At 41.8% G+C, this 262,304-nt stretch overlaps 2 protein-coding genes and 1 long non-coding RNA gene across 3 annotated transcripts; 1 reads left to right on the forward strand and 2 right to left on the reverse strand.

Moving 5' to 3' along the window:
* Positions 1-76,169: 76,169 nt before the first annotated feature.
* Positions 76,170-77,357, reverse strand: LOC121134171. The gene is made up of 2 exons (XR_005871208.1): positions 76,987-77,357; positions 76,170-76,469 (listed from the first exon to the last, which is right to left on the reverse strand). It is a non-coding gene; the product is annotated as an uncharacterized LOC121134171 (long non-coding RNA).
* Positions 77,358-77,407: 50 nt separating this feature from the next.
* On the forward strand, positions 77,408-216,870 carry Tnks (tankyrase). The gene is made up of 27 exons (XM_040731958.1): positions 77,408-78,078; positions 97,269-97,493; positions 124,383-124,478; positions 157,706-157,742; positions 158,457-158,532; positions 172,679-172,773; positions 174,390-174,456; positions 174,729-174,915; positions 176,941-177,062; positions 178,474-178,565; positions 178,933-179,011; positions 183,236-183,407; positions 186,455-186,534; positions 187,955-188,100; positions 190,794-190,959; positions 192,287-192,506; positions 192,929-193,038; positions 194,731-194,919; positions 195,267-195,504; positions 196,673-196,755; positions 199,746-199,866; positions 201,013-201,110; positions 202,650-202,724; positions 203,771-203,876; positions 204,212-204,398; positions 209,266-209,422; positions 211,636-216,870. The coding sequence occupies exons 1-27, from the start codon at positions 77,436-77,438 to the stop codon at positions 211,720-211,722; spliced, it is 3,954 nt and encodes a 1,317-aa protein (XP_040587892.1). The 5' UTR covers positions 77,408-77,435; the 3' UTR covers positions 211,723-216,870.
* Positions 216,871-219,077: 2,207 nt separating this feature from the next.
* Positions 219,078-233,438, reverse strand: Dusp4 (dual specificity phosphatase 4). Its single transcript, XM_005066620.4, has 4 exons — positions 232,565-233,438; positions 224,685-224,830; positions 223,518-223,737; positions 219,078-222,703 (listed from the first exon to the last, which is right to left on the reverse strand). Exons 1-4 carry the CDS (start codon positions 232,968-232,970, stop codon positions 222,318-222,320), a joined length of 1,158 nt encoding a protein of 385 aa, XP_005066677.1. The 5' UTR covers positions 232,971-233,438; the 3' UTR covers positions 219,078-222,317.
* Between the last annotated feature and the right edge of the window lie 28,866 nt (positions 233,439-262,304).

The following is a 262,304-nucleotide window of genomic DNA, read 5'->3' on the forward strand; positions in this document are numbered from 1 at the left end:
CTGGGGGAAGGAGATCATGACATAGAACCTTCATGCAAGATGACTTATCTCCCAGGAGAAAGTCGTTATACCGCAGACCTCTCCTGTGCAGTGCTTAGCCTTGCAACTCCTTGGGCTGCTGAAGCCTACCCACTCTATCCCGTGCAATGAGACTAGCCTCGTGGGGTGCAAGAGCCGGGAGGCCAGCGACCTATTGCTTTAACATGGTTAACCAAATGTCAGGGGAGGCTCCGTGTTCTAAGGCAGCAAGTGCTTGTGCCACCATCACTTTGTCTCTTTTGTTTGGGCTCTGAGCTTACACACCATCCAAAGCATCAACACTATTCCACAGCAGAGAACTAGGCTAAATGATCCCACCCCCACCCATTCCTTAAAATAAGAAAATGCAGATGAAATCCAGGAGGAGAGGCCTTCCATCAGAGAAAGATCCAGACGTGTCGAATTCACTTGCAGGATCGCCACTCTCAACTCACGGAGTGTCTGCTCAAACTCAAAAGTCCAATTCTGTAATAAATGTTGAGACAGAGCTTTTGACAGGTTAGCTGCTCTTGTAAAATTCTCATATTGTACTGAAGTGAACACAAAGGCCAGGCAACTTTTGTTCACATCCCAATTGGGCCATCTGCCACAATATATCCAATTGTTCCTGAACCAAATTAATCTGTTGGTTTACCAACATCAGGCCTCCTTGTATCTGAGAATTGGCAGTGGCCTGTTTATCTAGGGCCATGGTCACAGTGGCCGATAGTTCATTAATGGTTTGAGTTGTCTGCACAGTGGCGGAAAGTGCAAGGGCCGAGGCGGTAACCGAAGCAGTAACCGCGGCGGCAGCTATCAGGCCCACAATAATAGCAGAGATCCCAAAAATCTCGCTTTTCCCTAAACAAACTCAAACTACTTGGCACCTCAACAGGAACTGGAACAAATCGAGGCATGCGCATTACCAAAGCAAAAGGGTGCTTAATAGCATCCCAGCATAATGCATAAAAACAATTCTAAGCAGAGCAATTTATTTCTTTCTGATTCTTACCTAAGGTATCATTACTCACAACCCAAATAAAGGGCAGCCAAACACAAATTGGAGCAGCTGAATAATTAGTTCTCTTAAAAGGGGTATACTTAACATTGGAGGAGGACCAATCAGATGATCCAGAGCTCTGTCCCTCACTCAGACTGTTGCCTAATGCCCCTTTCCAATCAAAAGTAATCTGTCCCTTCTCACTATATCCTCCAGCAATCATTGCCATAGGAGAAAGATCAGTACAGCTTCCATTAATTCAAAAGGATTAGCATTAGATCTTTCTGGATCCATATGAATAAAATTATCCTTTAATGAAGAAATCACAGTAAAGCACAAGCTTCCTACCAATGACAAGGTTCTCTCATCCTGAAAACTCTGTATCTGAGGATCTAAAGGCAAAAAGGCAAGCCCCAACTCTCTATTAGTTGTGAAAAATCTAGGGAACACCTGGGCATTCTGCATCACTGGCATCGGTAGGGGAAGGTAGACATGATGGCCCACCGTAACTCTCCCATCATACTAGGAACCATCATCCCGAGTAGGAGAGTCTTCATCACCCACTTGGCCTCCATCCTTCTTATTCTGGAGTTGTGAAGGAGCTCTTCGAGTGAGTCTTTCAGGGATCCACAGGGGGTTTTCTTCCTCCTGTGGAAAAACACACACAGCTCCCCTGGATCTTATTAGAATAGGATCCGGGCCTTTCCATTCATTAGTTAGCACATCTTTCCATTTTACAAATTCTTTTGGCCTATCAGGCTCTAAACTGTGGCGATCGGCCGCAGTGTGGCCTTGGGCATCAGAGTTCAAGAAATTAAGGGTAAAAAGTGCCATGGACACAGCAACTCTTGGTACCGAGGGTAGAACATCCTCAATACTCCCCTTTTGTTTAATCAGATATGATTTGAGTGTACGATGGGCACGTTCCACAATGCCCTGTCCTTGAGGGTTATAAGGTAGGCCAGTTAGATGGGTAACATCCATTTGCCGACAAAACTGTCGGAATTTTTGAGAGGTATATGCTGGTCCATTGTCTGTTTTTAAAATTCTGGGTTTTCCCCAAGCACTCCAGGCCTCAAGGCAATGTTGAATCACATATGAGGCCTTTTCCCCTGTTAGGGGTGTGGCAAACATTACGCCAGAACAGGTGTCAACAGAAACATGAACATATTGAAGCCTTCCAAAAGAGGGAATATGAGTAACATCCATCTGCCACATCTGCAATGGTCTAATGCCACGTGGGTTTATTCCCACGTGGGGAGCAGGTAAGAATTCGCAGCAATTCTGGCATTGAGTAACAATTTCCCTAGCCTCTTTCCTGGATAGAGCAAAACGACGGCGCAAGGTCTCAGCCGTCACATGAAAGCGCTGATGGAATTCTTTTGCTGCTTGTGCGTGGGTAGACAAGGCAGCGGCCACCAGCTTTGTAGCCTTGTCCGCTAAGTCATTCCCTAAGGACATGGGACCTGGGAGTCCAGAATGTGCTCGGACATGGGTAATGAAAACAGGAAATCTCCTATTTAACAAGGCAGCTTGTATCTTCTGAAAGATGTTAGCAACTCTGCTGGAGGATCTTATTATTCCAGCTATCTCAAGGAGATTAACTGCATTAACCACATAAGAGGAATCTGATACAATATTGAGGGGTCCTGGAAAAGCCTCAAGAACCTCCAGTACTATCAGACATTCTACAACTTGAGGTGAAGTTTCATTATATTGTTTAGATATAACCCTATCCTTGACCACATAAGCTCCCATACCAGTTTTCGATCCATCAGTGTACACCACAGTCCCATCTGGGAGTGGGTCTTTAGCTGTCACTTGTGGAAACACTATAGCCTGGTTTAGGGCAAACTGTAAAATTGGATGCTTTGGAAAATGATTATCAATTTGTCCTGAAAAGGAAGTAACTAAAACTGCCCAATCACTAGATGTGGCTGCCAAGGTCTGAACTTGTGCAGCAGTATAAGGCACAATCAAGGAATCAGGATCCCTGCCAAAATGCGTAACAGCTGCTTTTATTCCGCGAAGCGCGAGCTGTGCAACAGCATCAGGGTACCAGTCAATAATCTTAGCAGGGGAAGCATTTGGATGAATCCAAAGTAATGGTCCATGTTGCCACAGGACTGCAGTTGGCAATTGAGCTGTCTTAAAAACACACAGATTAAAAGGTAGTGACTCCTCAATACGTTGTAATTGTGCTTCCTGTAAGGCCTCTTCCACCATCTGTAAGGCTCGGTGGGCGGCAGGGGTAAATTTTCTGGGTGAGGAGATATGAGGCTCACCCTCCAGGAGATCGAAGAGGGGTTTTAGATCAGCAGATGGAATTTTTAAAAAGGGCCTCAACCAATTTATATCTCCCAGAAGTTTCTGAAAATCATTTAATGTTTGTAAGTGGTCTTTGCGAATTTCTATTTTCTGAGGAACTATATTTTTGGGAGTAATCATTGAGCCCAAAAAGAGCCCTGTATCTGCAATTTGAACCTTTTCTGAGGCAATCTCTAATCCCCACTGTTTTAATTCAGCCACCAGCATGGGAAAAGCCTTTTGTAAAACATCTAACTCTTTGTGACAAATAAGAATATCGTCCATATAATGGATCATGATTAAAGATGTAAATTGCTTCCTAATTGGCTCCAAAGCCTCCTGCACATACAGCTGACATATTGTTGGGCTATTGGCCATGCCTTGCGGCAGTACCTTCCACTGAAATCTCTTGTCTGGTCCCATATGATTAAGAGAAGGGATAGTGAAGGCAAACCTTGGTCTATCCCGTGGGTAAAGTGGAATAGAGAAGAAACAATCCTTAATATCTATAATAATAAGCTTCCAATCTTGAGGGAGTGCAGAAAGCAAAGGAAGTCCTCTTTGAACAGGGCCAAAAAGATGCATCTGATTGTTAATGGCCCGCAGGTCATGGAGTAATCTCCACTTCCCAGATTTCTTCTTAATAACAAAAATTGGTGTATTCCATGGGGAGGTAGAAGGCTCTAGATGCCCCAGCCGTTCCTGTTCTTGCACTAATCTTGTGACAGCCTCTAATTTTTCAGAGGATAGAGGCCATTGAGAGACCCATAACGGCTCCTCTGTTTTCCACGGTATGGGTCGTGAAGCCTCAACGGCCCCTAAATAAAACCCAGTCCTTTTCTACCCCGATTTCCATGTTGTGTAATGGGTTTTATTCTGCCTTGTTCTTGCCTACCCAAGCCTCTACCCTTTGTATACCCCATCTTTGCCATAATGGCTGATGCCTGGGGGAGTATTCATTAGTTAGGGTCATGCCCATGGCTTGTAACACATCCCGTCCCCATAAATTTACAGGGAGTGGCAACACATAGGGGGTAAAACATCCCTGTTTGCCCTCAGCGTTCCGCCAGGTTAAGGCTGAGGCACTGATGGCAGGAGAGGACTGGTATCCAAGACCTTGTAGAGAATGAGATGAAACAACAGTGGGCCAAGACTTCGGCCACCAATGGAGTGAAATAATGCTTTTGTCTGCTCCCGTATCCATTATCCCTTCAAATTCTTTTCCATTAATTAACAATTTTATTGTAGGTCTCTCATTTAGGGGTATAGCCAGATAGGCTGAATCACTTCCAGAAGATCCCATAGCCCTTTTTTGTAAAGTGTAGGTTTCTCCATCCCCGAGGGAGGGCAGCAACACCAGTTGTGCAATTCTATCTCCCTGCTTTATAGAAAATACACCCCGAGGGCTAGAACAGAGAACTTGAATCTCCTCTTTATGATACGGGTCAACAATTCCAGGATATATAATGAGTCCCTGTAAAGTTAAGGAGCCACGGCCCAGAATAAGCCCAATGGTGGCAGGGGGCAAAGGTCCAGGGGAATGGACTGGGACCGGTTGAACATTCATTTGGGGCATGAGTAAGAAGTCGGAAGCGGCACGCAAGTCCATTCCGGGGGTTCCTCGGAAGCCTCTACTTCCTCTTGATTGCTTTTCTGAAATCGGTTCCCATATTTCTGAGGGCCCTGGGACCATGGGCCCCGTGACCCGTTTTTTGATTGGGGTACCTTGGGTTCTTCAATAGGGGGCAGAAGCCTCCCTTTCATATCCCGGACTGACCTGCACTCACTAGCCCTATGATAACCTTTACCACAACGATGGCAAAGCTTCAGTTCTCTTGTTCTTTCAGGGGATTGACAATCTTTCTTAAGGTGTCCCATTTTCCCACAATTAAAACAAGCTTTTCGACTAGATAAATCTCCACGCCTGTGCGTTTGTAAAATGGCGGCAGCTAGTCCTGCATTGGTTAGGGGTCCCCCCAGCTCCCTGCACACTCTGAGCCAATCTTGTAAACCTTTGCTTTTGCGAGGGCGATAGCCGCTCGACATTCCTGGGTTGCTTGTTCATAGACAAGTTGCTCAATCAGGGGCATAGCTTGTTCTGAATCACCAAAGATGCGACCGGCGGCCTCAGTCATTCTGGCCACAAAGTCTGAAAATGGCTCTTGGGGTCCTTGGACAATCTTTGTAAGGTGTCCACTGGATTCTCCCCTTTTTGTGAGGGCCTTCCATACTTTAATAGCGGCGGCCGACACCTGACCATAGACGCCCCAGATGTAGTTGGTTTGATTAAGGGCATGTTGACCCTGACCTGTCAGCATTTCAAATGTCCACTGCCTCTGATTCTCATCTTCAGCTGTGGCATTAACTCTAGCTTGCGCCTGGGCTGCATCATACCAGAGAGCCTTCCATTCCATGTATTGTCCCATGTTGGGAAGCACTGCTTTCACTGTCGTCTGCCAGTCAGTGGGAGTCATGGCAAAATTAGCAAGCCTTTCTAACTGTATTGTGGTAAAGTTAGCATTGACCCCATAATTACGAACGGATTCGGCCAATTCTTTGATTTGATTGTAATCTACGGGAGTATGTACTCTTCCGCCTTCCGCATTCTCGAATACTGGAAAAGCCATTTGTATTTTTCTCCGTTCCTCTAAAGGTAAAAAGGAGTCAGTACCAGTATTCAGCCGAAGCTCATACTGCGGAGGTGCCGAGGGGGCGTGAGCCCGCCGGATTTATAGGCGGTGGCCTCACATTCATTTTTGTTTTCAGCGGCCGGTGTCTATCAGGGTGATATCTTTCTTCCTCATACCGTGCCACCTCCTCCTCTAGACCACCTTCTTCGCTAGAATCCAGAGTGTCAGAATCGGAATTATCTAGCTCCAAGGCTTCTAGCTCTACCGTAGGGTATAGCCTAGATTCTGGCTTTTTCTTTTTCTTAGATTTGTTAGGGGGTGAATGATCACTCCCTTCTTTCTCTCCCCCTTTCTTAACTTCTTGGGGAGGGCCTTTTTTCTTAGACATGTCTTTCCTTTTGCGAGCTCCCATTCTCTCACTCCGTTCAGTTTCTGACATGCTATCCTGAACTTCCTCTAAGGTTCCCTGACTTTCTATTATAGCAGGGTGACAGGCCTCATCCTCCAAGCAGTTTTTAACTAGCTTCCAAATGGCTTTGGTACCTAAGTGGAGATCTCCTTCTGCATGCTTCCTGTCTAGTTCTTTACCTAGCTTGTTCCATGAGGCCACAGTGAGGGACCCGGAACAAGCATACCATGGTGCCACTCTATCTACCTCCTTCACAAAATTTTGAAGTGTTCGTGGTGCAATTTTGAGATCTCTTTGTTTTAGCACAGTCTGTAGGGCAGTAACCACTGACTGTGACAACCCCATCGCGCTAGCGGCTTATCTAAAAAAACGGCGCTCGACTTACCAGACTGACAGCACTGTTCTGTCAGTACCAGCCACGATGAAGAAGAACAAACAGGACTAGCACCAAAGCCTCCACTGACCCGTCCCATGGTGATGACAAACTAAGGCCAAAGTCGAGAAAAGGGGTGTTCAGGATAAAGCATACCTCTCTGAACTTACGTCCCTGCAGTTCTGAATCCGCCCCGTCTTCCGAGGGGTCTCCCGCGGCGCCGGCGATGTTGAAGAGTTCCCGGGTTTCGGCACCAGATGTCCCGCGCTACCGTCTCGCCAGCAAGAACGACGCAGGACACTCGGATCCTTCTGCAGTAAAGCTTTAATACATCTTGAGAGATAGATGATCAGCTTCTGAGAGGGAGACCCCAAGCTAAGAAACCCAGCCCCTTATATAAGCCTAGGAGCTCCGAGTGAGACGTGTAGAGCCGGGATTGGTGGTTTGCTCATCACCCCAGATGACGGGTGAGGCACAGCTTAAACGGTAAACTCCAACTGACAGCAGATGTCAGCGCCATCTTCTAATGGCGATAGCGATAGTGAGGGCGGCTCCTCACACCACCCCACTTAATTGCCGAGGCTCTGTAGTCATGTTTTGTCTCTGGGAGGCAGTTTCTGCCTGTCCTCTTTGATCACTGTTATTTGCTACTGCAACTTTAACTTTTCAGGATTAGGTTCCCCACATGCCTGAAAAATGAAGGCACTGGATGATGAACAGGCTGTTAACAGCAAGTGGACCTCTTCTCAGGATAGTGTGTTGCTAAGACCCAGGCTGAAAGTCACAGCACTCACTCTCCAGCCTGAGCAAGAGCCTGCTTCTTCTCTAGGTCCCTAGCAACTGGTCCCTAGTAACTGGTCCATTTGAAGCCAAGAAATTTTTCAGCCCTTGCTCTCCAGCATGAAGCACATTCTCATCTTTCAACTTCTCAAAACTTTCTTAGGGATGGCTTCCCTTGACAAATGGCTCCCATTTGCAGCTCCAGCCTCCCCTGGCCTTTCCCTCCATGCTCTGTGTCCTTTTGGTTTCTGCTCATCACGACTTTCTTGTTTTTGAGCACAGCTCTACACCCTTACTAGGCTTTTATTGTCTTATCCATCATGCATCTCCACATTGAAGTGGAAGGGATGGTTTTCTATGAGCAGTCAAGCCATTATTAACAAATAGAGCAGCGAGGTTTGATTGGTTGTTTGTTTGTGTGCAGTTCTGGGAATCAAACCCAATGCCTTCTCCACGTTAGGCAAGCTCTTTATCATTGAGCTACAATTCAACCCTAGAAGAAGTATGTTTAGCAAAATGGAGTGATATTGATAGTGTGTGTGTGTGTGTGTGTGTAAAAGGAAATTGTCATACATGACAAATAGATGCTCCTATTCAGTATACCACCAAGCAAACAACAACAACAAAGTATGTGTACAGATAGATATATAAATAGAAAGCATATCTAGGTTTTCTGGGCTGGTTGGAACAGAGGTGGATTCAGAGGCTTCAGAATAACATACTAGAAAGAAAGACAAGAGGAAATGAAAAAGACATTCAGTCCTTGTAGAACCACAGCTACCTTGTCACTACGTAGAGCACAGTAGTGGTTCTGTGCACCATCTGGAAACCTGGAATGGATGATCAACTGACAATTTACCTTGTCCTCTCAGAGATCATTGACTCATCCCTCCTTACTTGTGGCGGTTTCTCTCCCTCTCTCTCTCTCTCTCTCTCTCTCTCTCTCTCTCTCTCTCTCTCTCTCCCTCTCTCCCTCTCTCTGTCTCTCTCTCTGTCTCCCTCTCTCTCTCCCTCCTTCCTATCCTCCCTCCCTCTTTTCCTCCCTCCCTTCTATCCTCCCTCCCTCCCCAGAGGCTTTTGTGTGTGTGTGTGCGTGTGCGTGTGTGAGTGTGTGAGTGTGTGTGTGTGTGTGTGTGTGTGTGTGTGTAAGAAAGAAAGGGAGTTTCTGGGAACCAAATCCAGGTCCTTGTGCATGCTGGATGAATGTTCTTCTACTGAGTCACACCACAGTCTTTGCTTCTCTCTTTGAATGTCCCTACCTCTGCATTTCTCTGCTCTTCCTATAGTCTGTTTTCCTACTGTCCTAACTCAATCAACCCCTTGGTTTCCACCATTCCATAAATAACACCATTTCTGGTCTGAGTTCTCACACCCAACCATCAGATCAGCCTCTGGCTTTCAGATGTCCAGTCTGAAAATGCAGCTTTGTCTTTGATGAGGACATTAACACCTGGTTCCCTGGGCAATATACAGGGTTGCAGAGATGTGACCCAAACACGGCAGTTCCTGCTGCTTGCAAGCATTGACTCTGGGGAGTGGGTGGATAGTGTAGGCACTTTGAGCATAAGAACAACTTTAGGAGCCAGGTGGTGGTGGTGCACGCCTTTAATCCTAGCACTCAGGAGGCAGAGGCAGGCAGATCTCTGCGAGTTTTAGATCAGCCTGGTCTACAAGAGCTAGTTCCAGGACAGCCTCCAAAGCCACAGAGAAACACTGTCTCAAAAAATAAACAAACAAATCTTTAGGGCATTCAGAGCCATGTTGGGCACAGGGGTGTGGATGTGGGTGGGGAGATTTGAACTTTCATTTCCTTTTTCTTCTTGTTCTATACAAAGAACAAAAAAATAACTTCTCATGTAAAATCTGAATGCATGGCATAAATAAATTCATGTTGGCATTTATAGCTCTTCAACCCTTCTCTTGAACTGTTTTTCATATTTAATGATCTCCAATGTAATGACTTGATTAATAAACCTAAAATTCAAGATGCTAAGAGATGCCTTTTCTCAGGTGTGAAATGCAGGACTACAGCCATACTTGTCTTCATGAACTAGGTGTATGCGAAACAAGGATGTTTAAATGTTAAAACATCACCATGCATTCCCTAAGAGATTATCTCTCTGAAAGGTGCTGCCTCCATGAAATAAACAAAGCATCTCTCTTCAAAGTCAAACTGATAAAATGACAAAAATGATCACATCTATTTTGTGAAGCTAGAAACAAAGCGATCATGGTAATTGATAACATCTTAACATTTGCATAGCAAGTATGCTATAAAGTGAATTATATTCAATTCATCTAACTTGCTTTATACAGCAATTGTGTAAAGTTAAACAAAACATGGTTATTATCCACATTTTTAGTTGATAAGCTGACACTCAGAGAGATTAAATAAAATTTTTAAAATAAACATAAACTGTGAAGTAGAAACAAGAAGCAGAATATTGACTCTTAGCCCATTGCTTCTCCCAGGAACACAAACGTAACTTCCTTCCACTGGACAACACCAATAGAAAGCTCCTCAGGTGTGTCATGTGACATCTATGCCACTTGCCTTGTGACTCTGTCAACACATGTTAATGAAAAACAAACATTTGTCTCCTTTCCTGATCATAGTTGTACCACAACTTTAAGTGACACCTTGGAGATGGCCAGGCCTGACATTCTCAACACATGGCACCTGGCTTTGCTTCCTGTGCACAGTAGTAGCTCTGTCATTACCCCAATATGCTAAATATCCCAAATCTCTAATAGCTTAAGAAAGAAGCAGTATGTCACCTCAGATGGGTGTTGTAGGTAGGGTTTCTATTGCTGTGAAGAGACACCATGATCACAGCAACCCATATAAAGGAAAACATTTAACTGAGATAGTAGCTTATAATTTCAGAGTTTTAATCCATTATCATCATGGCAGGAAGCATGGCAGCATGCAGGCATACATGGCACTGGGGAAGAGGTTGTTACATGTTGATATCCAGGTAGCAGGAAGTAAACTGAGTGTTCCACTGAGTGAAGCTTGAGTAGAAGAGACCTGAAAGCCTGCCCCCTCAGTGACATACTTCCTCCAACAAGGCCACACCTACTTCAGCAAGGCCATACCTGCTAATAGTGCCACTCCCTTTGGGGGCCATTTTCTTTCAAACCACCACAATGGGCTCAAGTATTCAGCTTCCAGCCATAGTTCTGCTATAAGCAGTATTCTTGTGTTCAAAATTTCCAAGACCATCATTCCCACATCTTTGAAGAACTAAAACCTGCTGAATCAACAAGGTTTGTACTTATAATTAACATAAATACTATCACAGTGACTTAGTCAAATAAAGGTTGGGTTTTGTTGTTGTTTCTTCTTTTTAACATTTCAAAAAGTCTTGATTTGGGCTGATGGTCTTAGACAGGTCCTCGGAGATCCCATCAAGGAAGGGGTAAGTTATAACCTTCCGTTCTATTGACTGGTCATGCAATGGCTGTGGCATTCTCAGGTGCAATGCCACATTCCAGTGGGAAGGAAAACCCTCACCTCATCCATTCTTTCACTTAGCCTCCCCCTTCCAAATAAAAGGAAATTTTCCAAAGGTTTCTGAAAAATAGTTTTCTTGAGATCTCTGGAACTGGTTGGCATGGCAACTTTCCTTCACATGGGGTACCGAGAGGTGGGGGAGCAGGTTCGGCATAACCAAATTGTAGTAAGTCATCATCTGTCACCGTCACCTGACACTAGACACGTGGCTATGACAAAGTCTAAGTTCACCTATGATGATGGAATCTACTCCTCACGGGCCAGACATTATGTGGTGATGTTAATGGATGCTCGAGGGCGAAGAAAATGAAGAACTGGGCCCAGGTACATTTAAGTTGGGAACAACATCCCCATAGCTTTCACCTTAGCCTAACTTCCTGTGGCCCTAAAGGGAGAGGCACTAATGAGAAGTATGGCCTTGTTGGAGGAAGTGTCACTGTGGTGGTAAGCTTTGAGGTCTCCTATGCTCAAGATACACCCGATGAGACAGACCACTCCCTGTTGCCTTCATATCAAGTTGTAGAACTATCAGCTACTTCTCCAGCACCATGTCTGCCTACATACCGCTATGTCACACCATGTTGATATGGACCAACCCTCTGAAAATGTAAGCTAACCCAATTAAATGTTTTTCCTTTATAAGAGTTGCCATGGTCATGTGTCTCGTCACAGCAATAGAAACTGTGATGATATCTTACTTGTACAAATAAAGACTGTCTGAAGGTCAGAGAATGGAGTTTGCCAGTAGCTAACCATGGAGATCTGGAGGACTGTACAGACAGACAGGAAGTGAGGTATCTGGGTGGAAGCAGATTATAAGCAGGGAGAAACAGGAACTAACTCTCTTGTCTATGGAGATGCTAAGGAGGTAAGGTGTGGCGGTGGTTTGCTCCTTCTCTCTGATACCTCAGCACTTTCTGTATCTGACTCTGGGTTTTTATTACTTAGACCAACTAAGAACCCATGTACAAAAAACCCTCACTAAGACACTCCTAAATTCATTATGAACACACTCCTTTATCTACACTCAGCGGAATGACCTAGGAGAAGAAGGACTTTGAAATTTTTGAAAGTGTCATTGATAACAGCATGTTTCAACATTTGAATGATAGCTTCTCTCATTTTAGAAAGGCATTGGGACCCTGTAACCTCACTGGTACAGAGAACACTGTGGATGGACCTGTGCATTCTCATAGGTGCATTCTGAATGGCTGGAGAGATATGCTGGTATGACACTTGTCAGCTGGCATCAAGACACCAAGAGGCTTAGTGACTAGAATTGCTAACATGCCTGGGGGTCATTTTCATTATCTTTATTGACAATTAGCTTTAATGGCAAAACAAACTAGTTAGGCAACAGTAAATCTGAAGCATGTAGCTTTCTGTAATAATAATAATAATAAACTCAATGGTATGAAAGCAAATTTGCCAACTCCAGGCCCTTTCCTATGCACCAAAGTGATATGGATTGGCTTACAGAGAGTGACCAGGAAAAATATACTCACTGGGTTCATTAGCAGAATTAATGTTCCATGAGGGCTTCAAGCTGTTGCTTTACAAATTACCTAAGATAATTAATAGAAAGTGTGTTGCAATAATGGATGGTATTTCAGCAACTTCCTCAATAGCATGCATTGAAAAAGCCACTCGTACTCAACACACCTTTCCATTTCCTGAGTGAGTCCCTTCCTTGGGGCGGTTTGCCAGTGCCTTGCCTGTATTTAACAGTATGGCGAATTGACTTTGTCAAAGTTAACAGAGTTGCAACTGGCCTCTGTCACTGTCCTGATTTCAGAAAACAAAGCTAGGGACAGTTTCAGTGTTTGTCAGTAGAGATGTGGTTACAACCTTATTCGAACAAATCCTTGTGGTGAGGGCCTGACCCCCACATTACAAGGCATCTGTCTATCCTCTCTAGTTCCCAGACAACTACTACACTCAATAATCTTAATGACCCCACGTATTCCCACAGATCCCCAAGCTTCCACTGAGCCAGTTTGACCAGCATCTCACGATTATCACTAAATTTTCAAATGCTCTGTAGCATGAATGTACGATCACTAGTAATGGAAGCAGAACTCAGGGAGGAAACAGAGTTCAGGGAGCTTCTCATCATGACGGGTTTTCTGTACCATCTGACAGAAGGTAGGTAAGGTCCTCCTTGAGCGTAACAGCAATCCTAATCGGTATTTTCAGGGAAAGTCAGGCACAGTGGCATACATTTATTCTCAGCTTTGGGGACCCTGAGGCAGGAGGATTGAAAGTTTAAGGTCCACCCAGGATACACAGCAAGTTCAAGCCAATCTGAGCCACACTGTAGAAATCCTGTCTCAAAGAACTTGTGTGTGTGTGTGTGTGTGTGTGTGTGTGTGTGTGCATGTATTCACAACTGTGTTTACAGGACAAATAAGACTCCAGTTCACTTAAAGTCTATATTGCATTTTAGTAGATGGTCATTTATGTCAAATATCAATCATAATAAGAAAGGAGGGGAAAGTATTTCGTCTGAGCCCCAGCCAAAATTAATAATTGGAGGCACCTTGCATTCCACTCAGGCAAGACAACAGTTGAGTGTTTGGATAAGGATGTACAGGGTCTGAGCAAAGTCAGAGTGACAATGTGGTGATTAAGGCAGCTGGGGACTCATTGTACTACACTGTGCTGGGTCCCAAGGAAGGACTCAGAAATGCTTTCAGGGTTAGTTCCCACTTCCTTTGGCCAAATTAGCTTTTCTTTGCTAGTGTCTCACTCCCACGGCAGAGCCTCCTTCTGACCTCAATGGCACGACTAAACAGGAAGTAAAGCGGAGGCCAAGAACTTTAACAACAAAGCCCATTTCCTTGACAGGAGACTCTAACTCGTCAAATCCTCTTCCTTTGGTCCTCCTTGCTAGTCACCAATGGCCTCGTCCTATTCATTGCACTTAGTCAATCTGCAGATTGGCTGAGCGTCCACAGGTGCTATGCTCAATATTCAAATGCCATTGATCAAAAATAAAATACCCAGTGAATTGGTTTCTTTTCTCATTTCGAGAATAAAATATCTAACAGAAGCAACTTAGAGGCAGGTTTGAGGCGTCACACCCATCGTGGTGGGGAAGGCATAGCAGCAGGGATGCAAGGTGACAGGTCCCATTGTTTCTGAAATCAGGAAGCGGCCTTAGGCCCATAGGAACATGGAGAACAACTACTCGACTTTGGGGAATCAGGTTAAAATCCAGCATAGCCACTTCATTCTCTAGTTTGAGAGTATTCTGTCTCTGAGACTCAGCTTTCTCATTTCCAAAAGTGGGAGAAGCACCTCTATGACTGCTACAGGAATTAGAGGTGTCATATGAAGGGCTGAGGACATGACTCTGTGGGCAAAGTGCTTGTGTGTCAGCATGAGGACCGGAGTTTGGATCCTGTGAAAACCCAGGTGTGGTGGCACACGCCTATAAACCCTGCACCGGGGTGGGTGCAGAGTCAGAAAGCCCCTGGATGGAGCCAACCCTGTGAGTTCCAGAACCCACATGAAAGATGAGTGTGGTAGTGGAGAGTCAGGGGACTCTGGCCTTGTGAGTGCAGCAGTAAATAAGAAACAGCCCGCCTTGCCAGGTGGTGGCTCACGCCTTTAGTCCCAGCACTCAGGAGGCAGAGGCAGGAGCATCTCTGTGAGATTGAGACCAGCCTGGTCTACAAGAGTGAGTTCCAGGACAGCCTCCAAAGCTACACAGAGAAACCCTGTCTCAAAAAAACTGGAAAAAAAGAAAAAGAAAGAAAGAAAAGAAAAGAAAAAAATGGTCTGCCTCAAACAAGGTGGGGGACAAGGATCTACATCCCAGGTTGTCCTCTCTCCTCCACACGCGCACCGTGGCATGCACATGTTACAAACATACATGAACACACACACACACAAAATAAACACCTCAGTGAATATACAAATAATAAAACCTGAAATAAGCATGTCCATGTCTCAATCCCATTTTGTGATCTTCTGATATCCCAGATGATAGTGATGGCGGTATGGTGCGGTCAATGCCTGTGACAATGCAGAATTATTGTGACCATATGAAGTCTCAAGACTGTCCTAGACCCAAATCTCGATCTGTCTGTCCTGGTTTTCTTTCTTATTGCTGTGATAAGCACCATGACTGAAAGCGAGCTGAGGAGGAGAGGGTTGGTTTCATCTTACTGTCCCTTGCCCGTCATGAAGGGAAGCCGGGGCAGAAACCCAAGGCGGGAACCTGGAGTCGGGAACTGAAGCTGATCTGTGAAGAGGTGCTGTCGACTGACGTGCTCCCCGTGACTCTCTCATTCTGTTTTCTCTTGATTCTGAAAGCCAGTGTCTGAACTCTGAGATTTTATAGCAAGGTGTGGTAATTGCCTTAGGACAAGCAAAAAAATACATGCTTTTTCGTTACCCATCCCTTTGTATAGCAGCCCACGAGGACCTACCTTCCTCTGAATAGATACAGCTGTCAAAAGCATTGACGCGATATATTTAGGATTCGTTTAAGACCCTCATGGGAGTGAACTCTGGGTCATCCGGTTGATTACTGATACCCTTCCCCTGCCGGGTTTCCTTTCTGGTCACAGAATCTACACAGTCTATTGTCCTTGTGGAATGAGGAATAAAGGAAAAGAAGCTGTCCCTAACTTTTCCCCTAGCACTTATGTGATTTTGCTTCCATTATTTCACTCAGCCGGGTGAGGTAACCAGTCTGAGACAGGATTGCTTCTCAAAATGTAAAATAGAAATAGGACTGGAACATACCTCTGTGGTAGAGAATTTGCCTCAGCACAAAGCTCTGGGTTCTCTCCCCAGTAACTCCAATAAAAGTCACGAAGCTGTGCAGACAGAGCATCTGCACTGACTCTCATTCATTCACTCTGGAGTCAGACAACAAGAGTGAGACCCAAGAATTGGGCACGCTGGGTAAACACACAGGCTGCAGGCAAGTCAGTTCCTCGATGTTTCCAAGGCTCAATTTCCTTATCTGAAAATGGAGACAGTGAAAATGTCTACCTCACGGGATCATCCAGAAGATAAGGTGAATAATGCCCTTAAGAGGCCCAGCATCAGGTAGCTCTGCTACTGTATGCAGAATGCCTCGGGAGGGTTCTACAGAGCAAATCACTCCAGCCCTATAGCAGAAGCCTGTCTTCTCTGAGCCTGGGAAACAACTCACCATTCAATGGTCATACAAATCAACTCCATGCTATGGGAATCCTAATGAGGAAGAGACAGATTTTGCCGGAGGGAGTGGAAAAGGCTCCCTGGAGGTGATAATATGAGAGCCCAGGCCTACAGAGCCTGCCTTACTAGCTCATGTGCAAGGAGTCCTGGAGAGGAAATGCCTGAGGTTGAAAGGCAGGAATGGGGGATGAGGGGTGCAGAATGAGAGTATGTAGCCAAACAGGAATAAATTCGGGGAGGAAGGTGGGAGAAAAAAAGGGGTGTACATGAACGAAGAGGGCAGGAGACTCACCTCTAGGAGTGGAATGGATCTAAAACACCCAACTCTAGGCTCATAGGTGTGGAGAACCATGAGAATTTCTTGAGCAAGGGAGCTACGTGCCTTTATTTGCGTGTTGGAAAGAGCATCCAAAATGTCACCTGGACCTGGATTGGAAGGCAGAGGGCTGGGGCCAGGGAGGCAATGGAATAGCAGCACACAAGAAATGAGCCAGGATGCAAAGAGGAGGATGAACATCCATTCTCCAGGGTAGATTGCTAGTGTCAATGACACGGGCCTGTCCATCATTTCTCCAGAGCGATGCTGGTTCCATCCCTCTCCGGGGCCAAAGGCCTTCCTTACACATTTAAGGCAATACTTAAGAATTAGGGAAGTAGGGGAACCCTAAACGTTAGGAGCAGATGGGACATAAAGGTAGTTTGCATGTTGACAGCACAACGCTGCCTGCATGAACAGTCCCTAGGTTACTCTGAAATGCCTCCTGTAAATAGCTGTGTGGAGCCGTTGTGTGATGCGTAGTCCTGTCTTTCATCAGCTCATTTTCCTGTGGCTCTGCATTTTAAATTTCTTCTGGACAAGTGAGGCTGCTCAAAACCAGATCCTTAGAAAAGAGAATACAAACTGGGGTTTTCTTTCAGGAATTACTTAGCTCACTGTGCCCATTTCCAAGATGCCCCAGCACCAGCTATGGTTAAAATGTCTGAGCTGCTTATACTCAAAGATGCATCTATATTTCAAAGATGGCATTGCTTTTCAAGTTTTTACTAGAAACTGAGAGGCAGCAGGCTAACAGCGCAGGAACTTTTTAAAGAGCTGCGAACTGAAAATTTTAGGAGCTCCCGTGGCTCGATTGGCCGGGATGCAGTGCTTATGTGAAATTTTTATTGAGAGACTCATGAAATGTGAGGAACACAAGATGTGAAGATGCAATAAATACACATTCAAAGGACATCTGGGGATATATCAAGATGCAGTCCTAGGGCATTAAGCTGGTCGTGCAGAAATAAATAAAAATCCAGATTCCTATATACTCACCAATCCAAAAGGGACTCTAGTCGAAAAACAAATTACTGAAAGATTTTCAACTTTATTTTTTAAGAAGGTATGATTTCAGAGAAGGTACAACATTCCTTGATATAGGATACACAAAGCCATTAGAAAAAAAAGATTGCTAATAGTAATCTTATGAAAGTAGAAACCCCTATAAATATAGGTTAATGTGGATAAAACAAATATGTAGCATTAGTTCTAATAGGTCATAATAATAAAGGCCAGAGTCAGATGCAGGGGTAAATGCTGAAAAGTCAGAGAAGTAAAAGAGCCAACCACAAGAGAGTTCTTACCTCTACTGAATCCTCAGACCAAAGGGGCAATCCTGTTCCTATGAATCCTCAGACTGAATACATTAAGCTCCAGTCTCTTCCCGGCTTATATTCCTCTCTCTGCCCAGTGGTATCACTGCTGTCTCCACCTCCCTAGTGCTGGGATTAAAGGCATGTGACTCCCAAGTACTGGGATTAAAGGTGGGAGCCACCACAGACCAGGCTGGCCTCCAACTCACAGAGATCATCCTGCCTCTGTCTCCCGAGTGCTCGGATTAAAGGTGTGTGCCACCACTGCCTCACTTCTAAGGCTAACTAGTGTGACTAGCTCTGCACTCTGATCTTCAGGCAAGTTTTGTTTGTTAGGTCACAAACAAAATATCTAAGACCTCCTGTCACCTGGCTTCCACACTTCCATCAGCAGAAATGGGAAGCCACCCCAACACTACTCGTGAAACTCCTTCTTTCAGAAACTGTGGATCCCCACTATTTGCCCACCACCCCGCTTGAGACCATCGCTGCTGACCTTCAAGCTGACTTTTATCCCTTGGGCTAGTCGGTGTTCTATCACTGGGATAGAACACCTATGGAAATCAGCTGAAAGGAGCAGAGGTTTATGGGACTCACAGCTACAGAGATTTCAACACGTGATTACTTGGCACTGTGACTTCTGGGCTGAGAGTAACACAGGCATAATACAGAAGGCCCAGTAGAAGAAAGCTGCTTAAATAATGGTGGTCAGGAAGCAGACGGAGAGCGAAAGGGACAAGGGTCCCCTAATAGTCCCTAAGTACGCACCCCCCTAGTGAATTACTTTCTTTAACTCAATGTTTCTCAATCTTCCTACTGCTGTGACTCTTTAATACTTTTAATACATTGATGCTTCATAACTAATTTTGCTACTGTTATGAATTATAATGTAAATACCTGATATGCAGGATATCTGATATACAACCCCCAAAGGGTCACAGCCTACAGGCTGAGAACCAGTGCTTTAAGTGGTCCACATCCCCTAGTTGTCCATTCCTCAACGGACTAAGTAGTCCATTGATAAACTTAGAGCTTTCATGATTCATTCATCTCTGAATGCTAAACCTTGGAACATTGCTGTATTGATGACTAAGCCTCCAACACACAAGTCTTCAGGGGACATTTCAAATCCAAATCAACATCTCTATCTACATCATATCACCCAAAGAAAGCCCAAGAGCCAGTATAGAACTCAATCCCAGTGTTTGAGAGGTAAGAGGATACAAGTTAGAAGTGAAAGTGGGCTATATAAGCTGCTTCAAAATAAATTACTTAAAGAAACCTAGGGTTTCCCCCATATGACTTGGACCTTGATGCATTTGATCCATACTTGTCAGTTTTTATTCTTCCATTCATGCATGCCTCATTCCTAAAACCACCACACTGTGCTGTCACAGGCAGATCTCCACACACTCATTCCTGTGAATATCCCTGCCAACTCTTTTGTGTGTGCATGTTTCCAGATTTATTTTATTAAACTTATTTAATACAGGAAGGTTACATGTTTTAACAGGGTAACGTGTTGTTTCAGTATCCACTGCGACATGCTTAAATCAGCTTAAACAGATTATTTCCTCACACAATTGTCCTTTCTTCATGGTTTGAAGAATTCTCAGAATCCTTTCCTCATGATACACTGTTGTCATCTGCAGCCACACTAGTGGACAGCAGCACTCTGAACTCCTGTGTAACTGTTACTCAGTGACAATCTGTCAACCTTTCCTCTTCCTTGCTCTCTACCCCCTCTCTCAATACCACCATTTTAGGCTCACCTTCTAGAAAATCCCCTTTCTTTACTGTCACAGAAGACAGATTATGTAGCACTTGTCTTTTGTGCCTGGCTTATTTGATTCACAATGCTGATCTTCAGTCTTGCATATTTCATCACGGATGACATGATTCCATTCCTTTTATAGCTAAGTAACATCCCATTGTGTACATATGTCACATGTTCCTTATCTGTTCATCAGTCAATGGACACTTAAGTTGTTTTCATTTGTTGGCTACAGTGGGTCCTGCTGCAACAAACATGGGCGTGGCCTGTCAACCAGTTTCAGCAGCACCCCAACTCTCCAAGGTGCTATTTCTCTACATCTCACCTCACAGGGACATCTGTCCGTCTCATTACCATGACTACACCATCACTATTCTTCAATGCTACTTTGTCATATTTCTCTATGGTATGTATGTATTCAAAGATGATGTTTATAGCACTCTAGCATCTATTTTCTTTGACACCCCACCACCGTCACCTCTCCTGGTAATCTCGTCCCTTACATTGTCTCAGCTAGTGACTCCCCTAAAGTCAGACATCTCATTATCAGTATCTATTCTCCACTCATGATTTTATTTCAGACATTCTGTCCTCTGCCACCTGTTCTTGTATTCTAGTTCTCTCTAGTGTATGACCTCTGACAGTTCTCTGACTCTTAGCACAGACAAGAAAGAGTATTAAATCTAATATCACTCACAACCCAGAATCTTTAATTCCCTTCTTGATGCCCTTAAATCCCACCCAGGTTACATGATTGTGACCACTCCTTTGTATCTATTTCCAACTTACCCACCCCTTTTATTTCTTCAAATTCTTGTGCCATTATAAATTACATTTTATTAAGTCTGTGTCCTGTTGCTATAATAAAACACTTGAACAGGTGTGTGTTATAAGAAAAGATGTTTACTTAGCTTCTGGATGTTCAACAAAATGGCCAACACAGTTATTTGCTTGGTTCTTATGATGGTCTCATGGAAAAATGACATCCAGAAGAGATCACATGATGTCTGGTGAAGCAGAATCAGAGACCAATGCAGGAGCTACACTAGTGCCTTTGGGGACCTAACCACACTCCAGCAGGCCTCACCTCTTTAAAGGTTATACCACCTCTCAATACTGCAACAGTATGGACCAGTTATTATAGCTCAGTATCCTTTTAGGGACACCTCAAACAATTTCCAAATCTAGAACCTTCAAAATGTATGTGTTGAACTTCCTTTGTGACTGTTCAGGGAGCTGCCTGGGTCTCTAATGGAACAAAAGTCACAAAATGAGCTCCTGATGATATAACTGGTGTTCTAAGAAGAAGATACACTGGGGATGTACATAGAGTCAGCCATCAGGGTATACAGGGAGAAGTCAGTCACCTGCAAGTTTAGGAGAGAGGTCTCAGGAGAAACTAACCCTGCTGGCACCTTTGTCTTAGAACTCTGATTTATACGACCTCAAGGAAAGAACATCACCAAGATTGTGGCAGCAAAGGTAACAAAATCCCAAGCTTCGTTAAATTCATTGTTCTGCCTATTTCTGGTATGTAACTGTGCATCTAATTGAATTTGGCAGAAAGAAAGAAGAAAAAGGAGAAAAAAAGGGAGATGATGAAAAAAAGAATGATAAGATCCCCTCAAGCCAGAAGTCTAGTCTCCTAATTGCTAACCTCAAGTGGCGTGATGTTTCAGGGCAATCATTCTACATTCCCTGTATTAGACTTGTGTCTTAGTCACTGTTCTATTGGGAAGAAACACCAGGACCACAGCAACTCAAAAACAAGAGCATTTAATTGGGGCTTGCTTACAGTTTCAGAGGTTAAGTCCATTATCATCATAGCAGGGATCATGGTGACATGCATAGTGCTGTAACAGCAGCTGAGAACTACTCTGATCTCAGGCAGGAAGAGAGAATTAAAGAGCCTGGGCCTGGCATGGGCTTTTGACACCTCAAAGCCCACCACCAGTGATACACTTCCTCCAACAAGGCCACACCTCCTAGTCCTTCTATTCCTTTCAAATAATGACACATCCTGGTGATTAAGTATTCAAATCCCCGAGCCTTTGGGGACCCTTCTTATTCAAACCACCACAGCTGTTTTCAATGTTAACATAAAACACCAGAGACTGGGTAGTGTTTGAAGAGGCTCCTTTAGTTCATAGTATTGGATGCTGAAAGTTCGTGAACATTCAAACATCATGGCAACATCTCTGGAGAGGGTCCTCATCATTGTATCGCATCACGGTGTGACATTCCAGTAGCAGGAAGGAGCATCAGAAGAGGTCATAGGTGGTACAAATGTCCCCATGGTCCATCAGTGCTGCCACTTCTACGCTGCTGGGAGAGAAGCAGTCAGGAATGACATTGCTCAGACTCTTACCACATTCCCCACATGTGTCACATACTCTCTGTTTTGCTCATCCATCGTATTTATTTTTTAGCTTCATAAATTTAATTCACTTGAGAGTAGAACTGTTGTCTAATTTGTACTAATTCCATGACTATAACCTAATAGCCACCCAGTAAATATTCTTTCCACCAATGAACAAGTCAACACCATAGATGACCGCTTTTATTATTACACGAAAAACTCTTACAAATCAATTAATGAAGGAACAATTCAATTAAAATGAACCAAAAATAGATTTGCATTCATCAACCAATGAAATGTAGATAATAAATATACACAATGTATTCAACATTGTTCATAATTAAAGAAAGGCAACTCTAAAATAAATTCTACCCATCAAATTGATGATAGGTTTTTTTATTTAAATTTATTTTTGTTGAAGACTCAAACAAATGTTGCTATGGTTTGAATGTTTGCCTCCCCTACAAAACACACATTGGAAGTCAATCCCTGGTGCAACTCATTAAGAGACGAGGCCTTTGGGAGGTGTTTAACTCATTTATACATGGTCTAGAGAGACGTATCCAATGTCTTTTACTCTTCCTGTGTCTTATCTCACATGAAGGTACAGTGTGAGTGCCCTTGCTCCAGAGGATAACTCAGGAAAATGCTATCTTGTATGCGAAAGCATCCTTCTCCAGACACCACATTGGCGAGCACCTTGATCCCCAAGAGCCCTCAGAACTGTGGGAAATAACCCTCTAATGGTAGATTGCATACTACTAATAAAGAAATAAATACAAATCATTTGTATTTGTTGCCACATAGAATTCATTAGGTTTCTTTTGCTGCAGTGAACATAAAAGTCAAAAGCTAATTGGGGAGGAAAGGGCTGATTTGGCTTACACTTCCCAGGTTATAAGTAGTCCTTGCTCACAGATGCCACGGCAGGAACTCAAGCAGGGCAGGAGCCTGGAGGCAGGAACCGAAGTAGAGACATGGAGGAGTGCTGCTCACTGGCTTGCTCCTCGTGGCTTGCTCGGCTACTTTTCTTGTATAGCCTAGGACCATGTGCTCAGGCCTGGCATGGCCCGTGGTGGCTGCACTTTTCCCCATCAACCAGCAATCAAGAAAATTCCCTATAGACTTTCCCACGGGCCAATCTATGGAACGATTCCTCAGGTGAGATTCACTCCTTCCTGGTATGCCCAGGTCTGTGTCAAATTAACAAAAACTATGACAAGCAGCATGAACGAAGACAGCCCTTTGCATACAGAATTGATGGGAAGTATAAATTGAATTGTCTTTTGATAATGTTTGCCAAAATGTAATATAATTATCATATACAAATGTGCAGTGGGATACTAATTCACAACTTTGATTATAATAGCAAATATTAGCTTTAGAGCAATATGAGACTTTAATTGAAATTGACACACCCATTCAAGGAAATGGTTTATACTCATTAAAATTAAAGAGGATACTAGGTGCTTAGATCTGTGGTAGAGCACTTGCCTGGCATATGGGAGGCCCTGGGTGCAATCTTCAGGACTATAAAAAATGAAGTGGATTCTAATTAATGCTTACTGATATAAAATGATGCTCATTATAGCCAACATTCAAGTGATGAACAAACTAATCTATTCTAAGAGTGTGTGTGTGTGGGTGTATATTAAAGTTTTCTGGGAGGCTGTGTAAGAAGCTGTTAAAATGACCATTTCTCCAATATAGTTTCAGAATTTGAGAAGAGTTTTGGTTGTTTTAAGGTATTTCTTTTTTTAAGATTTATTTATTTATTACATATACACTGTTTTGCCTACATGCCAGAAGAGGGCACCAGATTGAATTGTAGATGGTTGTGAGCTACCATGTGGTTGCTAGGAATTGAACTCATGACTTCTAGAAGAGCAGTCAGTGCTCTTAACCTCTGAGCCATCTCTCCAGCCCAGTTTAAAGATATTTCTTTACTCGTTTTGTTGTTGTTTTGTTTTGTTTTTTTGTTTGTTTGTTTTTTGGAGCTAAAGATTGAACTCGGGTCTTTTGCACATGCTAAGCAAATGTGCTCAATACTAACTTCCACAAGTTCCACCAGCAGCTCTGCCTTACATTTTTCTGTAGCATTTTCTCTACATAAAAGACTGCACTGTCTTTGAAGAGGAGGGAGATGAACTTAATGCCAACACTACCTGTAGGAACCCACGAGCACATGTGAGCATCCCACAGTCTGTAGGCTATAGGGTTAAGGCAATTTCATATTGTTTAATGGATCCAGGTTTATCGTTTAAAAGCTTTACTCTCAGAAGGCAAAAGCGACCTGTCAAGGTAGTTGATTAAGTGCTCTCCACCTCCTACATACAAATACATAAATTCAATAATGGAAAAAAGTCGCCCAGGCATTTGTTTGGCATTTTGAAGACAAAGCAACCAATCAATAAACCACTTCTTGGCTTTGTGCATCTCCTTTTTAGCCAAGTACTGTGTTTGGGGATTTAGATAAATAATCCTATTTATTCTGCTGTGTTCCTCCTTACCATCTAGTGCTCAGTGAGGTCTTGGAGGAAAACAAGCTGAGGCCTCTCTCCAGAAGTTCAGTCCCTGAAAAGATGGGAAGGGCCACATAAACACAAAGGCCACAGCCACTAAAGGCTTAATGGAAAAATGAGGAAACCAGGGCCACAAGCAGAATGCCGGCTGCAAAACCAATAACTAATGCTTTTCTTCCAAGAATTGGCCTCTGAAAGTAAGGTTCTAATAGTCCATGTATTCCAGTAAATTATGACAAATCAGAAATGCTGCTATTAAAATGGACCCCTGGGGCAAAACTCCTTACAGAACCTATTTGAATTCAAATCGACAGCAAAAATGCATAGAGAACAAAATAGCCAACACCATTTCCAACACAGCTTTCCGTAGGTAATTAACTCTTATGTGTTCTTATACAGGAAGATACAGCATAATGGAAAGCAGTGACTATTTTGGGATCTTGCTAAAGATGCTAGCATTTCAGGAGATTTCCTCCCCTCTACCGACCCTTTCCTGAGTTATTATGCCCATTAACCAACCCCGTGTCTAAATCAGAGAATTACTGAGATGCAAATTCAACGGAGCCATTATCTGTAACTGAAAATATCTCCGTGTTAATAGAGCTCCACTGATGAGATCTAAACAAGCCAGGGACTCGCAGCACCCAATTTACAATGGTGTTATTTAACCACACGCAGTGTGTAGCATCAAAGTCAAGAGTAAAACACCAGTGGGAACGGAAGGGTGGATGAGGGTTTGCACAGAGGCTCTTTGTTAAAAAGGGGGGCACAGGAGAAGAACACTAAAGCTGGCACACAGTGGGCATTCCTTCACATTAATGCTGGGTGCGCAGTGGGCATTTCCTCACACTAATGCTGGGTATACAGTGGTGAAGACAGAGTTTACTTCTGCCTGGTCCCATCACCCTTCAGCCCCAAATAAACACAGACACATATTAATTAAACTGTTTGGCCAATGGCTCAGGCTTCTTACTGGCTAGCTAGCTCTCTCTTAATTATTAACTCATTTCTATTGATCTAAGCACTTCCATGTCCTCTATATTACCAGAGAGTCTTGCTCCTTCAGCAGCTACATGGCTTCTCCCTGGCTGCTTCTCTCTGAATCCTCTCCCCAGAATTCTCTTCATCTTGTCTGGTAGCCCCACCTATACTTCCTGCCTTGCTACTAGCCAATCAGTGTCTTATTCATCAACCAATAAAAGAAATATATATACAGAAGAACATCCACCTTCACAGTGGGCATTTCAGATGAGAGTTATTAAGAAGGGAGATTAAGAGTCATGCTTCAGCCTCCTTCCCCAATCCAGATTTACCACTAAATGGTTCAACTTACTTTCTGATTTCAGGTCTCTTAAAAGATCCCCAATAGTCTCACAATTTACAGATTTGAGAAATCTTCTGGTGCTCAAGACCTTTCTCTCCATTAAAAATGAGTAAATCCCAGAGTGACTCTTCACCAGCTAATACACCAGAGGAAGTAGGCATCCTGAAACTGTGGAACTCTGTAAAAAGAGGAAACCTGAATGGCACAAAACACCTTCCTGTCCAAACTCATAGATGGGGGAATGAGATAAAAAAAATATTCCCAGCATCATACAGGATAGATTAGTAGGTAAAGGTCCTTGCCATGCAGCCTTGGTGATCTAAGTCCAAAACCTTACCTCATAACAGAAAGAAACAATCCCCCAAAAGCTGTCCTCTGATCATCACATGCACACCATGACCTAGCACACATACTCACATTAATAATAACACTCTATTTGTTTATTTGTTTGTTTGTTCATAACTCCACTCTCTGAGGGCTGGGGAGGTGGCTCGGAGGTTAAGAGTACTTGCTGCTCTTGCAGAGGACCAGGGTTTGGGTCTTAGCACCCACATGGTAACTCCAGTTCTAGGTGATCTCATGCCCTCTACTGGACTTGGCAGGCACCAAGCATGAACATGGTGCGTATACATTCATACAGGTAAACACTCATACACGTAAAATAAAAACAAATGTCTGGAAAAAGAAACTGCCCTCTAATGTTTGGGTATATCTTTTTAACGATCACGAAGCTGTTGCCTGAACAATGCTAAGGCTCAAAGCTTCAGTCTCCCTCACCAGGGCATACCTTGATTCAGATGGCAGCTAACCATGTTTGTTTGGTTGCTGTCTTCTAAGGGGAAATGAGGCATCTTGTTTTGCTTTGCTTTTCTACTGAATTCTGAGTGACAAGAAGAAATGAATGATAGTGATTCAAAGAGGTTTTTTAGACACACATGGAGTACATTTTTAAAAATCACATTATGTGTTATGGGTGACCCTAGGCAAAAGTCCTTATGGGGGTAAAATGTTGACGGTAACAATACTTACTGTCCTCTTGACTCAAATCTCTACCACCCACTGATCATCCCAACACTGGCAAAGTGTTCATCTGTGACCTTGGAATTATCCTTGGCTCTCACTGCATAACAAAAGATCCTTTCTTTTCTCAATTTAGGCTATCTGGTGGACCAAGAACTTCCCTTAAGAGGAGCTTAGAGGTGAAGGTTAAATGGTGAAATCTGGGGAACATAAAAGACAGATATGTATCTTCCTAGTGGATCTTCTTGAAGATCAAGTCTGGAGCAGATTTCAATAAACCTTCAGGGCTAAAACAGGAAGCTGTCACCATCATGGCAGGGCAGGACACAGACCCAGCACCTAGCTGTGTCATTCTAGAAGAGACAGAATGGTATCCTGCTGCCTTTCTTTGTCTTTCCTTAGCTATCAGTGATGAACTTTGAGGCACCTAGGGGGCACTCCATGTGCAGTTTGGGGAATTAAGACAGCAGAGGTGGCAAGGAGAATGGGAAGGGATTTGAGAGTAAGGGGCAGTGATCTAGACAGAATTTTGTCTGTTTCACCACAAAGAAATGGTAAATGTTGGAGATTGGAGATATGCTAACTACCATGACTCAGTCATTACCTATCATATGTTTATGCAAAACATCACACTGTATTCCAAAGGTTTGTTCAGTGGTTGTGTATCAGTTACAAGTAAAAGCAGTAATATATGTGTGTGTAAATATATATATATATATAATTAAAAATAAACTTTAAAAATCAAAGGAGTACGGTTTGAGAGATGGTTCAATGGTTGAGAGCATTTACTACTCTTGCATAGGACCTGAATTCTATCCCTTCAGTTGCTGCCATGTGGCTCATAGCTTGCTACCTCATTGTTACAGGTCTGCTTCCTTTGCATCTGGCTGTGACTCCTGAGACTCTGCCCTTCTTCTTCTTCTTCCTAGTATCCTCTCCCAACCAAATTCTCTTCCTGCCCAGCTATAGGCCAGTAAGTTCTCTATTAATCAATGAGAGGAATACATATTTACAGTGTACAAAGATTGTCCCTCACAGGCTTTCCTCTTTAAGAATGAGGGATGTCGTTAGATGGCTTCATACCTCCTACTTTACAGCTTGGTAACCCTTTCCTTTTAAATTCATGCCACTCAAGAACCTCCATAGTCTTTAGAGCTTACTATGGGATGCTGCCACCCAAAGTTCTTAACCAGAAACTCTGGCCAAGATGACACTGTACCTACATGCTTTTGTTTTTCCCCTGTCCCCTCATCAAAACCAGCAACAATGACAGACATAGACATAGGCAATGTGTAGAGAAAACCCGTTCTCCATGGACAAGAAGTAGAATAACCTCAGAATATGAGAGGGACAGAAGCCATGAGGCAGCTGGGATCGGTATTCAGAAGCCAGCAGTGGGACTGGTGAAAAGACATGAGGACAGTCACTTCCCACTGTCACCTGGAGCCATGTCTTTGTGGACTCACAAGGCCTTCGGGGAGGAGAGAATGGGTCAGTCCTCAACTGAGGGGGAACTGAGTTTTCCCCTGTTGCACAGTAAACAAATCTGCAGCATCCTCTAAGGCCACCAGGTGCCAGGAGTCCCCAAACTCCATTATAATGAGATCTAGTTTGCTAGACAGACAAGAATGAATGATTTCTGAGCCCATTCAGTCAAAACCACTAGGGACGAAACTATTGAAACTAACTGAAGCTTTTTAGCTTATTGCTGTGTGAGAGACAGCCCCCCTGGGGATCTGTGGGTATCTCTGAAAACATAAGGGGAAATGGAATCAGTATAGGATTGGAGGAATATTGCTGCCTAGTTAAAATGCAAATGAAGAGGTCTGGGGTTTTCTTTGGTTGTTGTACTGGCTGATTTTGTATGTTAACTTGACACAAGCTAGAGTCATCAGAGAGGAAGGAGCCTCAGCTGAGGAAATGCCTCCATGAGATTCAGCTGTAAGACATTTTCCCAATTAGTGATCAATGTGGGAGGGCCCAGGCCATGGTAGGTGGTGCCATCTCTGGTCTGGTGGTCCTGGTTTCTATGAGAAAGCCAGAGCAAGCAATCCAATAAACAGCTCTCCTCCATGGCTGCTGCATCAGCTCCTGCTTCCAGGATCCTGCCCTGTTTGAGTTCCTGTCTCAACTTCCTTTAGTGGTGAACAGCCAAATAAACCCTTTCCTCGCTAACTTGCTTTCTGGTCATGGTGTTAGTTACAGCAATAGAAACCTGACTAAGACAGTCATCATAGCTATGTTTAAGTGAACAGTCTAGTGGTGGTAAGCACACTCACTCTTACAGCTGTCACCACCATTCCAAGCTCATTTCCGGTATCCAGCTGAAACTGTGTGTACATTACAATGTACCTCGAGTTAACACACCTCCACCCAAGCACCTGCAGCCAGCCTACTTGGTCTTTCTGAGTCTGACTGCTCCAAATACCTCATAAAAGCAGAAGTGTAGACTCCATCCTGGGGCTGCCTGGTTCCCCTGAGCAGATATCCTCAAGACTCACTGACATTGTAGCGTGCTTTAGATTTTTGCCCCCTTTAAAGTAAAATTATATTCTGTGTGTATGCATTTTATTTACTCATCCATGGTAGACAGACACTGATTATTCCCACTTTGAGGTTGCTATGAATAAATACTATTGTGAATACTGGTGTATAGATATCTATTTGAGTTCCTGTTTCTAATTCTTTTGGTTCTGTACCCAAAGTGCAATTCGGGATCATATGGTAATTCTGTATTTAGTTTTTGGAGGAACTGCCAAAGTGCTTCCCGTGGTAGCTACAGCATCTCACGCTGCAATCAATAGTTTGTGAGGATTCCAACTTCTCCATGTCTTTGTCAACACTTGTGAGTTTTATATGTTTTTCGTTACAGCCGTCCAAGTGGGTGTGAAGCGGAATCTGGTTGAGGAACGAAGATGGTTTTGATAGGCACAACATGCAGCAGGGCAGCACAGAGGACTTGGGGGCTTATTTCCTGGAAACTGCAAACTTGAGTTAATGGGGAATATTGTGGTCAGGAACCTCTTTCCTTCAGCTCCCTGCCTGGCTTGGAAATGGAGGCCTCTTCTCTACAGCCCTTCAGTCTCTCGGGTGAAATGGAAAGCTGCATTCCGACCAATACAATTTCAGACTAGGATGGTCCTGCCTGTAATTTAAGAAAACAAGGTTTCTTGGTGAATAAGCAAAAGAAAAACCCCTTCAAAGGGAAGGGGGATTCTTTACGATGAAGAAACATCCTTGGGAGGAATACTGGTTGCCAATAACAATGCAGCCGACTGCATCTGCACCTTGTCCCAGTGTGACAAGCACTTTCTCCCTCTAAGCTAATTTTTCCTTGCTCAGCAACAAAGACACAGCAGAAACAAACCAGGAAAGTCACAAATAAAACCTCTCCTATTTAACCTGATCCTACCAACTAAATTCCAAATCCCATAAAATGTGAAAACAGCCACATAGGCACAAGACCAATGGCAAATGTAATATTACAGTCTATTTGCTTCATCAGCCATTGGGTAGCTTAGGATGTAATCAGCAGCCTTCTTCTCAACCGTCTTATTTTTGTTTTGAAGTTAACATGATTCCATAATCTTATGGGAAATTTGAGAAGCCATAAAACTGCAATTTACCTTCCTAATGTAAAGTAATCCTGGTCTCTATTATTGTCATGTATCCACCTCTGAACAAAACATTTAGAGTCCAGGGACATCCCTGCTCTTGCAGCAAGGACATCCATTCTTCAGTTAACACTGAGCAAGGCTCTCAGAGCATCTCCATCATCTAGATGACATCGGGGCGGGGTCGGCTGGGACCCCACCTTTAAGGTCCTCTCCTGCAGATATTTTGCCCCTTCAGGCTTTATTTTCCTGAATAAAGACTCCTACATTTCCTTAATATTTTAGCCTTTTCCCTCTAAACAAAATGAATGAGCGGGAAGCCTGAGAGCCTGAAATGCCAACTGAGCAATTTACATCCATCACTGCATAATTAGCAACTGGCTGAGCACAACAAAGGGGGAAGCCTGCTATGAATACCCCAACACACAATCCAGGTGTGGAGACTGTGTTTATTCCCTTCCTTTCCAAAGTGCAAACTGGGACCATCCAAGTGTTTAGCCAGAATACAGCATGACATTTCAACGAACTGCTTGGAAATAGAGATGGGGAGACTTCTGGCAGTGGGGTGAGGACTTTTTTGGAGACCTTGTTGCACTGAGATGCAGCTCTCTGGTCCAGGTGGGCTTCCCAAAGTTGCTTTTACAGCGTGTTTTTAATGAGATGAAGCATTATTCAGAGCAACGACTGCAGACCCTTGGCTACAGTTAGCAGCTGGTGGGGCTTTGTAGGCTGGAAGAAGGGTGCAAATTGCACCTTTGGCTTTATTTCGTCCATGCTGAAAGCTGAGCAGAGCTGGCCTTTGCTGGTGTGAAATGGGAGAAGGACCAGCACATCCTCTAAGTTTGTGATTAGCGTAATAATCACTCTGCCCCCTAATTTTCCTGTCATTGTAGGGACTATAAGTGGCATTCGGTGAGGCCACAAATTGCTAAGAAACAGTGTGCATGAGGGAAATTCTCCCATTGTGCAAACGGACCAGTTCCCACCCTAAAATTACTAGCCTCTCCCTGACAAAATGAAATGGGGACCTTGCTATGCCTGCTGGGCTGTATAAAATCAGACTCGTTTTCAAAGGGGCTTCTTAAAGGGGAAAGCTTTTTCTATTTTATGATCCCTCAAAACAGGAGTTGCCATGTTGAGGTCAAAGCAATTGACTGGAAGGCCGGTCATATTGTGTCTCCTTCTCTCCGTGTGTGTGTGTGTGTGTGTGTGTGTGTGTGTGTTTGCACACACGTGTGCATGCACACGGGCACACGCGCACACACACGGGTGCCTGTCTGTCTCCCCTAAGTGTCAGCTGAGCACAGTTTTCTACTCTTTTTTTTTTTTACCATAGTGATTTGAGATCTACACATTCTAAAATGCCCCCAGCTACTCCCATCACTCCCCACGGATTCACTGATCCTAGTTCCCCAATCCCCAACCTTCTCCAAACACCTTTCCTGTGCAAAATCAGGAAAGACGAACACATTCTTCCATGTCACCTAGTTCAAACTTCAAAGTAAGCTCAGTTTATTCACCTGTAGTCGTGTCTCCCCACTAAACTGTGTACCCCAGAGGTACTTACTCACCTGGAACCATGCTCCCCAATTAAACATGTCCCCCAACTAAATTGCTTGCCCCAGAGGCCAGAAGATGTTTCAAACACCTTTGTAGCTTCCAGATCACAAGACTTGGCAAAAAGATGGTTCTTAACAAATATTTATAAATGAGCTATCTATACACATAGCCCTTTGCTAGCCTGGAATTTACTATGTAGACTAGGCTGTCCTTGAACTCACAGAGATCTGCCTGCCTCTGCCTTCAAAGTGCTGGAATTACATGCATGTGCCACCATACCTAACCAAAAAAATGAATAGATTTCTAAGTCATAATTTACTATGATTTTATAAGAGACAATTTACACATAACTTTACTGGCTAGAAACTGGGCATGATGGCTCATGCCTATAATCTTAGCACTTGGGAGGCTGAGGTAGGAAGATTAAGAATTTAAGGCCAACTTTGGCTACATATCAGGTTCCAGGCTACCCTATAAACATATAAAGATCCTGTCAGAAACAAACAAATATACAACCAAGATTTGAGAAAAAAAAAGTCATTGTTTACAAAAACAGAAGTAAAAAGACAAAGAAGCAAAGAGATAAATTTGTTGCATCCTGGGTGTCTCTGAGGGGCTACCCATGGTTGGAATAACTCACAGCCTAGTAGAGACAACTCTGAAGACAGATGACAAGGATGAGTTGTAGAGATATAAGCCAAATGCATGAAGACAACCAGTTCTGTCTAGGGTAGCTGGAGAACTCCACGGTAGATACCTTAAAAACTGATGCTGAAATACAGGTCATAGTCTCCAAGTATAAAAGTGTGACTGACATTCTTTTTTCTTTTTTTAGATTTATTTATTAATACAAGTAATTTGCCTGGATGTATGTCTGTGTACCGCATGCATGCAATGCCCACAGAAGCCAGAAGAAGGCATCAGAGCCTCTGGAACTAGAGTTGAGATGGTTGTGAACTACCAAGTGGGTACTAGGAACCTAACCTAGGTCCTCTGCAAGAGCAACAAGTGCTCTTAACTGCTGAGTCATAGATATTTTTAAGAAAAGAAACAACTGCTGAAAATACAAATTGCAAGTCTCAGAGGGTAAGAAGGGAGGCATGTTTGGGATGGGCCCTATTTAGGATCTATTTCCTCCTAAACCCCAGCCTTGAGTGAGCTTTCAAGGGAATTCCACAACTATGTTAGTCATATATGTCTTTCCTGACCAGCATTTGGGAACTATGGGTCCCATTAAGTAGTCATAAGAACTATCTAGAGGGCAAGTGGCTTCAGATACCATCCTCAAGAATGAAGTCTTCTTTGGTTACCAGTCGAGTCCCTGGTGACTTCAGTTTTTTGATCCTTACTTGAGGAGTCCAAGAGGTTTTTTGGAGGGAGAGGGAGAAAAGGCAACAAAAGACTTTCCTAGTGCAGCCTTTTAAAGAGGCCCATGGCCTGTGTATAGTCAACCATCTGAACTTCAGAACTCCCCACCCCAGACAAGAGTTTCAGAGCACAGCTAGAAGACTGGCTAGAGAGCACCCCTCAGAGACACCATGGAAGCCAAGTCCCCACCAATGGAAAGCATTGCCTTATGTCTTTGCGGCCATTTCATTATCCACTCGGGACATGAAATTACCCCCTCCTAGGTCCTGAAGACTGAACCTGGTATAGATTGATAGTGTGGGAACAACACACAATTCAAAAATTCTGATTAGGTTGTTCTTTTAAATCAAGACCAACATTATGTCTGTTTTTCACTTCTTCCTTTTAAATGTGCTGGTCCAGGTTTAAGTGGTCTGGGGGGAATACATTAAGCTGACTTTCATCACTGACTCAGACCTATGATACAACAGTTAGCCATACATCAACTTTAAGAGACACTGCCCTGTGAAAGTCCTGATTCAACCCCTGTATTTGGTGTTTCTCTTGTGTTTTGGGGTCCCTCTTCTCAACTCTTGTAGTATTCTAGCATTTTTATTAGACCCCTTAAATGAGCAAGGCCTCCTCAAAGGTCCCTTCTCTAATCCAGACTTTCATTCCCATCTAGGCCAGCGGTTTTCAAAGCTTAATGCAAAATGAAATCATCAGGGAAGATTGCACTGGTTTTCCTCTGCTTGACTTTTGTTTCTATTGCAATGCCAAGGCTTCCTAGCCCCTTAGACAAATGAATACAAATTATAGAACTCTGATCAGGGTGTTGGCAGCATTTAGAAGCTTCTGGAAATGTCTACTGTTGGCCCATAGAAAAACTCACTGGCCTAGATGATATTAAGTACATTTAATAGCTCTAAAAACCCTTTGTTCAAGAGCTGAGGAGATGGTTAAACCGCTAAGAGTGCAAAGCGCTCTTGCAGATGACTCAAGTTTGGTTCCCTGAGCCTATATCATGCAGCAGCTCACAATGCCTGTAACTGTAGCTCTGAGGTAGCCTATGCCTCTAGCTTCCACAGACACCTGCATTCATGTAAACACACCAATTCACAGGCATACCCATACACAATTAAAAAATAATAAAAATAACTCTTCAAAGCTCTGCCTTCATGTGAACTCTGACAGAGAGCCCAGGGTGCAAAAGAAATGAGAGTTGAATTAATTCCGTTGGCTAATGACTTCTCTCTCTCTCTCTCTCTCTCTCTCTCTCTCTCTCTCTCTCTCTCTCTCTCTCTCTCTCTCATGTGTGAAACACATATCCTTGGGATCTACAACCGAAGATTTACTTACAAAGCCATTGCTTTGCTTTGCTTTCCACGTCAACAAAATGTAACTTACCCTATAACCAAGTCTTTAAACCAAAGTTTGGCTATTTTTCTGTAAGATCTATTAAATGTTTTAGACTTTGTGAGCCATGTAGTCACTATCACAAATACTATCATTCTTGTTGAGCATAAATTCAGCCATATACATAAATGAATGGACATAGTTGTATCTCAATAAAACTTAATTGACAAAACAACCTGTGGGCCAGGCTTATCTTGCCAAACACAGTTTTCCAGCCTCTGCTTTAAAGCTACAGGTTTCTAAGCAAATTACTGTTGCTCTAGCAAACCAAAGATATTCATGCTTTACCCCCACCCTGGTTGTGCATTGTAATAGGAGCCTCATGATTATAAATCACATACCAAGAACCGGATTTCCTTTATACTTCAGCAGGGGTATTGATAATTAATAATAATTTGATGATGCACAGAAAGTCTCAGCAATGGGCTAACCCTGGGTAGAAGCAACTCGGTCCACAGTCTTTGAGCTTAGCAAGTACGGAACTGCAGTCTCTCCAACCCCTTGGAAGTCTTCAGCAAGGTACTAATTTGTCTTTGGGTTTCTTACAGTGCTGATGGAGCCAGGGTGCATCTTCCTGGCAAATACTTTGCTTCTCAGATACTCCCTCAGGCCCCTACAGGGTGTTGGTGTGGAGGAGCAGTGGACATTTGGCTTGAACCTGTGTAGGATGTTAAAAAAATGCAGCATTAAATCTGCTTTTGATGGTCTTTAAGAGCTTGAGGAATCATGTTGGTTCCTTAAAGTCCAAAGAGAAAAGAAAGAAAAGAATGACACTGTCTCCAGAACAATTCATTTAGTATTTGGTGTTAGACAGTATTGCAGAACTATGATAACAGACTAAAATACTGGAGTCTGATCAGGCTACCAAGGTAATAATGATATTCTGAATTAGTATTCCAAGCAGGGTGGCTCTCACCTGCTGGTCTAAGTTTCAAGTCTTGAATCAGGCACTGACATAATTTGAATGAAAAAATGCCTTTTTAAATATCCCAATGTTTTTTCAACACTTTATACTGAAAGTGTCAAATATGCATCACGCCCCACCCATCTTTCTACCCATCAGTTCATGCTTGTTGAAAGCTCCCGCTGAAAGATTCCTACTGAGTCCGCGAGAACCGGCCTGAGAGTGATGCATTTGCGGAACAGCACCCCTCTCTGCACTTGGCTCAATTCTCCCTTTGTGCCGCCAGCCCAAGTGTCCCAGATGTCTCCATGACCAGCTCAGGATCCACTGTTTTTCTCTGTTAACATAAGAGTACTGCTTCCCTTTGTCGTGCTGCTTCTCAGACCCTGGAGCTCATTTATTCTCAACTCCAGGGATCACATCCCTTTCCTGGGGGTCACATAACATATATCCTGTACATCAGATATTTACATGGATTCCTAACAGTAGCAAAATTACAGTTTTGCTGTAGCTACAGTTTTCAAGTAGCCATGAAAATAATTTTATGTTTGGGAGTCAGCACAACATGAGGAACTGTATTAAAGGGTCACAGCATGAGGATGGGTGAGAACCACTGATTAAAACAATGTTCTCATCACATTCTTTTTATTCATTTTAAATTGACACTCATCTACAAGATAACCCCTAACGCAAGGCCCGGGGATTATTAAAGAAGAGGGAGCAGGAAGATTATAGCTAGAGGACCAGGGAGTCTGCTGTGAGATAGTGTCCTTTGTCTATGACAAGGAAGCTATGCCCGTATAGCTCAACAATACAGTTGCCAAAACAAGACCAGCAATATGACACCACCAGTTGACATGGCAACATGGATGATGGAAATCTCAAGAGGACCCAGTACTAGCTGAAGAGTTACAGGTAATTAACAACTACTGACAGAGGGATAATCATCCAGCGATGGGCTCCTGGGGGCTTCAGGGATCAGGAGTCAGGATTATCAGTCCGAAGTGGACAGCCCTAAACACACACACACACACACACACACACACACACACACACACACACCTATAGAAATACAACCTGTTGAGTCTATTCAGTGGTTTTGTGTGTGTGTGTGTGTGTGTGTGTGCGTGTGTGACAATTATAACTAATCAAAAAAAGAAGACCAATTTGAGAAGGAGTTGGAAGAAATGGCATGGGAGGACGGAAAGGGATAAAGGAGAGGGGAGAAATGAAGTAAAGATAACATTCACATACAAAATTCTCCAAAAGACAATTTTAAATTAAAAATTAGGTGGGGTCTACCAGAAGGGTAGGTTGTAGAAGTCTCATTCTAAGATAGGTTTAATGCAGGACGAGGTTCCTTATGACAACAGTGGCTGTAATAAAGCAAGGCCACTTTATATGCTTGGTCTGCCTTCACATGGATAGTTCCTTTTCTGCTGTCACGTCCCTGTACAGCCAGCAGGGCCTTTGCTAAGGACTTTTCAGTCATCTGAACTGGAACCTCTTTATAAAATACCCATTTTTAGTTATTTGGCTATAGCAATTCAAAACAGACTAAGGCAATGGTGTTGGGCTTTTCCACTTAATTGTATTACTGAGATGTATCTATACTGTTGTTAAAATGATATGGTTCACTTGGTAACTATTAACTATGTACAACTACGTGAACTGACATTTACTCATTCTTGAGGGATGAGCATCTGCTTCTACATTTTACTATTATGAATATTTGGTATTACGAATGTGCTAGAGTTTACTGTGCACACATACCAGGAAATGAAACTGAGAGGACGATATTAACGATGGGAGATAGTGCCAATCTGTTTTCCAAAATGGTTATGTTGTTTCTGCTCCCTACAGAAATGTTCTCGCTATCCTTAGGCAACATTCACTCCAGAAAAATATTAAGCAGGCAAATGAAATTACTTACTATGACATAGACATAAATAGGGTGAACGATGGGAGGGAAACTTTGAGAGATGCCTTTTAAGAATAAGAAAGTGCTATGATGAATTCTTCCTCCTTGTTTATTTTCACCAGTGTTGTTGCTAGATGGATCAGTGATTCTCAACCTGTGGGTTGCAACTCTTTGTTGTCTAATTACCTTTTCAGAGGTTACATATCAGATATTTAACATTACTATTTATAACAGCAGCAAAATTATAGTGACAAAGTGGCAATGAAATAATTTTATGCTTGGGGGCTCACCACAACATGAGGGACAGTGTTAAAGGGTTGCAGCATTAGGAAGGTTGAGAACCACTGGGCTAGATGTTTATATGTATTTGCTTCTAATCCTGTGTTCTTAGTTTTGACATTGTTTATGCTACGTGATTCTCTTGGGTTCCTCCTCATCGGAGAGGCTGAGAAATGTTTTAACATTTTATTCTCAAGCAAGACTAATATCTCCCTCCCAAGGCAGTTCTTTCCCTCTGGACAAAGTGCATATGCCTTTACACACTACTTCCAAAGGGTTGTTTGTCCTCCCCTGTCTGGGGTGCCAAATTAATTGACTTTGATATTTAACATTCAGCTATGTCAGCTGGGCCTCTGAATTCTGCAGAAAATGCTCTCTACAGGAAACAAATGGTTATGATTCAGTTGATAGCTAATGCAAATGCAGTCCAGCCATGAGCCTCCCATTCATTTACAGTCTGGCTTGATTATCTGTTAGACCATCCAGAAAGTGGATAGCCTCCTACAGCCTTATTGACAGCCATAGCCACTCCTCACTCTGCACTCCAAAAGAATTTTCACATGTACTCTGTGCACTGGTTCACCCAGACAGGGGAGAAGCCTACCGCCTATATGGCAGCTGCATGAGTCACCTTAAGTCTGCTGGTAACCCAGTATTCAGTATGCTATGTCTGTTTGCCACTGAGTTTCCTCACCAAGGCGGCCTTATCAGATAGTGAGTTTCATTATGTGCTGTCCACTGGGGACTTGACAAAAAGCAATAAATTCATTTCACTGTGCTAGTCTCTGGGCTATTAAAGCATTTTAGTCCTGTTTCTCCTTTAACCTCCCATGAGCCAAATATTCACTCTGACGAAATGCTATTCATTACGAAGTTAAGATGACTTTGACTCCATTTCTCTAGCCCATAATACAATGAAAACGCTTTGTCCCAGATTCATCTCCAACCTGACAGTATTATGGACAGTCTTTCTTCTCTAAAATGGATTGAAATTACCTCCAGCTATCTATGTCTCACTTAGACAAAGAATGACTGGGAAAATGCTATTCTGCTCATTTTTAATATCGTGACCAATACATATTGCTTAAGGGAGAATGGCCAGGGGCTGGAAGGGGAGGATGACAATAAAGTAGATAAAGGAAACATCCCTAGAGTACAAAGAGTTCAAATCTTTTTTACTCCTCTTTCATCCAACATACTTTCCTTATCTCTTCACCTTGCTGAGAGTTAGCAAATAGAGGGAGCTTGGTGGACTTAGGGACCATCTCACAGTAGGGCATGTGATACACACTTTAATGATTGGCTCAGGCAAAATGATAATGATTTACCACGGAAGTCAGCTCCAGGCCAAACTCCACCTCTGATACATATCACACTGGGTAAATTTGTTAACCCCTAGAACCTCGTTCCTTGCATCTGAAACAGTTGAAGCAGTACCTTCATAGGTTTATTGCTTGGACCCAATGAAATCACAAATGCAACTTCTAGACGAGCACTGAACATAGATGAGGACAAATTCATACTTATCCTCATCCTCCCTCCAGTTCAGAGACAAAAAGCAAGAAGCAAGGAAAGAGGGTCAGAATAGGATTGACTGCTTGACAGTCAGTGTAATGGCTCCTGCCCACTTTGTAAGATGATGGTTGTCTTTGGTGTCCCTATACTACTGAAGTTATCAGAGATAAGAACTATGAGAGGAATGTCCTTCTGGGTGGGCAATGGAAGCTGTCTGTGCTGTCTGTGCACAGCACAAGCCCAGCCTTGCTCTGGTGATAAATGGGACAAGCCCTACTGTCTCTTTCTCTACTCTGGGCCTTACAGCTGCACCTTCGTACCAACGTTATGCCTCTGTCATTTTACTCTTCCCTTTGTTCCCCTCCTCTTCACCCACTGCTCCTGACTTCCGATTTATCTTTCTATATCATCCTATGCTACTCAGCTTTGCAAGCCACCCTGTGCCCTGATCTAATTACTCTGTTGATTAATTATAACCCAGCTCTTCTCCCCTTTTGCCCCTATGATCATGTATTTCCTCTGCATGCCTAGTGGAAGACACTAGGGCTTGTCAGTTCTTGTAGTCCAAGCTCTGTCTCCAGGACAAAGGTGTACTTATTGCTTCCATGGAGAGCCAGCCCTATCCCACATGAAGAGACATGACCACAGATGTCCAAGAAAATGGAAGCCACTTGTCTTTCTGATCATTTATTTATTTTTGGATATTTTCTGGTATTTATTTGTCTTTTTGATAATTTATTACTTTTCTAGAAATATTCCCACCCATTCTCTTTTAAATAGAATAATTTTTAAATACCTGAAATTGACATCCCTGAAGGAGCTGTTGAAACGCTTGAGGAATCTCTCCGAGGACTTAAAACCATCTTTAAATGCCTTCTTAGGTTCTGGGACTCCTTCTGAAGGACTTTGCTAGAACATTCCACTACAATGAAGTTCCAGAATAATAGCAGATAAATAAGGACAAGGAATCTTCTACTTAAAGTTGTGTGTTTTTATTTCAGTGTGTTCAGATAGCTATTCAATTATTAAACAGCTGGGAAATTTCCCAGGTACTGCATCAAAATAAGCAACAGCAGAAGGCTTCCACCAAGCAGCTTTATTTATTGTATCACATGAGCTATGTCGTGGCAGCTTTGCAATTGGAATACAGGGGGAAGTTTCCATAACATATACACTGTCAGATATGGAACTCTCTTCTGGAGTTGTTTCGGTGTATATTCATCACTCAAAGTAATGTGTTACATTATGATGTTTTCATACACACAAACAATGTATTTTGATCATACTTATCCTCCATCATTCTCTCTTGTCTCCCTCCCCTCTCCCTTTCCATTTCCAAAACCATACCTTCTTTACACGCACGCACGCACACATGCGCGCGCGCGCACACACACACACACACACACATATTCTAGAGAAATCATGAAAATCAGAAGAATAGAGTTTTAATAATCAGCAAGAGATAGGTGCTCAGGGTGGCTTACGTAGCACATATCGTAAAATAATGAAGAAAACAAGGAAGTCAAGAAGAGTGACAGATGAAGGAGAGGAGAAACAAGGGGAAGGAGTAAGATGTCAGAGGAATGAAGTTGTACTGAAGATGCAGCTGTAAGGCCCAAATTAGAGAGAAGAAGCAGCAGGGCTTGTTTCATTTGACACCAGAAGAAGCCCAGGCTTGTGCCGTACACAGTCTCCAACATATCCTATAGTCTACGATGGAGAGAAACCATGTGATATTTGTCTTTCTAAGTCTGGCTTGTTCCACTTAATTATCTGTAGTTCCATACATTTCCCAGAAAATGACGTAATTTGCCTTTTGTGGATGAATAAAACTTTATTGTGTATAGGTAGCACATTTTTGGCCCATTCTCAGGACTATGTTGGTGATGAGTAATCTTGGTTGATTTTCTTAAATAGGAGCAGCTAGAAATCCAAAGGCACGTCATCTGACTTCAGGACCTTTGAGCAATTGCTGGAAGCTGTTCACTGACAAACCAACTTTCCCTGAGTCCTATCAGCCACTTCTTAGTAGCCTTAAGGTAGGACATGTAATGTTGTTATGCCAATCATATCAGAGCCTATTACACTGTGGGTGTGAATATAAAACTGAGGTTTCATAGAGAACAAAATGAGTGTTCACAATGCAAGTTGATGTTATTCATTCTTGGCAGCATTAAAAATGTCCAAGCTCTCAGAAGGTAGAGTCATGGAAGATCTCTATGAGTTTGAGGACAGTCTGGACTATATAGTGAGGGGAGGGGAAGTGAGCAGGGCCCTTTTAAAAGGGAACATAGTGAATTTGCACAGGTGGTGCTCGAAGTGGCTGCAGCTGAGGGTAAGCCCTGTCAGAACCCCAAAGACAGTCCAGTACAGATGCCTAAATACTAACAGTTATCCCCACTTTCCCTTGAGTTGAACAGACGACAAGAAAGAGATAGACAGATAATTAAATCTCTATGAAACAAGGCCATGACTAGGAGTTTACTAAAACCCATGTATTATGGATTATAGAGTCCTGGTTAGTCATTCAACATGGCTGTTCCTCTACCTAGAGAGGAGCAAGACAGACTTGTGAGGGAATTAAAAACAAAAAACAAAAAAAGCCACTTTTGCTGGAGAGACAGCTCAGCGGTTAAGAGCACTGGCCTTTCTTCCAGAGGACCTGGGTTCAATTCCCAGCACCTACCATGGCAGCTCACAACTGTCTGAAAATCCAGTTCCAGGGGATCTGACACCTTCACACCAATGCACATAAAATAAAGTTAAATATTAAATAATTAATAAAAAAGATTGATTCTCTTTTATAAAAAAAAAGTCACTTTTATTCTAACAGGTGAGGCATGTTTGGAAAGGTTCAGAGCTTTCTAAAGAAGGAAAATGCATCTTTAACTATTTGAAAAGAAGAGATTTTATAAGTACAAGAGTGCAATTGTTTTATGAGAACATTTTGTCACCGGCATCTCTTGGAAATGCAATACTTCTTAACCTCAAGGTATTTCCGGTGGTTGAGAATCTATAGTAGTTGAGGCATTTGCTTCTTAGAACAAATCCATCTTTCACTGCTGACATTTTCAAAGGAACTTCACGTTCCTTTGCAAGTCACCTGAAGATTTATATCCCAAATGCAATCAGAGTAATGGAACTGATTAATAACAATTCCAGCATAGGCTTGGGTATGCCTGCTCTATGCTATGCTTAACACCCCATGATGAAGCCTCAACGTAATTGTGGCTCATCCATGACTCTCTCCCACATTACTGCTCATTCTGTGAAACCATGCCATTTTTTTCTCTGAACAGCAGATCTAAGAAAAACTTACATTTTCTTTTTACGCTTCCCCCGAGGAGCAAATTTCACAAGAAACAGCGTTCCATCAACCCAAAGCAATCTGTGTACCCAACGCACTCAGAAACGCTCCAGCTGCATCACCGTTATTAGCATTCCATTGCACATTTTGTTCCTAACAAGCACTCCTTGGCCCTACACAAGGTAATAATTGCTGTTCTTCTTCGCCCAGTTTAAATTAATTTGTCCTTGGGGGCAGAGGGGCGGTCGAGGTTCTGCCAGATTAGCAGCCTTAGACTCTAACCTCTTAATTGGACCAAACTACACCCTAACAAGCCTCCCTTAGCAGTCATAGCTTACAAATCTCACCAAACAGGAAGCATTATTATGATTCTTTCCAAAACCTGAAGGTTGAAAATAAGCAGCGAAGGACAAACAACAGTCTGGTCCTTGAGTTGGATTCCTGGATAAGTCAGGAACGAGAGCCTTCTGCTCTTCACGGTGATTCAGAATTACAAAGTGTTATAAGGTGATGGAATCAGAGAAAACATGTGCAGTATGCACTCTCCTTCTGAGGTTTCTAATAATGATGATTATTATCTTCTTGTCTCTTTCCTCCTCTATCTAGTTTAGCAATGTGGCTAACGTTAATAGTAGTAATTGTCTAAAGTAGACAGAGTGAGAACCCCATGAAGATCTGAGGTACCTGTTCTATGCCATAGATTTGAAACAATGGGACTTAGCCTTCTGAAGGAAGCAGTGTTTCTGACACACATGTGAAAGGCATCGTGCTAGGTACTTTACAGTTGTCATCTTTTTAAAAGATGTACTTATTTACACGGAGATGTGTGTGTCTGTGTAACTTTATATGCATCACATGCATGCATGAGGTCAAGAAGGTCACGAGAGGGAGTCTGGTCCCTTGAAACTTAACTTGCAGGAGGTTCTGGAAACTGAACCTAAGTCGTCTAAAAGAGCAATGTGCTCTCTTAATCATTAGTATCTCCAGCCCCACATTTACCATTGCTTACCAAGTTCATTGTAACCTCTTGAAATACATTTCCTCACCCTGGATCAACTGAGTCGGATTGGATGTTGGTTCGGAACCTGACTGCATACCAGCACATCTCAGACCATGTCCCCGCTGGGGCACCATGTCTTTAAATGAGCAAGCACTGTGTCTCCCCACTCCATGCTGAAAACAGACTCTGATGGAAGAGGAATGAGCATCACTGAAAAAAAACAGGTGGAGGTCTAGACAGTAAGATTTGAATCTTCGACTGCTGAGATGTACATTCTTCAGCTTACGTATGTTCTTCAGACTCATTCTTCAACATGACATAAATTAGAGTCAGCTAGGAGACAAGCCTCCAGGTGTGTCTGTGAAGGGTTTTCTCCATTGGGTTGACCCTAATTATAAGTAGTACCATTTCATACAAGCCTAACCTATCGGCTGAGCATTTATAATTTATAATAAGTCTTCGTGTCAATTATTGGGGAACTGGTGGCCCTGACAAAAAACCTCCACCTGTAACATATACTGAATAAAAAGGAGAAAGCAAACTAAACAGCAGCCTCTCTCTCTCTCTCTCTCTCTCTCTCTCTCTCTCTCTCTCTCTCTCTCTGACTCCTCTAGATCCTTCCCCTATACTTTCCCACCGTGACTATACCCTTGAACTGTAAACCAAAATAAACCTTTCCTTCCTCCATTTGCTTTTGCCTAGTATTTTGTAACAACAATGAGAAAAATAGCTGATATAAACTCCTAAAACTTTGACCTAAGGACCATGTCTAATAAATTATAGAACAAGGTACTTCTTCATGAAGCCTCCAGAAAGCTAAACTCAGAAGAAATATGTGTGATTACAGCCAAAGGCTATTACGGAGTCCAGAAACAAATACAGGGTGTGCTGAGCAGAACCAATGGCTGTTTACTGACTCAGGCTTTGTTTGTGGGACAAAGACAAGGCTGAGCAAAGCTAGGAGGAGCTGAACTAAACTAAAGTCAGGACACAGAGACCCAAGCTGGGGCAAGTTAGCTCTTTTAACAGCCCTGGGGACACTCACTTTTTATGTTACCTTTATTCAGGCATAGTGATTCAAGCCTTTAATCCCTGAAGATCTAATTCAAGATCTATGCAGACCAGCCTACTACATAATAAGCTCCAGGACTATATAGAGAGCCCTTGTACCAAAAACCAAAATAAATAAATGAAATAAATGTTGCCTTTAAACTCAGGCCTTATCTGATTTTATTTTAAATACATTTCACCTTAGCTGGCCGGGAAACTACTTGGGTCTTTCCAGGGATCCAGTTTATATCTGGTGATTCTACAGAAAGCTGTATAGAGAAGGCAAACTGCTCCTTTAAATCTTGGTGTCCCCATGACCAAGTATGACGTGAGATCAGAGGAGAAACTCAATAGGCATTTGCAAAAGCAACAAAGAAAACAAGGGAAGATTCTGTGGCCATTAACAAGCAAGTTGAAGCAAGTCTAGGTTTCAGTGTGAAAGGGAAGGGACAAGAAAGCCAGCATGGAGCTCTCTGAGCTGTGGGGTAGGAAACATCAGAAAAAACCCTGTGACCAAAGCCCTACTGCCAGGAGATGAGAGCTGAGGGGTTTCCCCTTCTTAAAGAAGGGATGGAGTGCAACAAGAAGTCCAGTCATTGACAGGCACTGGAAAGCAAGGCTTGTGCCCTGCCTGGAGGAGCTAGAGAATAATTAGCCCTTAAATCATCAAGACACAGGAAGAGAGAGGGACCCGGTGCCAGAGTGCAATCTTCAAGGTCAGCAGGATTGGTAGCACAAAGCCTGGCTGCAACCGTCCTTTGCTGGGGCCATTGTTAGTCCTGCAACAGAGCTGGACCTGCAGGACGGTTTGTATACTGGTCCTAGAGAAGGTTTGAGGCCCCTGAGAAAGAGATACAGAACTGTTTATTGCACATCTTCCTAGTGGCTGGCCAATAATGTATTCACTCAGTGCCCTGGGTAATAGAGGAAGCAGGGCAAGATTTTGTTGGTCTACTAAGAGACTTTCTTAGTCCCAGTTTTAGAAAGAAAAGTAACAAGGCATCAGATGAGCCACTACCTGGGGAAATAAGGCAGTGACACAATTTATCCCCAGCACAGTTGTCTCTGGATAGAGAGATGGAAGCAAGAGTGCCCTACAGAGGTATGTTGCTCCTTCCATGCCCTACCCCAGCTACAGACCCTGGCAGGACAGTCCTGTACCCAGGGGGACTCGTAAAGTCTTTTTTCTTGTCTCATTATTCTTAGTGCCTTTATTCAGGCATAGTGCATAGTTTCAATAACTGCCTGGTTGTTGTAGTTTGCTGATTAGACTGCTGGTTTCTCTCTCTCTCTTTCTCTCTCTCTCTCTCCTTTTTTTAAATTAAATTATTTTATTTACTTTGCATACCAATCACAGTTTCCCCTCCCACCTTTCCTCTCACCCATATGACAGAGCTTGGGTGGAGGGGTTTTTTATTGGGGGAGGAGGGGAGAGGGGAGACTGACCTCTGGGGACAAGAGTGGGAGAAGAGGAGAGGAGAGAAGAGAAGAGAACAGAAGAGAGAGTCAGAGGAAGGAAGGAGAGATGGAGAAGCAAAGCAGAGGGAGAGAGAGAGAGAGAGGGAGAGAGAGAGAGAGAGAGAGAGAGAGAGAGAGAGAGAGAGAGAGAGAGAGAGAGAGAGAGAGAGAGAGAGAGATGGGAAGTAGGCAGGGCCCTTTTAAAAGGGAACATAGTGAATTTGCACAGGTGGTGCTCTTACTGGCTGCAGCTGAGGGTAAACCCTGTCAGAACCCCAAAGACAGTCCAGTACAGATGCCTAAATACTAACAGTTATCCCCACTTTCCCTTGACCTGAACAGAGGACCAGAGAGAGATAGACAGATAATTGAATCTCTATGAAACAAGACCATGGGATTTTGCTAAAACCCATGTATTATGAATTCCAGAGTCCTGGCTAGTCATTCAACAGGGCTGTTCCTCTACCTATAGAGGAGCAAGACATCCTCCTCCTCCTCTGTCTCCATTCAGAAAGGTAAGGCCTCCCATGGGAGTTAACAAAGCATGGCATATCAGGTAGAGGCAGAACCAAGCTCCTCCTGGCTGCATCAAGGTTGAGCAAGGTATCCTACCATAGGGAATAGGTTCCAAAGGTTCCAAAGCTACCTCATGTATCAGGGACAGGTCCTGGTCCCACAGCTAAGGACCGTACAAATAGATCAAGCTACACAACAGTCGCCCACATACAGAGCGTCTAGGTTGGTCCTGTATAGGCTCCCTAGCTGTTGGTATAGTGTCCCTGAGCTCCCAAGAGCTCGGATTAGCTGTCTCTGAGGGTTTCCCTTTCATGATCTTGACCCCACGCTCCCTTTGCTCATGTAATCCCTCCTCCCTCTCTTCACTGGACTCCCAGAGCTTGGCCCAGTGCTTGGCCACGGATCTCTGCATCTGCTTCCTTCAATTACTGAATGAAGGTTCTCTGATGACAATTAGGGTAGTCACCAGTCTGATTAAAGGAGAAGGACACTTCAGACACCCTTTCTATTATTGCTAGGAGTCTTAGCTGGGATCAGCCTTATGGATTTCTGGAAGTTTCCCTGGCACCAGGTTTCTCCCTAACTTCGTAATGACCACCTCTAACAAAATATCTCTTTCATTGCTCTCCCTCTCCATCCCTTCCCCAACTGGACCATCCTGATCTCTCATGTTCCCATCCCCCATCTCCTTCCCTCTACCCCCTCCCAGTTTACCCAAGACATTTCATCTATTTCCCTTTCCCAGATCGGTCCATGGGTCCCTCTTAGGATCCTCCTTGTTACCTGGCTCCTCTGGGACTGTGGACTGTAGCCTGGTTATCCTTTGCTTCACATCTAATATCCACTTATGACTGAGTGCATACCAATCAGCAGTGTTTTAGACTGCTGATAAGATAAGAGAGCCATGTCTGTATCTTGGTGTTTGCCTTGTATCCTGCCTGCCCCCAAACCCAAGCCTGTACTTGCAACACTCAGTAATTAATTGTTGAATGAAGGGGAAGAGGAACGAATAAGCAAGGGAGACAGGGAGGGGGAGGGAGGAAGGAAGGGAGAAAGGAGGGGAGGAACTTCACCTACAATTTTAACCATGGGCAAAAATAAACACGTTTTAAAAGCAAGAGACTCAAAGGTAAGTGTTAGGCTGGCATGGTATTTCATTAAGTAAGGATGCTTGCTGCCAAACCTAGCAAACAAGTTCAATTCCTGTTACCTACATGTTAGAAAGAGAAAAGTAATTCCCATAGTTACTCTTTCACCTCTATATTCTCACTCACTTGCTCACTCTCTCTCTCAATGAATAAATAAATAACAGGAAAAAATCCATTAAAAACTAAGTATTGTGTCTAAGATTCTAACACAGAAGACTCCCAAGCACTGCAGTACATCAAGATAAAATCCCCTCTCTGCACAGAACTTAGAGCTGGGAATCCAAACATTACAAGAAAAGAATGGATTACAAGATGCAAGCTGTAACTTAATGGTAATTTCTAGGTCAGTCTCCAATGATTACCATTAATAATTGCAGGCTTTATTGAGCCCTTTCTATTTTCAGAGTGCTTTACAGTCACTAATTTGTTATTCCTCACCACAACCAGTAGACCATTATTATTATCGCATTACATATGCACTACGGATGGCGCGTTGGATTTAATTGACCCAGGAATGTAGCTATTCTTAGTAGGTCATTTGGCCCTCTGCTTTCTGGTCTTAAAAATCTATGGATGCTGCCTGGAGGGTGATACAGCTAAAGTGCAATTTGGAAAGAAACATTGCAGACAACTGAGAGAATTGCAGGAGAGGAGTGGGTACTAAATTTCTGAAAGGTAAGAGGTGCCAGAGCGCAGCCTCAATGCATTTGCTTCCGACCATTTGCTAAAGGATGGCGTCTCCGCTGAGGTTATTGCTACTTTGGAAATATGGATTTTGTTTAACATGCACAGATCTGAAAACAGCGTATGCACTTTGGGCTCATGATGCTAAGGCAGATTTCCCATCAGTGGTATATCTGATTTCCAGGATCAATTACATTTGGTTAGTATAGGAGTTATATACATTGATATATGTTCACTCTGAAGACTAAAACCATTATAATCACATACTGAGAATAGTGTTGCCCAAAAAGGCTGGTAAATCTATGGGATCGCATTTAATTATTGCTGCTGAATAATCCTTTGCTATACTCTAAAGATTTGTCACTTGAATTGTTTTAATAAAAAGCTGACTGGCCAATAGCCAGGCAGGAAGTATAGGTGGGACAGCCAGACACAGAAGAGGCTGGGAAGAAGAAGGGTGGAGTCAGAGAGAGCATTTCCCTTCTTTATAAGTATAATGAATGTCATACATTACATTTTTATCATATCCACCCTATACCTCCCAGATCTATCTTCTCAACTTCATGTCCTCCTTTTTGTTGTTGTTAAATAACCCACAGAGTCCAATTTGTACTGAGTATAACTCAGGGTTTTGAGGCCATCTACCAGAGCATAGTCAACCTACTAGGGGCCACACTCTAAAAATAAATGTGACTCCCAACGGGCAGTGGTGGCTCACACCTTTAATCACAGCACTCAGAAGGCAGAGGCAAGCAGATTTCTGAGTTTGAGGGCAGACTGGTCTACAGAGCAAGTTCCAGAATGGTCAGGGGTAAACAGAGAAACCCTCTCTTAAAAACCAAAAACTATATAAATGAAATAAAATAAAAGTGAATCCCTCAGAATCCATCAATTGTCAGTAACTCCTTAGTTAGAAAAAGAACCTATCAACTCCTTACAGAAAGAGAATAAACTGTAACACAGAGACAGGTATGTCAAAAGGAAGGGATCAGGTAAAAATAGAAGATTAAAGCAACTAAAAGTCAAAGAACCCCAAAGGATGTTAACTACTAGAATCTAGAGAAGGAAAAATAGCTCTTCTGTTGGCTTCTGAAGGGATATAGTACTATAAGACAGTTTGAGGTATTCCCTATGGCACACTGGAAAACTAATGCAGTCCTCTTCATGGCTCAGTCTCAAAATTAGATGAGAAATGACAAGCATTGCACAAGGCCACTGCTACAGTATGCAGTTATCCCTAATTCTGAGGAACAGACATCTTTGTTGTGTGACTGGGCATCTTTTGGGTATATACCTAAGAGTGGAATTCCTGGGTCTTGTGGTAGACTGAGTTCCATTTTCCTGAGAAATCTCCATACTGATTTCCAAAGTGGCTGTACAAGTTTGCACTCTCACCAGCAATGGATGAGTGTTCCCCTTTCTTCACATCCTCTCCAACATAAACTATCATTGGTGTTCTTGCTTTTAGCCATTCTGACAGGAGTAAGATGATATCTCAGAGTGGTAAGGATGTTGAGTACTTTCTTAAGTGTCTCTCAGCCATTTTATATTCCTCTATTGAGAATTCTCTATTTAGTTCAGTCCCCCACTTTTAAATTGTATCCTTTGGTGTTTTTGCAGACTTATTTCTTGAGTTCTTTATAAATTTTGGAGATCAGCCCTGTCAGATGTGAAGTTAGTGAGTATATTTTCCCAATCTATGGGCTGCCGTTTTGTCTTGCTGACTGTGTCCTTCTCAGTTTCAGGAGATCCCATTTATTAATTGTTGACCTCACTGTCCGTGCTACTGGTGTTATGTTCAGGAAGTGGATTCCTGTATCAATTCATTCAAGGGTACCTCCCACTTTCTATTCTAACAGGTTCAGAATGGCTGGATTTATGTTGAGGTCTTTGATCCATTTGGACTTAAGTTTTGTGCATGGCGATAGACATGGATCTATCTGCAATCTTCTACATGCCAGCATCCAGTTATGCCAGCACCATTTGTTGAAGATGCTATCTTTTTTCCATTGTATAATTTTAGATTCTTTATCAAAAATCAAGTGTTCATAGGTGTGTGGGCTAATATCAAGGTCTTCAATTTGATTCCATTGGTCTACCTGCCTATTTTTGTGCCAATACCAAGCTGTTTACAGAACTATAGCTCTATAATAGAGCTTGAAGTCAGGGGTGGTGATTCCTCCAGACATTGCTTTGTTGAGCAGAGTTGTCTTGGCTATCCTGGGTTTTTTGTTTTTCCATATGAAGTTGAGAATTGTTCTTTCAAGGTCTGTGAAGAATTGTGCTGGGATTTTGATGGGGATTGCATTGAGTCTGTAGATTGCTTTTGGCAGGATTGCCATTTCTACTACATTGATCCTATCTATCCAAGAGCATGGGAGATCTTTCCATTTTCTGGTGTCTAATTTCTTTCTTTAAAGACTCAAAGTTCTTTCTTGCCATATAGCTCTTTCACTTGTTTGGTTAGCGTTACCCCAAGATATTTTATGTTGTTTGTGGCAATTGCAAAGGGTGATGTTTCTCTGATTTCTTTCTCGGCCCTTTTATCATCTGTATATAATAGGACTGCTGATTTTCTTGAGTTCATCTTGTAGCCTGCCACTTTACAGAAGGTGTTTAATGAGCTGTAAGAGTTCCCTGGTAGTTTTTTGGGTCACTTATGTAAACTATCATATCATCTGAAAATAGTGAAAGTTTGACCTCTTCCTTTCCAATTTGTATCCCCTTGATATTCTTTTGTTGTCTTATTGCTCTAGCTAGAACTTCCAGTACAGTATTGAAGAGGTATGGGGAGAAGGGACAGCCTTGCCTTGTTCCTGATTTTAGAGGAATTGTCTTGAGTTTCTCTCCATTCAGTTTGATGTTGGCTGTTGGCTTGCTGTAAATAGCTTTTATGATGTTTAGGTATGTTCCTGTTATCGCAGATCTCTCCAAGACCTTTATCATAAAGGGGTGTTGGATTTTGTCAAAGGCTTTTCAGCATCTACTGAGATGATCATGTGATTTTTGTTTCACAGCTTGTTTATATGGTGGATTACGTTGATGGATTTTCGTATGTTGAACCATCCCTGTATTCCTGGAATGAAACCTACTTGATCATGGTGGATGAGTTTTCTGATGTGTTCTTGGATCCGATTTGCCAGTATTTTATTGAGTATTTTTGCATCAATGTTCATGAGGGATATTGGTCTGAAGTTCTCTTTCTTAGTTGTGTCTTTGTATGGCTTGGGTAACAATGTTACTGAAGCCTTGTAAAAAGAGTTTGGCAAAGACTCTTCTGCTTCTATTGCATGGAACACTTTGAGGAGAATTGGTATAACCTGTTCTTTGAATTTCTGGTAAAATTCTGCACTGAAGCCACCTGGCCCTGGGCTTTTTTGGTTGGGAGACTTTTGATGACTGCATCTATTTCCTTAGGTGTTATAGCACTATTTAAATTGCTTATCTGTTCTTGATTTAACACTAATCTTAATATAAATTTTTATTACTTTTTGAGAATTCCATATAGTCACACAATGTATTTTGATCTCAACTACCTCTTTTCCCTCTCTCTAATGATACCCAAGTGTCATATGTCTAATAATTAAATGAAAGCTCTCCAAACCTCACTTCTGTTGGTGTGACAAAATCCTCTGACAAAAAGCAACTTAGGGGATACCAGGGCTTCCTCAGCTTACAATTCCAGGTTGTAGTTCACAGTTGTGGGAAGTCTAAGCAGGAACCTCATACACCCACAGTCAAGAACAGATAAAAATGAATGCATAAATGCTTGCTTACACACATCTTGGTTTTACATTTTTACAGCTCAGGTCTCCTACCTAGGGGAGAGCACGGCACAGAACAGACTAGTTCTTCCCATATGAATTAACTTAAGACAAGCCCCCACAGACCTGGTAGACAATCCCTCATTAAGACTCTCTTTTTCCAAAAGAGAAGGTTATTGGGGATTTGGGGGAAGGGGACTGGGAGGGGAGCATGAGGCGAGAGGTTCTAGCCAGGATGTAAAATAAATGAATGAATTTTAAAGGCTCTCCATCTCAGGTTATTTTAGGATATGTCAGTGTCTTCCTGAGGGTTTTTGTTGCTGTGAGGAGACAACTCTTATAAAGGAAGAGCATTTAATTGTGGTGGTTTACATTTTCAGAGGTTTAGTCCATTTTCATCGTGGTGTGACATGGTGACATGCTGGCAGACATGGTGCTGGAGCAGGAGCTGAGAGTCCTGCATCTTGACCCATAGGCAGGAGGAAGTGGTCTGAAATACTGAGTGTGGCTTGAGCATATATGAGACCTCAAAGCCCATCCCTACAGTGACATGCTTCCTCCAACAAGACTAAATTTTGCAACAAAGCCACACCTCCTAATAGTGCCACTGCCTATGTGCTTATGAGGGCAAATTACATTTAAACTACCACAGTCTGGTTGACAATTAAATCTAGACCTTACACTAGCCATATTTGTGATACCAAAGTCGAATGAAATCTGTTTGATATATGGACTTATCACTTCCTGAGTCATAGGCTTCTAGTAATTCATCTTGGGTGAGTGTTCTAGGATTTCAACATATGTTGACTCTCTTTGACAGATTTTTGCCTTTCTTGCTGTGAAGAACAACAGAGAAACAAAAGGTTCCCTGAAAACAAATCAAAGTCAAACAATCAAACAAAACCCAGGTTGATCTCCCCAACATCCATAGCCAGACATGCTAGCATACAATGGAGATGTCCATCCTGGACATAGAAGAATGTTAGCACTGAATCAAAGACTTGGCAAGCTCCTGATTCTGAATTGTCATGGAGCCTCAAACATCCTGACCAGCAGGAGTCATGTTATACATGTAATTTATTTAAAGAATAATTATCTTAAGGCAGCCTCATTGCTCACCCTGATTTAAAAGAACTACTATTGGCCATGTGAATATGTAATTATCATGATTTATTTGTCAAGTGCTGAACATAGGTAAATTTCCTACATTTTTATTGAGTTTGAGAAGTTAATTAGTATGCCTATTAAGCAAAATTCAAAGAACATTATACATGAAATATTTCATTATAATTCAAATAAACCAATTTTGAAATCTTTTGGGCTATAAATTCCATTTAATAGTTCCCAAACATTTTCCCCTTCATACAAAGGGTCTCTGTACTTATCCTTAACAGTAAAAAAAATTATGTGTCTATCGAAATGGTTCATGACCATTCTTGCTGGATGTACATAATTAAACTTGTTATCTGTGGAAATGTCTTTTGGAATTAATAGAAAAGTACAATTTGCCTGATAGTTATTACTTAGAATTTACGTAACACCTCATGTTTCCAGTGTTCCCTTTTCACTGGTTCCTTTTGGGCCTCTCGAGTACTGCCACCAACACCCAACCCTTTGGGGCTTTTCTTACACTCTTCAACAAATGGATGATTTTTGTTATGCCTTTTGACTTGTTTCAGTGGAATAAAGTCCCAAGATGGACTCTTGTCACAGCTGGTGTTCGGCTTCCTAAGACTACCCCCAGAGTCACTGGAAATCATTACCCAGTCACAGTCACAAGTCCAATTCCGTAGAGCAAAAAGATAAGGGGAGAAAACAGCAAAGGCAAAAGTCACATGGGACGACAGTGCAAGCTTTCCCAGGGTCTTTTCTCAGCAGAAACACACAGGATATGCTGAACTCCCCCAGAAAGAAGCTGGGATAACACTTCGGAGGGTTATCTACCAGTCAAAAGCTCGATTAGAGGTTCCATGCCAAGGGTTTTCACTGAAGGCTAGCTAAACACACAGCCTCTGTCTGCTGAATACCAAATTCCAGACTCCCAGGAAGAAAGCATGTATGGGTTCAGCACTGTGATAGTTGGTTTTACACTCTTGGCTGGGCTACAGTGCCCAAGTAGGTGGTCCAACATTACTATGGATACTCCGGTGAGGGTGTTTTTAGATGAGATCTCTATTTAATTAGGTGAACCTGGAGTGAAACAGATTGTCTTCCTAATGTAGGGAGTGGGCCTCATTCAATCACTGTTCTAAAACTTTAAAGACTGGACATGGCTTTTGGACTTGAACTCCAGCATTGGCTCTGCCTGTGTCTCCGATCTGCTGGACCATCCTCCTCAAGATTCTGAACTTGCAGACTGTAATCACATCTGCACTCTCCCCACACCCACATCCTACTGGTTGGTTCTTTAATGAACACTGACTAATATAAGCATGAACCATACTGTTTGTACAGAGAGTCTAGGCACATTGAGCTACTAATGATGGAGATACTTGTGGTATCTAAATTCCCAAATGTCAATCAATGGTCAACCTTGCAAGCAGGGTTTTCTGAGGTTTGCAGCAGTTCATGTTTGCTACATTCATTCTTTTCTCCATGTACTATTGGCTCATAAACCTTATAAACCATAGAAAGTAATCTACGGAAAAAGAACATAGCAAGAAGAGATTTTCTCATCTCTGCTAGCTCCTTGTCTACATACCCCTTGTTGGTAAACCTCAGTTATTTTTGATGCCCAGTGAGTTGGAGAGACGTTCTTGTTACTTTTGAAACCATAAACAAGAGAATATATACCTTATACCTTCTTTCTAATCTGTCCTAAAGCAGAATTGCTACCAGATAAAGAAGTTAACATCAAAAAGCACTGGCCTGTTCTTGTCTGTCTCCTCTCGTGCTGTTGGGCAGGTTCTGCCCTGTGACTTTTCATCAGACAACATATCTTTTTCTCTTAACTTCACAGGAGATGCCATGCATGAATGTGCCCCGAGAGCTGAAGCATGACAAGAGCTTGCACCCAAGTACTCTCCAGAATAAAAGCTGTTTGACAGCAGCTGCTGCTGGACCTGGATGCGTGCCTGGAAGCCATCAGCAATGAAGATGCCCCTGGGATGAGACTAGGGAACATCTTAGCTGTAACCAGCATTCTTGGAGCCTGTGCTTGTTTATCCCATGGAGCTAGATAAGGGATAGACATGGGTGGGTGTGGGAGACATGTTTTGGATTTGACATAGCATGCTTTCATTTTTTTCCCCTCCAAACTTGGACAGTATTTTAATTAGCCTTCTGAGTCTGCTCTTCCTCTGTTCCAACTCACTGCTATAAGGATTTTTCTATAAACATGGATGGGCTTGCATTGCTTTATTCAATCCATCAGCTCTCTCCATGACCGGATGAATAGATTCTTAAGTCCTTGGTGCTACATGGACAGAATTCACAGTGTAGTTTGAATTTGTCTTTCCAAAGATGTTTGGCTACCTCCCTATGGAGGTGAGACAGTCCTCATTCCCTTTGATGTAAAATTTGAGTGTGTCAGATGCCAAAGCCCTGCAGGCTTCTGAGACCCTCTCTCACTGAGCTTTTCAAGTACCTTTTTAATTGAAGTATGCAAGTCATAGCTACAGAATGTACCTGTGTGCCCATATGTCAATCAATAAATGAAGAATCACCAGCATTAGGTCTTTTCACTCCCTGGTCACTCTCTGTGATGAGTTCTTGTTTGTGAGCTTCATTCAAAAGGGATCAATTATAATATGATCTATTATGCCTGAATAACTTTTCTCACAATCATACTTACGAAGTGCATCTGCACTAGCATATGTGACGGCAGTGACTTGGTTATTCTGCATTCCAGTTTGCTGCACTTAATGGATGCTGGGCTGTTTCCATCTTTTTGCTTATTAGGAAATGTACTGTTATAACTAGTCTTCTCTATCTGCTTTAGTTCATGCATTACTGTTGATATACACTTAATAAAATTTCTGGCTGTAAGATCTGTATGCCAAATGCTTCAGTGGATGTTACTAAACAATTATTTCACTATCAGCAATCAATTCTTTCTTCATTCTTTTTAAGTCCTTACGACCAATGGGTGGGGTAGGTTTATTCCTATTTTTGTTTATTTGATTTTTGTTTTGTTTAGACAGGGTATGTGTGTATTATGTATGTGTGTACGTACGTGTACAGACACACACACACACACACACACACACACATAATCTCCAAGGTTGACCTAGAACTCTCCATAGAGACCAGGCTGGCCTCAAATTCACAGAAACATTTGCCTACCTCTGCCTCTCAAGTCCTGGAATTAAAAACATGTGCCACCACACTGGGCCTATTTCTTAGCAGCCATTTGGAAGAAAATACAACTATGCAACCTTTGTGGCTTTGATTTGTATTCCTAGTAATAAATTGTAAAAAGAAGCCTTTTTCTTTGAGAGAAACTTTCCCACCCGCCTGGTTCTAGATCCGCATCAGTCCCAAATAAACACACAGGAGGCTATATTAATTATGAAGCTGTTGGCCTTGCTTGTTTCTTACTGGCTAGCTCTGACTTAAGTAATTACCCCATAATTGTTAATCTAAGTATGTCTCTTACCGGAGAGGTTTCCAGGCTTCCTACCCCAATGGCGTTACATCTCGAACTCTCTGTGTTTCTTCTTCCCAGAGTTCTCCTGGACTCCTAGTCCCTCGTATCTTGGTTCCCTATAGGCTCAACAGTACTTTATTGACAAATGCACAGGACTTCCCCCAACATCTCCTCTTTTCTGTTTAAACAAAAAGAAAGGTCTTAACTTTAACACAGTCAAATTGTGTATAACAGAACAGCTATCAAATAAGAACATAGTTACAATATTTTAGCAAGATTTAAAGAAAATATCATCCATCCCATCCTTGTGAGTCCAAAGTTCTATATGTATCTTTTATCATAACTAAAGAAAACTATAATTATAACTATCTATCTTCAACTCCATCAAAGACCACAGAAGGATAATATATAAACACTAGGATTGACAGAGGTATCTTACTGCCTGGACAGTCACCCGAAGTTCCTCTGTAACGTTGGGGCATCCATCTTCAGCCCATAGGCCACAATGTGTCTGGAACACTTCTCAGCAAAGCAGGAAATTTTAAACTGTCCATCTGCGATGGCAGTCTGTCAGTCATTTTTCTTTGTCCTGTAGAAAGTCTCTTAGACTCTTTCATGAAGCAGGAACCCTATAAGACTGAGTTCAGCAGTCACTTTTCTGTGGGTCCTGCATGTCCAGATTATACAACAACAGTCAAGCAGTACAGGCAAGAGCAGTTTCTTGCCAAATGGCTAATCTTGCCATGTTGAAAGCAAACTCCCTAACGAGTTTCTTCGATGCCCATTTTCCTCTCAGACATAATTGGTGCTGCCAGGAGCAGACATTTCTCATTGTCAAGAAAAACCCTAAACCATTTTAAATGCCATTTTCTGAAGGTCTTTGAAAGGTTTGAAGACTATCTATCTCAAATACATCTCTATATATCTAGAAAACCTAACTTACCTAACTATAAATTCTATTATAAGTAACTATCTATAGTCTGTATTCAATTATGTATTATGTTTTAAAAGAACAGTATAAGCACAATACTTAATCAAGAGGAGAAATATAAGCATCACAAAATTGACCTTGAATTTGTATCAATAAATGAAAAACAATACCCATGCCATAATTCCCTTTTTTACCATTAAAAAAGATTGGCTGTGATCATTAGCCAATTATAAACAATCCCATTTAAATGAAAACAAAGATTTATAAACAAGATGGGAATTAGGACGTCGCCCATTCCAAACTGCTTCCTGCTGGAAGGGGGCGCTGTTCATACCATGGGGATCATGACAAAACTCAGAAACCAGTATAAGTCCGTACTTTTGGGGTCTATAAAGCTCCATCATCTTAGCTGTCTCAATTGTTGGAACATCTGGTCCACTGCTTCCGGGGGTCTTGGTTCGTCAAACCACAGAAGTCTGGAAGGAATCCTCAGTTTTTTTTGTTCTGTGGAAACATAAATTAAAACTCCTTTTCTGAGTAACATATCCTTATACTTAAATTTTGAGGTCAAGGCATTTTCAAAAGATATAAGTTGAATTAATTTAGCAGCATTTATAATCAAGTGTACTTTAGCAGCTGTTCCTTCCTGAGCAATTATAAAACTGAAAAACACAATAGCATACAGTATCCAGACTCTCTGTGTATTTTCCATCTTTGCGTGGCTTATTTATTTATCTATTATTATTATTACTCTATTTCTTTCACTTTTGTTTATTTTTCTCTGAGACAGGGTTTCTCTTTGGAAATCCACCTGTTTCTGCCTTTGCAGCAAATCTTACTCTGCCTCCCGTGTGCTGGAATTATAGGCGTGCGCCACCAACGCCCAGCTTTTCTATTTATTTACCACTATGCCTGGTTCTTTTTCTCTCTCAATCCTATATTTTTAAACACACTGTAAACCTTTAGAGGTTTTGTTCATCCAAGTCTGACTTTACTGTAAATCTTTACGTTTTTCTGGCCACGTGTCTTATCTGTTAAAACCGCTGCAGTTTAAACTGCGGTTTCCAAGATGGCGGGCGTAAGCGAGATTCCAGTTTACCGCCTCAGTCCATGCTGACATCCAGCAAAAGCTGCCACTTCCAGCTGTACGTACACACTTTTTAATCGTTAGCAGAGTCTCTTAAAACAACCTTGCTGGTTTGGTTTTTTTTTTTATGTCGAGTCAGGAAATCTCCGGTAAGCGAGCCACGTGAATCTTGGCTTGTCGCTAGCAAAACAGAGCACACCTGAGAAAATGCTGCTACCAAAAATCTGTGCTTCTCTCCGTTCTTCTGTTTCTAAAATTCCTTTAAAGCTTTTGTTATTTTGCATGGAAATTCATGATCCCACTCCTGATCACCATTTTGTTAAGAGAAGCTTTCCTTGAGAGGAGCCTTCCCGCCAGCCTGGTTCAAGAGCCGCTTTCTGGTCCCCAAATAAACACACAAGACGCTGTATTAATTATGAAGCTGTTGGCCTTGCTTGTTTCTTACTGGGTAGCTCTGACTTAAGTAATTACCCCATAATTGTTCATCTAAGTATGTCTCTTACCGGAGAGGTTTCCGGGCTTCCTACCCCAATGGCGTTACATCTCGAACTCTCTGTGTTTCTTCTTCCCAGAGTTCTCCTGGACTCCTAGTCCCTCCTATCTTGGTACTTTATTGACAAATGCACAGGACTTCCCCCAACAATAAATGATGTAGTTCACCTTTTCATTAATTGGCTGTTTGACTTCTTTCTTTTGTAAAGTGCTTATTATGGTCCCTTGCCCATTTTTTCTATTGATTTTAGTAATAATTGGTGTATTGTTATTTATATGGCCTAAATTAAGGAAAATTTACTCATACAGTTCTCATATTCCATATCTTATGTTTTTCTCCCTTAATGTTATTTTAAAATGTATTATATTTATTTTATTTACTATTGATAGTGTGCGTGGGATACATGTTCACCATTAGTATGTGAGAGGTATGAAGGCACCTCTCCAGAGTTAAATCATACCTTCCACTATGGGTTCTGGTGGTCAAACTCAGGCTCTCTATTTCCACTGTGAGATGCATGGAGCAGATCAAGCCACCAAGATTATAAGGCAAGTACCTTTGGCTTCTGGCTAAGGGATCTCACCCACCCTGAATACAATTATTAATTTTACTGATGTTCGGAATCCTGAGATGATATTCCCCACTGTAGAAATCAAAAGAAAATGGCCTCCATAGGGAGTGGCACTATTAGGTGGTACGGCCTTATTGGAGCAGGTGTAGTCTTGCTGGAGGAAGTGTGTCACTGTAGTGGTGGGCTTTGAGGTCTCATGCATGTTCATGATACTGCCCAGTGTCTCAGACCACTTCCTGTTGCCTTTAGATTACAGTGTAGCCAGCACTATGTCTGATTGCACACTGCCATGTCCCACCATGATGATAACGGACTAACCCTCCGCAACTGCAAGCCACCACATCAACTAGATGTTTTCCTTTATAAGAGTTGCTGTGATCATGCTGTCTCTTCGCAGCAATAGAAACCCTGACTAAGTTTCTCATCTATTCTTGTTCCAGTGCCACACTGTCTTCGTTATCACAGCTGTGTTGGAAGTCTTGACATTTGATGGTGCTAGTTGGCCAGCAGTTTCTTCAAGATTATCTCGACAGACATTTCTGCATTTCCCTATAACTGATAATAGTCTGTCTACTTGGATTTCAATCGATCCTATTTAATCTCTAGGTCTATTTGTGGAATTAATTACATTTTTATAAAGACATAGTCTGTCTTTGTCCTAGATCTATTGAATGAGAAACTGGAGATGGGCCCCCACCATTTGAGGATTAGAAGACCGCCAGGTCATTTGCACGAGTTCTAAAATCTGTGGATAACTTCAAAGGGATATAAAGATAGTGTCAACGGGGGAAAAAAAAAAGGAGGCAGAGATGATGTCTCAAAAAAGAAATATAAGCTGACTTTATACCTTTTCTGAGAACTGCTTATTGTGCTTGAGAATACAGTACTGCTACCAATATACGTGTGAGGAGGAGAAAGGGATATGAGGTTAAGTTTTATTCTGGTAAATTAGAAATATTAAAGAGAATAAATGTATAAAATGGCATTTTTAAATGATTTCTTTAAAGTCAAGGACCAACATCCACACCCATTATATGTCTGACAAATTCCCTCCAAAGACTACCCCCCTAAAGTATTAATCCCCCTTCCAGCAGTTTTGTTGCTGTTGTTTTCTTAAGAGGCTCAATTTAGCTTGTATCTTTTATCAGTTTGCCTCCATTCAGGAAAAGAAAAGCCACTCTAAATCTTCCAGCTAATACAGGGAATCAAGAATAAGGATTATAGAAAGGCAGAGAAAACAAGCAAGAGATAATGAGGCACCCCAGCGACTGGCAAATGAAGCAGTCATTTACCTCTCCTAACGCAGAAACCATCGTGCCAAAGCCCAGGATCCTGTACCACCTCCAGGAACACAGCAGTCCTCATCGGTCTGGCAGAAATGAGAGTCACAGAGGTCACTGGCTGTGATGCCAGGAGAAGCTGAGAGTGGTGGGAATTATCTTTATCCTTCCTTCTTCCTGCCCCCCAGTCATTTGTGTCTCCCACTCATTGGGACAACCAGAAAACAAAAAGAAATTAACTGTTCCATGGGTATGATGTTGGAAAAGGAAGGGTGGGGATGGATATGAGCTGTTATCTGAGATCAAAATGGCATTTCACCAGCACACATGGCCCCAAAAAGGAAGACACTCTTGACTCTGTTGGAAAGAGTACCACCTTTGGAACTAGAGCATTTGATTATGATCTATAGAAGCTTGACAAGTCAGATGTTTTTCCCAGTCTGACTTTTTCATGCAGATTAAAGATGTATCTAAGGTGAACCTCTTAGGGTGTTTGTAATTATCGAGTGGACAAAGGCACTATGGGCTGTAAACCACCAGGAGACTATGGTGGCCTCATTATGACAATAAGGGCTAAAAACAGGTGTCTTTTGGTGTTCGCCACAGCAACAGAGAACCTAACTAAGATACTTCTCTTTCCCTCTCTCCTCTTTGCCATCTAATATTACTCCATCCAAATTCGAGACCTGAATTTTGTTAAGTCAGTCTGGTTTCATACTAGGATAACTCAACGTGCAAACACCCCTTGAATTGCATATTCATAAAAGAATTGGCTGAAGCAAAGAGTAGAAGCTTTGCTGGTAGCAGGAACATCAAGCCACCACAAGGAAGCTATAGTCCAGCAAACAGTGGAGAAAGTGAGGGCTGCCGTGGGAAGTGCATGGGTTTCACTGTACATACATGACAGTGGCCTCGTTACAAAAATAAAGGCCAAAATCAGTTGAAAGAAATTCTCCCTCGTTCAGAGGTGACAAAATAGCTTTAGGGCATCAAAAATGGCAGTTCACAGAAAACCATTGCCGCAGCCATACATAAATATGTAGTTGATACGAGGGAAATCAGAGTCTACTCTTGGGGTGCTTAGTCTCATTAATAAAAGAATTTAAGAATTGACTCAGGCAGAGGCTCAAGGACAATTTTGTTAGAGTTTATAGGAAAATCCTCTAAGGCAGGCAAGCTGTAAATCTCAGCAACTAGAGGAGAGAACGGGGGAAGCCATGCCATTTAAACAGGCATGGAAATCAGACAGCTGGACAAACAGCCACAGGGCTGGGAGCAGAGCGTTAGAAAGAAGGCCAGGGTGTTAAAAATATACTCTGGATCTAGCTAGCATATAAAAGGAAGAGACATAAAAAAGAAAGGAAGGAAGAGAGAGGAAGGGAGAGAGGGAGGGAGGGAGGGAGGGAGGGAGGGAGGGAGAAAATGTGCTTTTGTGGCTCAGACCTCAGAAAGTGGGCAGCCCCAGCTGAACCTCATGGCAGCTGGCTGAGACTCCACTAGGGAGCAGGAATTTGGGGGAGAAAACGTACAGTATTTTATTAAAGAAAAAGAAAAACTACTTCATCTATCTTTTTAGCATGGCTTAAGAGGAGTCCACCTTCCTGGGTAATTTGCCCTGGCCCAACTGGAATGTTAAATAACTCTCCATCCAGGCCAGATTTCTTGATCAGAAAGGAGTTTTTTATGTTTTTTCAACATAGGGTTTCTCTCTGTAGACCAGGATGGCCTCGAACTCACATAGATCCACCTGCCTCTGCCTCTTGAGTACAAGACACGCGCCACCACACCGGGTCTCAGAAGGAGCTTTCTAAAAGGGTCTTTATTGTGACTCCAACACAATGAGATGGTAGACAACACCAGAGCAGATGTTGAGAGCCATGCTGTAAGATTATTTTGTAATATTTCTTTACTGTAAGGATTGTTTAAAAATGCCTTTGAGGCAGTTTCTCAATTTTCTAATTTTTTTTCCAGCAGTCTTCAACAGGCAGAGAAGAGTTCTTTGTTTCATAACATTAAATTTGTTCAAGTTGTTGTCATTTCTGGAGTCCCACGGTCACCCACGTGGCCATCAGCATTCAGGCAAAATACCCAGTCAACCCAGGTGTTAGCATTTTCCAGATTGGCCGGACATGCACCATCAACACTCAGGCAAAATGCCTAGTCATCCCAGGGTCTTATGCCCATGCGCAGCATGCATGGAGTGGCTGAGTAAGCCCCTTTAAGCCTGCTCTCAGTGACCTTTAAAAGCAGATACGCCTGACCCACTTACTTTCTCAACAAGTTTCTTCTAGACAGTCCTGTGTACACCCTCCTCTCCCTACTCTTTACTAACAAAACTCCTAAAGGGGTTTTATTATACATCTTGTGGTCTGTTCTCATGAACAGTAAATAACACAAGTGGCATGTAAGAGGTTTCTAAAGATTTTTCTCTCAAAGCTATGAGAAACTTTGAGTCAAGACACTGGTATAATAATACATAACATTTTTCCTTCAAAAAGTTTAAGAACTTATGTAGCATTAAGATGTTGATTACTAGGCATGGTGGCACATGCCTTTAATCCCAGTGCTTGGGATGCAGAGGTAGACAGATCTCTCTGAGTTCAAGGCCAGCCTGGTCTACAGAGAGTGTTCCAGGGCAGCTAGTACTGTTACACAGAGAAATCCACTCTTGAAAAACCAAAGGAAAAAAAGTTTATTATCTCTGACTTAAAACAGGGCAGGAGAGTTGGCTCAGTGGTTAAGAGCACTTGTTCTTGCAAGGACCCCAGTTTTGATTCCCAGCATCCACGTAGTGTCTCACCACGTCTTCAGGCACTAGGCACACATCTGGTACACAGACATACATGTAAGTAAATCACTCATATGGAAAAAACATTTAAAATAATTCTAAAGGATAAAAGAATTGGCTAGAGATGGTAGGTTATTTGTGGATTGAGGTTCTAGTATCATGGATCACTACTAAATGACAGGATGGATACCTCTATTTTGTCAACTATAAAATACTTTGGGCAACATGGTTCCTAAAATCACTTGTAATTTTCATTTAACTTAGAAAAGCTCTACGTGAGTGGAACAAAAGCATCAATTTCAGGAATAAATACTCCTACTGCATCTGTCTCTTTAAATATCCTAATAGCTACTTTGGAGAATGTTAAGTATAGGAACACATCAAGAGGAGGGATGGCTGACATAGTTTCTCTAACATCTTTATATATGCTTCCATTTTACTATCCAAATAGGATAATTACACTAAAATGGACCCATCAGTCAATGGTGATTCCCACACAGAGACTATGAGCAATGCCACACAGGGAGAGGGATCCAAGACAGACAGACAGGGCCTTTTAACATCAAAGGGCAGTGGAATCTGACCCTTCACATTTGCTGGCAGGCAGCAGCTGTGAAGAAAGATGAATTCCTTGACAGGGTGAGGACCCACAGGAGTCCGGGAGTGGATTTGGAAAGGAGGGACCTTCTTAAGTACTTAGCAACTGGAAGAAATGAGTCACAACTTGGGTACAAACATATGGCCATATCCCCTTGTCACAGGCCAACGCCTCTGTGTTTCAAAGGGAAATGATAGGCACATTGTCAAAAAACACTCCAACTGTTTCTTGTATACAGACTTGTTTCCTGTGACACCAGCTCATAGTAAGAAAGGCATCTCTGTAGATGATTTACTGACCCAGAGGACAGCTGGCAATCTAGAAGTCAAGCATCCAAAGACAAGGGAAGTAAGACAGACTTCCAAAGTCATAAAAACCAGAGGGAAACCATGTAGTAAGAACTCAGTAAATCCCAGTATCATTATTATTAAAGCAATATTCCCTTTGGAAATAGTTCTTTACATCCACTTTTTATTTGTTTGATGAATAAGTGCACTCAACAGTTAGAGACGCTGGGCTCCCCATCTTTACCCACATAACTGTCACTATAGTGCTCCCCAACCTTAGTAGCTGGTTTTCTGCCTAAGTCCTCTATCCCCCAAGCCTGAGTGATGATGATTTTTTTAAGTTATCCGATGTTAATTGAGATTTAAGATATTAAGCCAGCCAAATCAATAGAAGCTTGGTATAATTAAAGTTAAACACCTCTTTTTCTGCTCCAGAAAAGCCATAATGATTCTCTTGTTCTTTAGGAAGGGTTGGCTGAAGTCTATAGATTTTCAGTAAGTTAAAATTTCCTAAGGGATTTGTTTCTCAGAGGGCCAAAAAGAAAAAGGATGAAAAGAATTTTGAGAGTATTGTATCTGGAGAGGATTGTAAAGATAACTACCCCCATTAGTCACTTTTTATCCATTTTCTTTCTTCTTTTTTCCCTGAATAACTGGAAAAGGAATCCAATATAACATTCTGTGATAATGGAATAGACCCCTTCATGAAGTGTAAGTACACTTGAAGTATAAATCCAATCGACACGGCAATAACAGCTTGGCTGATATTCAAATGCACCATGCAAGTTAAGGAATGAGTTGGTAGATTATAAAGATGCCAATTACTTGTATTCATAACCTTGTGGCTGGGTGTTCTTGAGTTGACATGGATCTTTCTCAAGGGGTTGGTGGTAGGATTCTTGGCACTCTGCCTATGTAGAACATCCAATCCATGTTGATTGTCTGCTCTCAGAAGCAAACAGAAAGCATCTCTTTAAATGCTTAGAATGTCATTACCTCTTTATGGAGAATGAGTTGGGGAGTATCAGTGATGATACTTCATGATATATCTACCAGGATCATATTTATGGACTGTGTCTAATGTTTTTCATGTTACTCAAAAGAACACTAAAGTTACAGAAGTACTGCTATGATTGGATATGTGGCTTCATGGAGCCTTCAAAATAGCAGAGTTGTACATATAAGCCCTCTCCCAAATCTTTTTCACCATGCATAGAGGCCTCAAAAGTTAATTTTATGTCCACATGGACTTGGTGGGGAAATCACTCCCCACCACTCACTCTCTTCCTTATATTAAATGCTAGAAAAATAAGGCAAAGCTTAGCTTTTTGTTTGTTTGTTTTGTATGTTTGTTTTCAAAACAAGGTCTCACTGTGTAACTCTTGCTGCTCTGGAACTCACTAGGTAGATCAAACTGACTGTGAACTCACAGAGCTACCCTGCCTCTGCCTCCTAAGTGCTGGAATTAAGGACATGTGTCCCACCAAGGATATAATTTTCATATAAAATCCAGCATAGCGGTTTTCACAGGGGGAGAAGAGACTGAAGAGGACATCTGGGGATCCTGGAAATGTTTACTTCTTGACTCAGGTGACACTTTAATGTTTACTTATCATTTGTTAAAGTGTTCACTTATGTTTTATGACATTTCTGTCTGTGTCATAATTAAAGGTAATTAAAATTTTAAATGGCTGAGGAAAGGCAATGGACTTGGCTGGAGAAGGAAGGAACAAAGTGAAGTACGGAGATGGACGTTGAAGATGTTCCTTTAATCCTCACAGAGTGACACTGGTGACTTGCAGGCTAATTTATAGCGTATTTGCAGAATTGAGTTCTTAGGAATTGTGAATGGTGTAGCCATAGATGGCTTGGGACAGAAGCTAGTAGTGCACAACACAGAAAAATTCAAAATTATTCTTAGGCTTCCAGGTTGACCAAGTGAGTTAGTGAATGATAGCAACTGATAAGATAGAGACATTAGGTGTGTTGACACATGTCTGTAATCCCAGCACTGGAGAGGCTGAAGCAAGAGGAATGTGAATTCTAGGTCAGCCTTAACTGCATACTAGTGAGACTATGTAAAAAATAAATAAATAAAAGTCAAAACTTGGAGCTAGAGAGAGAGCTCAGTGGTTAAGAGTACTTGCTGCTCTTCCGGTTCCCAGTACTCTTATGCTAGGTGGTTAATAACTGCCTGTAAAACTGCTCCAAGGGGTCTGATGCTTTCTTCTGACCTACACACACACACACACACACACACACACACACACACACACAAATAGGTCTTATTTAAATTTTCCTCATTAAAAATAGTTTAAAACTGGGGGAAGGCTTTGGTCCTGCCCCCAAATGATGTGATAGACTTTGATGATTTCCCATTGGAGGCCTCACCCTCTCTGAAGATGGGGGATGGGATGGGGAGATGGTGGAAGGAGTGGGGGGACAGGAGGGAGAGGGAAATGGGATTGGTATGTAAAATAGGATTGTTTTAAAAATAAAAAAGGAAAAAGGTTAAAAACTAATAATTAAGATGGAAGACACTAAGATAAAAGTGAGTTTTAGGAAGAAGAAAGAATAAATCAGGTGTAGATTTATTAAATTTGAGTTGCCTATCAACAGCACAGGTAGAGGTGTTACTGAGGCCACTGGATACAAAGTTCAGAGATTAAAGAGATGAATCAAGCCTGAAATATTTTTCACAGCATAGACAATTTGATTTTTTAGACTATAATTCAATATTATTTAAAACATACTGATCCTGTAATAATGGATCTCTTTTTTCCCATAATAACAGTAATTTTTTTTATTAAGGTAGATTTACAAGGTTGTACTTAAATGTCGGTGTTAGTTCCTTTCCTTGTTCCTGAGAACAGATGCATAATCCAGCATTGTGAACAGTTTGGTCTATGGTGCCAAAGCAGCAGCAGTGACAGCTGAACGCTGGTGCTCATCTGGCTATGTCTTTTCACACCCTTCTCTTCAACCCAGACCCAGATGACAGGGCAGTGTTGCCAACAATCAGGACACTCATGTCCTCTTTAGTTTATGTTTTAGGAAACAACCTCATAGACATGCTCAGAGCTGTATTTCCTAGACGATTCTAAGACCACTCAAACGGACAAAGATTGACTACCCAGGTGCTATTTGGTGAATAATGGATTTCTTGTTGGGTCTCAGGGTATCAGCTTCTATCGCTTTATTCTAATCCCCATGTAGAGTATAACTGGGGACTCTGTGCTTTTACCTGTAGTCCTGCTTGCGTGGCTGGAACCACATGCCATTGACTGTGGGATTTACACCACATATTAATTTTCTCATTGCTCTAGAAGTCTAAAATCAAGGTTTAATTTTAATTTTTGGGTCCTTGGTGTTTTGTTTTAGCTTGCTAGTATTGAAATTTTAGGCATGTGTTACCGCATCTGGCTACATTAGAAGTCTAGGGTCAGTGTGACAGTATAGTCAGATACTGGTGAGGACCTTTGTCCTGGCTTACAGAAGACCATTTTCTCCTGTGTGGGTTCACATGATATGGCAAGAAGGCAGGGCCAGCAGGCAGGGGAACTCTCTCTGGGAGGTCTTTCCCTCGAGCACTAATCTCATACTGAAGGCCCCATCCTCATGACTTCATCTCTCTCCAGCGAGCTCACAAATAGTAGGACTTCAGATGTGATGTTCACAAGGCTCCAGTTAAGTCAATGGAGCAATGGAAGGGGCCTATGAAGGCACAGGCTGGCGTGTCCTGAGAAGCTCTGTCTAATGGACTTTGGGACCTCCAACTGCTACCATCTGCTGACAGAGCCTGCTTCCTCGTCACAGACTATGTCAACTGTCCTGTGGAATGCTGTTCTCACAAGGGACATAAGCCAGTTAGGGATGCCAGTGTTCCTACCACCTAGTCAATAAGGCCTCGCTCCCTGTAAGCAGTACGCCATAGAAGCACATGGAGAAGACAAGTGCTCTTGGTCCAGCTAGCTGCTCTGAATCTTCTGGGGGGCACTGTGGCAAAATTAGTGAGCATCTGAGGGGTCACTTGCCCAGCCTGTCATCACTGAACCTCAAGCGAATTTCCTATCCAGCTAATTACCTGGACAGGAATCATCATGCTAATCATTGTGCTGGACTCTGACAGCATGGCAGAAAGGATGATTTGGAAAGAGAAAATGCAACTAGTCCAGCCAGGGCTACAGATCACTGACCATTGTGGACCCCCATGGTGTCTGCCGTTAGTCCCTTATTAGCCTCCCTCCCCGTTGGCTATTTTATATTTGACTAACAGCTGCCTATCAGTATGGTGTCTATACATCTCCCCCAGGACACACCACACTATCCTATTGTAGTCAGACTAAGGCTGGTACTTGCAAAGGCCTTATCTGTAAACAAGGAGGGGCTCCGCATATGAATTTTAGGGCACACAATTGCATTTAGCCTGACAGGCAATTTTCTGCTCTGTGGTTTGATCCTAACTTTTTTAATTGAACTAAGTTTGGGGTTTTTAGGTTTAATTCAATGTTTGTGTACTGTTGAATTTCCTTTTCACAATTATTGTTTCATCTTTTTGAACTTTCAAATGGGGACCGAGAGCATGAGGGGCCAGTAGTTAGAGAAACTAATAATCAATTACAATAGTCTACATGGTTATAATACTGCATCTATTATTTTATATTCTATTTTATTAATGGGGCACAGAAAAGAGAAGTATAATCTGTAAGCTCCGCCTTTTTTCTGCATGTTAGCTTACAAGTCTTCAAAACTCAGCAAGTATTAGACATACTGATAGAGGGGGGAAGTGAGTCTCAGCTAATCTGCCAAAGTCTCAAGATAGGCAAGAGAATTAGCCAGAACTCAGGCAAAGATGAGATGGCATAGTCTGGTCTTCCCCTTATCCTTCCATGCCTCAAAATGAATAATATATCTTCCATTAGTCCCTTGAAATTCTTCTGTAAATGCTTTCCCACATCTTTACATACATGCTCTCCAATCTGTTATTTGAATAGGACTTTACGATATCTAACAAAGGGAAAGTCTTAAATAATGTGCATCTGATTACTTTTTTTTTATAATGCCTCTAGTTTCTCACCCCTATATACCTCTGCAATAGCATTTTGGATTTTTTCTCCTCACAGTTATTTCATTAGGTTAAGTTTTCAGGTTTCCTGATAGAGATGGCTGCATCTTCCTTTGTGAGAGCACGTGCCTTGGAAAATAAAAGGAAATAACTCTGATTTCTAAAGGGTTTCTAATTAATTTTCTCCTCACTCTTCTTGTTTCAAGCATTCAAAGGAAACAGTTGTCCAAACATTATATGCATTATATGCAGTATATGCATTCCTTGTTTACAAGAGTATCAGTTCTTCTTCTTCTAATAACACTGATGCAAATGAACAGTGCTTCACAAGAAACTCCAAAGGCATTTTAGGAAGTCTTCTTTTGACATCCTGTAGCTTCAATACTATTATACTAAGGCAACCGTTACTAATACATGATTTTTAGAGGGTATAGTGATAAGATAGGGAAGGAAACAAAGATGAATATAAGTAAATATTCATAACAGAATCCTAATGCCTGCCGCTGGTCAAGTAGTTGTACCTGTTATTTCTAAGGACATTCCAGTAATCATTTCATGTTTCCATTACCTGCATCTCAGCTACTCACATTTCCTTTTTGTGGTAGAGTTATCTAAACTTGCATTTTAGAAAGAAATGGCCATTAGTAGCACAGAGCTACCAAGAACACACTGTTAGCCTTATGACTTTGCCCCATTACTCTGACATTATGAACTTCCTCTACATTTCTAGACATTTCTCATTGCCATAAAGACACATTAAATTATTTTCCATCTTAAAAATCTCTCTAACAAATGTTCATAATTGACATGCATTTTCTTCTTAGTGTGCTGAAAAGATTTTGTTATTGATTGCAGCAACTGTTGCACAACCCTGAACCTGCTAAACTCTTCAAAGGTGTATATTTTATTTGTATGTGTGTATGGATTCCTGTGTTTGTGTATGTGTAGATGGATATGTGAGAGCCCAAAGTTGACTTTGAAAGTCTTCCTCCATTGCTCTCTGTCTTTTGATTGAAAAGGAGCTTCTCTGTTGAACCCAGAGCTGCCCAAAATGGCTAGTCTAGATACCCAGTGTTCTGTATCCCTCATCTCCACATTCCAAGCTCTGAACTTACAGGTGGACCAATAAACCCAGTCTATACAAGGGAAACCCTGTCTTGGTATCACTCCTTTTTTGTTGTTACTATAGCTCTTTCCTTCCCTTTGTGCCAACATACTTGGCTCAAACTGGCTACCCTTCTTCTAGCCAGCGAAACTGGAGTCTGTAAGGTTTTGGGTTTTTTGGGGGGGGGCTTTTTTGTTTTTTTCTAGAATTCTTGGCCCTAAACAGTTACACTGTTTTCTCAGTACTGGAACAGAGTCTTTTAAAAGAAACACACTTACTTCCAGGCTGAGGTGTCCTCCTTCCTTTGTAATGGCCACTTCCTCCTTACAGCCAGAAGGAATGATTTGTACTTCTCTGAAGATAAGAGCCTGTTTCATTTAAGAAGTCAGTATAAAGCTCAAAACTAGGACACCTGTTAATTCCCACCTTGTAAAGGGAAGCCTTTCCTTGAGAGAAGCCTTCCCACCAGCCTGGTTCCAAAGCTGCATCAGTCCCAAATAAACACACAGGAGGCTATATTAATTATAAAGCTGTTGGCCTTGCTTGTTTCTTACTGGCTAGCTCTGACTTAAGTATTTACCCCATAATTGTTAATCTAAGTATTTCTCTTACCGGAGAGGTTTCCGGGCTTCCTACTCCATGGCGTTACATCTTGACTCTCTGTGTTTCTCCTACCCAGAGTCCTCCTGGACTCCTAGTCCCACCTATCTAACTTTCCTATTGGCCAACAGTGCTTTATTGACATAATCACAGGACTTCCCCATCACCACCTCATAGATGGACTTACCAAAATAGATAGATAGATAGATAGATAGATAGATAGATAGATAGATAGATAGATAGAAGTTAAATGGCTTGTCCTGGATATTTTATGCTAAGTTACTGAACACCAAAATAAATACCCAAGGACAAGATATGGGACAAGTCGGTGCAAGAGACAGCACATACATGTCACTCACTTAAGCAGCTTCATTCATTGATTTCTATCAAGAAGCAGAAATGGTTGTTTTTCTGTCAACTTGATACATACTGTGTGTGTGTGTGCGTGTGTGTGTGTGCGTGTGTGTGTGTGCGTGTGTGTGTGCGTGTGTGTGTGTGTGTGTGTTGTGTGAGATAATCTTTAATGGAGAATATATGTGTATTCTAATTACTTCTAAGAAAAAGTGTTCATAAGGAAAGGAATATTTTTAGTGAGAAAACATCATTTTTAAGTGGAATAAACAGGTTTTTAACCATCTCTGTTAAATGTATGGTGGCAGAGGCTATGGATGCAGCTCATTTGGCATAAGGATTCCCTTGCAAGTCTGATCCTCAGAACCCATGTTTTAAAAACATGGGGCTGGGTGTGGTGGCATGCACTTGTAATCTCAGAGTTAGGGAGAAAGAGATGGACAGATCCCTGGGACTCGTTGGCTGGCCAGCTTAGTATATTTGGCAAGTTCCAGGTGGTAAGATCCTGTCTTTCAATTAAAGACTAGATGCATGGCACCTGGGGAATGACACCTGCAGCCATCCTCTGGTCTCCACACATATGTGCACATACATGCACATGTATCCACCCAAACTGTAGGGTAGCAAATGCATTAATCCTAAATAGGACAAAGTCAGGATTTATATTCAAGCATTTGACATGTAGTGTCCCCATTCTTAACTTTTTTTTTCCGAGACAGGTTTTCCCTGAATTGTTTTGGTGGCTGTCCAGGAACTCTCTTTGAAGACCAGGCTGGCCTCGAACTCACAGAGTTCGCCTACCTCTGCCTCCTGAGTGCTAAGATTAAAGGCGTGCGCCACCACCACCTGGCAATTCTTAACTTCTATGGCATCAAGTGTCCATAGTATATAAGAAGTTATCTTATAAAGCCTTATAAAGCAACTCCAAGTTTGTTATGTCAGCTTTGAATTACTGTCATTTTCTTGTCTCATAAGCAGTTGTTTCTGTTTTTTTTTTTTTAACAAACCATCATCTGATACAATTCATTCAATATGATGGCTCCCACGGTAACTGTTGGGCCCCTTTGTCATTGTGACTGATATAGATTTCTGGTTGGAACTTTAGCTAAGAGAATGTAATACTTTTATAGATAAATCTGAGCCAATAGTATCTTGGGCATTTCTGATGTAATAATGACATTTTTTTCTAAGACTAAGGTGAGAAAATGACATTGCCTTGATTAAGGTACAACATTGTCTTGTTCTGGTGGATTTTGCAAGAATGCATTTTACAGCACACCAAAGATTAACTGGAGTTAATAGATCTGAAATACTACTAATGAACTTGCATCGAGGGAAGATCAATTGGAAATGTTTAAATAGAATTATCAAACCAAGTCTGGCTGAGACTGAAATATGGAACCCATGCCAACTTATGATGATATAACCTTCAGAGAGAGTTCATGTAATTACTGTGGAGAAAATCCAAATATCATAACACATTCCAGGAACACATTTGTTTGTTTGTTTTCAATTAGATTTTTTTCTCTAAAAATCTGCTTCTGCCAAGAGTATGGCCTAGGAGAGTGCTGTGTGCTTATACTTTTAAGTCAATGGATATGATTTTTGTGTAAATATTTTTGAAAATGATAAGATGCTACTTTACTATGATTCTCAATTTTTGGTGATTGGAGGGACTTAAAAGAGTCCTGAATTAATCAAACAAGTAAATTAATCTTTCTTTAAGAATTCTGTTGCATGCTAAATGGTACATATTTATTGCCAGTTGTCGTCTTTGTCATTAAAGAAGTTGAGAGGAGAAAGTTATTAATAATGCCTGTATGCCATGTTAATTTTAAGTATGCCACATAAGACAACAGAACAAGGAGTACTTGCAAAATAGGAATTTTATCCTCATGACAAGGCCCCAGTAGAGTCTTAGGTTGTACTATATCTACCAAGGCTAGCTGACTAATAATTTTGCTCTCTCTAGCATGGTGTGTCCCTCTAGTATCATCCATTCAGTATGATGCATTTATCCCTCATGGGCCTGTGTATAACCACACATTAGATAGTGATAGCTGCCCTTTCATGTCTAGAGCTCAACATTAGTCCTTCAGAGCCCATACACTTTATAAATGCTTAATGTTAATCACCTTTACTACTCCCACTGAGGATGAAAAAAGCTATTTCCAATTGACTGAATGCATTTTCAGAATGTATTGCCATCAGTTTCAGGCAATTCAGTCTTTTTATTTGATCCAGCAGAGATTTTCTTATTTATTTTGTTCTGATAAACAGACAAAATAGATGCATGTTAAAATAGTTTAACCATTACTCCTTTTTGCAATATGAGTAAATGGCCATCTGGGGACCAGATGAGACATTCTTTACGCTTCCCTTCTAGAGAATACTCAAGGGGCAGAAGGAAAATTGTAGAGATCTGATTCACCTCCACTCTTGTATGCTAGCCTCTGTTTCACATTAAAAAGACTCAAGAGAGCAATGCTGACCTAGCATTCTGCTCTGCAGTCATAATCAGAATTTTCCATATCTTGATGATGAAAAAGGAACTTATTCGGTTGGTTGTTGGTGATCATTCTAACAAAAGGGAGTTCCATCTTTTGTTCTGTTTGCTTTATAAGAAACCATGTGGTCACTGATTAAAAAATAAATACAAAACCTTGTGTAGCTGGGTCTTGATATATCTCCAGGTTTATAGTAATCAATCCATACTGGATGCCTGTTAAGAATTGTAGAACATTAAAAGAGTGACCCAATGACCAGTTCTTGCTTCATTCATCCAAACAACATTCTGAAACCTGTGGACATACCTTCTCACAAGTAGGATTATGGATTTCACTGTTCAGAAATGTTTCGGATACATTTTTTTTTTTGCTGGGAAGTTGACTACGTTATTTTGGATTCTGGATAAAGAATTTAAGGCAGAGCAGTAATAACTACCTTCATAGTCAATAAAATACATTTTCTGAGTTTGTTGTAAATTTATTTTGTCCATTGACATTTTTTTGTTTAAGGTACCTGAATGTATTCCTTGAAACGATTAAAGATTTATAAATTAGAATGTCATGTATAATACCTTTTGTGCACAGAAAGAGTCAACACTAGGAGGACATATGTGGTGGCCTGATTTTTATTTTCACTGTGTTCTCTACTATAGCCTTACCCCTTGTCAAATGTCACTGTGGAAAAGGGCACAAATGTATAAGACATAAGGGTAATGTTAGACTTATAACCTGTAGTCCTAGATTCAGACAAAACCACATGCCACTCATGCTCCTGATCCTACTGTATTTAGTTGATATGCCAAAATCCACCATTCATTGCAATGGAATATTAACATCATGCAAATTATATTTAACAATGAACACTTGAAACAACCATTGGATTAATATTCTGCCTGATCCACCTTGTGCTTTCTTAGGAAAGACTCTACATGTATCCCCTCTGTTAGAATAAGGCTGTTCTCCGGCAGTGGTGGCGCACGCCTTTAATCCCAGCACTTGGGAGGCAGAGGCAGGCAGATCTCTGTGAGTTTGAGGCCAAGCTGGACCGACAGCCTCCAAAACAATACAGAGAAACCCTGTCGCATTAAAACCAAAAAAATTAAATAAAATAAAAGAAGAGTCACAAAAAAAAGAATAAGGCTGTTCATGTCTACTTCCTCAACACCTACTTCACTATTTGACAATCGATATGAAACAGAGACCTCTCTGAAGTTATCTCATTCATGGGTACATCTGTTGGTATCACTAAAATCTATAGTTAGAGGAAGGGTAGAGAAAATGGCACATTAATGATTTATTATAAACAGAAATCAAGTTTTTAGTCTTAGTTTGGGAGGGGAGAGGGAAGTGGAGTGGAGGGGAAAGAGCCAAACTTAAAGATAATATGAGAAAGAGCCATTTCACAATCAGTTGAAAATTAAGATGGGAACGAAAAGTACAAACACAAGCTTTTAATCCCAGCGCTTGGGAGGCAGAGGCAGGCGGATCTCTTTGAGTTCGAGGCCAGCCTGGTCTATACGAGCTAGTTCCAGGACAGCCTCCAAAGCCACAGAGAAACCCTGTCTCGAAAAACCAAAAGTACAAAGACAGAATAAAAAAAAACTTTAATTTTAATTAACATTCAATCAAATTTGTTGGTTTTGTCAAAGGGAAACTGGCAGAATGTTTGGTGAAGTAGCTCGCTTAAATGTACACAGCCAGGAAATGACAGAGCTTGGATTACAGTCGTGGCTTTCTGAATCACCGTTTAAAACTGGGGTCTAGCAAAGCCACAGAGTGAGAAAACTTACAGGGAAAACTCTGGCCAGACTATCAGAGTTTGTGCAGCCGGTTGCCTCCAATGCCAACAAGCAGATGACTCTTTGAACTGCTTTCTTCAGAGGGTCTGTAATCTGAGAAGACAGGATTAACATTTTAGAGAGATGCCTTACATGTCATCTCCCTGTTAGCAAAAGGGAACAAAGGATGCCAATCATTCCAGAGTTTGGTCCTGTCTTCTCTGGCCAGGTGGTCAGCCTGGTCTCTGAGAGTCACGGCTGGTGCCCCTTTTTCGCTGCTTGCACCTGTCCCTCCTTATTCACTGTCTAGTTAGGTCTGTTAAGTTTTCATACTCCCAAAGCCACTGAGCCTTGCATTCCTTTCAAGGCACCCTGAGTTAGAACAAGCAAATCGACCAAGTGTCAATGTGTACGTGTATGGATTCCTTCCTATAGTATTAAGTACAAATGTACCCTTATAGAATAAAAAAGTGTCCTTATCCATCCCGTCTGTCCTGAATCAATCAGAAAAAAACCCAAAGAGGTGACAGGGGTGTAGGGAGATCCAACACTGCATTTCAAAAACCTCCCAACGTGCTACTTAACAGTTAATGCATTTCTCAGAGCGTTTTGCATGCAATAGCTCACTTACTCCCTACACACAATTTTGTGAGGTGGGTACTATTCCATTTTTCGGGTGAGGACATCTGATAGATGTTTGCACCAAGTTACACTTCAACAGCTGCTTCTGAATTCGGACAGGGCAGACTGACACCTTTTCCTCAGGTGGGGCAAATCAAAGCAATGCCACAGAAAGTGAAGGAAGGAAGAAGTTTCTCAGGCAGGCAACTGGCTCTTCCTGGCTTTCAAATCTGCTTAGCCAGCCCGCCAGGGCGTCACAAAAGCCCGCCTCTCCACTACGAAGCCACGCCCCCAGGCTGGCTGGTCTCTGAACTCCCAATACTTCCCTTCTTTTCTCGGACTCCGCCCTCTTCGCCAAGAACCATTTCCGGTATGCTGGGTTCTGATTGGTCCAAAAGCCGGAAGTGAGGGCGGGCGGTGGCGCCGTTGCCGCAGTGACAGTATTGGGGGAGTGGGAAGATGGCGGCGTCGCGTCGCTCTCAGCATCATCACCACCATCATCAACAACAGCTCCAGCCCGCCCCAGGGGCTTCGGCTCCGCCACCGCCACCTCCCCCGCCGCTCAGCCCCGGCCTGGCCCCGGGACCCACCCCGGCCTCGCCCACGGCCGGAGGCCTGGCGCCCTTCGCCTCCCCGCGGCACGGCCTGGCGCTGCCAGAGGGGGATGGCAGCCGGGACCCGCCCGACAGGCCGCGATCTCCCGACCCGGTGGACGGGGCGGTCTGCACGGTGGCAACCACGGCCGCGGTCCCGGCAGCTTCCGCCGCCGTCGGAGTCGCTCCCAGCCCCGCCGGCGGTGGCGGTAACAACTCCGCGTCGTCCACTTCTTCCCCGACTTCTTCTTCGTCTTCCTCCCCGTCCTCCCCTGGCTCGAGCTTAGCGGAGAGCCCCGAGGCGTCCGGAGTCGGCTCCACGGCAACTTTGGGACCCGGGGCGGCGGGCCTTGGCCCGGGGGTCCCAGCGGTGAGTGGGGCCCTGCGGGAGCTGCTGGAAGCCTGTCGCAATGGGGACGTGTCCCGGGTGAAGAGGTTGGTGGACGCAACGAACGTGAATGCAAAGGACATGGCCGGCCGAAAGTCTTCTCCCCTGCACTTCGCAGCAGGTGGGGGAACTTTGGAATTGTGTTTTACCGGTTTGGGAATGGAGGGAGGGTGATCGGACCAGGAAAAAGAGTTACAGGTGGTAGCGGGACAAGTAGGGGCTTGGCTGGTGTTCTTTTACCCATCACCCCGAGACCTGAAGTTCGTGCCTGGGTTGGTGGGGGCGTGGAAGAGGGGATGCATGAACCCACTCCTTGGCGTTTGCAGCGGTGTGGTACTTCGACTTTTGCAAACTCCGTGTGGTGGTTGACCCTGGATATGGGCGAGCTTCAAACTTTTTCAGGTCAGAGTGTGTCTGAGACAAGTGAGATTGGAGTAGCTTTAGAGTCAATCGCCTTGTCGTCTGTGTGCTGGTTTGTTTCGTTTGACAGGGTTGTGTCTTCTTGTAGACAGTCCGAGCCAAAAGAAGTGTACGGTAACTCAACAAGTGTTTTAAGAATCTGCCATATTCTTAGTAGTAACACAAGGAAAGACAGGTGGAGTTTGTGAAATTCCACCTTTTCTAAGAAGTCTGTTGGGAAAGACTACCACCGGCCTGTCGGAGACAACAGTGATAAGGGTATTGTGTGCGTATGATAAGAGAGAGCAGCTTTCAAGTCATGCGAACTCCCGTTGTGTATTTACTGTGTCTCAGCTGACTCATTTTTTTAGAGACAAGATGATAGGCTGTTTGAGTGAGGATTTAGAAGTCTCTGGTATGAAAAATCTCCAAATAGGCACAGATTCCTAAACGCAGAACTTTACTTTTTTGTCCCTCCCACTTCTGAGCAAGTAATTATTTTCTTTTAGAAATACATAATATTTTTTATAAACCCCGCAATGTATAGCAAAACCAAAAGGGTCATAATCTTACTGCCATGGGACTTCCTGTTTTGTTTTTTAATAAAGGTAATTAGGTTTTTACTTTAAAACATTACATTTGATGTACTTTACATATGCATTATTTAAAATAGGACAGGATACAAAATGAAAAGGCACATCTTTTAAATAAAATACCAAAGACCCCTTCTTTAAATGTTTTCTTTCAAAAAACATGTATTGTTTTTATTTATGTGTACCTGTATGTCTGTGTGATTATTTGCCAAACATGTGTGCAAATTTGCCTGGGGAGGTCCCAAGAGGGCAGTTCCCCTGGAGCTGAAATTATAGGTGGTTGTGGGTTACCCAACATGGATGTTCAGTTCCACTGGGACAGTAAGCAATGCCTACCATGAGCGCTGTCTCTCCAGCTCCTTGTTTGTCTTGATGCTGTTGAACGCCAGGACTTTGCTTATGTGGGGCAAGTACTGTACCATTAGCTACATCTCCAGCTTTTGTGGACATTTCAGTGGGTGTTACTCCTTCAGTTTGTTGTGTAAACGTAGGCTTAGAACTTTATGATTTTTTTCTACAACTTGGTAGGCACTGCCATTCTTGTTTTACAGATGGAAAGTGAGGCACATGTGTTTAAGTGAACGTAGGTTCACAAAGCAGTGTACGGTGGATGTTGAGTCAGCAGTTTGATTTAGAGCTTAAGCTATAATAATGTGTACTTGGTTTTGTAATTGCAGTGAAGAGGGCCTAAGTTATGAAGCTCTGGGGAGAAAGTGGAAATCTGGGACTTGTGAAAGGGTAGCTAGCAGACTTTTTTTTTTAATCCCATACTTAGAAATAGATTTTGTATTGTCGAAATTTAATCAGAACTTTCGGGAGATGTAAATTGTGTTTGTGATCCACTAATGGGAAATGACCAGTGGTATATACTTTGGGCATCATCATCAGATTATTGGGTCTGTGCTGGATAGTTAGATACTAACTATTGAGGGTGATGAACTGGCTCGTAAGTAGGCTTTCATCCGACTAGATGGAAATTCAAGGTTCTTACTTGTTTTATGTGAATAGCGTTTCTTTTTCTTGTCTTGCTTTCCTCAGTCATTTTTTTTTTTTTCTTTGCCTCTCAAGACAGGTCTGTTGAGGCTCAAGAGTCTTCTGCCTCAGCCTGCCAAGGGAGGGCAGGGTTTCAGGCATCTTCCACTATGCATGGTTTCTTTTTCTTTAGGCTAAAGGAAGTGTAAGTCTGATTTAATAAATTATCTAAGGCTGTTTACTTTCAAGTACTTTTTCCCAAATTGGATTAGTACATTGTCTCACAAGTCTATAATCACCATCGTGCTACTTATGTCTACTTGTGCGTCAGTTTACTCATTTAGAATTAATCCACACAGAATAGTGCTCCTGTCCCAGTCATGTCTTCTGCTCTCCACAAATAGTTTGGAATTCTTCTCGAGGTTTCCTGTGAACTCACATACATTGGACTACAAATGGTGAAACAGCCTCATACAATTATTTTGTGGGTAGGAGGTGCTAACCTTGATGCAGCCTACTTTGTTTAGCTCATTCGTGGAAAACATAAAACATAATTATTGAATTTTCTAGGATGAAAAAGCATTCCGTAGTTAACTTATACTTTCATGTTTGTTTATATAACATTAAAGCTTCCTTAAGTTTAATTTCCATTAGATCTAGCCCAGGGTAAAAGTTTTTTTTAAATTTTTTTTTTCCCGAGACAGGGTTTCTCTGTATTGTTTTGGATGCTGTCCTGGAACTCTCTATGTAGACCAGGCTGGTCTTGAACTCACAGAGATCCGCCTGCCTTTGCCTCCTGAGTGCTGGGATTAAAGGCATGTGCCATCAACACCTGGCTCCAAGTTAAAAGTTAAAAGTACTTGTTAGTTGGTTATCAATTGGTTGTTACTATAGTCATTGTATTATTCTGGAATTGCTTTTTTAAGGGATAAGTAAATATCTTGGATGGAAAAATTAAAAAATTATAGTCAATAGTTCTTTATGTGATAAATACTGGCAAAACTTTGGAGTGGCAGGTGGTTCATAATTTTATAACACTACATAGTGAGGAAGTTTAAAGAATAACAGAATCTCACAAAGTATAACCTGTAGGAGTATATTATTTGCCTTTTGGAGTATGCAAAACAGGCTGCTAATTCTGGTTTGTTTGTTTTTAAGATTGTTTAGTTTTGTTTTTGAAAGGGGTTTTACTGTGTAATCCTGGCTGCCCTGGAATTGGCTGTTTAGACCAGGCCAGCCTCGAACTCTGCCTGTGTCTGCTTCTTGAGTGCTGAGATTCTAGGTGTGCACTACTGCACCAGGTCGGTATAGAGCTTTTTAAGTACCACTTTAAAGTGAAATTATGTTAATTCATTTCCCAGTAGTGATATATTTTTAGTAACAAACTGGTATAATTATGATGAAATTTCTTTTTACAAAAGAGTTCAGATGAGGTACTTTTTTGAAGGTTCAGTTTTGAGATCTCGGTATTTAGTATTTATTTTAATTTAAAGCTTAGTTTTGTTTTTTAAGATTTGTATGTGTGTGTGTGTGTGTGTGTGTATTTGGGGGCATTACACGTGTATGTGTGTGTGTAGGATCACACATGCATGTGTGGGGGGATTACATGTGTATGTGGGGGGGTCCCCTGAGGGTTTTGGATTCCCTGCAGCTGGAGTTGCATGTGGTTGTGAGCTGTATGAAGTGGTGACAGGGAACCTAACTTGAGTTCCCTGGAAAAACAGCTGGTGCTTTTAACCACTGAGTCATCTTTCTAGCCCCTCATAGTGTTTACTTTTCTCTTTCCTTCCTTCCTTCCTTCCTTCCTTCCTTCCTTCCTTCCTTCCTTCCTTCCTTCCTTCTTCCCTCCGTCCCTCCCTCCCTCCCTCCCTCCCTCCCTCCCTCCCTCCCTCCTTCCCTCCTTCCCTCCCTCCCTCATTTATTTATTTATCTATTTTGAGACAGGGTCTCTCTACGTATCTGTGGCTGTCCTAGAATACATCCACTGTGTAGATCAGGTTGTCCTTAAACTCACAGAGCCTCCACCATGCCAAGCATAGTATTTACTTTAATATGTTTGATGGAGACGTCTGTATAATTAATTAACATATTTCTTGTGTTAAGGCATTTTAGTATCAAAAGTAGAATGTATGTCAGTTTTGCTTTCTTGATTTGGATAGGACCCTGTGCAGTACACACTGAAGCCCACAAAAGTCCCAGCTCATGGTGTCTTCTAACCTGTGGCAAAAAGAAAGTCCAGTGCTTCAGTCATGGAGTGGGAATCTGTGCGGCCTGTGCCTTTCTGTTCTTTATTGCTGACAGCAGCCTTGGTTGTACTTTATTTGGTTCTTAATTTTCTTAGAGCCTGAGTCTTACTACTTTAGGTTAGGTTGACTCGCTGATGCTCCTGCCACAGCCTCCCAAGTGCTGGGATTATAGGCATGTGCCACTACATTCAGCTCCTCAGGATTGAAAGGTTTGACTGCGTTAAAAGAAAGGAACTTGCTTTGCAAATTCTTTCCTAGACTTAAAAATCGCTGGTCGAAGTGTTTGTACCTTGTGTTTTCTTAAAATTGTGCATGCAAATGACCTCTTTTTATATAGTTCACAAGGGGCTTTGAGTTAAGGAGATGCATGAAGTGTCTTTCTCTTTTGCCTCAATGGTGTCACTCTTTGGAAGCAGACGATTTAAAGAATAAACTAGCTGTTTGATGTCATCACAAACACATCTCCAACAATGAAAAAAAAGTAACAAGCAAACTGTTTTAAGACTGCTTATATTTCTGCCTTACACGGTCTACTTAGATAGTCCTCAGTGTCTTCAGATGCCTGTCTGTGTGAACTGCAGACAACTAAGTGCCCCAAATAAGCTGAGTTTGAATGCATACAGATACCGTGTGACTGAGATCCATATAGAAAGTCATCGCAAAGTCAGGAAGCTCTGTTTCCTGGATTAGCAGTTATGTTTTAAACTTCTATAAGAGGAATTATATACAGTTCACACTTTTCTGTAAGACCTGCCTCTCCCACTCCTTGTAATAAATCAATAGTTTCTGCCCATGCTTAGTAGATTTCATTCTACCAGCGTGCTATCATCAAGCTTGTTCCTTTCTTCTATTTTTGGACTCTTAGGCTGTTTCCAGTTTTGACAGTTATGAATAAAACTGTTATGACATAACATTCTTAAAGTCTTGCTTTGTGGGTGTAGGGTTTTTTCTTCTTGAACAAAAACATATTAGAATTACTGGATCTTCAGTTAGGTAAATGTTCAAGTTAGTAGCCTTGAAGGTTGATGGACTGAGTATCCAATTTCATAGAGCAGCTCATAATATAGCAGTTGATTACAGAGAAAGCCAGCGAGTGAGGCAGCAGGGTACTTGAGTAAAATCGAACTTAGACTCTTCAATGTTCTCACTCCGTCTTTGCTGACTCTCATAGAGTGGGTTCAGCCCATACCCAGGAGGAGATGATTGATTACACAAGGTATACGTACACTTAGAGTTGCGTGTTACTTAATGATAGGGGTAAGTTTGGAGAAATACTTCCCTAGGTGATCTTGTTTTGGGACCATTAGAGTTTGGTTACAGAAACTTGGAAGGCACAGCCTAATATACACCTGTATTCTATGGTATTGCTTCTAGGCTACACAGTATCATGTCAGAGTCTTCTCTCTGATAGTAACACAGTGATGGGTATTTGTATAAAAACATAAGAAATACACAGTAAAACAAAATATGAAAAGTGAAACAAAGACATAAGTGAAGCATGCAAAATTTGCAGAGTGAAGAGGAAGGCTTAGTCTATAGTAGTGTAGTTCTTTGTTTTGTTATTGTTTTTTAATATTGTATACTTATTGCCACCCTAATATAAGTGTTTTTCTTCAGTGACATATGAACCTTGACCCTTTTGCTTTTTGGAGGCAGGGTCTCTCAATCGTCTGCTTCACCCCCCTTGAATACGAGTAGGTCTGTGCTACCATGCCTAGTCAGGCATTTTCCACTTTGTAATCCTTACAAATTTTTAAACTTTTGATTCTCTTGTAATACTTAAGACACAAACATATCACATACAGTTGAACAAAAATATTTTCATCTTTTGTATCTTCATTCTATGACCTTTTTTTAAAATTGTGTTTTACTTCACGTATATTGTTGTTAAACATGTATTACTTAGCCCAGGCTAACACCAGGTCAGTATCATCAATATCACTGCCCTCCACTTCCTAATACTATGACACTGGAAGCTAGATATTTCAGTGTCTTGTCCTCCTGGGATATACTTAGGGACTATAACAGCATTGGGCCATCTTCTATGGTAGCAGTGCCTTGCGCAGTACCTGTAAAGGACCTGCTTAAGGCTGCTTCCTATGCATTTTTTAAGTGGCTAGTGCACTCTAAAATAATGATGAAAGCGTAATGTAGTAAATATACTAACCTAGTAATTTATTAGCATTATTAAATCTATGTACTATATATAATTGTATGAGCTGTGGTTTTGTATGACAGGGAGAGTACAAGTACACTGTAGTGGGTTTGTTTATACCAGAATCACCACAAAATATAGAAGTAATGCTTTGTGACATTATAGTGATAACTTTTAGTGCTGTTGTGATCTTTTCACTGTCATGTGACTCAGTCTCTCCTTGACCCAACACTATTATGTAGCTTGTGACTACGTACTAGATCACTGGCATCATCCTAGAAGCTGCATTTCCTAGGGACTCGTCCTGTTTCCTAGCCTTGGATAAAACAGTACATTCATTTTGGGGCTTGATTTTTCTAAGAAGTTGGAGTATAAATGTCTCTTTAACTCGTGCTTCAACTTGTGTCCAATGCTCTTACCGATGTAGCAGTTGCTGAGGTTATGATTTGCTAATACATTTCTAAGTACATTGTTGAGATCTGTTTTTCTCTTTCATAGATTACTTTTGCTTTTGTGTGCTGTGGTAGGGGTTGACTGTGGTGTTCATGGATGCTGTACATGTACTCCACCACTTAGTTATACCCCTAGCTCAACATTTAAAAGCAGGTAATAGGTACATAGACATTTATGATTATTTGTTATCTTAATCAGTTTGGGCTGTTATTATGCGTGTGTAATAGTTGGGTGACTTATAAATAGTGCTGCAAGTCTGAGATCAGGCCCCAGAGGTTGGTTTCTGGTAAGAGCTGTCTTGAGTTGCCAACTGCCAACTTTTAGTATATTTTCATGTAGTCATCAGAGAGACATACAAAGAAAGAGAACATGTGTAAATGAACACTCTCGTGGTGTTTCTTATAAAGACTCTAAACTTCACTTATGTTACCTGATTCATTGTCTCCTAATCCTGTCACACTGGAAGATTTCAGTGCATAGATTTTTCTGTAGGAGGACATGGCATGAGTCCACAGATGTGTCTTCCTGGAGGTTTGAATGTGACTGTGTGTGTGCATGTGTTCACACACAGCCCCTTATGCATGCTAGGTGGAGGAAAGCTGGGAAGGCCTGACAGGTGAGTAGTGTTGTCAGGAAGAGTGAGTACAGTGGCTGTCTTGGGAATGATCTCTTAAAAAAGGATGGGTTGGGCCAGTTCTTCACCTAGAGCAGTGTTCTCAGCCTTCCTAATGCTGCAACCAACCCTTTAATACAGTTGCTCATGTTGTGCTGACCCCAACCATAAAATTATTTCATTGCTACTTCATAACTGTAATGCTGCCACTGTTATGAATTACAATGTAAATATCTGATATGTAGGGCATCTGATTTGTGACCCAAAGGGGTCATGACCTGCAGGTTGAGAATCATTGACCTAGAGCATGTGCATGCTGCTATGCCATTCAACCATCTGACTTTCCACAGTGAAATGATGCTACCACTTGGGGCCCCTTGATATGAGGCATGCCAGTTAAGTTTATATTGTTTACCGCTTAAGTTTCTATTCTTTTTTTAATAATTGCAGTATTTTGTAATAGAAAATGAGCTGAGCTATGTGTGTCATTCATGTGGGTTCATAGAAGAATTGGGCAGGATCAATTATGAATAGGGTTGTAGTGTGAGAATGAAGTAAGAGAAAAATTCTTTGTTTACTGTCAAATGAGCCATATGCCAGTAACAAACATCTAGAAATGAACTTTTAGTTTATTGTTTAAAAAATATTTTGCTCTAATTTTTTTTTTTCAGATGTGGCTGATTGTGACAGGGTTGCTGTGTGTAACAGCCCTGGCTGTCCTGGAACTCACTTTGTAAACCAGGCTGGCCTCGAGCTCACTGAGATCTGTCTGCCTGGGATTAAAGGTGTGCACCAGCACTGCCAGGCCTTACATTTTGGCTAAGGGGAGTTACTTGGGATTTTATTAGAATCTGAGCACTTGGGATGATGGGTTTGGAGCCTAAATTTTTGAAAACTAGTTTGATTGGAGTAATTGAGGAACATCTTAGATGTTTTGGGGTCCTGTGCTTTAGAGGCTTCCTCAGGTTTGGGGGTCATTGTGGAAACTTGTTTTGCTCATTTGGTTGGGTTATCTCTTGAAGCAACATGGCCCTTACACTGTGTTCTTTCCAGTTCTTTTGGAAGGCAGCTGCTAGTTGAATTTAACAAATGTCTTTTACTCTAGGAGAAGGAGAAGTGAAGTATGAAGCTTCTTCTCCTTTTAGTTAAAGAGTCAAGTAAACCTTAGATAGTTAACAGATGACTTCTGTTAACTGCAAGGTCAAACTGACTTTAAAAAGAATCTACTGATTGACCCACAGTCTGTAAAAGCTAGTCTTCATATCACTAGTGATAGTTTTAAAAATTAATGAAACTTCCCAATATGTAGCTAATTACAGTGCTTTTGAAAAGGTTGGTGTGTCCAAGTAGATCTGACAGGATTGGATGCCCTTATTCTGATATATTTTGGGGAGCTGTTTTGATGGTCCCATTTATCCTGTTAATACATTGTGCCTTTCTCCTTTCCACATCCTTACCTTCTCATACTGACTATGAAAATTTGACTTTAAGAAAAAAAAAGATGACACAGAATTACAATGAATGATTGCAGGTTAGCTATTTTGTAAAGTTATATCTGGAATAGAGATGCCAAGTTGTGCTTTTGTGTAGAAAAAAAACTCATTTGGCAAAAAATTTCTTCTGAACTAATTTGTAGAGGAAGATATTAAAAACTTGGTATTCCCAGTACAAGTCAATACCCACAATGTAGCAAAAAAAAAAAAAGTATACTTGTTATCCTATTGCAATTTTATGAAAACAAGGAGAACTTTAATGTAGGCATTCAGTTCACGTTTGAAGAGTTGGCTTTTTAGGTTATTTAGGTTATTATTTCTGATCTCAAGTCTGACTTCCTTATATTTAGAAATGATTTTTAGTGTGCTAATATACTTTTTTATGTCAGACTCAGAAGCCACATAGTTATGAATGACAGATTAAACTTGTATATCTGACTGCCTTAAAATCATTAGGTCTGAAGCCGGGCGTTGGTGGCGCACGCCTTTAATCCCAGCACTCGGGAGGCAGAGGCAGGCGGATCTCTGTGAGTTCGAGGCCAGCCTGGTCTACAGAGTGAGTTCCAGGACAGCCTCCAAAGCCACAGAGAAACCTTGTCTTGAAAAACCAAAAAAAAAAAAAAAATCATTAGGTCTGGGGGGTTGGAGAGATGGCTCAGAGGTTAAGAGCACTGGCTGCTGCTCTTCCAGAGGTCCTGCGTTTAATTCCCAGCAACTACATGGTGGCTCACAATCATCTGTAATGAGATCTGGTGCCTTCTTCTGGCATGTAGACTACTGTATAATATATACATATAATAAATATATAATATATACATATAAATGAATGAATTTTTTAAAAAAATCATTAGGTCTGGGCTGCTCAAATGGAAACTTCATGGTAATGAAGAATAAAATTATGTTTTGAGTTGTCATGGCTTTCTCAGATTGGTTTCCTGATAGTAAAAGTAATCATTTAAAATTTGAAAGTGCAGGAAAAAAAATGATCCATCATCTTACCACTTCAAGGCAAGTGCTCTGTGATGGATATGTCCCTCTATAATCATTTTCTTGGGCTCTAAAGCTCTTCAGTAAGTAGGATATTAGAACATTTACAATTATTAGGATTTTTAAAAAAACTTCTATGTATGTGTGCATCTGCATGAGTTCATGTATACCATGTGCATTTGTAACCATAAAGGTCAGAAGCGGGGTGAGATCCCCTGGAACTGGAATTTGAACTGCCCACTGTGGGTGCTGGGAACCAAACCTGAGTCTTCTGCAAGAGCAGTAAGCATTCTTAACTGCTGAACCATCTCTCACAGTCCTAGAATGTTAGACTCTCTTAACCTTGGTTCATTTGTTTTGTCAATATAAAATGTTTGATTATAAGTAATCAATGAAAAGCTTCATTAAATCAAAGGGTATTTTAGCAATTCTTTCATGTCTTAATAGTGTTAAGAATATCCTGGTAAGTTTTGTTAAATATTTTGGTTCACAGAAGCAGCAAAACAAAAAATTATAACTACAAAGCGTGGGAGTCATAACTATTTGAAAGCTCATGATGATACTGAACTCTGCACTTAGAAATGGTTCAGATGGGGGCTATTGAAGATGGCTTGGCAGGTAAAAGTGCTCCCTGTGCAAGCTTTATGACCTGAGTTGGACCCCCAGAGCTGATGGTTGAAGAAAAGTACGAACTCCCAAACGTTGTCCTCTGACCTCTTCATGTGCACTATGTTATGTGCTTGTTTTCCCTCACATGTGTTGACATGCATACTAATAATAAAAATAAAAAGGTTCACTTGGTAAATTTTATGTAATGTGATTTTGTCATAATTCAAATGAAAAAACAAATATTATAGTAGATGTTTTGGTCTTTGTTATCTTACACAGAGAGAGAGTGTGTGTGTGTGTGTGTGTGTGTGTGTGTGTGTGTTTTGTATGTACATGATGGTATGGGTCTGCATATATGTATGCATATGTGTATGCATTCATGTGTGGAGGTCAGAGTTGTTGTTGGGTGCTTGTTGATTGCTGAGACAGGTCTCTCACTGAACCTGGAGCTCACCGATTTGCCTTCCCAGCCTGAGAACCAGGGTCCCAGATGTGTGCTTCTGCTGCTTTACATGGGTACTGGAGAAATGAACTCAAGTCCCCATGGATGCATGACAGTCAATTTACTGACTGAGCCATCTCCCTTCCCTGAGAACTCATATTTAATATTGCCAATGTGAAATATGGAAATATTGGTATTTTGTAGAATGAATTTCAGCAGTTATGTTGATGATATCCTTTTTGGGCTTTCTGTCGGTTATCAATGTGTCTGAATGGCTGTGGTTGTTCCAGTATGAAATTCACCATTAAAGACATGCTGTGGAAATCAAATGAGCTTAATGAAATTCCAGTGTGTTCCTCATGCTAATACCATCTTGATCTCTATTTTTAAGAGATCTAGATAGTTGGGCACTTTTAAGATTTTATGGTCCTTTGGCAGAAGCTTAGCAGATGCTTCTCAAATTTTGTGCATGATGATGAGTGGTATTATTTCCTGTCTTTATTGTTGTATGTTTCCTGGGTAGATGGGAACAATCATCTTTTCAACCCAGATCAGGCACCAGGGCAGACCATAGAAACAATTCTGCCAGTTTTGGTTTGGTGAACCAGTGAGCTTATCTTGCATGAGCATGTATAACTTGGGCAGCTGCTCCCTGGAAAGCCCAGTGCAGTATTAGTGACTACTCACAAGAGCTGTATAAACAGAGCAAGCACCCTGCACAGCTTGCTGGCAGCTCTACCAAAGACTCTACTGTCCCTGGCACTTGTTTACTGTTATAAAGTATTCTAGAGTATTTTGTCTCTTAAGAGTGTGAAGAAGAGGTTTAGAGCATTATGGGTATATTTTCCAAATGGCCAATGTACATGCTACAAATTCAAGCACTGTCACTATTGTCAGTGAGGAAAGCAAAATCATCTTAGTATTGTTTCACAGATAGTGTAGATCTCTCAGATGCCCAGAGACCTCCAGGGGTACACACCCTGAGTTTGAAATGTGCTAATCTAATAGAAGTAGCTCCTAATTTTTCTGACATGCGTTTCTCATATACACCACAATTTATGTGTAATTTTCAGGAGAACCCCACACTCCTGAAACTATGTAACCATAGTCTTCAAACTGGAAGGTTTGTTGAAACACACATTGCTGGCCCACACCCTGGAGTTTCTCTTCTGGTTAGTCTGTAGTAGAGTCTGATAGTTTGCATTTTTATCAAGTCTCAGGAGATACCGGTACTCTTTGAGAACAGATTTCTAGTCCTGGTCTGCTGAAGACACTGGTACACAGTAAAATCTGTTCTTTTAACCTCCCTCCCCTCTGTTTATGCATGGACACAACTGAGGGTCATTGTTGGAGACACATACAATTCAGTAAAGACTCCATGCTTAGTGAGGTTAACAACATTTAGTATTTATACAAGGGTCTGTGAGTTAGGACGTTTTATGATGGTTGATACTCATGTGCATGAGCCTTTCAGGTGGTGTTATGTTTGAGGAGAAATGTCCTCTGTTCCGTAGACTGTACTTAAGGAACCCTGAGTGCTGAGTCTGGAAGGAAGTAGGTGTAGATATTGAAAGTTCTCATAACAGTGCTGTATGTAGAACCCAATATTCTTGCTTGTAGATCTGTGCTGCTAGACTGACCTTAAGAGAGTCTCCTAGCTTATGTTCCTCACACAGCCCTCATACCTTCGGTATGCCTCTATAGTTTGTTTTTGAAAGGCAGCAGACACAGATAGGCACAAATCGTAAATATATTGGAAGATGAAATTTCAGTGTTTGCTCCTGGGTATAACTAGCACCCAGATTAAGAATCAGTGCATCTATAGCCTCAGGCCTGTCTTTGAATTGCTAATCCTTAACCACACATAGGTTCCTGTAGTTTGTTTTTGAACTTGGCAAGGGGGATTCTGTAGTTGTTACTGTTCTGTGTGGTTTGGCTGTCACAGGACACTGGTGGTCTGTTGGTTTTCATTTTGTATAGTTTTTTTTTTTTTGTAGTTTTACTATTTCATGCCATAATCTCAATAGTTTGCTTTCTATGCACTGAGAGCCAGGGACTTAAAGAGATTGCTTTTCTGAACTGAGAGTGGTTCATTTGCTTTGAATTATTTGTTGAATAATTTAATCATTAAGATAAAGTGAAGCTTGTATTTTTAAAAATTGTGTTAGTGATTTTTTGTGCTTTTCCTCTGACTTCTAGTTATGATTCATCCATTGTATTTCATTTAGTTTTCCTCTTCATGGAAAAAGACTACTCTTGTCTGTAGAATTCTATGCGAAATAAAGGAAGGTAGACTGAAAACTATTAACAGAATTCCAAGTCTTTAGCAATTTTTTCTACCTTCTGAGATTGACACACATGCTGCTGTTTCTATCCTACATTTACTATTTAGTTCTATAGCTGTGATGTGTTTTCTTTCTGAATGACTTAGAGAGTTTGTAGCCATTGAACTTGTTAGACTATGCTATGGTGTTGGTCTATTCTCACTGGCAGCCTGTGAGCTCGTAGCCTGGAAATTTAGATCTTCCTTTAGCTAGGAGAAGCCTGTCATTTTTGAGCACTTCTTCTCTTCCTACTCTCCATTACTCCCATCTCTTGAATTCTTTCCTTCTATCCCCATTTCCTCTTCCTTTGGAAGTGCGGGAATCAGGGGTGATGGAAGGATGCTTTCTTGGTTTTGGAGGGTACTGATAAACATGCTAGGGTAGAGAGCTACCCAAGGTTGGTTTCTGTTAACTTTGTTCTCAGCATTTCCCAACCTTCTTTTGTTCTTTTCAGAATGTGGTCACTTTCCCTGTAATTGCCTAACTGGGAGCAAGACTTGCACTTGGCTTCCAGGCTTGCTTACAATATTTTCCCTTGACTTTTCCCTCCACTTTAAGCTGGAGGTGGTCTGGAAATCCTGTCTGTGGATACATGGATCAAGATTCACGGAACTAGTCTCAAAATAGGTTAATGTAACTTTATTGGGGATAATGTACTTACATAAGAAACAGGTGACTGCCACAAGTTCCAACTCTGAGGATTTACCCAGGCTGCCCTCTTTGGCCCCACCTGAAGCAAGAGAGCCTCCTGTGGCGCCCCCAGACCTAAAACCCACTCTCCTTCATATCCGCACCTGTGACCACACCCAACAGGCGTGGTCAGCGCTACAGGTGTGGGCATGGTGGATATCTCACTACAATTCCCCTTTTAGTCTAAAGAAAAAGATTTAGGCTTGATACCAAACTATATACAATGATAGCAAATGTGAAGTATGCTCTAGGAGAAGGAAAACTAAGAACAAATACACTTAAGACCGACCTATCACCAGTGAAGCAACAGGAGCAAATGGCAACAACTACATATCCTGTCCTAGGGTAAAGGCATAACAGAGATTACTATAGAGTTGTCCTAAGCTGGAAAGTTTAAGTCTTATACCTAATATTTCTATCTAGGACGAGAGAACAATAACTGTGACAGTCTTAATCTTCAACCTCATCAAAAACCTGAGAAAGAGGATAGCAATACTAAGGTAGACAGGAAGTGCAAGCAAGCGACTTCCAAAAGGTGCAGGGAAGACAGAAACAGCAGGACTGTCAACCAAAGTCTCACAGCAGTGTAAGGGCAAGCAGTTTTGGCTAAGGCCTAGAGTATTTGACTGACCAACACAGAAGCAGGGAGGTAGAAAGGCTGTCTTACCCTAACTTGGCAAGGTTCAGCAGTCTTCTGTGTTTGTCTCCTGAAAGCACAGTAGGACAGCATGTCCAAAGTCAGTGGTTGAGATGGGGGCAGGACAGTTCTTTGCCCAAGAGACCATTAACCCAGGAATGAACTCCAGAAGGAGTGTCGTCAGTGCCCAACATTTTCATGGGAAAGCCTAGTACCTGGCTAGCTCAGTAGGTAGAGCATGAGACTCAATTGTGCCCCACATTGGACACCATTATATTACATGTACTCTTTCCCGCTAGCTGCTGGGTCCCGTCGCTGCTTCAGCCCCCAAATAATACATGAGACATTTTATTAATTTTAAAGTTGATTTCTTACTGGCTAGCTCTGTCTTAAGTATTAACCCGTAACTACTAAAACATGTATTTCTACATGGTTTTATCTTACTGAGAAAGCCAGACTCATGCATTCTGTCCTGCTGGGATCACATGGTGACTTGGGTCTTACTATACGTCCCAGAATCTTCCTTGTCTCCTAGCCTCACCTATCTTGCTTCCCTATTGGCCAACAGTACTTTATTCACCAACCAATAAGAGAAACATATGTACAGAAGACTTCCTCCATCACCTGCCTTCATATTTCTCAATAGAGAAGGGGACATGGTGACAGTGTTGAGGAGTATGTGCTTTCTTGGGGACATGGTGACAGTATTGAGAAGTGTAGGCTTTCTCTGGTCTCACATCTTCACAGGCAGAATTCCTATCTTCTGCTGTTGAGCTAATAGGTTTTGTGTTGGAATCTAACCATCTTTTTTTCTGTCCCAAGAAATATTTTCCTATAATTTGTTTTTATGTTCCTGGTCTTTTTTGTTCCCGGAGATTCCTGCACTGGGCTTAGGAAAGGCACTCTTATTTCTCTGTACTTTTAGCATAAATTTTCTTCTTTTTCTAAGCCAGGTTCTATAAATAAAAAAAACTTTTCAGTTAGGGTCTGCGTTTTACAAAAAAAATCAACAGGGGAATATATATCTCCACTTTGTGACTTTGGTCAAATGAGCAGAAGCTCATGTGTCTTCTCATGATTAAAAGCTAATGTAGTTAGAGTCAAAATTGGAAAGGGAAGCAGTAATGGCTGAGTGTTAAGTAGAACATGTTTATTTGTCATGGATGCATATTATAAAATAATCAGGAATTTATTACTGTAACTTAGTGCATATTAGACTAGGTAAACTTCACTTGGTACGTAGAAGACTTGACATTTCTAAAGTCAACTGCAAATTCTTTCCCCAATTCCCGATTACATATGGTCGTGACAGTGAGTAAATTTCCTTCAAAAAATACAGTAAACCCAAAAACTTAACAAAAGTATTAGAGATAGAAAATGGATAGGATTGGGAGTAAAGGTAGGATGGGACTATCGTACCATACACATCCTCTCATCTTGTAGCTGCCTTCCGCACATCAGCCAAGACACACATAGACTCAGCTTTAATTCAGCAGAGTTAGAAATTCTGTGTGTAATGGAACTCTGGAGGCTTTGCCAGTGTTAAGTTAGGGAACTGGATGAGTATGTTGGGTAGGAAGTCCTTAAAAGTCCCACAGGCAAGTCTGGGGGTTTTGTTTGTTTGTTTGTTTGTTTGTTTTGATTAATAATTAATGTGGGAGGGCCCAATAATGGGCAGAGCTGACCCAGGGCAGGTCGTCCTAAGTTGTATAAGAAAGTAGGTTGAGCAAGCTCTGGAAAGAGAGGACACCTGTAAGGAGGTTCCACAGGTCTCTGCTTCAATTCTTGCGTTTCCTGCTTCCAGTTCCCTTCGTGTTGGACTGTGACCTGGAAAGTGTAAGCTAAATAAACCCTTTGTTCCCCAAGCTGCTATTAGTTATAATGTTTTATCTATCACAGCAGTAGAAAACAAAGTAGCCTAGTCTCGTGGCTGGAACTATGTAAAACAATAGACCTTTGTAGTGTTTTCCCTTTTAAGGTATTGAGCGGGTCATCTATCACAAACTGTCTTTCTTTGCCACTTATGTCAGTGTTCTTGAAAATGTCAGACTTACCTTACTGTTATGTTGAGTGTCTTTTGGATATTACAATACTTAAGGAAAAAATTAAAAATAAATTGTAATATGAACTTTCTTGCTGTGATTCAGTGCTTGTAGCTTTGTTGGTAGTTAAGAGAAAAAAGTTAAGAGAAAAAAATGCTTTTTTAATCTGTTGTTGCTGCCATTTATACAAAACTTTAGTTTACAAGACTCTAAGCACCTGTGAGTTTCCTCTTTTGTTAATATTGTGTGTGTCACAGATAAGGTTTAAGGTCGCTTCTTGCAGGCTTTAATTGTAGGCAAGCTTAAAATGCTAAATGTTAAGTGGAATGACTTTTTCACTCTGTCTTTGCGTTCAAACTTGGGGAATAAATACCAGTGACCTTACATTTAGTATTGAAACAGCTTTGAATGGCATTAATTGTAATTAAAAATCAGAGTAAAGAATATTGCTAAGTGTATTCAGTTAGGTGTGTGTTTTGAATTTAGATTTTCCTTTCATTGCTAGCACAATGCTTTTTTTGGGTCTATTTAAATTTTCTTTGAACATGTGGAATAATGACATTATTTAGCAGCAAGAATGTGCTGAAATGTGCAAATAGTATCACTGTAGCAGTTAGTGAGGAGCAGATACTGGATGACCTTTTGTAGCTGTTGCCTTGCTTCTTTCCCACACAGAACCTCCACAGACTAAGATGCTCAGCTAGAATTCTAGGACCCAGTCATCCTTGCTTTCTACATCCAGGCTAGGTCTCCATTTTTAGACTACTGCAGGAGTTTTCTTCGCCTCCTCTCATTTTGTTCTTGTGCTTTAATTGTGTATGTGTGTGTGTGTGTGTGTGTGTGTGTGTGTGTGTGTGTGTGTCTGTCTGTCTGTCTGTCTGTCTGTCTGTCTGTCTGTATGCATGCTCGTACTCATGTGTGCATGTGGAGGGCAGAACTCCATGTTGGGTGTCCTCCTCAGTCATCTTCCATCTTATTTTTTGAGACTGGGTCTCTTGTTGAGCCAGGAGCTTCAGAGATCCTTCTGTCCAACGCACACCACAGTGCACAGCTTTTTATTTTTATGTGGGTGTAGGAGATTCAACTTCATATCTTTATGCTTGTGTGCCAAGCACTTTACTGACTGGATCATTTTCTCAGCTCTTTGTTGTTTTTGAGAGAGGATCTCATTATTTAGTCCAGGTTGGCCTATAAACTCTGGTTTGTTCACCCTCTACCTCCAAAATTTTGGGATTAGAGGTGTATGCCACCATATTTGTTTGACTCTAATTTGTTCATTTTTATGTTAGAGTTCTCTGGAGGATCAGATAGTAAACAACAACAATAATAATAAACAACAACAATAATAAAGATGATGATATTATTATTCATCTTACACTGAAATAGTAACAACTGTCTCATCCCTGAGAAGCTGAGTACTGTTAGTTAGTTGCTCAGGCCTTGAGCCTGGGTGCCTAAACAGTCCCATCTGGTGCCAAAAACCTGGAAAGATCTGGAGACTTGTTTCTCCTGCCAGTGAAGGAATGAGCCCCAGCTGTAGGCAGGAAATTATCTGTAAGAAGGGTTGCCATGGGTGAAGGACAGCCTGCCTTCTCTGACACCTTCCATCTGGGCTGCTGCTTGAAGGTGCTGTCACACTAGGTGGGTCATCCTGCCTCAGTTAAGGTAATCCAGTTGATCTCTCTGGTGACACTCCCTCCTCAGGTGATTCTCATTTGTGGCAAGTTAACATTTAACATGATATTCTGCTATTTGCAAAACCTTTTAAGACTCACATAGCATGAAGTGATTTTTCTTAGGAATAGTTTCTCAGGTACTTAAAAATGGAACAAATTTCTACCTATGATTTAAGAAGCTGTGGCAGATGCTGTTATTTATGAATTCATCTTCTAGTTCTTCATCAATGGATAACTTGATTTTCTTGAGACAGCCGTGTGCTCAATCTATAAAAGACTTGTTTTCCAGCCCATTTTTGTAGGTGGACAGATGACACATTTTTGGCTAGGAATGCATAGGTGTGTATCTCAAGAGGGTACTGCTTTACTGGTAAACACTCAGTGTCCAATCCTTTTTCTTCCTTTACTTTCTCTCTGGTATGGGAGTCGCATATGAAGCTCAGAGGTGCAGCACTCTGATGACCACCCACTGAATAAGCAAGCGAATGGCTTTTCCGGCTTTCTAATGTCATTGCTAAGTGGCAAATGTAAGCCAAGTGATTTCTGTCCTAGTTTGGTGGTGTCACTTCGAGCTGCTTGTGTGTCTTCTGACCCCATCTTCCCATGTCTACTGTTGACATTAGCTAGCAGACAGATTTGGCCACCTGATAGCTCCTTACCAAGACTCCAAGAATTTGAGTGGCTTGATTTTCCCTGACCTCACGTAGCCATTCTTGCCCTTTCCATCCCAATAAGAAAACACAACCCTTGAAATTCCCCAGGAGCCCGTGGAGGAATAGGGTTGTGGTAGGAAGGGGAAGGAGGAGTAGAAATGACTAAGTAGAACCTCTAACTCCCTCTGGAATGTGTTTGAACAAAGCTCGTGGTTTTGCTTGTTTTATTTTACTCTTTTTACTCTAGGGCACAGACCCAGTACACAGGTGTGGATGTTGTTAAAGATTTGACTGAATGTATAAAACATTTCTGCCTCTTTTCTCCAGGTTTTGGAAGGAAGGATGTTGTAGAACACCTCCTGCAGATGGGTGCCAATGTCCATGCTCGTGATGATGGGGGCCTCATCCCACTTCATAATGCCTGTTCTTTCGGCCATGCTGAGGTTGTGAATCTGTTGCTGTGTCAAGGAGCAGATCCCAATGCCAGAGATAACTGGAACTACACACCTCTACATGAAGCTGCCATTAAAGGGAAAATCGATGTCTGTATCGGTGAGTGTTGCTGCTGCTATCTTAGTTTGCAGTCAGTTACTCTTGGGTTTTTATTGGTGTAACTAGTGCTGCCTCAGCATAGGTAAAGATGTATCCATCAAACAGAAGTAGGGAGCTGGATCCAAAGATGATTAAGAGCCAGATCCACATGAGATTCCCTCAATGAGGCAACGGTGTCAGCTGGTTGTTCTCTTTAAGGGTAATTAATTTAAGTCTTATTAAACAGCTGCAGAGAGCCATGGAGTATATTTGGATAATGTAGGTTGATCAGAGAAAAATCATGTACTATGAAAAATGCCTTTGATTTGTCAAAATTGAACACTGGTCAGTTTATTACTACTGGAAAGCCTTGAGTATGGGTTTCAAATCCAGTAGTTCAAAACTAAACTGTACTATAATGTGTGTTCATTAGTGATTGTTTTATTTTTGCTCTGGCCAACTTGACACAAGCTAGGATCATCTGGAAAGAGGGAACCACAAGTCTGTGGGGGCATTTTCTTGATTAATGATGTGTGAGAGGGTCAGCCTGCTGTGGGCAGTGCCAGCCCTGGGCAGGTAGGTGGTCCTGGGTGGTATGAGGGGTTAGGCTTAGCAAGCCATGGAAAGCAAGCCAGTAAGAAGCACTCCTCCATGTCTCCACTTCAGTTACTACCTTGAGTTCCTGCCCTGATTTCCCTTCATAATGGGCTGTACAATAAAATAAACCCTGTCCTCCCCAGGTTGGTTTCGATGTTTATTACAACAATAAAAAGCAAACTAGGTCTGTGTGAAAACAAGTACAGACAGAATTTAGCTTTCCAACCATTTTAAGTAACTTCTAATTTATATGAATTTGTAGTCAATTACCGTTTCTCATATTTTTTTTTACATGTTTAGGTTTTGCTTCATTGCATTAACATTTTTACTTCAAAATCTAAAGCAAGCCTCTTAGATGACAAGTGTTCTGCTTCCTGTGGGCATCATCTAGTTCTTGATGCTTAAGATGATAAAGATGTGTTTAGCTTGTGGCAGACTTTTTATTCTTTCTGGATGACAGAATGGTGGTTTTTCTATCTCTATGTGGATGTCAGCATTTCAGTACAACATTTTCTTTATGCTAAAGTATAGAGGCCATTTTTAACATGTTCTGTTTAAAATTTTCCCTAAATGATTGTGACTGTTCCCTCATAGCCATTTGTTCCAGTCTCCAGTATATTTTCAATTTTCCTGAAATTGTAATTTTTTTCCTCAAGTTCTCTGCCACTAACTGTCCTTAGTTACTTTAGCATCTTTTGTTTGTTTGTTTTATTTTTTGTTTTGTTTTGACTATCCTTTTAGTGCCTTGCCATCTGTTACATTCGAGTGATTGTCTCCTCCTAGGCCTTGCACTAACACAGTCATGCCCTATCAACTCATTTTGAACGACTGCCTTAACAACCTTGAATGCCTGAATTTAGCACGGAACATCCTCTTTGACCCTGAAGCTCTGACTTGCTCTTTGTATGTGAGAACTGTTGTTGAACTGGATAATTGTTTTTGCCTATTGTAGACTTCTCTCTCAGTACTGCCCCCGACACCTTGTATCTACTGGGTTTTCCTTAGTCATTTGTCACAAAATTTCATGTTCTTTTCAGTTTCTAAAAATATCCTTTCTAGCCTCCCCTGCACTGTTTTTCTTTTTGTACCTCAGAATTTTTCTTAATTTCTCCCTCTTAATCTCTCCACCAAAAAATAGATAATGAAAATGTTTTCTTTAATGTTGAGTCTGTTGAAAAAAATCTGGATGGAGGGTTTATAAGACCTTAAAGAATGGGGCCCTGCAACTCTCAGTCCCTGCCGTCCTCAACAGGCTTTGCACACATTGCCTGCCCTTGGTTTAAGTTCTTGTGAAGTATAAAAGTTGAAAGGAGAAGGGCGCCTTTGAAAGTGTTATCAAAATATAACCAAGGGGTAGCTACTGTTAAAGTATGTACTGTAGCTATGGAAATCAAGATGGAGTGTAGCCTGGCATGGTGGCACACCTTTAATCCTAGTACTTGGGAGATGGGGGCCGGTGAATCTCTGAGTTTGAAGCCAGCCTGCTCTACGTAGTGAGACCTTGCCTCAACAAACAGACAGACAAACAAATAAAAGATTGGTATAGACTCTTCTGTATTTAACTCTTGGGAGCCTCTTAGTTTGCCCTTTGAAAAACCTCTGATAGCATATGCTATACTTCATGAATTCAAGCGTAGTCAAGAAATTCTGAAATATTCTGGTGAGGCACAGCTGGACAGAATCATTACAAACCTTGTCCTTTTCTGGTTTTGTTTGAATCTTGTAGTTTTGAGGCTAGTGTATAAAATTGACTTTAAAAATGTTTTACCTTGTTGATAGAATGCTACCTTGATGATTTAGAACTAATATGTCTTTGTATTCAAGTAGAATAGCAAACATTTGATAGTTATAAGGGTAGAGCAACTATACTGCTACTACCTAGGAAAGCATCGGGGAAGATGCTAAGAGCATGGACTCTGCTTTTATATCCTTGGCTCCCTAGTTTTCCACTGTGGGACCAGTGACTACTTAGTTAATCACTGTGTTTCATGTTGTGCAGAAAAGAATAGTCTACATAATTCACATTGTTTATCACCAAATTACCAATATTACCAGTGGTACTTGGAAGGGTAGCAGGTATAGTGCATTCAGTAATAATAATAATGCTTTTTATTCATTACTAGTATTACCATGGTTAATATCTAAACTTTAACTTCTTTCTATATGAGGTACTTTTCTCTGTCCTTTACTGATATTTAAAGAAGTCTTATGAACAGTTTTTAATCTATTTTTTTCATTGCTGTTGTTTAGCTATATAGAGAAGAAAATACAGATTATTTTTGTAAAATTCAACTTAAAGTGCTTGTAACATTAAATGAACTGCTTAAGGTAGTGGTAATGGGTTCTCTAGAATGTTTATGGCATTCTTCGACTGCATGTGACACCCACCCAGCATATCTTCTCTCTTTAGAGCTTGTTTATTTCTTCCTGTCCTCAGAATAGAGTCTCCAGAAAATTAATTAAGTGTTCATTGAGCATATGTCTCGTGAATACAGAAACTGGTGGGGTCAGATCACTTCTTTCCATTCCTGGCAGGGATGACTTCTGTCGGCCTGGGCCCCATTCTGTAATGGTGGAATACTGACCACAGAGTTGTGAAGATATTAAAGAATTGTTGGTAGCAATAGATTTTTGCTTCGGGTCTAGTAGTAGCATGGCCATGGTATGCCTACTAAAGAAAGAATAGGTAATTTCCTTCTACTGTTTGGAGTATTGTTTTCTGAGTTTGATCCTATACCTTCCTGTCATTTCAACTTGAGGCAAACTTTGATATTTATCACCTCCCTTATGTTTTATTTTTTTAATATATATGCCACCTAACCTTATACTCTGAGATTCTCAAGATCCCCCTTTAAAGACTTGAGTAATGTGGGGCAGGATAGCTTGCTGGTTCCATAGCAAATGGTGCATTTTAAAAGCTTAATTTATGCATGAGCATGCATGTGTGTGTGTCTGTGTCAATGTATGTCTTTGCACACACATGAATGTATATCATGTGTCATGTTGTATATGAAGACCTGACAACCACTTGGTAGAGTATGTTGTTTGCATTTACATATGTTCTGAGGATAAAGCCCAGGTCACAAGTGTTACATAGCAGGTACCTGTACCTACTGGGCCATCTTGCCAGCTTGACATCAAAGAATTCTAAGGATGTAGGGCTTTATGGTTTTCTAACATATACAGAATTCTTACATTTGGATATTTCAACATCTAGAACAAAAGTTTTGTAAGCTAAATAAAAAATAACAGCCTGTCTCGACCATTGTGGGAGATCTGGAGAATAATAATCCCCCACCTCGTGTCTGTGATAGCTTAAAAATATCAGATAACCAAAATTAAACACATGCATACCACATATACCCTCCTTCTAGGAAAATTAAATGTAGGAGGCTTTTGGAGCCAAAGACCCTAATTTGTTTCAAAGTAAAAAATTTAAGGGCTGGAGAGATGCCTGTTGTGAAAGCATTAGGACCTGAATTCAGATCTCCAGTACCTATATAAGCTAGGTATGGTAGCATGCCTCTCTAATCCCAGTGCTGGGGGCAGAAGGGAAACAGGAGGGTCACAGGATGCCCGCTGGCCAGACAGCCAAGGAGAAACAATACATTTCAGGTTCAGTGAGAGACCTTGTGCCAGAAAAGGTGGAGAAGCAATTGAGGAACATCCTGATGTCAACCCGTCCTCCTCATGTGCTTGCACACATATGTTATATGTTTGCATGCACATATACACACACAATCTCAACGGATGAATTAAATAACATGCCAGTAGTCTTGATGATCTGTGAGAAATAGCCCCAAATGTAGAGTAGAATGTGAACATGTTAACATGTGGAAATCCTGAAGAATAAGTTAAAGCTAGGAAAACTTACATGTGATAGGTGGTCCAGAAAATAATGATGTAAGAACTAATAAACAAAAAACTCAGTAACAAATAAATGATAATAAGAAAATGTACCTTAATGTCGATAAAGCTTAATGAGCCCCAGGCCAGGTTGTGACCCATTGAGGAAAATATATACTCCAGTTATCTAGAAAGAATAAGTTGCCTATGCAGAGAAAAGAATAGGCAAGTGTTTACAACATCGGAGCCCTGGAGACTATTAGCAGAAATGGATTGACCTGTAATTCTCTTTGATAAAAAGCAGGTCCTTAAAAAACAGTTCCTTAGCTGTTGGCGAGTAAGAAAGGCTAAGTAGTGTGTGCGGCAGGATGCTTGGATGTTTTGTTTTGTTTTGAGACACTATGCACTTTTGGCTTTCCTGGAACTCATGCAGACTAGGTTGGCCTCAAACTTTAGTCCCAAATACTGGGATGTCTGCAACAAAGCTCCTGTTGCTTACTTGCTTTCTTTGATCATTCAACAGGTCTTTGTTTTCTTTGTTCCATTTTAGAGACTCAAGCTATAACAATTAGGCTTGTTTTCGGTGCTCAATGGCAGTTTGTCATAGTGTCATAGAAGTTAAGAGACCTGGGTCTTTTTGTGAGTTAACCTGTTTCAGGGTTGAATTAGGGGTAAGCACATCATCACACAATTGTGAGGATGACATGAAATAACCCAAGTAAAGTCTTTAGTGTGTTGTGCGTGTATTTGTAGTATGATTTCTGAATAGGCTATGTTCCATAGTTTATAGCTCCCCTTACTTTTTTGAAAATTACAGTCTGATGTAAATTTCCTGTTGCATTATGTGATTTGATTTAGATGTGTTTATATTTACTCAAAATTCAAGAGGAAATAAGATCTGCAGATATTTTTCATAGTAGTCATTTTGAGATAGGGTCTCTTTATGTATTTATTCCTGACTGTCTTGAAACTCACTGTGTCGACCAGACGTGGCTTTGAGCTTTGAGAGAGCCTCCTGCCTCTGCCTCCCAAAGCTGGGATTAAAGGTGTGCACTACCACACACAGGCCTCATGAAAGTCCTTAAGCATGAAGTCTAGGAAGAGATTAGGCAAACTACTTAAAGGTAATATCACTTAACATAAATTTAAATTGGTTATTTAAATGAACTAGCAAAACAGTTAACTGTAATTCTCATTTTTCCACCCCAAATCAGACAGATCTTCAGTTGATTCTTTTAACATGTAATAGAATTTTTGGTATTTTTCCCCATTAAAGCTTCAGTATTTGTTTTCTCTCCTCCTTTCTTTGCTATATAGAAAATACATGGCATGTCTTCGCTTTGATCATTCTACCAGCTAAGCTCAGATATATTCAGCCATATACACTATCAACTGCATTAGGATCCTTTATTCAGAAAAAAAAACTTAAAACAGTGTTACAATTTATAGACTTGTTTATATGTAGTCTATATGTCCTTTTACATGTGTATATACATATATATTCATGAAATTAGGCAACATAAGCTCAACTACCAGGCTTCTTAAGTTGTCGATTGGTAAAATATGGACTCGTCAGTAATAGTGAAGGTCTCACTCACAGAGTAGTTGAGGACCGTTGTAATCTGCTGGACAGAGCCATGGAAATAGGAGTTAGTGGCCTGGAGAGTACTCTTGTGTCACCCATTAGGGAGCATTTTTGTTTGGGATGGATTACTTTCTGTGACATTTTTTTGGAGGCCATTTCCTTTACTAAAAACATAGATTTTTTTTTTAAAATCTTGTTATTATTTCCTAAACCATAACAAATTGCTTAGTATTTGCATTGTTTTAGAGACAAGTAATCTATAGATGATTAAATAATATATAGGATGTAGATTATATATAAAAACAATACCAATGAATTTTGATTTTTTTTTTTTAGGAAGTCTTGAAATAAATTCCCTGCAGATACTAGTGGAACTAAAGCCAAAAGGATGGCCCAGAAATGTCCATATTTTAGTTTCTGGACCCTGGCAAATGTATGCTACTGTATGTGACAGATAACAATTAAGGTTACAGATGGTTGCTACCCAGCCAAGTCTTTTTAGTTGCATTTAGTGTCCAATTAGGTATCATATCTAAAAATACATTGACAAGTCCTAGGTCATGATTTAACCCTGTTTTTGTCTTGTTTTGACCTTGGAATTTTGAAAGAGAGTCTTGCTATGTAATTCGGGCTGCCCTGGTACTCACCATGTAGCCCAGGCCTCAAACTGTGACATGCTCTTCACCTCAGATTCTCTAGTACTAGGAGTATAGGCAGGTGCCTATGCTTAATCTTCCACTTAGGTATTTGAATAACCAAGATTGTCATTTAAAGAGTACAGTATCCTAAGTCTATTGGTACTACACACTACAGGAATATCAGTGAAAAACATAATTTGAAATTCAACTCTCTTGGTGAGGTAATGCCCCTCGTGGACTTACATGAGGACACAGACCATTTAAGGACTTACTTTGCATTGAAAGCATGTTTTACCCTAAGAGAGCATTTAAAAGGGTTACATAAAGTATATATAGATGTATGGCCTTTGCTTAATATTGCACATCCTACATCCATCCATTTTGCTGTTAACTTTGTGGAAAAACAAGCAGACAGGTTTTCTTTGTATCACTGTTGATGAATAGCAAACTATCTAGATATTTGACTGGCAATAATTAATATTGGTGTGAGGAGAGGATTCCAACTTCATTCCTTCACATGTGGTCATTCATTTTCCCATTCATTCCTCGATCATCCCTTTGATTATGTAAGCATGGTAAATAAGCTTCCTTCATGTGTGTTTCTAGTTATTTGAGTCATCTTTCTTTCTCCTGGGCACATTTAGCTAAATGTTTATCTGTTTGTATTCTGTGTATGAATGGTAGCTCTTTCTTAAATGTATTCCATTTATGAGTGTAGCAGCTGGTAGCCACTGGATTATTTCCCTTTTGTGACTGTTATGTCCAGGGCTGCTGGGAACATTGATCTACATGTCATGGTGTGGATGTCTTTTATTTGTTTGGATGGATCTCTTAACAGATTACTAGCATTCTTGGACAAATTTCTGGGCAGAGGGAGTAAGTCTGTGTTGGGCTGCAAAAGCTGGCATGTTCCCACTGATTGAATGTGCTTTCATGTATTTATTAATCATTTGTCTACATTCTTTTGTGAAGTATCTTCAGATCTTTGAACTGTTTTGTTTCTATTTTTTGCTTTTAGATGTGTGAGAATTCTTGTGGTGCCTGTTTGCTTTGTGTATTGTGTATGCCTTCTCACAGTCTACTTTGCTATTCATTTTCTTACTGGTGTCTGTAGACAAACAAAAGGTTTTTAATTTTAGTGACGTCTATAAAACATATATGTGTTGTTTTGCTACTAGCGTGGAATAATATAGTCTACTATTGTGTGACTTACTTTCAAGATTGAACAGATAGGTGGCTTTGTTTAGTTAGAAAACTAAAATAGATTACATCACTAATTCTGAGAAGATTCTTTGCTCCTACTGTTTGGAAGTAAACTTAGAGTGTTGGAGAAAATGGGCTACTTTATATCTTGTTACTGAAATCTTTCCGTTAGTTGGGTTCACTTCTTAGTACTTCTGTGTTTTCCTTTACTAACTATCTCATTAGCATTGTCCACTGTTGTAAGACCAAGAGCTAGACAGATACCTTTTAAGCTGTTTCTTTTGTTACTGGCTCTAGTAGAATTCTTAGCTTTCCATACTTCCACAGTGAGAAGAGGCAGGAAGTGTGTGTAGACTATGATGCTGGACTCACTTCTATAGTTTTGGTGTGTTCGAAGCCTCCAGTTCTCACTGGCATCTCAGGAAGGTAGCAGTCTTCCTTCCACTGGGTGTGCTTGCTTCCCAATGCAGCCTCAGCACTAGGGCCTACTTGCTAATCTAGAACTGGTAAAGTTTTAATGTGAGAATGTGTTCCTGATGGCCGAATGTGTTGTAATGTGTTCCCATTGTATTCTGCTGGACCTTATTTAGTCCTTGCTTCAGCGATTGCTAGTTCTTCATGGTAGTAGGGAGCTAACAATATTCTGCGTCACTGTCATAATCTCATTGCCCATTACTTTAGTGTATTTGATTCTCTACTGGAAGTACATAAGGAATCACAAAGCATTTCATAAGAAGATAACTTGTTGGTTATCTTCACCCTCCCACCCCACCCCCCTCTATCTGTATTATGGATAAGGAAATGAACCAGAAGAATATTTCTATTTCAAGTATAAACCCATTCTGCAGTCAAATACAAATTATGTTTCTGTTTTTTTTTTTTCAAATAACAATCAAGATAAGTAGTTGAGTGTTTATTCTGATCATGTCTTGACTTTTGGTTGTGGTTGATTTTCTTAAAAGAATGGGTAGTCAGCCAAGTGTGGTAGTGCATGGGTGTAAATCCAACACTTGGGAGATGGAGACAGGATAGAGAGCTCAAGGCCAGCCTTGGATGCAAAATTGGTTTTAAGCTGGCCTGGGCTATCTAACAAACCAAGAAACAACAAAAGAGGGCAGTCGAGCCTTTTTTGTTGTTACTACTTCAGCAAATCCCTGAGTTTCCACTCTTAGAAGTTGAAGTCCAGCAGTAATGAAAAGGATCGTGGTGATTAATCAAGGAGCCATGGTTTCACTTGAGCTATTTCAAAGTTCTTGGCCAAGACTATTTATGTCTTCTGCACTAGACTCATGATTGACTACTTTTTTTTTTTTTTCCTGGAAGAAAGGAGCAAGTTGCTCCTTTGTAGAGCTGACACAGAGCACTTTTAATAGAGCTCGGTTTAGGGTTGAGAATTGAAGTTTCTTTGTTCTTATTAGGAACTTAAGACTATTTTATCACAAAAAATTCTTTTAAAACTCCATCTTTTCATCTTTTGGTTTAACTTTTGAACAGTCAACTATAATTTGTCTTCCAAATTGAAAACAGGTTTTAAACAAGATTTTTATATAGTTTTTTTAGTTAGTGTACAAAATAATGGGTTTCATTATAGCATTTTCATATGTGTGTATTATTGTACTTTCCTCGTATTTCCCACTGGTTACCCTCCATTGTTCTCCTCCTTCCTGCTATTCGCATTCCTCTACCAAATAGTACCATTTCTGCTTTCATGTCATATAGCTGTGTAGGAGTATAAATCTATTTAAATATCTATTCTGAATATGAAAGACATTTACCACCTTGATCATTGTTACTCTCTCTTGTATGATCCTTCTTCTTGCTTTAGAATCCTTCCTCATGATGTAACTACCTTCAACTTTTATGTTATATGTGTGTATATAAAATATATTTTAGCCGGGTGGTGGTGGTGCACACCTTTAATTGTAGCACTCAGGAGGCAGCGGCAGGTGGATCTTTGAGTTCGAGACCAGCCTGGTCTACCGAGTGAGTTCTTGAACAGCCAAGGATACACAGAGAAACCTTGTCTTTAAAAGCCCAAATAAAATAAAATACATTTTAATTTGGATTCTGCATCCAAATTAAAGATATTTTCTTTCTGAGTCTGGGGCTTATTTTGCCTAACATGATGATGTCCAGTTCCATCTATTTTCCTGCAAATGACATAATTTTATCCTTTATAACTGACCAAAACTCCATTGTGCATATGGGCCACAATTAACCATTCGGCTGTTGATTGACATCTAGACTAACTATTGTGAATCATGCTGCAGTAAATGTGACTAGCCAAGTTTCTGTGTAACTCTTCCCTGTTGTAGTTTTCTTCTCTGCTTTTCTTGTAACTGTTTGCACATCTGATTCCCTGTATAAACTATTGTAGTATAAATTGCCTGATGACTTCTGTTGTTACCTCCCCTTTGGTGAAGTTCAGACCCTGAAGCTTGGAGTGACGTGAGGATGGCAGAAGAGGTGGACTGAATGTTGGGCTCCTTTGGGTACAGTGTTATCTCCTGCTGTTTTAAATGGCGTATTTCAAAGACTAATAAAATTGTCTGGGTTTTATCCGTAGAAGTAGATTTAGAAGTAGCAGATGTTCATTAAAGAAGAATTAGAAAGTTCACTATTAACTGTCACTCCTTTTATGTCTGACTAGATGGATATATTCTTGCTAATATTCAGTTTATCAATGATAATGGTTGTCCTTCAGGCACTTTCTGGTGGTGTCTGAGTATTGGTTGCCATGTGGACAGTGTGGGTGTAGAACTAGGTTATTGTACAAGTTCTCTCAGGCTGTGCTGTTGGACATAGTTACCATGATCATAACCACTTAATATAGAGTGGTTGTTCCATGTAGTCTGCATTGTTTTACTTTCAATTTATACTTTATATGTTATAAATTATTAGGGCATGGTTTAATACAGCATTAAAGCTTTTGTAGACAGTTTAGTGTTTTAATCAATTATTTGTTTTAGGTCACTGTGGACTATTTCCCATTTGTCATTCTTTTATAACTAGTGCTCTAATGCTCGTCTTTATAAACCATGAGTTACAACCCCATATGGAGCCACATATTTTGAATGAGGAGGGCTGTGGAAAACTTGGCAGCAGTAAAAGTTTCTGGGTACACACTAACCAAAATTTAATTCAAAATGAAATGCATAGTGAACCCGATATGTTTCTGCCATGCCTTCTTGTGTGTATCATATGACTTCACTGTAGCCTTAGTTCTGATCACAACAGCATCCGTACTTCTCATGAACGCTGCCTGAAACATGTTGGCTCAGACTTGAGGCTATCACATGTTATAATAGCCTTCTTACTGTACGTACAACATTTGCAAAGTTTCTCTCCCCCCCTTTTTTTTGTTTATTGTTGTTTTTCAAGACAGGATTTAGAAACTCTCCTGGCACTTGTTCTGTAGAGCAGGCTGGCTTCAAACTCATGGAGAGCCACTTGCCTCTTCCTCCCAAGTACTGGGATTAAAGGCGTGGGCCACCACTGCCCAGCAAGTTTTTCCCTCTTACAGAGCACAGTAGTTTAATTACTTAAGAAAACAAAGGCCTTATAATATTTCCCTACTGTCTTCCCTCAGCATGTATCAAATTAGCATTGTTGAACTATATTATGTTAGAATATTTGATTTTTAAGAACTGCTGTTTGAGTTGCTGACTTGAGTTTCATAAAAATATTCAATGAATTTTTTTCCAAAATCTAACAATTTCCATCAATTTTTGAAATGCTTCTAAACACCTGCCATTTGGTACTGCATGTTTATGACAGGTAGCATCTTAGCATTGATAATTGTAAAACCAAAATATTGATAACTCCAAAGATGATGACAATGTTCTACCTCTTATATCAGATATTAAGTAAAGTAAGTTGTGTGTGTGTGTGTGTGTGTGTGTGTGTGTGTGTGTGTGTGTGTGTGTGTGTGTGTGTGTGTGTTGAGGTATGGTCTTCAGTAGCCCAGGCTGGCCTTGAATTTACTATCCAGTAGGAGATGACCTTGAGTTCTTGATTTTTTTTTTTTAACCTCTACCTCCCAAGTGCTGGGGTTACTGGTGTATACTACCATTGCCACCCAGGCAAAATGTCCCGTATGTAATAATAAACAAGCATTTCCATCTCATTAGTATGCACGTTTACTTTCTTCTTTAATAAATGTAAGACTATGCATAATAATTATTTTATAGTCAGTGTCTTTGTAATTGTCTGTAAATGCTTGGCTTGTGTACCTACTTTAGATATATGTGCACCTGTGATCTCATTAACAGTTCTCTTGTGGAATGAGGAAGCAAGTAGGACTTTGGAAGCCCTCCTTACAGAGCATCGCTTTCACTAAGAGTCTGTGCAGACCTTAATCACACTGGCTAATGACCTGGAAAGTGACAGCTTCTTAAAGAGAGCAAGCCAGAGCAGCTTTAGCTCTGGGCTACTCCACTAGGACTCCTGATTTAGTCTGTCACGTTATCTGTTAAAGTATCATCCATAAATGAGTTATGAAGAGCATTCATGACCTTTTGCTTCCCACACTCCTTGGAAAATTTAGCTTTGAGAAATGTTTAGAATTTATTTTATATTTTAATTATGTGGGTATGTGTACTTGAGCAAAATACCACAGAAGCCAGAAGAGAGCATTGGATTCCCTGGAGATAGTTACAGGTGATTGTGAGCTGCCTGACATGGGTTGGTCTAGACTTAGGCCCTTTGGTAGAGCACTGAGTTCCTTACTGAGCCATTTCCAGCCCAGCTTTGGGAATTTAATTCCATTTGTTTCATTATTCTCTGTTCTTTTGTCCCTCAGAACAACTCTTATCTTAATTTTTAGCATCAATTTTCCATATAAACAGTGAACTTGGGTATTTTAAATTTTAGTGTAACATTTTGGGACAACACTTGGCAAAATCCATACTGTACACTTAAGAAGGAGAACAGTAAGGAGTGGTACCATTATTTTCTCTTGTGACACAGTGACTCAAACTCTGAGCATCTTGCTTACTGGTGTTCAAATGCTTTCACGAAGATGAGTGTGATTTAATTACTGACCTGATAAATTTGGTACTATGTAGTAGGCCTTCCTGATAATAGTAATAATTATGCCATCTCTCTCTCTCACATAAGCTTATATTTGCTCATTGTGTATTATTAGAATTCATAGGGAAGCCCTAGTTTGAATTCACACTAATACTACAAGAAATATAATAAAAATGTTTCAATTAAGAGGAAAAAAGTAAATAACAGTAAAACATGATATGTTTTTTAAAGTGATGTTGGGCTTCATCTAATACTGAAATTTATCTGTTAAAAGAACCGCACATTTGTTACTTTAGAACAGGCTGACCATGATAGTTCAAAGTAGTGTGTCAGTGAGGGCTGACTTAACATTGGTGCTGTTTGAAAATGGCATGAGACAAGTGGCTCACTTGCTTAGGGGTTGTCAAATGCTTGCATGCTACCATGTTACCTCAGGTCCCTGTACCTTAGAGCTGTTTCCTCACTTTGTCTGGGATTTCAGAGGCAGCTCTAGTTGGAGACAAGAATTTTAGTTTTGCCAAACTAGAAAGCCAAGTATAATCTTTGTATTAAAAGCTTAAAAAATATGGGCTCTGTGAAGTGCTTGATTCTTTAAGTCTACCAGTTTTTTTCAAGTTGGACAACTGCTAGACTTTACCCTTAAAAAGGATCCAGACATAGGAAGTAAGCCTCAGTATTGCTCAATATTTTGTTCCCATCTATGTTAGTATAAGTAAGATTTTCTTTCCCATTATCTGTCAAAATCTATATTTTGGGTCAAGGCTGAAATTTTCTCCTAGTTAGGAGAGAGGACACACACTTTCTATGCATATTTGGAACCCAGGCTTGAGTGTAGTCCTTTGAAAGAATAGCCATGAGTATGGGGACTGGGAACATGAGAAGGAACCATGATATTTTCCAGAATTATGACTTCATATGTTTAGTTGTTGATGTGGTATTAGGAGAGGACTTTGGATGCAGTAGGAACAGAAGAGGTTTTTAGGACAGAGGTGGAAACTGGCCTCTAGAGCTCACATGGGAAGAAGGCTTTGGTTGTACTTTATTTCACTCTCATGCATCTTAGCTTATAGTCTCACAGAATGGTGGGTAGGTAAGAAGATTCCAAGTACTAACTTTAGTATTAAATACAAAATCTAGTTTATAACTTAACTTGAATTTTTACAACCTGGGAAACATAATGATACCTTGTCTATCCTAAAATTTCATACCATTGTCTGGCCTTAAACTTCAAAGGAGATGCATATAATTCATCAAATCACAAATGGGAGAATTCTATGTAAATTTCGCTATTTTCTCCCTCGTTGAATCCAATTTTTGAGTATTGAGGTACAAGGGGAAATATTACATATGGATATTTATGTAATAAAACACAGAAAGGTAAATAGTAAGGTGAAAATAGTAACTTATCACAAGTATGGTAGAGTTAGCAGGATCTTGGAAGTTTTGGGCATTTTTAAAGACTTTTAGAGGCATAGCTGAAACTCTGGAATTTTGCACAATAGTTGCTTCATGAGTATTTCACAATTTGAGGCTTATTTCTAGAGTCTGCATTATATATTCTTGAAGCTAAATTACACTTATTTTACATTGCCCCCATTTATTTAATACCTTACCTATGTTAGTCACTTGATAGGAAGAACTCTTTCACTTTTATGTATTGTTGAAGTGTTGTTTTGGCAAGTATACTGAAGCAGCATGAATGAAGACAATTTTTTTTTGAGTAGAAATATCACTGCTCTCTATGAAAAATATGTATTTGTAATAAACATTAATATTTGTCATAAACATAAAAATAATGTAGAGTTGTTTAAGGTAGAGGTCTTTGTTTCATGAACCTGCCAACTTGCCATGTATGTCACATAATTATGTATGTTAGCATTAGTTTTGAGCTTATAATGGATTCTCATTGTATTCTCATGCTAGTTTATGCATTGAGACACCAGCCTAGGTAATCCTCCTTCAGAACTAAGCCTTTCCAAATTGCCACTGCGTATTACCTTCTGCTTTCTTAGACAAACTTTAAAAGTCTACAGACAGAAACTGAGCCAAGATGATTTTTTTTAAAGTGGGAATTTGGTATTAAGAGTCTCATGGTGCCAATGAATGAATTTGTGGGAAATGAGGGGAGACAGCAAGATGTTACAGTTTTCAGCCCCATGAGGGCTAATTTTATGCTAGAGCCATTTGTGAGAAAGGAGCTCTAATTGAGAAAATGCTTCTACAACTGGGCTGTTGGCAAACCTATAAGGGATTTTAATTAGTGATTGATGTGGGAGGGCCCAGCCTGGCCCAGCCCATTGTGGGTGGGGCTACCCCTTGCCTGGTAGTCCTGATCCTTTCTATAATAGGGCAGGCAAGAAAGTCATGGGGAGCAAGGCAGTAAGCAGCATGCCTCCATGGACTCTGCATCAGCTCCTGTTCCCTTTGAGTTCCTGCCCTGATTTCACTCAGTGATGAACTGTCACCTGGAAACATAAGCCAAGTAGGCCCTTTCCTTCCCAGCTTGCTTTGGTCATGGCGTTCCGTCACAGCAGCAGTCACCCTAACTAGGACAGGCACACTTCCACTCTTCTTTTTCATGAGGTCTGTCTGTCTTTAAGAAGTCATACTATTATTGTATTCCTTGTAATGAAAATAGTTTTGGTAAAGTTGGCACTCAAATATAAAATAATAGTCTGTTGATAATTGTACTGTTTTGCTATTTACTTGTGTTTTATGTTTTAAACCTCAGATGAAATATTATAGTAGTGGGCATATAAAAAGCTGTTTGGAGATGTGCTCCACTTTGTATCTTTGTGTTAGAGGGGTGTGGGGTCCTGAAGAACCTGAAGAGAGAGCCCTTCAGCCAGGACTACTTCTTTCTCTTAGCAATGTAGAGGGATAGTTTCAGTTGTCACAACAGGACTTGCTGCTGATACCTAGTGGACCTGAGTCAGGATTATTGTTGGCCATCTTAGAAGGTGCGGGATAGTTGCCTACTGTTAAGTACCTACAGACAGTAAGAGGTAGCTACTTCAGCAAAGATCCAGGGAGCTGAAAGCAGCAAAGTGAAAGATAAATCCGAGTTGTCAGCCCCTCTGTCCCCTGTCTACACACACCAAGAAGGATGACAATGAAAGAAAGAGGACCAAATGGCTGTCAGGAGTCCAGGGAGAGCAAAGAACCAGATGAGAGGGAGAGGAAGAAGGCTCCCCGCTTGTGAAGTGTAAGTGCAGACAACTTCCAGTTCTCTCTGTCCTCGGGGGGTCAGATTAACTGCAATCCCCTTATTTATCTGGGAGCAAAGTAAGCAGCATAACGGAGCCATTGCCTTTCAGGCAGGGAGTATCTGTTCCAGGCTGTTAGTAGTTTCAGAGTAGAGAAACCTCTGTTCTAAGTAGCACTGGTCAATACAAGTATAGTGCCACACACATGAAAGTAAAACTTTTCCAGTAGCCACATTAAAAAATAGGTGATAACCAACTCACTGTTTTTTTTCCATTTAACACAATATCTACAAAACACTACTTTAGTATGTAATGTTTATAAAACATTACATTTTTTTTTTACATTTTTCAACTAGAGTTCTGGAATATGTTTATACTTAAAGCACATCTCAGCTAAACAATTTTCATGAGTTTGTGTGCATATGCATATGTATACATATCTTTTTTTTAAGATAAGGCCTTTACTATGTAATTTTTGCTGGCCTGATTATCATTATGTAGCCTAGGGTAGCCTCACTGATAACCCTCCTGCCTCAGCTTCCCAGGTACTGGGATAATTGGTGTGTACCACCACACCCATCTTTGTGAGTAATAGTTAATCTATATTTGGATTTCATAAAATTGCTGTTCATGAAGTTCCTAAGGTGTTTCAAGCACATGCAGTGTTTGCTAGTAACTTATCAGCTACCAGGGTTTTAAGTTTTAAATTGACTAAAATCAAATGCAAGGAACAGTTGAGATAATCAGGCTCCTAAGACACATTCCAGGAGTTGTGGTCACATGTGCTAGAAGTGACCACATGGGATATAGAATGTAGGGAAACTATGAGTAAAGAGACCAAACTAAAATGCAGCCATTATTTTAAAATGCTTCTCTGGAAACCAGCCTATTTCCCCACTCATTACATTGGCATATTCGTCCTTTTGTCTCCATTTTGGAAGAGCTTTATAAATGGGTCACATTAGGCTCTGCATTGTGCAGTGATGTTCTCAGGTTCCTCCAGAGGGCATTAATTAAGATGAAGGCAGCTTGCTTCACTCAGTGACTGTCGCTAATCACTCATGCAGAAGACACCACTGAGCATCAAAGAAATGTTTATCTCATGTTCTCCAGAGAAGCTTGCATATCAGTGAACATGAGTGTATTGAGAGAGCTTCGTATTTAATCTGGTATACATAGTGTTTATTTTCTGTGACTAAAGAAATTAACGGAGGGGGGGGCAGCAAAATGGCCCAGTGGCTAACAGTTCTTGCTGCCAAGCCTGACAACCCAAATTTGATCTCCAGAACCCCATGGTAGAAGAAAAGAATTGCCCTAGAACCCCCACAGGTATACAACATGGCATGGTCACATTTACAAACACACACGTGTACAGACAAATAAATGTTAAAAAATTAAAGTGAATGGTTTATATTAGAAATTGGAACAGTGATAAGGAAGAGTAGATCTATATTAAGGTAGGCTGGCAAAAATGACCATATGTAGTTTATATTATGTTACTTTGTTAGCTTCCCAGGGTTTCTGGTAAGTTGTCAGCTACTTATAGGGTTTGTTCCTAAGTTCTGTGTGACAAAGTTTTTGTTTTTCTGCATGATTGATGAGTTTATCATTTGGAGACTTCTTGAACCTGTCCATTGCTTCTTTTGTTACTGATCAGACATTAGCTCCTAATTATGGTCTTATGTTTTGGTTTGGTTTTACTTATATGGCAGTTGACAGCATGTATTAGAACTTGTGATTCTATTAATGTCCACTGTTTTATTTCTTTCCCCTGTTGTATTGGTGAAAATACTCACTGATCTATTTTTCATTTCAATAATTTTACCATCACCTGTTTCTAGTATAGTTAAACCCTCAAAAGGTTTTAGCTTATTGAGTATATATAAAAGCAACATTCAGTCTTAGTTAATGAAACAGAATGAATATTTTCAGCACTTTTTTTTTTTTGTATTGACAAACATGTTCACCTCTGGAACTACCACTATGTTCAAAATAACATTTTCACCACTCTACCGAGTTTTTGGTACCATTCCTTTCCTGCCTGCCACCTCTGTTCAATAATTGATCTATTTTTTCCCTTGAAATTATAAATTACTTCTGTGTTCCAGCATGGTTTGTTGAATAACATTTGTTGCTGTGAAGAGACACCATGACCAAGGCAGCTTATAGAAGAAAATATTTAATTGGGAGCATGCTAACAGCTTCAGAAGGTTAGTCCATTAGCACCGTGACAGGAGTGAAAGGGCAGGCAGGTAGGCAGGCATACACGAAAGGTGCTGGAGCATTAGCTGAGAGGTACCTCCTGATCCCTGGACACAGACAGACAGACAGACAGAGACAGAGAGGAGAACGGAAGCAGAGAGAGGAGAAAAGAGAAGGAGAGATGGAGGGAGGGACGAAAAGAGGGAGAGAAAGCATGCATACCTGGGAGTGGGCTTTTGACACTCCTACTCCAACAAGGCCTCGCCTCCTAACCTTCCCAAACAGTTCCACTCCCTGGCAACTAAGCATCCAAATATATGAGTTTATGGGAGCCATTCTCATTCAAACCACACAGTCATTATGTCTTTTTTTGTTGGGAAACGGATTGACTTTGTATGTACTGGTCTGTTTCTGAGGTTCTTCTCTACCATTTAATCTATATGTAGCATTAGTATTAAGTTTTGGTGTCAGTCCTTTGGCTTTCCAGTTCTCTAATTTCTTGCTTGATTTTCAGTTTCTGATTTTTCCCTTCTTAAAGCATTACTTCTCTTTAATTCTTTTAGCTTATGTTTATATAATTATTGCCCCCAAAGTTTTACTAAATTCGATCCATCATGCTTATGGGTTCTAGTGATTGCTCCTGTGTCTTTTGACCAGATCTCCTTGTCCTTTTTTCTTCATATGTATAGTCAGCCTGAAGTTGGGGAGGGTTTGTTCTGAGTGTTGGTTGTTGATGATACAGATGTGTGGAGAGCTCAAGGTGTTTCCTGTGTTTAACCTAATAGTGAGTCTCTGTCTCCGAAGTCCTCTGCCGACCTTGGGTGAGTTTGGTTTAGTGTGAATCTAGACTTGGGTTTATTCAAGAGCAGATGTTCTCAAACTTTTAGTCGTAACTGTATTTTAAAAAATGATTCAGTGTTTCAAAAACTTTTATGTTGGATCAAATATGCTGTTATTATTTATTTGTTTAGCAAATAACAGACTGTTACATGTTACCATGAACATTTCATGAAAAAGTTTCCCAAAATGAAAAATAATGTAGGTGGAATTGTTTTCTACTTTGCAAAGCTCTGTAAAATAAGCTCTGATGGTAGATACCTGGATTTGCACACCTGCTTTCTTGTGCTATCTGTTCTGAAGTATTCTTTGGGTTCAAATATATGATGAACATTCAGATTTATAGCTGAATAAAGTAAGAATAAAAACCTCTGCCAACAATTTAAACAGTAGTTTCTTCATTTCTTTTTGATTCTAGAGTTTGAACTAGGACCTCACACATGCTAGACAAGCAAGGACTCTACCACTGAGCTATCCCAACCTGACAGTTCTCTCTCTCTCTCTCTCTCTCTGTCTCTCTCTCCCCCTTTCTCTCTTTCTCTCCCCCCTCTCTCCCCTTTCCCCTCCCTGTTGCCTATGCCTGGTGCTCATGAGTGTCAGCTGAAGGTTCGATTTCCTGGGACTGGAGTTAACAGATGGCTGTGAGTGCTGGAACCTGTACCCAGGTCCTCAGCCTGAGCAACAAATGGTTGCCTAGTCTCTGAGCTATCTCAACGGCACTAGTGGTAGATGCTCATGGTTAACTGCAATGTAAAATCTAAAGGAGGGTTTTTTAATGCAACATTACATCTGTTGATTATCTCCTACTTTGGGAGAATATTATACCTTTGTATTAAATTTTTTTTTTAATTGCGGTTTTTATACTGTTACCAGCAGGATAACTGAACATGGAAGTTGACATTCAAAGGTGTAAATGTCACAAATTTTCTAGTTTTTTTCTTGATGGCTTGTATTTTGTCACTAGCAGTTAAAAAGTGTGCCTGCCTAATATACAAGTTTCAACACATAGTTTTCTGTGTGTTACCCTTTTAGTCAAAATGGTACTTTGGCAAAAGTGGTTGGTTCAGCTTCCGGTCACACCTTAATTTAACAAAACAAACAAAAACGAAGTGCTTCTTCCTTGAAACAACCATTATACATTGGTTTGTAGGAGTCCTTTATATCTAACTATCCAGTTCTTCAGAAAATACTGAAAAATTGTACCTATAGATCAAGATTCTACAAAATTACTAAAGTTTGCTTCTTCATTGAAACCTTAGAAAGTGCTTGTCCCTTTGATCCCAAGTGCGTCATGGGAGAGAATTCGTGATCACTGGGTGCTTTAGTGCCTGCCTTAGCACATGCTGGCTCAGCGGCTGCATCCTGCATTGTTAGCACTCAGTGCTGCAGAGGCTAACACATGGGGAAGTAATGTTTTCATTAAGAAAGTAATTTTGACCTTGAAGACTTGAAGACCCCCCTGACCTGGGGAATGCTGGTCACTCCTAGCTGAGGTAGCCTAAGGAGGCCTCTGTTTTGCTAGCTGCAGCATGTATGATAGTGACATCTTTAAACTTTGTGCTCTCTGGAGCCAGGACCATTTCTCTCAGCACTCCTCTCATCTGGCGTGTTCTGCCCTGTAGCAACTATGTGATCCTTTTAAGTCTTAGGTGTCCTTGGGTACCCAGGACGAGTTCACACCTACCTGTCTTTATCCTGAGATATAAGCTCCTCATGGTGTGGGGATAAAGTTATTTATAGTCACTAATTTGGGGCAGGTTTGGGGCTTTCCGTGCTGCTGTTTTACTCCATGAGACCTAGGAAAGACAGTTTTTAATCTACTGGAGTCTGTAACTGGCTTCAGAACAACAGTGTCTTCCATGTGTCCTACTCTGGATTCCCTTTGCCCTCAAGTTTCTGCCACTAATTCTTGAACTGTCTCAGTGGCTACTGGATCACTTGAAGTTGCATTTAGTTTTTGTTAAATCTCATTACTTTCTTTGCTTATCACCTAAATGAGTTGGCCATTTCTCAAAATTGAAAATGCTTATCCCTTAAGTCTAATTTAAATTCTACAAGTCACATTATTATATACATTAGCAGTGGTTACTTGAATTTTTGTGTTTACTATTAGTGGGAAATCAACTCTTGATGGTTAAAAGAACTAACATAACAGTGACACTACTAGCTTGACTACTTTTTGTGCCCTAGTAAGTCAGTTTCCAGCACCTCCATGGCAGCTCACAACAACTGTAACTTCAGTCTTTGGTGATATGACCCCTTCCTGGCCTCTTTGCGGCATTGAACACACATGGTGCCCAGACTTACCTGCAAGCAAAACATTCGTACACATAAAATAAAAATAACATAAAGCTTTTTTAAAGGGTCCTATGTGGTTCAGTTTTTGAAACTCAGTCTAAGAAGTGAATATTTGCATCCCTGAAAAGTAAGTTATTTACAAATACTTGAAAAACATTGAACATAGACAGAACTTGAGTTTGGGTGTCAATGAACAATTTTATATTCTGAATCCACATATTTTAAAAGTGTTTTAATACTGTGATTTCCACCAATTAAAGAAAAAACCTAAATGGCTATATTTTTAGTTTGAAAACTCACATGGTTTCAATTCTGACTTCTTAAATCATCTAATACTGCCTGTGGTTAATAGAGTATGTTCTAAAGAAAGGCTTTGTGTTCTAGAGTCTGCATAAGTTTGACTTTCTTTCGAATTTGTAAGAATGATGAAGATGCTGAAATTCAGTAGTGTTGAAGTCGTGTTTTCTGACTCTGAGCAGATTTTGGCTAATAAATAGAAACTGGGTAGGAAAATCACATGTCCTTGTTGTAGCTTGTTGGAATGTTTTTGAGAAATTGGTCCTGCCTGAATTATAACTATGGTGTCAGCTGCCACAGTTTTTCTAGCCTTCCAACTTGGAAAGAAGTTGATAAGGTTGATGTCCCTCAGACAAACCGGAAGAGTCAAGATGTAGTGGTTAAGGTTGGATTGTATCTCATTTGGTTAGAGATCGCAAAAGTTATCAAGAACTTGTGAGGCCGAGGCAGGAGGATCATGAGTTTGAGGCCTGGGTTATATAGCGAGACCGTTTCTCAATAAATAAATGAAATAAAGTAAAGGAAGTTAAGGATAACCACAATACTCAGTAATTTATAGTCTAGATTTGTTTATATTTTACTTTTGTATTATGTTTGCATACTCTGAGGGGCTCGTAGTGTTTGTACTGATCATGCAACATGTATCCCAATTACATTTTGTGCTGATAGTTTGATGATTCTGAACTTGGAAAGTACATTTTGAGGCATCAGAGTTGACTCTTACAACCTCTAAAGTACCATTTGGCATTCCTGCCATTGTCACCTTTGCTTCTGTTTATGCCATCTTCCCATATTGGAATGTAGTCCCTCACAAGTCCCTGCCAAGGGTACAGTGAAACACCAGGAGGATTTTCATGGTCGCAGCCTGCTCCATTGTGTATGGAAAGCACATTTCCTTCCTACATTTCCCTGTTGAAGGCCATTCAGGTTGTCCACAGTTGGACTGCTGTGGGAAGTGCTGCGGTGTATGCTAATGTGCAGGTGTCTGCATCTGTGGTCTGGGTGGGATCTTGGGGTAGACACCAAGTAGTGGAATAGCTCCATGTGTGCCAGGACTGATCTTTAGCTCCATGTGTGCTAGGACTGATCTGCATCTGTGGACTGGGTGGGATCTTGGGGTAGATACCAAGTAGTAGAATAGCTCCATGTGTGCCAGGACTGATCTTTAGCTTTTGGAGGAGCTTGCACACTGAAAGGTCTGCATTTTAAAATGTCCTTTAAATAAATATTCTAAGTGGCTATTGAGTAATGGGTATTGTCAGACTTCAAGCTTATCCTCTCTCTCTCTGCATACTGTTTTATCTTTTCATTTTACTCCTCTCAACAGTGTGGAAACCCCTGTTATTTTCATTGCAGGTACCTTACACCTAAACTTTGTAGAGTTAATCTTGTGACACAGGCACATCCATATTAGAAAATACTTAACCATCTTAAGTTTATTTTCTAATATGGATTTTGTTAGCAGTCGATTCAAGAAATTCAACTGGTCTTTTGTGTTACAGCAACATGGGTGTGCAGTGGATGTGCCTGTGTTTGGGTTTAAGAAAGAGCTAGGAGAGATCACAAAATGTTTTAAAAGCCATGCATTTCAAGCAGAACAGTTGTGACTTTTGAAACCACCTAACCCAGAAAAAAGCTGAGACTAACTTTTCTCTTACAAAATAGGAAAGTTGTAATAGGTAAAATACTCACTGTTAGAAGGATTGAGAATTTATTTCCTTTCTGGAGGAGCAGTCAGACTTCCAATACTTTGCCTCTACACCACTTATTAAAAATTGCTGAATCAAAGTTCCCATTATGTAATTGTCATATTCTGCTAAATAAAAATGCCTTCCCCTCCATTTAAAGCAGGCTCTGGCGTTATTCCCAAATCAGGATAAAAGCCACTGGGGTTTTGTTGTTGTTTTTGTTTTTGTTTTTTATGGTAGCTATTTCTTTTGTTTCTCTGCCCTTACTTTGCACATATCACTCAACAACTAAGGCAGAAGTATTTGCCACTTTTCTTTGATTCTTGAGTCTGCTTTCTTATTGAGATGCCTTATAGACCAATCTGGAACTTAAAAAAAAAGTTTCTGCAAAAGCTCTTTATGTTAATTATGTAGTCAGGCTTCTCTAGGGGAATTTACATATGCACAGAGGACTTACTACCTTGGCTTACCGACAGTGGACCAGCTTGTCCAACAGTGACTGTCTTTCAAAGGAAAGTCCCAAGAATTGTTGAGTCCACAAGGATGGATGTCTCAACTGGTCTTCACTACACATCAGAATCCCAAAGAAGCAGGCTCTAATACCCGTGAAGGATGTCTCAGCAGCAGAATATGTGACCTTGACAATGAGAATAAGGGCAAGCAGGCAAAGAGCAAAAGCTTTTTGTGTACCCTTTATGTAGGCTGCCTACAAGGTTGGCCCAGATTTAGGGTAGGTGTTCTGACCTCAGATGATCCAATTTTAAGGTGGGTCTTCCTACCTCAAATGAACCAGTTAACTAAAAATTCCTCACAGTTGTGCCCAGCTGCTTGGGTCTATAGTTAATTCCAGATATATTTATGTTGATCACCTGAATAGCCGTCAGGATGATAAGTAACACAGTGTGATACTGTGTTACTTTTTCATTCCTTAAGGCTTGAGTCTTAGAAACATCTGAAAAATGACCCTGTTTATTGCTGCATTCAAAAATTAAATGATTCACGGCAGTCCCCTCCCTAACAGTGTACACCGGGCACATGGTAAGAATCATAATAGATGCCTGAAACTTTGGGTGGTACTGCTGAGTCCTATATCTGTACTTTCCTATACATATAAACTATATGTAAGTAACCTATATTGAAGTTTAATCAATATATCACACGTCACAGATTAGCAGTGGTGTCTAATAATAAGACAGAATTATTATATTATAGTGAAAGTTATTATATGCATGCACAACCAGCATGGATTCCTTTCTCCTTCCTCACAGTCTCAGTGATAGATTTTCCTTACCATAGATCTTAGCACACATTTTTCTCTTCATTCAAGTTGAGAACTTTCGTCTCACCTAAAGAAAACATGTTCAGCTGCTTTTGACATATTTGCATTGCCAGCATTATTACCCTTATTCGTGGAGGCTATTATTAAGTAAAATAAGGGTTACTTGATGCTGTGATGCTGTGCTAGGGTAATGAGTTTAGATGACTACTGAGTGACTGGGGGGGGGTAGTACGTGCAGTGTGAATACATTGGACAAAGGACTAGTCCACGTCTTGGGTGGATGGAGCAGGGTACTCAGAATGGTGTGTGCTTTGAAACTTAAAATACTTCTTTCTGAAACTTCCTACTTAGTATTTTCAGACTATGATTGGCTATAGACAACTGAAGCCATGGAAAACCACAGGTGTTAGGAGGATGACTGTAGAAAGTCTGCAAGATCTCTCTGCATCTTCTCACGCCATGGCTAGTTTTAATATTGCAACTGTGTATTTACCCCAGATCTAAGGCAAGGGATAGGAATGTGTATGTATGTTGGCTGTCCATTGTAGCAAAGCCATTGATTTGATGGCTTATGCTTCACAGAAAAACCTGCTTTATAAACAGCAGGACTCAATACTTAGTAATATGAAGATCAGCTTCCAAATATTCCAAAAGAACGTGTAGGCTTAGTGTAGAACTCTGGATGAAAATCTGAGGATTATCAGTGGTGGCTCAAAGCTTAGAACAGTTTTAAGCTGGGGAGCTGTATGTATATGTAGTTGCTTTTTAGGAGTGTTTGCATGCGTGAGAGCACCTGTGTCTATGGAGGCCAGAGGGTCTATATTGTTTCTCTTCAGTGGCTCTCCACTGTATGTCTCTGAGCCTGGAATACACTTTTTTTTTTTTTTTTTTTTTTTGTCTAAGCTATGACCAGCTAGCTCCAGGGGCCTTTCTGTTCCTACTTCTCCATCTCTGTGCTACAGATGAATGCTGCTGTTCCCACCTTTTTATGTGGGTGCTAAGTGTCAGAACGCCAGTCCTCATGTTTGTGTAACAAGCACTTTACCAGCTGAGCCACCGTTTCAGCCCCTAAAGATCTTATATAAAAGTATTGCTTATCTGAAATGTCTGAGACCAAAGCGTTTCAAAGTTCAGGCCCACCCCAGCCCACCCCCCTGAGACTTTGTAATATTTGCATATATAAAAAATGAGATGTTTTCAGGCTGGAATGCAAGTCTAACCATGAGATTCATTTGTGTTTCACATATACCATGTATGCATAACCCAAGAGTGATTTAATCTATATTTAAGTGTCCCTCTATCATGAGGTCAGACAGAATTTTCTACTTGTATGGTATGTGCGTGCTCCGAAAGGTTTACTTCCTCACATCTCTAGATTTCAGGTATCTGACTAGAGATGCAGTTTACATGTCTAAATATCAGATAGGTGATACCACACCATCAGTCTCTGGCCTCTGCTACTCCTACACAGCAGAAGTGGCTTAGGAATGTTTTTGCTTACCAAAATGCCATGCCCATGTTTTATTTACCTGGCCATCCTTTTATAAGAGCTTCTGAATCTGAAGAATGCTCTGCAATTGTTTTTCATGACATAGCTTTGTTACATGCATTTCAAATCTGATGGAGGATCATTAATATAGGAGATAGTTGGGTTTTTTTGTCACATGACTGCAAGAGCTGGAGTTGCATGCATTACTGTACCAGTTAAACTTCTGGAAGCAAGCCAGTGTGTTTATGGTGAGTTTCCTATGTAAGCGGTAAGCCACTAAAAGCCTGCACAGTGTTATAACTCTTCCGAGGAGAGGAAGCGTTGGATAATTCAGCAGTGAAGCAGCAGACACGGTGGTAGTAAAGATAGGGCAGCTTCAGCCAGCACATCTCACAGCAGTCAGTGAGCAAGCACATAGCTCCCACACCGCTGCCTCGGGAGGCAGAGCAGGACTGTCCAGGGCAAGCTTCTAGTTTCATGTTTGTGATGTCGAGTCATGTGATAATACTGTACCATAAGTTGCCAACTTCGCTGTACTCTAGAGAGGATCCTTTGCTGCAGTGCTTTTCCCCCTTTTCTTTCCTTTTTCTTTTTCTTGAAAGAGAAAAAATTGTGCAATGTATGTTTATGCCTACACCATGCCGAGGCGACACTTACCAGTAAATAATCTCTGTATCCCCGAGGTAAGATACTGTTTCTGCTTTCCCTGCACAGTGCTGCTGCAGCACGGAGCCGATCCAAACATTCGGAACACTGATGGGAAATCAGCTCTGGACCTGGCAGATCCTTCAGCGAAAGCTGTCCTCACAGGTAAGGAAACAGCTAGCAGACTGTTTGATTTCATAAGGTTTTCATGCACAGAATGAAATGAAGCTAAGGAAATACTAACTACCTCATCAATTGGATACCTAGCTTATTAATTGTGCGGTTGTATATATGTGCAGCAATCTTACTGCTTCTAGGACTTAGAATTACAGCATTAAATCATAACGCTCCTCATATTTTGTCAGTTTTATGGCTTACATCACAGTTTTCCTCTACCTCATCTTCTCAGCTGGGTTTTCAAGCCCTTCACTGTTGAGCAGACAAGGGCATTTGTGTTACTGTAAAAGTAGTTCTCATCGGAAAGACAACCTGCTGCCTTATCATCGACAGTTAAATGCTCCGATGCTCTCCTCTTATATTTTATCACAGCTTTGCACTTTTTACCGTAACAGCCAAGTTTTTTGAACTGGAGCAATAGATGGTCTTTTTACTTCCAACAATGTAGATTTGAGCTTATGAATTTATTAAAGCAAGCGCCCCGGGCACCAGCACAGAGAGATGCTGGGGTAGAAAGCACCTCTCCTCACCGTCTGCAGGACTGTGTTTCACGGTAGACCCTGAGCTGCTGCTCTCATTGATCTCCATTCTCAGAGTGCTGCATTGGATCTATTTTTGTTTTGATTCTCAGCATTTGAGCCCTGCTGCCTCTGCCTTCTTTTACTTAACTGACTGACCTTTGTCATTTGGAGGCTCTTTGTCACTTCAGTGCTAACAGTGTCATTTTAGGTTGTGTGGAAGTGACTTAACTATCTTTTTGTTTGCTGTTTTTGAAGAGATCTGTGCTTTGCCTAACAGTACATATTGTGACTTTCAGTAGAGACTGAGATGAATGGAAGGTGTTTATGTACACAAAGCTTTAAAAATATATGGAATTTTGCTTAATTACTCTGCATGGGAAGACAACTTTCCACTGTGCTAAAATTAACATAATCACTGCTAAATCAGAGTAATCTGATCTTTCTCAATTAATTAAAGATTAGATGAGTTGCTGCTCTAGGATCACATACACTAGAGAAATAAGGCTATTTAAATCGGTGTAGACAAAGTTAAATACACATACACACTTTTAAATGATGGACTTGGGCCTGTCTGATTTGTCTCAGGCCTGGCTAGGTCCTGAAACCTGGCTAGGTCCTGAAACCTTCAGTCTCTTATTAACAAGCCATGGCCAACAATATAGCAGCTTTAGTGCTTTCTGAGCACAGCAGAAACACAGTTTGGAAGCAGCTCCGCTCAGTGTAGCTACGACAGTATGTGACAAGTACTGAGCAAGCTGTCTTTCTGTGTCCTTTTCCTGACCTTTCCTGTTCTGCTTTCTGCCTGCTGGCTGTTAGGTGCATCTGATGCACCATCGCCTTTAGGTCTACTTCTGCTTTTTGTAAGACCAAGCTTAGATATAAACTATTAACCATAAGAAGCCATCTAATTTGCAATGCAGGTCAGAGAAGATCATTTTAGGGTAGAGCTTCTGCATACTTGCTTACAGAGACTAGAGCGCCCCAGAGGACAGACAGCACATCTAAAGTTGATTTGGAAGCTGTCTAGCATTGCACTTAGATGGTGAGAGTCTACAGTTTCCTCAGCCACAAAACTACTACTACCATTGCTCAACTACTACTGATACTGTTCCTTTAAACTTTTCTTTCAGGTATGGCTTAAAGCAAAACGTCTTGACCAGTAGTTTTCTTGGGAACATAAACAATTCTACTTACACATTCATGTTTTATAGCATACATACATCAAGGAGATATTCCTGTGAGCTGTTTCAGAATGTTTTTCTACCCATGTAGGATTGTTACTAAGAAATTCCTTCCATTGGAATTATGATGGAAGTATTATTTCCAAAGCAAAATTTAAAAAGGTTAAACATAGATTTTCAAAAGGGAACTGGGCTCAAGGCATGGCCCGGTCCTGTCTAGCACACATTAAACCCCATGTTCAGTCCCTAGCGTCCCTTCCTCAAGGATGTGGCAGGATCTTGAAAGAAACATCTTGGAGATGCTAGACATACTGAGTGAGTCTCCTCTTTATTCCAGATGAGTTGTGTTCATTACATAATCTTTGAGAGTGATTTTCCTTCTTGATTTCTCTGGTTATTTGAGTGCTAAATATCTTCCTGATAATCTGTCATTTATGTTACAAGTTTGATGCATCGACCAAACAATATGCAGCTATATCTTAAAGCAAATTAATAGAGTAAATCTCTTTATATAGAACATTAAAAATACATGTTTGATCTTGTTTTATACATAAAGACCGCTATCCAAAGCAAATATATATTGTCAGTATGGCAGTTGGTGTCTACCACATAATCTTTGTTTCATTATCCATTTGAAAGGGCTAGCTAATTGGTTCAACTATTTGCTGAACTATTTGAGTAAATGGTAGGTTTGTAGAAGTCTTAAGGGTTTTGATGTTTGTTAATTACCTATGTTCTAGGTGATCATCTGAAGGACGTGGAACCAGTGTGGGTTGGTTTGTTTGTTGTGTTGTTTTTTAGAACAAGAAAATAAAATGTCAAAGTTTATGTAAATCTTATTGAACAACATATTTGGTATGTTATGATTATTGATTTTTAAAAGTAACATATTTGGGATTTTTCTGTATATAAAAAATGCATTTGGAAATAGAGGTAAGTAAGAAAAAGACAAAAAAAGAAGACAATTCTCCCTTAGAGATGACATTTATGCGTTTTTGTATACCCTTTCCCTTTTAAAGTATACAGCAACATATGTTAGTAGTACTAAATAAAATGTACATATGTTGTATTTTCTAATGGTTGATATTCATAATACACAGTATTTGATTTAGTGGCATGGATAATTTCAGGAGGGTTAGGTAATCTTTAGCATCAGCTTTTATTTCTGTCATGTTTCTGTGGCTGTATATTAGTTTTTTGAGTGAATCCCCTCATATTTAGCATTTGGATAAATTATTTTAGCCTCTTTTTCTTTTCTTTCTATTTTTATTTTTTAAGAAAAAATTGTATGTATCCCAGGTTGGCTTTGAACTTGGTGTTTGACCTTGCACTTTGATCTTTCTACCTTTACCTCCCAAGTGTTAGGCTTGCAAGTGTATCCAGGGCTTGTACACCATAGGCAAGCACTACTCTGTTTTTAGAGTTCATTCATCTTTGTACTTTAAAATCATCAATTTCACCAAAATTATGCTTCTTTGCCGTATTTGGGCTTAGTACATGGAAATGGGTGCTTCTGTTCTTGGATTTGATGTATTTGAAGGTTTAGTCGTGTTGCATGTGGGGATGTCTAAGTGTGTTGGAAGGCTTTGTTTCTTCACGGAACTGAGGAGGATGTTTGTTTCCCATATGAAGTGAAATCTCTGAACAAAGTGAAAGGATGGAGGATATCACCGGGACACTGAATTAGGCAGAGGTGAGAACTGATTCAGATTGAGAGTTCAGGGAAGGATGGATGACCCAGGGAATGCTTATCTTCAGCAGGATCAATGATAATTAGAATATGAACTATGTGAGTTTCTGTTGTCACAAGATTAGCCTGGTAATTGGACTTACTAGCTTACTAGTTGAGTTAAGAAACAAAAATAGGAAAGAAAGATAATTTATACAAAGGTGCCTGAAAATGACATAAACCTTGCTCACACTCATAACTCTAGCACTTGGGAGACTGAGGCAGGAGACTCACTGCAAGTTTGAGGTCAGGTGAGCTACCAAGAGAATTCCAGGTTTCTCTGCACTGTAGAGTAAATACCCTGTCTAAAAAAACCAAAATAACAACAAAGCCAAACCAGAGAGAAACTTTGGCCTGAATTCATTGTGTGGTTAAGGTGCATCTTGGACCGTGTTGAGGAGACTGGTGTGTGCCTTTTGACGGACTTGGTCAGGCAGCAAATTGGAATCTTCCTCCACTGCTCCCCCTGCTGTGTAAGTGGGTATTAGTGAGAACTTTCATGATCTGGACTCTGACTGTAGCTTTGAGCACTTGGGTTTCACTCAAGAAAAAGTTTCTCATTCTTAACACTTTTCATCCACCCTCTTGGTAGTTAGGGCTACATACTGTGCTTTGAGATTGCTAGACCATCTATTTCTCACTACCTTACGCTTTAGGTTCCAAATCTTTAACCTCATGTCTTCTTGAGAGCAGTCACTGCATGTGCCACTGAGTCTCAGTTCTCTTCACTGTGACTGGAGTAGTCTTTTTAAGGCAGAAATCAGCATCCCATCCAGAATGTTCTTCAACCTAATCCCATTCCTCCTGGATAAAATCCAATTCTTCAGCTATGGCCTGTCATGATCTTGCTTCTATCTTGTACATTTCAGTCTTTTATTCTGGTTCCTATTTTCACTGAAGTCGGATGCTAGCTGTCCCTCAGACATGAGCTCTTTTCTGTGTCTGAAGTAAGCGTGACAATAGAACTTTGTGACTCATTGGTATCTGTTCAGATGTCTCACCATCTTGTCGCCAGTGCTGTTAGCTAATCTTGTTTCTTCATGGATTTGTTGAGACCTAAAATCATGTTCTATGGCCTTAAATTAGATTAAAAATATATGTACATATGTCTGGGATCTGACTAATGGTAACTGAACAAATAGTAATGACAGAAAAGGTAGTCATTAATTGGCATCATAATCTTAAACTTTCAAAAGGCTTTAATTTATGTGTGTGGATGCTTTGCTTGCATATATGTCTTTGTACTACATGGGTGCCTGGTGTCTGTGGAGGACAGAAGAGGACATTGGCCACTATGTTCTCTACCCCAAAGCAAAGCCCAGCAAGAGCTTCCATTCATCAATAACACTATTTATGACAATAACACTAATAATTTGTTAGCGTGACCTCCGAGTCAATGTGTACCTTAAGAGCACCTGTGAACTTTAGTACTAAGCTAGCAGGTCTGTGGAATTTTAGATTCAACCAAATTGCCATTTTAAATGATTCTTTAAATTTTATTATAGTAAAGTCATCATTAATTTTTGCTTTGTGAGGGGCATTACAGTATTGGACACTGGAACCCAGGGTCTCATATATGTTAGGCAAGTGATTTACTATATCCCTAGGTCTCAGATTCGTTTATGTGGTGCTAAAATTTGCTAACATTTGCTGTTACAAGATTACTAGCTATGTCCTTGAAGTTTTGATATCTAATACAATTATAAAAATTCCTGTGCAAATGTAACAAATGGTACAGGGGCCGCCTGTACTCTTTCCACCTGCCTAGTGGACATACCTTGTGAACCTGTACTAAGTGTCAAGGAGGGTACATGACTCAGTCAGTATATAGAACCCTACACTGCAGGGGAGTTTGCTGTGGTCCAGCTCCCTTGTGTGCAGCTAACAGGAAGCATTCCCTTTGCTGGCTTTTGTATTTGTTTTACTTTTCAGGAGATTGTAAAATGCTGCTTTTTAGAAACCCCCCCTCCTTTTTTGTTAGAACAAACTTTTAATTTGGGCCTGGTGCTTTGTTACCTTAATTGATTAATGTAGATAGGACAATCACATTGTGTATTTCTCCTTGTGTGACTCCTGGTAGTTTGTCTTTCAAAGAATTGCTGAATTTTATCTAAGTGAACTTTTAAATTTGTTTATAGAGTTCTTTAGTGTTTTCATGTGTCCTCTAGGCTGTTGCCTTTTATAGAGTTAGTGATCATGTTCTGTTTCTTATTGATATTTGTCATTTGAATTTTCTTTTTCTTTGTAAATTTCACTGATATTTCTAAAAGAACTTAACTAGCTTTAAGTGAAAAGTTTTGATATATTTTTCTTCCTTCTTTTTTCATTGAACCTGCTTGTCCTTTCTTAGGTGTTTGGAATAAGAATATTGAAAAATGACCAGATGTGGCTGTGCTGTAGTATGCTATGCCTCCACTGTCAGAAGTTTCATATAAATGTTGACCTGTTTTTTAGTTTATTCAGTTTAATATGTTATTTTAAAATTGAGAATTTCTCTATAACCCATAGACTACTTACTAATGTTGTTTGTATCTTAAACACTTAGAGGCTTCCTTCTCTGTTACCTTTTTGTGTTCCTTTCACATTCAGTTGAATTCTGGGAAAAATACTGTTTCATTTTTTATTCTCTTTGAATTTTTTGTTTGTTGTGTTTTGTTGAGTTTGTTTTGAGGTCCACAGTATGTTCTGTGTTGGTGTGTGTTCCGTGGGTATGATAAAAGAACATGAGGTTGATAAATGTATTCTGGATATATTTGTTCTGTGTCCTGATTGAATTTTCTCTCTAGTTTAATCAATTACGAGAGTGGTAGTAAAGTTTTAACTAAAACTGTAAATTTGTGGCTCCTTTTAAGTTCAATCAGTGTTTGTTTCAAGGGTACTGCAGCTTCATTTTCTAGGACGTGCACATCTAAGATTTCTTGTTTCTTGGTGAATTGACCCTATTTTCAATATGTCAAAACATCTCTGATCATTTTCTTTACTCTAAATTCTACTTATCTGATCCTGGCATAGGTAACCTCATGTGCTTTAAAAATGCAATTTCTGCATGGTATTTATCTACTTGTGCACTTTTAACCTGCCCATATCACTATATTAAAATTAATTTCTTTCACCCAAAATTAATTGTGCAGTATTTTATCATCTATTCTGCCAGTTTTTTTAATTGGCATATTTACATTTCCCCAAGCTCTGTGGCAGTGTTGGCTGTCTTGATAAGTTCTGCTTTTCTTAGTTCTTCCTTTAGAGAAATTTAGGGGTCATTTTAAATATGGCAGTTGACATTTCCAGGTTGCTAGCCTTTTTAGTCATCAGCTGTGGGATATATGGAGTGAGAAGAAATTGAGAACGGCATGTCATGTCATTTTTTATACTGAAGTCGCTAGTTGGTTGAGCATCTGCCTGCCTTTTAACGTTCTCTTATTTTTGTGTGATATGTCACACGTAAGCTTTCTAGTGTGTTCAGTGATAGTAATAGGGACAATAATATTTACCCTTTCCCCAGAGATCCTAAAATAATTACTTATTTTTAAAAGCATTTCTTTTTTAGGACCCAGAGGGATGACTTAGTGGTTAAGAGCACTGGCTGCTCTTTCAGAGGATCTAGGTTCAGTTCTCTGCACCTATTTATATGACAGTTCACAACTATCTGTAAGTCCACTTCCAGGGTATCTGATACCCACTTCTGGCTTACACAGGCACTGGCACAGATATTCATACAGTCAAAACACCCACAAACATAATATAAAAATTACTTTTGAATCTGCTTTGAAATTGTTCATATCTGTATCATTTTGAATCTCAATGTGACTGACTGTTCATGTTATTTTTTTCAAGTAAATATTTGTGTTGATTGAGAATTTTGTGCAGTGTTTTACGTTCATATTTACCCTAACTCCTGTTATGTAAGTTTTCTCTGGCCTGGCTAGGTCCCATTGACCTTCTCTACCCCAAAGAAACACGAAGACACTATATTAGTTATAAGCTGTTGGCTGGTGACTTGGGCTACTATTCTTAGCCCATAACTACTAATCTATGTATTTTCTCCTTAATGGAGAAAAGGTCCAGGTCTGTTACTCCCTTGGGGTCTACATCGTGTCTGCTCAGCATCTCCACAAAAAGAAGAGAAGAGGAGGGGAGGGGAGTGAAAGGAAAGTGGAGGGGAGGGGAGAGGAAGAGGAGAGAAGGGAAAGAGGAAAGAGAGGAGGAAATAAAGAGAAGAGAAGAGATTTCCTACTTGCCCCTGCTTATATACTGATTCTGCCCTGCTGTGTTACTTCCTGCCTGGATCACAAGGCAATTTCTCTTTACTACATTTCCCAGAATCCTCCTTGACCCCTAGTCCCACCTATCTTGCTTCCCTATTGGCAAACAGTGCTTTATTCATCAACCAATAAGACAAACATATGCACAGAAGAACATTCCCCATCATCCTCCCTGTCAATTCTTCCCGGATCTATGCACCCCTACCTTCCTAGTTCCCTAGATTCATTTTTAATTATGTGTATATGTGCATGTCTGTGTGAGCATATACCTCAATCATGCCGCAGGTCAAGGAGAGGCCAGAGGAAAATGTTAGACCCCCTTGATGGGTATTACAGGCAGTTGTGAGGAACCTAACGTGTGTGCTGGGAACCAAACCTCGGTCATGTAGAAGAGTAGTTGGTGTTCCCAACAGCTGAGCCTTCTCTAGTCCCCTGGAAGTAGTTTGCACCAGTCATTTGCACTTGTTACTCTTGACACTAGTAGGATTTAAGCTTTATGTAAAATTGAGTGAGCAGAATGACTTTTGTGATATTCTTGATTTTCTAAATCTGTCTTCCAATAGAATCCAAGATGTAAGCAACTGTAAAATACAAGGAGATAATACAGGATCCTGATGAACACTAGTCGGGTACTATATATTAAAATGAAATAAAAGTAGAATTCTGATTTTGGTATTTACCATTCCATTGACTCATTGTGACCAAAAATAAAAATTGTCAATAGCCTAATGTTTATTCAGCTGGTAACAGGGTTGGGATACAACCCCATAGTCCCCCTTATTGTTATCATCTTCTATGCTGTTCATTAATTCCATTTACTCTTTGGTTCAACTCTAAGATTGGAATAGCCCAACAACAAATATTTTCTTAATTTTGAAGAGTTTTTAACATATGACATGAAAATTTCATCATGAAAAAAAGTGATGTTATGGAATGGTGAAATTATAGGAAAGATCATTTAGGATTGAGAGGCACTGTTAATTATATAGTAATATAATTAAATTCTAAAGTTAAAGTAAGTAGCTTACTGTTGGAGAGTTTGCTAGTGGACCTTTTGCAGAATACCGTCTTTCCTGCATTGCTGTGCACAGTGCCAGTGTTGCTGTGTAGTGGTACCCAGAGGCTGCAGAATCTGGAGTAGAATGTGATATAAAATGTTATGTTGCCCTGAAAACCAAAAGTACCTTAAAACAGACCCTCACTTCTGTGTCTAATATGCCCAGGGATAGTCATGCTAACACCCGTATGATGACACCTCCCAGCACGCTCTAGGTAGGTATCAGTGAGGAGAGTGCCAGCTGCTAGTAAACAGCTGACTCAGTTATACCCATTTGCTTAGCCAGCCATTCTGACAGTTTTAGACTAGGGAAGGGTATCACTGGGACCCCAGGAGGCATGGTGCTCTTAACTTAAACCTTCTGCTAAATAGATCTTATCGCAGACAACATATTTATGTCTAAATGGGGTAGAGGTTAAATGGTTAGAAAAGGCAGTAGTTGATTATAAAAGGAAATGTGTGTATGCATGCCACAGCTCATTACTCTTTCCATCAGCCATCTGTTCCTGTATGCAATGATTTCATTTACGTATTTATTGCCTGATTCTCATCCCTCCTAGCATTAGATTTTTGAGACGTGGAATTCTCTTTGCTCAGTGTTATGATCCCAGCACTCAAAAAATACCTGCAAAATGAATGATCAGTCAGTAAATGGATATTTATTGATAGACTAGAGTAGAATTGTTCTAACAATGTAACAGTTTTTTTGTTTTTATGGCAGAGAAGGAATAACCACAAGAGTGTGAGAAGCTGTTCACATTCTATGTGAGTCGGGAAACAGAAAGAGATGAATTCTAATGGACAGCCCACTTCCTCCCTTTCTTTTATACAACCTGTATTTAGGTCCATGGAATTGTGCTGGCTGCCAATCATCCCTCCCTAGTTAAATCTCTGTGCAAATGCCCTCAGTGGCATGCCCAAAAGTGTGTCTCCTAGGTGATTCCAAATCCAATCAAGTTGAAAAAACCAATTTTCATAATAACTTCTTGTAGACTTACCAGTTTTGTTTTATAAGCACAGGACCTCATAACCACCCCCCCCACACACACATACATGCCTATGCACCTATCTTTGCTTTATCATTAGAATCAGTTGTAGGCATGTGGTGCTTCTTGGCTAAACACTTCAGCATATACTCTCTCCTAAGAACAAAGATATTAACTTGTATAACCCAAATAAAGTATTAATACAGTATTAATACAATCCATCTTTCTACTGTTTTATAAAAATGGTTCTTGACCTATGACTTTTTCCAGTAATACCTGGTAACTGAATTTCTTTAAATAGCTTTTGAACTTTGAACCTTTTCATAGACAGTTAAAAATTGGCCTATCGTTTGTTATTTTTACCTAGTGGCTACTTCTTCTTCTTTTTTTTTTTTTTTGCATATTCTACCATAACATTGTCTTGCCCCAGTTGTTCCTTGTCCCCTTTTAACACCTTCTACTTTTTGCTTTGTTAGTGCTGTCTCTGTCTATTCCTTAGATTTAGTAGGATACAGGTGATAATTATGAATTATTGTGTATCACTTATATCAAGGGCTTGAAAAATATGTCATGAAGCTGTTTTAAAAGTCATATTAAGGGGGGCAGATATAGTGCCACATGTCTGCTGAGGCAGGAAGATCATGTGTTCAAGGCTAACCTGGGATAATAGGAGGAAATGACAGGAAAAGGGCACAGTAAGACTTTAAAGACTTCCTTTCCAAAGCATACCAACCAGCATTTCCCTGGAAAGAGTTAGTTTATTGGTGATTCAGACTGGAATTTATATCACTTTGATTTTGAATCACAAAAAAATGTATAAGGAATGGGTTATCCATTATTTGGAATTACAAATTATTAGAGTATACCTAAATGGTTAGTGATCTGTATTACATATGCCCAATAGAGTATTTCACATATATAATGAATAGGTATTTGTTAGATGATATTATTTCTGTAAGAAGCAATGTGCTGTAGCTAGCTCCCTATATCTTGGTTTTGACATCTTTATGTCATCCCCTAGCCCTGCCATGTACTAAAGTTATGGTGTATCACTACCCTGCAGCTTTGACTTGAACACTCTCTCTCGGTCTGTTGAACACCGTGCTCTAGAGACAGCAAGCTGCTGTGTTGTGAGCAACTGGAGAACCCCATAAGGTGATACTGGGAATATCTGACTGTAGTCAGTAATAGATAACCTGAGGGCTGTCAGCCACATCCCGTGAGGGGCAAAGTAGATTTCCAGTCTCAGTCAGTCTTGTCAAACTGTAACTCCATCCTTTAGCTTGGATGCAGCCCTGAGATGCTGAGTCAGAATCTTTCAGCTAGCCATTTCCAGAATCCTGGTCCCACAAACTGTATGTGATGTCTGTTCTTGTAGCTACCAACCATAGAGGTGAATTTTTTTAGGCAGAAATAGATTTCTGGTATATAGTGAAGCATTATTAAAATACTTATTTTAAACTTTTTTTTTCCGTTTTCTACAATAAAACACAGAAAGAATAAACCAGACAACATTAAGTTGGTTAGATCCTAGAAAGTTGAAGTTTCAGAAAGGAAGCCTGGGAGGGCAGGACAGGTAAAGGGAAACAAATGAGAAATCTAGAAATCTAGTAAAGTAACAGATCCAGGGGCATTTCCTAGAGAGTGCTGTTCTGGTGCAAGCTTAACTTCAGGAAGTCTGTCATGCCTACTAAGGAAGTTAAAGTCCAGTATAGAGGGGAAATCCTAGACCCTGAACACAGACAGACAAGTATTTCAAATAATCAAGTATAAGTAATGTTGGAATACAATATTTGACCTTATGCCCCAGCACAAGGGAAAGAAAAAGGATTTTTAAATATTTTTATGTATATGAATACTCCTTCTTTATGCACACCAGAAGAGAGAGTCAGGTCCAGTTACAGATGGTTGTGAGTCACTGTGTGGTTGCTGGGACTTGAGCTCAGGACTCTCCGTGGGCAGCCAGGGCCTTTAACCACAGATCCATCTTTTCAACCTGGAAAAAGGATTTTTTTTTTAAGGTATTCTGGTTTTTTTCTCTTCCTTTTTTAAAATTTAAGTTAGAAACAAGCTTGTTTCACATGTCAATCCCAGCTCCCTCTGCCTCACCCAATCTCAATCCCAGGGAGGATGTGTTCTTCCATGTCATTTCATCCAGTGCCCGGCTCTCTCCAGGCTAAGAGAGCATCCCTCATTGTGGAATGGGCACTCAAAGTCTATTTGTATGCCAGGGAAAAAAGATTTTAAATGAAGCAGATTCCTTAAAAAGCAGATTTTTAAGAATATGTGTAATATAGTAATCTTGAGGCATTTACATTTTTGTAGTATTGAGCAAGTATAGCATGATGGGCCCTTGCAAGAAGGGTTGCTTGAGAAAAAGCACTGTAGACCAGTGAGGCCAAACCTTCCAGGCCTGAGTGTGTGCACACCATGCCTCCATGAGCCACTGAAGAGGCCAGAGCCCCAGAAAGAAATGGGATATAAAGAGTTCAAAAACAACAACAACAAAACCCGAAGAGTGCAGGGGAACAGGACAGTGAAACGCTCACACGACCTGGAACAGCTTGTTCTGAGTCAGCAGGTCTCTCTACCTTTCACAGGGAACCATTGGAAAACAAAGATGTTTATGTTACGATTCCTAACAACAGCAATATTAGTGTTGAAGTAGCAACAAAGTAATCTTATAGTTGGGGATCACCACAACATGAGAAACTGCATTAAAAAGGGGTCCCAGTGTTAGGAAGATGAGAACCGCTGCTGTAAGCAATGGGCAAGTCCTCAAAAGAGAAGAAAGGGAGGAAGGAAGAAGAAAGGGAAGGGTGTGGCAAGAACTGAGAAGTCATAGAAAGACTTATACAGTGTTTCTTATTGGCAAAATTTGGGACAATTTGACAATCAAAATATTGATAGTGCTTGACTCTATAGTGAATTGGATAAAATAGGAATAACTGAGTATAAATGAATAAAGGGGAACTCTTTCTTAGTTTCATTCCTACTAATCAGTTTGGAGGGACTGTTAGACATAGCAAATTCACTGTTGCCACAGTCACGGTAAATAGTGGTAAGGACAAATGCCATGTGGGGGTACTAAACCTTAGGAAACGAGTTTTATTAACATATTTGCATTTTCTGCATCTGCCCATAAATTAGACAGCACTTTGTTGGGTAAACAAAATGAATGTCACCAATGAGAGAGTCAGATATACCTGAGAAGACACCAAGACAGTTCCCATGTGTCTAGGGCATGGACCCTGAAGTATTAAAGACAAACGCATCCACGTAGAGAACATTGAAAACTCGTGGGCAGAGTAGTGCAGATTGGTGAGCCTGGCAGGCAGGAGTCTTCTGTTTGAAATTATTTCCATTGAAAGGTTTTTTAGCTTTAGCAGGGAAAAAGAGAAAGGGGTTGCCATTGAGCTAATGAGTTACATAATCAATGGTGAATACTGGTGAATCTGCTTTTCACTCCAGCCTTTTAAGTTGCTATTTAGGAAAAACTCAGCCTCCCCGCACACCTTCACATTTTTCTTCCAACCACATCAGTGGTCTTTTGTATTTATTATCCCAAAATTAAATGTTTCTTTTCTATGAAGGAAGCTTAAACTTCACTTGTCATTTCAGGCCAGAACATTTTAATGAGCACTGTCAGAGTTATCAATTCTTTCTTTTATCATGTTTAGGAGTGAACTACTGGGCATTTAATTCCTTGAAGTTGTTTGGAAACAAATGCTGTCTGTACCCTTTTGTCTTTTTTTTTTTTTTCCTATAAGACCACAGTAGACTCTGTGTTCCTAACTCAAGGATAGTGCAGTGTACTGAGTTCCTTCCTGAAGGATGCCCTACACTTAACTAGCTCTTAGGAAGCTTTTAAACCTAATTAGCCATCTTAGCTTTGTGTCTATGACTACAATATGTGAGCCAAGCAGTGTTTTCTCAAAGGCCTACTTAGAACATCTTGATTTTATACATTCGGTCATAGCCCTCTGACAGTTTGGCATCGATACACATCTTGATAACCACCCCCACCACTCCCACCCCCACCATGGACGTTGGAAGTCATCTGAATTGACAGCCTGACAGGAAATGGGGAGCAGCACAGGCAATGATGGCTTTCATTCCTTTAGAGAGAAAGTAGAAAATGTGTAATTATCTGAAGTGACTATCATTTTATATATGGAAATTTCTCTTAAAGGAAGTAATACTTAGGACCTTAATTGGATAGAAAAGCAGCCTCAGATAAGAGAATCTTACACAGTGGCAAGACTGTGCATGGATCTGTGGGCCTGAGGACACGCCCCTCCTATCCCAGCACACCACTCTTCGTGGTGAGAACTGTTCTGTCTACCAGTTCTTAGGGTTAGCTTTATCCTCTTTCCCTCTTTCTTTCTCTCTTTCCCGTCTGTAACAAACATTTTATTGCTCTTTATAATTCTAGTTATATGTATTTGGCTTCAACAATCGGAAATGGGCCCCAGGTGAATGAAAAGGAATCTTTTTCTCTATCGATGTTCAATCTTTCCATATGTTGTTTTTCTATTATTCTACTACCCTCCATTGCACCTAGAGTGAATGATGTATTGCTTCTACAGGACACAAAAATGACTGTCGTTTTTAAGGAGTTATTAGTGCCAGGGGCAATAACAGGCAGATGTGGGAGGCTCCGGAAGAGCAATGCCTTTGTGCACTTGTTTGCAAAATTAGTCGTCTTTTCATTTGCAAAACCTAATAAGGAAAAATAAAATAACTTCTTGTCTATATTTTTTTTTGCAAAGGAAAGTGAGCATCTCAAATAGAAATATGAATGATGATGTCTGGAAGCAAAGGCTAGCTAGGAACAGAGGAGGAGAGGAAATCCAATTAAGAGTGGAAACAAGAATCTACACAAACTTCTACCATCGTCACAGAAGTTTGTGCTACTGCTTGCTGGTTCAGAAGGCTGTATTTCCTGTACAGGGTTCTCAGTGTCCAAGTCTTAAAGACACTTAGCAACTGAACAAGTAGTTTCATAGAAAGTTCTTAGATCCCTTTATGTTTCCTTTTAGTTATGAACCATGATGGCCATGTCAATATTACCCTCAGGCACTACCAGTATTTGGGGGCCAAATGGTATACTGAAATATTGTGTGATATAATTTGAACTAACAGGTTTTGAAATCAGACAGTCTCCCAAAAGAAAGGACTGAGTCACATTCATACACACATGAACCTTAATGTGACTTTCTTCTAGGACAAAGGAAGTATGGTGCTGAGTAATTAATAATTTATATGCTTTGTTTCTGAAAGAAAAAAATGAAAGCGATTAGTCTCAATTTTTCCCCCTTTAGGTCTTGATATGATGATACCTTTTAGGAGAAAAAATAATTAAAATTAATAGATTATTTAAGCAAAAAATGCAATTCATTTCTCTAATGTTTCAAAAATGTGAAGTAAAAAATTTTAAATATATTAAAAGCCTTAAAGCCAGGTAGTGGTGGTCCTTTGTGAGGTTAAGAGTTTGTCCTTGGCTGAGTGGCGGTGTCGCACGCCTTTTATTCCAGCACTTGGGAGGCGGGGACAGGTGGATCTCTGTGAGTTTGTGGCCAGCCTCGTCTACAGCATTCCAGGACAGCCAGGGTTATACAAAGAAATTCTGTCTCAAAAAGCAAAAATCAAAAACAAAGAAAAGAATTTTAGTTCAAAAGGACATTGGCATTATTTATAATGAAAAAACAAAAAACAAGGATTTACATAATGCCTTACAAGAAAAATGGTAAGCTATAGCTATTTTTGCTATAGCCACATAGCGAAAAGCAGGTACAAGGATGGGAAGCCCCCCGTGCTGCCGTCTAGAGTGTGGGCTCATGTGCTAACAAAAGTGAGCCCGCTTTATTCACGAGGCTCTTCATTTATACCGTAGTATAATAAAAGGCATGGATTCTTGAAACTTTGTTTTCCATAGCTCTAGTGCCATGGAGTATTCCTAGCACTGTAATTTTTTTTTGTACTGAGAATACTTCTTTCTTTTTCTGCTAGTTTTTAACAAGAAACACATAAACTTTATTTTTGCAGCTCAGTAATGATTTATAACACACACACTAAGCCACACTGACGCACTCATCCTGTGGCCAATGGGCCTTTCCTGAAAGAACTTCCGGGTTACTGTTAGTTACATTATCTGCCCCCAGACAGACCTGTCTCCAAAGTCAGTTTCTTTAAGGTGTGATGATTTTTCAGTTCCATCTCTCTCTGTCATTAAATCTATAGATTTATACAAAGTAGAGAAAGAAGCTAAGTATGACAAGGAAATAATTGGATCCTGGGTTTAAAATTTTCACCCTTTCAAACAGATTTTTGACTTAAATCTATTAAAGTTGTCAAGATGATAAAACATTAGGCTGCCAAGAATCCCAGAATAGCCTGCTGAGATTTTATACCCAATTACAAAGCTCTTAGTTAGGTAATCTTTGTCACTGTTCTTAGATAATTCTATGCAGAAGCCATTACACAAATGACTGATTCTATCAATTGACTCACACTTCCTCAAATGAATGTACAGTATCTATTGCTAACAGAATGAGAGATTTGTGTGAGAATCATTTTCAGTCTCTGGCTTAGTACGTTCTCTAAAATGTGTGGCTGTTTAAAATGTAAATTTATTTGAAATAGTTTTCTATCTTTGTCACATTAGGTTTTCTATATATGTAATTCAAATTTTGTGTCTAAATTTATTTGGGCTAGAGACAAATACATTGAAATGATACAAGATGAACCAGAATATTGTCCCTTATAAATATATCCAGGCATGAACTGTCAGCCTGTATAATTTGTCACTGCTCAAAAAGGCAAAACAAAAACAAAACTAGAAAACCCTCATGATATAGGTGTGGGTTTTCTAATAGGACCCTATTTGCTCAAGAATTGAGACCAATAATTGACAAGGGCAGTTTTATGAAGCTAAAACTCTTCTACACAGAAACAACAACAACAACAAAAACAAAAACAAAAAAAAAAAAACCCCTACTGGTTGAAGAAAAAGCCCACAGAATGGGAGAGAATCTTTGCCAGCTATACATGTGACAGGCCTTAATATCTCTAATATATAATTTAAAGAATAAAGCATCAACCTAACAACCCATTCAAAAAATGGACTTATGATCTGAACAGTGAATTCATAAAAGAAGAAATGAAAATGGCTAAGTATGTCAAAATGTGTTCATCATCCTTAGCAATTAGGAAAGGCTAACTGTGAAATGTCATCTTACCCTAGTCAGAATCACAAAGGTCCACAAAACAACCACGGCAGATGCTGGAGAGGATACGGGGAAAGGGACCCTGCATTCACTGTTGGTGTAGGCAGACTCCTGCGGCCACTCTGAAAATGAGCACAGGGATCCCCTAGGCACTAGAAATGAGTCTGTATGACCATCTTTACTACTCTTCAGCATATACCAAAGGACTCCACATCCTCCTCCACAGACACTTGCTCAGCCGTGTGCACTGCTGCTCTAGCCACAATAACTAGGAAAGTGAAACCACCTAAAGTCCTCCAGCTGATGAATGGACAGTTGAAAATCTGGTGCATATACACTATGGAATACCATTCAACTGTAAAGAAAAATGAAATCATGGACTTACATGTAAATAAAATGAAATGGAATTCAGCAAGATCATATCGAAAGAGGTAACCCAGACCCAGAAAACAATTCTTTGTTTCTTTAAGTCTTGGGATATGAATATAACCTGAAGTAACTGTAGAGGTCGGGAAAGTAAAAAGGGATAATTGGAATGTGGAGGAGGTTGGGAGCATAGGAGAGCAATTGATAGGGGAATTGTAGGATACAAGTGATCTGAATGGGGAAACAGGAGAAAGGGGGCCTTTAATTAAGGAGTGAAGAGAGATAAATACAGAAGAAGAAGGGTAAAATAGTAATAAGGGTGACTGAAGAAGTCATAAGGAATCACACTATTAACTATCTAAAAGTACCCACACTACATGTAAAAGAAAATTTCCCTTATAAGTGTTTCACTCAAGAGCCCATAGACTGTTTAACAAAAACTCCAGTACCAGATATGAGAAGACCTCTTTTGAGCTGTTGGTCAGGGTTGTCCAAGAAATTCCCAAACCTGTAGGCTACTACTGTTGCCCTTGGTTGCCCCCCTCTCCTGGGGTGCAAGGTAAGTCCCCATTGCTGAAGACACCATGCATATTAGACAGAGGATCTGGGCTGGATGTAACCCGAAGGCTTCCTTCCTGAGGACTAGCTTTCATGGCACCAAAAGGCATTATGCAAGCTTCCAAAGAAAGAGAACAACCAATGGTCATGCCCATCTGTGACACCTGTGAACCACACAACCAACATGGCATGATAACCTCAAGGGTGCAGTAGTGCCACATCTACCTTCTAATTGTACTTATGGCTGTCTTTAAAAGGGGGCAGGGAATCATGCCTGGTACTGGAAACTTAGCCAGCTATCCAGGGCTAGTGAAGTCATGGATCTTGGAAGAAAACCTACAACCACCATTTACTAAATCAGTATAATCCCTAACTACATTCAAAGTATTTATCCTTATACCTATAGATAAGTAGTGTAGAAACTTTTGTTTGCAGCAGATGGAGACTAATATAGAAAGCAACGGTCAACCAATCAAAATGCAGAATTCAGGAGCCCAGTCCCAACTGGTAACATCTACAACACAACTCTTACTCCTAAGGCTCAAGGATCATTGTAAAAGAGGGGCAGAAAGATTGTGAGAACCAGAGAAGCAGGGAGTTTGCTGTGAGAACACACACATCTCTTAGAAATGTCAGAGAAGTTACCCCTATGAAATCTCACCAGCATGGCTGCCTAAACATGACTAAACAAAGACAACACCAACGGACATGCTGGTGAGGAAGGGAGGAAGCCCAGGATGCCTCAACCCTAAACAGAGAACTGCAGGCAGCTAAGCAATGTTGAGAGCAGAAACATAGTCTTCCCAAAGGAACACCGTACCAGTTGGTTACCCAATACCAAATGGTCAGCCCTGAGAACATACATATAAGTAGCACTATACAGATAGACTGAGTGTGTCATTATATATTTAAGAATACATACATATATGTAACATGTAATACATATATGTAACAATAATTAAAAACAGATCCAGAACAGGGGTACATGGGAAGCTTTGGAGGGAAGAAAGGGAAGGTGGAAATAATGTAATATATTTTTTAAAAATGCTATTTAAAATGTATAAAATCTTTTAATGTTGATTTAAAATGAAATTTTAATTTAGAATATTGAATGTTTTTAAATTTTTATTTTTAGCCCTAATTTCTCATTTTTCCTAGTGATACATACACAGCTATTTTATTAATTAAAGACATTTAAATTTCATTTATTTATGTGACCTGTGTCTTGTATACAGGTACAAATAGAAGTCAGAGGACCACTTGTGGAAATTCAGCTTAGACAGCAAGAACCTTTACCCACTGAGCCCACTTGCTGGCCCTAATTGTTTTATTTTAGTACTACTTAAGAGAAATTAAGCTAGTCCTGATGATAGAAGCCTGCCAGCTACTTGGGAGGCAGAGGCAGGATGATGACAAGTTCAAGACCTGCTTGTCCTTCAGAGTGAGTTTGGTGTCATCCTGGGCCACATATTAAGACTGTCTATAAAACAGAATGTGTTAAGACTCCTAATAAGAATAATTGTTCATGACATATAAAGCTTCATTTATATTGTAAATAAAACATTACTAAGCTGGTCATGGTGGCACACATTTTTAATCCTACCACTTGGAAGGCAGAGGCAGAATTACAATAGCCAGTGCTACATAGTGAGTCCCTGTCTCAAAAAATGTGTGTGTGTGTGTATGTGCGCGCGCGCGAGCGCACACACTTTTAAAATTAAAAAGAAAAGCAAAGTCAAAGAGAAACAGGATTCTCTTCACTGGAGAACTAGTATGGCAACCTGCCTGAAGCGTGTAGGAAGCCAGCTGACTGGCAGGTAGCACACACTGGATCTATTAGACAGGAGGGTAGTTCGTTGTGTTTGGGATGCAGCAAGATGACGGAAGACTCCCTTATACTGTTCAGAGTAGTAAAAGACTTAGGAATTTATTCATTCTGGAATTACCTGTTGTTTTCACATTGCAGTTGGCTTTGGTAATAGCCACAGATATGGGAGAACTGATGTAATTATCTAGGTATATACATGTAAGTTTTGCATTTCCAAGTCAATTCTATCATTCTGGGATATGATACTTTGTATGAATCTTTTACTTTCAGGTGAATTGCTACATCTTAGCTTTCTCTAGTGGTTCTAATTTTACCCACTGAAGTCCTGTGAGTACAGTCTGCCCTAACAGTTCAAGTATTAGGAGAGAGTTACCATGCAGTTTTTAAAAATCAATTCCAATTCTCCCTACAACATGGGGAAATGTGTGTGTTTTTAATGTTTATACTGTACGGCACAAAAACTGGGTTTTGTTGTATGTTTTAGAGATCTTACATGTTCTGACTGACCAGGGTTTTTCTATTTATATGCATGTTGCCCATGTTTAAATTTACTATCTTAATAAAGGTAGTAGATTTGGGATTTTATGGAGATATTTGTGCTGCACAACATGACTGTGGGCTTTTTTTTTAACTTCTGAGAATGTTTAGTTTAAGGAAAATAGTAACATGCATTTTATATCCTTTAGTGTGTGGCGTCAGGGAGAGAATTAACAGAGATGAATAAACTAGAGCATGAGTTGAATTTGGAAAACACCATTTCCTAAACTACCAAGTGACAAGGCAATAATAATTTAAGTAAAAGAAAGGACCCTTGTAACTCAAACCTCCAGGAAATAATTCCATCATTACATAGCTCTCCCTTGAACATGCTCAACACCCTAATATAAAACAACAAATTATTTGCCTACAATCTGCATTCCTCTTCCCTAAATGCTTTATGTCACCTAGACTATGTACAGTGCCCCATTACAATACGTGGTTTATAAGAAGTGGTTCGAGCCGGGCGGTGGTGGCGCATGCCTTTAATCCCAGCACTGGGGAGGCAGAGGCAGGCAGATCTCTGTGAGTTCGAGGCCGGGCTGGACTGACAGCCTCCAAAACAATACAGAGAAACCCTGTCTCGTAAAAACAAAACAAAACAAAACAAAAAAGTGGTTCGATGTTATTGTTCAAGGAGTAAAGACAAAGAAAAATAAGGCCTATGTTAAGCAGTTTTCTTCTAATATTTCCACCCTTTTTTGAATTCACATTAGTTAACTAGTTGTACAAGGTATAAGTGTAAATTTGCAATGAGCAAACCAGCAACTATGAAGACATATACTCTGATCACTTCCTGCCTCTGACAGACACAGAAAGAGTGCTGGAACACTACTGAGAACAAGCTAAGGAACACTTGTCGTTTTCCCCCTCTGCTTGATTTGGTTAATGCTTTTATTTCACAGTAAGCTCTTAGATCATCCAGAAGTAATGGAGAGTGAAACTGGATAAGGTCGTCTGACTTTAGTTGAGGCTACACTTTGAGCAAAGGGGTGGAGAAGTCAAATATTTCAAGTGGATAAGTACAAGTATCAGCACAGCTAAGCTTCAGTTGGGAGTGTGTCCAACAGATGTAGGAATTGCTGAGCACAGTTGCTCTTCCTCTCTACTCCACAACACCTTGGACATTGTGTTAAATATCATATAGCTCTCTCTCCGCCACCGACTTGAGCTCAGGAAATCAGGGCCCATATCCTGTGGTCTTCTATGTATCTCTGGCAGTACATACTGCATTTCATTAAAAAAAATGAGTCTCACTTTCCCATTCTTTGATTTATGTATCTTCTTTTTTTCTTCACTATAATACATTTCTTTGTATTATGCATGTGTGCCTGAGTGTATGTATGGTACACCAGTTGTATACAGTGCCAGTGGAGGTCTGAAGAGGGCATTGGATTCCTAGACTGGAGTTACAGGGTTGTGAGTCAGTGTGTGGGTGCTGGGAAACCGAATCCAGGTCCTCTGCAAGAGCAATCCATGCTTTTAACCAGTAAGCTCTCATTCCAGCCCCTCAGTACATAGTTTCAACATACACTTAATGCAGTGGCCTTCCCTTATCGTGGGGGCTATGCTCCACAATAGGTGCCTCTGTGGGTCATGCTTAACCGCTTAACCACATCTTTTTTTGTTTGTTTGTTTGTTTGTTTGTTTTAGACAGGGTTTCTCTGTGTAGCCCTAGCTGTCCTTAAACTAGCTCTTGTAGACCAGGCTGGCTTCGAACTCACAGAGATCTACCTGCTTCTGCCTCTCAAGGGCTGGGATTAAAGGTGTGCACTACCACCACCCAACTTTACAAATCTGTTGTTTTTAGTTAATAATTTTAGATAGTTTACAAAATAATTGGTTTCATTGTGTGTGTCTCTCTCTGTCTCTCTCTCTCCCCCCTCCCTCCCTGTTCTTAAACTCCATACTACTGTCTTGACTGCCCCATCTCCAGTCTTGCTTTAAAAGAGTTGTCATTTCAGCTGTGACACTGAAACAGGAAGGTCACAAAGTCGAGGTTGGCCTACGCTGCAAGGTGAGGCCCTGTCTCAAAAAATAAAAAAATCACAAAGGCAACAGCAATAAAAACATGTAAGTAAAGTTTTTCAGGAATACATCCTCTGGGGAAGGGCAGACTGCATTGTAGCAGTCTGGACAGGGAACCAATGGAACAGGGTTAGGATAGAGGATAACTTCATCCAGAATGTAGAACAAACACAGTGCTTGTTTGCTTGTTGGCACAATCTGAGTGGTGAAATGTATATCCTATGCTTTTAATTCATTGGAAAGCTATTATAAGTTTATATATATACATATATATACATACACATACATAAACACACACACACATAAACTTCACTCTCCAGCATAAGTCTGGTTTGCTGCCTGCCTTATTTTCTTCACTAGACATGGTGGTGCACGCCTTTAATCCCAGAACTCGGGAGGCAAAAGCAGGCATATCTCTGAGTTCGAGACCAGCCAGTGTTTAAAATGACTATCTTACCTTAAAAGCCAGGCAAATGTATTTGAGGAGTTAACTTTTAAACTAGCTTGTGAAGAAAAACATTAATAGCCACCAGTAAACTAATCAGATAGGTGACTATTAAAAAAATAAAAGCGTTTTCATCTTCTGCTTTTTCTGGAAAATGCTGCCTAAATTATAACTGGCTTATAAAATGAGAGACTTTGTGTTTTTTGAGAGTACAATTACAAATTTATTAATAGACTATATAAATTATCCAGAAGAAGTAAATACTGATATTTAAATTGTAATCATGCAAAATATCAAATAAAAATAAATAAGATAGGACTTAGCTACTTTTTTTTTTTTTTGAGATAGAGTGTCCTTGTATAGTCTTTGCTGGCCCAGAAATAACAACAGTTTACCTACCCCCGCTTCCTGTGTGTTGGGACTAAAACTGCATGCCACCATGCCCGGCCATATTTTGATTTGAGTAAAATACAGTAACTGAATAGAAGTTGAATATCTGTGCTATCTCATGCTTGTAGTGGAAGCACAAAGTGGGGTTTGTTATTGAAAGTTCAAGGCTAGACAAGACTATAGGAAGACCTCTCAAAAAAACAGAACAACAAATCCCAGTCAATTCACTAACACAAGGACTTTTAGTATAAGGATAAAAATTGTATGGCAAATGATGCATTTACATGTTGGGTGTGCATGTCTTATTAGATGCCTTCACTAAAGGACCCTAAGTACAAACTTTTAGGTAGCTATAGCCTTTTTTGTTGATAAGAGGCTGAACAGATACCAGAGGCTGAGTTATTTCCAAAGAAAGGAAATGAGCGAGCTCACAGTTCTGAAGGTCCCAATGTGTGTCACCAGTCCCTGCTGCTTAGCTTTTCTCAGGCCCTCAGTGATGGGAGCAGAGGTAAGAGTGATGGCAAGATGGGGAGCAAGAACAGTCAGTGGTCACATTTGCTCTTTATAATGGCCCAGTCTCGGGGATACTTGCTGTAGGAGTCTAGCATTCATCTCTGCCAGGACTGATAGCACCGATTACTTATTTACTTTGGACTTAGCCCCACCATCTCTCATCATCATCACACTGGGGCCCAAACTTCTAGCATGTGAACTCACAGAAGACCAACCTTGGCATCATCAAAGTTTATTTTGCGTGCTGTCTCAGGTGCAGCACATCCCAGAAGAGTTTCGAGAGTAGTTTCAAGGAGGGAGGGGAGGCTTCCTACAGGATCCTGGCTTTTATATACACCAGTGTTTTTAAAGGAAGAGGCCCACCAAGTGTAGTAGTAGCACATGCATTTGGCAGGCTGAGGCAGGAGGATCACAAGTTAAAGGTGTGCCTGAGCCACTAAGTAAGACCCTTGTAAAACGATGTGGGTCAACTTTCTCCTCTTCTCTATGTCAAAAAGAACCTCAAAGCTTATGGTCAATGAAGGATCCTTGCCAGGAGTAAGAATCATGGCATAAAGAAATGGACGGGTATAGTTCAGAAGTATCAACTGGCTCTAGGAATGAAGCCAGACTGACAATGTCATTGTTTAGAAAGCAAGTCACTCTAAGAAAGTATTGTGGTCACTTTTCTAGCAGTTTAATGGCCACCCATAAGAAGCATTGTTTTCTGTGTTCTCATCCCATGATTATCAGCGGGGAAGACTTCCATTTCCTCAGTATTAAACACAGTGCTAATACTCTGTTCATGTTATTCTAAAGTTTGTTTCAAACCTCGTGTTTTAACATGCTGACTAATTGCATATACTAAGCTTTGATCATGTTTCATAAAAATTGTTATATATCAGGGTTGTTTGCTACATTCACATGTAATAAAATTAGCTATGTTTGACATAATTTTTGTGAAACCATTATATGTGATTTAAAGTCAGTTTCTAGTGTAATAACAACATATGTGTGAAATGGCAAGACACTTGTCACGACACTGATGAATGACCTGTGAATATATATGCAGCTGTCAGTAGGTCACCAGCTAGAATATTAATGACCATCACTATGTTTATGATAGGAAGGAACTTAGCACAAATACGTGCTTCTTTCTTTTGCAAGCTTCTAAGAGCAAGTAGCTTCTTACTCCTGGCAAGTTTCCTTCATTGACCATAAGATTTGAGATTCATTTGACAGAGAAGAAGAGAAAGTTGACCCACATCATTTTACAGTTGTTTACAATGTCTTAATCATTGCTTAAATCCATCCTTTGTCTTTTGCCATCCTTTGTCAGTTTCTCTACTTCTGCTGTGATCACAACTTTCTGCCCCCCTCCCCAAGTACAGTAATATAAAATGCTACCCTCCTTTCACTGAAGGGAAAGTATGTTGTTGTAGAGAAGGATTGTGGGGAGTGGAAGGAAAAGCTTCTTTTTCCTATTCTGTGTTAGTTCTTTTAATTGAAAATCTTTAGAGGGGTTTAATGAAAGATGAACTCTCTCTGTCCTTGGCTACACAGAGCAAACTAAGAACAGTTGTTAGTATAAAAACCAAATTCTTTAAACTTTGAATTGCATTCTTCTCCTTTACCATCTTGGGTATTCTGTCTAAGTCAGGCAGTATTGGGTGCTTTATTTGTATTATCCCTGACCCTCAAAACAACCTCATAAAGTAAGTTTTCTTTTTAAAAAAATGAGAAACATGAGATTCAGAAGAAGGTTAAATGACTTGGTCAGACTCATATGGGTTGATAATAGCATAGTCCAAATTCGCTTGAAATGTTTGGCCCTAAAGTGATGCTCTCTGTTAGAATTCCTCAGGTACTCCCAAGTCAGCCCAGGACCTGTCCTGCCCTCCAGGAGACATGTCGGGAGGATGTCATTCAGTTTTCCACAGCCATGGGCACGTGCCACTCTTGACTTTATGATAAAAGTGAAGGTGAAAGCAAAATACTAGCATGCTGTTGTAATGAGGTTGAGGAGGAAAGAAGTTAAAGGGAAGAGAACAGAGTACGTTTGAAGTACAAACAAAGAATCCTCATCCAGACACTGCTTGTTGGTTAAGAGAATATACGTTTGACCTCAGAGTCCACTGATCCAGGGATGCAAAACATTGCATTTAGCCTCCTCGAGCATTCTTTTGTTGTTCAGATAATGGTAGGCCATCAATTGCCAGAATTTTCACCTGCTGTTCCACAAGAGCATACTGTTTTCTCCTATCTAGAAAGCCAAGTGTCCCCCACCTACACATTGTTAGAAAGCTGTGAAGAATCTACCAGTTCCTGCTTGTCCAGAGCATGAACTGCTAGAATCTACACTTTATCCATTCAAAATTAAATACATTTAATAACACAAACAGAAAAGTAAATGAATTAAGCATTTTGAAATAGTGAAGTGTATAACATTCTAGAAGTATTTGGATATAGATATCTCTGCTCATCTCATAGACCCACAACTTATGATAGTCTGATTAAAGTTCCTTGAACCACCAAGAAAAGTCATCATTTTTTCAGATAATTCCCATTGAATGCATCAAAATATATAATATAGTTTTAAAAGGTATTCTGTCAAAAACAGAGAACTTAGCACGCCTTTAATCCCAGCACTGAAGAGGCAGAGGCAGGCAGATCTCTGTGAATTCGAGGCCAGCCTGGTCTATAGTGGGAGTTCCAGGACAGCCTCCAAAACAATACAGAGAAACCCTGTCTCGAAAAACAAAACAAACAGAAAAAAAAAAGATGCCAAATTAACAGTTATATTGAAAACTCTGCCAATCTATCCTTCTGTAGTCTTTGAATGTTCCAAGAGTTAGTGTTTGTGGTACCAGCCTTTTAGCAAGGCCAGCGATTACTTTTACATAAATGTGGCTGATATGTTAAGAGAGAAAAGTATGTCCATCAAAGAATTAGAAATACCAAAATAACACCATCTTCTAATGTCTATTATTTTTATGTGAGGTATTATATTACAGTGCTTATTTGAAAAAATTGTTTTTGATTAAACTTGTAGGCAAAATTGATCTTTCATATAAGAAACTGAATGATGTATAATGCCTGCTGCTCAGAGCTGTGAGACTGTACAAACATAAGTGCATTGTAATTTATAGGGACCATATTGTTATCTTTGAAAAGAAGATTGCTTCCCTGCAGTCCTGGCTCTTATCAGGGAGCTTTGCCCTTTGAATGCATCAGCCTGCTGAGGCCTAGAGTTGATGAGACGCCTATTTGGGAATTGTCAGACCCCTGCTTCTCGTGACAAGTTCAATCCTAAGGAATTACAGACCAGTGTAGAAGTCCATGTGATGATTTTTCTAATGATGTAAGAGCTGTCTTTGACTTTGTTGAGCAATGAGGTAAACTAAAGTAGAAGTGAATGTGATAGTTGTGATTTAGGAATTGACATGAAGAACTATTGTAAGAAGGTAGTGGTAAGAAAAAGTGCTCACATGTAGTAACAGTGAGAATGGAAAGAATTTCAAGTAGAGAGAAGACACTAAATGGATCACATGGTAAAAGAACTTTTAATTTATGTGTTGGTTTAATTTCTTAGATTTTTAAAAATATGTGAATTGTCCTTCTTACAAAGTTAAATAAGTATTTAAAATGCAGCCCAGCAATCAGCATTACTAGATGTTTGCCCAAAATGGTTTCCATAGATGTTTATAATAGTGTCACTTATAACCACCCAAAACCACAACCCTGGATTTCTGTCAGCTAGGGAAAGGATAATCAAATTGCAGTATGTCTATGTAATGATTTTTGCTTAACAATTAAAAAAACAAAACAAAACCCTACTCTGTCTAGTGACAGTGACAGATTTCAAAAGCATTTACACCAAGTTTTTTAAAAAAGACAGACTCAAGGTTTATGTGTTCACTAATTCTACTTAGATGACATTCTGTGGATTAAAAGTGTAAGGACAATGGAGAGCTGGGCTAGAGGTCAGGGCATGCACATGTTCAAGTCATTGGATTCATTGTCCAATAGTGGAAAAATGAGAAATGTCAAATAAACAGAAACTCGAGGGAAAGAAGTTAGACTAGCAGTTGCCTTGAAATTATGCTTCAAAAAAGCATGAGACATTTTGGGGTGCAAGAGAAATATTCTCTGTCTTCAGTAGTATCTAAGAGATAATGTGAGTGGTTAAGAGCATTTGCTGCTCTTGCAAAGGAGTGAAATTAGCTTCCCAGCCCCACACTGGAAACTCATAACTGCCTGTAACTCTAGCACCAGAAAAGTCCAACACCTTCTTCTGGCTTCCACCAGCACATTCTTAGATGTGTGCACACATGTACATATGCATGCATTCACTAAGTAAAAATTTAAAAGCATGACTGTACCAGGCATAGTGGCTCACAGCTTTAATCCCAGCACTCAGTGACAGAAGCAGGGTGGATCTCTGTGGCCTACATAGTGAGGCAAAAGGCTGAATGTAACTAGGTAAAATATACATCAATACATAGTATGAAAAGATGGCTGTACCATATTACAGAACGTCCCCGGTAGAGTCTAGAATCATTCCCTATAGCATTCCTAGTTGTCAGTGAAGAGTGCTAGTTATGTGTTCCCATTTCAGAGTTTAAATTGAAGGATATTTACACCACAATTATAGTTGTCCTCTCAGGTGTTTGAAGGATTGGTTCTAGCTTAATGTTCCCCTGTATTTCATGGGAATGAAACAGTAGTTTGATAGTCAACATAGGGAGAGAAAAACTTAAGAGTTTTGACTGCAAGAATTTTAAGAGTAAGAAGAATGTGTGTGGGCTAAAAGGGGCTTCTCAATTTTCAGAGCACCCCGAATTGCAATTCAGGCTTTCAGTTCTCATATGTAATGTTGTCTGCACTGTCTGTGTGACAGACACTTGGTTTATATGCCTGCACACTACTGAAATATGATGGTGTGACTGAGCAACAGAAAGTTTTAGTTTTGTCTAATTTTAGCTATTTTAATGTAAGTAACCACATGAGTGCATTGGTTATTATATTGGTCAGCCTAGCTAGACTGTAGTAAATGCAATTGATGTTTAATGCTGACGAGTGTTAACTAGTCAATGTTAGCTACTTAGCTTTTAGGAGACAATTGAAGTAAAGGATCGCCATCAGAAAAAATACTCTTCACAGCCTCAAGTGCTCTGTTTTGAAAAATTGTGGAGTGTTTCGTTTTGATTGTGACCTTAGATTTAGCTGATGATATGGACTTTGAAGCCCCATCAGAGGAGACAGGAAGATTTGATAGGATTCAGGAACAAAAACAAGGCATTTAAAAACTTAAGACCTTTGAGGTTTTTCCCTTGTCTCTGATATATTCACGGAAGATTTTAGAATGAAAATAATAGGTTAATTATTACTAAGACCCTGTTTTCTATATAGTAGAGTGTCAGTCTTTGGAAAATTGGTTTGCCTGGGGATGTAGCTTTAGTGATTTGAGAACAGATTGTTTCGAGGACTTGTAGCTTAATTCTTTTCACAACTACACAACTAGTTTCATTTGGCTAAAAGAGCTAATTTCTTGTATTTGCTGGTACCTCAGATTTCTGTATCAACTTACCAATTCCCAGTCCTGTTCAGCACTCTACAGGAGTGTCAGAATTGTCAATTCAGGGAGAGCCCATGCATTAACCTGGTAATGGAGACTGGGATCTTTACAAAGCTCTTCCCATGAGAGACCTAATAAGTTCTGGAATTAAAGCATGCTATGGAAATGTGAAATGCATTGATCATTTGAAGAGACCCAGAAGAATTTTCTTCATTTTTCTTCCTGTGGCCCAGTGGTTCATGTTTATAAGCTCAATGCTTCAAAGTAATTCTGATGGGAAATTTTGGTTCATTATATTTAAAGCTACTAATTCTTTGATTTATAAAATGTTCTTGTACTTAACAATGTAGTTTCTCACCTCTAGTGTAATTCTGTCTTCCAAAGCTCAAATTTGGTGGTTCTGTGTCCACACATTAGCCTAGCTTCACAGCCTAACTGACTGGTGGGTAATAGTGGAACTACACTCAGTTTGACTGCTGTAGGATTAGTTCCTTTCATTAACTAATGAAAATGACAACCACTGGGCATGGTGGTACATGTCTGTAATCCTAGCTCTGAGGAGACTGAGGCAAACTGATCACTATAGGTTCGAGGCCAACCTAGGCTAAATAGCAAGAACCAGGCCAGGCAGGGCCAGCAAGACCATGCATTCGTCTGGGAAAGAATACATGTCAGGTCTGTTCTGGAGCTGCAGGGTGGGGTGAGGTAGAGACAGGTGACTTTCTAATTACAGTTCTTCCTTTTCACGTGTAAAGTGAGCCTTCACTGCTGGGTGTACCCTGTGTGTCGTGAAAGCAAGAAAGAAAAGTCGGGGTTCTTTTTCAGTCTCACATTGCTTTAAAAATTTGTGATTCCATCTCTAAAAAACAAAATGGCTCATTTCTACATTCTGCTTTGATCCTGCTAGTCACAGTGTTGAAATTGATGTAAAGCAGAAGCAGTAGTCATGACTTCTGTGTGTTTTTTCAAAAGAAAGATTTACCTATATACCAAGAGAAATTATTTCTGACTACCTCCGAGAAGTAAGAAGGGAAGTTTTATTTTTAACCTTTATTCTGACAACATTTATAAAACATTATTTTCTGTATCTGTGTGGGCATATATATTTTTGTATGTATGATAACAATGACTATTCAAAAACAAAACACTGTGCCTACTTGTTTTCATCCAACTTTTTTCTAATGAAAAAGTGATATTTGAAGCTGTCTGTTTTCTTCATTGCAGGCTGCTCTGACTTCATTTGCTTTCTCGTTCATCTATTGCTGTTCTTACTGAATGCTATTAAAGACTCCAAATGCTCCGTAGAGCATAACGGTCTCAGCTAAAGTGAAACAGATCTGGTGGTTTGGCTGCTAGTAAGCAGCTCAGGTTGCTGTCAGTATACAAAGGACTCTAAATTCATTATGCTACTTTTTTTCTGTGAGGCGGGGTGTGAAAAATGGCTTCAGCTTTGACTCATTGTGGTCCTTGGGCACCAGATAGTGGATGCTGGAATGTATTGCAGAAAAGCTGATTAAAGTGCTAGGATCTGTAACAGGAACAGCAGAGCCATCTGTAATGGTACATACATATTTCTTTTGAAAACATCGCCTTATTATCAGCCTATACAGAAAGTAACAACATTATTGCAAAAATGTGCATTTTGGTGACAATAGCAAGCTGTTCGTGATTAGGACTTTGTGTAGATGGACCAATTGGAACTTTGAGGAGCCTTAGTCTTTTGCAGTTTTGTTACTGAGTTTATTGGAATTATATTTCACTATGACTTGAATTTCAATAGTTACTTGCAGTTCACAGTGTAAATATACATAATCCAAAATGTCAGCTGTCAGCACCTAGTACCCCATCCCCATGTCCTGTTTGCCTTTCTTCCCAACAAAAGTTTACTGGAGTGAAGTATGGAAATATTTTGTGTAGTCAGTAAACTTGAAAATACTTAAATGCAATGTATTTTGCATTCTTCCTCTTAAAAGATTTCAACATTTCTCAGCAAGTTCAATTAGTCTCCCTCATAATCTGCAGATGTCCTTGGCTTGTCTAGGAAGAGTTAGCATTTCCCTTCTTCTCTCAGGCCTTTCCTTTGCTCCCACATCCCTCACCTGAAAGCCACTTGTTTCTTCTTTAAAACGCTGCTTCAATTTCTTTCCCCCCCAAAGACTTCCTTAACCCACAGTTAGCCTGTTAGTATAGTAATCCTATTTAGACTAGCCAGTAAGCCTGTAATAGCATTTCATAGATTTCCCCACAATCTACTGCAACCATTTGCTTACTTTTCTCTCTCTCCTTTAATAGGGTAATATTCCTTGAAGTCAGAAATGGCAATGTTACCTTTTGAATGCATTTTATAGATTTATTCCATAATTTAAATTATTTAGATTGTAACAATTAAAGCTTTTTAGTTATAAATTTGACTTTATAATATCATATCCCTAGTATGTTCAACTTCCCTATTGATGTTTTAAAAAATGTTTAATAAAGGGAAGTCTTTAGCTTTGAGCCTTTTTGGCCAGAAGATACAATTTTACCTTTGTGTGATTAATTATTAAACCATCTGAACTACAATTTGTAGGAAATTGGAAAGACTAATTCTGTGATTTTGAAATTGTTCAATCTGCCATATGGAATTGGGAGATGCATAGAACTGACTTCATTGGAATAAGATTCCCTCAATAACTTCTCAATTTGAAAATATGGTTATAGTGTCTAGATTTTAGCCTAGTTCCAATCCAAGAGACAAGACAAAGGCAAAGCTATACAATACTTGTTAATAGTAGATTACAGGATTTAAACAGCTGCTCAGTACTCTTTGGTATCTTTATAGTATTTGCACTGATAACTTAGTTTTATAGCAAAATGCAAAGAAAATGTAAAGAAAGGTATAACCTCTAATAAATATTTTAGAATAATTTAAGATTATTTAACTTTTATTTCATCTAAAGTATTCTTTTGCTAATGTATACATGATATTTTTCACAGATAATATATTAAGACAATTTGTATAATTATTTCTTTAATGTTATTACCAACTGCCTTACTGCTAAATCATAATCCTGGATGTTCTTTTTATTTAATGAAGGAACAAACACAGTGCTGTTATTATTAAGGTTCATTGTCCTTCAGTTGAGCTCTCAAAAAAACCTTGTTAGATCTTTCATACTCTAAAATCTGCCTTGAAAGATTTGTAATTTCTACTTTCTCTCTGATATATTTTAAAAAGTCAGTTGTAAAAAATAGAGTAAAATTACCCATATCATGCTCATTTCCTGAGATGCCTACTAATTAAGATTCACTGTTGGTAAAATTTGGTATACTGAGTATATGGTTGACGCAGGTTAGATTACTGTTGCCGGTGAAGAATGTGCTCTCTGTTTTGGTTTTGGAGCACTGCCTCCAAGAGGCTCATAGCGTTTGGTACGTAGTTCACGTATTTCTAGTCTACAGACCTTTCCTATCGAGGCGAAAATGGATTCGTGGTTCTCATATTTACATTTCTTTCTTTTTTTTTTTTTCCTGCTATAAAGCTCAGTGATGGTAGTTAATTTAAAAAAAAGAAAAGAAAAAAAAAACTTTCCATGCCATTACAAATAAAACTGAGGTTTCTTTTGAAGGCTAGTAATTTGTACCTTTAAAGAGCCACATTATTTTGCTTTTGTCTCAGAATGTATTATGCTTCACAAGTATACTGTGACAGCCGGAATACAAACGGGGGGAAGGGACATTGTCTTGAGCTGGCATGCTGTTATCAGAGGGAATGTGTTCCTGGACGCGAGATTTAGCATTCATTGGTTGTCTGAAGAAAGCTATTTCATCTGAGGATTGGACAAGAAGCTGCGTCAATTTGCTGCCCGTCTCCAAGGCACTGGTGATGCTGCCTTCCCAAGCTGGCTAACGTCACGGCTCCATCACCCAGCGGGGTGTGGACTCTCTTTTTCTGTTCTTCTCTATTTAATTCTCTATTTGCTGCCTACTGCATTTCTTAATCTGTCTTCTGCCAAATGCTAACAGCATGATATTTTGCAATCATCTAGGTGAATACAAAAAAGACGAACTCCTAGAAGCTGCTAGGTAAGTGATTCCATTCATTTTAAGTGAGTCTAATGCATTTAAGGGAGAAAAGGGGGAGGGCAGGTGGAGGAGTATACGGATTTATAACCTGTTCTTGTCTTGCTTGGGTTTTAAGAGACGGTGTGGATAAGATCTCCTAAGTCTTTGTGTACTTTATTTTTCATTGTTAATGGACATAATGACAGAATCCTTCACTGTGCTGAGTATTGTAAGGCTAATTTGATTTGTAACCTATCTTGAGGTACTATCTGCAAACGTTTCAAAAGATATTCTCCGAGTGTTTATATGCCTATGTCTTTCTTTAGCTTTGAAGATTTTTTTCCTAACCAAGCTTGAAGGAGAGACTTAAAGTAAATGTTAAAATCCTCAGCTATTTTGTTGATGGTGCTATAATTCAATTGATTGCCTCTTTATAGAATTTGTATTTTAAACTCCAGAGTTTTAGATCTTTTTGTCACAATAAAGTTTGTTTGTAATTAAAATGATTCTATAGATAAATTTTTAAATGTAGACAGCTACATAACCCAAGATACCATACCACATAATTAACAGGAATTATGTTGACTGAAATAAATATTGTAAGACATGCATTGTGATCCATATTTTAAAAATAAAGCAAAATCCTTGTTGTTTCTCACTCTTAATGAAAACACCCATAAATATTCATAAGAAGCTCTATGATTTTACATAAATTGACTTACTACCTTTTTATAGGAGTGGTAATGAAGAAAAACTAATGGCTTTACTGACACCTCTAAATGTGAATTGCCATGCAAGTGATGGGCGAAAGGTAAGTTATTTCAGGTAATCCCAGTGATGTCTTGCTTTGCAATGAAATTTTGTTCAGTGTGGTCTGTGTCCGTGTTTATACGTACACATTTGTAAGCTGTTGTTACTGGCATCTTTGCACTGTAAAATGAAATGCTGCTCTCTTACGGGGCTTGTGACAGACTCATGGAGCTGGCTGGGGAAGCATGGATCTTCAGTAAGCTCTCCTCTGAAATGTCAGACACTGGAAGTTGTTACATGAACTGCACACTGTTTTCAGTGAATAAAATTAGCGACATATTTTCTGTGTGTCATGATGGAAATGATATTTATTTTTGTTAGGACATATGCATTTTTTTATTTATTTGATAGGTTTGTCTGCTAGATATCAGCCCTTGTCCCATTAAAGGTGAGAAACTGTTAATGATTTTTTAGATTCACTGCAGTTTTTTTTTCTTAATTGTGGCATATTGTAAGAAAATAGGCTCAAAGAGAAATAACCCTGCATAAAGATACACTTGTCACAACTGTAAGGTAATGTATGAAATGCACAGCCAGCAGCCTCCTGTCTGCTCTGTACTCATGCTGAATATAGAATGAAATGTGATGTGTTTCAGACTGTGGTAATTGACTGCGAAGTTTGCCGTGATTTACCTGGTAGACAGGAAGAACCCCAGAACATTCACTGAGCACTTTTCCTCACTCTGGGGAGGTGATTTTTAAGGAGTAGCTGCTCTTTTTTCTTCCTACGGCTTTGGAGTTGCTGTAGGGATTTTAACTCCTATGAGTACTTCGAGCTCCATGTTTTATTTGAATCATCTCAGTGGGTAGAGTTACTTCTCTCGCTGTGCATAAGTGCAACTGTGGCTTGTAGACGGAACTAGAGCCCAGCTTCCTTGAGTTCTCCATAACCATTTTAGTACTAGTAAGTTGATGGACGATTAACTTTAGCAGGAGATGAAAAAGCCACCCTAGCTTCGTCCCCAGTCCTCAGCCCTTCCCTCCTGCAGATACACTCTCACTTCCTTGTGGCTGGTTCTGCATTAGCCATTTGGTTTGCCGCAGGCTTCCTTACATTATGCTTAGCTTACGTGTTTGTCTTCTACTGTTCTGTGGGTTTTGGTTTTCGTATTTTGCACAGGATCAAGCCTGGCATCTAGCAGCAGCTTTAGAGTATTAGTCTGCTTCCCTGACAAACATGATTTTATCCCCTGAATGAGAAAGTCATCTCTTCTCTTCCTTTTAGAAAATTAAGTCCTATGTCTCACTATGTGAGTGAGAGACTGTGTATTTTCTGTTACTCTTACTTTGTATTCTGTTGATTTCCAGATAGTTATAACATGAGGGGAACTGTATTATTTTCATGTGTAAGTCATCTTTAGGAACATACCTGAGCTATCATAATGAAGGATTTCTATTTAAATAATACAGTAATATTCTTAAAAAATGCACACATAGTTACAGGTTATCAGCTTTTTTCAATTTAAATCAGGTAACAAGAAAATTAAATAGGCATTTATTAAGGCTTATTGTAATGCATATATCATAAGGAATCATTCAAAGTTGTCATCTGTATGCAGATCACAAGTTAAATTGCATACATTAAGGTTGATAATGTTTGTTTATATTTTTATGCTTATTTCTGGCAGAGGGATTCCAGCATGCACCAGTTGTGTACAGCCACAAGCAATGTTCTCAGTGCTAGTGGAGACTGGTGTCATACCTGCTTATGACAGTGTTGTTTGCTTTCTTACAGTAGGTATCAAGAAAACATGTGAGCAGTCCAAGCTGATAAAGTACAAGTTTACTTCTCAGATATTTGGCATATTTTTAAGACATTCACATGTTTACTAGAATGAAGGAACATGGCTTATATTATAAAAAAGCGAAAGGTTCCTTTTACTATGTGGTAGGTTAGTGAACTATTTAACATTTTCCTCCTTGGATTTTATATTAGAGCAGGTCATACAAAAGACTGCCAATGCTGAACTGGCTTCTGTCTTAGTTTTACTACACTTCTTGGTTTGTACATTTCAAATGCCCATGGAAATGTAAATTCACAACTAGTTTTAGAAAGAAATGTTCCTTATACAGTCACTGTGGGTGGAGAATTGCATAGAGATGTGTAGAGGGTGAGATTTAGTACTCTTCTTAATGATGTGTATAGGGTTGGGCACTAGCATAGTTTTCTTTGTCTTGTATTTCATTACTGTGACTTGATGACAATCTAGTTAGGTAACGTGAGTTGTTAACATTTTGATTTCCCACAGATATCTGTTTGTCTAGCCTCTAGAGTCCTGAAAATCATGACATACCAGTAAGGCTCTGCCTTTATACTTTGCTTTCATTTTTATCAAAAGGCAAAAGCACCATAAATTTAGTTTAAAGTTGCACACTATTTGCACACTATAGTATGTACCTGTACTCTTAGCAACTTGGGAGGCTGAGGCAGGAGGATCAAAAATTAGGAGGGACAGCCTAGGCTGCATAATGAAATCCTATCTCAAAAAAAACAAAGAAAAGAATTTTTATAGACAGAAAAGTAGTAACAGAACAGCAAGTGGATTAGTGATTTCGAAGTGACTTTTAAACTTTTATTGATTTTTTGTGGATTTCACATCATGCATCCCAAACCCATTTAATTCATTCCATCAAATCTACCCTCTGCCCTTGTAGCCTCCTCCCCAAACAAAACAAAATTTAAAAGAAAAACCAGCCGGACGTTGGTGGCGCAGGCCTTTAATCCTAGCACTTGGGAGGCAGAAGCAGGCAGATCTCTGTGAGTTCGAGGCCAGCTTGGTCTACAGAGCGAGTTCCAGGACAGCCTCCAAAACTCTGTGTGTGTGTGTGTGTGTGTGTGTGTGTGTGTGAGAGAGAGAGAGAGAGAGAGAGAGAGAGAGAGAGAGAGAGAGAGAGAGAGAGAGAGAGGGAGGGAGGGAGGGAGGGAGGGAGGGAGGGAGGGAGGGAGGGAGGGAGAGAGGGAGGGAGAGAGGGAGGGAGAGAGGGAGAGGGAGGGAGAGGAAGAAAGAGAGAAAAGAAGAAAGGATTCTTGGGCTGACCTGATACTATAGGCTGGCCTACGACTCACAGAGATCTGCCTGCCTCTGCCTCTCTAATGCTGGGATTAAAGTTGTATGCCACTAAGCCTTTTTTTTTAAGTTGAGACAAAGGGGGCTTCCTTGTCATGCTGTGTTGAGCTACCCTTTAGAGAATGACATTCTTGTAGTAGTAGATTCTCATTAGCCACCAAACTACAAATAACACACGAAGACTTCTTATTAATTAGGAAAACTGCTCAGCCTTAGCTTAGGCTTGTCCCACTAGCTCTTACAACTTAAGTTAACCCATTTATACTAATGTACGTTCTATTACAAGTCTTGTTTCCCTCACCTCTCTCTTGTACTGCCTAGGCTGCTTCCTTCACATATGACTGGTGACTCCGCCTTCTTCTTTCTAGAGTTCTCTCTCTGCTTACAAGTCCCTGCCTATGCCTCCTGCCTAGCTATTTACTGTTCAGCTTTTTATTACATCAATTATAGCAATACATTTCACACAGTGAACTAATATCCCACAACATTTCCCTCTTTCTGTCTAAATAAAAAGGAAAGGCTTTAACTCTAATACAGTACAGTTATATACAATAAGAATAATTATCAAGTAAGAATTAGTATTCACAATGTCCAATCCATTTGTATTTATCAAATTTGTAGAAATTACTCTATTATCTATCTTACCTTGATGAGTCTAAAGTTTTATACCTAAGCCATTTTCTATCATAAGTTTTATTACCACCCTAATAATATATTTTTTGACCTAAAAACATCTTGGATAAATAATTTAAGCGTTTATGTTTTTTAACCTTTAAATTTTATATATTTTATGTAAGGTTTTTTTCTGAATTTGGTAGCAAAGAAAACTGTGTAATTATCTAGTCTTCAGTCTCTACCAGAGACCCAAGAAGGATAAAATATTACTTGAGTAAGCAGGACGTCAGAGCTAGCAACTTCTAAAACTTTAGAAATGACAATGACTGCTGACTTCCTGAACAGTCACCCAGGTTCCTCTACAATATTGAAGCATCCATATTTGGCCTACAAGCCTAGAATATCTGATAGACTTTTTGTGAAGCAGGAAATTTTTGAAGGATTGCCCTACTTTGTCTTGGTAAAGTTCGGCACTCACCCTCTTTTGTGTCCTGCTTATCCAAATTTGAACACCATACTGTCATCAGTCAAGGCAAGAAAAATTTCTTGTGCAGTGACTAACTTTGCCATTACAATAAAAACAAACTCTATATTGAGGTTCTTTGATGCCCATTATACATTCTTGAAGTAAATCGGTGCTGCCTTAGGTTAGAGGAGGAGAGGAGGAAGAGGGAACTGGGATTGACGTGTAAAAGAAGCTTGTTTCTAATTTAAATTTAAAAATAGAAAAGAAAAGCCTTAGGTTTTTAAAACATCTGAAATACCATATTCTGTAGGTCTCTGAAGTGTTTGAAGACCATCTGGCTGTCTAAAATATATCTCTGTTTGACCTTGAAAATACACATAACATGGCCATAAATTTGGTTGTTAGATAACTAATTACTAACCTGTCTTTCTTTATTATTCTAATAGCTTTCAAGAACTAAAACTTTATATTGCAGTTTTAAATGAGCTGTATAGGTACAACACCTTAAACAAGAGTAGAAACATGTATACAATATAACAAGATAGCCTTAAATTTGTATCAGTATACGAAAATATCTTAAAAGTGTAGAGACATATATATGTTCTAACAAAAATAACAAATTTATCAATATACAAAAATCCATACCAATGTAAAATGTTTGAGACTAGTAGTTGTTTTTGGTTTAAAAGTAAATTCAATAATCTACCCTTTATCTTATCATTATTATATCCCCCTTTTCCTTTTCAGAATGAGATCCATGATTTTAATCTCCTTTGCTTAGTTTCCTCCCTTACTGACCAGTAACAACTTGCAACCAACCCACCTAAATACTGACAAACATCCATAATTCACCAAATGCCCAAAAACATTCTTGGGAATGTTGGCTTTGAGTTTTGAAGACTACTTCCTGTTGTCTGGGAACAAGGGCATCTGTAGGGGACCATGAGAAAATTGAAATAATGGTCAAGTCCTGGGAGAGCTAGCTGTATCATTTGTTGTTCAGTCTCTGTAATGGGAAAGTGTAGAACTTATCTGAAGTTCTGGCTAGAGTAGTCTGTGAGACTGGACCATCTCAACTAGCAATTTTGAAATTGTTTTGGATGCAGAATTTTGAGGAAACTGCAACAGAGGCATTTTGAAAGGCTGAATCACCTGGGGCCACTTGTCATCATTGGTGTCTGGTCCTTTTGTTCTGAAAACATGCAAACTTTTAAATGATATTTATCTGCGTTATCACAAGTATGGAATGTGCAGTGTATACAAGTGAGCTGAAGATTTTCTATTGTATGTTTGAGCAGGTAAAAGGCATCTGTCAACTTTATTAGTCCATTTGGACTGTATAACCAATCTTCTATCCATACCATATGAAAAGATGGCATATAATAATAAGTCATGAGGGCTCTGTAGCCAACAAGATTTATCATGTCTCATCTAGTCCCAGAGCTGTTCCCATAGTAGAGGGATCAGCATACCCATCACTTGTTCTGTAGTCTTTCTTGTGTTTTTTTTTTCTTCTTCTTCTTTTCATGTCTGTAGCCAAGATTTTAAGGTCTTCCTCAATCAAATCTGATCTTCATTAACTTTGAAGAGAACCATAACTTTTTTATTTTCTGTGTAAACAAAGGCATAATTTCTCCCCCAACACAATGTATTTTCTGACTTCCATTTTGAAGTTAAGACATTCTTAAAATATGTAGGTTGGTTTAATTTAGCAGTTCCTATAACCCAATGTCTCTCAGCAGCTGTTTTTGTTCATTAGTATTTTGAAAATTTAAAGTCAACAAAGCACCATATGGGATTTAGACATCCTATGTATTTCCCCATCTTCATGTGACTTATTCTTCAGTGGTCTCTGGTTGTGTGAGACAAATTTTAAATTGCCATGTCAACCACGTGCTAGGCTTAGTACATGGCACTGACACATGGCACTGGTGGCTGGCTCCGACTGGCCACTCCGCTGTATGCCACTACCAAGCACTGGCCCACCTGAGAGATGGCAGGACTAGGAGGCCACGTCTGGCTCCTTGTCCAGAATGTTTCTTAGCTTTCTCAGGCCCTGCATTTGGACATTCGAGCCCCTATGTTGGGTGCCATATGTAATAGTAATTTCTCGTTGGTTGCCAGCCCACAAATAACAACATGGAGACTTATCGATCATGAAAGCTGCTCAGCCTTAGCATAGGCTTGTCCCACTAGCTCTTGTCCTTTCTTTCTTCTTTTTAGGATTTATTTATTATGTATGCAATGTTCTGCCTGTATGTATGCCTGCAGGCCAGAAGAGGGCACCAGATCTCTTTATACATGGTTGTGAGTCACTATGTCACCTCTCTACAGTCCCCAATATTAAACTATTTTTAAAACATTAGACATTAGCTGTTTTCTGTATGTGACATCAAGGCAGCAACAGGAGTGTGTACGGAAGATACACATTATTCTTAGTCAGAAACATACACTGTAATCCCATTCCACTCATTTTTGTTATGTGAACACACAATAAATTCAGGACATTTGTTTTGAAAGGATTTGTTACAAGTTCAAAAGGCAAACAACACAGAGTGAGACCAAAAAGAACTCCCAAGAGTGTTGAATGTTAGTAAATATGAAAACAAAACAAAACAAAAGGCCAGTATGGTGGCACACTCCTTTAATCCCAGCGAAGACAGACAGGCGGATCTTTGTTTGTTCAAGGTCAGCCTGGTCTACATAGTAAGCTCTAGCAAAGTCAGAGCTACATAGTGAGAGAACCTATTTCACAAACAAAAGCAAAACTAAAACAAAACAACAACAAAGGGGGGGATGCATTCAAATATATTTATTTATAGAAATACTTAGGGGAATACTTCAAGAAAAAACCTTATATTTAGATATCAAAGCTAAGACAGAACATTTAGGTAATTATGAACACATCTGATATTGACAGGAAATAATAAAGGCAGGTTAAAGGCCAAAAATTAAATCATCCAGAAAGAAAAGGTTCTGGTTGAGCTTCACTGGACTCAGAAATTGTATAACAAAATGGCTAATCATCATTGGCAGAAACAGAGGAATTAACTCTACTTAGGTGTGCATATTTATTATCCTTAAGACTGTATAATTATTTAATGAAGGCTGCATCATAGAATAAACTATTCTTGAAAAATTATCTTTTTTAAAGGGAAAATTTTAAATTTCTAGAATAGCTAAGCTCCAATTTTAACTGATATGTAAAGTGTTAAATGCAGTAGGAGTCTACTGGTTTACAATCAGCTCCCATACTAGACCCAAAAGACGACACAACTGGAGCTCTGCATGCTGAAGATCACACTGACAATCAGGGTCACCAGTCAGAAGTGGAGGAAGCAGCATGGGTAGTACAGAGCAGTGAGGTAACGAGCCATGTGACAGAACAGAGATAGTGTAAATGGGTTAATTTAAGTTATAAAAGCTAGTGGGGCTGGAGGGATGGCTCAGTGGTTAGAGCGCTGGCTGCTCTTGAGAGGTCCTGAGTTCAGTTCCCAGCATGCACATCGTAGGTAGCTCATGGCCAACCATGGCTGTAACCCCCTGGGATCTGATGCATCTTTTGGTATGCAGATGTACATACAGATAAAACACCTATAGACATAAATATTTTTTAATTTGTTTTTAAATTTGTTTAACGTAGTTCCTTGGATTTCAGGATTCTTCTTGTTCCTTACATGTGTTCAGTCAACAAAAACTCAGCACCTTCCACGTGCATGCTGTTCTGAATTCCACAGGATAGAAATAAGTGCAGTGATAGAATGATTAAGATATTGTCATGGATGTTGACGCTGATGCACTAAAAATTTTTACTGCTCTTTTTGGTGTGGTGGTTATGAAGTACAGAGTGAAGGAGAAATTTTTTTCTGGACTTTTTATGGCATTAGTATTTAAATATCTGTGAGAATCCATAAATTTACAAACGTACAATTGGAGAACCACAGCAAAATTAGAAAGTTGGATTTCTTGCATGTCAGATGCAATTGTAAATGTTTGCTTCTATAACAAAAAGTGGTGGAGGCTCTGAAAATAGAAAAATAAAGCCATCAATACCTGTGAGTTAGAGAGATGGATGACTCAGTGATTAAAAGCAAATACTACTGTCTTACAGTGGATCAGAGTTTTGTTCCCAGTACCCACAATTAAGCTACTAACTGCCCATACCTCCAGCTTGAGAGGATCTGATGTGACTATTTTATATGTAGATCAATGAGAAACAAAGTAGAACTTACTCTGATGCCTTGGAGACACCATGATGAAAACATATTGATGGGGGGGGGGGCACGGGCAGTGGTGGCACACACCTTTAATAATCCCAGCACTTAGGAGACAGAGGCAGGTGGATCTCATGTCTGTGAGTTCGAGGCCAGCCTGGTCTACAGAGTGAGTTCCAGGACAGCCAGAGCTGTCACAAAAAGAAACCCTATCTTAAAAAACAAAAACAAACAAATAAAGTAAGTAAGAAATAAAACATATGATAAACTTGAAAACACAAATAAAATATAGTACTGAAGAGATTGTTTTGTTCCCCTGGCTCTTCCATTTCCATGATGTGTGTATGTAATTTTCAGTTTGCTCATTCATAAATGTTGATACTTGTTCCCATTGCTCAAGGCATTTGATAGTAAGTGAAATAATGTGACCAATGTACATGGGGCAGTTTGAATACATACTATAACCACAACAAATCAAATCTTTTTTCTTTAATACATTTTTGAAGTCTTTGAATGTACTTGGATATATGCGTTTCTAGTTTGTGTGTATACATGTACATCCAGAGCACAGAGTTGCCCAAGTAACACTGCTGCTTCATTTAGCAGTTGTACGCAACTGGAATACCTGACCAGCAGAACAGAAAACAACGTTTTATTTCCCTAGCTAGGCGAGCAGTAGTGGGCCTTCTTTCAGATGGCTGCTGAGAATTGCCTGTTCATAGCCACCTGGAAGACTTGAGGATTCAAAAGTACCCCAAGGTATCTTAAGATACATTCACCTATTTTGAATTTGTCTCACAGTATTTTTCCCCTCCTGGCAAAAAACAAAAACAAAAATAAAAACACCTTTGTGTACATTTTTGAGGTCATGGTGTTGTGGGGGAAAATGAGGACTTGGTGCTAGTGACCAGATGTTAACTTATGACTGTATCAGTTATATGTTCATAGCATGTCTTAATATGTCCTTGACCTCTCAATTGTTTGAGCCTAAACAGAAGATTTGAGCTACATATACTGTCAGTTTTAACATTCCAAACTTGTAATATATTTTGTTATTTCTATCTCAGCCTTTCCCAGTAATACCTAGTTGGATTGCTTAAGAGTCTGTAACTTCACAGTGGATAGAAGATATGTGGTTATCTGGGGAAGAGTTCATGTCAGCCCTCTTGCTCTCTGTGAAAGTGTTAGCATTGTCTAGGGACATATACCTCCTTCTCCAGCCCTCACTGCCCTCTGTTGTCATCCTCACTCTTGCCAAATCTTGATAGATAAAGTTCATACCATTTTTCATACCTCCTGTTTTTACAGCTTATACTTGTAATGTTATTTGGGACCATGGAAGATCAGAACTTATTAAGTCTGCATCAGGGAACTCTTCAAGTCCTGCAGGTCAATTGTTTATCTAATCAAAGCACTTCTGTAGGTCTCTTGCTGAGCTGGGCATGCCTCACCGTAATGCAGAAATCCCTTAGAGCCATTTTTCTTGCATATCTATGTTGGGATACAGTATATGAAATTGTTGTGCTGGTGTATATTCATTTCTATAACAATAAGAGGTTGAAAATGTCTTTTTTTCATTAGAGAATTACTTTTACTAAAACAATGTGTTGTCAGATGCATCATTTCTATGGTGTTATAAGTAATTCTGTCAACTATGCTATTTCTCTCACTAAGAAAATGATTTTTAGTAGAAGTTAATTTCCAAGTGTTGGAAATTAACAGTAAAACTTGGTGTCTTATACCTAACCTCCTGCAATCTTCCACATTCGTTGGGTGGTGAGAAGTCAGTGAGTACTGTTAGGATTCATTATTACAATTTTATTTAGAAGTGGTACTTCAGTGTCTGCTCTACAAATTGTTAGAATCAAAGTTTAAAGTGTTTTTCTCTCCTGTCTTTGCAAATTATCAAACATTGCATGACAACGATAGTCCAAAACACCCTACAAATACTATGACTAGGTACAATCCTGGCTTGAACAGAATGGCCAGTTAGTATCGTACACTCAGAAAGTTCATAAGGGATGAACCTGTGTCTAAGAGGCACAGCTAGGTGTGGAGAGTCTGAGAAGCAATAAGAAAAGAAATGGACTTAAGAATTCTCCATTTATCTGTCTAGCATATGTAACAACAGGAGTTCAGTTCCCAGCACCATATGAAAAGGGTCGAGCCTAACCCAACAGCTACCCATTCAAAGCATGAAGTAAGAGTAAAAAGGAGTTGAGTAGTGTGAAAATTTTTCTCCTTAAAACACAAAATACAGTCAGAGTAGCAAGCCTGGCCTGCCAGCTGTTTCTTACTAAACACTGAAAAGCTAGTGCTGTGCCTTGAGAATGCTTAAGCCTGTCTTTTTTTCTCGCCATACACCTTGTAAGAGGATGCTTAAAAACTGTTTGTATTCACTTAATTGACTCTGGCTGATTCTGTACCAAGGTTAAAAAGAGAAACTCAAGTTGGTTTCTGGTTGAAGAATCTCTTTGGGAGTTACACAACAATGATGTTAAGTTCAAATTGAATTAAGTTGACATTTAGAACTCTATTATTCCACAGGTTACTCTACTCATTTTCATCTGTATCTTTCTAATTCATACTTGTAAAATACAGTCTTTATATCTTCACTTTAAAAATACTTTTCTGACATTACTGGGGTTTGAATCTAGGGCCCTCTCCATGCTAGACAAGTGTTCTACCACAGAGATAGATTCACAGCTCTTTATTTTAAGATATGGGTCTTACTAAGTTAATTAGGCTAGGCTTGAACTTGCAATCTATTATTCTGGAAGACCATCCCCTATGAGGCTATAAACTACCAGTCACCCCTCTGTCTCTCTTCATGGAATCCATCTAGAATCCACTGACTCTTATTAGGAAGAGGTTTTAAGTGACAGCTGATCTAGCCTCTCAGTGCAGCGTTGAAACCTTTCAAGGAATATGCCAACAAATTGTGCTTAAGGTGCTTAAATGAATTTGGGGGGGTTGGTTTTTGTGTTTTTGTTTTGTTTTGTTTTTGTTTTTTTCTGTTTTCAAGACAGAGTTTCTCTGTGTAGCCCTGACTGTCCTCAAACTCAGAGATCCGCCTGCCTCTGCCTCCCTGAGTGCTAAGATTAAAGGCGTGCACCACCACCTATGAATTTTTAAAAAAGAGATCTTCCTGGCTGAAAATAGTTTGTCACTGGATTTCTGAGAAGAGCTACTGACCAATCAGAGAGTAGCCAGGAAGTTGTTCTGCAAGTAGTTGACACAGTTGGAGGGGCTTACTTGAAGAAAGAAAGTGCCCATCTTTCTGGGGACTCTGGAGAAAGTTCTGCTGTGGGAATGAAGCAAAATAAAACTTTCTCTCCATGTTCAGTGACACTACTCCTCCTTGTCCTGCGCTTCTAGTCGGCTTCTATTATTAAGAAGTCCAACATCTCTGGGGTGCTCGTTCTAAAGGTATGGTCTCACTGTTGGTGCATGTTGCTCATTATAATGATCTGAGAACCTGAGCGCTGGCATACTTAGAACCAACAAGCTCCTTGCCACAGATACTTACTTGCCACTTGAAAGAATCTGAAGATCTTTTATAGTCTGAGCTTTTAGCCAGTGGAAAAGGACTGCAGAACGAGAATCATGTCAGCCTTCCTGGATTTGATCCCCCTCTCTCTACTGTTTTCTCCCTGCTCATTTGTTCTCTGGTGGTGATGGTGGTTTCAAACCCAGGTACTTACTGTGTTAACCAGTTCACACACACACATACACATACATACTTTGTAAAAAGAGTTAAGAAACTTCAAGGATGCTGATCTAGAAGTCAGAGCTCAGTAACAAGATGTACTTGTTTCTAGGGATGCATGCCCATATTGATTCTCTGGCTTTTAATTTGTTTGGATTCTCATCTAAGTATCAGTGTCTCAAAGAGCTTCTTAAAGCTTTCTGTCTTAGCAAATTAATCATGTCTCTGTTGATAGAAATTTAATAAAGCTCTGATCATATTTATTGTGTTTGCCTAGGAATTTTGACTTAATGGCTGGTGTAGTATTTTATTTGTATCAGGGAGACACTGATCTGTTTGAAATATGCTTTGATAAAATAGAGCAAGAATTGAAATACTTAAATACTCGTTTACAGGCAGCGAGCAAATAATCATGGTATAGCCACACAATAGAAATACCGAATAGCCATTAAAAGAATAAGACAGATTTGTCTATGATAACATTAGGAAGAGAAAACTCAAATCACAAGAATATAATGCAGCCCTGTTGGTGTGACAAAAACAGCAACAAAAGGAACTTAAGGAAAAGCAAACACTATCAGACACAGAAACCTCTAAGGATCCTTGAGCAGCTATAGCTGAGGTTCCCTGGGGGGCGGGGGGACACACGCGGCATGGTTTCTGCACTGCTAGGGTTTGGAGAGATTAAGTCAATCTATACATGTAAAAGGAGTTCTACCCTAGAGAGAATGATTCATGTAAGGAAATTGATCATTTGAAACCAGCTAAAACAGAGAATACTTACATGATGTTTTTACTTTTGAAGCCAGCCTTAAAGGCATGATTTGATGGATCAAAAAAAGTTGAATTTTCAGTCTTTGTATTTGTTTACATTTGTGTGCATAAGACAGAGTTTAAAAGTAAGACAATATCTAAATTCATAGATTGATCGAAACATGGTTGTAAAACTGATGGCACTTAGGAGTCTTAGCACTAACGTAAATGGTTAGCCTTAAAGCTCTGTTCCCTGCTGGGGTTCTTGTAGTAATAGGTGAGAAATGTTGGTTCTCTGTAAACTGGATAGTAATAGGTTAGAGAAGTTTAGAAGTTCATTTGTGTAAAGGGCATTATAAAAAAGGGAAATCTTTTTTGCTCATAGTCAATTAAATTGCCACCTTTTCTACAAAATATTAAATGTCAGGTTTGCCAAATAACTTGCTGGCTTACTGAGCAGTCATCCGTAGCAGCACTGTCTCTGGAGGGAGCTTCCCAATTCAGAAGCCATGTATAGTGGGCAGCCAGTGGAGCAATGGAGTTTTACCTTATTGCTAGAAGTCACAGGGGATGGATGAGGTACACTGTTTCCACTAGAGCATCTGCAAATAGTTCTTGAGGGATGCTTCTCAATCTTTCATTAAAGTGTGAAAGTTAGATTTTTATGTTTCCCGTTATTGGGAATATGATCCTTACATAACTTTTAGCATAGTAAGAATGGTTCATGCTGGAAAGGAAGAGAGAAGCAACACAGGGCTTGCTGGGTAGCACTTGATTATTGAAGCCCTTGAGGCCCAGTAAGGGACATAGATGACATCTGTTAGCCCAATCCATGCTGTTATAAACTGATGCCAAGGAATGTATAAAGAAAAGTGTGCTTGATTTATAACTCTTGTGGCTGGAAGATCTAGATGGCATGATGCCAGCATCTGGCAAGGGGCCCTTGCTGCATCATGGCACGAGTGAGTTCATGTGTGTGACAGAAGGGAAGGAGGCTAAGAGGAGAGGTCATATGGGGGGAGAACAAGAGCGTGAGCCAAAGTGGGACTTGCTTTCAGAAGCTCCCTTGTGATACCAGCCCAGTCTGAGCCCTAACTCACCTCTCTGAAAAGTAGTACCTCACTTGAAGACACATGGACACTGACCCTGGTGACATGAGTCTTGATGGACAGACCAGAAGCAAGCCATTGCAGATAACACTGGGGATGGACTTCTCTCTTTAGGAAAGGGAATTATCCCTTGTGTAGTTATAAGCTGAGTGGGGGCAAGACCATCTTTTAGAAAAAACCTTAAAGTGATGAGCTTTTCTTTGTCTTTTCCAGTCTACTCCGTTACACCTGGCAGCAGGCTACAACAGAGTTCGGATAGTTCAGCTGCTTCTACAGCACGGTGCTGATGTTCATGCAAAGGACAAAGGGTAGGTGCAGCCATGCATCCCTCGCCTTAAGGGTTTCATGGACCGGTGATTGTGCTGTTTTCATCATTTGATCGTCCGAAGGTTTTAGCTCGGTGAGAATGTTCACATGGGGCTGGAGAGGAAGCTCAGCAGTTAAGAGCACCGGCTCTGCTTTCAGAAGCCTGGGGTTTCGTTCCTAGCACAGGGCTGCTCCATCTCACGGCATTCGGTGCCCTCTTCTGACATCTGTGGACACCAGGCACACAGACATGCAATACAGGCATACGTGTAGGCAAATGCCATACTCATATATAATGTTGATAAATTAAAAATAACATTCTCTGTATGTACTGTAGGCTTCTCAAAACCATTTGTTACACCAATTATTTTTCACGGCTATAATCATTTTCATCCCTTAAATTGCATTTCAGAAAGATTTAAAAGTACTGAAAATTGTGATTGTCTAACATTGTAGCTATTAAGACAATTTCCTATTATTAATAAACTATAGTAATAAGTAAATAATTTTTTTAATTTAGTTTTTTAATTCACTTTAAGTAGTTCAATCTAGATGATCCTTATAAACATTGGCACATGAAACAAAAAAGTGTGTCTTTTTTATGAATTGATAAATATAAGCTTACTAATTTCCTTAATTTCCATTGACCTGTGGACATTTGTTTTCTGCCCTATATGAAAAGCTAACATTTCTCTGGCCTTAAGATGTCAAGGATAATTGACCCCACCCAGGTGAGGCAGATTATGCTGGACTTCTGTGATTGACAGCGTAAAGGAGAAATGCCCTAGAGGGACAGATGCTTCTTTGGTTCAGCTCACATTCATGTCAGGAAGCATAGAAATGAACTCAGTACTGAGACAGTTACAAGAAGGAGAATCTGTCTATTCAAATCTGCCCCTTCCATGCTGTCTGTCTCTTGCTGGTCAAGTTTTGTGCCTCCCATGCATCGTGTGTCCCGATATAAGGCACAAGTGCCTGGTGCCCTGATACACCTGCTTCCTCGTGCATGTCTGAAAGCAGATGGGTGTACCATAGGCAGTCATCCAGAAGCACACAGTAGACAAGGTAGCTTCTAACCTCACTTAGAAAGGGCACTCTGGTAGGGAAGCTTTAATGTTTCGATATTTAATTCTTATTCTGGAAAGTGTCACGAGAGTGGATTAAAAGTAGGACTATTTCGGTTCCCTGCCAGTTACTGTGCCCGTTACATACTTATAATTGTTTATTAGTGCACTGGTCTTTCTTTTAATTCTTCTGAATGATAGCTTTCATTATTTCATATAGCATGTATAAAGACTACAAGATAAATGTTAAGGTGTGATATAAGCTATGCTTTGAGTTCTTTGAGTAAATTCTGAAAATGCTTTTTTGGGGAGTGGAATTCGAGGCAGAGTTTCTCTGTGGCTTTGGAGGCTGTCCTGGAACTAGTTCTTGTAGACCAGGCTGGTCTAGAACTCACAGAGATCTGCCTGCCTCTGCCTCCCGATTAAAGGCATGTGCCATGACCACCCGGCTGAAAATGCTTTCTTGAAATGGAATTTATTAGATTTTTTTTTAGCACTTTACAACCAGATGGCTGTTTGGAATTTCAGTATTTTAATTCCCTCTTTTTGTCTAGCGGACTTGTACCTCTTCATAATGCATGCTCATATGGACACTATGAGGTCACAGAACTGCTGTTAAAGGTAAGAGAAACCAAAAATATTGAATAGTATTGGCTTGTCTTTTTTTTAAGCTTGTTAATACTTTGTGGATTTTTTTTAACAAGTAATATTCTTTGACAGTAGGATAATGAATCAGCTATTTTCATTGCTTAAAGACATTGAACTTTCAACTTAAACCTTTTTTTTCTTTTAACCTAAATTTAAAATAATTAAATTCCAAAAGTTATGAAATCCGTTTTCTGAGTTTGTCCCCCTCGTGGAAGTGGTTACTAATGTCACTTTTTCAACTTCAGCATGGAGCGTGTGTTAACGCTATGGACCTGTGGCAGTTTACTCCACTACATGAAGCTGCTTCCAAGAACCGTGTAGAAGTCTGTTCTTTGTTGCTTAGCCATGGTGCTGATCCTACCTTGGTCAACTGCCATGGCAAAAGTGCTGTCGATATGGCTCCAACTCCTGAGCTCCGGGAAAGACTGACTTGTAAGTGTGTGTGTCCTAAGCCCAATGTGGCTAGCCGTAAGTGAGACTATCTCAGTTCTGCTTCATCACCCAGGGTTTCTAACTAGACAGCGTCCCCTTCTTACCTGGGCACTAGTTTATCGTATTCATTTCTGATCATATGCTTTGCTTCGTGTATTCCACAAGCGCCTTTAAAACACACCACCATGTTACACATGTGTGCATATAAACAGCACAGACTATACATACTACATAAATACATAGATATACACAGACATGTATTTTAAAGCCCGATTCTAATTAATTTGTCAAGGCTTCTGTTTTGGTTTGGTTTGGTTTGGTTTTGGAGTTTTTTGTTTTGTTTTGACAGCTAAGGATGAGGTTCATCAACAGCCATTTAGTCAATATTTTCCTGTGTGACAGACAATAGAAATACAATAGTATACAAATCAAAACAAAAGTCTCTGGGCTCACAGAACTTATATTCGTCTGCCATTGGTAATGAAAGGTGATGCTGAACATTAACTGTCCATCTCCAAAAAGTTGCACAGTCGTGTTTTTGTTTACATGTGAGTGTTAAGTCCCAAATTTAAGTGAGATGTTTGATGGACATAGTCTTCATAAATATTTAAATATATATATTTATATTTAAGGAAACTATGAGTAGTTTTAGATGTGCAGAAAGTTTATATAGCCAGCACAGAGAATTCTCACCTCCAGCATATCTAGGTTCCTATATTACTAACATTTTACATTACTGTGGCCCATTTATCACAGTTAATAACCCATTGTTAACTAAAGGCCACACTAACTAGATTTTGCCTAGAGTCACCCTTCTGTTTGGGTCTCATTCCGGTCACATTGTATGTAGTGTTACAGCCAATCCTGACATGCCTGCAGTTTTCCATGTGGGCATTGGAGATTTAAGGTAAGCTAGGTAACTCCCACCTAGCTTTAGCTTGCCCTGTGGTCTGCCTGAAGCCTTGCATGTAGGAGACTAAGAATCAGAAACCAAAGAAGAGTGCTCAAAGTGATGCACATCTTTTATCTTGAAGTAGCTTTTGAGCTAATTTTTATAGAAAGAGTGCAGTTCCTAAAATTTGAATCACATGTGGAAATTGAAATTTATTTGTATAGTCAGACTAGGTTAGATTTTCACCAAGTGTGAGCCCAGTTATGAGCCTTTGTGAGCCTTTGCCGGACCCCACTCATTCACTCCTGTTAGGTAGCTATATTGGATTATATAGTTTATTTTCTACGTATTCGAGCTTCCTTCGAAAAATGTAAAAAAAAAAAAAAAAAAAAACAAATGACCTTGGACACCTGTGCTGTCCCTGGTATCGGTCTCTGGATCATATGTCTCTATCTAATCCCAACCTAGTGTAGTGCTTGTGTATGCTGTATGTTCAGCAACTTTAGCCATCTGAATTTGACTCTGCGTAAAACTGAGAATACTGTTTCCTAATTTACTTCTTTATGTGATGGCTCATATTTATCCCTGTGTCATCCTTGTCCTTTTATTCCGCTCTCAACCATTTTATAAATTAGGAGTTTTATTAGACATCTAGACATTCTGTATTATTAGGTTGTCTTATTCTATTGTAGACGTCAACTTTACCTAAATTTTGGAAGCTGTTTTTAACCTTCTTATTAGGAGTTTTCATTAAATAAGATTCTACCAAGAATTATGTTGAGGGAAGGATTGAAGGATCTTCTCTAGCTGCAGTTTTAATGTCATGTTTACTGCTTTGTAGTTGGTGTTCAGTTACAGAATTTTTTTAAAGAAAATTATCCAGGAGGCTTGAGAGATGGCTCAGTGGTTAAGAGGGCTTTCTGTGCATCTATAAAGAGCTGAATTTTTGTCCCAGTGCTCACATAACAAGCCAGGAATGTTTTGCAGGCTAGTCCAGCCTTTAATTTGTAATCTCCCTGCCTCAGCCTTCCAAATCCTGGGACTACAGGTTTGCAAATTACACCTTCCAGAGTTAATTATAACTTAAAAACCTATATGTCATTTTTATTTGATAACTATTATTTCATTGGCAGATGAATTTAAAGGCCATTCTTTACTACAAGCAGCCAGAGAAGCAGACCTGGCCAAAGTTAAGAAAACACTTGCTTTGGAAATCATTAACTTCAAGCAGCCACAGTCTCATGAAACAGCATTGGTAAGATGGCATTACCCATACATCCCTGGGTCGGTAATAGTGCAACATTAAATAATGCTTTTCATTTCAGAAACCTGAAAGTGGATTGCTCTGGGAAGTGCCAGCAATTTGCATTTTAATATTGGTTGCACTGATTTTTAACTTTGGTTCAGTCATGATTCTTTGTGGGTGAGAGACTAGATATTTGCTCAGTCATGATGTAGACTTGTTTTATCTCTGTGTTCACCCAAGCTTATTGTGACAAATTACTTTTGTGCTCAGTGCTTTCATTATAGTGCAAAGTGTGATCTGAGAGAATCTTCTCTTTAGGAGCATGCTTAACTAGATAAATAGTATATCTGTTTTCTTTAGAAAATATGGTTTCATGATATTTGCATCATCCTTTGGAGTAGCTGCATTCAAATAACAGAATGTTCGTGTGAAGAAATGTTACAACTGAACTTTCTGTTCCTGGCTATATAAATTACCTTTAAAGCTATTTTTTTTCCTTCTAGTACTTTCAGAGTCACTTATTTTTGTGTCATTAGACACATTAAGACACAGATGTTAGTCTGGTTATTGTCTGCCCCTTGCTTCAGAATTTTTAAGGATATGTGGTTTTTAAAGCATAGACTGGTAAATATGCTTCATTTAACTTCCTTAAATCCGTGTGGCCCAGAAAGGTCATTTAGCCCATTCTGCTGAAAACACCATTAAAAGATTAACCAAACTGAAATGGGCCAACTTAAATTTAAAGCCATCAAGCCCAGTTCAAATAACTTCAGTCTACACAATGCTAGGCCAGGAGGTTAAGAGCCACAGAGTCTAAGCCCCAGCACCATAAGGAACTCGTTCCGCTGCCCTGGGTGGTTACTCAGTTGTGAGTAGTTGTGGTTTTTAAAATGTTAATACAACCATCAATGTGAAATGGAGCAAAATACAAAAGTTACATAAATACGAGGATAAAACGTGAAGTTTCTGAGAATATTGCTTCCTTTAAATTGCTTTGAGGTCACATATTTTCACCAGTGACTGAGCAAATCAGCTTATCCTCTTGATGGAGTAATGGAGAAACCCTGACTTCTGTGGCTGATACACCAGTGAAGGCTTGAGTCATTTATATAGATTCCATAGCTTTGAAAGGGCGGTGTTCAAACGCCTTCAATGGAGTATATGCTTACGGTATTTATTGACTGAAGGAAAAGAAATGAAGTCTCTTAATGCTTAATTGAGAATATAATTTCACTTGGTTTGCACTCCAAATGTGTTTAAGGGGAATATTGACCATCTCCATAGAGTAAAATGCATCATTATGTCATGGTGCATTTTGAGATTATAGTGTTCCAAATAGCTCCCAGCTGCAATTTCATTGAGGCGTTCATGTTTAAATAGAAGTTTGCTCTTCTTAAACTGAATTTTGTTTGCATTACAGCACTGTGCTGTAGCCTCCTTGCATCCCAAACGAAAGCAAGTGGCAGAACTGCTCCTTAGGAAAGGAGCCAATGTCAATGAAAAAAACAAGGAGTAAGTATGGCTACAAACAAGCAGTCCAGAATTTTCCTTCTCTTTCATTTCACTATTTCGTACTTGTAGGTAGTGTGACTTGAACATTTTCAGCCCCACCATTACCCACTCCACTCCCTCCTACTGTGAATCCCTTCTACCCAGCAAGTCCCCTTCCTAGATTCATGTCTCATTGTCGTCTTCTTTGTTTTGGTTTGGTTTTCTCTGACTCACTAAGTTTAGTTAGGATTGTTTGAATGAGACCAGGCAACTTAGCAGTGGCTACACTACTCAAGAAAGTGACTCCCCTCTGTCAGCAACCCCTAGCTACTGAGAGTTGTTACAGTAAAAGTTACAAAATGCTCTTGTCTTTTTCTCCTTTCCATAGTTTCATGACCCCTTTGCATGTCGCAGCTGAAAGGGCCCACAATGATGTCATGGAAGTTCTGCATAAGCATGGAGCAAAGGTAAGCCCAAACTCAGCATTAGGCAGCCAGCTGCTCTCAATTTCCTCCTCAGAAAGGACAGTTAGCTAGTTTCTGGGTTTTGTCTTTAAAGTAATAGCTTGTCTTATGAGGTTGATTTAGTTTAGTTTTGTTTTTTTCTAATAAGCTGTTCTTTTTCTTCCTGGTCTCCTAGAAAGCAATAGGCAGCTGACTTAACTGCTGTCTTTTGAAATACAGTCAGCTTTACAATTGCGTTAGTTCCTTTTCTCATCCCCGTGATCAAACATCTGGCAGAAATAACTCAACAGTGATTTTGCTCATGATCTTAGAAGAGTTAGCTTGTGGTCACTTGGCCCTGTGCACTTGGGCAGAAAACCATGGTGCTGGAAGCATGTGACACAGGAGTGGTGGTCACTTTGTAGAAGTCAGGAAACAGGAAGCAAGACAGGACAGGACCAGGAATAAGATATCTTAAAGGATCTGCCCCAGTACCTATGTCATCTTCTCAGAACCTCTCAGAAGAGTGTCATTGTCTGAGAACCACACCCCCGACACGAGCCTTGTTGGGGGACACTTTATATCAAATCCGTGAGAACAATGGAGGGTTAGTTTACTGAGCAAGAGTGCTTGCTGCTCTTGGAAAAGACCCGAGTTCAGTACCCAGCATTTACATCATCTTCTGTGGGCACCTACAGGCATGTGGCATATACTAATACAGATATACACATAAGTAAAAATAAGACACTTCTTTAAAACAGAAATGTACATTATTGGGGGGGAGATTGATGTTTTTGTAGTACTAGAAATTGAACCTGGGGTCACATACATTCTAGATAAGTGCTCGACCACTCAGCTATGTTCCCAGCAACATATACTAGAATTAATATAATGTGACAGTCAGCTTTCTTTCTTGGGTTTATTTTATTGAGTATGCATGAGTAATGAAGGAACCAGAATGCAGGAGCTAGAGCTGAGGTTATGGAGGAATGCCGCATATTGTCTTGCTCAGCTTGCATTTTTATACAGCTCAGAACTACTTGTCCTAGGTGGCAACATGTCCCTATGATCCAGTACCTGACAGAAACCACATAAGGGAGGAAAAGTGTATTTTACTCATGGTTCAGAGGTTCAGTCCATCATGTCAGGAGGACATGCTGGAATAGCCATATCATGCCACACAGGAAGCAGAGAGGGATATTAATAAGAAAATACAAGCACAGAGGACACACCCCTAGTGACCTACTCCTTCAGTCAAACTGTGGCATTCCATGGTTCCATCTTTTAGGAGCCTCCAGTCATCTATAGAAAAGCCCTCATAGACATGTGTGCACGCACACACACACACACACACACACACACACAAACACACTCACTCACTCACTCACTCAGGAATACACACATACGTTTGCTTTACTAATTACTACTTAAGTCACTTGCCTAGTTCAGTCACATTCACAGTCAAAATTGGCCATCACAGCCTCTAAATATGTGGGTTAAGAAAGTCATAGCTATTGTTAGTACTGTTGAGAATATAACATTAAATGAAGCATTTTCCTTTTTGAATACTGTTCCGTACTTTAATAGACACAAAAATACAAATTATCTCTTCAGCAACGAATGTTAGATATTTGTCAGGAAAGTTAGGACTTATGACTTGGTCTTCAACCATTTTAGGGTACTCTTGGGGCTGTGGGACCAGGGGCTTTGGGGAGAGAAGGGAGTTGGGGGAAGATTCATGCTTTGTTTGGTGGGGTTTTGTTTGTTTGTGGGGACAGAATCCACCAGGTAGTCCTAGCCTGCTGTGTATGCAAGGCAGGCCTCAGACGTGTGAGGATCCTCGTATGTGTGCCTCCCTGAGAAATCAGTCACTTTGCCTTCTAATAAAGACTAAACACTTCTTCAGCAATCCCTCTAGAAAGCCTCTTTACTGTTCCCTCTCTGGTATACATCAGTGATCTAAGAGGCCTGTACAAACAGACAGTCAAGAAGTTGACCTAGGCAATTGCTCTTCTGTTTATCTCCATTGAGTGAGTGCTTCATTGATTACTTTTTTGATTTTTACTTAGTTGCTGGATAAAGTATCCTGTAGATAGTCTTGGGTAGATGATTCTTTGCAGACTTTGAGGGAAGGGCTATAGTGTCCTTTCAGTGTGTATGTGTTAAACAGGTTTGCTTTGCATTGGTGTCTTGTACTTTATAGATAGGAAATTTTCTAAGCTATCAGAAGAACAAAACTCACCTAAAGGAATATCTCATATGGATAGAAAGTAGGACATAAAATTTCAGTATGTGACCAACTTGTCAGTTCCCAGTGTTATCAGTCAGTCCCTATCAAATGGAACTTTTTAAACTAAATCTTAAAAATTCCTGTTACAAACAAGTTCTGAGAACCACCGACACATAAATTTTTATTCGTTAAGACAGGAAGTTCTCCAGAGTAAGTGAGCGATGGGGATGTGAATGAGCTATTTTCCATAGCACTCGGTTCACCATTTTTACTTACAGAAAGGACAGTGTGTTCCTTGTCTGTGTGTTCTGTTGATCTATTTCAACAGTACAGGTGAAATTGGCTGATCCTAGGTTTACAGAAAACCTTTCAAAATCCTCTCTCTTGCCCATGACATTTGTTTGCAAAGGATTCAGCTTTATTTGAAGAACTAGAGTCATTAATTGGAGATCTTAACTTGGTAAGATCTGTATTTTACAAGAATAACTCTCAAACCATATTTACATGATTTAACAAGCTAAATTGGAGTTCATTGTTACCATTCATTTTTACAGCTGTATAGTTGAGTATTGTCTCATCTAATTTCCAGAGAAGTGTGAATAATTAGGTTGTTTGCAGTTCTGGGTGTATTCTTCTACAGTGAAGTAACATTCATACAAAAATTCTAGTTTGCCAATTTGTGTCCATTAAGAAGTAAATACATACCATAGTGCTCTGCTGTTTTTATGTACAGTCATTTTTTTCCTACTGGAAAATATGATAGAATTAAACTGTGATACTATATAACGGTGAGTTTTCTGAAGACTGTTAAGAAGTTAAGTGTACCTTAATCTGAACAAGTGTCACAGCTTTACTGGTAATGATGAAGGACTAGAAATGGAGAGACCCCTTCTCTTAAACCCTAACTTTACTGCAGGAGGTACAAGAATGTTTTGAACAACTAGCGTAAATCTGAAATTTTACTGTTATTCCCTTATTAAGACCTTTTAAAAAGACAGTTTATATTTTCAACAACATTACTTGAACTTGATGAAAAATTATTCCAATGGTATAATTTGTAAGTGCTAAGTCAGCACAGGTGTTCAGAAAGGGCTTAGTGGCTGAGGCCTCAAGGGGTGAGGGAAGACTTGGAGAAGGGGTTCTCCTAAAGCAGCTGTACATTTGTACATTGATCTAACTGGAGTGTTTAAAAGACTGTCTAAAATACCAGACTAGTTAAATTTGCCCAAATTATGAACATAACCCAAAAGCTGAACATTTAGTCAACAGAACTAAATTACTGTTTCCTATATAGTCTTCAAGGTTTGAAAATAGAACATTGAATCCTCAAGACAGTTCCCAGTCAAATGCATTCATCATTAAAGTATCTGTTGCAGGATGAGCATCCACAACCTGAAAATAGAAAATCTGAAATGTTCCAAAATCAAAACTTCTGAATTATCAATATCATACAATGGAAAACTTCACACCTGATCTCATGTAATATACCACAATTACAACACAGGCACACAAAAATGAAGTTGCCTTCAGCTTATGTGTACAGAGTATATATGAGACAAGTTCAGTTTGTATTTAGATGTAGGTAAAGAATTTGAAATTGGAAACACCTCAACCAGAATATAAGGCATTCCTAAATGAAAAAGAAGGGTAATGAACGACATTATCAGTCTTTTCATGTATATTCTGTTATCTTGATACTCTGGGTGTGGTCAAACTGTTCACTCTGGGTATCTCCAGTGTGGCCAGCAGTGAACACCAGATGAGAGTCCCTGCCACCAGAGACCTCCTGTTCTTTCTTCTGAGTGGAGTGTGGCGGGGAAATGTCAGGGACGTCAAAGGTGTTTGTGGATTATTTTCCCAGACACTCAGGCCACTAAGATGAAGCTATTGCTGTAGCACTAGTGAGCAAAAGTTAATGCCATTTTCCCAAGAGGTTTCACTGTTGGCTTTTCTTCCAAGGGCGTCTTTGCTAGTGTGTAGAATGCCTAATTTCACGTGGCCACCCAATGATTTTTCAGATGAATGCACTGGACAGTCTCGGGCAGACGGCTTTGCATAGAGCTGCCTTAGCAGGCCATCTGCAGACCTGCCGCCTCCTGCTGAGTTACGGCTCTGACCCATCCATCATCTCCTTGCAAGGCTTTACCGCAGCACAAATGGGCAGTGAAGCAGTGCAGCAGATTCTGAGCGGTGAGTTCCGTCGACCGACTGACCAGCCACCCAACCAACAGACTGGCTTCCCCTTCCCACCCCCTTTTACCCAGGCTGTGAGCCACCTGACTGCTTGCGTTTCACACCTTTCCTTGCTTGCCATTTCTTGTTTGGTTTTAGTTTAGCCCATATTCTTTTCCATCTCTGTTTTTTGGTAGGATGAGGAGGTGTCAGGAAGAAACCATTTTTAGGTTGGTTGGTTGTTAAGAATTGAAAATCTGGTGCAAACTAGAATTGTAGAAGCTATAAAAATCTACCAAATGGAGAAAAAAGTTGAATTTCCATAGTAATGACCTTTAATTATTCTTGTGTGTACTGCCCTACTTCTTGTCATTGATGATAGGTGTGTTAATGCTGCGTGAGGTAAACAGTCTCAAGAATAATTTTGCAACCTTGAAAGCTCTGTAAGTCTTTCTCTCCCTCTGCAGTTCATTCTTAGATGCCAATCATTCAGCTTCAGTCTTTAGATTTCTTGACAGAGATCATGCATAAAACTTATAGGAGAATGGGCATTGGCTTCCTAACTGCCAGAATTAGAAGTAACATCCTACTGAAAACTTAGGAAGTAGATGCTAAAGGATTCAGTGTAGTTACTTGTCTTCCTCTCTCATTGACCTTTCCACCAGTCTTCACCACCAAAATATGGACAGGGGTTTAACCTTGAATATTAAACACCTGTCTCGTACAGAGCAACAAGATACCTGCTGCAGGAAAATAAGATAATAATACTCCCCCACTAGGAAATAGATCTTTCAAGAAATTGTAATCATTTTATAAATTGGCATTTTTCTGAAATATACTTTTTACTGGGAGTCATTTGCTACTGAATTTTACTTTCTGTGAGTTATAACTATAAATAAACTATAAATAAAACATAAAGCTACTGCATCAGTTTCTCACAATACTGCTCATAAATTTTAACAATGGTTAGCAAAACAGAGATGAAGCATCAAATAAATCCAGCAAATTGGATCCATATAATGCCTTTAAAATGCCTTCTAGCTAAATGCACTTCACACATGCGACTTGTGGGGGAAATGAAATTGAACATGGAGTCGTAAGTAAAAAGTTTCAGCTACTTTTATAATTCTACTCTAAAATTGATTTGTGATGCATATAGTTAATTAAATGCTTAATTTAGGAAATGATAGGACTCAGTTTGCCATATTCATTATTGATTCAGAAAGGTAATGCGTATAATAGAGCTGTCTGAGATAAAGTCTTTTAAAACCATCGGAGAGGATACTGAGGGTTTTTAATACTAACACTTTTACTTTCCCAAATCTCTCTTTACTTTTTAATCTTGAAACACAGTCTGCCTAAGTTGCCTATGCTAGTCTTGTACTCACCCTGTACCCTAGACAGGCTGGGTTTGTAATATCCATGCCTCACCTACTTTAGTAGCTGGGATTTGCCTACCAAGCCCCAAAACAAGTCTGTTCTAACCTTAGTATTTTAGATTTATGCAGATACAGAGCTGTGCAGTTGCTGTTGTAGTAAGTCAGCATGTTTAACTTTTGCCCTTTGACCTTTCTGTAGTTCTTAGAAGCATCAAGATATTTTACTTGACTGAAAATGACACTTTCCTATTACTCCACATGAGCATGCTGTGATGACTAACCTAAAGACACAGGATGCTTGGCTGAGTTTTCTCTTGCTGGAGTCACTCTCATAGAGACATAGTAGACTGTTGCAGAACAGCCTCAAGTGCCGCAGTACACGTGTACCGTTAGGATGGAGGCTGGTGACCAGAGAGAAGGCAAATACAGGCAGCCAAAAGAATTAGGTTTGACACAGTAACTCAGATATGAAGTCACCCAAAACCAACTTGGCAAACACTTTTTAAATTGCTGTGTTTGTGAAAAGAAAATATAAATAGGAGCAAGGATCCAGTTCCAGTCCTTAGCAACTGCACATACTAACAAATGCAATGTAACACATGCTTTAAAGAGAAATAATTTTAAACTGCACTTCATTGTTTGAGGTTTTTTTCTCCTCTTTAGTGTTGGTGTTTTATCTGCTTTAACCTTAGTATTTTATCTGCTAAATATTATTAATATGATCAAATAGTTTGTCTTCTACTGAAGAATTCTTATAACTTATCTATAGAAGTCACCCTTGTGAGCAAAGCCCTGTAGAAAAGCTTAAAATGTTTCTTCTAAAATCTGAAGCCTTTTATAACAGCACTTGATCTTCCCACTTTTCCCCACGAACTCGCTGTCTCTGATCATGATATAATATAATCTTAAGACGGACAGAAGCTTTGAGGACAACCAGCTCTCACTCTTGAAATGCAAAAACTAAGGTATTATGCTGGCTAGCTGGCTCAGTGGGTAAGGGTGCTCACTGAGCAAGCCTGACAACCTGAGTTCAATCTTTGGAGCCCGTGATGGACAGAGAGACCTGACTTCTGCACATTGTCTCTGGCTTCCATATGTGTCATGGCACATGTATCCTCCAAAGTCCACACAGAGCCCAAGCCTGTGGTCCAGATTCCCTGCCACACACTCCTTTTGTATTGATGTCTGAACATTCTGAAAACCACATTTAACACGAGCATATTGAATTCTTTTAAAGACCAATGTTGAAGACATTTTTGTTATGTTTATGTTTGACTAAGCAAAATACCTGACTTTTGAATAAATGTAACAAGCTTGGTATGTTCTGTTTAGCACTGTTATCATATCTCCTAATTATGCAGACATTGGAAAGTCGGGAGATATTTTTGATCTCCTGGTTCCAGCTTTCCTCGCTCCTTTGAAACAGTCTTTAACCAGAATATTTGATGCCTAGAGTAGTGGAACATAAAAGTGTTTGCCTGTGTTAGAATTATTTAAATTTGACTTCAGTAAGATGTAAAGTGAAGTAAAAAATTACTTGTCTGCGTAAGACTGGGGAAGTAACCATTATTTCACAGATATATCCAACCTTAATCTCTCTTCCTTCACCTTCCATAACTCCAGTCTCCTTCCATAACTTCCTGCAGTACCCCAAGGTCAACATAATCTTTCTTTTCTTGGATACAGAGAGTACTCCTATCCGCACTTCTGATGTGGACTATCGACTTCTGGAGGCCTCAAAAGCTGGGGACTTGGAAACTGTGAAGGTAAAACAGTGCCTTTACTGTTACTGTTGAAATCTTACTTCCCAATTCATTTGGACACATCTACTGCTCAAAAACAAACTATATATACATACATACATATATATATATATACATGCATATATATGTTTTTAAGATTTAAAAACAGTTGATGGTATATCTACAGATAGGAGAGTTCTCTGTGACGAAGATTTTCCCAGATTGCAGCTTATAGCACTTAAACCATAAAAAAATAAGATACATACACACAAAATTTTATTACATCAAATGTAATAAAAAGTATAATTTCTGTGTGTATGTGCACATGGTATGTGTGTGGAAGGAACAACTTTCTAGAGTTAGTTTTCTCCTTCTACTCCATGGAACCTGGGAATTGAATTCAAGTTGGCAAGTGCCTTTACTCCATGAGCCATTTTGCTGGCCCGGAATACAAATTTTAGTTTCATCTGTGTGTATACACGTAGGACTTACTAACTTTCAAGTTCCTAAACAATACATTCACAATAAATGAAAAGTTTATTTTTGATAGTGGAATGTAAGTCTCCAAAGAAGACATACAAATTGAGAATTCAGTCTGGTACAATCCTTTCTCAAAAGACTTAAGAAGGTATTAGGTTAGCTTGGTGTGGTAGCTCATGCCTTTCATTCCCTTGGAAAGCTGAGCCGTGAGTGTTTCTGTTAGTTCTGGGATAGCCTGCACTATAAGAGTGATATTCTACCTCTTCTCTGGGGGGTAGTGGGGAGAATTAGAGGGAGAAGGAAAGAAAAAGTCTGTTCACTATATAAAGCATATTAAAATTTGAAAAACAGGACATACAATTGCTTTGACATTCAACCAGAAATGAAAAGAATCAAGAACGTATATAGTACCAAAAAGCCAGTTTCTCTTGACCCACCTTCAAGGAGTCAGGAACTCTCTTTAGTTTCTTTAGTTCCTTGTTCAACTCAAGTTGATTTGGGCAGTGTGCCATAAGAGTCCGTGTGTGATGAGGAATCTTGGGGAGGGGAGATAGACACAGATAAGAGGTTTCATGTGCTCCCCTTGTGGGCTTTCTTTTGGGTTAGGGGTTGGGTTAGGACATGCTGACAAAGATTAAATTCCTCTGCATACATATTAAGTATTTCTGGTCACTGTACCAACAAACAGAGTGGATTCTCCTTTGTAGTTTTTTGAAACAGTATTTGGCCCAGACTGTCCTCAAACTCACTGTGTAACCTACCCTGGTCCCCAAATTGGAGATCCTCCTGCCTCATCCTCCCCAGCCTCACCATGTCTGGCTATGATGCTGACTTTTAACATTTCAATTATTATATTTATTATATGATTATAGTGATCTAAAATACCATACAATTTTAGAGCAAAATCTGTGAATGATTGTTAATGGTTTTGTTTCTGTCTCTATGTCTGTGTACATCACAAAAGCAACTGTGCAGCCCACAGAATGTGAATTGCAGAGATCTGGAGGGCCGGCATTCTACACCCCTGCACTTTGCTGCAGGCTATAACCGTGTGTCTGTTGTGGAGTACCTTCTGCACCATGGAGCTGATGTCCATGCCAAAGACAAAGGGTATGTGTGTGTTCAAATCCAAGTCTTTGGGCTGCCTTCTCTTCATACTTTATCTATCTATCTATCTATATATATATATATATATATACATATATATATATATATATTGGTGTAAAAGTTTTACATAACTGCTTTCTTTAGAACAAGATAATTTACAAATGACAGCTACTCCTTTTTTAAATGTTATGTGTTTTGGTGTTATAGGTGCTTTCCCCATTAAAACAATATAATTGTTTCATTTAAATCATAATTTAAACAGTATAGAAAATGAAGATTCTCTCATCCCACCCCCTAGAGATGCAAAATGAGCTGTTTGCCTGTAATTCCCCAGCTCTGTCCTTTGTTATGTACACCAATTGTGAATCACTTGGATTGTGAGCTCTTGTCATTTAGCACCTCTGAATTTACACTGCGCGGTAGATAGACGGAATTTGCACTGCGCGGTAGATAGATGGAATTGGCACTGCGCGGTAGATAGACGGAATTTGCACTGCGCGGTAGATAGATGGAATTGGCACTGCACGGTAGATAGACGGAATTGGCACTGCGCGGTAGATAGACGGAATCGGCACTGTGTGGTAGATAGACTGAATTTGCACTGTGCGGTAGATAGGTGAGGAAGCCGTTCTGTAGTCTGCTTTGACCTTCACCTGGTCTCACCCAGCAGGACATATGAGATGTCTTCTGATCTGGTGCATCCTTTGCATGCTTATGTAATTGTAATTTATGTTCATCCTCTCGTTATATTTTTTGCTATTAAAAATAGATGATTTCTTCCAAAAAGAATGTAGTCCATCCCAGAATCACCAACATTAATACAATATTGTTTAAATTGTCTGTATTTTTATATTAGATGAATTATTTGACAAATCAGGTAAAACTTTTACTTAGAAATGTGAAAAGAGTATTTTAACTAAAATGAATTTCTGTATTCTGAGTTAATTTGCACCTGCTCAGGTAAGCCAATCCTGTCCTATGCCCTTGCTTAACACAGAGCTATAAATGAGATTGCATGACTTGCGTTTATCTTCCTAAAGTTGTGCACTATACGTGACAATTTGAGAACTGTGTCACTGGTTGTTTCAGAATACTGTAGTGCATAGGAGAGCAGCGCATGTTCTGACTCTGTTTTACTACCCACGTATTTCATCACAAAACCATCATTTTGGATGACACTAATTTCTAGCTAGAACAGGCCTGGGTATCTTGTTTTACTGTGTCCTACATCAACTTAAGCTGACCCTTCAGTGCACTGACTTGAGAGAGGGTACCTTTTTGTGCCGCTTTGTAGAACGTCACCTGCTTTCTGTGAAAACATTGTCATCTGAAAGAGTTTCCTGAGGAGGTGAGGGTGCTAGGTTCTCTTAGCTGAGTAGAATTTATAATGGGAGAACCTTTTTCCCTTGGTGAATTTTCTTTTTTTAGGGTGGGAAGAGGTAGAGTTTGGTTTGATTGAGACAAAGGTCTCTCTGTAGTCTGGATGTCCTGAAATTTGCTAGGTGCAGACCAGGATGAGCACAAACTCACAGAGATCTTCTGCCTCTGCCTCTGCCTCCTAAGTGCTGGGATTAAGGCATGCACCAACATGCCCAATGCAGATTCCCTTCTGAAATCACTTAGAGTTCGAGTTTTCATTGCTTGGTACCACAACATTTAAATTGTGCAGAGAAAACACTATTGAATTGTTACAAATTAAAAAATAGCTAAAACAAATGGTAAAACCTGCCAACTGAATAAGTGTCTGTATTACAATATTAGATTATATTTACATTATGTATTGCATATTATTGTATATTGTGTATCATCTAAATAAGCCACGAATTTTCATTAGTAAAATCCAAATCAAAGAAAATCTGAGAGATGATTTTAAAAAAGCAGATTGGTTAGTATTTGTACTAATACTTGGTAGTATACAGACCTTTACAATGCTAGGATGGAAGTAAGAATTGAAACAGGCCTGGTGTCCCAGCTGCTTGGGAGGCTGAAGCAGTAGGATTTGAACTCAGTGCCTGCTTGGTGCATAGAATGAGTTCAAGAATACCTTTCTTACAATAGAAAAGGCTGTGAGTGTGGCTCAGTGGTAGAGTACCCCTAGCATGCATGAAACCCTGGATTTTAATCCAAGCACTACCAAAAAAAAAGTATTGTGATTGAGTATATATATCTACAAGTATTTCAAGACTAATGGTTGTTGTGGAATAAGATGACTTTATATTGGAATGTTTGAATTGGTGAGATGGCTTAGCAGGCAAAGACACCTACTGTACAAGCCTGCTGGCCTGAGTTCAAACCCTAGACCATGCATACAGGAGAAGGGAGAGAGCTGACTCAGCCTTGTCCTCTGACCTCCACATGTGCCCTGGCACACATACCCACCAGTAAATAAAAAGTGTTAGTCCTTGCCTAGAAATGGGAGCCTGTTTCTAAGAGACCAAAGAGGAAGTGTTCTTCTCAAGGGGATGTTCAGGATACCCAATCCCATAGAAGGGTGTGAAGAGGAGGCGGTTTTGAGGTAGAGTCTCATGTAGCCCGTGCTGGGTTGAAAACCCCTCTGTAGCTGAGGATAGCCTTGAACTCCTGCCTTTACCTCCCAAGTACTAAAGCATGTGCCACCACATACAACAAAAGAGCATTTATTGTAAGGTAATTTAGCTGCAAGATCTGACCTGTCTTGTGACTCTTCTTTTGTTTAGTGGTTTGGTTCCCCTTCACAATGCCTGTTCCTATGGACACTACGAGGTAGCTGAGCTCTTGGTGAGGCATGGGGCTTCTGTCAATGTGGCGGACTTGTGGAAATTTACCCCTCTCCATGAAGCAGCAGCCAAGGGAAAATATGAAATCTGCAAGCTCCTTCTAAAAGTATGTAGATATGAAACAGCTGCCTGGCTTTAGTTATTGCTTGAAATTAGAGTATTATGATCTATTGAAAACAAGTGCTGAGAATACCATCCATTTCCAGGTGATGTCATCCTACTCACATAGCTTGGACTAGTGCCTGGCAGGTCTTTCTGAGTAGATTCAATGGAGGTCATTTCATTAAAGAAGGTTGGGGGAGAACTGGTTTAATTTGCATGGCTTATCTAATGTAGTGTCAATATTAGAAAAAAAATGACCTAAGGAACCTTTTCACTCGTGCTGTATGTGATGCAGTTACTGTTGCTATCATCATAGCTAATGATACTGTTAAATCATTACTTGTTAAATATCACATACACATGTATGCCATACAAGACATCTATCTGTGTGGTTTCCCATCTTAACCAGAGAAAAGTGGTTCTTGTTACATGTGAATACAATTTACATTTTTATTTGATATAGTATCATAAATGTATATGGCAAATATTACCACTAGTTAGTTTAAAAAGCAAATCACTGATAAGTCATTATTAATTCATTGTCTAACTTGAATGTCAGGGTTTGTTTGTATAAGATAAAATCTCATTCTGTAGCCCTAGCTGGCCTAGAACACATAGAGATCTGCCTGCCTCTGCCCCCCAAATGCTGAAATTAAAGATATGTCACCACACCTAGCTACTTACATTATCCTTAATTCTCACAATAGGTCGACAGCATCTGTATCAGGGCTATAGTAAAAGTTTTTGGCCTATGGGTGTAGGTACTTTTAAAACTATGAGACTTTTTTTTAACTGATGCCATTTGGAATTCAGGGGTTTTTTTCCTACCTGTATGTCTTCCTTTTTTTCTTATGATGCTGCCTAAATATCTTTACACAATTTGAGTTGGGGCTAGTGGGGTGCTTGCCTACGAAGTGTAAGGTCCTAGTTTTATCACTAAAACTGTGTGTGTGTGTGTGTGTGTGCGCGCGCACACACGTGCTGCAATTAATCCTGGCTGAAATTAACATCTATATCATTACAAAAAAAAAGATTTCAAAGGTAACTTCAAGCCTCAGGAACAGTTTGTCGCAAAAGAACAAAGATGGCTCAGTATCCTCTCAGCTTCGCTATCACCATTGACCCTGAGGCTTTAATTAGTGGTCAGCAAGATTTTGAATCATTTTTCTAAGTGGCTACGAATTAAAGCAGAATTTAGATTCCTGTTTTCAAAGTGCATGTAGAATAGATTTCTTTCCTGATAAGTGAAGGCATAGATAGCAAATTAAGTAATGTATATGCTACCTACCCACTTGCAAAAACACAGGCACCATTCGGTTTTTGTCTTACAGCATGGAGCAGATCCAACTAAGAAGAACAGAGATGGAAATACACCCCTAGATCTGGTCAAAGAAGGAGACACAGATATTCAGGACTTACTGAGGGGGGATGCCGCCCTGTTGGATGCTGCCAAGAAGGGCTGCCTGGCCAGAGTGCAGAAGCTTTGTACTCCAGAGAATATCAACTGCAGAGACACCCAGGGGAGAAACTCAACTCCTCTGCACCTAGCAGGTAAGCGTCACGGTGCATCATTCAGTGTCCTTTTGAATGTTCAGTTAAACACTACTAAACTGTTCGCCAGGTGCTTAACCACGTGGCTTGCAAGGTGCAAGAGGATTGGTAAGATTCCCCAGCAAGTAAAGGTGCATGCCACCAAACTTCACGCCCCAAGTTCAATTCCCGAAACTCACGGGATGAACTGAGAATCAACTCCTGCAGATTGTCCTGAGGCCTCCAAACTCATGCTTGGTGTCTGCAGTGCCTGTGAAAGAGACTGGCTTGTGTTGTACACTTTAGTAAAGACTCAATTTTATGAAGATAGTATTAGCCTTAAAGAAAAAAATTAATCTTAAATTTTTCTGGACTTTATTTGTATGTGTGTATGAATTGTATTTATTTCTCTAGACCTGACATGTCCCTTTTTACTCTAACAGCAGGCTACAATAACCTGGAAGTAGCCGAATACCTTCTAGAGCATGGAGCAGATGTTAATGCCCAGGACAAAGGAGGTTTAATCCCACTTCACAATGCAGCATCTTATGGGGTGAGCATGTTTCAGTGAACATCTAGAAGCCTTTCCTGGCGTTTAATAGTTTACTAAATGTGCACTACATGGTAAGAAGCGGGTTTCTACCAGCAGCAAGGTTAAGTGCATTTTAACCATCTATGTAAGTTACATCGTCTTCCAATGTAACTACTTTTTGATGAATACCCATACTTTTGAAAGTTCTCTCTCTTTGCATATTACCTAACACAGTAATTGGTATGGAATGGGTCATAAATAAATCTTACCTCTACCCCAGATGGAGTTTAGATATTTTGGTAATTAATTACATTTATCTCTAGAATCCTGAAAGTGTCAAGCGAAGTGGTTAAGCAATTTGCACACAGTTTAATAGCATTCAGCTGAAGGAGTAAACCCCCAGGTAAATGTGCAGAGCCATCTTTCCGGTCATGTAACTGTTTTCACCAGGAAGAGGACGGCACTGCAGTTCCTTCATGCCATTGTCAGAACTAGTGGTAACCGAGATGCTCAGGCCTGCTACTTCACAATAGAAATAAGTCAGACAAGAAGAATGTTTCCATGTTTGTCTGCTGTCACACATGTCCCTCTTGGCTGTGAAATTCCCAGATAGCCGTTCCTGTACACCAGGCTCTTAGGTGATGTAGTGTAATGGCTCCCATGGTCATTTTCATACAAACCACAGCCTTGCTTTCCTTTTCCTACTGGTTTTTCCTACTGGTTTTTTGCTGTTACACTGCATTATCAAATCCTGGGGTTGAGCTCAGTTTGCTCTTTGCATCTGCATTTAGCCCTCGTTTTCAGTTGCTGTTGCCCTAGTGGTATAGCTACCTAAAAAGAATTGAAAAGCCTAAGAATTGTTTTTCAACTCTACTTGGGTAACAGTCCTTCCTCTTCTTTGTCAGCCAGTTTAGCAAGCAGGTAATTGGTTTCCCTAAACACACACTGTAAATTCAATAGGGTGTTTAACAGTACTTACTGAATATACAGCTCATTTGTACACCCACATACTTGAAAACTAACTTTTCTTGGACTATATAATTTTGGACGTCTAGGCAAATTAGTCTACCAAATTGCAGTATTCTTTTAATAAAATACAGGAAGCATGGTTTCAGTAACTTATAGAATCATTTGAGGAAGTTTTAAATTATCCCATGTTTTTGGATTGACTGAACAGAAGTGCTTTCCAACACATCTTTTGAATAAAGAAGACAATTGGGGTTTTGTTTTGTTTGAAGTGATTTTGATAGACTCATAGATAGCTTCCATGTTACAAGTCTGAACATAAATTACGAAATTACTTTTATAATGTTCTCTTAATCCCCAAAGAATTTTAAAACATAATAAGCTAACTGATCTCAGAAGAACGCTAGTTTCGCTGTGTGACCCACCCCTCCACCCCCGTATTAACAGCAGTGGAACCCTTTCTTAGGAATTGCCTGATCTTTACTTTTGGAATAACTAGTTTGAGGCCAGCCTGAGTTACATGAGACCCAGGCTTACAAAATAAAAGTAAATATAGTTAGAAGGGCAAAAGAATAGTTGTGGGGAGACAAGTCCCAGACACAGTGTTTACATGTTTTTAAGAAGAAGCTTCTGTTAAGGATGAGAACACAGGCCTGGAAGGAATTATTAAACAGAAACAAGGATACTTGATGGAACTCTACTGGGTGGTTTCCTTCTTCAACCTCTGTGTGCTTTTGATTTCCTTAGCATGTTGACATAGCAGCGTTACTGATAAAATACAACACATGTGTAAACGCAACGGATAAGTGGGCCTTTACTCCGCTTCACGAAGCTGCCCAGAAAGGAAGGACGCAGCTGTGTGCCCTACTCCTAGCTCATGGCGCAGACCCAACCATGAAGAACCAAGAAGGTCAGACACCTCTAGATCTGGCAACGGTATGTCCTTCCCTCAGCTACGGTATTTTCATTACCTTCTAATGCTCAGCTGACAGTTCACTTGACAGAGTTGGCATTCTTCCTGGAAATCTTAGCCAAAGTCACATGTGCCCCAAGCTTCTTTTGGACTTCTGTGCTATCTCATGTGTAATCAGCCCACTTAGCTCTCAATACCAGTTGCCTAACTTGCAGTTCTCCTTCAAGCCACCACTCAACACTTGATGCCTCTAGCCAAAAGTGCCTAGGAAGCTTTAAAAAACAATCACAAAATGTTTGGTGCTTATTGAAGAACTTAACATGTTTAACATTTATAATGTTTCTGTGTTTTCTTTAATTATTATTTTTAGGCTGATGATATCCGAGCTTTGCTGATCGATGCCATGCCCCCAGAGGCCTTACCTACCTGCTTTAAACCTCAGGCAACTGTGGTTAGTGCCTCTCTGATCTCACCAGCGTCCACCCCCTCCTGCCTCTCCGCTGCCAGCAGCATAGATAACCTCACTGGCCCTTTGGCGGAGCTGGCTGTCGGAGGGGCCTCCAATGCAGGGGATGGCGCTGCCGGCGCAGAGAGGAAAGAAGGAGAAGGTGGGTGGAGATAGCCCTGGAAATTCTTCTTGGCTCTTTTAGTGATTCAGTTACTTTTTTCTTTTAGTTATTAAAAACTTTAGATGGCTTCTCTAAACCTTCATGAGTCCAGGGACATGCTGGACTATCAAACAAAGGTGGGGGTGGAGTATGAGAGGAAAGGGAAGAGAAAGGAAATGAGGACTTGACTTTGAATAACCAACATCTATGTCAAAAACTGGATACAGCGTCCCAGTAGTCCCAGTGTTGAAGAGGCAAAGACAGGAGGTCTCCTGGGACTTGCTGGCCAGCCAGCCTAGCTGAGCATGTGAGCTCCAGGGTTAGTAAGAGACTCTCTAGAGGATGGACGGACGGACGATGAAGAAGACACTCAATATTGATGTCTGTCCTCTACAGACACAAACATGTACATACACATATACTATACACACAGAGAAATAAACAAATCAAAACAATAGCTACTACTTTTGATTTTCTTTTTTTTAATTCATTAAAAGTATTCTATCAAATATGGCTGGAGCTTAGGGACTAATCTTCCAGAGGACCTGGTTTAGTTCCCAGCACCCACACTAGGTAGCTGACAACCCCCTTCACTATACTGCCAAGGAATCCAGTATGTTCTTCTGGCTTTCAAGGACACCTGGACTCAACATAAACATACACATAATTAAAAATAATAAGATCTTTTAAATTGTATAAAATAATACTGTTATATTAAAGTTAATATTTATTATATATCTTATAATGTGTAAACCTGTATTTTAATTCTATATTTTATGTATATTAGTATTAATATAAGTACTATTCTATTGCTGTGCCAAAGGTAAAATTCGGAATAACCTGAAGTGCTTAAGTTAAATATGTATTTGGCATTATTTTATGACATGTGAAATCATCTGTATAGGCAAGGGTCAAGATACAGGGTCATGCCAGGTGGTGGTAGCGCACACCTTTGATCCCAGCACTTGGGAGGCAGAGGCAAGTGGGTCTCTGTGAGTTCCAGACCAACCTGGTCTACAGAGTGGGTTCCAGGACAGCCAGGCTGTTAAATAGAGAAATGCTGTCAATCAATAAATAAATAGATAAATAAGCATAAGAGAAATACATAGATACTGAAACCTTCCATAGAATTAGAAAATTCTAAGAGACTTTACTGTTTCTGTTTTAGTTGCGGGTCTTGACATGAATATCAGCCAGTTCCTTAAAAGCCTTGGCCTTGAACACCTTCGGGATATCTTTGAAACAGAACAGGTAAACTCTTGTGTACTTTTGCAGCTGTTGAGTTGTTTATTACCACACATTGGTTTTTTGTTTTGAACTTTGCAACTGTTTGTTTCCTGTATTATGTATTCTCTTCATTTTGTGACTTAATGGTATTCCTCAATCTGCCCCACGCCTAATCTATTTCTTTTTGATATGTTTTTTACCATGTTTGTTAGCTGGAGAAGCCAGGGAGCCCAGCACTCTAGCCTCTCTCCAACATTACCTGGCAGCTTAGAGAGCTTTCTTCCTCTCTGTGGGCAGTCTTGCTCAGTGCATTGTCATGTCTGTGAGAGGCGAGAGAGAGTACAGCCTGATGGGAGAGCACTTGGTGAACTAAAACTTCCTCAATGGTATTTTTATGTTGTCTGAGGTTTTGTTTCCAAAAGACACTGGCATTTATGTCCTCACCTCATTGTGTTTACTAGTGAGAACTCTGTTTGCTGGACTGTGTTGTCAAGGATAGTGAGTTTTTAACTACTGTGCTCCGTGGTAAACTGAGTTTAGTGTTATTGCTGGACGTGGAACCTCAGAACAGGAGAGGCACTTAGAGCCCAGTATGTCATTCTCCCAGGTGTGGAGTTGCCTCCTTACACCACAGCAGCCTTTCTGACGGGGAAGATAACTCGTGTGCTAGAATATAGCTGTTCCTATCTTCTTAACTAGCTTCATGGACCTCGTCAGATCCTTTGTGACTTGTGTCACAATCTGCCCCGTGCTCAAAAGTCTCTTCTTTACAGTGTGTGTACTGAGTTTGTAGAGTTACATAGCAGGTGACCGTGGGCTTGGTAGCCTAACAGGAAATCAGATTGTTGAGGTGCACCCCCTGCAGCAATTCTAGAATAGTCTGCTCCCTGCCTTTCCTGTCTCCTTGACTTATGTGCCTCTTACTGGGACATTTCCTTTATATTTGGGTCCTCTTGGGTGACTCCTAGTCTCAAGATCCTTCACTTAAGCATCTAGAGACAGCTTTCTCCAAGAAGTAAGTGTTAGCATGTTTAGAATTTGTCCCTTGCAGGTAGAAGGGTCTATCTTTTTGAGGTCTCAACTCGACCCACAGCAAGCATTCTTGTATAAGCTGTCTTATCTTTTTAAGGCCTAGGCAATTTATCATAGACTCTCCCTTCCCAGCTATCAGTCTCTACAAATAATAAACCCTCTGTAATCAATGACCTTGTTAGAATGTTCTTCACAGGTTCTTGCACTGGTCTTTATTCTTTGTGAACATGTGGTCAGTCTTTATTAAATACCCTGGGTTAGTACAGGTAGATGGCACACTCCTATAGTGAGCAGTTGGGAGGATGAAGCAGGAAGATCATAAGGTTGAGGCTAACCTGGGCTACATAGCAAGTTAGGAGATAATCTGGGGTTTAGTGAAAAAAGTATCTGGAAAGTGGTTTTTTTTGTTTGTTTTTAAATTTTACATGACTTATAGTAAGATTTTTTTCTTTAGTTAAATAAAATTTACAAGTATTACAGTTCATCCTTAGTATTTTTAATGACTCAAACAGTTGAAATAGAATTGAACTAACTAACTAACCAACTTGGGCTGTTTTTCTCTGACTGTAAAGGTAGGTTATGAGGCATTTAGCCTATCACTTCTCTTGCCAGTCAGTCAGTTAAGCACACCTACATGTGTAAATGCTTAAAATTCCTAGTGAGATTCTATTTTGTCAACTTTTAAATCCCACTTTGTTAAGGCATCATACGGGTCTTCATCTTCTGCGCTAGAGAGATCCTGTGAGAACATTGTAAACAGCGAGGGGTCTTGGAAGCTGTTTGAACACATCCTCCACTATAGCCAAATGAACAACTACATAGCTTCATTCTGAATCATGATCGCCATATTTATCTTGGTTTAAGTGTAAGGATTGAGAACGTTACACACACACACATACACACACACATACACACACACACACACAATTTATTTACTGTGTATGCAGTGTTCTGCCTACACTCCAGAAGAGGGTACTAGATCTCATTACAGATGGTTGTGAGCCACTCTGTGGTTGCTGGGAATTAAACTCAGGATCCCAGGAAGAGCAGCCTGTGCTCTTATCTTAACTTCTGAGCCATCCCTCCAGCCCCAATACTTATATTTTTAAAAATTTGTATGAGTTACAGAAAGAATGTCTATAAAAGGATATTTCAGGTCTCCAAAGAAAGGAAAAAATTAAGAGGAAAAGCCAGTGTTTATCCCAGGGCCTTTTCTCTCCTGGAAAGCCACCAGTGCCGTACTGGCCACAGGTCATTTCAACACTTTGCCTCTGGGTGGAGGTAGAGTCACAATTTCTGTAACCCACAAAGGTGAGGAAAAGAGTCACCAGCACTCACAGGCTTTGTCCAAACAACGAATGTGTTAGGCAGCAGGGATTGATAACCTGACAGTTTATGAACTGAAATCTCTCTCTTCTTTTCTCCAGACTGGAATTTCTGATGTTCTTCTTTATAAAATTTCCTGGGATCTAAATTTAAGCGTTAAGTCTTAACTACCTCCTGAGACTACTGGCTCCCGCCTTGCTTACTTCCTGGCACTTGGATTTTTCTTATCTGAAGTTGGCTTACTTTTGCCACACATGATTAATTAAAATGCTTCTCCCTCCCCTCTGCTATTCATTTCTCCCACCCACAAGATACTGAATTTGGGGTCTTCCCATTTTCAAGCTGCTGATGTATCTATCTGAAGACAAACAAAAGACTGTAGAATTGCAATCAGAAAGAAATATGGCAGGGATCATCTGTCTTCCCATCACTCTGGGTCTCCCGTCTTAACTCTCCATCTGCCTGAAGCAAATTGGGAAGTGTTTCTACTGAGCTAGAGACTGCCAGTCTTCTTAGGCAACTTGAAGGTCATGTTTATAAAAGGAAACAGATTCTTTAAAATTGTGTGGTAATCATAGCGCTATAGACAGGTGCAAAAGCTTTTCTCCTCCAAGGAGCTGTTACATATTTAACATGTAATTGCTTTCACTTTTCAGATTACATTAGATGTGTTGGCTGATATGGGTCATGAAGAATTGAAAGAAATAGGCATCAATGCATATGGACACCGCCACAAGTTAATCAAGGGCGTTGAAAGACTTCTAGGTGGACAACAAGGTAAGCTATTTGAAAAATACATTTTTTATATTTATATATTATATATTTCATATGTAAAAGGTATATTGATATGAATTTATGTAAATGATATATAAAGCATATGTTATAACGTACAATATTTTATGCATATAAATATCACATGTATGAGTGTTTTTAATATATATTTAGGACTTAGTGAAGAAATATCAAGTATAGCACCCCTGCCTTCCTCAGCTCAGCTAATCACTTACCAACTGGGAAAGCCTGAGATCACCCCTCTTCCTACACTTACGTCCTGAATTTTCTCTCACATCTGTCACCTAACTCAAGCCACCATTCCCTGTCCTGGACCTCAGCCACGGGCAGTTTATCTACTACCTGCACCTTTACCTCCTCGTGCCTTGTGGGCCACCAACTGGGACCCCCAACGTGAGTCTGTGGTCCTCCTTCGGTAGCAGCCTGTGCTGTCTGGATGAAATGAGACCCTGGCACACGGCTTTTCATAGCCTAACCAACCTTGCCGCATTTGGAGCGCTTCTGCCCTCGGGACCACAACTCTTCCATTTCCATCGTCCTTTCCCTTATTCCAGGCTTCTTCTCTTCTGTGTTTGCTTTGCTTCTCTTCATTAGAAGCATTTTCATATAGGAGAGAAAGTAAAGACAAGGAAACAAATAGTATGTCTATGGAGCTGATAAAAGTTTCAAGAACTGCATTCAACCAGAATGTAGACAGTTTTGAAGTTGACTCTTGTTTTTAACATGTGTTTTAGGCAGCTCTATTAAATTAGCAGATAAGTTATGTCACTGACCATTTCAAGCCCTCCTAGGAGTGTTCAAGGACAACTCTTTGTTTTAGAACTCACTCCAGTGTAATCCAGTGCGTGTTTCTCTTTTGTGTATACATATTATCAACTGTGTTGAGTTGAGTTCCATTCAGCAGGTATTGAGCCCTGCTGTGTAGATCATGGGAGTGCATAAGGTCCCTTAACACCTCATTTCCTCCTGTGCCTCTGGTCTATTTGCTTAACAGACTGTATGTTTGAGGTAGAGATTGGAAAGTTTAGGCTGTTCCAAACTGTCAGTTATTTATAACCAAGTTTCCATAAACTTAGTGGAACTGGGGTGATGTGGTCTTACACTTTATAAGTTTTTGTTTTTCTTCTGCAGGAACCAATCCATATTTGACTTTTCACTGCGTGAATCAGGGAACTATTTTGCTAGATCTTGCTCCAGAAGATAAAGAGTATCAGTCAGTAGAGGAAGAGGTAACAGGCATCAAAAAGTTTCTATTTTCCCAAATTCTGTTAAGACTGTTTTTCCAGGAGACTTACACTCATCTTATTCTGTCCTAGGGTCACTGGCTGTTGCTCATTCTCAGTCCCCAGGAAGCATTTAATATGGTTGTAGACTAAAACTATGCACATTGCTTTCATATCACAAGTCTATATGTAGGATAGCTTTATATTTTTATTCTGGAAATTTTGTAAGTTTTAAGTCATGCAAGTAATAATGCTTTTAGAACATTTTCATACAGTAAGATACACCTAAGATTGATAAGAAGCAAGAATCTTGCCTCATAGACAGAAAATACCTTCTGATCTTTATTTTTTTTAATGTTGTTATTGTGTTTCTTTAGTAACGTATCTGATTATCACATGTTCTTCTAAAGTTGATTACATGACTACAGAAGATTCTCTCACAGTTAATCTCCAAAGTCACAGTTCTTTCCAACACTGTATTAAAATTACTTGTGAAGTGAACCTCCTTGTAGAAAGTTGGCATAGAAATTTCCTATGCTGGTAACTTGTAGTTCCTGCCCCTGATGCAACATCTAACTCCATCATTGTGAGTAAGCTGCCTCATTCCATTATTATACAAACACCCAAGTAGAAACAAGTTTGCCTGCAGTTAAGGGCTTTCTGTTCTTGTTTGCTTTGTTTCGTTTTTTTTAATTAGTGTTACTTGTTTTTTAATTAGTGCCCATGATATCTCCATTCAGTGCTAGGAAGTCACGTTAGGGAATACAGGACTGCCATGCCCTGTAGTAATATTTCAGTTCTCATTAGGAAGACAGAGTGTCTTCTGGTGCCTTATTCTCCCATTGTCCCGTAGTAAGTTTTGATCATGTAGGATGCATGCTGGACGTCCCCTAAGTAACGTCCACATCAGTTGAGCTCAGTCTACATCAGTTGTCAGAGACTCAGGTGTTTCTGTGATGCTGGCTTGAAACCTGGCACCTCACTTAAGTCTTTAAAACATGTTCTTTCCCATCATAATTATTTTAAATTTGAGAGTGAAGTGATTAGCAGTGGTCAGGAGAAAGTATTCTGTTTAATTGTGAAACACGCTCAGCTTCTCTTGCCTGAGTTGATGTATCAAGATCCCAAAGACAATTGAGATAAAATGAAATAAGCATGTATTTTTTTAAATATTTACTTTTAGCATTTATCTAGTTTAGTGTCAGTTGAATATCATTTTAGTTTGACTTATTCAGTTTCTTTTCATTATCAGTAACAAAATAGTAATTATACACTATTTAACGTGATAATTTCCTTTTCAGTTTCCCTATTGTGTTTACAAAAAAATCTTCCAAACCTTTATTAGACAGTGCTTACATTAGTATTCATGACTATTTTCTCACACAAATACTCATTAAAGTTGTTGATCAGTTTGTAGGGAACTCCTGTGTATGACATTCAGACTCATCAGGGAGACAGCTGGAAGAACTGGAATGTTCTGGAGATAGCAGAAGGAATACACATTGTTGACTCTCATGAAATTGTTTATTTCCCTTTGTTCTGCAGATGCAGAGTACTATTCGAGAACACAGAGATGGTGGGAATGCTGGTGGCATTTTCAACAGATACAATGTCATTCGGGTAAGTTTGTAAAGTTTTATGGTAAAATTGGATTGCAAAATAATCTAGACAATGAAAAGCATTGTAGGAATTTTGGAGAAAATTTCAAATTGTCAAAAATAATCATCTATTGTCCTGAAATCAGCTGTTGTTCGCTTCACTGTAACGTCTAACCCTCAAAACCAAACTGGGACAAACACTGAGACCCTGAGAACAACAAAGCTCCTAATAAAAGGCCGTGGGTCATACGGTAGCTGGTGTCCCTGCCACAGATGTCCCAGCCTGTATCTTCAAATTTGGACACACAATAGCAGTAACTTTTTGTTTTAAATCATTTGAAAGGAGCATTTATTAAAGGCCTGGATTGTCTGTCTACTTGTAATTGATGAGATCAGAATACATTTGTCACAGAAAAGAACTGTGTGGCCATTACCTGCTTTTTCAGAGCCTATCATGAAGGTAAATTAAATTGTTGAGAATTGGCTTAGTACTTTCTTAATAAACTCACAAGAATTGTCCTGGTGTACATCCAAATAAGCCATAAAAGATTTTGTTGTTTGTCTAGTACAAAATAGAGGTGGCTGAGGAAATGGCTTAGTGGATAAAGTGTCCTCTGTACAAACTTGAGGGAGCCAAGTTAGAATTTCCAGCAGCTATGTGAAGACTAGGTGTGGTGGGGTGCACCCTTATCTCCACTCAGAGGAGACAGGAGGATCCCAGAAGCTCATTGGCCAGCTAGTCTAGCCAATAGTAAACTTCAGGGTCGGCGAGAGACCTGTCTCAAAAATAAGATGGAGAAAAATAAAGCAGGAGCTTATTGTTGATTTCTGTCTTCACAACTCATTGGGCACACACAAAACAGCAGTGAGATGCTAAATGACAAGAGCTGTAAAAACTATATCACTAAAAGCTAGCATATTAACTGAATTCCACTCACATGGTGACTTGTAGATGATGTATTCAACAAAACAAAGTTGACACCACCAAAGGGAAAACTAATTGACTGATTGTCATTTTAAATGAGACATTTACATTTAACTAGTAACAATGTTTCTTCCTTTATGAAGATTCAGAAAGTTGTGAACAAGAAACTGAGGGAGCGGTTCTGTCACAGACAAAAGGAGGTGTCTGAGGAGAATCACAACCATCACAATGAACGCATGCTGTTCCATGGTGAGTGCTGGTGCAGACTGCAGGTGTCGCCTGCACTTGGGGTCAATAATGTGGGACTGATTAAGTAACCTGTTGAAATGACGTGTTCCCACTTACTTGGTTGAAATAATTCCTAGTTTGCTAATGATTTGCATGTTGGCACAAGCTTTCCAAAAAGCATGTGCAGCGCAAATGCCTTTCTGATCTTCTGAACTCAAATTCCAACTTGAGCCACATGGGTTGTTTGTTTGTTTGTTTGTTTGCTTTGCTTTGCTTTGCTTTAATATTAGTGTGTTTGATGAAAATAGTATATAGCTAAGTGTTCAATGACTAACTTTTGCACCTTTATGTTTTAGGTTCTCCTTTCATTAATGCAATTATTCATAAAGGGTTTGATGAACGACACGCATATATTGGAGGGATGTTTGGAGCTGGGATTTACTTTGCTGAAAACTCCTCAAAAAGCAACCAGTATGTATATGGGATTGGAGGAGGAACGGGCTGCCCCACACACAAAGACCGGTCCTGTTACATTTGTCACAGGTAAGCGTCCTGCATTGGGGAGAATGGTTGTCACCCTAAACTAACACATTTGTTCAGCAGCTTCTGTTGAAGTTGCTTGTCAGCCTTTGCCCAAGAGTAATAATGACTGGAGTGCTGATAGCTGTGGTCCAACCCAGACACATGTACACTTGGAGTGGGTTGTAGTGAAACTCTGCACTTCAGTCCTTACTTCAGAGTCAGATCTAGAAAATGCTAAGAATGTTACTATAGCACAAAAGCTTTCTAACCATCATCATGTCTGAACTTACAAGTTTAAGTTACGGGACTAGACTCGAGTCTGCAGTGCTGATGATGCTAGTAATGTGACTTGTTTAGGTGGCTTAGTAATTCCTCTCGGAAGGTCCAACTTCAGAACAGCTTCGGAATTAACAACAAACAAATGAAGAATATCATCTTTCTTGTGGTTGTTTTGGGCTTTTTTGTTTTTGTTTTTTGGAATTTTTTTTTTCAAGACAGGGTTTCTCGGTGTATCAGATGGGCCTCAATCTCAGAGACCCTTCTGCCTCTGACTCCCGTTTGTTGAGGTTAAATGCATGCACCAACATCGCCTGACTGAATATCAGCTTCTTAAAATAAGATTTTGTAATTCAGAAGTTGTAGAAAATAACATTGAAGTGAGTGAAAAGCAGTATTTCTTTCCCCACCAATGAAAAACATTGAAAAGACTAGGATTTATTACATTTTTTGATTTTTATTCTTTGGCAATTTTATAGGTGTATACATTGTGTCCTGATCATATCCCACTTGTCCCAGCCCCCACCTCACGTTCCCTCCCGCCCTCATGTCTCCATGAGTTTGGTCATTCTCTCTGTCTGATTGAGTTACTGATGTGCATGAGTGTGGGGCTCAAACCGAAGTTGGGTAACCTACCATAACCACACCCCAAAGAGAAATAAACTTCCTCTCCCAGCAGCCCTCAGCCGCCTACAGCTCTGCTAGGTATGCAGCCTCATACTCCCATCTGTGCTGGGACATCAACCGGCTTGATCCAGTGCAGGTGATGAGCATGGCTGCTGTGACTTCATGAGTGCCCTGGTCATATCCTGTCCTAAGGCAGCATTTCACAGACGTCCTCTCCATCCTCTTGCTCTTCCATTGGTTCCATCCCTCTGCACAATGTTCCCTGAGCCTTGGGCAGGCTGATGGAGATGTCCCATTTAGGACTGAGCACTTACCAGTCACTTTCAGCACTCTGACCAGTTGTAAGTCTTCACTTCTCAAAACGCTTCCCTAAGGTTGAGAGCAGTACTAATAGACAGGTAGAATATAAACATGTAAGTGGCAACTTTATCCCATGTCCATTGAGCAAAACAACAATCCCCAGCCATGGACTTTTGGCTAAGTTTGCAGTGCCATACATTACTTTTTTGTTTGTTTGTTTTTTGTTTTTCAAGACAGGGTTTCTCTGTGACTTTGGAGGCTGTCCTGGAACTAGCTCTTGAACTAGTCTGGTCTTGAACTCACAGAGATCCGCCTGCCTCTGCCTCCCAAGTGCTGGGATTAAAGGCGTGTGCCACCACCGCCCGGCTCCCATGCATTGCTTTTTAAACTACTCAAATGTATTGTTTTTAGAAAGTTATATGAATTGTCCAGGCTGGCTTTGAGCTAGCCCAGGTTGGCCTTGGATTTGTAATTCCCATACTTCAGTTTCCTATATATACTAGTAAGGGTTAAGAAAGTAGAATGCTTGCCTGGAATGTGTAAGGCCCTGGCATAGATCACCAGCACCTCCAAAAAACAAGTACTAATAAATGCTAATTTTTCAAAAGACAAAAAAGTTAAGTCCCTCCAGTAACTTTAAGATAGGAAAATAGGCCAGAGTCTGAGAGATCAAGGGATTTAAAACTCCGCTGAGAGGAGACAAGACAGCATCTAAAGGGAATCGGGCCCTTGATCAAGGTGTCTGCTAGACTGAGAAGGAAAGAATGGACAAGGGAAGCCTCCCCTGCTGGAATAAGGAGGGGAAGTTTCTAATTCTCTATGCGCAGAGTTTAACACACTCCTTCTCCATGCCTCTGGCATCTCCTCAGGCCATGGGCTAAGGGCAGGTAAGTGAGGTGCTCCTCTTAGGCACAGAGTTGAAGAGGCACCAAAACTGGAGGAACCAAGCAAGGCTAGCAACAGTAGCCACACCTTGCCTCCTCTCATTGAGGCTAAAAGAAAAATGTGCAGCACTATCCCTGTTTCACATATACATGTATCAAAAGACCACACTGTGCCCTGTGAACATGCACACTTATATGCCTACAGAATTATTCTAATTTATGATAATTTGCTTACCACACATTTGTGTCATTAATTTTTATCTCTCATTTTAAGACAATTACATTAAATACTATTTCACTTGAAAAAAAAGAAAGTTATATAAATAAAGTATCTTGTGATTCAGTTAATACCTTAAAATTCCTTATAACTAGTACCCTTAAACTTATCTGCAGTTGTATTAGCTTTTAAACTAGTCATCTGCAACTCTAAGATGGACACCATATGCTCAGAGGGAAACTTTTCTCCATTAAGAGCACTGTGATTACAAACAAATTCCTGATATCTCAAAACATACCTCCTGTGGAGACAGAGTAAACCTAAAATGAACAGTAATGTAAACTTAACACATGTCTATGTGCTAGCCAGGATCTTAGAAAATGGAGCCTGAATGAAAGCATGCTGCTGGCATTTGATTGGCAAGGGCAGTCCCCAGAAAGCAGGAAGGGGGCAGAGCACACACAGTGATGAGCATGGGGAGCAAGCTGGTCACAGCTCCATTAGCAAGTGCAGTTAATTGCGCAGCCCATGAGATGCCTTCAGAGAAGCAGTAGAAACTGCTGTATCTCCGAACAGCGATGCTCGAGTGGAGAAAAGAAAGGAATTTTCTCTGCTGGCTCCTGTGTCATGTTTGCCAGCATTTGCCCCCAGGTGCTCATCCCTCTGCGTCTTAGCTGTTGCGCTGCATAATAGCACAAGTGTGAAGCAAGCCAGCTCCAGCGCCTGCTCACTTGGGTCTTTGTGCTCAGACTAGGTCCGCCCTGCAGACTAGGTCTGCTCCAGGAAGCAGAAAACAGGAGCTGAGGCCTGTCATGTGTTGTGTCGTGTAACAGACTGAGAATGCACAAATTCTACTGACAGCACACTACTGCCCTGGTGTTAAAGGTGGAGCTGAGAAAGCCTCTTTGGGGGCCAGAGAGATGACTGCGCAGCTAGGAACACTTGTTGCTCTTGCAGACTGCCTGGGCTCCAGCATTCACATGGTGGTGCATACATTTAGGCAAAATACTCATATAAGACCTTCCTGGTGTAGAATGGGGCCTTCTTTTTCCTATAAGACCTACAAGAAAATACAAGTGGTACCAAACCTCTACCCCAAAGGGTCACCAGTGGATCCAGCTGAAAAAGCAGCTAGACAGGACTCAGTCACGACACAGAGATCATACTCCATTACTACACAGTGTTTATATTTAACAGTGGGACTAGTTGTATTACTTAGTTAAAGGATTGGGCAATAATTATCTTGGGTTTTGTGTATATCCTTGTATCCTTGTCAAAGGCTCATCCCCTTCCTTGTAGTGCAAACACAGTTGTGCAAATGAATGCATGACTTTAGTCTATTAAATTATATTTATAAAACCAGGTGCTGGCTAGTTTTAAACCAATGGCTATAGCATATAATTTCCATCCAACCAGTTTTTCTAATCCTGTGCAATATTAAAATCTGCCTCAGTTTCAACATTAGATTTTCAGTCATATATTTAAGCTAGTTGTTTTTGGTTTTTCAAGACAGGGTTTCTTTGTATAGCCCTGGCTGTCCTAGAACTCAAATCTGTAGGTCAGGCTGCCCTCACACTCACAGTAATTTGCCTGCCTCCGCCTTCCACGTGCTGGGATTAAAGGCATGAACCACCACTGCCCAGCTAAACTATGTATTTTTGTTCATATTCTACTTTTATTATTACTGTTTACCCATAATGAGTCCAGCCTAATCTTGTCTGGGGAGATGTCTCGGGGTAAAAGCATCTGCCAGGCAGAATCCGCATAATCTGTGTAAAGTGCATAGCATGAGTGTTTATAAGCCCAGCACTACCTCAGAATCCCTGGGGCTCTGAAGTCAGTCAGCCATTACACAGCCATTCCAGGCAAAAGCATTGAAGAAACTGTCTCCCGCAGTAGACGGCGAAAAGCAGCATGGGAGGTTGTCCCTCCCTCTGTGCATGCCACATGTGCACACACACACACACACACACACACACACATACCCCCCACACACACACACATACACACACACCACACACACACACACGCGCACACACACACGCACCACACACACACCCCACACACACACATACCCCACACACACACACCACACACACATACCCCACATAGCGCATACACACACCACACACACACACATACCCCACACACACACACACCACACACACACACATACCCCACACACGCGCACACACACACACCACACACACATACCACACACACGCGCACACACACATAGCTCACACGCACCATTGTTAATCTCTCGGTACTGTTCCCGCCTGGTTCCTTTCTGCTGTGCATTCATGGGAAAACTCAACTTTACTTAGTGTATCTTTTTGTGCTTGACACAGCTCGTGCCCGGTATTTTCTATGTTAGATTCCTACACTACTCCAAAACTGCCGTAAACTGTTGATCTAACTAGATATTGACAAGCCTGATAATAGTATATCAAATTTTATCCCATTACTACACACAAACTTGAGAGTAGCATTTAAATTAGCTTACATTGTGTGAATTTTTCCTTTTTAAAAAAGCTAATAAACCTAACAGTTAGATTTAAAGTATTGTTTTATTTTTCCTTAGACAAATGCTTTTCTGTAGAGTGACCCTTGGGAAGTCCTTTCTGCAATTCAGCACCATGAAAATGGCCCACGCTCCTCCAGGACATCATTCGGTCATTGGTAGACCAAGTGTCAATGGGCTGGCATATGCTGAGTATGTCATCTACAGAGGAGAACAGGTATGTTACTCATCACATCAGCATGAGCAAGTCACTAAGCCACCCTTACAGAGGCAGAAGCCGTATTGAAGACAACATCTACATTTGTTGCAGGCACAGGGTGTCTTTGAGTGGATCTGCTTGCCATAGGCTGCTTGTTTGAACTTCCCTTATTATTCTGATCATAGCCCTTCAGCCTTGAGATTACAGTCCATTTAATTCTGCCACCTTCTTTAGGCTCCAGGATGAAACTGGAAAAAGAATGGAAATGTATGATGAGAAAAATGCATGTGTACATAAATAAACATTCTAGAGTTTCAAACCAGCCCTCAATTCCCAGCACTGAATGTCACCCAATTTGCCTGCATGCAAAAGTCAGTTTTTCTAACCTTAGTTAAAAACCATAAATAGCCTGTAGTAGAAGAAAAAAAGTAACTACATAGAGATAATGTATAAAAGTAATTTTTTTTCTGTGTGCTGCTGTCTTGAGCAGAGTAGGGGGAAGAATTGCAAAAATTCTTGAACTCCTTTTTATTAAGTTTGCTTATGTAATATAGGTAAAATATCAGAACTTTGTTAGGTACATTACAGGGTTGAACAAGAGTAAATGCATAGATATATTAACTTTTGGGAACTATGGTTCTTCCTATAGAAGAAGGGCATATCAGAAGGAATGAGAAAAAGGTTAAAAGCACATGAATGCACATGAATGTACTGAAGTTGCATTCATTAATTAATAGGAATTTGTGGTTTCTAACAAATGTATCAATAGATGTTTGTACATGTATGTATGTTTAGGTCTATATATAAATATAAGTATGTATATATTTAACTACTGAAAGCAAAGACACCACCCTGATAGCAATGAAAAGCTAGAGCCCAATCCCTCAAACCATTCCTGGCTAGAAGGAACCAGGGTTAGAACAGAATAGGTACAAGATAAACCTAAAATAGCTGGTTATATCAGAAAGTAGTGATGTCTCAGAAAGGAAAATGCACAGGGACCTAAAAGCCATTGAGGGAGCCTCCTTTGGCCAAGTCTGAGAAATCTGTATGCCAAATTAAATGCAGTACTGAATTTGGGAAGCAAAATAAATAAGGATCTGTTACTCTTCCCTAGTGAGTGAGAAACGGAATTTCTTGGGTTATGGTAAAACACCATAAGTAGAAGTGGGAGGATTGCTGGAGCTAGAAAAATTCCAACTTGCAAACCATCACAGTAAAAATGACCTCGAGCAAGAATGGATGCTGAATACAGAGAGTAATTTCCCTGAGAAGAATATTGGCACTAATCATCCACTAAGGAAAGAGGGAAGTGCCTTGACCAGCTAATCAAAATTGAGGGACAAGTGGTTGAGACGGGGCATCGTAGCCTGGAGACCAGACAGGGAGGCATACAAGCGACCCTGACTTTAAAGTGAAAAACTAAACTTGGTAACTACGTAGAGCCGCCTCCTAAAGGCATTTTTAAGAGTGGTGGAACAAATGTGTTGAGGAAAATGTTGGAGTGCCGTGATGAAATGAAACGCACGTGGCATTTTGCTGGGAGAAGGCTGTTCTGTAACAGTGGCCTCCCTGAAGGTCAGGCTCGTCAACCTCAGTGTCTGCAGTGTCTGCTCACATCATTTCCCATGAACAGCTTCTGAGTGTAGGCAGTTTCCCTGTCCCTGACTGTTTGTTCTCCCTAGTTATAAAATTACACTTGATTCCTAATGCCTAGCACTTTCCAGAACACGTGACTGTTTTAGTCGGGGGATATTATGGATGGGATTTTTGTAAGAGCTGAAAGTATACTGAAGTTAATGTATGCCTGAAGGAAAACTGGCTTTGATTATAACATAGTTAGAGTTAAAATATCAGGAGAGGCTGGTTTGTGGTTCCATGGTAGAACACTTGCCTCCATGTACAGGCCCTGGATGCACTCTCCAACACTTGGGATGGGGAGAAGAGGAATAACTGTATGTTTCACTTTTACACCCTGGATCAGATGTGAAGAGAAATGTTCTCTGGTTATTGGTTGCTATGGAGGTTTTGTCTGTTTTACTGAAATGATATGTACAATGCTGGCTTATGGAAAATGGGGAAGAAAATGCTGTGGTAAGAAGAAAGACTGTACAGATAATTTTATGGATGGCGGGATTTATGCACGTTTATGTAGCCCAACCTCTGAGTGATTAAGGCTCAACTGCTGTACTTAAAAGGGGATGAATTATTTGCCTTCTTGACCTTTCCAGGCATATCCAGAATATCTCATCACCTACCAGATCATGAAGCCAGAAGCCCCTTCACAGACGGCAACAGCTGCAGAGCAGAAGACCTAGTGACTGCCTGGTGAAGGCCAGAGTTGAGTCAAACCTGCAACTGGATTACAGTGGATTGCTTCCAACAAAAAACCACTATTGTATGAACCCAACAGCCAAGAACTAAGCTGTTTGTCTTTTAGAAAGCATCACTAGAGTGACGATAAGAATGAATGAGTGAGTGAGCGGACTCACCTGCCACTGTTCCCTCTGAGGAAATGGTTACTGGGCGGCCTTGAACATGGCTCGGGCTCATTTTCTTGCGGTCACCCATGTCCAAAGCAGGATGCTTTGCTCGAGCCATGAAATGGGAAAAGAGGGCATTCACACACTACGTTTTCTTTGTTGTGTTTGCCACCTGCGTAGCAGATAGACAGTACATATATGATACATATGACTGGCTCGCTTTTTAATTTTGCCAAACATGCATTGTTGATGCTTCTCGTCGTCGTCGTCGTCGTTGTTGTTGTTGTTGTTACTTTGAGAATGGGCCAGTCTTCCTGGGATATTTTGCACACAGTCACACTGACTAAAGTCCTTAGCAATGCAACCAGAACTTGTAGCCTAGCAAGACACAGTTTCCACTTCTCTTGTTAGATTTTGTATCTCTGCTTCTTGTGAACATAAGAAAAGGCATCAAGACTAGTTTCCTTTTATAAACTGGTCCATTTTAAAAGAAAGGTCTCTGTGCTCTTTGCAGTCCTCGGGGTCTACTGGACCAGGGAGAGGTCTAAGGGAGGCAGGTATGACTTCTCTTCCTGGTGAGTGACTAGCAGGTTGTGATAAGGGACCCCAATAAGAAAGGGGATGAGTAAAAACAAGGCTTTGTGACTACAGCCAGGCAAACCCAGGGTTGTCTCCGAGTTAATCTGACCCTCCAGAATTGTCACCCCTGACATCACCCTCTGCTTCCAAAGTCAGGGACCTGTCGTTCTCCATTCAGGTCCCCAGCATTTTACTCGCCTCTTTATTAGTTTAGAAAGCCAGGATTCAACCCCAAGTAATAAGTATGCACAAATGCAAGGACCTTTTGTTTACTCCAGATTTGGCCTTTATTTTGAGTAGTATGCTTCAAATGGTTTACAGAGATCCCTTTTCTCAATTTTTGAACCATTTCTTCAAAGTTCTTAATATATTTAGACAAGGAAAACGTAAATTGAAACCAAAGGCTCTTTGACTTATTTTTTTAAATGCCACTGATAGAGAAATGTCTCTTTGTGAAAGTACTGCTTGTTGTAGTAGCATTGGCCAAGTGTGCGTGACATTGAGCAGAACCGTGCTTCCTTCTGATGCCCTGTGGACCTAAGTGACGATTGAATTGAACGCATCGCTTTATTTAGGTTCATGCTGCGCATCTGTCCACCCAGCTGTGAAGCAAAGGTCATGTTAACATAGAGGGAAAACAGTGTGACACACCCATTTCAACCGGAAGTCCTGAAAACTAGTAGTTGCTGGTTTTTTTTTGTTTTGTTTTGTTTTTTGTCTTTGTTTTTTTTTTTAATGTAAGTGTATTAAGCTGTGACTGCCTGCATTTCCCTGGCTCTCAAAATACACATTTCTTTTTTTTTAATTTATTTAATTTTTATTAGATTCAGCCCAATGGTAGAACTAGACATCCAGTCTAGGGTGAATTTTATAGCTACATCTTGCATGGGTTCCTCAAATTAAATCAAGAATTAGCCTCAGTTTTCACTTCTGTTGAAGTTCAGTGGCCTGAGCTGGGTGATTGTGTTTTTGACTATGTGTTTAATAGCAACTAGGGTTCCATATAAAGCTTCAAACTTTGATGTTGACTTAGAGAGCTTTCTCCTTCCTCCCCCCCCCCCCCCTCCAGCCCCAACTGTTAACAAATGTTGGAGAAATTGTCGTCTATATAGTTGTAGTAGCTACAGTGTATGTGTTATTTTCCCACCCCTGATCTAGTTGAAAATGCTAAACACTGCTGTGAGTTCAGTTAAGTAAAGGAGTGGTCTAAACATGGGAAGCCTTACAGCTTCTTTACAAGACGAACCACTGTCTGCTGCGTCATCTCCACTGCACTAGCTAGATTCACTTACCTTGAGAGGTTACCTGTGCTTCCCTAAACCACCCGCGCTGTGTCTGACGTTCTCTGTGCCAGGGAAAGACACTGTACAGGAAGACGTTTGCAGTGCTTGTGGTCTCATGATTAGTCACATATGACAGAATGCACATATATGATCTGTTTTAAAAGAGTGGGTCAGCAGAGCTAATAGGTATTTTTAGAACTTGGAAACCAAAGGCATCCAAGTGTATTCAAGTTGGCAAAAGAATTCCCTTGTTTAGCACTATGAAGAGCCCTCTGGAATATAAAGGCATGGCATGTGACTGAATTGTGTTTAGTGTCTGTGTGTGCGTTATTTAGAACCACTGCGGCTTCCCCACAGAGCTGCAGAGAAGCCAAGTGTCTCCAAGCCTCACGTCCAAGGGCTTTCCTAGAGACCTCGTGACCCAGTTTACCAGCTCTGGCCAGCTCCACACTCAACTCAGGCATAAATTCGGGACACTTGTCCTCTGCTTTCCTTCTGCTTCTCCCCAGATTGCTACTCTAGTGTCAGAAGTCACCCCTGCGCTTGGCCCCATTCACTCTCTCTCTTCCTTTCTTCATATTGGGTCTTACAGAAGGACTCCAGCTATCTGTAATTTCACATCAAAACCAGAACTGGGCTTAGTCCTCATCCACTTTCTGCTCAAAAGATCCTGCCAGTTTGCTGACAAATGACATTACGGAATCCAGTGTTTTCATTCTATGCAGAATAATAGCTGTACAGCCAGGATTCCTACTTTCCTTTCCCTTCTTGGTGGTTAGAACTCCAGGCAGGGTAGCAGAGAAACACCACTAACCTCTCATGGAAGCTCCTGGGGCTCCTCTGAGTGTCATGTTACTGACTACTCATTTCTCTTCGCTGTCAGAATAGCAAAGTGTGTTTGGAACATATAGAGAAGTACTTGACTATGGCAAGCTAATAAACCTACCTTAACATCTTACTATCTTAGGTATTATTTCAAACAATAATATTTTGGTTAATGCTAGAAAGCAGCATTAGAATGCAGTTAATTATCTAGGTTTTCCTCTATTTCAGTATATTCTCAGTTGCATGAAAGGTAATCAGACGTTGTTCCCGCTTCCCTTTTAAACATCCATTGTTTGGATTCCTCTAAATGGCCTTGTGTATTTTTAAGCCCATCTTCTCCCTATCCTGTCCCCCAGCCCTTGTACCCAGATCTTGTTTGTGAGACAGCTTTCTTACTATGTTTCCTGTTGTATGGAGTTAAAAACTTTAGAGTCATTCAGCAAATATTCAAAAATGACATTAAAATAGGTTTTCATGTATCAGAAATTAAAGACTGGTGTTTGGTGTCAAAACAATGACAAAGAAATGAGAGTAATTTTTAAAATAATATTTAAACTATCGCTAGCTATATCTAGCATATTAAAAAAATTTTTTTAGATACCACCCTAAAAAGTGAGGCTTCTTCTTCAGCCAACTTGTGCATTCTGCAGTTACCAGACTATGGCATTTTTCTTAAGACAGCCTATCTGTGGCAGAAAATTTCTTAACCTTTTCTATCCTAGCAGTGAAACATGAATCCATTTCTTAGTACTTGAAATGTGTCAGTGAGTGGGCATGTGTCTGTATTTCATACCTGGTGTGTTTTATGGAGGTGTATTTTATAAGTAATACTGCACACACAATGGAGCTGATGGAACCAGTCAGCTCCAGTTTCCCATGTGAAGTTCCTCCACCTCCAAGTCTTCCGGTTTGAAAGAACACTAGACAGATTTCCAAACCTGTGGACTTATGTGGGGGATTCATAGTATATGGTACCATGTAGAGTCTGAGTAGTGTGGAAGTTGCTTTTTAATCATTTTAACGTATAGACTATGATATGTTGAACTCAAAACCTGTAGGAAGTAAAATAAAGATTTTATATATTCTGTAAGATCCAGTGTGGTCATGGTGTGGCCAGTTTTACACTTCTGTCAGAGTTCTGCAAAATTGAGGTCACAGTCACACCATAGAGACAGTTTCATTTTGACCCTTCCATTCTTTCCAACTCTCCTCTGCTGTACACTTCCTATCTCCTCCCCCTTTATATCCTTTCAAAGATTTTTTTCCTCATCTTCCAGAATTGTTTGTCTACCCTTCTCAAGTACCCCTGAATGCTTCTTGTTAGCTCAAATTTGTTAACAGTCTCTCTGAACCCCTCCCAGTGTGCGGGAAGAAAAACTAGAAAATGTCACAGTAAAAGAAAAGAAGGAACTGAAATTTTTGAAGCTAGTAGCATAGACCTAGAAAGTAACCTTGCTGTATAATAAACATATTCACTACACAGAACACTTAAACTCTCCTTGTGTGTACAGTACCTGCTTCTGCTCCCAGTGTTTTATGCTCATCTTATCTTTGCAGTCATAATATTTGTCTTTGATACCTACAGAACTAAAAAGGTACTTTGATGGCAAGAACTCTCAAAAACATACTGAACCAGCTTTGAGGAAATTTAGCGTGTTCCTGGCAACAGCATTTGGAGTCATGATTGTGTTTCCTTACTGTGATGTTGGTCTGTGTAAATAAGCAGGGTAGTGGTCCTTGAGTCTGTAGTTAGTGTTCTGTTGTTCTTAGTCTCTGTGTAATTGCCAGTGACAGGGTTCCAGTCCCCCCTTGTTCCTTTTTGCATTTGCCCATCTGTAGGCTTGTCAGACAACATACAAGATGCCCAGTTAGATTTGAATTTCAGGCAAATTTTTAGCTCAAGTATATTTCATGCAATGTTTGACATATCTGTGCATTTTTTAAAATGTTCATTAACTTATCTGAAATTCAGATTTTGACTGAATAGTCTAGATTTTTGTTTTATTTGTAGTTTTTTTAAACCTAGTAGCCCTAGAAGTTTGATCACAAGGATTCCCTCAGCATGTAAATTCTCTGCTCTTTGTAGCTTCCACCTGAAATGGAAGATCTTTGTTTTCTCTCTCACACCTTCTACTTCTTTCTAAAAGAGGCATCAAGCAACTTAACCAGCCTACATGGTGAGTTTCTGTTTGAAACATCTCTGTGATTATATTTAACCTGTAATTGTGCTTTGGCTTAATGTCTAACTTACAGTACTTGTAACTGATTACTATTCAATAAAAAACATTTGAAAGTACACTCTGTGTATAGCATTCAACTTGTGTTTCCTTTCGTCCTGTGTTGTTCATGTCGGCTTGACCTAAAACTGTCAGAATTCATGTAACAATTCTCCTTCCCCCTCTTCCTAGTGAGATCCCAGATTGAAGGTCCTCATTACCTATGCATCCACATGGGCAGTGCAGAAAAAACCGCAAAAGCAGTAAGCCCACAGGAAGCTACGGAAACTCAGCAATAGCGGGAGAAATTCAGAAAAACCTCTTACACAGAGGGCCATGGTCTTCAGTGCCATAGGCCTCCCAGCCAGGAGGGTTGGAGGAGAATGGTTCTGTGCATGCCTGGGGAACAGTCAAGATCTCACACAGCTGAGCATAGTGTACTAACCTGCAGTCCCAGCACTTAGGATGCTGAGGCAGGAGGGTCACGAGTTTCAGGCAAGTCTGGTTTGCATGGTCTGACCTACCCACCTTGTCCCCACGAAGCAAAGAACTTTTCTATCTCCCGCCAATGCTCTTTCTCCAGCTACTGATCTTTAGGTAGCAAGTTTGAAGTTAGGTGTGCATCCATGCCTTCTCTACCAGGATTATCGGTTCAAAACATAAATTCCGTGCTCAGGAGCACTCCAGTCACCATGAACCTGTAAGATGCGCAGAGTGGTTTTTGAAAGGCAACTGGTAAAGAGTTCACCAAGGGCGCACACGGAGGAGGAATTTACTGATTGTCAGCTGACGGAGTGTGTGCACGTGCTCGTGTAACGGGAAGTTACTAGTGCTTACGGCCATTTCTGTGGGGCCCATATCCAGGGAAACTTCTTACTGGGTGGTAAATTTTACAGCAGTTGTTTCCCTTGAGACTGGCCATTTGTGTGTGGTGGCATGGGCCACTAGGGGTCAGGCTCTGAGTGGTCATGGCTTGGTAGTTAAAAGTCTAGAAATTTTGCTTTCAGTTTGGGGTTTTTTTTGTTGTTGTTGTTGTTTTGTTTTGGGTTTTGGGGGGAGTTTTTGGGGAGGTTAGTTTTGTTTATTGGGGTTGTTGTTTGCCAATTGTTTCTCTTCATGCTCTGTGTGTGTGTTGTCATTAACCAAACAACCCTGAAAATTCTTTTTAATCCCCATTTCACAGTTAAACTTGAAGGTAACCAGGCAAAAGTAATGTGTATCTAAGAATACCTTCCACTGCAGATCCTACATGTCAGCCGATGTATGCCGGCCCCTGATACACGTGATATTTAGATGATATTTAGATGCCCATGTAGGAGTGAAACACATCATTCATTTCATGATGTGTCATCGGTGTCATCATGAAGATAAGGTTCAAAATGGTCACAGCTCCCTGAGAGACTATTCTTTTGGTTCCTGTTAGAAAGTAGAGGCCATCAGAACTGTGCACCAGTGGCAGGTACAACATGGAGGAAACCGCTTGGAATTTCAACAGCTCAGGACATATACTTTTATAGCTCGATGGAAACGGGAAGGGAGGCAGAGATCAGTTTCTAGGACACAGGAGGGGGGAGTAAAGCACTTGCTGGGCTATTGTAAGGCCCTGATTGCTAACCCACAGGTCCCTGTAAAAGCAGTAGTAGTGTCTGGAATACAAGTGCTCAAGAGAAGACAGATGGAGACTGGTAAATCCCCAAAAGTTCACAGGGCAGCTGGAGGGAGAAAAAAACAAGAGACCCTGCCTCAAGGTAGAAGGCGGAGACCAACACTTGCGGTTGGCTTCTGTTTTAGCTCGGGGTTTTGTTGCTGTAAATAGACACCATGACCATGGCTACACTTGTAAAGGAAAACGTTTAGTTGGGCTGGCTTACAGTTTCAGTAGTTGAGTCCATTATCATGGTGGCAAGCATGATACTGTGCAGGCAGACATGGTACTTTGGAAGAAGCTGAGAGTTCTACATCTGGAACTGCAAGCAGCAGGAAGAGATTGCCACACTGGGCATGGCTTGAGCATCTGAGTCCTCAAAGCCTGCCCGTGCCCACTTTCATGCTAGCACTGGCCTCTTCGCTTGAACCATCCTTATCTCATCACCTCCTACACTCGGGGCAGTAGGTCCTCGCAGGAGAGACCCTCTATTACTTACTATTGGCCCTTTCTGACTGCTAGTCACCAGCCCTCTCACCGCTCAGAACATTGCTCGCTGAATGCTTGAGGTCCCAGGTCCTTCCTCCCCTCCCAAGTTATAACAGCAGGATGTGTTCCAATGAGAGTCCACAAAAGCAAAAATGGTTGAAAATGTATTTATTTTGTCTTCAAATGATCTTTTTCAAGCAATAAATAAAAACAGACATGTTTGACTCTTCTAAAAAACAAAAATCCCCTAAACTATGTACATTCTACAGAAATACAGGCATATCAAATGTAGAAATGACACCACTCAGAAAGATGGGGCTATTTACACAAGTTACAAGTATTGCATTGTTATCTTTCTGAAGTCTCTTGGATGATTCATGAGCTCTAAGGAAGGGCCGGGGCACTGGATGGAGGGATTCAAAACAGACACAAGACTTTCTCCATCTTTCTTGATGGAGACGAAGTTTAAGGAAATACATCAACACCCAGACACTATAATGAGCCCACTCACAATGATCCACAGATTGGGTCCCACGCAGGGGCTCCCCCGAAGAAACCACCTCGTCCCTCAGCCAGCTGTGGGTAGTGGGACCACACTGGCCCAGAAAAACAAAGGCCTGCTGTAGCTCGTTTCGCTTCCGTGGGAATTTATGTCACCATCCAGCAGCAATGGCATCTCCAAAACGGGCTGCACACCAAAAGCACACTGCAACACTGGATCCCACCCGCTCGTCCTGCTTTATTTGGTCAAGGGACGCGTATATGAGGATTGTAAAGGTTACCCAGGTGACTGTGATGGGCAACCAATATCAACTATTGTATCATTCCCCCATGTTCATGTCCTTGTCCCCGTCCCTTCCCTTGGGATTAACCCCCACTCTTCCCTCCCTCTTGCCCCCTGCCAAAGGGCTCTAAGTGACTTCTCACGGTTTCCCCAACCTTACTCCAGTAAGCCAAGCACAGGCAGCAGGGGAGAATGAAGGAGCTACAGCTGCTACCACCCGCTCACCTGTGCCTCAACCTTCAGACGCCGCCCCCCAAAAACACCCATGGGTGAGACAAGATTCCTGGGGAGAATTGGGAGTGTTCCTCATTCTCGGACAAACATTCAATGGCTTCTGCCATCCAAAAATGTCCCAACACTAGCAATCAGTTCATAGACAGGATGCTGCCTTTTGAAACTAATCATTTGGAATGACCCTGGGACAGGGTCTTCATTAGAGCTATTCCAAGCCATCAAAGAGGCTTCTAGTGAGAGAATAACTGTTTTTTAAGGTCCTCCTTTTTTTTTTTTCAATCAAACCAATGTCCTATTTTCTTTCTAAGAGTTTTGGGTCTCATGCTGTTATCAAGTACAAAGAAAATGACTTTATAAATAGCCCCCTGACATTGTCATAGAAGGCTTGAATTAAGAAGCAGGGGACAGACATCTGGAACTCCCACTGCCCGTGTGGTTGGGATTCAATCTGGGAACTAGGACACGTTTGGCAAACACACTCATCTAAAAAGCAAACGTTGTCTAAAGACTATCTGTCCTCCAGAAGCCCTTACATTCTTGGAACCCAGGACTTGTCTAGCTACAAAACTCATCTAATCTAAGTCTCCAGCAAATGTGAAGCAGCTGCCAGGAAGCAGGATAAAGTGTAGGACCATCCAACTAGGGTCCACCATCCGGGAGCTCAGCCCCTTCATGCCTTCAGTCAAGCAGCGGAATCAGGGAAGTAGGGCACCCCCTCCTTTTTCCAAAAACAGGAAGTGAAGACTCTGGACTCACCCAAAGGCAGAGTTTGACACAGGCCACCAATACTAGTCATGCCAACACAGGTTCACAGTTCGCGGAAGGAAATGTAATAAACCCGGACTATCTGGGATGTTGGATGAGGAAAGAGCATTCCACCATGATTGTGACATTGTGACTTCAAGTTATTTATGTGTGATTAAGAATGTTCACGGAGATCTAGACTTTCAAGGAGGGTGGGGGGACATGTTCTCATTCCCGACAAGCCTGCAGTGACTTCTAATACGGCACTCCACAATACTGTTCCCCAGGACAAGAGATGGAACATGCCCCCTTCCGCACTCCACCCCAAGCCTTCCTCACAGAAAACACTTAATCCTCCAAAACCATTCCTCCACTTGGAAAGGTTCCTTCAAAATGGCCTTAGCCCAGGCAGAACCCCAAATGGTCAAGTCAGCCAGGACTCACTGAAGAACAAGAGCCAGCCTTCACCCCACTGGTGTTCTCTCCCCTTTCCATACTTGAAGGAGCCCCAAATCATGGCAGATACTCACTTTATTCAATAGAGGGCCTCTGAAAGTATTCACTGTCAAACAGGGATTTAATAACAAGAATTTCTTGGTATACTTCAAGTAAATTCCTAAAACTGACAACTCCAATTATCACAGAGAGTGAGAGAGAATGGTACACTTCAGCGTACAAAATAATTCATTTTTCGTTCATCTTTAGCCTTGCCAAGTAATTCACTGCAGGAAAATCTGAATTGCACCCATAGTTTTCCAGGAGCACCTCTTAAAAAATGGCATTTATTACAGACCATATCCGAATCCTAGGCTCTAGCCACCACCAAATGGGTCACTGGAGAAAAAGCTTGCATGGCTGGGTCACTGTGTTCAGGAACCAGCTGTGAAAGTGACCAACCACAGACCTTTTCCCTGCACACTGCCCCGCCGGCTTCTGGGTGGCAACAATGGGGCGGCCATGCCGACTGGGAGAAGCCCAGACGACCACTCAGTTCCACGTTGCTGGCACACCTGTGTGTCCCTGTGCTACTGTGTGACTTCCGACAGAAATACATTCCAAATCCATGTCACCAGGCTCCTGCTCAGACATCTTGAAGAAGTTCTCAAATATTCATTAAGCACAACTATTCACTTGGCGACTAATTAGAAGTGAACACTGTGGCCTAGACGTATCTAGAACAAAATTCCTGTAAATACAATAGAAGAACAAGCACACAGCCAGGCACTTCCCGGCAAACTTGATTTCTGCTCTTCCCCTGTCCACTTAATAAAACTGGTTGAGCACATTTGCCAGGATCTGTGGGTTTCATAACTTCAAGCCTTACCGCTTTAAAAAAAAAAATGAGGTAAATTTCTACCTGCAAAGTAAAACCGACACATACACCAGTCTTCCCTGGCCAAAGACGCTGCCGTTATTGCTCTAGGTTGGAGTGTTTTGTTTGTTTGCTTTTAAGGTGTATTCGAAGTCGTTATTGCCATTCTAGCTGGCCCCGTGGTTAGCCAAGGAGAAATGGATGGGGGGGGCGGAGCTTGGTCACCTGCCCCACCCCACCCCCAACTTGCTGCCCGCATGTGACTTGTACATCCCTGGCTGGGGGCCGAACATCTGGACTTGGTGTTCAGAGGCCAGCCCTAACAGCTGGGGGACGTGGTGATGGGGCTGTGCAAGTACGGCAGGCTACTGGGGGCCGAGTGCACACCCACGGACACCGGGAAGCTGAAGACGAACTGCGAGGTGGGGGTGGGGGTGGCCTTTCCCCTCTCCCGCAGGGGCCCCGAGGGGCTAGCAGCCTCGGCAGCGCAGGACGTGGTGAGCACCTGAGACTCGAACTGCAGCAGCTGCCCCATGAAGCTGAAGTTGGGCGAGATGATACTCCGGCGCTGCTTGACGAACTCGAAGGCCTCCTCCAGCCGCACGCGCTTCTTCATCATCAGGTAGGCCAGGCAGATGGTGGCCGACCTGGAGATGCCCGCCTGGCAGTGGACCAGCACTCGGCCTCGGCAGTCCTTCACTGCATCTGGGGCAGAGGGGGGGACACGATCAGGGCCCTTGGCGGACATCGGGCACCGCCACCAGTGCATGTGGCGGAAGCCAGGACGCGGGAGCGGGGAAGACATGACACACGGGCGGAGGAGGGGCCACGCCCACGGAAAAGGGCAGCCCTGCCAGACTGAGGACCCACTCGAGTGTTTTTCTAGACTTAACAGCGAAGTATTTTGGAAGCACACAACCCGGGAAATCACACGGCAGAAGCGCTTAGACCAAAGAGTACAGTGACGACTCAGGTCTACTTTTGTCTTCCTCTCCATACGGAAAAAAGTCTTCCTTTGGACACATGTGAGACCGTGCAGCCGGGCATGGGTAATGGCTTCCAATTCCCACCACCCACAAGTGCCCCCTTGGAGGGGGGTACTTTGATTGGAATCCCTGCGGGCTCATGTACAGAGTGTTGCCGGTTTGGCTGTCTGGGAAGGCGTGAACCCTGGAAGGGCCGCCACGCTGGAGAAATAACGGGGTTAACTAGGGACAGGCTTTGAGGTCTGATAACCCGGCCCCACTTCCCAAGCTCCCTCTACTTCCCTACTGTGGGTGTAATGTGACAAGTGTGTCCTACTCCTGGCACCAGAGGATGGTGGACTACATCCTTCTTAACCTGCCAGCCAGAGTCAACTCCTCCCGCAAGTTGCTCTGTACCAAATACTTGTGACAGCTGTGACAGCAATACAGGGAGTGTCCTAGCCTGCACATAACCCCTGAAATCCCCACCCGCTGTTCCCTGAGGCTCCCCTCACCACCCTGAGGGAGGGAAGGTGGGTGGGTAGGCAGCCTACCGATGTACTCGATGGCTTCCATGAACCAGGAGCTGATGTCAGCCTTGTGGTTGTCTTCGACAGGGATGCACTTGTACTGGTAATGTCCTTCAAAGTGGTTGGGGCAGTCCGAGGACACATTGAGCAAGGCTGTGATCCCCAGGGCGTCAAGCATGTCCCTGCGGGCAGCATGGTAGGCACTGCCGAGGTAGAGGAAAGGAAGGATCTCCACAGGACCACCCTACACCAAAAGGAAACAAAGACCTCAGTGAAACGTTGAGTGTCTGCTTCTTCCTTCCCGGCTTGGGTTCAGTGGGACCCCAGTGGGCAGAGGCAAGGTGTGGCCAGGTCTCCTGGGCACCAGCCAGCGTCTCATGACAGCCGAGGCAGCACACTGAGCGTGGGGCACACTCAGTCACACCAGGAGTTTATTTACCCTGTTAATGAATTATTGAACTCTGCGTGTGTGTGTGTGTGTGTGTGTGTGTGTGTGTCGTGTGGTTTAGGGATCTGTTTGGTCTGCCGTGTCTACAATTAGCACAGAGAGATGTCTCAGACAAGAGGGGAGATCATGGCAGGCATGCTATGTGATCAGATGTATGGGCAGAAATGATGGACTCTGACTTCATCCCCAGGCCATCTGACTGGAAGGGTGGGTGGGCCTGGGCTTGAAGGAAATGTTGTGGCTCAAGCTGACTTTTTTAGGAGCATGACTGGCACTTGGAAGTTCACTGGTATAACCTGCTGGAAAATGAGGGAGAGCCTAGCGATTATCCCAAGGCCTCACCCTTTCTGAAATGATATCCTCAAGATCCCTATAAGATGGGCCTAAGCAGGCCCTTTCTCCTGTCCACTCAAATCTCTGGGGTCTAAAAGCCAGACATGATTGGTACATGTCTGTAATCCCAGTACAGGCTACAAAGGGAGACCCTGTCGCAAAACAAAATAGAGGCTAAGTCATAAGTATCTTTATGGTTCTTTTGTTTTTTTGTTTGTTTGTTTGGTTGGTTGGTTGGTTTGTCTTAACTGGGGATAACAAGAGAGATGGGAGAAATACACCTGACCTAAAATTCCACCAGGATACTTGGTGTTTACCACGCTGTCTTCACATTAGGGAGTAGTGTTTGACACCTGAAACTCAGAACTCTCGAGACAAAGTTCCTGCCCATTCTCCTGCACTGCACCTACCTGGTCGTGCAGTGGCGTCCCACAAGAGCTGCAGCCCAGGTCCAAGGACTCCGTGGCACTGGGGGGCACAGGCGGTGGGATGGCTGCCAGGCTCTTGGTTTTAGAGCAGAATTCTGGGTACTCAGAAGAAAACCTCTCATAGCCACCTGCAAAAGAAAAGTGGTTCCGGTTAGTGGAGCCACTGAGCCAAGAGAGGCACAAGGAGAGCTGTTGGCTCATGTGTGCCAATAGGTGGCGCTGTGGGTCCAGAGATAGTGGCTGCCTAACATTTCTCAGAAAGGTTTGTTTGGTCAGAGGGCCTGATGGAGGATGGAAGGATGCTGGCGACTTCGTTAAAGGTTCAGTTTGAGATAAAAATCCACAAGGAAGATGTACGATATGCCAGAGGGACTCTCTAGGGTACCACGTGCAATGAGGGACCCATGAGCACTTAGGCAGCCAGTCAGTGTGCCCTGAGCCTGGTGAGGGTTCCCACCGGGTATCACGAGCATCAGCCCTTTCAGATGCGGGAAGGAATGGGGGAGGGGGGATTACGCGGACACAACAACGGGGTGGCTAAGAATACCTTGAACCCAACCCTTCGGAGTTTGGGTTGGAGCAGATACCAGCTGCACTGTGTCTACCAAAAGGACCACACACAAAAGGAAACCCGGCTTCCATCAAACCCTTCTGCCACACAGATTAGGGGCAAGAGAGGATTCTCTGACCTGAGTGTGGATGAGTCCTGCAAAGTTTATAAGCTCATCCTCTGTGGAAGGAAGGGTTTTGTAACAAAATGACAGTGCCAGTTATCTGGGACAGCTGGGTGCCGTCCCACAAGAGCCTGAGGGCAGCCACAAGGAGGGGCGGACAGCAGCTCTCATGTTCCAGCGGCCTCCAGGACTACACCACTTCAACACAGCCTACCTGTCAGGATCAACCACCCTCAGGGACAGATCCACACAGCTGGCTGAAGTGGTAGGCGGCTGAGCAGTGGCTAGCTCCTACCCTGCGTCTGGTCGGGCTCAAAGGCACCTCTGGCATTATGTCCTCCAGCTGTTTGTTGACAGTGACTGCCAAAGGGCTGGCATGTGACCAGTCAGTCCAGTGCTTGGCTCCTAAATCCCAACCCTAGAAAACTGCTTCCTGACAGAAAGGAGAAATCTCTTGGCCACATCACAAGGGCTTCCTCTCCGACCGGACGCTTTGCTTGCTCTCTGCTCGCTCCCTCCGGATACAAAAGGGTATCTCTGTGGTCAGAGTTCTTCCTGCTGAGTCACAGTGACCAGCCTCCAGAGGGGGGGAGCCTGCAGACCTGGTGCTGCCAGCCATGGATGTGTTTGTTTGTGGTCTCAGTGGCCAGAGCACCCCAGAGGCAGGGCGCCCCCCCACCCCCCGCCTCCCATCAGAAACCCTTTTTTGTTGAAAGCAAATCCACAGGGGTAGAGATGAAAATCTGAGGGATGAAGGAGCAATAAAGATCTGTCACCATGTGCCCTTCATCTCTGCCAAGAAGGTCAAGCTCATGGCCCCCGTTAGGGAAAGAGGCCTGGCTGAACTCCGCCATCAGCGAAGACCAATTGTCCCTCTGTGTACTTGTTTTCAATAAAAAAAAAAAAAAACTGTAAGCGTGAAGTTACCAGTGGCTCCTGACAAAAAGCCTGCCGCCCAGGAGACAGGATCGTCCATGCTCACCTAAAAATAAAGGTGGAGCAGCCCACTGGAACCCAGATTCCAAGGCACAACAAACAGCAGGACCCTCCAGACAGCACCTGAGGGACACACCCACCCATCCCATCATGGAAAGGGTACAAGGTCAAGGTCCAGCCCAGCCTGAAGATCCACAGAGGACACGGGCTCTGCAGACAGGTCAAGTCTCAGCCTTCCCTGTCATCCACTGTGCACCCCCCTACCGCCAGGCTCTAACCTCTGGGCCTCCTGGTCCCAGTGAGTAAGAAGTGCTTAACCTCCCCTGGCACCAGCCTCACCTGCCTGCGTGGGAGAGGAGCCGCTGGCTTTGGGGGGCTGTGACTGAGGACAAAATGAGGGGTGTGCAGAAGAAGGCAGACACAAGTGACTTGTCGCGAGGAAGACACCGTCAAGTCTTTGCCTCGCAGGCCATGCCTCTGTTGAGTCTCTGGATGATACCTGAACTAAAAACTGGATGCCCCACATGGGGGTACTTCCCATGTGCCAAGCGGCCCCCTAGGAAGCATGAAAGAGTTACACAGAATAGACAAAGGAAGCCACCTCGGGTCTCACAGGAAGGCTAAGGGCAGGGGCCAGCCAGTCTTGGTGACAGACTTGCCAGGGGCCTTTGCTGTCCATTCCACGGCCGTTCCCTTAGGAACTCTGCTGGCTTCCCCGGGTGGGCTGTACGGCTTGCCGAAAAAGAGATCCCAAAAAGTACGGCTGCTGGCCCTCTGCTCGTGTGCGGACCCGGGCGGGTGTTTCCAGTGAGCATCCGGGGACGTGACCCACACTTCAAAGAAGCAAACGGAGTAGCAGAATGTGTTGCCTTTGTTTTTAAAGTGTGTCAGTTTAAGGAATGTCCACTGGGGTATGTGTAACCCTCTGCATGATCACCATGTAAACCTAATGGACCTGGTTTTATTGAGACTGGCGGGGAGGGGGTCCCACCGTGTAGCCCAGGCTAGCCTCGAACTCTTCCTGCCTCAATCACCAAGTGCTGGGATTACTGGTATGAGCCACCTGGGATCCAGCAGCGCGGTGTTACTTCTTACAGCGTGTAGGGAAAGCTACCTGAAAAGATCTTCCCATCAGGCCCTGCTAGCGATGCCAGTCTTTGTACAAGTACCATATGGCAGCCGCCTTTGGAGTAAAGAGCCAGTTTTATCCAAAACGTATTCTACCACGTACTAAAGGGCCAGGCTTCCCCTGCACATGTCCAAGAAAAGTGGAATCCAAGCATGAGAGCATATACCTCGTCAGTCTGGCTATATCCGAAGCGCTGGGCATCTTTTAAATAAAACGTCCTAACAAGTCAATGAATTTCTACCTGTTTTTCCTATGTCCTGTTGAATGTAATTGCCTGACGGATTTCTTAAGTCTTCATTTATTTGAGAATACACTTCCTAAGGCTGGGGGTGTAGTTACTAAGCAAATGTAAAGCAACAAGCTGGGTTCCTTCCACTAAGGAAAAACTAAAAATAAAGAACCTATTTCCCGTGCTTCTTGTCTTCCAACCTGTAAGTCAGCAATGGAATATTAGGCATGGCCTTCATGGGGCTAGCTTGAATAGCAGCTACGTCCCCAGTTAGCGCCATGACCTTCCCAATTCTTTTACACTCAAAGCATTTCAGAGTATAAATCAGGAACACGGGGCCTCCTAGTCATAAATTCTCCACTCCAGTTGGCTGCCGGCCCTGCAGGGGTGGAGCTAATAACCATAATAGAATTCCTAGAGGGGATCTTAATGCCACTTTCCCCTATCATCCTGTCAATCAATATTCAGAATACCACCTGAGCCTGGGGCTTGCTCTGGCCCCAGAGAGGAAGTCTAGGTTGTCTCAAGGTCATAGGCCTTTGGGAACCTCACTTTAACTGAGCAGTCTTCAGACTGTCCCTACCTAAGCGGGCTTCTGATCTTGTGGTTCCCAAGTCAGAGAGAGCCTGTCCTTCCAGCTGGCTGAGCCCCCTAAGGCCTTGGCTTCCAGGCTAGCTCTTCTTCCAAGTCCTCCCCTGTCCTCCCACACTATCTGCTGTGGCCAGCAGGCTGGCCTGTTACAGAGTGACCTGTCTTCCGGCCACTTTCCCTATGCCAGGAACTGTCTCTCTCAGTAAGGAGAGCAGCTATCCAGTTTTACAGGTTCTGAGTATCTGCAGGAATTTCTTGGCTCTTTAATGACTGCCTTTTCCTACAAGATAAGAAGCTCTGATGATCTCGAAGATCAAGGAGAAACTCCATGGATGCCTCTGACCTGTCTTGAGTTACCTTTCTTGTCTGCATTGTAATTAAGCCATTAAGGCTTGGAATTCTTGCTTAAGACCTATCACTTTTATAATTCTAACACTCCCCATCTTTGCCTCTGGGACACTGTGTTATATTTACAAACAGAAAAGGCCAGCTGTTCTCCCTCTGGGTATAAAAGGTTGGAAACGTAGGCTATGCCCTGGGATGGCACTGGGAAAACTGGAGATGAGAACAGAGAGGAGACAAGCAGGCACCAGCAGAGGTCCTGGGTGAAGAACAACCCCCCTCCCCCCCCCCCCCACTCAAGTCAGGGTCGGGTCAAAGACCTGAGGGTGAGTTTTAACCAAGAGGGGAAAGTAGAATGTCAAATGACTAGCCCAGTCATTCAAATCAGCCCCCTGGATAATTCTGTTATGAAGTTTGAATAAGGACTGAGGTCAAGAGATAAATTCTAGATAGAAGGGAAGATTAAACTATTCGAAGAAGGTCCTGTGTGTGGAGCAGGCTAGTTAAGTTTGTAATCCAGCAGCCTCAGCCTCCAGGTTACTGAGATCACTGGGATCCAACACACCAGGATGAAATGGGGGGGGAGTGTGTGTGTGCGTGTGTGTGTGTGTGTGTGTGTGTGTGTGTGTGTTAGATTAATGTGTGACACTTGGGATATTGGCAGGAAAGAATTATTGCTATCAGGGTAAGAAATTTCTTCTGTCTTTTAAAAACCAGGCTTTTCTAAAACCCATAACCCAAACATTTACAGAAAGACTCTGAAAGATGCATCCTGAGATAAAAATCTGAAAAACTTACTTTTAGTAACTGTCCCTAAAGTGCCTTAAGGGATTTTTTTTTTCCTTTTTGGTTTTTGGAGACAGAGTTTCTCTATGAAAGAGTCCTGGCTGTCCTGGAACTCACTCTATAGACCAGACTGGCCTTGAATTCACAGAGATCCTACTGTCTCTGCCTCCAGAGTGCTGGAATTAAAGGCATGCACCACCACTGCCCAGCGCCTTATAGGATTTTAAGTTAAAGCATTTCCCATGATTTTACTAGCAGAAAGGAAACATAAAAGATTACTTTTAGCAAACCTCGATCAATAGCAGCAAATATACAAGAGTAACAATACTCCAGTGAAGTTTAACTCCTGCGTTTGAACCCTTGCTTGTGAAAATCCACTGTTAACTACCGGCAATAGTAACCAATCATCCTGTTACGTGACAAAAAAAAAAAATCAGAAAACTGAGGTTTCTTTAAAGGCCACTAACTGGGGGTAATCAACAACAAATTGATGGGCTGCTTTGGCCAGAAAGGACGCCATTTCTCTCCATCCCAAGGATGGCAGGCACACACCATTTCTCCCTCCCACTGTCCGTCCCCTTCGCTCTACGTGCAGGAGACCCTGGTTACCCCAGCTGTGCCAAATTATCCCCTTAACAACTAAGGACAAACCTCCCGGCCTTCATATCAGGTCTGAGCCATGATTCTCTCCCACCAAGCCATATCTTCCAGGCTGGCACCCGGGGGATGGGGGTGGGGGTTAGTCCCCATGACTGTTCCTTCCTACAGCAGACATTTTCTTGCTACCCTCTCTACCAAGGCCAGTCAATAACTAGCAGAGGGAGGAAGAGGGACTAGCTCCTGGCTGGGTATGTACATCCACATTAACTATGGCTGGCAGACAGATGTTCTGCTACCTCTACAGAACAAGAGGCAACAAACATTTCCCCCACCCTCGTTTTAGGCTCTCGCTCCCAAGGGCAGCATGCTGAACTTCTGGCTAGGGGCGGTGATGAAGTTGGGGTAGCAGCTGTTCCTGAACATATGAGAACAAAGCAGTCCAGAAGACGTTGGCTTTTGAGGAGCAAGGGGTGATCCTCCCTGCCCAGTAAGGGCAAACGAAAAGGGAAGGAGACGGGAAGGCAGAGGTCAGTCAGTCAGTCAAACAAGGCTTGAAGAAAACGTCGCTTTCATTGGGCCAGGCATCTGGCCACCCGGAGGGAGGAGGACTGTCATTTTGCCCAGAGGCCACCTGTCCTATCCCGGTCTTACGTCAGTATTTGCCCTGAAGCGTTTTCAGAACTGGCCTGGCCTCAGGGTCTCCGGATCCCAATCAGGACCAGCAGAGCGCTGCGAGCCATGAGATTTAACCTTAAAAATATGCTTCCCTCCCTGCGGCCCGGAAGGAAGTCTTAAAGCGCTCGGGACGAGAGCCCACAGCTGCCTCTCCAGGGCCGTCCCCTACGGGTTTTTTCCAGGAAGAAAAACAAAACAATCCCTGACTCCACGTGGGGCTTAGAAGCTCCCGAAGCCAAAGTAGGAAGGTGTCGCCCGGCTTCCTCAACCCAAGGGCTGAGGAACACAGGACAGCCAGAGCTCAACTTCCACCCCAATAGTTTCACCTTTCCCACCCACGCGATCTCGACTCGGGGAGAGCAGGCAGGCTGGAACAATAGCACGCATGTGCAGCCTGGGGTGCAAGCAGGACCCCTCCGAGGGGACAACACGGGACCTGCGCCTGACCCGGGGCTCCGGGTACCCCGTGGGGCTCGTGTCTGACCGCTGGGCGATCGCGAGATCCGGGACGAGTCTTCCCGGCAGTCGCTTCTAACTAAAACGCTTTAGGGGGAAGCCTAAGAGACTAGGACTCCCCTGGAGGAGCAAAAGGCTGCCCTCGTGAAAAAAGAAAGAAAAGTCAGCAAAACCGCCTTAGCAGTTCAGGCTCAGGTCAACAGCAGCGTTTCCCCCAGCAGCTGACGGGTCAAATGGTCAGGAAACAACTGCAGAGAACAAAGCCCCCCGCTGTTCCGCAGGGCCAGCCCCGCTCACCCGCACGCAGCCGCTTCCCGGTGCTTTTCCGAGGGGACCGGAGCAAAAGGTTTCTCACCCAGCCTCCCTTCCTCGCCGTGGACAGGTTCCGGGAGGAAAAGTGTACAAAAGGGGCCGAAGAGCCTCGACAGGGGAAGGGGCGGCTCTTGGCAGGCGGAGATCCGAAATACCTCCCGGGTTCAAAAACGAAGACCCGACCCGCGCGAAAGAATGCGCGGAATGCGGCGGCCGGAGGTGAGGGCGCAGCGCGGCAGGGGGCGCCCGACCCCCGCGCTCGCCGCCCGTTCCGCAGCCGGAGGGCCCGCACAGCCGCCGGGCTGGCAGGTGCGGCGGCGGAGCCACCGGTGCCTTTCTCCAGGGACCCGGACAGTGTGCGATCTTTCGGAAGTGCCTGACTTCTGAATTTGAGAAGCCACCTTCTCTCGGGCCGCCTATTTAGGCCAGGGTTCGCTTCAGCCAGGCACGCGCCGCCAGCAGAGTCGAGAATGGTGTGTGAACAAAAGGTGGCGATTCTTCGCGGCCGGGATTAGCGGGAGGAGGCGCGCTTCTGCCTGGTGTCCCCCCAAAGCAGCACTCCAGTCTCCCCGCTCCGGGAGCCCGGGGCAGGAAGAGCTGGCCGCTTTCCAGAAAAGCTGAGTTGGGGCAGCGGGAGACAGATAACTCCCCGGCTCTGCAACCCAATTCTCCTTCCCGCATTTACCAAAGGCACGATGGTGTACGAACTCTCGAGGTGAACCTCGGCTTTCACCTTCCTTCACCCGGGTTCTCGGGGGTCACACCGAACCAATAGATCTCTCTTGTCCCCGGGGGACTTATTTTAAGAGTGCGTTCTCAGCACTCGAAGCCGGGCTGCGCAGAGCAATCGCTGCCAGCATCCAGGCCAGAACCGTTCTTGTCAATAAACACGTTAACTCTAGGGAGCGTGCGGATGGCAGGTGGCTGGAGAAACACGCCAGCACGCCCCCCACCACCCCCCGCCCCAGACTTGGGCTCAAAACCACGGCAACACCGTGCACACTGACACGCACGGGGACTCCCGCAGCCCCAAGTCACTCGGGTACTTCTTCCCATGCCCGGCAGGGCTCAGGCCGCTAAGTCCCTTTACACCCACCGACCCATCAGCTCGCGCCCGGGCGCGCGCGTTTACCTTTCAGCAGACAGATGTCGGTGCGCTCGGCGTTACGGCGCAGCGCCTGCACGACCAGCGACACGGTGCTGTCCTCGCGGAGGCTCTCGGCGCGCGGGCTGCGCTCGTCGTAGACGATAACGGCCGAGTAGAGGCCGGAGCGCAGGCGGGCGCGCACTTCTTCCTCGGCGGGCAGAATCTGCTCCAGGCTCACGGAGCCCTTGGCCCTCCGCCTCACGATGGTGTTGCAGCGCACGTTCACCGAGCCTCGGATGTAGCCCGCGCTGTGAGCCAGGAACGGTCTGCAGTCCAGCAGCAGGCACTTGCCGCTGCTCAGCAGCCCCAGGGCGCCGCCGTTCTCGTCTCGGTTCATCAGCCTCTTGAGCACGCTGCAGTCCATCTCCCGCAGTTCCTCCATCGTCACCATGTCGCCGGGAACCGCAGCAGCTGGGGAGCTGGGGGAGACCAAGGGTACCCGGGCCAACCAGGCTACAGGAAGGAGCAGGCGAGGGCTAAGAGGGCGCCTACCGAACTGGCCGCAAACTTGGCCCCAGCCTCTTCTCCCGGCACCCCTTCCTTCTCCCGCAGCCTCGACGTTACATAGCAGTCGGAGGCTTCTCCGGCTCCAGAGCAGGCAGGCGCGCGGCCCCCGGGGGAAAGTGGCCGAGGAGGGGAGTGTGTTTACGAGAGAGGGCTCCCCTCGGTTTGTCGCCTCTAGTGTGTTTGGCTAGCTCTGCTGCTCCTGCCGCCACCGGCTCGGGCGCCGCTGTTGCACGCACCACCCCGCCGGAGCTGCGCGCACTGCCCCAGTCAGAGTTTCCTCCTCGGGCTTAGAGATTTATTAATGCTCGCCGGCTCTCCCGCGGGAGGGAAGAGTCATTACTACCTCGCCAGGCCCCGCCTCCCCCCGCGCGAGCTCCCCGCCCAGCCCCGCCCCCACCCCAGCTCGTGAATGGAGGGCCGGCCCCCTCGCACCCAGTCACGGGAACCCGACGTCACAAAGAGAGGAGTAAACAGGGCGCTCGGTGCTCGCTGCCAGGCCCATTCATAAAACTGAGACCTAGAGGAAAAAGGAGGCAGCCTCCGACCCGCCCGCGAGCCCGCAGCTCCCGGACTTTGTGAATGGAGCCGCGGCGCGTCTCCCCGTCCTCCCTTAGCCCCGGAGTGCGCGCAGAGATGGTAGCGGGTAGCGACGCCGGCCTAACGGAGGCCGGGGCTCTCAGGCTGGAGGTCTTCACCCCTGCGATCTCCTCCCTCCCCTCCCCCGCCGCCGAGTCCTGCAGGTCTCGCTCTCGCAGCTCAGTGGACCCGAGCGCTGGGTGGCTGCCACTGCCACCCGCAGAGCCCGGGACCTCCTCTCGCAGGACTTAACCTTGCTCTTGGGGGTCCTGCCGGTTGTGCTTCGTTTTGTTTTTAATGCGATTCCCCAGACGTTGTATACATTAGCGTGATCGATTTCCATCCTGGCCTGTTATTTGAGTTTTATAGCTTCCCGTGGAACGTGGGCAAACCCTCCCCGTCTTAGAAGATGAAAGGAAAGGCCCTCGCGCCCAGTAACAAAAGAGAAGTGTGGAGTTTGTTACTTTACAACCCAGAGGGGGGCGTTAATTAGCCGAATGGATTGCCTGTGCTGGAGACCTGGGCCGCACTCCGGCCCAAGCTTCCTATAACGTGTTTAACCGTGGTTGGGGAGGGGAGAACACCCCGACGTTCCTCTTCGCAGGAAGTCCTCCCCTCCCTCTCGGTCACACGCGAACTGTCCTCTCAGGAAATGACTATTAGGGTCCACATTTGGTGCTAAGGAAGACGCCGGAAAGTGTCCATGCGAAGACTAACCTTTTGAACAAATTTAATAAGCTCAGAGGCCATTCGAGTTTCTGCAATCCCTCTTTCCAGGTCACGTAGTATCCGCACCCCGGTTTTACTTTGCTAGAGGCATTTAATTTCCCAAGGGCTTGCTTTTGGCAAGAGGGGAGGTTGTGCGCGCACACGGTGGGGACCTTACAGAAGCCGAAAATTATTCTGCCGAGATCCTGCCAAGTCTTGTTAGCAAGAATTAATCACCGAGCGAGGGAATTACGGGGTTCGCTCGCGGCCTTGGTGGCGGCAAGGACCAGTATTCCATTTCAGGTCACGGGTGGAAGAGGGCCGCCGAACCCTCACGGTCCCTTCTGCCCACTTCAGCCCTCCCTCTACCCTTACCCTCTGCTTTGTTCCCTGCAAAGCGGCGCGTCCCCAGCACCCATTGCCAAGGCCTTCTACCTACTCTTCCCTGGTGCACGCTGAAGTCCCCGACACCCGGATCTGGGTTCAGTGGGCTGGGGGGGGGGGGGGGGTGTTGCGTTGATCATCTGTGGAAATATTTCCATTTAGCATCGGGTTCCAAGATGGCACTGCAATGTTTCTGCCTTCAATTTTTAATTTTGTTCATGGATTTTTTTTTTCAGTTAAAGGGGCAAATTATTACGTATGAATGAATTTGTTGCTGCCATTTTTACTGACTCCCAATCGCACCTTAAATTTTGGTGCCTGGAGTGCGTAATCACACTAATCCGGGCTCCGGAAAAGCCACCACGATAGCAGACAGGCTGCCTGGGGCAGTGTCTCGGACACCGGTCACTGGGCTGGGAGGGCACCAGTGAGGAGGGCAAAGGGGGCTTGGTCCGGTTTCTCTGGCTGCGGGGGCGGGGGGTGACGGGGTGGGGGGAGCTGTGAGGACATCTAATGCTTCTCTCTCGCTAGCCCGCCCTTGGTGGCCCTGTCCTAGGCATCCGTGGTGCCTCGACAGTCAAGAGCCAGATTCGCTGGGGAGGGGGGGTCACTGCCAGAGCCAGATTCGCTGGGGAGGGGGGTCACTGCCGTTTACAAATCCAGCAAGCGGGTACCAGGCCTCAGCTCCCGGAGCAAGGAAACACACAGGCTGCTTTACAAAGCTTTTGACACAACGTTTCTCCAAAGAGTCCCAGTCCGAACCAGGTCTGGGGCGGATTTCACCCGAGTTACAGGAGTCGGGTGGGGGTGGTTGGTGGGTTGTTCCCAGGTGGCACTGGCCACGCACGGCTAGCCTTTGTCTCCCCTGCGCTAGGGGAGTCTCCCTCCCCCCGCCGGCCAGGCCGGAGCCCAGTGCTCACGTGGCCCGTAAATAACAGTCAAATCCGGGGGCGGGAGGGGGGATGCCCACGGAACAAAGGGCTGCTTTCTGCACCTGACAGTAATCCGTGCCGGAGAAACCCATAAATCACGTAGGCGAGTCACACGCAGGGGGTGCAGGCAGGCGCGTGTGAGTGTGTGTGTGTCCACGTGTGCGTGCCGGCGCCTGCGCGCCCGATTCTGGAGGGGGGACCTAGTACATTTAAGCTTAGAGAGGCTTTTGTTGAGAAGACGATGTTGAACAAAACAACAAAATCTCTTTCCCCCAGTTCAGGAATTGCCCTCAGCTATGCGACTGTCATCAAACGAGCCTTAAATGACAGCATTGTGTTTACCCGGATACTGTGCGAGCACCCTAGATAATTTTCTTAATGGAAGCGTGCGAGCCATTTGGTCCGCAGTTCAGTGAATACAACGTGAGGTCTACTCAATGCCGGTGGTAGGGAAGATCTAAAACTGGCCTTCCATTGGTCTGCAGGCTGAGGGGTGAGAAACAGTTTACACAGGAACTTCATGAGTCTGCTTGTCAATAAAATTCAAAAACAAAGGCATTTGGGGGAAGACAGAATGTCGTTTCAGAGTTAATTAGTTTAGGAGTATCTGTGCCGGGTGGGGGGTGTTGGGGTAGGATTGCCCAATTTACATCCAGCAGTAAACCTCGGGTGGAAATGCTTTTAAATTTTCACTTTGACATGTGAATCCAACGTCTCTTTCATCAGACAGTCCCTTAGACCGCCCTTTTTAGTCAGTGTCAGGCGCCAACAAATCCCTGTGCTTGTTTGCAAGCCTTTCTTTCTTCCAATTAGAAAGTTTTGTGATCTGGGGATTCACAGCCAGGAGTAGAATCCCCAGAGAAAACTGTGACTTCTATTCTGGTTTTGATACTAACCTCTGACTCACAGCCCTGTCCCAAAGTAACTGAATAAAACGTACGTTAAAAAAATCAGTGCTAAATGAGTAACTGAGGTTGTGGTGGATAGCTGGGTGGATCCCTGGCTTCCCGAGCCTTGCTCGGTGCTCCCAAAGGCACAGGAAGTATTCTTTTTACCTATTTGGGCTCTGATAGTAAAACACTGGCAAGACCTGGAGGCCAATTTAGGCTCAAAGCAGGAAAGTGACACCATAATGTGTCCTTAGGCAATACTGACAAACACTGAAATGTGTACCTCTCCTTCCCATCCACCTCTGACCCTCAAGCCAGAGTTCGAGGCCTTGGGACTCTTCAACACCAAGAAATGAACAAAAAAATTCACAAGCATGGCCTAAACAGAGCCTCGGTTCAGTTTATGAGATAGGGTTTTTCATGTAACCCAAGCTGACCTAAAACTTGCTGTGTAGATGAAGCTAGACTTGAATTCTTAATCCCACTGCCGTGCTATAAGACTACTGAAATAATGGATTCCAAAGAACCTAATTTTCCCCAGGAATCCCATGCTGGTGGAAGGAATAAGCCGATGCCCTAGTACCAGAATAAAACCTGACTTCTGGGAAGAGATCCCACTTTATCAGACCACTTTTTAGGACAGACTTGCAGCAGAGACCATGATAGAGACTTGGCCAGAACCATTAATTATGCATAACCCTTGCTCTCTGCTTGTAAACATAAACCTCTGTTAGTGTCTGGAAGACAGACTGGGTGGTACTGGGAAATCTATTTGTTCTTCCCAATGGGGCCACAGAGAATAAATCTATCCCTGCTGTCCCCTATTACCTGTCTCTTTGTTGGTATACTGGGGATGAGATGGCAGAGCCTAGTTTGTAAGGACTGTCAGAGTCCACCCTTTGTTTGTGGCTAAAACCTCCACAAACATTGCCTCCATTTCTGAAGTTCTGGGATTACAAACATGTGCCACCAAGTCCATTTTAAGGGTCATTTTAGAGCTGACTTTTGTCAGGTGAGTTTATCATCTTTTACTTTCTGTGGGTGGCATTGTACCACCTACTAATGGTTTAAAATGCCAGGTTTGCAGGGAGGTGCATTGTTGGAAAGTTTTTAGTGCATTGCTTCATTTACTATTTGATTTGATAATTATCCCCATCAAAGCTGTGCTCCCATAGTTAGCTCAGTGGCCTTGGGCAAGATGCTCTCCCTTAGCCAAAATTTCTTCACCCTGAAAATGAAGCTTGTGTAGGAGTTTCTTGTCTGTATGTTTCTATTCTGTGTTTCCAACCTTGTATGATATGATTCTGAGCAAAACTCACTCTTCAACCCTCCACAAAACCAAGCACACTACAGTGTCACACATGAATGATAATCCCTAGTTCCTGTCACTCCTTTAGGATATATACCTAAGAGCATATATCCTAAAGCTCATAGGTTTTCTTTATTTGAAACAGACATTAATGTCTCACACATTCTAATGAAACTTGGGGAGGGGGTGTTTTGTTTGTTGAAGTATGGTAGTGTGTGACCAATCTTAGAACACGGGATGTAGGAGGATTGGAGAGTTGGGGTGGGCTAGACTGGAGGGGGTTACATGGAAGACCATGCCTCGCCGGGCGTTGGTGGCACACGCCTTTAATCCCAGCACTCAAGAGGCAGAGGCAGGCAGATCTCTGTGAGTTCAAGGCCAGCCTGGTCTACAAAGCGAGTTCCAGGACAGCCTCCAAGACAATACAGAGAAACCCTGTCTCGAAAAACAAAAACAAAAAACAAAAAAGACCATGCCTCAGGGTTGGGGGGGGTTCAGGTTTTGAAAACGAATGGATGTGAACTCAGCCTCTTCTTGGTCATTCTAGCTGTGCATCTTTTTCTTCATCTTTTCATTCACTTAAGCAAACATGCTAAACTCAGCATGAGAAATAAATGTGCCCAAATCACTAACGATGCCTCCAGAGTCCTCTATCTGGTGGATCAAACCAGTATGCCTGCCATTATGTGCCTTTACTTAACAGGAACCTATACATGTCCTTATAGACGAGCAGATAAAAGCCAGGGAGGGTCAGAAGAGAAAGGAATCAAACTGTATTGCCGGGTTGGGAAAAGAAAAGGGATGGCCATGTATAAGACATAAGACATCTCTGGCCACTTACATGTTACCCCTGGAAGGCTGCCCTTGACTACTCTCAGGAGTCTACAAAAAATAAAAATGAAACCCATTATCTCACCTCTGACATTCATTCTGCCCTTGTGTCTTACATTCTTTTCCTTTTATTTGTTAGTATCTCTGCTCCCCCAGTGGATTTTGCCTGCTAAAAATAGACAAGCAATTGTCTGAAACTACAAGGGAAGCAAGATGATGCAAAAGCTATGTGGAAATCTATGCACAGATCTTGTGCTAGCCCAGGGGCAGACGACCTAGGCCCGAGCTTCGCTCTAACTTTCATTAGTGTATCAATGAAGTCATTCAATTTACTGCTTTGATTTCTATAAAACCCAAGAGATTGATGTAATTATTGCTAGCATTTTTTAAGATAACAAATTGTCTAAATTATTCTGCCAAGGATTTGGCAAGACTACTATGATTCAGACCAAATACTTAAGTATGTGATCAGGATTTTTTTTCCAGCCTTGTGGAATTCTTATTTTAAAAAAAATCCTATTAAACTCTATTGCGGTGGTGTACAACTTTAATCCCAATATCAGGAAGCAGACACAGGTGGATTTCACTGAGTTTGAAGTCAGCCTGGGGACACAGCAAGTTTCCAGGCTAGCCAGAGCTACAGTACAGTTACAACTGTATCAAAAAAAAAGTCTAAAAATTCTTAAATTCTTGCTAAGTAGTAATCCTAGAACATATTTGAGTAAAAAAATAAAAAGGAAAAGGCACATGACTGCTCTTAGGTATGATGGAGGTTTATTATAGATAAGTGGGAGAAAGTATACCCAGAGGCAGGGACATCTGGAAGAGTCCAGAGTGGTCATGACCCTGAGCCATGTGGGGAGAGGGGGAGGGGAAGGGAGAAAGAAGAGAGGGAACCAGGTGCAGCAACCAGGAGGCCCAAAGGGTACCAAAAGAGCAGGCAGCCAAAATGGTTATATAGGGACTAGCAGCCCAGCCCCCTGAACAGGAGAGTTTTAGGATAGGGAGGAGTGGGATATGACAACCCTGTAACCGGGAGTACCTGGGGGACACAGGGAGAATCTGGACCAGTGTCCACCTTGATATGTTAAATAGGCACCTCAGCTGTTTGTCCCTGTTTGAAACCTAACGATACTAAAATGTGCTTTCCAAGTCTTCTTTTATTGAACACGATAAAGAGAACTGAAATCAAGTTCATCAGAAAACCCGGGTGGAGCTCAGCCTACAGCGCTGGCCCACCGTAGATGACCCTGTCCTCCATCCCCAGCAACTGTAGGGCGTTGTTTCTTCAATGATGAAGCAGAGAAAGCAGGCTAGAAAAGCCCCCTGCCGTGGCTTGATTGCTTCCCAGTCCCAGACTGCATTAACTGTGATGTCCACAGAACTGTTCTAGAGAAGGTCCTGGGCACAGCCCACGGGCTGCCCAGTCAGTACATGGGGTGTGTGCCCTGCCGCTCAGTTGTTTTCGATACTCTCCACTGGCTCGTTTTGGCCTTGTGGAGACCTTTTAATTTACAGGCCACCAGTGGATGCTCACTGTTGGCATATCACTTTTTGAGGAGGCCTGGGGGCAGCTCAGGAGAGGGTTTAGGGCTGGAGACGATAAGCAGGTCTTCCCAACCAACCAGTGGCCTTCAAATACCACGTGGCCTTCACAAATACTATAGGACTCTAGTCTGATAATTCAGGTAGGCAAAAGGATGAGAGGCTGGGAATGAGCCATTTCTTTTTCTTTTTCTTTTTCTTTTGTTTTGTTTGTTTTTCAAAACAGGGTTTCTCTGTATTGTTTTGGAGGCTGTCCTGGAACTCGCTCTGTAGACCAAGCTGGCCTCAAATTCACAGAGATCCGCCTGCCTCTGCCTCCCGAGTGCTGGGATTAAAGGCGTGCGCCACCACCGCCCTGTGAATGAGCCCTTTCTAATGAACTATATCTATCTTCCTTGAATGAATTCTTAGTCTCTTAGCAGTGGTTCTCAACCTTCCAAATACTGTGACCATTTAATACAGTTCTTCATGTGGTGGTGACCCCAACCATAAAATGACTTTCATGGCGCACTGGGTAAAGGCACTTGTAGTGCAAGCCTGTAGACCTGAATTTGATCAAAGTGCCCACTTCCTGGCCTAAGATCTAATCCCCCCCTCTCCCATCCCCCACCTCCTGTTCTTTGAAAGGGGATATTTCCCCCCTTGTAATGAAGTGTGGTTAGAACACATTCTCTACCAGAATATAAGATCAGGTTGAGATTTTCCCCCCCCTTGTTTTATGCATGTGAATAAAGATTCTAGAGCAAATATTTTTGTGGGTATTTGAAGGCAAAATCACCTGTCAGTTTAAGGTGAAACAAGTAAGCTGTGTGCCTTTAGCAGTGTCTTCACATACTGTGGGTCAGACAAAACAGAGGGACTAAACCAATTGAGATGCCCTAGAATTTGTCATGTCTTAAAAAATACCAAACTGTAGAAAGAATGATAATGGTGTGTGTGTGTGTGTGTGTGTGTGTGTGTGTGTGTGTGTGTTCCTTCCTGTACCCGTGCCTTCTTTTCTGACTGAAAAATAAAGAAGAGTGTTAGAGATGGGCTAACCTTCCCTACAGGGCAGTTCTGTGGTTTTTCCAGGATTCTGTGTTACTAAACAAGCAATTTGTGTGTAGATTTCTTCTTCCTTCTCTCCCTCCTCTCCCTCCTCTCCTTCCTCTTCCTCTTCCTCCTCCTCTTTCTCCTTCTGTCCCTCAACCTCCTTCTTCTGTGTGTGAGGACCGAACTCCAGCCCTGTGCATACAGAGAACACACGGCACCACAGAGCCACTTTTTCTTCATGAAACACTGCTCTCCCCATGGATTCATTCTTGTAAAAGCCCCGGCTTCCTTCCCCCACCCCTTACAATTCAAAGGGACTTTCTTCTTCACCCTTTCTGTGGGCGTCAACTCTTCACTCATGACAGGATGTGCTCAAATTAAATGCTCCCAGGGACCGATTTCCTCCCACCCTCGGGCAGGTCTCTCACTTGCCGATGTATTTTCAGCTGTCATTATTAACATGGGGCATCATCGGCCACCACTGGACCATGCTTGATGGAGAGGTGAGACTCGAGGATTAGGGAGCAGATACTCAAACTTGTCTATGGTTACGATTAGCCCACAGGAAGAAGTGCCTGGCACGCCACCTAGCCATGCTCTCGAGGGCGGCAGTGCCAACAGTCACAAAAGATCAGTGTCTGTCTAAATCTCTGGCCTTGGCTCCCCCTTCAGTTCTTGTTTTGAGACGTGCATGAGGGTAGTTATTGCCGAGAGAATTAAAATGGAAGGGACATGCTGCGTGCCGAGCTGTGTAAACAGGATAATAGCAGGGAGGGAGTTTTTATGTACACCTGCCATTTGCCAGCGTCCCTTCTCACCTCTCTGTGGGTTCTGTTTGGAAGTTAACTCCACGCATGCACCCTGCACAGGGGTCGAAACAGAGCATCAAGTGAAGGGAAGCTGGCATGAACCTGCTTTGGACTGTTATTTCAAAGTGCACCCACAGTCCAAAGTGACTTGCTCCCAGGTCAGCAAGCTAGAATTCCAAATTCAAGACCACACAGGACGGACTACCAGGTTCTGCCATGTGGTCACTCCCCTGTTTCTTGTCATAACCTCAGTTTATTAGGATGCCGGCTATCTAATATCTATAATCTCAATTTATTAGGATGCTGATTATATGGGATCAGGACCACTCTAATGACCACAGTTAACACACATTAAACATGTCACATTCCAGCATACTGGAATTTTGGTGCAAGTTCCCTCTGCTGTGAAATGGGGACAAAATGTACCACCTGAGGATAGGCCCCAAGATTCAGCCAGATGACACAGAGGAACCTGTCATGGCGCCTGATATCATACTCCAGCGCCCTACCTGGCTTCACTTCTTGGAGGTCCCCCAAAGTCATGTCACCAGAGATGAGGCAGATTCGTTTATTTCTGGGAAGCTGAGATCATATCTGCTGACTCAGTGGATTGTGTCCACACTGGGTCATTTCTTGAATACAGAAGACTCCCATAAGAACAACGGAGGCAGCATCTCCTTCGCATTGAGGAAGGAAGGCAGCCTGGGAGCCTCCATCATCAAGGACGCACGCCATAGACAAGCAGGGGATGGGTAGGGGTGGGGTGGAGATGTTAATGTGGCTGAAATGGGAACGCTCCAGCCTTGGATTGAGGCCAAGGCCAATGCCACTTTCACTGGTTGCCAGATTCTAGTGATTAACAGGTCCCCAGGCTGAGGAAGGTGGCCTCTGGAAAGCCAGGGAGATGGAGGAAGTGACAGATGAGCTGAGCTGGGAGCACTTCACTCTCTGGCTCCCTTGGGCAGTGTGTGGAGGACATCCCTGAGGACAGGGAAGGGCTTCCCAGTCTTCAGGGTGTTGTAGGCCAAAGCAACACCCCGTGCCTCTGCATGGCTGACTGGCCTCTGCATGGCTGACTGGCCTCTGAATGGCTCACTGGCCTCTGGTCTCTGGTGAGTAGCACTCTCTAGCAGTAGACTGGTCACTTGGGGGAGAGACAGCCGACGGTACATTTTGTTCGGGCTGTACAATGGGGCAGACTGGCCCCTCAGTGGCTTGCCATCTCCTAGGCCTGCCTTTTCCTGCCCATGCACTGCTGGTTCCTACCTTCTCCAGAAGGCGCCAAAGGAGGAAAAAGTGACAGAGAACAAGGCTGTTTGACACACCAAGGACAGCTGTAGTTGAGTTATTTGGGGATTCTGTACTTAAAATCACCCCCCTCACACACACACCTCTCTCTTTCCCCAGTGCAACACACACACACACACACACACACACACACACACCTACATTTCTTTCCCCAATACAACATGCACACATACTCCTCACTTTCCCCCAATGCAACACACACACACACACACACCTCTCTCTCCCCAATACAACTGGAAATGGGTCAAATAAGCAGGACACTCTGTGGCTGAAGTCTTTAAAACTGAGGCAGTGGTTGGGTTCTTTTTTGCAAATTAAATTCGAAGTTGGGACTGGAGAGCTGGCTTAGCGATTAAGAGCGCCGGCTGCTCTTTCAGAGGACCCAGAGTCAATTCCTGGCACCCACATGGTAGCTCAAACTGTAACTCCAGTTCTAGGGGTTCTGACACACATGCAGGCAAAATGCCAATATACATAAAATAAAAATAAATAAAATAGAGCCGGGCGTTGGTGGTGCACGCCTTTAATCCCAGCACTTGGGAGGCAGAGGCAGGCGGATCTCTGTGAGTTCGAGGCCAGCCTGGTCTACAAGAGCTAGTTCCAGGACAGCCTCCAAAGCCACAGAGAAACCCTGTCTCGAAAAACCAAAATAAATAAATAAATAAATAAATATACGATTATTTAATTAAAAGTTGTAAATATAGCCAGGCCATAGTGGTGCACACCTTTAACCCTGGCACTGGGGAGGCAGAGGCAGGTGGATCTCTGTGAGTTCAAAGGTCAGCTTCGTAGAGAGTTCTATGACAGCCAAAGCTACACAGAGACCTCATATCTCAAAAAATCAGAAACGTTGTGTGTGTGTGTGTGTGTGTGTGTGTGTGTGCATGCCATGTGTTCGAAGTCACTTAAACATACACAAGTGCAAAGGGCACCCATATGCTCATATACAGGAGGCCAAAGTAAGACTTGGGGTGTCTTTCCTATTACTCTCTGCCTTACTTCCTTGAGACAGGGTTGCCCACAAAGCAAAAGTTTGTCAGAGTTTTGTGGCTGGAGACAGAGCTCTCTGAATCTGCCTGGTTCTGTCCCCCAACACTACAGGCACATGCGTCCATGCCAGCTTTTGCATATGGATTCCAACTCAGTTCTCTTATAAAGCAAGCACTCTCACACACAGGTCCACCTCCCGGCCCCAGGGATGGGATTCTGCACATATAGAATCTCTCCTTGAAGCTTTGTTGGGCTGTGAGAAAGGGAATGTTGAACAAGAAGTGGGCTTTGCAGTTTCCTCAAGGTTATGCATGAAGACATTTTGCTCAAAATTAGTCAAGCTTTGAGCCTGGTGGAAGCCCCTCTCCATCAGCTTGGAGGCCCTAAGATTTCTTTGATAGGCTTCATCCTGGGTCTGCCCAAAACCCAGAACAGAACAGGCTTCCATCATAATAAGACTGATTTCTGCCCCAAGTACCTCCTGGCCCTGGGTGCTTGCTATATGAATCTTATTTTCTTGGCTGAGTTTAGTGGCCAAGGCTTTCCCTGGAGGAATGGGGGTGGGGGTGTAGGAGGGAGGTGACAACTTGGACTCCTACCTCCTACAGGGGGCCTGCTCCATCTGACTAGACCCTCAGTCCCTGAACCTCCAGTGATGTTCTGAGTCACCCCAGGCATGGCTATTCTGTCCCCAACCATTAAGATTTGCATTTCCTGTCTACCCTTCCCCCAACTTCCTTCCGATAGCTAAACCCAACTGAATAAATGCTCACTGGCTACCATTTTACTGCCATGAAGCTTCAGGGTTGAACCCACGGCCTCATAGCAGGGGGACTTCAGACTGTGACCTCACCCAGGCCAACTTTGTTTCTCCTGGCTTCCTCTTTGGCCACCACCATCGCTTGTCTCACGGTCTCTGGGTTGTATCTGAAATATTGCACCGGCCTCCCCACCAGGCTTACTCTCCTAGTCTCAAAACTGGGCCAGTTCTCTTGTTAAATGCCCAAGTGTTTATGGTTTCTGTAGCTATGACATCCTAGGGTCTGCAGTTTTGATCTCTGCCTTCCTGACATCTCTTACCCCTGGCCTAGAATGACCCTTTGCTTGCTTCCTTGAGCCATGTGTCTTCTTGGATGTGTTCTTTATTTTCTTCTCCAAATGCTTTGGCTCCCACTGTCCTCTCTGCCCCCAAATGCCCTTCTCCTGAATCTCTTGAGATAGCTTAAGAAAGATCTTGCCAAGCTTGGAGTGCACACATGTCAATTTGCATGTGCTCCATGTTATACCCAACCCACTCTTGAATCAGCCCTTATGCAAATCCCAGATCTGCTTGAGAACTGCGCCAGGCCTAGTGAGGTAAAACCTGATTCTCAACTTCTCCCAGGAACAAGTTCTTTTTTGTTTGGTTGGTTTTTTTTTTGTTTTGTTTGTTGGTTTTGTTAAGACAGGATTTCTCTGTGTAACCCTGGCGGTCTTGAAACTGGATCTGTAGACCAGGTTGGCCTCGAACTCACAGAGATCCGCCTGCCTCTGCCTCCTGAGTGCTGGGATTAAAGGCATGTACCACCAATGCCCGGTGGGAAGATCTTGTGAACTTGACCTAAGTCAGTTTGGATATGTATAATTTTGACATTTTATTTTTTAAGTGTGTGTGTGCTGTTAATCCCAGCACTCGGGAGGCAGAGGCAGGCGGATCTCTGTGAGTTTGAGGCCAGCCTGGTCTACAGAGTGAGTTCAGGACAGCTTCCAAAACAATACAGAGAAGCCCTGTCTTGGAAAACAAAACAAAACAAAACAAAACAAAACAAACAAACAAACAAGTGTATGTATGTGCTGTAGAATAATCAGGTACACTATGAAGATGTGTTGCTCTCAATAAAGAGCTGACTGGCTAATAGCTAGGCAGCTAGAGGCTAGGCAGGACTTGCCGACAAAAGGAGGTAGGGAAGAAGGAAGGTGGGGGTGCCAGCCAGACGTAGAGGAAGCTGGAGATGAACAGGCCATACTAAAAAAAAAAAAAAAAAAAAAAAATAGGTACTGCCACATGGGGTCAGATTACATGGATTTTATGAGATGGGGATGACTGAAGAGTTTCACAGAGAGGAGGACTATGACTTGGTGTAGGCTCTCCCAGAGTCAGTCAGGCTGTGGAGATATGAATTGAGTGTCATGAGACGAAAGTCAAGATGGGTAGATTCTATAGAAAGTCATTGATATAGTTCCGGAGAGACTGGCCTGGAGCCGTGGAAAGTGGACAGATTCTGTAGACACATTGGAGGCTGTAATGAAACACAATGATGGATTGGGGAGGGTGTGAGAGAAAGACAGAACTCAAAGTTGTCCCAGTTATGTCTGGGATGAGCAACCAGAGGCTTGAGTTGCAGTCACTGATTGCTAAGTGTTGGATGGAGAAGGGGTGGTGTTGGATGGAGAAGGGGTGGAGAGTGAAGGGCACCCGTTTAGCAGGCATAAGAAGCAGAATGAGGAGCAGGCATGCGACTGTACACTGAGCCTTTAGCTCAAGAGAAGAGGCAACGGTTGTAAATGTGTGGATAATCAGCGAAGAGACCCCATGGAGAGCCCTGCAAGAGGAAGCCAAGATAGCAGAGTACACAGGAAGAAGAGGCCCCCGGCCTGGCTCCAGGATTCCTCCTTTCAAAGGTCAGGGAGATAAAGAGGAACAAGCAGAGAGAGGAGAGACCACTTGAGAACCATCAGGGCAAAGGGCCCGCTACTGGGTCTAACTACGTATGCACAGTCCCTGGTGCCTTTGGTGGGATGGAAACCAAGTAAACAGTAGATTGAAATAAGCTCAAGATTGAGAGTCAAGGAATATAAGTCACTCAGACCAGTACTGCCTCAGAACAAGAGGGCAATAAGAGAGAAGTCCCTGAGTTTGGGTAACCGCTTTTAGTAGGTCAAGAATACACTAGACTATACTACACCATATATGTAGGTTATATACTTACGAGTCCTCTGATCTCTACACCTACTCCCCATATATACTATATTCTACTGTACTGTACTATATCAGATCACTGTGTGGTGAGCTTGAAGAGGCTGGATAACTGTCATAGAAACAAGGCTGGAGCTATGATTTCTCCCACAAGGGTTTGCAAGCAAACAAACAAAAAAGTCCTACAGACAACAATCCCAAGGGACAAGCACTGTAATGAAGAACAGTACCAAGCTCTGTGGGAGCATAAAGAGGCTGAGACGGATTCTGCAGGAGTCCATTGGTTGTGAGAAAGGCTGGTGGCTTGGTAGTCAATGCCAGGCCGATGAGATAGCCAGTGTACCAGAGGCAGGATGCCTGGCTGTGGGGGGAGCAGCGGTCAGAACTGAGTCTGCAACAGCCTCATGCGGAGTTTAACTACTATTGTGAAGATAACAAGAAACACTAGGTATCTTTAAAATATATAATTAATTATTAAGATTGACAAATAGAGCTAGGATACATATCCTCAGTGGTAGATTTAAGTGCCTAACATGCACAAAAACCTGAGTTCAATATCCAGTACTGATAAAAAAGATTGTCAAATAAAAAATGTTTACATACACTTTTTATTTATATATAACATATATATTACAGAAATATATGATATATAATAGTATATAGTATAATATATATTGTATATGTTATGGTGTACAGTATGCTTGGAAATACATTGTTTTTTTGTTTTTTTTTAAGATTTATTTATTATGTATACAGCATTCTCCTTGCATATATGCCTGCAGGCCAGACAGAGAACCAGATCTCATTACAGATGGTTGTGAGCCACCATGTGGTTGCTGGGAATTGAACTCAGGACCTCTGGAAGAGCAGTCAATGCTCTTAACTTCTGAGCCATCTCTCCAGCCCCCACCTTGGAAATACATTGTAAAAGCTGGCTTCTAAGAATTCAAGGGCTGGCCGGGCAGTGGTGGCACACGCCTTTAATCCCAGCACTCGGGAGGCAGAGGCAGTCGGATCTCTGTGAGTTCGAGGCTGGGCTGGACCGACAGCCTCCAAAACAATACAGAGAAACCCTGTCTCATAAAACCAAGGGAAAAAAAAAGTCAAGGGCTGGTGGCTGACCAGTGACTGGCAATGTGGTAGGACTTACATGGAGTTGGACCGTACTGTCTTGGAAGAGCAAAGATGACCAGAGCCAGGAACTCAGGCAGGTCAGGGTTCTGGATTCAGGAGGTTGGCTCCTCATGGCTTGCTCAACCTGCTTTCTTGGAGAATCCAGGACCATCTGTCCAGGGATGGCACCACCCACAATGGGCTGGGCCCTACCCTGTCAATCACAAATGAAGAAAATGTCCCACGGGCTTGCCCTACAGCTAGCTAGCCTACATTTTATGGAGGCATTTTCTCAATGGAGGCTCCCTCCTCTCTGATGACTCTAGCTATGTCAGTTGACATCAAACTAGCCAGGATTGGTACCCAGAGCTGAGGCCACCTCTCCAGATTCCCTGGTGGGAACGGGTAGCAGGGCCAGGATGGTGATTCTGTAGGCTTGGCCCACCCCTGTGGCATTCATTGACATGTACAGGCCTGAGGGGTCAAGGGCAGTACTTTGAGGTATCAGGAGCAACAGGATTGAGATTTGGGTATGGTGAGTTGCCATGACTGGTCTGGAGAAGCTGTGCTGGACAAAGCAGAAGGTGAACTCTGACAAATGTGGGACGGTCAGCGGGGCGTTGGTGGCACACGCCTTTAATCCCAGCACTCGGGAGGCAGAGGCAGGCGGATCTCTGTGAGTTCGAGGCCAGCCTGGTCTACAGAGCGAGTTTCAGGACAGCCTCCAAAACAATACAGAGAAACCCTGTCTCGAAAAACAAAAAACAAAATCAAACAAACAAAAAAGAAATGTGGGACGGTCAGCCCTAATAGGCACTTCTCCATCGGCATGCATAAACAGCTGTTGCTAAGGGGAAATCCTTCCCAACCACGGAAGCCACGGGGAGGCACAGAGGGGCAGGGAGTGGCTATGCTTCCCGGAACTACACAGTCGCCACAGGGCTTGTAGGCAGTGGGGAAGAGGAGTGACTCTTGGCAGGGGACTTAGCCTAGCAGATCCCTTCAAAGGAGGCCTCCAAGGCAAGGAATATCAGCAACACCAGACCAAGGTTAACCTGGCTCGGGAGGTGAGGTCCCTGTTCACCTCCGTGGAGATTTGCTTCCCTTAGCCTCGGTGAAGGCTTCTTCCGTAGCCTTTTCTCTCTCCTTCACATCACATTCTCTGGAGTGGAAAGAAGAAGCGGGCTTGCTCAAGTGCAGCCTCAGGTCTGGGACACCCTGCCGACCCTCTGCTCCCTCCTCCCTCTCCCTCGCCCCCCATGCTCCCCGCCCCACAGCCCCCTGCCGTCCTTCCGCCCCCTCCTCCTCCCCCTTCCCCCTCCGGGTCCTCGCGTCCTGCCTCCCCGCCCCACAAACTCCGCCCCCGCCCCGCCCCGCCCCGCCTCGCCCCGCCTCGCGCCTCTCCGTCCCCTCCCGCCCCGCCCCCCTGCTGCCTGCCCGCTGCTGTTATATAACCGTGCTCCTTCAGCACTCCTCCGCCAGTCCTCACGTGTGTCTGCTGCAAGCAGCTGCCTAGAGGGACCACTGGACATGCCCCAGCCTCATCAGATCCATGTAGAGGGCTCCTGACTCATCAACAGCCCTGAGCACCGCAGAGTAGCTGGCTAGGTGCCTAGCCAGGTCACCCGGCTGCCTCTGATGACCCTCTGTGAACTGAAGAGGGCTCCTTTCAGTCCCTTTGTACACACAGGCCCAGCCACAACAGAGAGAGGGCCCTAAGCTCCTTTGTTTGTTTGTTTGTTTGTTTACAAAGACATACAAAGCAGTGACATTGTCCATTCATACCATACATCCTCTGTGACTCCCAAATGGGTCAGGCACTGCTTTGGGCAGTAGAAGCATAGCCGTAAACAAACAAGAAGCCCTGGGCTGGGGAAGGTCTAGCAGATGGATGCATGATCCTAGCCAGAATCGCTAGAGTTCTCTGTCACGGGAAAATGGTATCGGGCTGCCCTATGAGTGTAAATTACCCAGTGTGCTGTTGAGTGTCACTTCTGCCTCCTCCCAGACCCTGAGTTACCTAATCTGTCCGTGGCCCTAGTGCCTGATGTGACTCAGTAATGGATTACAGGGAGGACCAAGAACAGATCCAGGCCTGTGGGTCTGCATATATATCTACCTATCCAGATGCCATGACACAAACAAGGCCTGGTGGGCACTCACCTACATCAGGCTTCTCACATGCCTGCACTCCTCTTCCATTCGGCCATAGGTTGTCTAGCACAGGAATCCTCCAGTCTTGGTAGGATTGTCAGTCAAGGTGCCTGGCTTCATAATTCTCAGGCCAGACTACCAAAATCTGTTTATCCTTGATGGGCATGAGGACAGCCTGGACCATGTGAGTCTCTAGAAGGAGGCAGTGCTGGGGGACAAGAGAAGAGAGGAAAGTCAGACAAACATCCAATCTGAAGCTGCCACTTCAAGGATGGGGTTACCCTTTGCCTCTCTCGTGGCCACTCATCTTAAATCTGGGGTGTGCCCTTTCTCAAGGCCAGCAGACAGTCTGGGAGACCTGCCTGCCTCCCTGCATTTAGCCCTGACTCTCTGCAGTCGCTGTATTTTGGAATTGCTTCTCACAAGCACTGCCCTTCGCTATGCTCAAGTCTGGTTAAGGGAACAATGTGGCAAAGATGTTTTAAAGGAACTTAAGAGTCTAGGTTTCTGTTGCAACTTGGGGAGGAAAGGGTTTGCCTCATCTTAGAATCCTCAGGTCACTCTCCAGCACCAAGAGAAGTCAGTGCAGAAACCTAGAGGCAGAAACTTTGGAGGAAGGATCCTGCTTACTGGCTTGGTCCTATGGCTCCTCCCTCAGCCCACTTTCATATAAAACCTAGGACCACCTGCCTAGAGGTGACACCACTCCCAGTGAGCTGGGCCCTCCCCCACCAATCGTTGATCAAGAAAATGCCCAACAGACTTGCCTACAGACGAATCCGATGGAGGAATTTTCTGGTATGATTGCCTTGACCTAGATATGTCTAGGTCTGTGTCAAGTTAATGAAAACCAACCAGCACACTGGGTTCACGTGGAAGATGGAGGATATGACCTCTAAGTTCCCTTGAGTGTAGGATTTCATCATTCTGTTTCTATTTCTTGAATCTTGACTTTTAAAATTTGGTTTTAATGTGAAATATTTCAAGGATACTTAAAAGCACAAAAATAGTACAACCAACAGCAAGTGTGTATATACCTACACACTGCCTGGCAGTGCTTAGCTTCTTCCTGTTGTCCTAGGTAGAAATGAAAATCTGGACAGAATTGTGCTTCAAATTATTTGTTTAAATGCAATTTACATATAGTAAAATATGCAGATTCTTTTTTTGATTTTTCAGACAGGGTTTCTCTGTATTGTTTTGGAGGCTGTCCTAGAACTCGCTCTGTAGACCAGACTGGCCTCGAACTCACAAAGATCCGCCTGCCTCTGCCTCCCGAGTGCTGGGGTTAAAGGCATGCGCCACCAATGCCTGACAAAATATGCAAATTTTAAGTGTACTTCGTGGAAAGTTTTGATAACCCTGTGTATCCATGCAATTAGCATTCCTGACAAAAACAGGACCCGTGCATCTTTTCTGGTCAATACCTCAGGCTGTTTCTTAGTGAGCCACTGTCCTGATTCTTCTCGCCAAAGTTTAGTTTTTCCTGTCATAGGTCTTTATACAAGTAGAATCACATAGAATGGATGGACTCATTTTGTTGTAAGTCTTCGTAATTCATTCCTCTTTTCGTGTAACTCATATTCCATTGAACGAGTATGCCACAACTCATCTATTGACCCAGCAATAGCAAACCACACAAGGCCACTCATGGCAGCTTTCTTCATTATAGTTCCCGGCCCGAAGCAACTCAGAAAAGCACTTGTCATAGTTAGGGATGAAGGACAGCATCAAAGAGGGAGACAGATCTAGAGGCATCTTAGACATCAGGGCAAAGAGGCTAAAAGTTTAAGGTGAAGAATAAACTGGACCCTCTCTTTCTCTCTGGCCTCTCTCTTATGTTCCTGTGTACTAACTGACCCAGACACGGCATCCCTCCCATTAGGATCAGCACATTCACCTGGGCAGCCCCAGGAAGCCTGGTGGCCTTTCTGTCTGTTTCAGAGGGAAGTCTCCAAAGCTTACAATGTGTCAATCACAGACTGGTTTCCATCCATTCCAGCTGGGGCTCTAGCCCTTCAGCTGTTTAGGGCTTCAGATAGGAAGTATATTCTCCAAGGGGTTGAGTATGTATTTAGCATATGCAAGGCTGTGAGATTGATCTCCAGCACAAGGGGGTGGGGTGGGGAGAGAAGGAAGAGAGGGAGGGAGGGAGGGAGGGAGGAAGGGAGGGAGGGAGGGAGGAAGCAACAATTTCAGGTAAGTATGGGTGGGGCAGTGTATCAGGTATGTGGTCCTCAGTGCAGCTACTAAGGATTGCTAGATAGCAGAGGACTCAGAGATGTTTACGGGCTTGGTCTGGAGCTTGCAGGCGGTGTAGTTTTCAATAAGAAGTGGATAATCTGGAAAAGGATACTAGGATCTCAAACCCCTCACTCCTCTGGCTATCACTGGGCCTCGGTGAAGTTGTTTCCCAGCTCCGTGATGCAAAGGCTGGATCCGATGGTCTCCACAACGAACTGCCACTCTGATGCCTGCGGACTCTAGGCATCAGACTAGGTGATCTCTGTCTGGAGATCACAGCTCTCACCACCATAAATACACTTCACTATAGACTCCTGTGTTTCAAACACGAAGAGGGATGTTTTTAAGGACTGTAGCTCAATGTTCATTCCCCACTGAGGCATTTCCTGCACGCACTCTTTCTCTTTTTAGGTCCAATTCAGAAGTACTTCTAGTCAACATGTCACTATGGATAGGGAAAAATTATTTTTTATATCCCTGTAGATACTGCTCCGGGAGAAGACCCATTGGCCTCAGAGGATAGTGGGGGTGGGGTGACCTGGGCAGGCTGATGGCTTGAGAAAGACACAGCTGAGAGTCTCAGCACATAGAAGGAAGGGTTCTCAGGCCCAGGCCACCAGCACGAAGGACAGTGACCTTTGTGCAAAGGACACTGAGAAAGCTATGTGTGTGATTCATCCTTCCTTCCTTCCTTCCTTCCTTCCTTCCTTCCTTCCTTCCTTCCTCCCTCCCTCCCTCCCTTCCTTCCTTCCTTCCTTCCATGGCCCTATGACGAATTTCATGTATCTCAGTACACACACCAAGTCAAACACTGTTTCTTTCCTGTTAAGACAACACAGCTTATGTATTCAGCCTGACTGAACTTTACAGAGCTTAGGACACAAGGAGGATTCTTAAAGATTCACTTCCTGGAAAACTGTCATGGGCAAGTTCTGGTTGACTGACAGGGCAGGGGGCCTATTTGCTTAATCCCTTCTCTCAAGAGGCTGCCAGGTTGGGTTGTGGACTGAGCTGGCCCCAAATTCTGCCCTTACCTTCAGTAATGGTGTGATCTTTGCTGACACACCTAACCAGATCGCTCAACTCTGTAGATGGCAAGGATCCACTTGACAAAGGCTGGGAACAGTAGGCGAAGGTCCCTTTCCCCAAGGCTAAGTTCCCAGGGTTGGCGATGTCACAACCAAGGCTTCTATTAGACTCTGCCAATAGTTCCTGATTACCTACAAGGTGTCCAAAACAGGCTCAGTACATGTTCTCAGTCTTCTTTGTACAATAGGTACCTCACAAGGAAAGCTTCCTTGGCTGTACAGGGCACACCTTATGACGAGGTCCACAGGAAGTGGGAAGACAGATCAGTAGACATGGCCTCTGATATGATACCCTGGGTTTGCACAGTTTAAAAGCTTGATATGTGGAAGAGTATGGGAGTCTGCATATTTCTAACCAATGACCAAATTTGGAAATAAATCACCTATTCATGCCCCTAGCAAAAATATTTCTAGCATCCCTCTGCTAATGAATAAACTCTTTAGGGTGGATTTGCACGCTGTAATCTAAATGCTAAGTTATGACCTCCGAAGATCTTAATTCTTGATTAAGGCATTTTATCTGCTAACTACTGCTGGAGGGGTGGCTCCTGACTCATCCCCTAATTAACTGCTCCTAACAGCCCCCAGCAGATAGATTAGAGTTGTGTCTTCCCAAGCTGCTTTTAAGGAAGTATTGTTAAAGTCAATTACTGCCCGAATTATGCAGCGGTGGCCAAGGGTAAATTACTTCAGCTTTGAAAGGCTCTGATTTCTTGTCTGTAAAATGGTGATATCACCCTATAAAGGTCTGTTGTGGAGATTTAAGGAGAAAATACACGTATAAAACTTAAACAGAACTGTTTAAGATGCATGGCTTCTTGGTTCCTGTGCACTATTCTCTTAGGGTGGGCATCCAGAAACAGCAAAGGAGGCTCATCGGCAGAGCTGAGGAAAGCTGGACCGTGGAATGGAGCAGGCTATAGGCAACCAGGAAAGACATGAGGTCTAAAGGGAGCTAGCCACACTCCAGCCTTCTTCTAGAAGGGTCCCTTGAAGAGCTTAGCAGGGTAACAGCAAACGGGAAACCAGCAAATGGAAAGATCTAGAGCATTTTAAAAGTGGGCGTGGGTGTGAGTGTGCATTCGAGTCGCTGTGTGTGGAGGCCAGGAACCAATGCTGGGTGTCTACCTCTGTTGTTTTTCGCCTAACTTTTGAGACAGGATCCTTCAATAAACCTCGGCATGAACCGATGCAACTAGACTGCCTGGGCAGTGTGCTCTGGGGATCGGTTGTCACCCCCTCCCTCCCCTTGTGCTGGGGTTACAGATGTGTGTGCTCCCCTGGTTTTCACATGGGTGCTGAGGGGCTGGATGTAGACATTTATGCTTCTGTAGCAAGCACATCACTCACTGGGCCAGCCCCCTAATACCTAGGATATTTTTCAAATGTTTTCCTCAGTTCTCCCTCCTTCCCTCCCTCCCTCCCTTTCTCTCTCTTCCTGTCTGCACACACTCCCACTTGCCTCAGTTGCTATACAAACATTTTATTGGTGAACCACACCCCCTAGCCCACCTCAAAAACTAAAGCAATCGGGCCATACCCACTCTCGGAGAGCCTCAGAGGGCTGGATCCCTGTCAGGCTATGAAGGACCCATCCTGGTCTCTGGCTTGCCCAGCAAGCTGACTCCAGGTGTCAGGACACATCTTCACTCAGGGCACTTACAAACATAAGAGCTGTCTGCCCTCCTTGGGGGCATCAAGTATGACCTGCCCTAATGTTCATGGCTGTCACTGAGAATGTCAAAGCATGAGAGAACCTTGCACACAGACTGGAATTCACAGCTCAGCCTAGCCCACTGATGACTGGACACTCAGGTAAGTGACTACTTCCGGGAGCCTCTGATGCTGTCTGTAAAAACTGAGGCCAATAAAACCAACTCTGGAGGGTTGTTTATAGCACATGGTGTCTTTCAAAAACCATTAGTCATGGACATTTCTTTCTTTCTTTTTTCTTTTCTTTTTTTTTTTTTTTTTTTTGGTTTTATGAGACAGGGTTTCTCTGTATTGTTTTGGAGGCTATCGGTCCAGCCCAGGCTCTGAACTCACAGAGGTCAGCCTGCCTCTGCCTCCCGAGTGCTGGGATTAAAGGCGTGCGCCACCACCGCCTGGCTAGTCACAGACATTTCTAAAAAACTGATTTTTGATTTTTCATCTCATTAGAAAAGTGTGAGATTGTATCTGTTCTCTGGATAAATCTTGGGTCTGGGTATCAGTTGCTCAGATAGGAAGTGAAGTTTCTTTACTGTGATGTAGGAAACAGGAAGAAGATAGGGCAGGAAAGGAAATTGATAGCAAATCGTAGTTGGAAATTTCCTTCCTGAGTCAGCTTCCCTTTCCTCTGTTCCTTATATGCCGTCTGTTCATGTGGGTGTTTTCGTTTTTTCTTTTTGAGACAGGATATCCAGGCTGGTTTAGAACTCACTATGTAGCCCAAGCTCACCCTGACCTCATGGAAAGCCTTGTGTCTCACACTCTTGCCTGCTGGGATTCCATGTTCACGGCATTCATCGCTCTCAGATGAATGACACCTGTTGGGGTGTCTCTGCGACATGATTTGTTATGTACTGACTGGATTTGTGTGTCAATTTGACACAAGGTAGAGTCATCAGAGAGGAAGGAGCCTCAGCTGAGGAAATGCCTCCTTGAGATCCAACTGTAAGACATTTTCTCATTCAGTGATAAATGGGGGCTGGCCCAGCCCATAGTGGGCAGTGCCATTCCTGAGCTTCTGGTCCTGGGTTCTGTAAGAAGGTGGGCTAAGCAAGCCAGGGGAAGCAAGGTGGTCATTAGCACCCCTCCATGGCCTCTGCATCAGCTCCTGCCTCCAGAATTCTGCCCTGTTTGAGTTCCTGTCCTGACTTCCTTTAGTAACGAACAGCAATGTGGAAGTGTAAAACAACTGTACGGCATGAGGCTTTCCATGAGCTCAGGGCGAGCTTGGGTTACATAGTGAGTTCTAAACCAGCCTGGATGTCCTGTCCCAAAAAGAAAAAACGAAAACACCCAAATGAACAGACGGCGTATAAGGAACAGAGGAAAGGGAAGCTGACTCAGGAAGGAAATTTCCAACTTCGGTTTGCAAAACTTGGCTTTGCTGGGATACTTGATGCTGGTGAGCTGGAGTTATGAAATTAGCAGCAATTAAGAAGAGACCAGCAGCCTGGCGTTGGTATCGCATGCCTTTAATCCCAGCACTCCGGAGGCAGAGGCAGGCGGACCTCTGTGAGTTCAAGGCCAGCCTGGTCTACAGAGCGAGTTCTAGGACAGCCTCCAAAACAATACAGAGAAACCCTGTCTTGGAAAAACAAAACAACCAAAAAAAAAAAAAAAAAAAAAAAAAAAAGAAGAAGAAGAAGAAGAAGAAGAGACCAGTATCACTGAGGTGAAATCTTCTGGGAAGTGTTTCCTGAGAACACAGAGAAGCTGTGTTCCAGAGGCGACTGGTTGTACCTTGTGCTGGCAGCCAGACTTGGTAATGTGTAAGAGTCACAGAGGTCCTACTGGTCCTACTTGAAGGCATGAGGGGGTCATGGAGAGAGCTTGGTGCTGTGAGTGCCACACACATGAAGGTGCAGCCTCAATGGCAGTTGAAGGCCCAGGACTGAAGGGGCCATGCAGGGAAGTTGAGGCTTGGCACCATGAAGAGAGCCTAGGAGAGGCTATTGGTGAAAGTGCAGCCCAGTCTCAGTGAGAGCCCCAGCATCATGGGATGATTGCCAAGAGCAGCAGCAGCAAGGGAGTGCGTCCAGCCAGAGACTAGAAGACGGCTGTGTGTGCTGCAGAGCCAGAGAAGTGACCCAAGCCCTTTGGAGGAGCCCAGAAGATCATGAGTGCATCCCAGGCATGGAGAGGTTGGGGTTTGGTTTCCATTCGACTGTCACTGTACCCTGCTTCTTCCCTGTTCAAGTCAGAAAGTATCGTACTGGAGCCCACAGCTGAGAGACTTTGAATTTTAAGACTCTGGACTTTAAAAAGAGATGGAAGACTTTAAAGGAACTGAGATCTTAATGTGTTTGAATGTGTAAAGACTGTGGGACTTCTAAAGCTGTTTATGTTTTTAATGTGAGATCTTGGGGATGGATAAGAAAGGAAGGGTTGCAGCTTAGTAGTGATGTGTTTGTGTCAAGCTGACAAGGGGTCAATTGTATTGTCAGGTTTTGTGTGTCAACTTGACACAAGCTAGAGTCATCTGAGGAAGGAGCCTCCATGAGATCCAGCTGTGAGGCATTTTCTCAACTAGTGATCAATGGGGGTGGGCCCAGCCCACTGTGGTAGAGCACTTGCTTAACGTCCTTGAGGCCCTGAATTTCTCAATTTGATCCCAGTACTGTAAATAACAGGGTACCATTCACTCATAATTGTTCCTAGCATTTAAATGGGTATTCTCCCAGTCTTTTGGGTAAAATGTATGGATATGCATTTTACAAAAAGTGAAATAGCATATATGTCAATTCTGTTTAAAACAAAATATAACAGGAGACTATGGTAAGCCTTTTGGCAACTTTTTAACTTAATGTGCCATGCTGTCTATATCTAACTATGTCTTGTTGAACATTTACAAAATTTCTTGATTTTTTTATAACATTGGGTTTGCTTGTTTGGTTTGATTTTCTTGTCACACGTAGCCCAGGCTGGGTTTGAACTTTCTGTATAGCAGAGGATTGCCTTGAATTTCTAATCCTCCTGTCTCTACCTCTGCCTGTGCTGAGATTACAGGCAGGTGGTGCCATCAAGCTCTGTTTATGGAATGCTGGAGACTCAAACCCCAGATCTTTGTGCATGTTAGATAAGGGATCTTCCAACAGAGTCATGTCCCCAACCATATATTCTTTAAGAGATGCCATAGGTGCCACCTTCTCCTTAGGAAATTTGGGTAGCAGCAGCCGTCAGTCCAGCAGCCCCATCTAGTCTGCAGCTCCTATATGGGAGCAGCTGAGGTGAGGGCCCGGGACCACACCTATGTCTCTGATGTAGGATGGAGTACAGAAAAGAGGACAGGTATGTGACCGGAGAAGGCTGGCATGTGGGACAAAGCCCAGTTTTGTTCCTTGTTTTGTTAACCATCGTTTAAACCAAATTGAGAAATGGGTTAAGGAACATAGCTTAAAAAACCATATTGTGGCCGGGCGTTGGTGGCGCACACCTTTAATCCCAGCACTCGGGAGGCAGAGGCAGGTGGATCTCTGTGAGTTCGAGACCAGCCTGGTCTACAAAGTGAGTTCCAGGACAGCCTCCAAAGCCACAGAGAAACCCTGTCTCAAAAAACCAAACCAAACAAAACAAAACAAAACAAAAAAACCATATTGTGGGGCTGGAGAGATGGCAGCTCTTCCAGAGGACCCAGGTTCAATTCCCAGAACCCACATGGCAGCTCATGACTGTCTGTAACTCCAGTTCCAGGAGATCAGACACCCTCAAAGACATACATACATACATGGAGGCAGAACACCAATGCACATAGAATAAATAATCACTTAAAAAATACAGGTGGTGTAACTCCATTTTGTATGACTTGAAATAATGTAATGCCTGAGCTTGGCACAGGTACTAGGCCTCAGACTGCAGACTAGCCTGGGACAGGCCTTAGTATGCTAATGAACTAACCCCAAGATAGGGCTGAATACTGGTGGATCAGCCCTCAAGCAACGAGTCCTGATAGCACAAAGCTATCACCCAATGAAATCTTATGACAATGGGTCTCTAGGATCTGGCTGCTGTGATCCGGAGACATGGCTTCTCAAGCCACTGTGTTGATACCCTTCAGAGAGAGGACTTGAAACTGTGTGTGGCCCTGACCTGAGTGACTGTTGAACTTGTGGCACTGTCACTGGGTCCGCACCAGACAGCCATCGGCCTCCACTCTCCAGGACCTCCTGCATCTCCACCAGAGCCATCCTCCCAGCCTGTCTCAGCTGAAGGACTTCACAGAGGATGTGGGTCAAGCCTGCAAGTTTCCGAAGCATCCTCAGTGGAGAAGATTCCCCAGTGGAACTCTGCCAAAACAACTGTTCCCCGATCAGTGGGAGGTCTGCTTAACTTTGACATCAGCAAGATATCCCAACGCATGTTTGTGTGAATAAACCGAACATGTTCAAAAAACAAATCTTGCATGGGCTTCCTAACCGCCAAGCACCCCACACCCCATAGACTGTTCTCTCTGAAACAGGTAAGATGGTTTAGCAGGTACCAGCGCGAGTGGCGCAACCTAAAACCTGAGCTTATCTCCAGAACCCAGGTAGTGGAAGAAAAGAATTGACTCCTGACCTCCATATGTGTAAGTGCCAGGAACGCGCCCGCGCTCGCGCACGAATACACACACACACACACACACACACACACACACACACACACACACACACACACACACAATTAAGCTTAAAAATTTTAAACCAAAGCACCAATTTCCAGGCACTAAAATAATCTAAGATACCTTCCATAGCTCTAGGGCCCACATGGCATAGTTAGTGAGATACACAATAAGCCATTTTACCTTGAAGTAGAGTATGCTTGGCACTTTATTAAAGGCTTTTTCTGGGCTTGATTCGATTTTAGCTAATGATTTCTGCTCCCTGCCCAGCATCTGCCAGCATGGGAGCATGAGGTTTTCTATTTCCAGACTTATCTCCAAGGCTGAACCACGGAGGCCTGATCCAGCCACCTTAGAGAGTTCACAGCCCTCAAAGCCTGAAGAAATGGTACACATGCGGTCTTCTCTGTCCCCTTCCTCAGAGACTGCTGAGAACTCCATGGGAAGCAGAGCCTGGCTCAAAACCTACTGAGGACTGTTACCGGATGTTCCAGAAGCCTCTCTTTGTTTTTAATTTTTATTTTTCAATTTCACTGTATGCAATGTATTATGAACATATTTGCCCCGTTACACTTTTATTTTAGTTATTTATTTAATTCTCACACAAGCAAAGGGGTGGAAGGTCGGTGCAATAATTGTCACCATTCCATTCAAGAGAAGACCAGCTCAATGCCTTGGACACTTTGCTGATTCCCGTGCTGTGGCTCCTGAAGGTCCCGTTCTTTCTTTGGTCTGCACAGTCATTTGGAAGCAGATTTGCAGGAGGGTTATGGAAGGCAGTATGGTTGTCGTCTCTCCCAGGGAAATGGCTCCGTCTGATGTGGAGATGGGGATTCGTGACCAACTAGGGTCCCTCCTACTCTCTGTGGTGTGACTTCAGGCAAACAAGGAGCATGCTAACTCCTCCCTGAGGCAGTGTCCTTGAGTAGCTGAGGGCCTTCAATGTGTGGACGAAAAAGAAGCCACAACCTGTCACCTAGAGCTGTGAACGTGGCCCAGTCTTGACCTATTATTTTCCTTTATTCTCCTCCAGTTCCTGTAGGCCCCCTTTTCAACTAATCCCCTTTTTACTTCCATTCCTTATTTCTCTGTATGACTCTCCTGCAGGTACATGGCCCACTATATCAACCATCTGACAAAGGAGTGATACCTAGAATGGACACACACACACACACACACACACACACACACACACACACACACAAAACTAAACATCAAGGAAACAACCTAATCTAGAAATAGGCCATGGATCTAAACAGAATGATGGCTAGTACACATTTTCAAGTGAGGGAAGTACAAAGTACAGCTACTCTGAGATGCTGTCTCTCCCTGCCAGAAGGGTTACCGTCAAGAAAACACATGAGAGAAAACACGAGAGAAAATGTGGGGGAAGGGGAACCCCTCATCACTGTGGGGCAGAAAGTAAATGGATGCAGCCATTATGGCCATTTCCTGAAAAGCTAAAAATAGAACTCCATATGACCCAGGCGAACCACTCCAGGAGTGTACCTAAATGACTCCATACCCCATACCAGAAAGACCTGCACACCATGGTCATTGTTGCTCTGATCACAATAGCTAGCAAAAGAAAACAACCCAAGATGTCCATGGGTGGATGACAACGACAATGTAGTTGGGCACTTAAACATCAGGGTTCTATTCAGAACTAAAGAAAGGGAGTTCTAAAATTTATAGGAAAATGGATGGAACTGGAAAAACTGATACTAAATGTGATGACCCAGGCTTGGAAAGAAGTTCTCCTGTCCTCTCATATGTAGAACTTTGGATTTTTAGATTTCTGTGTTGGAATGAGTGTCTGTAGGGGCCAGAAGAGAGAAAGGAGCCTTGAGTTGTGGGGGTGATGGGAGGGAGGATTTGGGGGGGAGATAGTTGAGCAGGAAGACATTGGGGCCAAAAAAGGGTCAAACAGGGACAGGGACATGGAAAGGGTTAGGGCAAGGGAAGGAGTTGGGGAGGGTCAACCAAAACACAGAAATAAGAAAAAGCCCATGTAGGAATTAAGTTATAAGTAACTAATAGAT

This window comes from Mesocricetus auratus, unplaced genomic scaffold (assembly GCF_017639785.1).
Source record: "Mesocricetus auratus isolate SY011 unplaced genomic scaffold, BCM_Maur_2.0 Super-Scaffold_100026, whole genome shotgun sequence".
NCBI lineage: Eukaryota > Metazoa > Chordata > Mammalia > Rodentia > Cricetidae > Mesocricetus > Mesocricetus auratus.

What these genes read in the sequence shown, in the direction of transcription:
- Dusp4 (XM_005066620.4), bottom strand. Translation starts at nt 232,970, where the DNA reads ATGGTGACGATGGAGGAACTGCGGGAGATGGACTGCAGCGTGCTCAAG. An exon ending in CGACATCTGTCTGCTGAAAG is followed by an intron (nt 224,831 to 232,564) that starts GTAAACGCGCGC and finishes TTTCTTTTGCAG; the next exon opens with GTGGCTATGAGAGGTTTTCT. An exon ending in GGACGCCACTGCACGACCAG is followed by an intron (nt 223,738 to 224,684) that starts GTAGGTGCAGTG and finishes CTTTTGGTGTAG; the next exon opens with GGTGGTCCTGTGGAGATCCT.
- Tnks (XM_040731958.1), top strand. Translation starts at nt 77,436, where the DNA reads ATGGCGGCGTCGCGTCGCTCTCAGCATCATCACCACCATCATCAACAA. An exon ending in TCCCCTGCACTTCGCAGCAG is followed by an intron (nt 78,079 to 97,268) that starts GTGGGGGAACTT and finishes TCTTTTCTCCAG; the next exon opens with GTTTTGGAAGGAAGGATGTT. An exon ending in AACTCCTCTGCACCTAGCAG is followed by an intron (nt 192,507 to 192,928) that starts GTAAGCGTCACG and finishes TTACTCTAACAG; the next exon opens with CAGGCTACAATAACCTGGAA.